This window comes from Dipodomys merriami, unplaced genomic scaffold, assembly GCF_024711535.1.
Source record: "Dipodomys merriami isolate MVZ:Mamm:240054 unplaced genomic scaffold, mDipMer1.0.p SCAF_11, whole genome shotgun sequence".
NCBI lineage: Eukaryota > Metazoa > Chordata > Mammalia > Rodentia > Heteromyidae > Dipodomys > Dipodomys merriami.
Genome location: NW_027202382.1, coordinates 27,953,109 through 28,222,509, shown reverse-complemented (window position 1 = coordinate 28,222,509; position 269,401 = coordinate 27,953,109). Strand labels below are relative to the sequence as shown.

General features: G+C 39.6%; 4 protein-coding genes, 1 long non-coding RNA gene and 2 pseudogenes across 6 annotated transcripts; 1 reads left to right on the top strand and 6 right to left on the bottom strand.

Moving 5' to 3' along the window:
• Window positions 1–33,550: 33,550 nt before the first annotated feature.
• Ugcg (UDP-glucose ceramide glucosyltransferase) lies at window positions 33,551–67,889 on the bottom strand. The gene is made up of 9 exons (XM_070011630.1): window positions 67,476–67,889; window positions 47,463–47,604; window positions 42,683–42,785; window positions 41,391–41,492; window positions 39,582–39,694; window positions 36,907–37,085; window positions 35,866–35,952; window positions 34,834–35,023; window positions 33,551–33,799 (listed from the first exon to the last, which is right to left on the bottom strand). The coding sequence occupies exons 1-9, from the start codon at window positions 67,571–67,573 to the stop codon at window positions 33,629–33,631; spliced, it is 1,185 nt and encodes a 394-aa protein (XP_069867731.1). The 5' UTR covers window positions 67,574–67,889; the 3' UTR covers window positions 33,551–33,628.
• A 53,137-nt stretch (window positions 67,890–121,026) lies between these two features.
• LOC138815551 (eIF5-mimic protein 1 pseudogene) lies at window positions 121,027–123,678 on the bottom strand (annotated as a pseudogene). Its single transcript, XR_011368369.1, has 2 exons — window positions 123,499–123,678; window positions 121,027–121,900 (listed from the first exon to the last, which is right to left on the bottom strand). The product of XR_011368369.1 is annotated as an eIF5-mimic protein 1 pseudogene (transcript).
• A 405-nt stretch (window positions 123,679–124,083) lies between these two features.
• Window positions 124,084–144,716, bottom strand: LOC138816297 (uncharacterized). Its single transcript, XR_011368607.1, has 3 exons — window positions 144,641–144,716; window positions 124,914–124,996; window positions 124,084–124,297 (listed from the first exon to the last, which is right to left on the bottom strand). It is a non-coding gene; the product is annotated as an uncharacterized lncRNA (long non-coding RNA).
• Window positions 144,717–144,925: 209 nt separating this feature from the next.
• Shoc1 (shortage in chiasmata 1) lies at window positions 144,926–222,140 on the top strand. Its single transcript, XM_070011619.1, has 29 exons — window positions 144,926–144,986; window positions 148,514–148,594; window positions 152,025–152,133; window positions 154,413–154,500; window positions 157,102–157,283; window positions 162,625–162,790; window positions 162,991–163,093; window positions 165,638–165,791; window positions 169,497–169,598; window positions 171,377–171,485; window positions 174,610–174,704; window positions 179,245–179,487; window positions 181,332–181,376; window positions 182,952–183,779; window positions 187,892–188,020; window positions 189,396–189,572; window positions 196,565–196,669; window positions 200,345–200,523; window positions 202,426–202,498; window positions 204,041–204,110; window positions 205,552–205,727; window positions 206,461–206,578; window positions 207,174–207,285; window positions 209,049–209,170; window positions 213,854–213,947; window positions 216,740–216,871; window positions 217,438–217,587; window positions 219,046–219,982; window positions 221,916–222,140. The coding sequence occupies exons 2-29, from the start codon at window positions 148,550–148,552 to the stop codon at window positions 222,014–222,016; spliced, it is 4,944 nt and encodes a 1,647-aa protein (XP_069867720.1). The 5' UTR covers window positions 144,926–144,986; window positions 148,514–148,549; the 3' UTR covers window positions 222,017–222,140.
• A 5,798-nt stretch (window positions 222,141–227,938) lies between these two features.
• Window positions 227,939–235,002, bottom strand: Gng10 (G protein subunit gamma 10). The gene is made up of 3 exons (XM_070011604.1): window positions 234,837–235,002; window positions 230,917–231,049; window positions 227,939–228,919 (listed from the first exon to the last, which is right to left on the bottom strand). The coding sequence occupies exons 1-2, from the start codon at window positions 234,915–234,917 to the stop codon at window positions 230,924–230,926; spliced, it is 207 nt and encodes a 68-aa protein (XP_069867705.1). The 5' UTR covers window positions 234,918–235,002; the 3' UTR covers window positions 227,939–228,919; window positions 230,917–230,923.
• A 4,259-nt stretch (window positions 235,003–239,261) lies between these two features.
• On the bottom strand, window positions 239,262–259,068 carry Dnajc25 (DnaJ heat shock protein family (Hsp40) member C25). The gene is made up of 4 exons (XM_070011591.1): window positions 258,671–259,068; window positions 246,489–246,641; window positions 244,114–244,584; window positions 239,262–241,402 (listed from the first exon to the last, which is right to left on the bottom strand). The coding sequence occupies exons 1-4, from the start codon at window positions 258,998–259,000 to the stop codon at window positions 241,280–241,282; spliced, it is 1,077 nt and encodes a 358-aa protein (XP_069867692.1). The 5' UTR covers window positions 259,001–259,068; the 3' UTR covers window positions 239,262–241,279.
• Window positions 259,069–259,166: 98 nt separating this feature from the next.
• On the bottom strand, window positions 259,167–267,094 carry LOC138815546 (HIG1 domain family member 1A, mitochondrial pseudogene; annotated as a pseudogene).
• Between the last annotated feature and the right edge of the window lie 2,307 nt (window positions 267,095–269,401).

The window sequence follows — 269,401 nt, the reverse complement described above, 5'->3', positions numbered from 1 at the left end:
GACTATATCCTGTTTTCCCGTCTGCTACTTGCTTCATTATTTTCTCTTTGGAGGGATGGGACGGGAACAGTTTTCACTGTCCCAATTTGTAGGAACTTTCAGAGCTTCTAGAAGACTCCATGCAAATAGGTCCCCAGGGCCTGCTGGGTATCTTTTCCTCCCTCCCTCCCTCCTTCCCTTCCTTCCTCCCTCCCTTTTCCCCTCCCCCTTCTCCCCTTCCTCCTTCTTTTCCCAAACTAACAATTTAGTTACTTTGGGGAAACATTTCTCTCAGGAAGGAATAAAACCTGCCAAACAAATGTTAACTTTGGTGGGGGTGGGGGTGTGAGAAATGCATCTCTCAGGAAGGAATGCAAAAAAGATAGTGCTTCTATATTTCTAAACGCCATGTTTCTGAGTTGCCTTTACCAAGCCTCATTTTCCCCTTACTCTTCAAGGGAAGTAGATGGATGATCATCTCTGGTATTGGCTTTGAGCTTAAGGTTTTTTAATTCCTGGCAGCCATTCGCCGTGCCTCATTTTCCCTAGTCTACCCTGCCTCAGGCAGACACACAAAGCAATTACAATACAGTTGCTAGGGGCAGGAGGGATGGACTGCTGAGTGGGAAGGAAGGAAACGCCAACCTCTCTTCCCCTTTAAAAATAGGAACCTGAGGTTCAGGAAAAAAAAAAAAAAAAAAAGGCATCCTCATTCCCAGCCTGCAGCTTTCTGCTCTTTTTACTTCCTAATAAAGTACTGGATTTGGGGCCCAGATCTTTAAACCCAAGAGGACTCCAGGTGTGTGACATCAAGGCACAAGGAGTTGTTGGAAAGCTCAGCAGATGGCAGTCTGACAAAGTGCGCAGGGCTGAAACCAAAGTCAAGGGCAGCTTCAGCCCTTCCCACATAGCTGGCTGGGGCCAGCCTGAACTCACTCTTGTGCCAGTGCCCCTGGGAAGTGCTCGTTGCAGGGCCGAAGAGTCCTACAGCTGGCTGGGACCTCCATGAGGTTTTTCTTCTCTTGTGTCCTGTGCCAACTCAACTTTCGTTTGTGAGGCTTAGTCTGCATAGTATTCGGTTTCCTAGCAGGAGCTCAAATTCCACGTGGAGACCAGATGCCCTGATGGCCACGTTATGCAAGGTGATTGTCCATACAGAGCAGACGTACTTCCTTAAGTTCCTGAATCAAATCACTCTCATTTTCTGCTTGTTCTTGCTTTTAAGAATAAATTTCACATATTTCTGAGAAGATTTTAAATCTACACATTTCTACCTCAGTAAATTCTTTCATTTTCTTTCTTCCTTTCTTTCCCTCCCTCCCTCCTTCGTCCCTCCCTCCCTGCCTCCCTGCCCGCTTGCCTGCCTTTCTTCCTTACACTAGCTCAGCTTGCTTGCTAGACTGGCACTCTGCCACTTCAGCCATGACACTGCAGCTTGACTTTTTGCCAGAGATGGTGACACAAATTTCTGTATGGGCTGTCTTTGAACTGTGGTCCTCTAAGTCTTTGCCTCCTCAGTAGCTAGGATCATAGCCCAGCAAATAAGGTGCTTTTTGTTTTTTGTTTTTTTCTGTGAGCCTATGACAGGAACTGTGAACACAAATGAATGATTAGCAGCTTACCTTCCCTGCTCAACTTTGTCTTTAGTGGTCCCATCTTAAACCCCTTCCCACCCTCAAGGAAGTTATTGCTAGAAATTTCCTCATAGCTCACAGATGTAGGGATAGAAAGAGGCTCTGAATAGAAAATGGTGAAGTGTTTTCGTTTCCATATCCAGAAGAGGGACTCACCTGGTAAGATTGGGAAAGAGATCAAAAAGTCCTTTCCTGAGCCAAGCTGAAGTTTCCTAGAATCTTCTGGCCTAGAATAGGCTTTTTTTCTTCCTCATGTGGTGGAGTTCTAGGCGGAAGCTGAAAGCAGGCTGCTTAGAAATCAAGAATAAGTTTTTAACCTTTGAAAGACTTCTGTTTTCCTGTAGTTTCCGGTGATGGGGGGGGGAGGGTTGTGGGGATGGCTTGGTGTGTCTCTTAACTGAGTCGGTCTTACATTTCCAGTGCCACACAAGGCTGGCAAGGAAACAAGATCTTTTGCTTTGCTGGGTTTGAGGGAACATTCAAAGAGATATGGGTCAAAGCACAGCTAGGCTCCAACACATTCTCCCCTTGATTCCACCAGGGAAACATAAAAAGTCTATCTTTAAAAATTGGCATTTCTGCCGGGCGCTGGTGGCTCACGCCTGTAATCCTAGCTACCCAGGAGGCTGAGATCTGAGGATCGCGGTTCAAAGCCAGCCCAGGCAGGAGAGACTGTGAGACTCCTATCTCCAATAAGTCACCAGAAAACTGGAAGTGGCGCTGTAGCTCAAGTGGTAGAGCGCTCGCCTTGAGCTGAAGAGCTGAGGGACAGCGCCCAGGCCCAGAGTTCAAGCTCCACGATCGACCAAAAAAAAAAAAAAAAATGGCATTTCTTTGGGAAACTCTCAAATGCAAACTATACCTGCTAATTAGGATCCCCTAATGGAACAGCTTGGGAATATTGACTCTGTGAATGAACAATTTGTGTGGATGAGTTTTTTGTTCCCAAGAAATCAACCTTTGACCTATCATTTTGGTAAAATAATGTTCTATTAGAGCAATGGTCATTCATGCTGACCACACATGGAAACCATCAGGGAATCCTTGGAAAACACTGGTGTCTGGTCCTACCCTGAGATAATGACTTAATCATTCAGGACTCAGGGCATACGGAGTTGTAAAAATTCTGCATGTGATTTCTTTTTCTTTTTCTGCTTCTTAGAGGGAGCAAAAGGGGGGCACAGAAAGGGAAGGAGAGAGAGGGTGAACAAATGCTCAGTATATACGAAGTGAAAGATGAATTATGCAACTTGTGGGCAGAGACAGGAGGAGGAAATTGGGGGAAAGTGGAGGAAATTGGGGGGACAATGAAGGAAAAGGGTACCATTATCCAAAAGAGAAAGGTACACATTGCCTGAATTGTGAAATGATAAACCCTCTGATAATAACAATAAAATTATATTTAAAAATTCTCTGCAGGGTGCCAGTGGCTCATGCCTGTAATCCTGGCTACTCAGGAGGTTGAGATCTGAGGATCGAGGTTCAAAGCCAGACTGGGCAGGAACATCCATGAGACTCTTATCTCTAATTAACCACCAGAAAACCAGAAGTGGCTCTGTAGCTCAAATGGTTAAGTGTTAGTTGAGCTGAAGAGCTCAAGGACAGTGCCCAGGACCAGAGTTCAAGTCCCACAACTCACACACACACACAAAAATTCCCCATGTGAACCCAATGTGCAGAGTCAAGGGAGGCCAGTCACCTGATTCTCCAAGGCCAGGTGGGTACTCTAAGAGAAGAGAAAAGCCAAAGCAACATATTAGAGACACTGAGTCAAACCAGCTTGCCAGTCATCTGCCGCGAAGGGAGATGGAAAAGTCTGCCAGACCTGCGCACTGCCAGCCACACCCTTGCAGGCCAGCTAGCAAGAATGGACATGCTTTGTTAACTTTGCTCTGGTTGTTCCCACAAACGGCCCCGCCCCCCTCAAAGGGCTATATAATATAGCTGACTTTTTCCTTCTGGGGCCACATGTTTATCATCTATTAATATTTCAACATAAATAATCCTTTCTAAAAACACATCTTACTTTGTTACTCTACCCATGTGTACATTTGTATCACATGATCTTTGTTACAGTAGTGCTCTTCTTTTTCCTCTATTGGAAAGACATGACCCTGCAGTGTCAGAACATGAATACGATTGATACAGGAGATTTCATCAAGTCATTCACTTCTGTGCAGAAGGTGCTCTGCCACTCTTCCCAGAGTAAGGAGGTAGGCATACCGGGCAGGGTGGTCCACTCAGTCTTTATCCCAATCGGAACTGTCCTTTCTCCTTGTCAAGAAGATAGGTTCCCATTGAATCGAACCCAGGGCCTCATGCATGCAAGGCAAGTGCTCTACCACTGAGCCACCTTCCCAGTTCTTTCATTTTTCTTGAAAGCAAAGGTTTCATTTTTCCCATCAAGGCTGGTTGGGAGCAGGGCTGGGAATGGTGTGGTTGACAGAATTGGAGAAAGTTGGAAGCAGTGGAAAGTTCCCATTCAAGAAAAGTCTTACTCTTTAACTCCATGGATAGTATATATGGCTGGCTGGTCATCATACACATAGTAGTTGCAGTCGAGAAGCAAATAATTCCAGGAAATATCAGTACCCAGCAAGATGAGTATTCAATGGTGACTGGTTACAAGATGGAGGCACTTTGGTTTGACAGAAAAGATTGCTTTTTCTCACATCCCCAATAAACCAGGCAATTCCACCTTTCTGGGAATCTCTCAGGCTTGATCTGGGTACTGCCTGTTTGTAGGGGTTTGTTCCCTAGAATGTTATTTTGTAACTACCAATGGTGGAGAAGCGAACTATGGGCAGGAGGCAGTCAACCCCCTGACCTGTGATTAGTAGACGATGCCAGGCATGGAGGACAGAAGGCTCCTCCTCCCCAGTCCCCCCTCTGTGAGCACTGCCAGCATCCTACCATTCACTCAAGGAGGACAGTGCAGAGGAGAGGAAATGGGGGAAAGTGACACCTGCACTTTAATGGAGACAGAGTTCTGAGTCTGGAGCCAACTTGCCAAAGTTTACACCCTGGCTCAGCACTGTGTGGCCTTCAGCACAGTACTGACCATCACCTTTCCTCAGTTTGCCATCTGCAATGTGGGACAGTCATTCTGACTTTGAAGAATGAATTATATAGAGGATTAAAAGAGTGCATCTGTGTGCATGTGTGTGTACTTGTGTGTGTATGTGTGTGTGTGTGTGTGTGTGTGTGACTTAGAAGAATGCCTGGCAGACCATAAACATTTTGTGAGCAGTTATTGTTCTTTCTCTCAAGTCCCAAGACCTATCACTTGAGCCACATCTCGAGTTCCAACCTTTCGCTGGTTAAATGGAAATAAGAATCTCTCAGATTTGCCTTCTCCAAGCTAGGGTTGAATCACAGCCAGCAGATTTCAGCCTCCGAATAGGTAAAATTATAAGCATGAGTCATTGGTGCCCAACCTCACTTTACACATCTTAATCATTTAATCTTTACACAACTCGGAGACAGAATTTTACATTTTACAGGCAAGAAACTTAATGGTATGTTATTTGATCTGCTTTAAAAATGGCCTCTGGAGGAACTAGCAGAGGCTTTGAGGGGGTAGTCCTTTTCTCTGCCCACCAGTTTTGGTGAGATAAATTGAACAATGTGTTTGATTCTTTTACCAAAGATATGAAGGATGCCAGTTCCTTGAAAAGACAATAGATATAGTCACTGACATTTTCAATAACTGCAAGATATCAAATGGGGTCACCTTACTAGCAAGATTTAGTATGAAGTCCCCATTCTTTAGCTGAGGGAAATCACTATTCTCCAAAATTTTTTTCTTTCTTTCTTTCTTTCTTTCTTTCTTTCTTTCTTTCTTTCTTTCTTTCTTTCTTTCTTTCTTTCTTTCTTCCTTCCTTCCTTCCTTTCCTTCCTTCCTTCCTTCCTTTCCTTCCTTCCCTTCCTTCTTTCCTTCTTTCTCTTTCTCTCTTTCTTTCTTTTCTTTCTTTTTCTTTCTCTCTCTCTCTTCCTTCCTTCCTTTCCTTCCTTCCTTCCTTCCTTCCTTCCTTCCTTCTTTCTTCCTTTCTTCCTTCCTTTCTTCCTTCCTTTCTTTCTTTCTTTCTGTCTGGGGGCTTGAACTCAGGGCCTGGGTGCTGTCCCTGAGCTTCTTTAGCTCAAGGCTAGCACTCTACCACTTGAACCACAGCACCACATTTGGCTTTTTCTGAGTAGTTAATTGGAGAGTAGACTCACAGAGTTTCCTGCCTTGGCTGGCTTCAAACTGCAATCCTCAGAGCTCAGCCTTCTGTAGCTAGGATTACAGGTGTGAGCCACCAGAGCCAGCTTCCTTCTCCATATTTTTGTGAATGTCCTTGAAATTTGCTTTCTCATGTTTTCCCCTGCTTTAAGATTTCAGTCAGTTTAGACCATCTATGAACATGTTCTCCTCAGCTGTCCCCACCCTGGCCACCTACACACATGACCTTCCTTTGGGGCTAAGATACTGAAAATCTGAAGAGAAGGAGAAGTTTGTGTCAAACTACCACTAACAACACAACTTTGAATACTAGATACCTTCTTTTTTTTAATTTTATTTTTAATTTAATTTTATTTTTTGTGAACATACTGTACAGAGGGGTTACAATTACATGGGCAGGATAATGCATACATTTCTTATCAAGCATTGCAGCCTCCTCCTTTGTTTACCCTTCACATCCCTTCCCAGCCTCCCCCCCCACCCCCCCACCCATTCCTCCCCCCCCTCCCACACCAACGTTCTAAAGCTCGTTTTCGACATGACAACTTGTACTTCTCATTGTTGCAACAGGTCCACCTGTATCCTTAAACGACTTGTTTTTCCCCATCTCCTCCACAAGTTATACTGACATCAAATATAGTGAAAACAGGGGTTATACTGTGGGAGAGGGACATACAAAGCAACAAAGAAATAATCTTATAAATGCGTTAGAAACAAATGCATGAAAGAAAAAAACCTTAAAATACATATCTTAGGGTTCATTTTCCTAACATCACATTATCTGACCTTTTCCGTTTGACTCATACATATACTGGATATTGCAAATAAGGGAAACCATGGGACCTATGTTTCTTTGGGCCTGGCTTACTTCACTTAATATAATTTTTTCCAAGTTTTTCCATTTCCTAACAAATGGGGCAATGTCATTCTTTCTGATGGAGGCATAGAATTCCATTGTGTATATATACCACATTTTCTTGATCCATTCATCTACTGAGGGGCATCTGGGTTGGTTCCATATCTTAGCTATGGTAAATAATGCTGCAATAAACATAGTTGTGCTGGTAGCTTTAGTGTGGTCTTGTTTGTAAACATTTGGGTAACTAGATACCTTCTTAAAAGTCCTTTCAGTTCCCCATCATTGGTAATTTTATGATCATTTTCTTCTCCTTCTCCCTCTTTTCCAATCTTGGTTCTGCCTCTTCCTCTTATGAGTCTAAAATAATGCTTTTTAGTCTCATTAAATGATTGAACTATTTATCCCACATTTCATGAACTGGCTTTGCAATCTTAAATATCAAAATGAAGTATGAAAATGATTTTTTTTTCAAATCTCACAAAGGTTTGTTGAATCAATGTCCAAAACCCTAAGACAAAGATGTGATAATTTCTGACAAATTAACAAATCAGAATTACTGGTTGAGTTCATTTGGCCTCACTCTTCCATTAGGCAAAAGAGATCCACTGTTCTCTTTTCTTGTTTGAGGAGGATCCATTGTGATTTTATCAAGTCAGAAATAGTGTTAAAACCCTGTTCATGGGGTCTAAGTAGGAGGAGAAGGAAACTGGAGCTTTCTGTATAACATGCAACTTTTGATTTACCAATAGGATAAAACTGACATATATTGTATATGTGTATATGTCTATAAATTATATGATATCATATATGATATATGATAAAATATATAGGATATAATATATAGTAGTGAATACACTACTGTTCTAAGAGAAGGTAAACTCAGAAGTGCTACACCAAAGTTTTAAAAGAAAGTCTAGGGGCTGGGAAGGTGGCTCAATGGTAGAGCACTTGCCTTGCATGCATGAGGCCCTGGGTTCGATACCTCAGCACCACATAAGCAAAAAGAAAAAGCTGGAAGTGGCGCTGTGGCTCAAGTGGTAGAGCGCTAGCCTTGAGCTGAAGAGCTGAGGGAAAGCACCCAGGCCCAGAGTTCAGGCCCCATGACTGGACCCCCCCAAAAAAAGAAAGTCTGAAAATGTTCATGATTACCATTTGATATGTCTGAAAATATTCATGATTACCATTCGATATGTCATAGGAACTTTATGAGTTAACACTATTCAGTAAATTTAAAGTGAAGAAGTTAGGAAATTTGAGTAAATAACACTGGAAAAGTTGATGAGCTAGTTGAAAAAAAAGTTACTTGACACCTATTAGAAGGCTAAGTATAAATACAGATTTATTTAAATCTCTCTCTGTGTTTCTCTCTCTCTCTCTCTCTCTCTCTCTCTCTCTCTCTCTCTCTCTCTCTCTCTCTCTCTCTCTGTCTGTCTGTCTATCTCTCTGTCTCTCTGTCTGTCTCTCTGTCTCTCTCTCTCTCTGGCAGTTTTGGGACTTGAGCCCAGGGCCTTATACAAGTTAAGCAAATGCTCTACTACTTGAGCCATGTCCACAGCGCTATTTATATAATAAGTCTTATAAAAAGTAAGAAAACCTTTTCTGATCATGACATGAAAAACACTAAAAATAGATTTGACTGCCATATCCAATATCAATGGGGCCTTAAGCAGCTGGCAAAGGAAATGGGTGTCGCTTAGAAATGAGAACAATGTCAAAATGAAAGGCATGCGCAGGGCCAGACATGCCCTGACAGCGTAGCATTCCAGAGCAGCAGGGACCAAGTTCACAGACACCAGCTGCTCCGGTCTCCTGTACACACATGCACACCCTGACAGACCCCCAAAAGGCTGAACACAAGCGGAGCATGGCTGTCCATTTCTAACTGCTAGGGGCAGAGCACCAAAGACACAAGGAGAGGAATCTTCCAGGAAAAGCCATTCCCACTACTGAGGGCCAGATAGAAGGCTGGAGAAAACTCTTAGGAAACATCAGAGACTCTGGGTTAGCATACACCTCCCCTTTCACAGAAAAGAGAGAGCATCTGACCTCTGTGGAAAAGGAGATAAAAGATACAGTCATAAATCAACTGCTTGAGACTAAACAAGGAAGCTAGAAGAGCCAAGAGAAGAACGCAGGGATAAAATACTGCTTTAGAATGCATACGTGTAACAAAAAGTAGCAAACGGCAAAATTTATGCCGTAACCGACATATGTGTGATGTGAAGGATAAGCTCAAATAAATCACACGAAGGAAGAGGGAGAGGGAAGCCAATAGAGGAAAGAAGAGAAACCTTGAAGCCTGCCCTCTTGATTGACTCAATGACCCTTTCCAACACCTTCCTCCCTTGCCAGCCTTTACTGGGAGAGGCTGAAAAAGCTAAAGATTTAATGTCTGTGGTGACAATGTATCTAGCTTGAAAACATGTTGAAACTGCTCTGAGAAACTCAAGATGTGTATGAAAATCAAGATACAGTTGTGTAGAGAACAATACTGGGGTGGGTGACAGAGCTAAACTGTGTCTCCATTCATATTTTAGAAGTCCTAATCCCTAATCCCTAATCTTCAAAGGCAGGGCCTTTAAAAAGGCATTAAATAGCTAGTGCTGGTGGCTCATCCCTGTAATCCTAGCTAGTCAGGAGGCTGGAGTCTGAGGTTTATGGTTCAAAGCCAGCTCAGGCAGTAAAGTTCATGAGACTCTTATCTCTAATTAATAAAAAGAGACGTTTACCTCTAATTAATTAACTAGAGACTCTTATCTCTAATTAATCAAAAAAGCTGGAAGTGGAGCTGTAGTGCAAGAGCCAGTCATGGGGGTGGGGGTAGAGACGGGTGGGGGAGGGTCAGGGGAGGGAGAAAGCTAAGGAAAAAACGCCAGGCTCTGTGTTCAAGGCCTAGTCCCGGCACACACACACACACACACACACACACACACACACACACACACACACACACACACACACACACACACACACACACGGAGAGGGGTAATGACGGTTAAGTGAGGTCATTAAGCACGGGCTGTACTCTAGCACTACAGGTATCCTTACAGAAGAACAGACACAGACACAGGCATGAAAGATCATGTGAAGACATAGGAAGATGACAGAGGAAGAAGGCAGGCATCTTACAAGTCAAGGAGGGTCTTCCAGTCTCCAGAACTGGGAGGAAATGTTCTCAATTGTTTAAACCACACAGCCTGGGCTCCCTGTTATGGCGGCCTGAGCAGCATGCGTGCATACTACATGGTTATAGTATGTATGCAATACAATGCAACTGGGAGAAAAATCCACAGACTCTTACAGAAATTTCTTCTGAAGGGAGGGCTCTACAGCAAGAAGACTTTAAAATTTATGTCATACAATTTTATTTGGAAAGAAAAAGCACATTCAACCCAAAGAAATTAATGAAAATAAATGAAAGAGGAAAAACTCAAATGCATCGTAGCTGACTCACCTCTGTGTATGACCCTATTCTTATCTCTGAGGTGTCACTAATGAGACTTACATAAACAGGTCTTTATGGGTTCCACAGTTCACAGTGTCCAGGGGATAACAGGTTCCGTGATGGCTTATTTATATCAGACTCAGTATTCTAGGAAGTGCAGGCAAAAGGCAGTTACCTGGGCGTAGGACCAGTCTGTCCTATCCAACCTCATGGATCCCACTGAACCTGCTTTACTTATCCACATGCTTATTTGTTCTCTGAGAACATTTCCATTTGTGATTCCAGGCTAAAGGGGTAAAATACGCATCCAAATGAAGCTTATGGAAAGGAAGTTCTCCTCCCTCTTCTGTCTTTGTGCTGAGCAAAAGCAGAGTGGCACCTATGACCAGCTCTTTCTTCGTTGCTCTTCTGGTGCTAGAGGTTTGAACTCAGGGCTTTGCACTCCTGCCAAGATTTTTTTTTTCTCTCTAGGCTAGCATTCTATTATTTGAGCCATGCTTCCACTTCAGGTATTTTTGCCAGTTAACTGGAGATGAGTCTCAGATTTGTCTGCACTGGGCTGGCTTTGAACCTGGGTCTTCACCTGTTAGCCTCCTGATTAGCTAGGATTACAGGCATCTGCCATAGGCACCTAATACAACCAGATCTCAAACCCAATATCTACTCTATAGTTGGATCTAGAGGCAAGAATGGGGAACAGAGGAAGTTTATTGTAGGAAAAAAAAAGCTCAACATTTTTTTCTAATGTCTATTGAACAGTAATTGTGTGTGAATCATCATGAAGCACTTTTCACCTAATCAGAATAATAACTCTGAAGGAGAATCTCTGGTAGTCTTCATTCTTATAAATGGGAGTAGCTGAGTCCACAAGAAGCCATACTTCACTGGTAAGTGAAGAAAACTCAATCTAGGCTCTGAAAGGTGCTACCTATGCAAACCTGCTCTCTCCATGCCCTGTAGCCGAGAAAGAAGAGGAAGAGTCAGTTCTCAAATGCTGTAAAGTATGCTGGTATTGGGGCTTGAACTCGGGGTCCTGGATGCTATCCCTTAGCTTTTTCACTCAAGGCTGGTACTCTACCACTTGAGATACACCTTTACTTTTGGCTTTTTGGTGGTTAATTGTAGATAAGAATCTCATGGACTTCTCTACCTGGGCTGACTTTGAACCACAATCCTCTGATCTCAGCCTCTTAGTAGCTAGGATTACAGGCAATAGCTAGGCTTACAGGCATGAGCCACTGGCACCCAGCATTCATCCCTATTAATATAGAAACTTTATTTAAAATTGCTTTTGAGAGAGACAAGAAGTAAAAACACAACCTATAAAATTTGATGAAATAACACTATTATTTTCTTTTTTTAAAAAATTTTTTGTTATTACAAAAAGCGGGACGTAGTGCTATGGTTGAAGTAGTAGAGCACTAGCCTTGAAGCCAGAGAAGCACAGAGACAGCACCCAGGTCTAAAGTTCAAGCCCCAGGACTGGCAAAAAAATGTGGGTATGTGTGTGTGTGTGTGTGTGTGTGTGTGTGTGTGTGTGTGTGTGTGTGTGTGTGTGTGTGTGTGTGTGTGTGTTTGTGTGTGTATGCTTTCACTTTTTCCTTACTAAGCTTTCAAGAATCCCATCTATGCAGTAAAAAAGCCAAACCCAGTTTGTTGACTTTAATCTATCATGGACTTGAACTTTGAGCCTGGGTGCTGTCCCTCAGCTCCAGGAAAGCCCTGTACCACTTGAGCCACAGCATTACTTCTGGTTTTCTGGTGGTTAATTGGAGATAACAGTCTCATGGACTTTCCTGTCTGGGCTGGCTTTGGACTGTGATCTTCAGATCTCAGCCTCCTGAGTAGCTAGGATTACAGGCGTGAGCCACCAATGCCCAGTGGCTTTACAACCTTGAAAGATCTGGCCCCACGTTTAGTCTTATCTGTTTTTATTTCTGAGCTTTTTTATTCTCCTTAGATAAACCAGTCTTATTATAGTTCCCCACTTTGAGATCAGGGTGACTGTCACCACAACAGCCCATATTTACATCTTTAAGTTGTCATACTTTTCAAGATCTAGACTACCAGCTCTTCCACCTTACGACCATTTTCAGGTTGGTAGAGACCTCTTATCCTCTTCTGAGCTCCCAGGACATCTTATCAATTTCCTTCTTCAAATACTTACCACTAGAATACATACCACTAGCTGACTTGTAGCAGACTCATCTAGCAATCTCCCAAGTGGACTCCCAAGTGGCAGCCATGATACATTCTTGTACTGAGAACCCAATAATGAGTGAACAGCAGAAAAGTACTTGAGTTCAGGACATGAGTAACAAACAAAGTGAAGTCACTTTCTGAGACTCTGGGCACGAATCTTAAAAGAGCTCTAAGAGTGAAGAGAACAAAGTCATCAGGGAACCTTTTTCGTGGGTGCATAAATCAATTACCTTAGCCTAGAGACTCTATGGAAAGTATATACATTAAGGGTAAAGAAGAAGAAAGAATCAAGAATAATGAGACAGAAGAAAAGGGCAAGATATGTCAGTACATGGAACTTTGCCCTGGATTATAAGATTAGGGTATATAAGATTAGGGTATGTGGCAAAGTCCTTGCTTTCCTTTGCCTATGGTTTTATGGTAGTGGAGAGAGGTAGTGCTATTGATGGTGGAGGTGTCCAGTTGTTTCTCTGTATGTTTTGTTTTTGTTTTTGTTGTGTGTGTATGTGTGTATGTCAGAGAGAGAGAGAGAGAGAAAGAGAAAGAGAGAGAGAGAGAGAAAATGTATATAGGTACTGGGGCTTGAACTCAGAGCCTTGTGCTCTTACTTAGCTTTTTGCTCAAGGCTGGTTGGTGCTCTATACCATTTAAGCCACACTTCCATATCCAGCTATTTGCTGGTTAGTTGGAAATAGTAGTCTCTTGGATTTGTCTGCCTGGGCTGGCTTCAGACCTTGATCCTCAGATCTCAGCCTCCTGAATAATTTTACAGGTTTGATCCTCTAGCACCCGGTTGTTTCTCAAGTCTTGGGTACAATATATAACATTAGGATAGTTTCCCAGTGTAAAGAACTACAAAGAATAAGAACATAGTGGAAAGTGAGTTATTAGGAAAGCAAAAGTACATCTCAAGGTGTGAAGCAGTTGACTGAGAGCCAGCCACCTAAAGAGGGACATTACACCTCAAAGATGTGAGGTATGTGATTGATAAGGACAAAAACATTTGCCTGGAATCTGTCCAATAGGGTGGGAGTTACTGAATGTCTCCAAAAGGAGAATCTTCCCCAAATGGTTTGACCATGGTACAGATTGTGCCTAGCTATGGGAAAGGCATATGCTTACCCAATAAATCTTTTTTACTTCCCAGTTAATCTTTCATGCCCTTCCATTTCATTCTCTCAATCTTTCCTAATTTAACCCGGATAAGGGAGCTCCTTAAGGGTACAAGGCCATTATCTTCCCACTGATTAATTGTTGATCCCTGTGTGGGCTGTCAGGAGATTTTAGACTTTAGCCTGAGACATTTCCTGCTTGTACATACTTGTTGGCCTATAATAACAATAACCTTTAAGAGATGCAATACTGATCAAAAAGTGAAAGTGAGCTGGGCACCGGTGGCTCATACCTGTAATCTTAGCTACTCAGGAGGCTGAGATTTGAGGATCGCCTGTGCAGGAAAGTCCATGAGACTCTTACCTCAAATTAACCACCAGAAAACTGGAAGTGGTGCTGTGGCTCAAGTGGTAGAAGGCTCGCCTTGAGCTGAAGAGCTGAGGGTCAGCACCCAGGCCCAGAGTTCAAGCCCCACTACTAACAAAAAAGAAAAAAAGGTAAAGGTTAATTTATAAGAAAGGCAAGTGAAAGACACTTTCGTGCCAAAAAACACTACTGGAATCATTTCTTCAGAAGAAAAAGAAAATAAAAAATGCAGTTTTGTTATAGTAAGGGGGAGGTTCCTTTTAAAGAAATAGCATTGGTCTGGAGCTAGAAAACATGGTGGAGTTTAGGATTTGGATGAGGTGGGATTTCTGCTTAATAGCTGGGACAAGGTGGCTTTGGATAGGACAAATAGCTAAGCCTGGAAATTCACCTGGATGTAGCACACCAGCATAGCCGAGACAGATTGGAAAAGGGGAGGGGTGTGTGTGTGTGTGTGTGTGTGAGAGAGAGAGAGAGAGAGAGAGAGAGAGAGAGAGAGAGAGAGAGAGAGAGAGAGAGAGAGAGAGAGAGAGAGAGAGAGAGAGAGAGAGAGAGCTCTAAAATGCAGCTGGCATAACACTAGCTCTAGTTGAGCAATAGCTTCTTCTCTGTATAGGAAATGTTTTTGGGAACCAGAACACTTTCTGCAAAGGTAGAGGTCATCTGGAATTTCAGAAGACTACATTTCAGTGAAAGAAGTTTGTAGCTCTCCATCATCTATCTACTAATGGCTTAGAATAGTACACAATTGTTGACATAATAAGTTTTGGGCTTTTTTCAACCTCTGTAATAGAAGATGGAAAGGGAGGGGGAGGTCTGGAATCCTCGTGTAAGTGTTCTGTAGCTGTTGTAACAAAATTGCCACAAACTATGTGACTCCAAAACACAAATTTGTCTGGACACTAGTGGCTCACGTCTGTAATCCTAGTTACTCAGGAGACTAAGACATGAAGACTGAGGTTCAAAATGAGCCAGAGCAGACAAGTCTGAGAGGATCTTATCTCCAATTAACCACCAAAAAAAAGCTAGAAGTGGAGCTCTGGGTCAAGTGGTAGAGTGCTAGCTTTGAGCAATAAAGCCAAGCATGAGTGCAAGGTCTTAAGTTCAAGCCGCAGTACTGGTAAAGAAGAAACAGGAGGGAGGGGGAAAGGGAACAGGAAAAAAAATGAGGAGAAGGAAGAGGAGGAGGAAGAAGAAGAGGAGAAAGAGAACAGGAGCAAAAAGATGAGAAGGAGGAGGAAGAAAAAAGAGGAAGAGAAGGAGAAGAAGGAGAAGAAGAAATAGGAAAAATGAGCCAGTGTTTTAAAAGAAAAATATTGATCTAAATTATAGGTGATCTGATATTGCTTCTGGAAATAATTTTGTTTTTTGTTTTTTTTTAAAGAATAGAATTTATTGTCCCCTGTGTGCGTCCGTGGAGTGGAAATAATTTTGAATGAAACCCAGTGGTTGTGAGCACCTAAAAGCATCTTATGCAATTACAAAACAACATAAGTTCACAGAAAATAAATCATATCAGACAAATGTTATCGTCTCCTTTGTCTTAGTTTCTCTGTAAAAGGAGTAGGATGCAACAGAACTGTCACACCAGATGGTAAGAACTCCATGGAACTTTGCTAAGGCAGGGGTCATGCATGGGCCATCTGTACATTATAATTGGTGTGCCACAGTGCTGATTATACACGTACATGTCTCCTCAACTCCATATTCAATGACATCACCTTGGTTTATGGAATTCAGCAGGCACTGCAAAGCAAAGCTTTTCCCCAGGGGAAGTTGATGGTTAAATATTTACCTCCACAGCCCTGCATGTATCCAGCATGATGCCAAGACACAGCAGGTGCTCAATAAATGTTTGCTGAAGAAATAATAGCATGAACATGAAGCTAAACAGTCTCCTACAATAAAATTAGGGTCAAAGTAGAGGCTTTGTTTTTGCTGATGATAGTGAAGTAAAAGTTGTTTTTAAAAAGAAATGAAAAGCGAAAACCCAAAAGGAAAAAATATTCCATGTAAAGTTGGAATTTTCTAAGAATGAAATGACAATTTCTATTTTGGACTGATGATTTCTTCCCCCCCCCCCCTCTCCTTTTGTTTTGCATCCTAGGGATTGAACTGAACTTTCTAGGCAGGAGTTCTACCACTTGAGACACATCTCCAGCCCCCTTCTGTGTCAGTTATCATTTTTTATGGAGATTAAGTGATTACATAAACTCTACAAAATTCACAGTGTTGTGGGATAGTGATACTTAGCTGAAGTCACAAACACATTTAAACCTTCTTGAGGTGCATTGCCATTATCATGGTCTATAAAGCTTATGGTCTCACCACGTGCTGGTGGCTCACACCTGTAATCCTAGCTACTCAGAAGGCTGAGAGCTGAGGATCATGGTTCAAAGCCAGCCCAGGCAGGAAAATCTGTGTGACTCTTAACTCCCATAAATCACCAGAAACCCAGAAGTGGTGCTGCGGCTCAAGTGGTAGAGTGCTTGCTTTGAGCTGAAGAGCTCAGGGACAGTGCCCAGGCCCAGAGTTCAAACCCCATGACTTGTCAAAAAAAAGTATGGTCTCTACAGACTTTGACACTTCAGCTTTTTTTTTCCAAATGTGTCAGTTATTTTTGAGGTAGGGTCTCGGGCTTGGACTGTGATCCTCCTATTTGTGCTTCCTGGAGTCATTAGGGAAGACAGGTAGGTACCATTGCACTCAGACATTGGTTGAGATGGAATCTCATGAATTTTTATGCCCAGGCTGGACTCCAACCACAATGCCCTCATCTGCCACTCAAGTAGCTAGCATTAATAGGCTTGAGTATCACACTTGCCTTGCTCCTATGTATTTTGTACAATCTGTACCACCACAAGAGATTGAGTATGATGTGTGATATACAACAAAATCTTCTTCAGGTAAATTCCCTTTCTCTTGAGTGACAAAAAGAATCTAAGAAGCTGAAATTTCTCAGGGGCAAATGTAAAGTCCTGGTCTTAGATTAAGAAAGAACTAAAATAACAAACTGTAAGTGTTGCATGAGGTTGGGGTTGGCAAATACCACTTAGCAGCATGCGGTGTGACAAGTGAATCTCACCTCCTCACCTCACCCAACTGGTCAGAGATGACTGAAGCTTGTGCTTAAGCCCAGGTTCCACACTGAGGAGAATCCAGAGTCAAGTGATGAGTGTCCTGGGGAATGCAGAACTTGTCATGTGAGGCATGACAGCAGGATGAGCATTTTCACTGGTGAAATTTTAAGTGGCTATCCTAAAGACAGGGCCATGGCTGTGCCCGTCTAGGGGGCACCATTGACATTGGAGTCTGTGAAGAGCAACACCCACAGTTGAGCAGGGCATGATCTGCATAACCAAAAGTGTCCTCCTGCAGGAGCAGTCCTCTGAGCGTTAGTGTTATTCCAGCTCAGGTTCCAGAAAGAACCATAACTCCTAAAGCAATTTTCCCCTATCTTTAGATTGATTCCAAGCAGAGGCTGGCTGGTGATAGGTCTTACTGGTAGAACAGGGGATTTTGACTACAGAAAAGCAGGAGGGTTTTATTGGATGACTTAATATACTTCCATCTCTGAGTTTCACTATCCCCAGAAGTGAGAACTGGCACTCACAGAGTTTCTATTTGTGCTGGGCATGGTGTGAGATATTCTATATACCTGCTTTCAGTTAATCTTCCAAACAACCTCTCCAAAGCAAATGCTTCTCTCTTTGATTTACAGATGAAGAAATGGAGACTGAGAGGTTAATTCTTTGTTCATAGCTGTCCAATTATTAAGGAGTTTAAGCCAAGTTTGATTGATTAATGATTGATTGATGATTGATTGATTGATTTAGTGCCACTACCTGTATCACAGGAACCCAAGGCCTCACCTTCTCATTTGGCTTTTTTTTGGGGGGGGGGCTATGGTTGAGACACTTTACCTCTTGAGCCACCTCTCCAGTCCAACTTGCTTGCTGCTTAATTGGAGTTAGCATCATGTTTTCTGCCTGGGCTGACTGATGTTAAGGTCTCAAACTCTTAGGTGGCTGGGATTACAGGAGTGAGTCATCAGCACCTAGTTTAGCCTGAATTTAGACTTGGGAGGATATGACTCCTTGATTCTTCTGGACCACTGGGGATGAGAGAAAAATGGAACCTACATTATCTCAGGACTATTGGTTAACAGTGTGATCAGAGAAAATACTAGTATGACAGTCAGAGACACTTGTGGGAGGAAGCTTGCTAGAAAGAAGGGAGAATTAGGGCTTCAGGTACCATGAATGCAAATTACTGATATGTAACTTGTCATTTGTAACTATGTTATGAAATATAACATAGTTACTAAGTTTCTATGGATATAAGTTACAGTTGCTATTAAACAGGCCAAAAGTGAGCAATCTTATATCAGACCTTGCTAGATAGAGCTAATGATTCAGACTGAAGACCTTCTCCTTTAGCTATACAATGTATACTCTGTAGGACGTTAATCCTACTTTTCTCCTATCCAGTACCCTAAAGAGAATAAAATTGCTCACGGAAACAGTCCCTGACCGAATCCCCCATTTCAAACAGAAGGATATGAGTCAGATGTCTCTTTATCTTGCCTTCTCACCTACTTCATCAACACTCAGGTCTTGCTGATGATTCTCTGGTTCTGAATCGATCCTCAGATTGCTTACGTGGAGCTAATGACAGACCCCAGTCAGTTCCTGGGTGCAACCAAGTAGCTGACATACTAGGAAGTGTGACCTTTGATTCATCCATCCATTATACAATGAATTGGCACCACAGAACTTGGGTGTACACGCTGTGCCACACACACACCCGAGCCACACCTCTCCTGTGCTGGAATGGCTTGTCTGGCTGGATCCTGAAGCATTCAGAGATGCTTCTTGCCTTGGAAGAACCCGTGCCTTCCTTATTACCTACAGTCTGCTATTTCCTACTTGTCAGTAATGTCCTTCTTCTGTGTGAGAATTTGCTTGTGGGATGATGTAGTGTCTTGGGCAATTATTTTGAATTTTTTCTGGAACCACCCTTGTTGACAAAGTGCCCTACTCATACCTGGAATTACAGTCTGCTCATTATCAGAAGGCAAATACCTGTACTCACCTTGAACACAGCTACAATTACAGGCAGGGAGTCACATCTCACTCCCTTTCAGCTTCTCAAAGGCTTGCTTTATTTGGGGCCTAGCTATTTTTCTCCCTGAAGTATCTCCCTGCATCCAGGCACTTTAATCCCCTTATTCTGTTCCATCCTCCACCATTCATGTGAAGTCAGTACATTTGTCAGAAAACTTGGCACTGCAGATGAGAAATGAAGCACAGGAAGGCTTGTTTGACATAAACAGCAGGTTTGTGGTCTTCCTAACCACTGATCACATCCCTCCTTAAGTGAGCTGCTGTAATGTGTAGAAGGCACAATAATAAGAAAGAAACTAAAAGGGCAGTGCATAGTCCATTTTTTTCTACCATGGGATCCTTTAACCTCGGAACTTGATGAAAATGTCAAAATGAAATGTTGACAAGCCCCAATGGAGAAAGAAACCCCAGGGTGATTTCTATGTTCTGGCCATCACGTGCTGTTTTTCTTGGGGTGATGCTGGTTGTGATCAACAGAGGGGTGGGCTACTTCTAATGCCCTATCATCAACAGCCCTTGTCCCAATGTCTGTGTACCCTATGTGGGATGTCTGCCTCGTTCTATATTACCATTACTAAACTGCATCTCTCTTCATACATGGAAAGCGAGGAGTCTGAGTGTCAAGGGAGGCTGGCCCTCTGAATCTCTAACCATTAGGGACTGTATTCCAGGGGCACCCTTGTCTTCTAGTGACTATGTTCATACAGGTTATGGTGACAAGGAGTTTAAAGCTCCTCGGGCCTAGAGGAGTCCTTTCTTGCTTGGGAAGAGAACTAAAGATGACTTCATTTGCACAATAGTTTGGTATTTCAGATGCAACCATATTAAATGCTTCTATGGCCAGAGTAACTTGTGATACTGCTTTTTAATCAGTTCTTGCCCAATGTTTCCTATTACATCACCACAGTCCTCCGGTCCTGTCATTTGTGGGTGACTAGTGTGAGTTCCTCATGTCATGAGGTGTGATCTGTGACAGTCTATTGGAAAATTCTGAGGAAGGTTTGATGGGGTTGATGCCATCTACCTCCTCATCCTCAGTGAGGAGGGAATGTTGGCCATAGCATGAGTCAGCTCCTGTCACAAGGCTGTGGTGAATTCCACAGAACGCTGCTTCCTCCTGAGAGCCATCCTTCATGGGTAATCCCTGAGAAAAAGATTTTAAGCCAAGTTCGTTTTTTTTATTTTTTTTTATTTTTTGTTTTTGGGTCCGGTCATGGGGCCTGAACTCTGGGCCTGGGCACTGTCCCTCAGCTCTTCAGCTCAAGGCTAGTGCTCTACCACTTGAGCCACAGCGCCACTTCCGGCTTTTTTCTTTTTGCGTATGTGGTGCTGAGGAATCGAACCCAGGGCCTCTGGCATGCAAGGCAAGCGCTCTACCACTGAACCACCTTCCCAGCCCTCGTTTTATATTTGAATGCATCTATAGAATAAGCTCCTAGACATGGAAATGGTAGATTGAAAGACCAGGCCATGTATATTTGTAATTTTCATGCAGAGTTCGTGCCAGTTTATATATTCGCCAGCAGTATATGAGGGTGCCTGTTTTCTCATACTTTTTTTTTTTGTCGGTCATGGGGCTTGAACTCTGGGCCTGGGAGCTATCCCTGAGCTCTTCAACTCAAGGCTAGTATTCTACCACTTGAACCACAGCTCCATTTCCAGCTTTTTCTGTTTATGTGGCTCTGAGGAATCGAACCCAGGGCCACATGCATGTGAGGCAAGCACTTTACCACTGAGCCACCTTCCCAGCCCCTTCTCATACCTTTGTAAATAAAATAGGCTATCAACCTTGCCAGATTCATAGGCGCAAAAGCTATGATTTCAAGACACCTTTATGGCTCTTGTCACCCGATCTGGTTCTGCCAGCTGTTCTTCTAGCTATTAGTTTTGCTCCTATATGATTGCCCCATTTATCTAGTGTTCTAGAAAAGATGGCAAAGATTGTTATTGCTAATGATAATTAAGAGGAATAAAGTCTGTTCTCTTTTCACATCAGGATAAATGACATTGTCATACCCGTGGATGGTCCCTGGTCTCAGAGAATGCTGCAGTACAGTGTTGAGAGAGAAGAAAGCCTGTTCGCCATTCCTCAGCTTTCCATGGAGAAGTGGAGTGGGTGTGCTGGGCCCTTCATCCTACACACATCATACCAGAGGCTTCGGTTTGCTTTTATTCCTAGAGAATTAAACATCCAGTTATGACAATAGACAGATCAGCCTCAATAAGGGAAAGTCTAGTTGTTCTTGAGTTGACCCTCGGTCATGAGGTCTGGAACAAACATTCATATGGAAGAAAGACACATGGTCTCACACTGCCATTTATTATTTTGATAGGTTTTTCATGTGTGTGTGTGTGTGTGTGTGTGTGTGTGTGTGTGTGTGTGTGTGTGTGTGTATGTGTGTGTGTGTGTGTGTGTGTGCCAGTCTTGGTCTTAAACTCAAGGCCTGAGTTCTGGTCCTGAACTTTTGATTAAGGCTAGCTCTCTACCACTTAAGCTATAGCTCCATTCCAGCATTCTTGGTGGCAAATTGGAGACTGAACTATGATCCTTAGGTCTCAGCTTCCTGAGTAGCTAGGTTTACCATGAGCAACTAGTGACCGATAGGTTCTTCAACAAAACCTCTCCTATTTTTTTCTGCCAGCAGCTTATTTTTGTCTTGGAATTTAAACACTTAGTCAACCCATTAGACATTCCCCATAGATCTACATTGTACAGTCGTAGGAAATTTGCATAGTAGAATCAGAACTGAAGTCACACCACTTTACAGGCAAAGCCTAAGGGGGATCCGCCTTTTCTTATTGTCTTTTAAGGCCATCTTTATGGGAGCCTACAATCTTTCACATTCTACATCCTGCTGCCAGCACATCATTCAGAGTCATTAACATTAGACCAACTGCTTAGAAGGAACTCCCAGCGAAGAACAGTATGTCAACAAAGAGGAGACAATGTGGCAGAACAGGCGCACAGAGATGGTGCTCCCTGCTCATATAACTTCTGTGCCATTCCAGGAGCTTCTGGTGGGAATGCTGCCAAGTGTGTTTAATTTCATGACATGGTAGACATATAATATCTAGTTCAAATGGACAGTTCATATGGCATGATGAAAGTTTGATCTCCTGTCACTAACAGCAAGCTAAACGGCCTCCCCAGCAGAGAAAAGCTGCTTTTATCAAAGGGTACATGGCTTTTCTCCAAAACCTCAGAGACTTAAGCTGTAATTCTTCTGTTAAGGTTTGCTGTAGCAATTACACCACATCCTGTATCCCGTATCCATACAGAAACCTCTACCACCACCTTATCATCATTGGGTCTGAGTGCCAAGTGATAAGATCAGCAGGGAAATTTTGTCTTGCTTTGGGTCCTACCCAATCCTGGAAGCCCTTGAGGTGACACCCTAAAATGGTAAAAAACAAAAACAAAAAAAAAAACAAAAAAAAAAACACCCTACATACTTAAGTGGAATATGCACTGCCATCCAAATCTGCAAAGTTCTACCACACAACATGCTTCTCTTTTTTAATGGTAGAAGTTACAAGGTACACACACTCCTTCCTTTGGAAAAACATCAAATAGGACTGGGAGGCCAGGATATGGCAGATCTTTTAAATGCCTGGGGTAAGGCTTCACACACATACCTGAAGGAAGAGATGTATGTACTGAAGATGTAGAGAGCTACCACTTCAAAATCTCACAAAGTCCGAGGACTTTCTCCTTCTTAACTAAGTTACTTCCAATTGACCAGCAAAAAGCAAAGAGTGAAGCTGTGGCTCAAGTGGTAGGGTACTAGCATTGAGCATGAAGCCCTGAATTCAAGCCTCAGTACTGGCACAAGAAAAAAAAAGTGGTGTATAAAAAGAATTGCTTCTGCCAGGATCTGGTGGCTCATGTCTGTGATCCTACCTACTTAGCAGGTTGAGATCTGAGGATTGTGGTTCAAAGACAACCAGGAAATTCAATGAGACTCTTATCTCCAATTAACCACAAAAAGTTGGAAGTGGAGCTATGGCTCAAGTGATAGAGCACTAGCCTTCTCAACAAACCTTCTTTTAAGGTTAAATTACAAGACTAGGGGACAATCTAAATCTGTTCCCTTTAAATTAAAGGAGAAGCTAACTGTCTAATCCTTTGAAATTGTAAAACTCTGGGAACTCTTCTGGGAGGAGGAAAGATAGGAAGAAGGAAAGGCCTTTGGCAAAAAAGGAGCCCTGAATAGGTGAGTAGACCTCACTAGATGACAAGACCACAAGTATTCACTCAGGTCAAAAAGTAGAAAAACTACACAGTGCAGCCACCATCTTGAGTCTTTAATTCCCATTTTCTGAATGAGAAGTAGAAAATGGGTCTTTTCTATTTCTCCCTACTTGAGCATGTTATTGTTGGGAAAGACCAAAGGGATGAAAGGGGAAGAAGGGGGACAGAGACCTTGGATCAGATTTTAATCATAGCTGGAGAGGAGCACCAAGTAACCCCTAACAAAGTCAGAGATATAAGGAGCGGAGAAAGTGTGGGGGTGGGGGTCCAGGTCTTAAGTCAAACAAGGAAGTCAAATCAGGCAATTGTAACAAAAGGTTCCACCTGGGGGCACTGCCTATTTTCAGGCAGATAACCTTTGGGTTCCCCTCCCCCCAGAACTGCTCCAAAGCAGGGATTTGAACCCCAAGATATGGACACAAGAAGTTTTTCTCTTTTTCTTTTTTGTCAGTTGTAGGGCTTGAACTCTGGGCGTGGGTACTGTCCCTGAGCTCTTCAGCTCAAGGCTAGCATTCTACTACTTGAGCCACAGCGCCACTTCTGACGTTTTCTGTTCATGTGGTGCTGAGGAATCGAACCCAGGGGCTCTTGCAGCGAGGCAAGTACTCTACCATTGAGCCACCTTCCCAGCCCTGAGTGTTTTGTTTAAGCTTGGGGCTTGAACTCTTGGCCTATGCACTGTTCCTGAGCTTTTTTGCTCAAGGCTAGTGCTCTATCAATTTGAGACACAGCTCCACTTCCAGTTTTCTGGTGGTTAATTGGAGACAAGAGTCTCGCAGACTTTCCTGCCTGGGCTGGCTTTGAACTGTGATCCTCAGATCTCAGCCTCCTGAGTAGCTAGGATTACAGGCATGCACCATGGTACCTCAGGCAGACGAGTGGTTTGGAGTGGAAATTGGGAAGCTGAGGGGAATCCTCTTCCATCCTTTGGTGACACTGTTAAATGGTGCGCTGCCAAGAGGCCTTGCAGCCCCTCCCTCCCAATTCATGCAAAGTGTGAAGCTACTTCCATTTTCCTATTTTCTTCTTTCCCATCCTTACTCCTAGCTTTTGAGATAATTTAAGAGTCTTAGCCAAGCCTATGAATGTATAAATCAAGTATTTTTATTCCAGGTGAGGCCAGCCCGTTTAAATTCATGACTACTACAAGGCTTGTTACTCCCCATTGTTTTCTTTGTCGTTCCTCTATGGCTAAACTTTTTATTTGAAATTATTTTCTTAAGTACTTTCTTAACTAATTTCTTTGGATACATGCATGATGCACTTTCTGCCACAAATACCTTCTTCCACCTCCTTCTTCATGTGGTAACTGTTTACAGATCACAACTCAATCTCATGGTCTAACTCCTTTCTTTGCCAATAACTTGTTCTTTCTGGCTAAATAATAAATTTGACCCCAGAGCTAAGAAATTCCACAGAATACTTCTTTGTGTAAGAGTACCTTTAAAAAAATTAAATGCCCTTGTAACTAGTAAAAACATTTAAATCTAAAGAAGCAAATAATTCTTTTAGCTTTCAGTGTGTGTGTGTGTGTGTGTGTGTGTGTGTGTGTGTGTGTGTGTGTGTGTGCCTGTGTGTGTGTGTGTGCCTGTGTCTGTGTCTGTGTCTGTGTCTCTATGTCCATACTGGGGGGCTTAAACTCAAGGCCATGTGCTCTTGCTTGGCTTTTTCTGCTCAAGGCTGGCACTTTACCATTTGGCCTACTCCTCCACTTCTGACTTTTTTGTTGACTGGAGATGAGAGTCTCCTGAATTTATCTTCTGGGCTGGCTTTGAACTTTACTCCTCAGATCTCAGCCATCTGAGTAGCTATGATTATAGGTATGAGTACCCAGGTTATCTTTAAAAAATTTTTTTTCCTGGAAATCCTATTTTTTAGACTCTGAAGTTCTCCATCTAACTGGCCCTCTATGTCTTGTGTGTGTTTCTTTTAGGATATAGCATGTTTTGTGATTGTTATTGAGATACCACCAATTACTAATTTAGTTCTCAGAAGCACTGATCATTCTATTCAATCTTTATTTCTTCATTAAGTTCTAATTGTAGAAACCATACCTTTCCATTCCATGATGTTTTTTTTTCTTCTGGTATTGGGGATTGAACCTGGGGTTAGGCACTGTACTTCTTAGCTGTATCCCTGGCACCCAAATTTCATGTTTGTGCTCCATATGTATCTCTTTAAAAGTGCTCATTATGTATACTCTCCTCGCCATGTTCACTTTCTGTTTCTCTCATTAATTCCACTTCTTTTAGCCAGATCCTCTGGTCATGCAATTTAGTCTCTTTCCTGAAAATTCCATGCTCCTTTTATTTGTAATCTTTTCTTTCTTTCTTCTTGTTAACTTCTAAAGTCAGCTGTTGGGATCCTTCAAGCCGTGGAGGGCTGATGCCACCAGGATATGGCTCAGCAGTTACTGGAACAGGAATTTTATTATTATTATTTATTTATTTTTGCGGGGTGGTGGTGCTGTATGGTCTCTGTGCTGTAACATGGAAGATTGCTGAACCGTCTTTCCAACAGTAGTAGAACTGATCCATTCCTTCACAACAGCCACAGACACAGCTGGATCCTTATGCCTGGATGGCAAGCAAGGAGTCTTAGCTGTGCTGGGACTCTTCATTGAGTGACCAAGCTGTCCTCCCTCTAAGTCCTGCGACTATCTAGACTTGCATAGTACAGTGACAACATAGGAGTTGGGTTCCCAGAACCCCCTAACTGGGCCAGGACAGCATGGCTAGCTTGACTTAGAGGGACCCAGAAAGGTAGAATGCTTCCTGTTTTCATCTGGCAGTTCCAGTTCCATCTCATTCAACACAGCAATGGTATATTTCCAGGCTAATCCACCAAGAAAGAGCCCAAAACCCACTCTGTGGACAAAATTCAAATTCCCAGCTTCTGAGGGGGAAAAAATGTTAAAGTCTGTATCTTCTTAATGAGTTTCCCTCTGCCTCTACCTTCCAAATCTGGTACCAGCCCTCCTCTTGGTCACTCAACATCTGCTTTTTCATTTGGTGTCATTTGCAGATTTCTGTACTGTGGGAACCTCTGGTGATTACACTTCTGTTGTATCTAGAGATCAACAATGTGTCACCCTTGGGTGTGAGCCTCTGTTCTCCATCCTCCAAACATCACACTTCCCTCTTGCTATGTAGACCAAGTTGGCCTCAAAGTTGGAATCCTCCTGCCTCCGTTTCTCAAGTGCTAGGATGGCAGGTGAGTACCAGCAAGCCCAGCTCCACGATTCTTGACCTGTGTGAAATACATCTTGCTAGTGACTCATGTCTACTGAACTGTTTCTCACAGTGGCTGAAGTGCCTGGATCTGACTCTCAGGAAAGCTCGTAAAGAGGCAGAGTTCTTGGCTCCATCACGTAGGCCTTGGACACTGTTATTGACACATTGAATGATTCATATTCATACACAGTTAAACAACCATCAAAACCACAAAGCCAGGTGGAAAAACCTAGGCCACTTCCATGCTTTGCTGCTCTCTGTGCCCAGAGTTAAAGACCAGGTGGAGATAGTCTTTGAATTATACAGAACCAGTTGCACATGACAAGAATAGCAATGAGAAACTTTCCAGGCAGGTTAAGTCCCTAGAGTGTTGCCTACGTGTCTCAGTCTTGGTGATGTGCGTAGGGCCCACTGGGCATGCATTTGCCAGCAGACACTGTGGGTTGTCCTTGTGAAACTATTCATGGTGTAGTGAGCTCCGACGGCTGTCTGCTTGGCTTTGCAGGTCAATCCATTGGGTCTAACATTCTGGACAATAGTATGCTGGCTACCATAGCACTATTTATAATAGCTTAAATAGATTGCATTAATTTTTCTCCTTGAATCATAGAATATTCGCTTTGCAGCAGCCAGGGTTGAGAATCATTTCCTCTAGAACAGACTGCAACCCTCTCATCAGACTGTGGTACAATGCTCCCCTCACAACCTAGTGTCTGAGACCCCTCTCATTGCAATGCAAAGATTTCACAGGGAATGGGACTCTCCATATGCATTCTTCCCTGTAATCCCCACACCAATCCAAAGTCCGTAACATTATCCAAAGTCCACAGAGGCACAAGAATCTCAGGGCAATGATGGACAGTGAAGCCAAGCCTGGCCATAGGCTGTCCTTTTGGGTATGAGTGATCGACTGTAAGCCTATGAATGCTATGGGTATGTTTATCTTTTTCTTTCATTATTTTTTTTTTCTATAAAGGAATTGGTGTCCTGTCCTAGGCTAGATGTCGGGGATAGGAATTCAAGGAAGTTATTAGGGTTCTCTGCCCTTCACGTCCTGATCTAAGATGAGCACACACCATGAAAGAGGTAATTAAAACAATGAATGTATAAGTGTTAGGGCAGTAAGGTGAGGCTGTGGAAATGCAGACACTGGGTACACTCCTGAGGAAGAGGATCCTCTCCCCCTGCGCCAGGAGGAGCAGACCATCCAGGGTGAGTTCCATGGGCAGAGTGAAGATTGATCAGAGGAACTGGGATCCCAGCTTAAGAACCAACCGGGCCAAGGTTCAGAGCAGGGAGTGTAGATATCAGGAAACTGGAGGAAGTTCACTGTAGGATCAGTTAGCCTAGGAGTCAGGAGAGGGGTGAGGGGAGAGGCTGGAGGAAGCCATGTTTTAACCTACAATGGTCTCGTGGCCAGGAGAAAAGCTTGGGCTTTATCCTGAAGGCAAGATCAGGCACGCTGGTTTTAAGAAAAGTGGCAGTCCAGGTGTGGTGGCTCATACTAGTAATCCCAGTTACTATAGCTGCACAGGTGGGAGGAATGTGGTTTAAAGAATGCCTTCACCATTCACCAGGCTCTGAGCTTAAGAAAGATGTACCGGAGCCTGGTGAATGGAGGGACAGTGCTCAGGCCCAGAGTTCAGGCCCCACAACCAGACCAAAAAAAAAAAAGATGGACCGGGGCTGGGTGGCTTAGTGGTAAGAGTGCTTGCCTTGCATGCACGAGGCCCTGGGTTCGATTCTTCAGCGCCACATAGGCAGAAAAAGCAGGAAGTGGCGCTGTGGCTCAAGTGGTGGAGCACGAGCCTTGAGCTGAAGAGCTGAGGGACAGTTCCCAGGCCCAGAGTTCAGGCTCCACGACCAACAACAAAAAAAAGAAAGTTGTCCCAGTTCCTTAGCTACCAGCAGCCCAGTGTAACCCTGGGTTTGGCAGCCTGTTTCTGAATGTTTTCTTCCATCTCTCTTAAGAATTTGATGATCACATCCACCATCCTCAGTCATCATTTCTATAGAAATAACTCTCAAATCCCCCCATAACCCCTTTTTTTCTTCTTAAACCAAGATTGTGCTGGGTAGCATAGGCTAGACTTGAACTTGTCGGCCTCCTGCATTAGCCTCTCAAGTCCTAGGATTATAGAGGTGTGCCACATGTTTGGCCCTAGTCTCTACTTGTAACACTACTAATTTTCTGGCTCAAAAAAGTTGCACTGGTCTGCTAGACTTCAACATCCTGCTTCTCCCCTTCTCCCCCCACCCCCACTGTCAGTCATGAGGGGAGATGTCAGAAGTCCTTGGGCTAGTGACAGAAACTAGTGGCAAGTGTGTACTGGGAGCTCCGTACAGGCAGCAGGGAGGGTGGTATAGATTCGCAGTCCTGTAGGGAAACAAACGCTATCCCTAAATTGTTTAAATTAGATCATTACAAGTTCATGCTTTTAGAATGGATAGCTTGATGACTTGAAGTCTGAAAGGGTAACCATGAGAAAACTGCCACATAGCTAGATACTCAGACTCAAGTGAGCCAATCTCTTCCAGAAATGGAAAAGGCCCATTGGAAGATTTAGCAATCTTCTCAGGCAGCTTGCTGCTTAAGGATTTACTGAAGACATATATTTCTATTTGCTTTAGAAAATTTAGAGTGACTTAAAAAAAAAAACTCTTGCAGATACCAATTATTTGTAAACAATCAATCAAATGCATACCCTGGTTGCTGTAGGGGTGAAAGCTGGCCATGGAGTAATGCTTTCTTTCCACCCAAAGGGAGCTAATAACTTGAAATGAGCAACAAGGCAAGCACTAGCTCCCAATAAGCTTTAGAAGGAAAGTGAATGACTTTCAGTCTCATGAACATAGTCTATTGGTATGTACTAATCTTCTCTATCATGAATGTATGTAAATCATTTACCTTCAGCTAACTTGATAGTAATTTACATTCTTGTTCTGCAAGTTTGAATCTGGTTTTCTACCAAAAGTGACAGAATGTACATGGTTGTTAAAACCATGGAGTTTTAGTCAAGTGTGGTAGCATACCCTTATAACCCCAGCACTCAGGAGACCAAGGCAGGAGGCTAGGAAGTTCAAAGCCAGCCAAGGTGACCTAGGCAAGACCCTGTCCAACTGAAATCCCTCCAAATAAACACAACTATGCATTTATATTTAAGTAGTGTGATCCAAGGTGGAATCTACCACCTAGGACTTGATATGCTGTCGATAGGCTAGTCCCCACTTGGCTCAAGGCTCTGGCCTTCTAATCCTGTGATCCCAGCTCTCTCGGTGAGCAGTCTTGGCTTCCTCACTCTAAAATAAGGACAAGAAAGGTTGCCTAGCTATCAAATCCTGGGGTTTACTTGTCTGTTGGTGCTTCCTGAAACTTTAGGGTTTGCCGTACACAAGCAGGAGGAATCAGGGTCAGGTGTGCAGTACATTAGGTCTGATATAACTGAGAACCATAGATTGGGTGGCTTACAAACAACAGAAATTTACTTCTGCCTCTTCTGGAGGGTGGGATGTCTAAGAGCAAGATGCTGGCAAGACAAAAATGTCTGTGAAGGGCACACATCGGGGGTCAGTACTGTCCTCTGTACCCTCACATGGCAGAAGGGGTGGGGGACCTCTCTGGCGTCTCTCTTTTTTTTTTGCAGTGGGGAGGGGGGTCAGTTGTGGAACTTGAAATCAGGGACTGGGCACTGTCCCTGAGCTCTTTTTGTTCAAGACTAGTGCTCTACCACTTGGAGCCATAGCTCTACTTCCAGTTTTCTAGTAGTTAATTGGAGGCAAGAGTCTCATGGACTTTCCTGCTTGGGTTGGTTTTAAACAGTGATCCTTAAGATCTCAGCCTCCTGAATAGCTAGGATTACAGGTGTGAGGCACCAGTGCCCCGTTTTGGGGTCTCTATAAGGACTGTCCCCTGAAATACCCTCAGGGTTTGGGGGAAGGACTAGGTTTCAACATGAATTTTGGAGACAACTTTAATTGATAGCATTCTTTCCCCCTTGGGGTCTGGTGTCTAATTAAAAAGTAATTCTCTTTTCATGGGTTGGTAATGAAACAGATTTGGGATGCCTCTAGCTTGGAGCCCTGGATCCATTGCCCACTTCAGTCTTAAGCAACAATTTAATCCCAATCCTTCCTCCAGATTTACCTTTCCTAGCCTTAAGAAAGAAAGGCCTAAAATGCTGAATTCAGACTCTAAGCCCAGCAGAAGAGGGCTAAAGGGATCTTCCTACCAATACAATTAAGGATGATTCTCAGAGTAGAGCCACAGGCAGAGTCCAGGCATTTGTATATAACTGTGTGTTTGTGACAATCCTGGGGCTTGAACTCAGGGCCTGGGCACTGTCCCTGAGCTTTTTGTACTCAAGGCCAGTGCTCTACTATTTAAACCCTATCTTCACTTCTTGAAGGTTAATTGGAGATAAAAGTCTCATAGACTTTCTTGTTTAGGCTGTCTTTGAACCGTGATCCTCAAGATCTCAGCCTAAGTCACTAGGATTATGGGTATGAACCATCGGTGCCCAGTTGGCATTTATATATTTTTTTTAAAACCTCTCCACGGACTATAACTAGCAACCAAAGTAGAAAACCCACTCTTGGTCACAGGACAGACTATCTGTTGTGCCAGTATAAGGACAGATTTCAAAAGGAACACTCAAGAAAGAATCTTTGTCATGATTAATTGTAAAAATACATAACAAAAGGAAAGACAATTAACAACAGAAACACAATTGCTAATGTCTTGATTGTATTCAAATTTTTATTGTTTTCCAACAAAAAAACCTTTAAGACAATAATTTTAAATAAAACACGGTAAGTTCTAGACATTGACTGGGTTTTATAAATTTGGACTCCTACTACAGTTCTGTTGTGCTTTCTTCAATATTTATATTATTTCTTATTATTTTATTTTCACTCCAAACTTGATAAACAAAGTCACTTTCTGTTCACGTGAAGCTTCACTTGAATCAATTCTCCACTATCACAGAAAACACGCACACAGAACAGTCATTATTTATATTTACAGCAACAAGAAGTCTGTCCAGCCATTTTGGTTCTGTTTCTTTGCCCATACTGAGATCAGCAAAAAAGCTAAGAAGCAAGATTTCACTTCAGCAGGGCAAAGGACGGCATCAACCAAACTTCAAGAAATAAACCAACAAATCATAAACATGGTCAGCAAAATGCAACTCAGGTGGGGTTGATGACACAAAAACGAACATGGAGTGGGTCACAACTAGACTGTTGCTCACTGTGCACCTTTCCTCAAGGAAGAATTTTATATCCATTGCACACAAAGAAAGGGAAATACAGCCAAGCCTTTGTTCATGAAGAAAATGCCCTTCAAACAAATTCATCATAAGGCAAAAAAAAAAAAAAAAAAAAAAAAAAAGATGATGAAGCAGTTTGGCCCAGAGAAAAAACTTAAATTAAAAAGGTGTATATATCTAAGCATATACACATTTTCAGATATATTGCAATTTCAACAAAGCACAGTCAGTCATTAGACAGTCAATGAATTGGCTCAGTACAGTGAAAAGTGTTTTCTATACCTATGGAGTTATTGCTGATCTGCTACACATGATGCATTGACATGAGAACTGTAGAAACAAAGGATCTGAGCTGACATATTGCCAGTGTTAGCCCTGCAGTAGGTATTGTAAGGACAATACACCACCTAATCCTGAAGAAAAGGCAAAATGCTACTACCAAAAACAGAAAGAGAGAAAGAGGCTTATGCACTGTCCCTTACATTTTTGCTAGTAAAAAAAAAAAAAAAGCAACAACAACAAAAAACCCCAAAACAAGTCCAGTTCACCACAAGTTAAGCAGAACCTGATGAGCAAGTTTAGCCATACAATGGGGTTGAAGAGTGAAACACAGCATGCATTTACAGTTAGCAATCATCTAGTCTATTTTGTCATACAAACTGGAATACAAAAGTCCAATTTAAATAAGACTAGACTATCATAGTAAAAAAAAAACCAACAACACATACATACATACACACACACACACAGTAGGCTTGTTTGATACTGATTGATTTTTGAGTAAAACTCATTCTGGCTGTTCTTATGAATATTCTACTGCAATTTATTGATGGCTAGAGGATTTACTTTAAAAAGATATTAAATACCTGTATCATGAAATTACATTCTTATTAACAAGACATACAGTGTAAGAAAATAGCTCATGGTTGAAATGTGTCTGAAATGCATTTCTCCTTACAACTATCAAAATATCCACTCATACTAAAACAAAAATCATCCCAATCCCACCCACCCCCCTTTATTCCCACCCCCCCAAAAAAAAGTTAAGGAAAGATGGGTGGGCTGGGCAGGGCACAGGGAAGGAGAGATCTAGCTATACTAATTATAGCACAGTGATTATTAACAATGGTTCAAGACAGAACCAACAAGAGTTGGTCAAAAAGATGCCTTCAATACATGGTTACAATTAAAAAAAGAAAACAAAACCAAACTCAGCCACTTTTGGTTCATCACAGTGAGACCAAAATTGAAAAAAAAAAAAAAAGTCTCACAGATTTATATAAATATTAGACTCCAGCTCTTTCATTATCATTATTTAAAAGTTTTTTTTCCATTTGTTTTTGCAAGGCCTAGCTACCTTATTACGATTTATATTTGCTCTGCAAAAACTACAAGAGGTAGGCATAAAGCATGAAAAAGCTTCTCAGGTAGGACCGCTTGGCCTTCATTCTGAGTCTCCCTAAACCCTGCAAGGTGTTGCCATCTATATTCTGAAAGAGTGAACTCACATATAAGAAACTTTCTCTACTGAAGGATACTGTCATAGTGTTTGTCACAGAGCATTCATATATATATATGTATATATATATATATATATATATATATATATATATATATATATATATATATATATGTTTTAAAAAATAAACATCAAGAACCAAACCTAGGTTCCTAGAACCGCTTCTTTTGATTTTCTACTTCCACAGAACAAAATGTACCATTTGGCCAAGATTACAGATGTGTTTTTTGTTGTTGTTGTTTTTCCTCTCCTTTCTTTTCACAGATGCAAGCGTCATGCAAAATAAATTAAAGAACAGATACGAAAACATACATGGGATAAAACTACTGAAGGTAGATGTTGAAAAGCGTTTATAGAAACATAATTTATAATACTTTTCTTTTTCTCCTCTGTACCGTTGCAGAGCTGCAGCTATACATCGAGGATTTCCTCGGCCGTGCCTCCGCAGCGCAGCCGGTAGCGGCCGGTTCTCCAGCTTATCGTGGGGTCCCACAACGCCGACAAAAAAATATATATCGTCATAGACTCGCGAATGAACCAAGCGACGGCATAATCAAGTTTTGAAAAACACAGCGAGCCACCCTAGTAGTTGAAACAAACACATTTTGTCAGACTAAGACACAGCTTTAAAAAAAAGAGAGAGAGACAATTCTTATCTGAGCACCAGTGGCTTATGCTTGTAATCCTAGCTAGGCAAGAGGCTGAGATCTGAAGATGGCAGTTTAAAGCCAGCCTGTGTAGGAATGTCACACACACACACACACACACACACACACACACACACACACACACACACACACACGGGGGGGGGATTTAATTCTTATTAAGTACAGAAAATTAACTCTGTTTTCTCAGGTAATTCAGCTGCTATGCAATACTGTTTAGGAAAATGTTGATCATTGGTAAAAGTAGCATTTAAGTAACTATTATTGTATTGAATATATTGTGTTGACTGAATCGGTTGCCTAATCATTTGTCTGAAGCCTTGATAAAAAATGGTTGTGTACCAACTGAAGTTGTAAATTAAGTAAAATTGTATTGCACGTTCCACTTGGGAAAGAGATTTTTAAATCTGCAATTAGAGCATGGTAGTACATGCCTATAATCCCAGCTACAGGAAGATTATGAGGTCATAGTCAGTTCAGGCAAAGACCCTATCTCAAAAACAAAAAACCACCATCACTGGGCTGGGAAGGTGGCTCAGTGGTAGAGTGCTTGCCTTGCATGCATGAGGCCCTGGGTTCAATTCCTCAGCACCACATAAGCAGAAAAACCTGGAAGTGGTGCTGTGGCCCACGTGGTAGAACACTAGCCTTGAACTGAAGAGCTGAGGGACAGAGCTCAGACCCAGAGTTCAGGCCCTATGACCGACAAACAAACAAAACAAACAAACAAATGCATCATCACCAACAATAAAGGCTGGGAGCATAGCTCAAGTGGTAGAGTGTTCAGCTAGTGAGCATATGACCCTGAGTTCAGCCCCTCGTACAGTAGAAAACTAAACACCCTAATATTAACCTTCAGTAAGAAACTGAAGAATGGCTCCAACCTTTCTAAATTAGAAGCGTTTTCATTCTACCAAACAACTACCAACCTTTCCATGGCTATCCACATACCTGGACACCCCTGAGTTGAATGTAGTCAAATATAAACCACGCCAGGCAATGACACATGAAAAATACCATAATATCCCATCTGAATACATGGTGGGCTGCCCATCCGATAATTAAACTGGCAACAAAGCATTCAGAAATTGGCTCACAAATGATTGTAGCAGGAAGCATGTTAATTCGCAATTTGGTCCACCTTAAAAAAAAAAAAAGATTTTTTTTTCCCCCAGATTAACAGCCTGGTTACAAGACTAACCAACGATCAATTTCCTAAAAGACTTCTGGTTTATTATTTATTTCTTCATTCTTTGCTCTACAAATCTATTCTCTACTTTTAGTCTATGAAAGGGAAAAGTCTTAAACTCATTGATACATGCTACATGAGTAGATTGTAAAATTCAATAAAGCTGTAAAGCTAAAAATTTAGAAGTCAGCATATGAAAATTCAAGTCTCAATGTGTTTTTTAAAACATTTCAGTGTTCACAACATATATATATATATATAGATAGATAGATAGATCATATATATATTCAATATGTATATTGAAAAAAGGAAATTCTTATCTGAGTGTCAGCGCTTATGCCCATAATCCTAGCTATTCAGGAGGCTAAGATCAGAGGGCTACAGTTCAAAGCCAGCCTGGGTAGGAAAAGTCTTTGAGACTCATCTTCAAGTAACTATCCAAAAGCTGGAAGTGAAGCTGTGGCTGAAGTAGTAGAGCTCCAGTTTTGAGCAAAAAAGCTAAGGGACAGTTCCTAGGCCTTGAGTTCAAGACCCAGTATCAGTACCAAAATTTTTTTTATACATACACACATGAAAGAAAGAGGGCAGGGGCAGGTGGGGGGGACAGAAAGGGAAAGAGATTGAGATTTAATTTACTTGAATACAGAACTGAACTTAAAACTTTATTTTCTGGACCTAAACAAAAAAACCCTGACATTTAGGTGTACTTCAGAACTGTATTAGAACATATAAAAATTACTCTCTCCTCACCACTTTTCTTTTAACATAAATGTGAAAAGGAGACAATTAGTTACCTGATCATCCTGGATTGAAACTGAGAAATTGAGTAGGAACCCGAGTTTTGCATGGCAACTTGAGTGGACATTGCAAACCTCCATCCTCTGCAAAGGAAGGTAATTACAAACTGATCTAATGTCACAAACATATGCAAGCCTCACGGGTATGCGATCCTTAATCACTACAAGTAAGCAACTTCTGAGAGCCAGCTCAAGCCCTGTTCCCAGGATTGAGTAATCATTACATTGGCCTAAGGTGTTCCATCTACAAACTTCAAGGAACATCACAATTTCAGAAACTTAAAAAGTACGATCATTCTGAAAACCCTCATGGAGAGGGTTCTAGATCTAATAGTTTCTTCTCTGAACACTGAAACCAACCTTCTCTCCATGCCCCCTGCAAAAGGAATGTGTGCTTCAACACAAAAATGTAAACAAAAGGTTATTTCACTGAACAAGTCAACCACCATCAATTCCCTTAAGGGAGAACTCTTAAAAATACGTTTGTTGCTTTTGTTTTTGTTAATTGTGCTTTTTTAAAATGATGGTATAAGACAAGTGATCTCTTAAAATCAAACAAATCTTTGTGATGGTAAAATTCTATGTCAACCACAAGACTCATTAAGTGGTTTACTAGCAAAGCACCAGAGAATGTGCCGAGAATTTCAAATTCTGAAATGATACTTAAAAATTGTTCACCTCCTTAGGGCTGATGATGAGTAGCTTTAGTTCTTCAAAAACACACTGAGATTCACATTGATACTAATGAAAATGCATGACCGCAGACACACTTCCTTTCAATCCCTTCAAACCACATTAACTTGAATAGAGGTAAATGGATTTGCTCCACTAGTACATGTCAATTAATATTTAATACAAACTGCTTTGCCAAAATCACTCTGCACCTACTAACAAAAAGTACTATTAAAAAAAAAAGTCCTTGATTGATGTTCTACCACTTGAGTCACGCCTTTAGTCCTAAGACATGGTTTGAATACAATGAACAGACCAATAGCAGTTAGGCACTACAAATATGTGGGCTTAATTTTGTCTTCTTACCTGTCAGCTATTGCTTTAGCCATGAAATAATCTTCAGCAATGTATTGAGCAAAAGCGATAAGTCCTCCTGCTTGATCTAGTACGTCCTTCCTCATTAAGCAGGACATTCCTGTCACACACTTGAAACCAGTGACATTGGCAGAGATGTAGGACCTTGGATGTGAAGTTCCAAAATACACCTGCCCCCAAAACCCCACCAATGTATACTGTTAGGACGTTATGTTAAAAGTATGGTGCTTATAAAGCTTCTTCCTAATAATTCTCTTTAAATATAATTTGAGTAAATATCCTATTGTTTTTATCTAACCTACCCAAATAAAAAGTAGCACACAATTGTGCTTACATATAACAGGCAGTTAGTAATTTATTTGGTTGGCTACACTTGTTATTTACATGCAGGCAGGATATGGTGGCACATGGCTTTAATCCCGGCACTTGGGAGATAGAGGGCAGGAGGATTTGTCAGTTCTAGCTCAAGCTGTCTGGAGCCCTACCTCTCCCCAAAAGGGAGATAAAGACAGAGACTAAAAGAGAAATCGTTACCCCCGCCCCAACCTCTGTACTGAGGATTAAATTTAGGACCTTGCACTTGCTAGGCAGATGCTTTGCTACTTGAGGAGCCTTGTCTCCAGCCCCCTTTTCCATTGGTGATTCTTGAGTTAAGAATCTTGCTTTATGCCCAAGCCAACTTGGACTTTGATCCTCCTCCTTGTACTTCCCCATGCAACTGAAAATGGCAGGCACTTACCACTGCATCCTGCCACTGCTTCCTCCATAACTTGGATAACTGGCATGTGCCACTGCATCCAGCCATCAAAGAGATGGCTTGAGAATTTTTTATGTCTGGTTGGCCTTGAATCATCACAACCTGATCTCCAGTGTACCTCGCCCAGCCATTGGTTGAGATGGATTCTCAAATTTCTTGTGTGGGCTGGCATACATAGGGGCGTGCATGCATCTATGTGGCATGCGCACACTGGTCCTAGGACTCCAATTCAGGACCTGGGAGCTGTCCCCAAGCTTTGTTGCTCAAGGCTAGCACTAGCACTTGAGCAACCACTTTACTTCCAGCTTTTTGTTGAGTAATTGGAGAAAGGAGTATCATGGATTTTCTTGCCCAGGCTGGCTTTAAACCACAATCCTTGGATCTCAGACTCCTGAGTAACTATGATTACAGGCTTGAGACACAGGTGCCTGGCTGCCAACTATATTTTTTTGGTAAGTATAAGAAAAGTACTAGGATCCCAAGTGCCAAAATGTTCAGACAGAAACAAAATCTTAGGCCGTAAAATTATTTCTTCTAGCTAGTAGGGGTATGAATTTATGTACTGCCTTGAGTACTTTTCTAAAATTTATAATTTAGCACAAGTTAACATTTATTTTATAAGGACTGGAGATGTTGCTCTGGAGCAGAACATTTGCTAGCGTATACACAACCCTGAGAGTAATCTCCAGGACCACAAAAACAGACAAAAAATAATCAACCCCCAAACATAAAAGGCTGAAAGGAAAACACAAAATAATCACCTCTGATTATTAACAACATTCCAGTTCATGCCTGTAATCCTAACTACTCAAGAGGCTGAGATCTGAGGATTGTGGTTGAAGCTAGTACAATAACACAGATCTGAGAGACTTATCTAATCAATCACCCGAAAGCAGGAACTGGAGCTGTGGTTCAAGTAGTAGAGTGCCAGCCTTGAGTGAAAAAGCTGAGGGACAGTACCAGGTTCTGAGTTCAAGCTCCAGTACCAGCATATGCACATGCATGCACACACTCTAGACTTAGATGGATTCAGTATAAGGACTTACATGAATAATTATTTACATTGAAGTATTACATGATATATAAAAAGTTTTTTTTAAACAATCAGTTTGAATCTTTATAAAAAAGTTATCCTATTCTTTTTTTTTTTTTTTTTTGGTAACTCATGGGGCTTGAACTCTGGACCTGGGCACTGTTCCTAAGCTCTTCAGCTCAAGGCTAGCGCTCTACCACTTGAGCCACAGTACCACTTCTGGTTTTCTGAGTGGTTTATTGGAGATAAAAGTCTCATGGACTGGGACTGGGAAGGTGGCTCAGTGGTAGAGGGCTTGCCTTGCATGCATGAGGCCCTGGGTTCGATTCCTCAGCACCATATAAGCAGGGAAAAAAAAAAGCTGGAAGTGGCGCTGTGGCTCCAAGTGGTAGAGCGCTAGCCTTGAGCTGAAGAGCTCAGTGACAGTGCCCAGAACCAGAGTTCAGGCCCATGACCAGACAAAAAAAAAAAAAAAAAGTCTCATAGACTTTCCTGCTCGGGCTGGCTTTGAACCACAATCTCAGCCTCCTGAGTAGCCAGGATTACAGGCGTGAGGCGCCTGGCCCAGTTATCATATTCTTTTATGTCAGTACATCTAGAGTGAACTTGTAGAACTGCAGCGTTTAGCCTGTGTCCAGTTGGCAAGAGAACCACAACACATTTCATTGTGTGAAGGTCACCAGGCTGAGCTCCATTCAACAGTGAAGGGAACCCAGGGGCCAAAGGGCTGTCTCAGGAATGAGAACAGCTGCTTCACCCTCTTCAAGATGTCAGGCACAGTAAACGTCGGTAGCCAATCCCAATTTTCAGAATCGTCTAAAGCCTCTAGAGGATGGATCTAGAAATGTGAACATGACGTGCAACCAGCCCGCTCACCTGTTCTAATGTGGCAGCAAAGCCCTGTCTGTCTGCTACATATGGCAGCCCGTGAACCAAGCCTACTTTCTCTGTCATTTGATTGACCATGTCAGTTAGCGTGTCTGGAATTACTGAAATTAAAAACAAAAAGCAAACAAACAACAACAAAAAAACAACCAGGTAGGGGAAAAGAGAGAAAAAGTTATTTTTAGCAAAATGCATGTTAATATAAAAAGTATGAGGTTATTATAAAAATAATTACTAAGGTGTCATAAAAGTAAATTTCAATATGTATATTTCATCAGTTTTTGGAGTAGAATACACCATTTTCAAAGCCTGTGTTGCTCAGCTAGTTTACTCTGCAAAGTTTTGAGCTTAGAATATACCTAAAATGTGCTAGAGGCAGTGTGCACCTTGAAAATGTTACCCTGTGTCAGAGCTCGACTTGGAATCAGAATGATGTGTTGGAGGAAAAGATTCAGAAGCTGAGGTCAAAGGGCATCAGTTCCTATCTCAACTCTTTACTCACAGGAAGCAAGTGCACTTCTCCAGACTTACAGAATTACTAATGGAATGTACCACTCTATTTCACTGAAATTTGTACACTGAAAGACCTGACAAGTATTTGACAGTAACAAGTTAAGATTATTGTTACAATATTTTTACAATAACTAATAATTTTCAAAGCTGCATCTCAAGGTAATGAAAAATTTTAAATCATTGCCTTGTCTTCGAATAGTAAGAATAGGATATTATTTTATTTTATGTGTCTTACTTAATTTCTTATTTCCTTTTATCCTTACTTGGGTGTGTGATCTTCAGATCTCAGCCTCCTGAGCAGGTATGATTACAGGCATGAGCCACTAGTGCCCAGCTTTTTTTTTTTCCCCCTTGCTTTTTTTTTTTTTAATGCCAATTCTAGGGCTTGAACTCAGGGTCTCTTGGCTCCTGCTTAGCTTTTTCACTTAAGGCTGGTGCTCTACCCTTGAGCTACAGCTCCACTTCTAGTTTTTCTTGGTTAATTGGAGATAAGTCAGTTGGAGATAAGAGCCTCTTGTATTTGTCTGTCAGGTTCACAATCCTCAGATCTTAACCTCCTGAGTAACAGATTACAGGCATGAGCCACTGGTGCCCAGAGTATTAGATCTAGGTCAATGTTCTGAATCAGAAGCAATTCCTCTCTACAAAGAATGCCTGCAGACATTTTTGGGTGTTCCAACTGAGATGGAGGTGCTAGTGGGCAAGGATGGTTTAACATAGCCTATGGGGAAGTCATGACAAAAGAAATGCCATCAGGCCCATGCCAACAGTGTTGACGTTGAGAAACTGAAGGTAATTAAAACAATAACAAAGCACTAAATAAGCTAATGTAAGTATAAGTGTTTAAAAATGCAAATTATAATTTCTGAATATAAAAGGCTTCGTGTTAAAATCACCTAAGTAAAAAGACATACATAAATCCTAGTAGAAATATTCCACCCAGGAAATCACGTACTTATTGATCTTGTCCCATTTGAGTAGTCCCTGGTTAGTGTATTAGATTTAAGCAAAAAGGTAGTGTCATACAAATAAGGGGAAAGTTACATGCATGATGGTTTGTAGCCCGGAAAATAGACTAGATTATTTTTCTAATGGTTAAAATTTTCTCTTACAAATGAAATACTTTAATAATAACATAATATTCTAAAAAACAGTAATCTTAGAAAGTAGAGGTGGATATAGTACCATGACTTTACTAGGCAACTAATCAAGACTGGTAAACTTCTGATTTTGGCATTTTATCATGAAATGAACAGTTCTATAAAATAAATAAGAAAAAAACCTCACCTCTTATTCCACTATCACAAATCCATATAAGATCATACTTTGCAACTTCATATCCTGGCATCAAATTATTAATTTTAGGATTAATGCCAACCTTTTTGCCACCTAAAAATATAAAGGCACAACAGGATATGTAATAGTGAAAATACTATTATAAAGATACATGGCAGGAAGGAGTGTAAAGGGTTTCATATTTAATCACTTTAACAGACATTTTCATATCACATCTTTTATATTCTTTTTCATTCATAATAATATATATCTTCTACATTCTTTTTCATTCATAATAATATATCTAGAAAAAAGTTATTCCCCAAAAGAGAATTCTATTTACCTCTGAAAATTCAAGTCTCGTTTTCTAATTCTTTTTTTCTTTTTCTGCCACTCCTGGGGGCTTCCCTTAGTTTTATCATTAAAGGCTAGCACTGTACCACTTGAATCATAGTTCCACATCTGGCTTTTTGCTGGTTAATTAGAGATAAGAGTCACACAGACTTTCCTGCCCATCTGGCTTCAAACTGCAATCTTCAGATTTCAGCTTCCCTGGTAGCTAGGATAACAGGTACAAGGCACTGGTACCCAACTAATTTCCTAATTCTTAAAGTTACCACATTAACAATAAATGTGAATCATTGTTCAATGGCAATTGCACAGCATGATGACTCTAGTTACAGTAAACATATGTTGAATAGCTGAAAATGGTTAAGAGGAAAAAAATTTTTTAACCACAAACACATATACAAACTAATGTATAGGTTAATTAACTTAATTTAGCTATTTATAATGTATATGTTTCAAAATGTTATGCTGCAAGCATAAAGATGTACACATTTTATTTGCCAATTTAAAAAAGTGATCAGGATGAAAATGTATAGAACTCATTTTGAAGCTATGGTAATTAAGACAACATAGAGAAATTAGCCATTAGTGTGGAGTTGAGAATTCTTATCAGGTATATATTTTTAACAAAGGGGCTGGGATGTGGTACTGGGCCTACCTAAAGGCAAATGCATCTCTGCACGCTTTTGAAATAAACCTGTAAACTTCCCCCTAAAATACTTTCTGCAATATAATACAAGTGAAATCTACTGCTTACTTGTAACTACTATAAATAATTCAGAGAATAGGCTACATATTGAAAATATTAAAGAACCAAAAAGAACACTCATATGTCTGATTGTAAAATTTAACTGTTTCACTGGGTGATAGTTTAAAAATGCCCTTATCTACAGTGTAAGTCAGGAAAGATTTCCTGATACTTAAGACTATCAAAGCAGATCTTATTTGTTACTTACCTATAAATAATCTAGCATCAACATTTGGGTATTTTCCAAGCAGCTTCTTACATACATCAATGGCTGGATCATCATGATCTTGTACACAAAGGAGTACTTCATACTAGTCAAAGAAAATATTTTACATTAAGTGCTATTAAAAATATAAGCACTTGGATTTACAGATTGATCGAAAAATTTAAAGAAAACAAGCAACTGTATGAGTACACAAAGTCTGAGTATCTATAATATATCTAACATTCAACACTGAAGGTAACAGGTTGCCTAGATGAAGAGGGACTTTTCCAGGACAGGTGTCTGTTTGCAAGCAGAGGGAACAGGAAAGACAGACCAAATACATCCTATTGCATCAAAATTAGGCCAGAAATAGTTGCAGACATATAAAGTACATACTGTATAAGATATGTAGATTTATATATGTGACAAAGGCATTTAAGCGATAAATAACATCTACTCTAAATGAGCATAATTCAAATACAGAAACCATAAACTCTAATCTAGGGAGAAAGCCTTCTATCAAATCTTGAATAAGACTGCTATTCAATTAGCTAACCAGAATAAATTTCTCTTTTTCTTTTCAAATAGTGAAATGGCTAAAAGGCTGAGAACAAGATAGGTAATAATCAAAAAATTAAACTGAGAACACCCGGCCCCTTGATGACTAAAGAACTTAATACTTGGGGCTGGGAAGGTGGCTCAGTGGTAGAGTGCTTGCCTTGCATGCATGAGGCCCTGAGTTCCATTCCTCAGCACCACATAAGCAAAAAGAAAAAAGCCAAAAGTGGCACTGTGGCTCAAGTGGTAGAGCGCTAGCCTTGAGCTGAAGAGCTGAGGGACAGTACCCAGGCCCAGAGTTCAAGCCCCATGAACACCACCACCACCACCACCACCAACAAAATATATATCCTCATTGATTTAGTCCTGTAGATGCTTTATTAGAGTAAAAAGGCTAAAATAAACTTTTTAAAAAGAATCCTCCCTCCTCCTGCCCCCAGGGGAACTAAGAACTGAAACCAGAGCCATGCACATGATAAACATGCTATCCCTGAGTTACAATCTCAACCCTGAAAAAAGCTTTCTTTTGTGTGTGTGTGTCCATCCTGGGGTGCCATCCCAGAGCTTTTGTGATCAAGGCTAGTACTCTACCAATGTGAGCCACAGTGCCATTTCTGGCTTTTTTTTTGTAGTGAAGACTTAAGAGTCTCACAGACTTTCCTGTCTCAGCTGGCTTTGAACCTCGATCCTCAGATCTCAGCCTCTTAAGTAGCTAGGATTACAGGCTTGAGCCACTGGACTCAGACTTAAAAGTGTTTTATGGTATTAATTATCATAATTGTACATCAAGTAACAATATTCTGAAACATCTTCAGCTATTATTCACAAGTAACTACACATCAGGTTTACAAAAACTTTGTAACAATCTATAAGAGAATATAAATTCTATGAGGGAAGGATCATAGGAGGGGGATAACTCAAGAAAATTCTAAATTCCAAGTTTTGATAGGTAATAATGTATATTCATTATCTATTTGCAAGCACTAGATAGTTTACATAGTTTATTAAATGTATTTGATAAAATCTTAACAATCTTCATCTTATTACAGGTATCAACAACACTTGTGCTCTGTCTTTCAACTCATCCTAGTTTTTATTTATTTTTTTTATTTTCTTCTGCTAGTATGGGGGCTTGAACTCAGGGCCTGGGCACTGTCCCTTAGCTTTTTCTCCCAAGGCTGGAGGTCTGCCACTTGAGCTATAGCTCCTCTTCCTGCCTTTTGTTGGTTAACTGGAGCGCCTCAGACTTTCCTGCCCAGGCTAGCTGTGATCCTCAAATCTCAGCATCCTGAGTAGCTAGGATTCCAGATGTGGGCCATTAGTGTCCAACTGTATTTTTCAGTTCAATTTATTGTTAGAAAATTAGTTGGTTGGAAAAAAATTCCTGGTAGGCATAGCTAAAATGCTCATAGTGAGGAATCTAAAACATGGCTCTAGACTTGAACATTTTAAAGTAACTCTATGTTTGCAAAGATGAAGAAAAAAATCCCAATGACTCTAACCTGTTAGTAACCCTGACAATTAGTTCCAAAAGTCTTAATAATTTATTGAAGTGAAATACTTTCAGAATCTTTTACTAGATCTACCCAAATCTTTCCTATATTTGATACCAAGTGACATTCAACTTCATAAAAAATGACCTGTGTCATTTTCTCACTTAAAAAACATGTGTCAATATAAAGGTAGGCTAATAAGATATACTTATACTGCATAGAAATTAGCATAGAAATAGGCTAGAAATTAACTGTAGGCTACCAGTGGTAAACATTCTTGCTCAGGTCCAAAATTAAATACAACTGGAAAACCTCAACATAAGTTCTATTTTCTTTTTCCCCAAGTGGCTTTGGATGTGACAAATAAAATAACAGAAGAAAAAGTTATCCCCAGAATAAAGGAAGATATGCTTTTTGTTTTGTTTTGCTTTGTTTTTTGGGTCCAGTTGTGGGGCCTGAACTCTGGGCCTGGGCACTGTCCCTCAGCTCTTCAGCTCAAGGCTAGCGCTCTACCACTTGAGCCACAGCGCCACTTCAGGCTTTTTTTTTTTTTCATTTTGCTTATGTGGTGCTGGGGAATCGAACCCAGGGCCTCATGCATGCAAGGCAAGCGCTCTACCACTGAGCCACCTTCTCAGCCCAGATATGCTTTTTTGTAAAGTGATGTTCACACCCAACAAAAAATAAACATAAAGTGCACTGGATGTGAGCTTTTTCTGTGCATACTGTTGGCATTGTTCCATAAACCTCTCATCTTGCTCTTGCCCCCTCCCCTTCCCTTGCCCACCCCCAAATCAAGTAAAATGTGGTAAGGTTAAGATTTTCTCTTAAGCCAGGTACCAATGGCTCACCCTTGTAATCTTAGCTACTGAGGAGGCTGAGATCTGAGGATCCTAGTGCAAAGGCAGGCAGGGCAGATAAATCTGTGAGACTCATTTCCAATTATCCAGCAGAAAGCTGGAACTGGAGAACTGAGAGAGAAAGCCAAGTGAGAGTAAGAGGCCCTGAGTTCAAGTCCTTGTACTGGCACACAAAGAAAACTTCCCCTAGAGTGTAGTACCTGCTAGTTACATAGCTAAGAATATTTTTATAATCTGAAAATATATGCTGTTATTCAATTAATGATGAGTATTGTCACAGCTTTCTCTTCAACTGAAATGCTACAATGACAGTAAAAATGGGGAAAGAACTTGAGATAATCCTGTCATGTAATCTTTACAAAATCTTTATTTAGAACTAATCAATTACAGATTCCTCTCAAATATACATAATTATTGGATATATATGTTCTTGGGGTTATATTTTTACAAAACTCTTTAATTGAAACCTGTAGTAACCTCCTCAACTATTTAAACCTCTTGATTACAGAATCATAAGGGCTGGAGCAGAAAAGTGACTGTTGAAGATGGTTATGAAGCTAAACAATCAAACTGCATTCTACCATAATAAATGCAGATAACTCTAAGCTATGTTCTAAGATTTACTTTCCTCTGCATCTTCCTATATATTATGGGGCTTGAAAAACTTCAATTTTTCTTATGGCAAAGTTTATATTATAATTTTATTTACATGTTCTTTCTTAACTATAAAAGGCCATGTTTACAATTTGAGTGTGAAAAAAATCTGTGCTATTCCATATTCTTATTTTTAATATCTTATTTCAATAAATAATATAAGCCTTGAATTCAAATCTCTAAAATTATAAAATTTAAAGCTGGGTGCTAGTAGCTCATGTTTGGAATCCTAGCTACTCAGGAAACTGAGATCTGAGGATTTGGGTACAAAGCCAAACTGCACAGGAAAGTTTGTGAGACTTATCTCCAACTAACTAGCAAAAGGTGGGAAGTGGATCTGTGACTCAGGTGGTAGAGCACAGCTTTGAGCAGCAGCACCGACATCCTGAGTTCAAGCTCCAGTACCAGCAAGTTTTTCCAAGAAACTAGAGATGAAACACTAAAGGGGAAACTATAAAAAGAATACTTTCATCTCAAGAAAACAGGAAGTTCTCTAGTACAGGAAGGCCACTGAGTTTATAGATGTATATATAGGTCATGAGACAGATAAGTGGTATGAACAATAAAATCATGCATTACAAATCAGAACAGAGAAATTAAGCAAGAGGAAATATCCTGACATTAAATGTAACCTATTGTCCTGGCTCAATACCAGTTTCTCAAGGACATTCCTGTTTCCATCCAGCTGCCTGGCAGTGCATCTCAGACCATTGAGCACTTTCCTCACTGGTGCCTTCCCTGTTCTATTCTTCAGGTATGACTCTCACCGATTTTTTGCGGGGAGGGAGCCAGTCCTGGGGCTTACACGCAGGGCCTGGACACTGTCCCTGAGCTTCTCTGTGCTCAAGGGTAGTGCTCTACCACTTGAGCCACAGGGCCACTTCCAGCCTTTTCTGTGTATGTGGTACTGAAGAATCGGACACAGGGCTTTGTGCATGAGAGGCAAGCAATCTACCACTAAGCCACATTCCTAGCCCACACAGATTTTTTTTTTTTTATATTCATACTTCCAGCACTTGATAGGGTCGGAAAGTTCCAGGAAGGTTACTCAGGGAATCTGACATACAGGTGGTAAGAAAGGCACCCCCCTATATGCAGTTCTAACGACTCAATTAAAGCTTAAATTTTTCTACACCTTCACCTCATAGGGTAGTACATTTTCTCAGAATTTCCAGTGAGGTCATATCCTCTCCCCTCAGGAGTTCACATTGTACTTACTTTGGGGTAATCCAGTTCAAAGAAGGTTTCCAAATTATTGATTAAATTGGGATCTACCCCTTTCAGTGGTTTCAGGAGAGAGACACCCGGGAGCTTGCTATATGGCTGTTTGTCTGTTGCCTTCTTGTTGAGGTGTAATCGCCTGAAAAGCAAATGACACGCAAATCATCTCTAGAGATCCAACATACAGCACATGCCATCTAATAAATCACTAAATGCTAATCTGAAATTTTATCTATCTATCTATCTATCTATCTATCTATCTATCTATCTATCTATCTATCTATCTATCTATCTATCTAGGGTGTAGTAATAGAGCTGTCCCTCAGCATTTTTTCTGCTCCATGCTTTACCACTTGAGCCACAGCTCCACTTCTGGATTGTTGCTGGTTAATTGGAGATTAAAAAAAAAGTCCCATGGGCAGCTTGGGCTGGCTAAAAACCACAGTCTTCAGATCTCAGCCTCCTAAGTAGCTTGGATTACAGGTCTGAGCCATGAGGGCCCAGCTTAATTTGAGGTTTTTAAAAGCTGAAAAAGGAAGGAAAGTAGAACCAAGTCAAGTAAGCTTCTAGTTCAAGGGAAACAGGAACTAAGCAGAATGAATATTCTCATGAAGATGAGAACTTCCATGTAGACTGTTTACTGTTTATTGCTGTGCCCTGTGCTTAGGAAGTATGCTGGCACGGAAGAGGCATTCCAGGGTAGGTATGAAAGCCAATGTTAGTACAAATATTACCATCAATGTGGCCAGAGAACTACATAGATAAATAAAACCCCTAACCAGCCCAGTAAAATACGGAAGGGTAATGAGCCAACTTTTTTGAGAATTTTTTATACTAAGTAGTCCAGATCAATATGCCACCAAAACATGGAAGCAGTAAGATGGAATAAATAAGCCCAGAAGGGCAAAGATAGAAAAAAACCAAGGTTAAACATAAAAGAAAGAATCTCAATGATGTGAAAAATGTGTGTTAGTGACCCTGGAAGATATACCAGCGCTGCCAGTTTGCAGAACAAACTGCTGGTCCACTCCACAGCTGCTCCAGCAGAGACCTTAATGAGGACTGCCCAGCCCATCAGAGAAGATGGAAGGCATCTCAGTTATCATCAGGCTGTCAAAGTGAGAGATGCCATTTGACAGAGAGAAAAAGTTTCTAAAAGAGCTCATAAAAGCCTTCCTTCCTACTTCTCCTAAGTACATTGCAAGAGCATCTTGTAAGTACAACTCCAAGCATCCAATAGTAATTAGATGCTAGAATAATCATGGCTCCATCTGCAAGACTTTCTAAGACACATGTTTCTCCACATTTTAACATCTCCAAAGCCAATTGGCAGCCAACTATGGCAGTCCTGGTTGGTATTGTAAAAACCAACTGAGGAGACCTTCCAGGAGATCCAAAAACACCCACTCAGCACACCTCTGATTCACTATAAATCTCTGCAGAAGTCCTGGCAGGGCATCAGTATCAACCTCTAGAGCAGTCAGCTGCAGGCTCATTCCCAGCAACTGACAGGGATGTGTCACTGCAAACATCTAATGTTTCTGAGCCCACCACATCTCACTGAAGTAAACAGGTTGCCTAAAATTGAAAACAATAACAACAACAAACCCCCAAACCCTTAAATTGATAAAAAAAAAAAGGTGAGCATTAACTTCTGAACCCAGCACCACATGTCAGAAAACAATGGCACATCATCTATGAGTGCCACTTAAAGCGTATGAACTGGTCTACCAGTTGCTACTTACTGGCCGGCAATTAAAAGAAATTGACAGGGGGCTAAGAGTGTGGCTTAGTGGTAAAGTGTTTGCCTAACATGCATGAAGCCCTGGGTTCAATTCCTCAGTACCACATACACAGAAAAAGCCAGAAATGGTGCTGTGGCTCAAGTGGTAGAGTGCTAGCCTTGAGCAAAAGAAGCTCAAGGGCCAGTGACCAGGTCCTAAGTTCAAGCCCCAGGACAGGCACAAAAATAAACAATAAATTAAAAATTAAAAAGAATAAAAGAAATTGACTTTATCTGAACACCCAAGCATATATGACCAGCAACTTACTATATTTTTCCAAATTATCAATCCAGTCCATGGTAGACTAGAAAAGTTAAAGGAATTAATTGTTTCTCTCAGAAAGTCTGAAAAGTTCATCTGTACAGGGCTACACAGAGGCAAAACCAGGATCTAAAACTTAACCACAAAATTGATCACTCTCCTGTTTCAAATAAAATAGCAGACCAGGCCATCTGACTTGCTAAAGGACTCCCACCCCACCCCCCCAAAAAATTGTAACAAACATTTAACTGAACATGGTTGAGATCACGAAAGTATTACGAGGTTCTCATGAAATAAGTTTTTTCCCTGTCACCCAACCTCCCATCTACTCTGTTCCATTCATTATCTCCCCAGCAGTATTAATGTCTTTCTTACCCTTTCAGAGTTTTTAAATGTATACAAATGGAAACATAAATACACACAGAGTAGGTGTGTGTGTGTAAATACACACACACACACACACACAGTTGTCTCCCTTCCTTTAAAATTCAAGTATCCACGGGCTGGGAAGGTGGCTCAGTGGTAGAGCGCTTGCCTTGCATGCATGAGGCCCTGGGTTCGATCCCTCAGCACCACATAAGCAAAAAGAAAAAAAGCCGGAAGTGCAGCTATGGCTCAAGTGGTAGAGTGCTAGCCTTGAGCTGAAGAGCTGAGGGACAGCGCCCAGGCCCAGAGTTCAGGCCCCATGACTGGACCCAAAAAAAAAAAAAATTCAAGTATCCAAAAAGCTTATCTTTAATACATTATTAAGCTCTTAGGGAAAAGGAAAATGTAGAAAGCCTCCAATGTCAGAACTGAGAAACTCCTGCTTGCACCAGGTTTATCTGCTTATCTGGGTGTCCTGGCCACACAGAAAAGCCTGAAGTTAGGATGAGAAGAAATCTGTTGTGAGAGCTTTATATAAAAATAAACTCACAGAAAGTCAGAGCAGAAAGCTCCAACACCCATTAGAGTGTACTTTAACTTACATTCAACCCTAATGGATGTGGAATACAAGAGGGAAAAAAAAAACTCCTGGAAAACACCCTACCATGTGGATTTGTGGCCTAGAAGCTAAAGTACTTGCCCTAAACAAAGCTGAAGAGAAAAAAAGAGAGAGAGAAAAATAGTCAGATATGATAAAATAAACAAAAATAAGTAAACAATGTCTAGAAATGAAAGGTATGCTTGCTGTTATGAGAAACTCAGCACACAGAACTCAGAAGACTGCAGACACACAGTGTGAAAGAGACCTGGAGGCTACATTCGAAGAAACCACCCAGAATGCATGAGAGGAATGAAAGACCAAGACGGAAATCACGAGTTTGAGACCGGAAGAGCAGGATAAGAAAGTCTAATCCTTTTAATTCTTATGTGGTAAGTGCCAAAAAAGTGTTTCAAAACTGTCACATGATGTGTTGATCAATTTAAGTTAAAAGCAGTGGCAGCAGTGAAACACATCAAAACAGTTCTAAACTGCTTTGTAGCTTTTATGTTTTAGTAAAAATTCAGAGTGAATTGTATTCTTCCCTTCTTTCCCTTTTCCTTTAAGATGTTAAACTAAACCTTCTATCCTTTGAAGAGCTTGTCATATCAAGAATGCAGTATTTTATCATACATATTCATATTCTGGCTCAATGAAGTTGGAGAGTCTGGGTTTATGAGAAAAGAGAGTAAGTAGAATATGTGAAACTTCTACTCAGAATCATTATAGGATAGACAGCAATGGGAGAGTCTCATACCTACTTACCCTTTATCTCTACTCAGTCTCTCTTTAGTATATTTTTCCATACCCCAAAGTTTATAATATTCCCCTATTCAGTTTATGATATTCCCCTAAGGTATAAGATCCTGCTTTGCAGATACAGCTTTGCTTTAAATAATGCTAACAGAGCCCCTTTGTACAAATTACCTATACTTTTGTCAAAATGATAAAAGAATGTCCATTAAATCATAATACATACGGACTTTGTACTGTTTACCACCCACATACCACCCAGCATAACTATTTAACATGGACTTACTGAACATACTCTGGGCCCCAATATACATGAAATACGATCCTATGGACTGCAGATAGGATGATAAGGAGACAAATTAGCCACTGACAGCCAACAATGACTTAATGAGGTATAGGGGTGGATTTATGAGGAGTAGGTGGTGATGAATAAGTACTTCCTACAAAACTCATGGATGTTAACACAGTTTTGGGACAAGATTATAGCAACTGCCTGCTACACACAGAAATAATGCCCTTGGCCATGACCAGTGTGTTGTAAAACAATCCACAGTCATATCTTCCAACATGTGACCAACACTCCATTTGATGGAGGTCTCATGTCTCAAAAGGCCTCGTGGTGGGTAGGCAGTGTTAACTTGAGCCTATCTATACACCTACACATTGAACAGGATTTTTTTCCTAGGTAAACACAGTTCTGCCCCAAACCTAGATAGTAAGTGTGGCTTGCTTTCTGCCAGGATCCCAAGTACCCCACTATCTCGGGTCCAGATTTTATATTGGGAATCCAGTTGTACTACTTTATTATTATGTATGTGGCTTGAAGCCTGGACATTTTTGTTGCAAGGGGTACCGTTCATTGATACATAATATACATATTGTAAAGTCACACATAAGTATACAACTTAAACAATTTCCTAAGGTGAAACTCCCCATAATCTATACTCAGATCATGAAAACAAAAGCATTACCAGAACCCCAGAAACTTTTGCCACGTCTCCTTCTGTTTACTGTTCTTTTCAAGGATAGTTACTATTCTGCTGGCTAATACCAAAAGACTAATTATATCAGTTACAATTGTCTTTTTTGGAGGGTGGGGGTGGAGAGTAATTCTAGCATTTGAACATAGAGCATTATACTTGCTTGCTAGACAAACACTCTACCAAGAGAGCTTCCAGTCCTTTTTACACTGGTTATATTTGAGACGGGGTCTCAACCCTATTTTAGCCTCCTCTCACATCTAGGATTCAGCTATAGGCTAAGACGAAGTCTGCAAAATTTTCTACCTGGCTGTCCTTGAACTACAATCCTCCTGTTTTCAGGACTACTGGCTTCAACTTCAAATTTTATGCAGATAAAATCCCATTAGACAAGACCCTATTGTGTTTAGCTTCTTTTGTTTGGCAGTATGACAGTGAGATTTAGTCATGTTACATTTAGTTATAGCTTATTCATTGTTACTATAGTATTCTTTATATTAATATACCGCATTTTTATTTACTGCTAATAGGAAGTTGCTATTTACAGTTGGGGCCATTATTGTGTTATAGTCTTGTTTCTGGTTCTTACACAAGTATTAAAAACTCTAATCTTCTCCCGCTATTCATGACTTAAAACTTTTGGACAAAATGAAGAAACAGACTGGATTTTCTCTCCCACCAGAAACAACAATAAGTCAATAACCCAGACTGGCCTCAAACCCACTACTGTAGCCCAGGCTGACTTGGAACTCACAACCTTCCTCCTACCTTTGCATCCCAAGTGCTAGAACTGCAGGGATGTATCACCAGGCCTGGCTTGCATTTTTCTCAAGTATCTCAAATGATTCTTATGATTCCGGCAGTGAACCACACTTGGAGAAATATTAGAGAAGAGTAGAAATTCTCCTGAGCCCAGCAAAACAGTGATATATGTTCTCAATTTGAAAAACTGTTGAACCAACAGTAAATAAACTGATACAGAGCTTAGGTCAGTTCAGCGTAAAAATGATACGCGTAAAATATCATTAAAATGTAGGATTAAAAAATATAACAAAAGGGGCTGGGAAGTTGGCTCAGTGGTAGAGTGCTTGCCTTGCATGCCTGAGGCCCTGGGTTCGATTCCTCAGCACAATATAAGCAAAAAGAAAAAAGCCGGAAGTGGTGCTGTGGCTCAAATGTTAGAGCGCTAGCCTTGAGCTGAAGAGCTGAGGGACAGCTCCCAGGCCCAGAGTTCAGGCCCCACGACCAGACCCCCCCCCCCAAAAAAATATATATATATAAAACAAAAAATATAGGAACCATCAAGTGCTATTTTCAGGTGGGCAAGAATGAGTAAAACTAATATTACAGTAGAGAAGGAAACTAAGAGTGAGTAGTGATCTAAGAAATAGAAAGACAGCCAGGATGGAAGGAAAGTCACATGAAGATTTATTTGGATGGCTGCTTTCCTTTTCAAAAGAGATCAGGAAAGAGGTCGTGCTTCTTGGCACTGCCAAGAGATCAAGACAAGAACTGAAATGTCCACCAGATGAAGTGTGTATTTTGCGATCTTGGAGCACTTGTGGCAGAAACTGGGTGGTTGATGGAGCATAAGGGTGGACAGATAAAAGCAGGTTTAAAAGTAAATGAATGGGGGAGTTTTGTAAGAATATTTGAGTGTCTGACCTAAGGGGAAAGAGCTAGTCAAAGGGAAAGGAAAACAATTAGTGGCATGACAGGACCCACTGTGCGAGGAGTAAAATGAATTAGCCAAGAATGTGGTCAGAAAGTGGAAATTTAGAACAGGTAATGGATGACAGAGATAAATACAGAAAGCAAGCACTGTCAGGGAACACCGTGGGCCAGGGCTGAGATTGAAGACAATGAATGTACAGCAGCACTAGTTCAAATCACATGTGATGGCCCTGAACAACTTTCAAAGTTGAGAAGCTATAAATTGTTGGATGGATCCAGAACAGAGACTGAGATTAGACAAGGCAAGACCACGCTAGGCCAGAGGTGAAGAGGAAGTATAGGTACTGAGGTTAAGAAAGAGTTAAATGAAGCCCAGACGTGGACTGGTGCTGCAAGACTCAAGGGCAGATAAATAGCCTAGGGCTGTCTTTCTCAATCTAGGCTGTGGAGTTTTTTTAAACTGCAGGGCTAAGACTGATTAAATCAGAACCTCTAGGGAAGACACTCCTGCACATTATCTCCCCTTTTCTATGGCTCCAAGGTGCAAAGGAGCAGAGTCTCAGACCTAGTAAGGCTCAGTTACATTACAGTAAGAACAGAACAGTGTTGGGGGAAGCTTTATAGAGAGGTCAGCAGTTATGGGATGGACTGAACACATGAAGACTGAAAAAAATGGTATGAGTGGTAGGAGAATGGGGAGAAGAGAGTGAGCAGTGGCATTCTCCATCTTCATGCAAAGATTGCCAATTGTCAGAAACTAAAACTCACCGTAGGTGGAGAAATTCCTGTATAGATATCTCATGCATGGGGATTACTTTCCTGGGTAATTTTTCTGGCCACCTCTGGCACTATATATAAAGGTGATTTAAGAACCTTGGCTTGTGACTGGCTGCTGGACGTTTTAAATCCCAGCTTACACAGATATTGTGCCTTAGGGCAGGTTACTTTAAGTTGTTGTTTTTTTCTTGTTGTTGTTTTATGTGATGTATCCTTAGTTTGTATAGCAGTGAGAAACACATGTGATTAAACTACAAAAGAAGCACTTAATGACAGTTATTATCCACAAGCTAAAAATAAAGAAAAAAAGTTCAAGGGCAATCTTCCACCAACTGTAACTTCTTTGAATTGCCACAGTTCTTACAAGAGTTTCAGAGATATCAAAACACGGATGGGCCATACCCCAAAATGGAAGGACTAGAAATTTTGTGTATTTTTTTAAATTCACATAAATTTATATTAGGCATTTATGTTGAATTTTTTAACATAAATCTAAGCTCTTGGCATTAAGAAAGACTAAAAGGGAGAAAGGAAATGATTAAAACTCCAATTCTAGTTAAAACTGTAAGGTCTACCCCAGGCCACGCAGGCCCTGAGCAGACATCTCCCAACCTCTTGGCTAAGTTTCTGCCCACTTTGTGTTACCTAGGTAACTGGGAAGAAGTCACCTCTCCCTCCTGCTAGGTCACATCCTGGGCTGTCCCTGGTCATACTGCCCAACTGACCACAGGAGGGTTCCAGGCCCTGAGGTCACATCCGGATCCAGTGTGGCCACACCTTTCCCTCACTTGGCCATGCCTCTTCCAATCCTTGGCCCAGATAAGTCTTGGGGGGAAGGGGTTGCCCCTTTGGGCCTTGCCCCTTTGGGCCAAGCCTCTCTACCACGCACAGCAGGAGGCAACAGTTTGGCAAATAAACTTCTTTTCTACCTTCTTTTCCTGCCTGAATTCCACATTGATGTTCTCTTCATCACTACCTACCTTACAAAAACAGAGTTAGATCATGTCATAAAATATAATTATGAGTAAGGAATTAATGAGTCAGGTGCCGGTGGCTCATGCCTGTAATCCTAGCTACTCAGGAGGCTTAGATATGAGGATCATGGTTCAAAGCCAGCCTGGGCAGGAAAGTCCATGAGACTCTTATCTCCAATAAACTGCTCAGAAAACCAGATGTGGCACTGTGGCTCAAGTGGTAGAGTACTAGCCTTGAGCTGAAAAGCTCAGGGAACAGCGCCCAGGCCCAGAGTTCAAGCCCCATAACCGACAAAAAAAAAAAAAAAATTATGTCCAATGTTTAGGCCAACATTATGTGTAAAGTTAAAATTATAGCTTGGGCACTGGTGGCTCAAGCATATAATCCTAGCTACTCAGGAGGCAGTTCAAAGCCAGACTGGGCAAGAAAGTCTGTGAGACTCTTATATCCAATAAAATACTCAGAAAAAGCCCAAAGTGGCACTGTAGCTCAAAGCCTTGTGCACAAAGAGGTTTAGGGACAGTGCCTAAGCCTTGAGTTTGAGCTCGGGGACCAGCAAAAAAAAAAAAAAGGCCAAATATTTAGAAAAGTTTTACAAGTGTCCAAAAGTACAAAAGTAGTGTGAGCATGAGTAAATATCATGAATTATTACTAAAAACTAACTGTTACAGTTGTGAAGGTCAGGTATTGTTTTGTTTTTTCTTTTCTTTCAGGCAAATCTCTCCTTAAACTTAGATGGGTTCTCAAATGGAAAGACAGCATTCAACTGGCTTCGTTTACCTCTTTTATCCTCAGAGCATGATTCAAGATGTTGGTTGGGTCACATGCCACAGAACCCCCTTCAGTTTCTGGCAGAGAGAGTGAGCCATCCTACGAGCTGAGCCACAAGGCAGGCGGCTCACTGCTCCTCTGGCAGCAGACACAATATACAGAGTAACTGCTGGCTCCTAGGGAATTCCAAGTCATACCACCTACTAGTGAGGAAGATGCTGCAGATGCCAGAAGGGACTGCAGATTACACTGTTTTACGGACAGTTATATCTCTGTGGTCTCAGGCAGTCTCCAGAGCACAGGCTACCAGCCAGCCTATCCCACCGAGGTGGGGGAGAAAGCCCCTCCTCAACACCTGGAAAACCCTCCCTCACTGGCATCAGGAACAGCAGGAGCGGTAATCAGGGATTTTTAACAATATTCTTAGTTCTCTTGAAATAACAAATGTTACTTCAATGCAAATATCAAAATAAGGTCAATATAATTAGCCATCATTAACAATAAAGTGACATAACTAGCAAAAAAGATGAAGTTGATGGACCATGTCCACTCAATTTTCAGAAATTTGACTTTAGTATATTTTCGAAAATGCAATGGGCCTTCATACATGACTGACTCCAACTTCACCTCTGATGAGTAAAGTGGTCCTGAGCCTACGTGAGGAATGAGGACCGATGGGGGTAAGGAAATGACATCTTCGATAAGCATGTCAGTGTTCTTGAGACATATTTCTAAATTAAAATTTTAACTTGAGAGCAGTCACTCTCCACCCCCACCTCCACAAATCAGGGACACCCTGAAGGCCGGGGAGAGGGTTGTGCTCCTAGCACCTTGCCACAAGTTAGACCTGCCAACAGCCAGAGACACAGATGTGTGGGCACCTTCTACGGTGCTTTCTCAGTGAGACCAGAGATTTATTTAAAGGAATAAATGAATCATGAGCCACAGAGACCTTTGGGGGGTCCTTCCTTTTCCATTGTGGGCTAGAAGGACATCTATTCAGGGAACACTTCAAAGAACTTTAAATGGCAGTTAAGAAGTGAACTTGTCAGTTGCTTTGGCTTGAAGAATTCTAATAGCCTCTAGGAGTGATGGAATGGATGACCTTAGACTAGCTTGACTGTTATTCTAGAATCTCAATCTCTAAAGCCCTTTCTGCCCCTTTCATTACGGTAGCAGACCACCTCAGCCTTTCCATCTGGTCACACAGCACCAACTGTTGATTCCATAGGCAAGTGATTTCTCTTGCTGGAGGGAATATCAGGTAGAAAGAAAACCCCTTGGAGAGAGATGAGGCGTTGGTCAAGGGCAGCAGTGTTTAAGCAGTGTTTGATGCCCCACTTCCCCCACCCTGCCCAGGCAGCTGGCTACAGGCTCTACAAAACCCTTTTCTATATAGCTCCTCAAAAGGGAAGTCTGGTATTTCACTCAAGACTTCCATGGAAGAATATGGCTTCCACAAGGAACAAAGGTCACCTTGCAGTCAGCTCCAGATAGTGCTGTTTTTATAGTTCTGCTGTGTGATTCAGAAGAACCAATTTATCTGACTCCAGGAATTTACCTCCTCTGCTCCACACCACTAAGCTTGTTAATCTTTCACATAAAATTAGGCTGATTGCTATATCAGCAGGCGCCCACTCCACACAGATCATGCCAGCAATTCCCAATGATTCAAGGCCTTAGTGGCCTTATGACTATGCTCTAGAAGCCTGTTTGTTCAGTGTTTATGATCAGAATGTGCACGACTAATGCTATGGCCATAAAGCATTCACTTATCACTTCAAAATGATATTGCCTCAAAATGGCTACATCAGCAGCCCAAAATGTTATCTTCTAGTGATTCCTTATCTTTGCCAACACAAGATTCCCCAGCGAATGAAAAGACCCAATAGTGAGTTAGCTGTGCAGGAAAACATACTATTTCCACCGGACAGTGAGTCATATTACAGATCATAAAGTCATCTCCCACCTTAGAAAATAAAGACATCTTTTAGGAGTTCTCAAACAACAAGACAAAATAGAAACCCAACTCCTTTAACCTAGTGATAATGGAACTAGCTCCAGTACATAGAAAATGAGTAGAATTTGGTATGCTGCTGATAGCAACTAAAAAAGCAAGGTCCTACCAGAAGATAAGGGCTTGCCGGATAGTGCTCAGAACTAGAGCACCGTAGAACACACCATGAACTCCAAATCAACCCTCCACACGAAAATGAATTAAGGGAACTGTCTTATCCTCTCCTACACAATTCCCTAAGGCTACTGTTGAAAAGCTAGCCTTAATGTTTAAATTAACCAGGCTGGGCTGTAGCTCAGTGGCAAAGTACTTGCCTAGCTAGTGTGACATCCTGGGTTTGATCCCCAGTACCAAAAAAGAAAAGACAAAAAAACATTTTTTAGGAAGTGATGCTGTGGCAAGCAGTAGAGCGCTCACCTTGAGCTGAAGATGCAGGGACAGCGCCCAGGCCAGAGTTCAAGCCCCACGACCGACCAAAATCAAAAAATAAAATAAAAATAGTGTGGTATATTTATACAATGGAATTCTATGCCTCCATCAGAAAGAATGACATTGCCACATTTGTTAGGAAATGGAAAGACTTGGGGAAAAATATTATGTGAAGAAAGCCAGGCCCAAAGAAACATAGGTCCCATGATTTCCTTTATTTTGCAATAACTAGTATATATCTAGGACAAGCAGAAAAGGTCAAAAGCTATGTACATATGACCATATAAGATGAGGTTAAGTGAAATCAACCCCAAGATAGGGACACAAGTGGTCTTTTCTTTCTTGCTATTGTTTTTAACGTATTTAAAATGCACTATGTGTTTTTTTTTTTTTTCTCTTGTATGTTCTTCCCCCACAGTATAACCTGTTTTCACTGTATTTGATGTCGGTGCCCTGCATCTTGTATATACGTTTTTCTAACTTGGGGAAGGGAAGGGAAATAACAAAATGCTGAAATAAGAATACAGGTTGACCCATTGTAACAATGAGATGTACAAGATACTATGTTGAACAAGAACTTTACAACTTGGGGAAGGGGGGAGTAGGGGAGGAGGGCAGGGAAGAGATGGTAGGGGAAAAACAAAGGAGGAGGTAACAATGCTCAATAGAAAATGTACTCATTAACTTACTTATGTAACTGTAACCCCTCTGTATAGTATTTTTATAATGAAAAACATTAAAAAAAATTTTAATGAATCCATGTCTGAAATAAAATCCTATGGATGAATGCAGAGGGGAGACTGTTTGGTCTGCCTTTGTGAACCAGCTCAGAACAGGCGTGGGCATTCCAGCCCCCTAAATGACAGATCTAAAGTAAAGGTGATTTCTGGAATGACAGTTGATCATGGTGGGAACCTTTGGAGTGAAAATCCAATTTCAATGAAGACTCTGAAGGTTAAAAAAATATATTGACATAGCCATGTTTTTATCTTAACTTGCAACTTCTTAGAAACAATGAGATAGAGATTCCATTTGGCTTAATTTCATTAAATTTAATTTCATTAAAATCTATGCCTAATTATATATGAAAAGAGCATAATGAAAAGCTGTTTCAAATGGGAGGCAAGAAGGATAAGAAAGTAACAGATGGAGAGAATGTGATCAAAGTCTGTTATATACATGTACAAAAATAAAATCCCTTTGTATGATTAACTTTATTCTAATAAAAGAAAAATCCATGTCTACTAAAAAGCATCCCAAATATTTTGACTATCTACCTCAATCCCCAATTACTGATACAGACTAATTTAACTAATGAGTAAAAATCCAGGATTGCCACTAGAGAAAACTTAGAAGACCATTTATTCAACAAGTAACAACTGAAAGCTGAGTGGACTATAAAGATCTAGTAGTAAAATAAGGCATCTCCTACCCTCAAAAAGTTACAACCCAAATGGGAAGAGAGATAGTCACTGACAATGTAGAAGGGTAAACCCAATGTACTATGGCTATGGAAAGACATAGTAGAGAACAAAGATATAAATTGAATTGAATAACTTTAAGAGGTCATTGAGTAGAAAGGAAATGAAAAATAAAAAAAATAAGGAAATAAAGGAGAGAGAATTCTAAAGAAATTACACTGCGTGTTCAGAGAAACTAGCCATCAATGCCACTGGAGACACAAGCACAGGACACATGTAATCCTATCTACTTAGAGGGGTTAAGATCTGAGAATCATGGCTAGAAGTCAGCCTGGAAAGGAAAGTTCATGAGGCTCTTACCTCCAATTAACTAGCAAAAAAAAGGCCAGAAGAGAGCTGTAGTCCAAATGAAAGAGTACTAGCCTTGAGCACAAAAGCTCAGTGACAGCATGCAGGCACTGAGTTCAAGCCCCAGGATCCACACAAACACACACACACACACACACACACACACACACACACACTTTAAGTAGTGGTACAAAGGAGTTTCAATTCAACATGTACATTTATGAGTGCAATGCATCTTGATCCATGTCACCTCTTCCATTATTCTCCTCATTTCTCCCAATTCTACCCATCCTCTCAAGTTACCACATTTTCTCCTTTCATCTCCCCCTTCCCCCAACCCCCCTCCACCCCCTCCTCTGACAAAACATGTTGCTGCTTCCTGGTATTCAATTTAATAAACTGTACATTCATTGTTCAAAGGAGTTACACAGACAGCAATGGGGAGACGGGGTTAGTTTTGGAACACCTGGTGTAAGATTAATGTTCCTGAAGGATGAAGCTACAGTAAGAAAAAGAAATGAGGCTGTAGGTAGATACCTGGAAACAGAGACAGTTCCCACAGTCTAGCTATGCAGATGTAATGAGAAAAAGAATGAATCCAGAGAACCACTACCAAATATGTTTACAGTATTAAATTTGTTCTTTAAAGCTATCATATTATAATAAAATTCTATGTCTTCCCAGAATCAATTTAAAGGGGCTCAACTGTCTGAGTGCCAGTCCTATAGCAATGATCAAAACGGTTCAACATTTTACCAATTGCAGTCCAAGCGCACTCTTGAGACTAACCCAGAAAAGAAACTTTCAATTTACATTCCATCAACTCTAAGAACACTAATATAGTCCTGAGTACACAGCAACAATCAAACCACCCCTGTAATCCAAATGCTAAAATTTAGATTAAAAACACTAGTTTCTGACACAATGATCTTGATCCAACAATTATGTAAATTCCATTCAAAAGCTATGCAACAAGGACAAGAGGAAGCAGAATTTACTTGAAAAGAAGCGCTGAAGAAAAGCACTTTGCTGTACCAAAGGATATGTGTAGATAGAAGAAGTATTTCTGCATTGTCCTGTCACCTCCAGTCATAGATCATAGAGAAGACAAGACCGAATACCAAACACTAGGATATCAAGGCCAGCGGGGAAAAGTGACACTCAGAGAACAATGCAAGGTGTTATATTCTGATACCCTTATCATCCAACTAGGTGCTCTCTTGGAGCAAAAGGAAAAAAAAACTAGTTTCAGACTTTTGTATGATTTCATCTCAGTCCCCACCAAACCATGACTTATTAGCCTCACAAAAAGTAGCAACAAAGCAAAATCACCAATGAAGACCTCTTAACCAATGCTGCCTATTGATGACTGAATCATCCCTTACTTTTAGGAAATAAAAACTTCAGAATAAGCTCCCTATAAGTATATACTATCTGAAATATGAAATGGCTAAGCTTTTGTTTGATATTAAAATTGAGGTGCAAAGTAGTTGGCAGAAATATCAGTGAGTATAGATGGTTTCTAAATATTGGAAATACTGGATTTCTACTTCACAGGCTATTTCCTTTTCCCACCCTACTCCTGCTTTCAGGAATTGTAAGACATTTATTTGTATGAAACTACAATCATTCCACTGAGCAGGAGTTATTCACCCAATTAACCAATTTCAGCTCTATTTTTTATTTTATTATATTTTATTGATTCCTTCAACAGGGTCTGTCTATGTGACCCATGCCAGTCTGAAAGTTGAAATTTCCTCCTGCCTCAGCTTCCCTAGTGCTAGAATCCTAGCAGGAGTGTCTCATCAGACCTGGCCTGCAATTTTTACTTTAGGGTACTGGCTCAGTGCTTTATAGAACTGTAAGAAGACACAATAAAACATTAAATCTAAATTAAGGAAGGTGTCATTATTTTAAAAAAAATAATCAGTTTTGAAACTGCTTTTTATACTTTTTCTTAAGCAATTACAATCTTCATTTTAACTACTTACAGCTCATAAATTACTTTCTTAATGTAACACTGAAATATAGAGCCATACATAAAAATTTAAAAATAAGCTCTATTTCTACCAGCTGCAAACACAAATTTTCAGAAGGCAAGCATCAAGAATCAATGTCTACTTACTTTATTTATACTTTGCCCTATTTAAAAAAAAAAAAAACAGTGAGGGGCCAGGCACAGTTGGCTCACAGTGTAGTCCTAGGTACTCAGGAAACTAAGATAGAAGGATTGTGGTTCAAATCAATCAAGCAAAAAGTTCACAAGATCGAATCTCAATCAATAAAAAGCTGAGTGTGGTGGCACATGCTATGCTATGGTCCAATCTGGACAGGAGGAAAGACCCTATTTGAGAAACAACTAAAGCAAAGGAGGTTGGAGCATAGATCAGGCAGCAGAATATCTGCCTGGTAAGTGCAAGGCTCTGAGTTCAAATCCTACTACTGCAAAACAAATAAACAAAAAAGGACTGAGGGTACACAGAATATTCAGAAAACATACTCAAAGAGTATTCAGCCCAGTGTTTCAACCAAAATAATGTTTCCACAGTTCTTTAACTTTGCATGTTTAGTGTTGAGATTCAACTACAATCTTGCTAAACACAGTAGGGAAAGAAAGGGCAAAAATACATTCTCTTGTTTGAAAACAACACTTACATCAAATTGGGAATTGTCTTTACTACAATGGGAAAGATAGTAAATGACACATATTACAAAAAAAAAAAAATCCTTGAAAGTGGGACCAGACTAGAAGAAAGGAACTTTCTTTTAAAAGGTAGGATTTAATTTAGACACAAATTAATGCATAGATTATTTGCTTTATACTCATTACCCATTTCAAGAAATGTATTTTCAAGATTTTTTAAACTAGTACTTCACTCTAACCTGTTATAAATGAGCGGTGTTTTGGAGGGAGGGGTGTACACAGGTGCATGCATATTGGTCCTCCGGCTTGAACTCAGGGCCTGGGTGCTATCTCTGAGCTGTTTTGTTCAAGGCTAATGCTTTATAACTTGAGCCACAGCTATACTTCCAGCTTTTGGTGACTGGCCTCAAATAGTGATCCTCAGATCTCAGACTCGTGAGTAGCTAAGATTAAGTCATGAGCCACCTGGATAAAATTGTTGGGGTTTTTTGTTTGGTTTTCACTTAACTTTTCAGAAACACAATACTGTCAGTAAAAGGAAATGTTGAGGGGCACTAAAAAACAAATACAATGTCTCTCTACAGTATCTCAGCTAAGCTGTTTACATGATTCTCAGATCCTTCAACTAGGGTAAAAAAATGTTTGCTGTTTATTCTGAAGCGCGCGCGCGCGCACACACACACACGCGCGCGCGCGCACACACACACACACACAAAATAATTGGATCAAAGTTGAAGAGGGCAAACATGTTCAGATGGTTATTTGAAATATTAACATCAGCAGTGGTAATTTTAAATAAAGGAGATGACATTTGCTATGGTGCATATGTACTGAAGGAGGGCAAACAGCATAGTGCCAGGTACAAGGAAGTCAGGTTTTCTCCAGTTGGAGCTATAAACTTACATTTCAACCCCAAAAATGTTACTTAGCATTATAATACAAAAATTTAAAGTTAAAAAGTCAAAATAGAGTCAAAGAGAGGTTTGCCCTACTAATTAATAAGACTTCATTCATTAGCTAGGCGCTGGTGGCTCATTTGCCTATAATCCTAGCTTCTCAGGAGGCTGAGATCTGAGGATTGTGGTTCAAAGCCAGCCCAGGCAGCAAAATCCATGAGACTCTTATCACCAATACCAGAAAACTGGAAGTGGTGCTGCAGCTCAAGTGGTAGAACACTAGCCTTAAGCTGAAGAGCTCAGGGACAGCGCCCAGGCCCAGAGTTCAAGCCCCACGATCAACAAAAAACAAATAAAAACCTTCATTAATTAAAACTAGAATTAAGGCTGGGGCATGGCCAAGTGTTAAAGTGCCCATCCCACAAAGGTAGGTAAGGCCCTTACTTCAAACCCTGGTTGGGGTAAGGGTAGGACCCCCTCCAAACCCAAACAAACAAATCTGGTACACAAATTAATAGATCTCTGAAGCAGCACTGAAAGCCTTGAAGCACACTGAAGTACAAAGAAGAATTTAGCCTGTGATAAAAGACAGCATTTTCAAAACAGCAGGATAATCAAATGGTCATTTGACAAATGACTTGGGGACAAGTGGCTAAATATTTAAACAAAACTAAAATTAGAGCAAAGGACTGGGAGAATTAAGAGCAACTTGTAAAAAAAAATAGGAAAAGGATGAAAATTCACAATACTAAAAGGAAATAGTAACTGGGAATGAGAAAAGATAAAAATTATTACATCAAAGTCAGAAAACATACAAGGGGAAAAAAGGACTTGTCTATCTAAAACACACATACACCTTTTCTCAATGTTAAATATGTGTGGAGTTGAAAGATAGAAACAGATAACAGAGGAATTAGCTTCATATTAAAAGATGAACTTGGCAGCAGACTGCAGCACAAGAGTATGAGTTTGTAACTTACAAATGAATGTAGCTAACACACAAGTATATGAAAAAGAGTTTAATGGAACTACTAATTAAATGGATGAAAGTTAAAAACAAAGACTGTGAAAAGCCTAATAAGGACATTGGGTTTGTCAAACAATATTACCTACCAGGACTAGGAACAGATACATTTGTATAAGGCAATATTATTGTAACCATATTTAAAACAGCACCACTTCAGGATAATTCTTCTCTCAGAAAAGTAAGGCAATATATACATAGGAATTCATCACAGGGGCTGACAATACAGCTGGGTGATAAAGTGCTTGCCTAGCATGTAGGAGGGTTAGATCCACAGCACCAAAAATACATACATACACACATACACACATACATACATACATACATACATACATACATACATACATACATACATACATACATACGTAATAAGAGCTGTTTGATAAACTGGAAACAACCTAAATGTTCATCAATAGCAACAAATAATTATTAGCTCATAAATTAAAACCCCATGCACCTGCTTAAAATGATGGTGTTCATGCCTTTACTGTCATGAAAAACAATAGTCATGACATTTTATAGCCTCATGTGAGCAATAGCCTTGGCTTTTTTTTATTCTTCATTCTTATATCTAGCACCTAGAACAATCCCTTGAACAAAACTGCTTCTCAGTAACAATTTACCAAATAGATGAATTTGCACAGGTTACAGAACAATGATCACAATATGGTTCCCCCCCCAAATAATATAATTGAAAGGATAGTCACAAAGGGGTCATAAAATAATGTTTTGGTGTATGTGCTATATTTTTCATTTTTCTCTGTACTACTGTCTACATTTCTTTTATGGGGAGCCTTTTTTTTCTTTTTGTGCCAGTCCTGGGGCTTGAACTCAGGACCTGGGGTCTGTCTATCCCTGAGCTTTTTGGTAGTTAATTGGAGATAAGAGTCTCACAGACTTTCCTGCATTGGCTGGCTTTGAACCATGATTCTCCTGAGTAGTCAGGACTACAGGTGTGAGCTGAGCCACTGGCACCCAGCAAAGCTTTTTAATTTTTTTCTCTAAAGAACGCATATACGTAAAATGCACTTCAGAATGTGACCACTGACCACAACTCAGAAACTCCAAATTCTCCAATAAACACTAGCACAATGGCCCCATTTTCTTTCACTTTCAAAGAAATATTAGTGTATCGTTGTACCTTGTGCAAGTAGCATCTTTCTCTGGTATCAAGACGTTCCCCATTATATTGAAAAAAGGTAATTTTTCCCCAAAAGAAAAGCACACTTTTTGTATTAAAAAGTGGGATTGGTGTTGGGGAAATCCCAGCATGTCTTGAAGCCCTTCCCTCTCCTTCTGTACGCCTCATTCTAGTGCTAATATTAGTCCATTATTTGCGTGTGGGGAAGTCCCCTCTGCTTTTGCAGGTCAAAAAGCCCTGTAAACTCATACTGTAAGTCTCTACATAATGCTTTCATTTATACAGGCAGGCTTCATTTTAAAGATATTGCATTGAAGTATCAAAACTAGCCCCACGTCACACCTCATCCTTTCACCCTGCTCTCATTTATTTACAGGCTTTATCTGGAATGTTCATCTTCTAGAATGGAAGCTCTGTGAGGTCCTGCTCCTCCCGAGTCTCAAGCCCAAGCACAGTGAACTGGACAGTAGGCCTCAAATTGTGACATGATGAGAAGACATGGAAGGCAGGAGAAGGCTGCCAATCTCAACAAGGCAATGAATGAAGAAAATAAAACAACCATCCCGAAATGCCCCCACGAACGTTTTCCAAAGCCCTAATGCCAGCTCGGGGGTTGGGTGGACATTTTTCAAAAGGGACAGGTGCTTCACACCTAGCCAAGCACATAGAGCGCCTGTCCAGAAAGAAGAAAATCCACAGGGAGGTCGCCAGGTCGCTGGAGTGGAAACGATCATCACCTTGTCACTTGTAACAGAATGTGGCCTATGGGGCGAGGGACGCAGGGAGAGATAGAGAGAGAGGAGAGAGAGAAAACACCATACATCTTGGCTCAGATGGGGGGGAAAAATCACACGATTCCCTACCAACACAATCAAACCAAGCAAGCACCCTTCCGCCTGACACGTAGGATCGGTCGTTCCCGGCGCTTCCAGCCACCAGCGAACCCCTAGCCCCCTCTTCCTTCACTGCCCCAGCGCTCGTCCATCCCAGGACCCTCTGGCCCCACAGGTTCAAGGGAAACCGTCTGAGAATCTGCTTTCTCCACCCCCACCCGAGCCCAGTCCCCTCCAAAGCGCAAATGTCTCCCAGCCTCGCCTCTCCCCGAGGCTCCGACCCTCGCCACCAGCTTCCCCCGGACGCCCCTCACTCACGTGTAGATGATGGCCATGAAATGCATCAGCCACAACACCAAGAAGAGGATGAACCCGAACACGGCCATTCCCTCCAGGGCCAGGTCCAGCAGCGCCATCCCCCGGCCCGCCGGCCCGGCCCGGCCCGCTCCGGCCGCCGCCGCGGACAGCGATCGCACCGGAGGAGGGCAGGGTGGGCGCCCGGTGCGGGGGCGCGGGAAGCGAGAGGAAGGTGGGGGAGAGGAAGGGACCGAGGGGGGTGGGGACGGAAGGGGCGGGCAGGGCCTGCGCGCCCCCGCCGGCGCGTCCCCGCCGGCGCGCGGCCCACGGCGCGCTCGCGGCTGCGGAGTCTGCGGTGGCCGCTGTCCCGCGCCCCGGCTCGCGTCTTCAGACCTCGGCGGAGCCACCGGCCCGACCTTGCGCTCTACCCCACCCCCGGCCCTGCCTCTCCGTCACCCGGCTTCGGGCGGTGCAACCACACCGCAGCGCCCCGCCGCCACGGCTCCGCGCTCTAATCGAAACCGGCGGCTAATGCCGGGACTCTTAGGCGCTGCCTGCCCGGTCCCCGCCCTCTCCCCGCCCTGTCCCCGCCTTGTCCCCGCCCTCCGGCCCCGCGGCGACCACTCTCTTCCAAGGAGGCGGAGCTGCCGCTGCTCCCCGCCTGCCCGCGCGCGCGCGCGGCTTCGCCGGCGAGAGCGCGTCCCTGGGCGGCTGCGGCTGAAGCCGAGCCCCGCTGGCCTCCAGCGCCTCTCACCCGCGGCCTCCCACCTCGCCGCCCAGGCGCCGGGGACCCGCAAGCCTTGCAGCCAGGCCTGGACTCCCGGCTTGTCCTGCTCGGAGTCTGCACTTCGTCTGTCTGGCTCTGTTCTGGGGCTCCCCACAGAAAGACCCAAGCGGCTCTGCCTTCCAACGAGGTGGCTGCAGCCTCCCTGCCAGGGCATAGCTCCGAGCACCTAGGCCTTCCTCAGGGCCACGTTCTCGGGCACCAGGGTCCCCATCGCTTCCCCCAACACGCGCGCGCACCCCCCCCACGCACACCACACACGCACGCGCACGCACCCTGCCTGCGCAGGGCTGCGAAAGCTTGGTCTCTAGCTATCTTAAAGACATTGTCCAAAGAGAAAAAAAAAATACCTTTTCCCTGACTTATGTAACTGTAACCCCTAATTTTTTTTTTTAAAGACAGTAGATTATAAAAGAAAGTCCCAAACTGCTGAAATGTCTTGCGATTGCGCTGTGCACTTTGGATTAGCCTTACGTGGCTAAGGAAGCGCTGGAGAGATGCAGCTCCTTAAGCATGTGTTATTGGTGTTCATAGATCATTCGTATGTTTTACGATCCCATGCTGAAATAACAAATTTTGGATGTATAAGGTCAAATTCAGTTAGATTTTGTTTTTGTTTTTGTCGGTTGTGGGCCAGGGTGCTGTCCCTGAACTAGTGGAAGGCTAGCGCTCTTCCACTTTGAGCCATAGTCCCAATTCTGGTTTTCTGGTGGTTGATTGAAGATTAGAGCCTTACTGACTTTCCTGCCTGGGCTGGCTTTGAACAGGGATCCTGAGATCTCAGCCTCTTGAGTAGCTAGGATTATGGTGCATGAGCCACCTGCCCACCTCCCCTCCTCACCCCACTCCCATTCACCTTTTCTAAAAAAAAAAAAAAAAAAAAAAAAAAAACTGTTAAAAGCCGGGCACCGGTGGATCATGCCTGTAATCCTAGCTACTCAGGAGGCTGAGATCTGAGCATCTCTGTTCAAAGCCAGCCTGGGCAGAAAAGTCCAATTAACCACCAGAAAACTGGAACTGGCGCTGTGGTTCAGGTGGTAGAGCGCTTGCCTAGAGCTAAGGGACAGCGCCCAGGCTCAGAGATCAAGTCCCACCACACACACACACACACACACACACACACACACACGTGTCACTCGCTACTAGAGAATTTTAATCACAAATGATAATACTTACACTAAGTTACTTTGAGGACTGAGGGCTGGGTGCCTGTGTCCACCTCTCCAACCCAGCCTCTATGAGGCAGGAGGGTGATTTGTATGTAAGCACAGCAGTGCAGCCTGGGTAACATTGAAACTCTGTATCAGAAAGAAAAGCACGAAGGGGAGCTAAAAGTAATTTAGTATTTATCCAAATTTTAAAATAGGGCAGGGAGATGCTGGTGGTAAACGTTTCTGTTTGTTTCTTTAGCCTGGATGAGTTTATTCTGTTGTTCAATTGTTTTATGTTTAAACAGCGCTTATTATTTCAAGTGACTTCCTTTTAAATAATCTATGACCTCCCTAGAGAGATTTCAGAATTGAATTGCTTTGAAAAGAAATTGTTTATTTTATTATTGCTATTTATTGTAGTTGATAGAGATAGAGCTACCCAGAAGTAGGATTTAAATGATAAGCTACCAGCTGGAAAACAGTTTTACGTCTGAACTGAGAATCAGCCTAGATTTGAGATGTCCTTTGTTCTAGTCATGTGGCACTATTTGGAAAGACTGGCAATCAAAAATTAAATTCCCATTGGGGAACTACAGGGTGATAAAGTTAAAGTTACAGCAAGACAGAAACTCCCCCCCCTCCCCCCCTCAACTGGAGGCCAGGGTGCTGTCCCTTAGCTTATTTTGCTCAAGGTTAGCACTCTATCACTTTAGCTACAGCTCCACTTCCAGTTCTTTTTGGTGGTTAATTAGAAATATGTTCCTGCCTGGGCTGTCTTGGAACTACAAAACTCATATCTCAGCCTTCTGAGTAGCTTGGATTACAGGTGTGAATGAACCCATGTCTGGCATGAAATAGAATCTTACCATGGAAATATCATCACAGATTTTAAAGTCAAAGCATATTTTTTAAACACTTTTGAAATTCATTGCTTCTCAGTTAATGGTAACTTACAAACAATTGGTTGATTTTGTTCTTACTGAACATCTTAGGTATGTACAAAAACACACTGTGTCTTGTAACTAATACCTTTTAGATATGATGAGTAGCATTCATTGCTTTGAAGTATTGTATCATATTCTGCATTTTAAAAGACAAACCTTAACTAATATACCTCCTCCTTTATCTTCCAAGATAACGTGACAGAGTATACTAGGGTTAGAAGTATTGTCCTATAAGTAAGTAGGTGTTTAGCACATGCAGGGGTGTGAGTTTAATCTCAAGCATCAAAACAAAGCAATTATGCATCAGGGACCTAATCATACTAGAAGGCCTATAACAACGCCTCTCCTCTATTGATAGAGTCAAATGATTTCAGTGTTGGGTATATTTTCTGTCAGTTTTATGCATTATTTCATATAATTTTAAAAAATAACAGTTAAGGCAAGGGTATTATGATACATACCTATTATCCCAGCACTGAAGAGGTAGGGGCAGGAAGACTGAGAGTTGGAGACCAGCCTGAATTACATATTGAAAGCCTCGCTCAAAAAAACCAAAACAAATACAAGGTGTCAAACCAATCTAAAACAAAACCAATAACAAAATTTAAATCACAACTCCATTGTCTATGGTTAATATATTGTTATTATATTATTAGTAGTAGTGCTGGTCCTGGGACTTGAACACAGAGTTTGGGTGCCGTGCCTGAGCTTCTTTTGTTCCTAGTGTGGAGCTCTTCCACTTGAGCTACAACTCCACTTCTGGCTTTTTTTTTTTTTGGTAGTTTAGTCTTCTGCCAAGATTGCCTTCAAATCATGATCCTCTGATCATGATCCTCCTTAGAAGCTAGGATTACAGATGTGAGCCACTGGTGTCTGTCTTAATGTGTTTTATTTATTTATTTATTTATTTATTTTGTTGGTCATGGGGTCTGCACTATGGGCCTGGGCGCTGTCCCTCAGCTCTTCAGCTCAAAGCTAGCTCTCTACCACTTCAGCCACAGTGCCACTTCCAGCTTTTTTCTGCTTCTGTGGTGCTGAGGAATGGATCCCAGAGCCTCATGCATGCAAGGCAACCATTCTACCACTGGGCCACCTTCCCAGCCCTTAATGTGTTTTTTTTTTTTTTTTTAAGATAAGCATATCATAAATTTTTCAGCCCAATGAAAACTTTTTAACAATAAGGTTAAAAAAATAGGTCACATTGGGGCTGGGAAGGTGGCTCAGTGGTAGAGTGCTTGCCTTGCAATGCATGAGGCCCTGGGTTCAATTCCTCAGCACCACATAAGCAAAAAAAAAAAAAAAAAAAAAAAAAAAGGTCACTGAGGGAGGGTTGATGGAGAATGATAAAAGGGATGATTGTATTCAAGACACATTGTATTCAGAAAATGCTTTGTTGAGTGGCAATTCCTTTGTTCAACTACTTAAAGATAGTTTTTTAAAATGGCCTCCTAAGATTCAGAAACAAAGTTACAATCAGTTGACTGGAAATTTGTGATGCTAATGCTGAGAGGAGTCATGATTCCAGGTCTTTAGTCTTTTCTAAGTACATTTTGAATCAGTTAAAAACAAAATCTATGTTTTTGCTCAGGGGGTTAACTTGACAGTGGACTTTTGTTAAAACTTTCAGATCCTAAGACTCCACAAAGTGAAGTCTTCTCCTGAAACAAAGATTCCAAGAAAATTGTCAGCTAGGGGCCTCATCCTGTTGACAAACAGCTGTGTGGAGTATTTACATATGTGGGTGTGGTCTGGAGTTCACTGGAGTTCACCTATCAGCCACCAAGCTCTTACCCATACCCCTGAGATCTGCTTTAGCATGTACTCATTCTTCTTGCAAATTCTTATGTTTGGTTTTATTTAATCCATTTTGCTAGATTGAGGCACAAAGGTTCATTCTTTTTTTTTTTTTTTTTTTTTTTTTTTGTCGGTTGTGGGCTTGAACTCTGGGCCTGGGCGCTGTCCCTCAGCTCTTCAGCTCAAGGCGAGCGCTCTACCACTTGAGCTACAGCGCCACTTCCGGTTTTCTGGTGGTTTATTGGAGATAGGAGTCTCACGGTCTCTCCTGTCCGGGCTGGCTTTGAACCGCGATCCTCAGATCTCAGCCTCCTGAGTAGCTAGGATTACAGGCATGAGCCACCAGCGCCCGGCACAAAGGTTCATTCTTAAGGGAAGTTAAGCTTAAAGGATCTTTAAATATACCCCATGCCTATTTTACTTTTAAACGATTTGAACATTTAAAATTTTTTTATAGTTATGCTGTCATTCAGTTTATTCAAGTTCATAACATTTAAAATGACCTTAAGCTGTGTGTGTGAGTGTGTGTGTGTGTGTGTGTGTGTGTGTGTGTGTGTGTGTGTGTGTGTGTAAGCAAACTTGGTAAATTTATTAGAGAGCGAGAGAGAGCATGCACGTTATATAAATTTTGTGCCAGGCAGTATTTTAAACTATTTTATAGCATTTACTTAGCATATAATTGGGAGGCAAAAAGATTAAGTTAACTACCTACTGATACACCTGATAAGTGAGATGGAGTTTGGACTCAAGTCTGTCAGACTGCAAAGCCAATTTTTTCCCCAGTCTGTTGTGGGGCTTGAACTCAGGGCCTGGGCACTGTCCCTGAGTCTCTTTGTACTCAAGATTAGCTCTCTATCATTTGAGCCACACTGCCACTTCCATTTTTTTCTGAGTAGTTTATCAGAGAGAAAGAGTCTCGTGGACTTTTTTTGCCCATGTTGGCTTCAAACCACGATCCTCAGATTTCAGCCTCCTGAGTAGCTAGTATTATAGGTATGAGCCAACAGTTCCCAGCAAGCCAATCAGTATTGACTTAATATAGAGTAGATGTTCAATCTCTAAAGTTGTGTTTGCACTGTATATCCCTGTCTAGTATTATCTAGTTTGGTACAGAATTTAAAAATATTATATGTTTTCCTGTTAAGATGCACAAGCAATTGAAACATCTTCAATAAAGAGGAATTTCATGAAGTATGATATTTCAAAATAATTCATTTAAGAGGGTAAAAAGGTAGCAAGCAGGAAATTTTTAAAGTGGTCTTTTTTGTAAGTGCTTTCTTCTTACAAAATAATTTAAGAAAATGATGATAAAATCAGTTTCTGATTATACTCTTTCAAAGAATTACCAACAACATGATTAAAATGTGAATTTGACTTTTGCTAAAGAACAAAGTTGTTGGGATGAATCAGATGTCCTGAGTTTCAGATCTCTATAGAATATTTTTTGTCTTAAGAATGCTTTGTGTTAGGATACCATGCCAACTTCTGGTTAGTACAGACACCTTGGGAGTCATGGCTAGACTCTGAGAGCCCAGTTTTACATTTATTTGCTATTTGAACTAAACAAATCATGTGATTTCTCTTGTCCTATGTTTCCTATGAAACAGGTCGTTGTGGAGTTAGCGATGTGGCTCAGTGGTAGAACACATACTTAGCAAGCAGAAGGCCCTGAGTTCAAATCCTAGTGCTGCATGAAAGAAAGAAAGAAAGAGAGAGAGAGAGAGAGAGAGAGAGAGAGAGAGAGAAAGAAAGATAGAATATAAATGAAAAGCAAGGCAATTGAACTAAACAAGTAGACATGCATATAAAATAATATATACCATAAACTTTCATTCTTTTCCACAAAATTCTTATGATAATAAAAATAATAAATACTATTATTATTTTGTTGATTGTGAGGTTTGTCTCTGGGCTTTTTTTTTTTTTTTTTTTTTTTGCTAGGCTAGTGCTCTTCCACTTTGAGCCGCAGCTCTACTTCTGGTTTTCTGGTGGTCAATTGGAGAAAAGAATCTCACAGACTTTCCTGCCCTGATTGGCTTCAAACCTCCATCCTCAGATCTTAGCCTCCTGCGTAACTAGGACTACAGGCATAAGCCACCAGCGTCTGGCCATATTATAATTTTTTAATAGAGAAGATTGATACAATCAACATCATTTCATCTAGATCAGTAGCTTTTTTGGCCAATTCTTCCTTTCCTTTTTCTACCTGTTGATATAAAATTGCTATAGCTGGGTATGATAACTCAGGCCTATCATCCTTGCTACTTGGGAGATGGAGATCAGAAGGACTGTACTTTGAGGCCAGTCTTGGAAAAAATGAGGCTGATACCTCATATTAAGCTATAAAGTGGATACAGTAGCATACACCTATCAATTCAGCTACAGAATAAACAGGAGTAATATGATACTAACCAGCCCAGAAAAAAAAAACACACATAAAACCCTATCTCCCAAATAGCTGAAGCACAAAGGCCAGGTGTGTAGTTTAAGAAGTACTTTCCTAGCAAGCACAAGGCCCTAACTTCACATCTCTATCCTCAAAAAAGAAAGAAAAATACATGCATATATAAGTAGGTGACAGTGTATGAAACAGGAGAAACAATTACACAAACAATAAGGAACAAATATATTTTTATTCCATGGGGAAAATAAATGTCAAGCCTTGACATACAATAGTGTATGCAAGCAAATTATCAGATTAGAAAGACACGTATGTAGCTTCCTGAAGTATCAAAAGCAGTATTATGAAATAGGGTTACAATTGGCTTTAATAAAATATTACCTTAGAAAACATAATGAAATATGTCAGGGTGATATAAAGCAAAGGTTTCAGAGTCAAGTTTGCATGAATATATATATATATATATATATATATATATATGTATATATATTTATCTATATCTATCAGAATTAGAATTTTTGTTCTTTTTTTGTCCATTGTGGGGTTTGAACTCTGGGCCTGGGCACTGTCCCTGAGCTCTTCATCTCAAGGCTAGTACTCTACCACTTGAGCCACAGCACCACTTCCGGTTTCCTGGTGGTTAATTGGAGTTAAGAGTCTCTTGGACTTTCCTTCCTGGGCTGACTTTGAACTGTGATCCTCAGATCTCAGCCTTTTGAGTAGCTAGGATTACAGGCAGGAGCGAGGGTGAAAGTTACATCATTTGCATGAATGTATATCAGATGAACCATAAGTTTGCAAAGAATAGAGCTCTTCCTCCATCTAGTGATTTTCTCCAAGATGTTGACTCATTACATTCAGTTGTTCACCTTAGCTCTTTTGACTTAATCTGGGCTTGAGAAACATGGTTAAAAACCATTTGCCATACAGTGGGAAAATGAGCCAAAGTATTTGAACATACTATTAAGATGATGAGGAAAAGAAATTGATAGTTTTCCTATTCATTTACAGAGTTGCTTTTTCTCCTTCCCTCAACAACTATTAAGTATGTCATATTCTAGGGACACAGAGTTCTCATGCTTTGGATACAAAGTGTAAAAATTACAAAATGGGTACTTCAGTAAATCAAGGCACACTTCTAGGGCCTCACAAGAAGGACACTTAACCATTTTGACCTCCACACATTGGGTACAGCCCAGGGAGGAACTTAAGACTCAAAGAACATTTTCCAAGTGCTGTGGAATACAGAGCAATTTGTAATTTATATTTATGGACAAAGATGGAAAGAAGACAAATGTGATTTTACTAGCAGAAGACAGGGCAGCATTCCCAGTGAGGAGCAAAAACTGGAGTAGAAGTGGATCGGTGAGGAAAATGGCATCCCAAGGGAACACATCCACTGTTTTAGAGGATGATGATTGTCCTTACAAAGATTTCTCAGTGATTCAAAACATCTTCCCAAAGCATCTGATAGTTTCCTTACAAGTTTCTGGGATTTTACTCAGGGCCTGAGCACTGTCCCAGAGCTTATTCAATCAAAGCTGGACCCACAGCTCCACTTCTGGCTTTTTGGTGGTTCATTGGAGATAAGAATCTTCCAGACTTTTCCTGACTGGACTGGCTTTGAACCCTAATACTCAGATCTCACCCCCTTGAATGCATAAGAGTACAGGTGTGAGCCACCAGGGATTAGTGAATGATAGTTACCTTGATTTTGGGAACTAGACTCACACAAAGACTAACCCTTCTGAATTTCAGTGTAACTAATTAGACTTGCAATCTCAAAATCATTATTGTTAGGTTTTTAAAAAGAGGTAGCCTAGTAAGAACAGCACCAGCAGGCACGTGGTATTCAGGTAAGGGGTAGGTAGGTTTATTCAGTAGACCTGCTGGGACCAGGCAAGGTTGGCACTCCACGTGGCTGGGAAAGGCCTAGGAAAGAGAGAGAGCTGGGAAAGAGAGAGGAAAGAGAGAGAAAAGAGCTAGAAAAGAGCAGAGAGCAGAGAGAGCTAGAAAAGAGCAGCGAGAGAGTGTCTGGGCCTGCGCTAGGCCTTATGTAGGGTATGGGCGGAGAAAGGTGTGGCCACATCAAATTCAGATGTGACCTCAGCGGATGCAGATGTGACCTCTTCCAGGTGTCCCAGTTGCCTAGGTAACGCAGGTACTGGGTGGAGACTTTGCTGCGAGGAGGGTGGAGTCTGCTAGCCATCCTGGAGCGGACCTTACAATTATATTATAGAAGAGAGTCCTTAAAATATTACATTGCAGTTTTATATATAATTTTATTTGCATACTATACATTTTATAATCATGTTATATTTATTTATATAGTGTATTACATGCTCTTTTAAATAAATAAATATATATATATATAAAACATAGAGACAAACACGGAGACAGAAAGAGAGAGAGAGAGGTTTCAACATTCTGAAACTACGTTGATATTACTTTCCTAAGAATTTTTTCCTATGAAATTTCATCAAGTCCATGTAGAACCAGACTTGTTTCTCAGACTCAATCCAGCATTCTTCTTACAACTTTTTAACTTATCAATTATTCTTATCAACTTATCAACTGATCTCTATCCTCCTCCTCCTCCTCCCCCTCCTCCTCCTCCTCCTTCTCCTTCTTTTTCTTCTTCTTCTTGGCTATCTTGGGGCTTAAACACAGGGCTTGGATGGATGCTGTCCCTGAGCCTCGTGTTCAAGGCTAGTGATCTATCTCCTGGGCCACAGTGCCACTTCTGGCTTTTTCTAAGTAGTTTACTGGAATCCACCTCCAAAGAAAGATGAGTTGCTGTTCTGTAGCTTATATCTGAAGAACACTCTCTATATTTTTTTCCATCATGTCACTGTGAGGTTATTCAGTCAGAAAGTCATCTGGAAAGCTCTCTTGTCAATCCTGTTCTTCCTGTCATTTCAGACACACATACATACTCCGTCAGCCATTCAACATCTGCTAATGAAGGTTGCAAATTATTTACTACAGTGTTTTACATGAAGTTGACTCTGACACCCACATACACAGACATAAACATACCCCCACAAAGACACATGCACACGAGTGCGCGCGCGCGCACACACACACACACACACACACACACACACACACACCTGCTTTCATTCTACATTGCTCTCCTTAAATATTTCCAAAACACTTGTCATACCAAGAATTAGTCACATGGAGAGTATCGGTGAATTGCTGCAAGACATTGAATCAGTCTTTCAAGTTCATGGCTCAGTTGAAGCTGGATAGACTGGGAGAAATGAGGTACAGTCAGCTAACAGCAAATGCAGGAGATACTCCTTCATGTTCTTCCCGTAAGATAAAAGGAACAAAAGTCATTTTGGGGGGAAATGAAGCAGGAGAACTCAAGGAAACTGAGGCCTGGTGAAGGCAACTCAGGAATATGGTATTTAGAAACTTAGAAATGCTTCAAAGAGTGACAACTGAATGCATTCTTGGGGTGCATTTCTCACCCAAGGATTCACAACTGCCTGACAGGATGCCCCAAAAGGCAGATAGCAGGGCTGTCTCTTTGTTTCAAGGATAAGGATCTGTTTTATAGCAGGATGCATTCTTACCTGGAAACTCAGAGAATAATACCAGGTATAGTTAAAGCAAAGATAAAGCACCTAGTTTTGCATAATTTAAAGCCAGACCCCCTGCCTTTACCCTATAAATAGCCAACAGCCCAAGGAGCTGTATGTGTGTCTGGGTATCTCCTTGTATGTGTAGCTGTCTCTGTGTGTCTGTGTGTGTGTCTGTGTCCCTACAAGAGCACCCACATTCTGCTAGATTGTGCCCCTGCCCTGCTGTTTGTCTGCTTTTTGTCTGTCTGCTTGCCTACTTGTTTACTTACTCAACAAAGCTCTGCCAAGTTTTCTTACCATTGTGACTTGTCCAGAAATTCTCATTCTGCTAACCACGTCAAGGACCCTCAGTGAAGAGTTCCTGTATTTAAAGGGAAGGTTCACTAAACCTCACCTCTGTCCGGTGACACAACCATTGTCTTAAAGGTTTTAAAAAGCCCTGGAATGAAACTCTCGTGACACACATTTCCATTTTACAATTAAAGACCCTGTCATCCTATTTTTCTTGTGTCTATTATTAATTAGATAATATACTTCTGGCTGGTTAACCTGCAGACCTCCTAGGAAAACCAGTCATGCATTTCCATAGCACATTAGGTGAAGACTTGGGCACCATAGCATCTTTAAAAAATGTCTTAGGATGAAGTACAGATACTCAGATTCTCTACCAGCTACAATACTTTCTTAGTAAATGTCTTTCAAGCATGTTCACCCAACAGACTCTCCTATATTCTCTTATAATTAACTTAATATCCCCATTCTTCGGGTGCTTTGCTAATTGTATATCAGATTTCTTCCCTGGGAAGTTACTATTTTGGGTGTTGAGTACTTCTTCCTTGGTTTAGGACAAACATTTTAGCCATGCCATAAAGGGGTTACTATTTAAGTTTCTCAACATATTCCAAGAAACATAAATACTTCTGGGGCTGGGAAGGTGGCTCAGTGGTAGAGTGCTTGCCTTGCATGTATGAGGCCCTGGGTTCGATTCCTCAGCACCACATAAGCAGAAAAAAAAAGCTGGAAGTGGCACTGTGGCTCAAGTGGTAGAGTGCTAGCCTTGAGCTGAAGAGCTGAGGGACAGCGCCCAGGCTCAGAGTTCAGGCCCCACGACTGGACCCACCCCCCAAAAAACAAACAAACAAAAAAAACCAAACATAAATACTAATGTTCTTTTTAGGAAATTCTCTGTAGGTGATATCTACTGCTTCATTTCATCATGCCTCAAATATCAGTTTGGTTGTTCAGTTCAGTCTGTTACGAGTTCAATGATTTATTTTTGTCCACAATGAACATCACCAGATGTCTTTATTCTGTGTATTTGCTGATACTGACATCAATATTAATTAGTGTCATTGATTAGAACTCTCTATACCCAGTCAATCCAATCTGAATTTATATGGCCATAGAGCAACCCCAACATAGGCTTCAGAAACAGTTTACTTCCTGCCATTTCTCCTAAAAGTCAAATTTGAATACTAATTCAGACCAAAAGAAAAAAAAATGATTGCATGTTTTCTTGTATATGTGGATACTAGATTTAGCTTATAAACATAAATATATTGGGTGATATGCAGGGGCATACAAATGTACGAACTGAAATTTGGTAGATTCGAGAGACAATTCCAATAGTTTAATTCCTTAGACAGCCCAAATCAAATTTGGGTAAAACATCAGGAAGCAAGTACCCTAAAGGGGTCAAGGTTGAAGTAAGGAGGCTGAGTCTAAGTAATTTCTGACAGCACCCCTGGTGCCTCTTGCTGGGGGAAGGGAATTCTTCACCCAGTGCTGAAAAGCCTAGGGGTGAGAGAGCCCCTTCACTAAATACAGATACCTAGCTCAAGGTGAGCTAAGAGGAATGCAGCTTCAGAGAAATGCAGGTGCCATACATAGCCTTAGGAAAGCTTTGTATATTGAGAATGCTCTAATTCTGCTTTGATTAACTTTCTAAATGGCTGAATCACCAGCTTCTGAGTAGCCTCGAAGCATACCCTATATGGAAGGCTAAGGCCTATCTTCCCTAGATGGAAAAGTTCTTCTGGTACCTGAGTAATCCCATTGAAGGTCTAGTCAGTCTTCATAGTGGGGGGAAGGTGGTGCCCCCACGCTGCTCAGGTGATAGATGTGCCCGGATCCCTGGAGACAGGGGCAGGCACTTGGCTGTTAGGTTACTGAACCTGTCAGTCCTGTGCTTGGGACTGGGAGCATTCAGAGACCCTGCCCCCTGGTCTGATCATATTAGGCCTAGACAGCATAGGTACCTTGACGCTGTGCCTCTTGTCTTCATGTCCTGTCTCCTGGCTGTTCACTAGTCACTGTGGTACCCCTTTTCAGCTCTCCATTGGAGCTGAATTGGTTTGTTGGTGTTGTTTTTGTTCTTTCTTTCCCTTCTGACCTGTTTCCTAACAGTATTAAGTGTATTTGTGGGCTGCAGGCCTTTGTAACCCTGCAGACTGCCAGTGCTCTAATAAAGACCCCAAGATTCCACCTCAAAATGTGGCTTCACTGAATTCTCACCTTACAACAAAGGGGAGGGGGATTGATGAATGAAGAGGAGAACTGGGAAAATGTAGTCAAGAATTCATTTTACATCCTGAAAAATTAAGAGTTATGGAAGATGGGTAGGAAAGGGAAGGGTGAAAAGGTGGATGTTAGTATTATACTCACTTTTGGTCCTCAGCTCCACCCAGACCTGAGCTCCTCCCAGCCCTGGAGTTCCTGCCATACAGTCGGTCCCTCTCTTTCTCCGTCCAGACCCACCTGAGCACCCACCTACCTCACTTCCTGTCCCTGCTACCTGGGTGGGGACAGATGCCATGTGCTCCCTCTCCCTGGAAAATATGGCTCCTCTAATAAACCTTATAATAATCTTTGTCCTGTGCCTGCCTGCCTCCACGTGGTCCCCTGGCATGGATCTGACCGATCCTTTCAGTAGAATGGGATGATATTGATCAAGACGCATTGTTCAATGGTAATTCTTTTGTCCAATTACTTAAAGATGCTAACAAAAGCCCAAACCAAAACAAGGCACTGCATAGAAAAGAAAAGATGAAAAATTCAAAATAATGAAAAGTGAAAAACAAGCACAGTTTGGTGGTTGAGGAAAAGGAGAAATTGAATAGATTAGGAATAAACATGAGCACCATCAGTACAAATTATAATCTTTTACAAGACTATGATTGAATTGTTTGGAGGAGACATTTCCAGAGACAGCACATGATCAGAAAGAACAAGAGTAGAAAGCAAGAGAGAATGAACCAACACTGTAACCATTTTTAATACTTAGGGAAAGTCAAAAATTAAAATCAAAGAGATATCTGTAATGAAGAAAAGATAGAATGAATACTGAAGTTTTGATGTAAATTTGTCATTTCTGCAATTTCCTACCCAGTTTTATTTTGGTGTTTACTCATCTTTTTCTCCAGAAAGAGAATTTATCAACTTTATTCATCTTTTCTACAAAATATATATTTTAAAATAAAAAAATTACACCTTTTTTCCCCAGAAGTTCATAGTCAGCTGTGGAAGATAGACACAAAAGCATAGCAGTGTAATTCAGCAAGGGTTGGCAGAGAGGTATGACAAGAATTGTTTGGCGGTTGGAAAGATTGCTTTTATTTCAAGTGTTCTAGAAAGACTTTGGAGGAAGCCATCCGGGTCCTGGAGATAGACAGATTGCCAGGCAAAGAGGAAAGGGAGATGGCTCCTGTGGTTGTATTTTGCATCTAAGTAATTCAAACAATTGAGGAATCTGAGGGAGCTTGCTGGGAGCCAGCCAGAAAATAGCTTGAATAAACACAATTTAAGAAACAATTGACCTTGTTTAATAAGTTAATTCATAGGTAGTTCAAAGTTCAGTTGCAGGCCATATGACTGTGTACCTGATTTACCTAAACTGGGACACTTCTGACAAAGAAAGAAGACTCTATTAGAAAACAGACTGACTAAACTGCTGTAAACTGACTGTTCCAGGCAAATTAGGCCCATCTTGTTCCTTTTCTATATATTGCCTTCTTCTTTCCTTCCTCCCTCCCTTCTTTCCTTCCTCTCTCCCTCCCTCCCTTCCTTCCTTCATTTCTTCCTTCCTTCCTTTCTTCTTTCCTTCCTTCTTTCCTTCCCTTTTTTCTTCCTTCCTCCTTTCCTTCCCTCCTCCTTTCTTTTTCTCTCTGTCTCTGTCCTCTCTCTTTATCTTTGTTTTTCTTTGTGTCTGTCTCGGTCTCTCTTTGTCTCAGTCTCTGCCCCTCTCTGTCTTTGTCTGTCTGTCTGTCTGTCTGTCTGTCTGTTTCTCAGTTTCTCTGTCTTTCTCTCTCCACTTTTTATGTCCAGTACTGGAGCTTGATCTCAGAGCCTCATGCTTTTAACTTTTCCATTCATGGCTGTCACTCTACCATCTGAACCACACTTCTACTTCCATCTTTATGTTGGTTAACTGAAATTAAGAGCCTCTCAGATTTATCTGCCCAGGTTGGCTTTGAACCTTGATTCTTCTATCTCAGCTCCTGACTAGCTAGGATTACAGGTTGGGTAACTGGTACCTGGCATTAGTTTTCTTCTAAAGTTGGCCTGTTTAGATTGTAAGAAGGCTGCCAACATGTACTTTACAGCAAGAGAGAATGTGTTAGTCATTTACAACTCCCTCACAGAAACTTTTCAGTTTTCTTTTCCCCTAATATTATTTGCTAATTGTCTTAGGCAACGACAAGGAAGACAAGAATGGCCAAATGAAGATCTGTTGAAGCTGGTAGTATGGATAATCCCACCCAAAATGATGGCATAGAATTTATGAATGGAGAATTAGCTTTAGATAGAGAACCACAAACACAATAGTGGTTTTCCAAGACAATTGAAAATATCTAGGAAACTTTGGGGGGGAAGGAGAAGGATTGGGATTGGGGGGGAGGGGGGAGGCTGGGAAGGGATGTGAAGGGTAAACAAAGGAGGAGACTGCAATGCTTGGTAAGAAATGTACGCATTATACTGCCCACGTAATTGTAACTCCTCTGTACAGTATGTTCACAAATAAAATAAAATTAAATTAAAAAAAAAAGAAAATATCTAGGAAACCTTACATACAAAAGATTGCATATAACATCATTCAGTTTTTGTGACTTTTTCTTTTATTTTTGAAATAACAGCTTTATTGAGATATAGTAACATATGATTATCTATCTATCTATCTACCTATCTATCTATCTATCTATCTATCTATCTATCTATCTATCTATCTATCTATCTATCTATCTACCTACCTACCTACCTACCTATCTATTGGGTGAAGATACAGGAGCTTGAACTCAGTGCCTGAGAACTGTTCCTTAGCTTAAGGCTGGCACTTTACCACTTGAGCCATATCTCTTTTCCTGGGTTTTGGTAGTTGTTGGACATAAGAGTCTCATGGATTTGTCCTGCTCAAGCTGGTTTGAAATTGTGACCTTCATATCTCAGCCTTCTGAGTAACTAGGATTATAGGTGTGAGCCACCTGCACACTGACTTTGAAATTCATCCTTTTAAAGCACACACTCCCATGATTTTAAGTATATTCCCAGAATTGCATAACATCACTACCTAACTCCAGAATATTTGTATCACTGCAAAAAGAAATCCCCACATCCCAAAGTAGTCATTTCCTTCTTCCACCCAGCCTCTGGCAACTACTAATTTAATTCCTCTCTATGTAGGCTTGCCCATCTTACTTCCTAAATTATATAATGTACAGCCTTAAAAAACTATTGTTTTATTTATTTATTTTTGTTTATGTGGTATGGAGGAATCAAACCCCAGGCCTCAGAGTGTTAGGCAATCACTCTACCCATTAAGGCACATTCCCAGGTTTTTATGACTACCTTCTTTCATAGCATAATTTTATCCATGCTGTACCATTTTGAGTACTTCATTCCTTTTTGTAAGTCAAATAATATTCTATTGCATGGACACAACACATTTTTGTTTATCCCTTCAGTTAGCTGAGTTGAATTTGGGTTGGTTCCATTTTTTAGCCATTATGAACAATATCCTTATGAACATTCATGTATACTTTTGTTGTAAAGACATATGTTTTTATTTCTCTTAGGTATATACCTTGGAATGCTGGGTTGTGTGGTAACTTTATAACATTTTGAGGAACTACTTCAATGGCTGTATCATTTTACAATCTCACCAGCAATATAGGTGAGTTCTTATTTCTTTACATCCTCACTAGTTTGTTACAGCCACTCTAGTAAATGTGAAATTCTATTTCTTTTATGGTGTTGATTTTCCATTTCCTTAGCTGCTAAAGGTATTGAGCATATTTAATGGCTAAAATACTCATTAAAACTCCTTATTGAAAGGTGGTCACCAGAGGCTCCTAGCTACTCGGGAGGCTGAGATCTAAGCAGCTTAGTTTCAAGCCAGCCCAGCAGGAAAGTCCATGAGACTCTTATCTCAATAAATTACTAAGAAAAAGCCAGAAGTGGTGCTGTGGCTCAAGTGATATAGCACTAGCCTTGAGTAAAAGAAGCTCAGGGACAGTGTCCAGGCCCTGAGTTCAAACCCCATAACCAGCACACACACAAAAATTCCTTATTGATTTCTGTTTCTTTCTTTTTTATTATTGAACTGTAAGAGTTCTTTACATATTCTAGCTACAAGTCTATAATCAAATATATGACTTGAGGTACTATTCCACATCTGTGGACTGTCTTTCCCTCTTTGATGGTATTATTGGAAGCACAAAGCTTTGACAGATTTTTTTTCCTCCAGTTTTATTCTATTTTATTTTCTCTTTGTCACTCTTGCTTTCAGTGAAAGACATTACTGCCTAATTCTAGGTCACAAGGTTTACAGCTATTTTCTTCTTCTGTTATATTTTTAGCTCCTGTGTTTAAGTTTTTGAGCCAATTTCAGTTCATATTTATATAATTGTAAGATGGGATCTAACTTCATTCTTTTGCATGTAGATATCAAATTGTTCCTAGCAGTTACTGAAGGAACTGTTTTTGTTTTTTGATAAATGGTCTTGGCATCTGTCAAAAACCAATTAAGGCTGGGTGCTGGTGGCTCACGCCTGCAATCATAGCTACGCAGGAGGCTGAGATCTGAGGATCATGGGTCAAAGCCAGCCCAGGCAGGAAAGTCCATGAGACTCTTATCTCCAATAAACCACTCAGAAAACCAGTAGTAGTGCTGTGGCTCAAATGGTAGAGCTCTCGCCTTGAGCTGAAGGTCTGAGGGACAGTGCCAGGCCCAGAGTACAAGCCCCATGACCGACTTTAAAAATTAAGTGTGGATACACAGATTAATTTGGTACTTTCAATCCTGTTCCATTTATTTTTATATCTTTATTACAGTAACACATAATCTTGCTTATTGTCAATTTGCAGTATGTATGAAATTGAAAAGTGGGTCATGAGTTTTACGGCAAGCTAGTCAATTTCTACAAAAAAAAGACAACTAAATTTTTTGTGGAAGGTGCACTGGGTCAATAGGTCATTTTAAATAGTTTTACATCAGAACAATATTAATTTTTCTAACTCATGAACATGTTATTCCTTTCCATGAACTTTGATCTTCTTTAATTCCATTCAGCAATACTTCCCTTTTTTTGGTGTAGAAACTTGAGCTTCTTTTCTTAAATTTATCCCAAAATACTTTGTTCTGCTTATAATAATTCTATTAGAAATGGAATTGTGTTCTTAATTTTACCTATGGATTATTTCTAGTGTATCAAAATACAACTGAATTCTTTATGTTGCTTTTGCATCCTGTGACTTTGCTGAGCTTTCTTATTAATTTTAATGGCTTTTTGGGTGGAGTTATGAAGTTTTTTTGTTTTTGTTTTAGCATGGTAGGTTATATCATCCTCAAAGATAAACAGTTTCACTTCTATCTTTGCAATCTGGTTGCCTTTCATTTCTTTTCTTTACCTACTTGCCCAATTAGAACCTCCACCATAGTATACACAGAAGGGGTGAAAATAGACATTGCGTTGTTCTTGTATGCAGGAGGAAGCTTTAATTAGGATATTATTATCCTACTAACTATAAATTTATTGTAGATGTCCCTTATCAGCTTAAGGATGTTTTCTTATATTTCCAGCTTCTTAATTTTTTTTTTATCATACAAGGGGGTTGAATTTTGTCATATGTTTTCCTTTGAGATGATCATGTGATTTCTGTTTTATACTCTACTAACACCACACATTATATTGATTTTCACATGGTAAACCATTCTTACAATAAATCCCACTTGGTAGATCACATTGTAGATTTTTTTTTCAGTACATAGGAACTCAACCTAGGTACATACTAGGTAAGGACTCTACCACTTGAGCCTCATTAACTTTGTCCAGACCAGCTTCAAACTCATAATTTTCTTGAACCCATTTCCCAGGATGCTGGGATTACAGGTGTATATCTCTGAAACTAGTCCTATATAACTCTTTTTACCTGTTGCTAGATTTAGTTGGCAGCATTTGTTGTTGTTGAAGTAAAACATTCCTATGTAGACCAAGCTGAACTTCAGCTCAGTATCTCCTGCTGCAGCCTCTTGAGGATTTATGATTCCAGATGCATATCACCAAAACAGAAAGTTCACTGGAATTCTGTTGAAGATTTTATTGCCAATATTCTGTAGTTTTATTGTATTCCATTTGTGGGGGAGTAGTATCAGGTTAATGCTGACCTCATAAAAATAGTTGAGACATGTTCCCTCCTTTTCTGATTTTTGGAATTTTTCAAGAATTCATGTTCCTTTTTAAAATAATGTAGACTTTACTAATGATGTCATCTGGGCCCAACTTTTGGTTTAATTATTTTTCTTAAGGAGTATTTCAATGTTTTAGGTCTATTCAGATATTCCACTTTATCTTAAAATAGTTTTAAAAGTTTGTGTCTTCATAGGAATTTGTTCATCTCTTATAGGTTATCAAATTTGTTGACAAATAATTATAATGGTTTTTTGTTTGTGTGTGCGCTGGTACTGCAGCTTAAAACCAGAACTCAAATGTTGTCCTATCGCAATTTTGCTCAAGGCTTGACACTCTACCATTCCAGCCACACCTCCACTTACAGCTTTTTGGTGGTTAATTGGACATAAGAATCTCACAGGCTTTCCTACCAAGGTTGGACTGGAACCTCCTCTTGAGCAGCTAGGACTGCTGGAGTGAGCCACCAGTGCCCAGAATGTAATAGTTTTTCTTTCCATAATTTTGGTAGTAATGTTCCTTACGATTAATTTTAGTGATTTCAGACTCCTCTCTTTTCTTTCTTGCTAGTCTAATTTAAATATTTTTCAATTTTATTGGTCTTTTTAAAGGACCAACTTTTGACTCTTTTGCTTTTTGCATTGTTTTTCTATTCTCTCGTGTATTTCCACATTATTATTATTAATTATACTTAAACTCAGGGCCTCGAGCTCTTGTTCCACTTACATGCTCACAGCTAGAACTCCTACCACTGTGGCTATGTTCTCAACCTGTTTTATGCTAGTTGTTTTGGAGAGGGAATCTAACAGATTTTTCTGCTTAGACTGGCTTTGGACCATGATCCTGTAGATTTCAATTTCCTGAGTAGCTCTGACTACAGTGTGAGCCACTAGTGGCCAGCTGTTTCCATCTCAGTTTTCATTATTTTCTTATTTATGCTTACATAGAGTTTAGCTTGCTGTTTTTTTTTAATTTTTATTTATTTTTATTGTGAAAATACTGTACAGAGGGGTTACAATTAGATGGGTAAGATAATGAGTACATTTCTTATCAAGCATTGTAGCCTCCTCCTTTGTTTCCCCTTCCCATCCCTTCCCAGCCCCCCCCCCAACCCAATCCTCCCTCCCCCCACCAAAGTTGTAAACTTCGTTTTCAACATGACAACTTGTACTTCTCATTGTTGCAACGGGTCCACCTGTATCCCTATTTAAATGATTTGTTTTTCCCCTTCCCCTCCACAAATTATACCAACATCAAATACAGTGAAAGCAAGGGTTATACTGTTGTGGAGGGACATACAAAACAACAAAGAAATAATCTTATAAACGCATTAGAAACAAATGCATGAAAGAAAAACATTTGAATACATATCTTAGGGTTCATTTTCCTAACATCACCTTATCTGACCTTTTCTGCTTGACTCATACATATACTAGATATTGCAAATAAGGGAAACCATGGAACCTATGTTTCTTTGGGCGTGGCTTACTTCACTTAATATAATTTTTTCCAAGTCTTTCCAATTCCTAACAAACGGGGCAATGTCATTCTTTCTGATGGAGGCACAGAATTCCATTGTGTATATATACCACATTTTTAGCTTTGCTGTTTTGATCCCACTTTTAAAAGATATACATTTAAGTTAATAATTTGAAGATTACAGGCTAAAACAATGCAAAGAGAAATGTATAGTCATAAATACATTTTTTTCTTAAGCTTCAAAAATTTAAAGTACTAAGCCAAGTGCCAGTAGCTCACATCTATAACCTGGCTGCTCAGGAGGTTGAGATCTGAGGATCACAGTTCATAGCCCTGGACAGGAAAGTCCATGACATCCTTATCTTCAATTAACCACCAAAAAGCCAGAAGTAGAGCTATGGTTCAAGTGATGAGCACAAAAGCTCAGGGACAATTCCCAGACCCCAAGTTCAAGGCTCAAGACTGGCACAAAAAGAAGAAAAGAAAAAGTAAATGAGCTTTTACATAATTCTCCCCAGGGTTAAAAATGATGACAATAATTTCCTATTTGTTCAAAACCACCATGCTAATGGCAGAGGAATACAATTTTTAGATAACTGAGGATGCTACTCCTTTAGCACATTACATTAACTATTTTCATCAAATCTAATATGTATGCAAGCATTAGGCCTAATTAATAATTTTGTTGAGCAATTTTCTATTTAGTTTGCTTATATGTAGAATTATGATCTGTAGGGAGGCAATTTCATTTCCCATAGCCACATGGGAAGCCCCATTGTAACCATCATTAATCCTAGTATTCAGTCACCAGTAAGTTACTAATCTCGGTGAGGTGGATCTAACAGTTTAAAGGGAACTATATGACCCACCATTTGATGAACAATGCAATAGGGGAAAGATTACAAATCATCCACCAAGTTATCAGCTAGAGGGTTTGAATACTCAGATGGTAGCTAAGCTAAAGTAGTGACACATAGAAAAGAGTTAACTAATTTACTCTTGGTCAAACAGATAAGAAAGAAATCTAAATGTGGTGTTTTTGAAATCTAGAAAGTGAGAACAACAGGGTCCTATTTCAATGATTTCACTGCTCTACCATTGAGAGAGATTTGGAATTTCACTTTGGCTCCTCAATCCTTATTCTCAGACCTGTGAATCAGCTAGGAATCTTGGCAAAATGCAGATAGCAATTTAGCGAATCTGGGGTGGAGCCTGAGAGTCTACATTTGTACTAGGCAATCAAGCGATTCCCAGAGTAAGCCATGCAAACATGTAAGGAAGAAAAGTTCTAGGCAGTAAGAAATACAGGTTTCAAAGCATGACTCTGAAAGTCATAGTAATGATTATGGATTTTACTTTAAGATAGGAAACTCCTGGAACATCGTGTGCACAGGATGGCAACAGTTTGACTTAAATAAGGGAAGTCAGACTATATTGTATTGTATGGAGAAATACTATATGGAAGTGTCCATAAAGACAAGAGCAGTGGATGATGATCCAGTTGAGTGACTACTAAAGTAATCTTGGAAAAAGATGATAGTGGATCATATTAGAGTGATAATGGCAGAGATGGAGAAAGTAAGCAGTTAGATTGGATGTATTTCAAGATGATCCCAACAGGATGAATAGGATGTAGAATACAGAACACAAAGAACAGGCATGGTTAACTCCAAAATTGGAGCCTGAGCAAATGGTCCAAGTTTCTGGGATGGAGAAGATACAGAGAAGAAATGAAGAGGTCTTGTTTAGATGTACTATAAATGATATTCTTCTGTTTTTCCTTAGGTCCAAGACCAGGACTTGAACTTGGTATCTGCCACTTTCTCTCATTGGCTAGTACTTTACCCACTGAGCCATGCCTCCATCCTCACAAATAATATTCTTATTAGACATCTATAATAGATTATAGACAATATAGATTTTTACTGCTTTGCTCTCTAAGAAGTGGCATTTAATGCCCTATTCTTGAATCTAGGCTAGTTTAGAGAGTTATTTAATTCATAGTGGTACAAGTGACATTTGGGGACACCAAGACTTGAGAAGTCTTTGTTTTTACCTAGGCCTATTAGGTTCTTTGAGCCATTATGTAGGAAATATTACCACTCTAAGACTACTAGGCTAGGAGCTCCAGTTGTGCAATCAGTTAGCATGTGGAACTTATAAGACTACCAAGCTAGAGAGGCTACAGTAAGAATTTTGGTCCGTGACCCCAAATAAGCTTGTCTTTCCAGCTACCACGGCCAGTTCTTGATATTTGAGGCTGCTGTTTTATTAGAGTCTCTACATCTGGCTTTCTGCCAGCTGAGTGCCAGTGAGTAACTTATGTCAACATCAAATTAATCCCCTAAAAATAGTGAGATATAATAAAACAATTTTATATCACTATTTAAACAAACCAATTTGTTACATGGCAGTAGATAACTGGGTTAAAATTCAGGTGCTAGAAAATATTGATCAAAGAATCATTTGCAAGTCAGTAGACTTTAAACACATGAATAAAATTACCCAGATGTCCAATCTCTAGATGTCTAATCTAGAGATTCCTATGGACTCCCTCACAAAAGAAACTGTTTGGGTGTAAAATGTAAAATATAAAGATTAAGGAGTGAATCAATTATATTGAAATAACAGACTACTGAGTACACATGTCCATGTGTATGTATATGAACATACATCACACCTCTAGTCTTGAATACTCTTGATCTCTTTTTTCATCCATACAAACATGCACATATCCAAAATCAGAACACTTCCATCCAACAAAGTAAAGACTATTATTTGGTGGTATCAACATGTTAGTTTTTTTAAGTCATAAAAATAATTCCCACTCATCTGGTTGAACCACTACTAAATATCCCCATGCTGCTGATCACGTGTATTGGTATATAACATATGAACACCGTTATATATTACAGACTGTGATAGACAATTTGCTCCAGGAAAGTTAGAATGAACGTGTGACTTTAAATGAGCATCATTATTCCACAATACTGTGAATTTCCGGAAATTAAGTAATCACTTAATCACAATCAAAAAAAAAAAAAAAAGAACCTTGGGGAAGGGAGGGAGGGAGGGGATGGTAGGGAGAAAACAATGGAGGGGGTAACAATGTTCAAGAGGAAGTGTACTCATTACCCCACTCATGTAACTGTAACCCTCTGTATAGAATCTTTACAATAAAAAAATTAAAAAAAATAATATACTTTAATGTATTTCCACAATTTAATTTTAACTTAAAGCCTTTTCCTTGAGTTTGAATTTATTGATTAGTTTCATGTTTCCTTCTTGTACAAACCAGACATAGAACATATTTCTGTACTGTGTTTAAACTAAGGGTTTAATTTTTAATACATTATTTATGATTTTCTAAACAGAATGGAAACTTTGAAGCAACCTATGTAAATGCTTTTTTGACTTTGCAGGTTTTTCCTAGTTATTACTGGTTTATCCACTGGCTAATTTCCAAAGCATTTTTGTATAAATACCGGCTTCTATTACACTCATTTTTAACCAGTTTACATATCAATTAATTGAATCACTCAAATAAAATAATAACCATGACTGGAATAAGTAGACTCAGAATAAATACAACTGACTTTTGGTAAGCATGAAACTCATCTGGTAGCAGCAGCCATGTGAGGTTGGAAGTATTCATTGTGTTTTCTGGGGAAAGTGAAGAGCGTTAGTTAATCTTATGAGTCAGCTAAGTGGAGGTTTGGTTGGGGAAACATCTATTTTGAGTGCAGGTATGTTTGTGTGTGTATGTGTTTGTATATGCAGAGAAACTTTCTGGTTGGATATTCAGGAAGTTGCTAAGTATGCTTACTTCTGAGGAGGCTGACTTGGAGGGGTCATTATTTATCATTGTGTACTCTCCTACTGTTCAGCATTTTTCCAGATGCATATTTTTTTCACTAAAGGTAGTTTTAAAAATGATCTGTATTTATACCATTACAGTGTGTTATTTTTGTTTGTTAGGTATTTTTCTGTATCTTCTTTTGTAAGATATACTGAATAACTTCTTTCCTTCTCCATGCACTGAGACTGGTGCAAGGAAGAACATAAGATACAGTCTAATTATGATGGATTCAATCACATTCTTTCCCGGGATCTTTATATCTTTATTTACAATCAAAATGTCGTTCTGGAGAACAAGCTATGTTAGGATGTAGAAATTCCTATAATAATAACATACACACAAAAAAGCCATCTAATCTATAAAAACTCTTGTTTTCTTGAGTCTCTAAGCCTAGTGAGCAATGATTATGGTTTGGCTATAAAATAACTATGAAGGCTCATATGTTGAAAGCTCAGCCCTAGTCCAATGTGCAGAGGTGAAACTTTTGAGAAGTGATTAGATCAGAAGGACTCTGACCTAATCAATGGCTTAATCATTGATGGGTCCATAATTTAATGGACTATTGGGAAGTGGTGGAACTGTAGTGCGTGTGGCTTAAATGGAGGAAGTAGGTTGCAGGGGGAGGGGAGGTACCTTCGAAGAGCATATTAGCCCCTGGTCTCCTCCGTCCTTGTCTCTCTGCTTCTTGGCTGTTAGGGGGAAAGCAGCTCTGCTCCCTCACACCTTGTCCACCATGATATTTCTGCCTTGCTTCAGGCCCACAGTAACAGAGACAACCTTGGGAACCATGAGTCAAAAGAAATCTTTCTACCTTTAAATTGTTCTCTTCAAATATTTTATCATGTTGAAAAACTAACACAGCAACCAAGTAAACTAGGCTCCCAAAAGAGCAACAAGCTACTCCAAAGATGTAGTGTGAGAGACACATACTTTCTGCAGATCACAGGAGAAAGAGGTTACTGTAGTTTAAAAAAAAAAAGTAGGAAGATTGACTAAAATGTTAACTATTCTTAAAGGTCAAGTGTAATCTAATGTTTCATTTTGGAATGGCTATAAACTATGAATATGGGGGACTTTATACTTGCTAGGAAATTCCATTTCATGACCTCCTTTGCCATACTCAAAACAAATATGAAGGACATAGTATGATACTTAGGCAAGCCTTTTGAAGTGGTCCAGGCATGAAGAAGCTGATCAGATGCCATTTGGGAACAGGCACAAAACCCTTCCCAATTCCCCAGATGTTTTTCTCAAAAAGAGAGGGGCAGTAAATCTTTCTTTGGCAAAAGAATAATGGTATGTTTTCATGGGGTAAAATATGATGCTCTGCTATATATTCATTTTGTAAAGTGGTTGTGTCAACATGCACATTGCTTCACATACTTTTTTTGGTAGTAAAACCTTTTTTCTTTTGTCATTTGTGGGGCTTGAACTCAGGGCCTAGGTGCTGTCCCTGAGCTCTTTGGCTCAAGGCTAGCCCTCTACCACTTGGAACCATAGCTCCACTTCTGTTATTTTTTTGTTGTTGTTTTTATTTTTGTTTTTTTCAGTCGTGGGGCTTGAACTCTGGGCTTGAGCACTGTCCCTCAACTCTTCAGCTCAAGGCGAGTGCTCTACCGCTTGAGCCACAGTACCACTCCCAGTTTTCTAGTGGTTTATTGGAAATAAGAGTCTCATGGACTTTCCTGCCCAGGCTGACTTTGAACCATGATCCTCAGATCTCAGCCTTCTGACTAGGATTACAGGCATGAGCCACCAGCGCCCAGCTGACTTCTGGGTTTTGCGTAGTTAATTGGAGCTAAGAGTCTCACAGGGACTTTTCTGCCTGGAGTGGCTTCAAACTGCAATCCTCAGATCTCAGCCTCTTGAGTAGTTGCGATTACAGATGTAAGCCACCAGCACCTGGCCTTAACAAAAACATTTTGAAAAATGCAATAATCACAGTTACATCCTGTGCCATAGGCCGCTAAAGATTCTCTCTGCCTGTCTGAAATGCTGTACCCTTTGATCAATCTATTGCCCAAAAATAAAGCACTCAATCTCTGAGACCATTGAATGGATTCTTCTCTAATTATAATTTCCATTTGGTTCTTTTTATATACTTTAATAAAATATCTAGTAAAATTTACCATCTATAAGCTGGGTGCTGGTGGCTCACGCCTGTAATCCTAGCTACTCAGGAGGCTGAGATCTGAGAATCATGGTTCAAAGCCAGCCTGGGCAGGAAAGTCTGTGAGAGACTTATCTCCAATTAACCACCAGAAAATCAGAAGTGGTGCTATGGCTTAAAGTGGCAGAGTTCTAGCCTTGAGTGAAAGAGCTCAGAGATGGTGCTCAGGCCTAGAGTACATATCACCCAATTAAAAAAAATAGTTTTGTTGTTAAAGGTCATAGAGGTCATAATCAATGTAGAGTAAGATAATGATGACTATCATTTTGAAGATTAAAAGGTGTTTGTGACTTAAAAAAAATATTACACTATGGATACTACTTGAGTCTCTGGGAAGTTTTCACCACCTACTGGTGGTAGGGTCAGAGGAGACTTCTGACAAGGTTTTGGAGATTGAGACCCTAAAAAAAAAAACAAAAGAAGCCAAAAGTCCAATATGGGACTCAAGGTACACTTGAGGCTGAGTATGTAGTTCAGTGGTAGAATACTTGAAAATCCTGAGTGGGATAAAACAGACAATCTGATCAATCTCGGATAGGGGGATAAAGACTCAGTTCTCTCATCCTCAGATTAGGTAGTTGTGAGGGTTGACCCAGTTTCAAATGGAGAAAAAAATAACAACTAAGACCTTCTCAAGACTATAAGATTAACTCCTATTTATTCCACTTCCTGTTCTTCCCCTTCACACATATAATACCCAAGAGGTTCCTGCAGAACCAGACTCAGCCTGTATCGCAAATGAGACATTGTAGAGTCACTGAAGGGTTTCAAGTATGGGGGCGATGAGAACAGTTTTCAATATTAGATCATAGGCTGTTGTGTGAAGAGCATCCTCCATTGGCTACATTGGAAGCCACTCACTACATGGGTGACTACTGAATTACACAGACAAGAGATAATAATGCCCTGAATTTGGAGATGTGAGCAATGGAGATGGCAATAAGCTGACTAATTCTGTAACACTTAGGAGGTTCACTCACAATAACTACTGGATTACATGTGGGAGTAACAGAGTGAGAAGAGCCAGATGGTATCCAGGCTTCTGGATTGGGCAAATAATAATGCTGTCATGGGCTCTAATCCAAGTCACAACTCTCAGAAGCTACTTGTTTCTTCCTACTTTGAAAAGGGCATTGGAGCCAAATAATTTCCTAAATCCTGTATGTTATAACTTTCTCCTACTCACAACTAACAGGCTGTATAGCCAACCTCAGCCCAAATCATCAATTGTCTCCACACCACCACTAGGAACACTGGGAGAGTGAGCTCAACCATCGAAGTCTCTAAAACATACAGCCAGGGGCTGGGAAGGTGGCTCAGTGGTAAAGCGCTTGCCTTGCATGCATGAGGCCCGGGGTTTGATTCCTCAGCACCACATAAGAAAATAAAAAGCCAGAAGTGGCGCTGTGGCTCAAGTGGTAAGAGCGCTAGCCTTGAGCTGAAGAACTGAGGGACAGCGTCCAGGCCCAGAGTTCAGGTCCACAACCAGACCTCCCCCCCCAAAAAAAATAAATAAATAAAACATACAGCCAGCTTTCGGCTAGTAGCTCACACCTGTAATCCTAGCTATTCAGGGGGCTGAGCTCTGAGGATCATGGTTCAAAGCCAGCCCAGGCAGGAAAGTCTGCAAGACTCTTATCTCCAAGAAATTACTCAGAAAAAGCTGGAAGTGGCACTTCGGCTCAAGTGGTAGAGTGCCAGCCTTCAGCAAAAGACACTCAGGGACAGAGCCCAGGCCCAAAGTTCAAGCCCTAGGACTGGCAAAAACAACCAAACAAACAAAATAACCCCACCATACAGCCAATTATTTATGCCCAGAAAAGAAATCAAATGAAACCTATGAGAGCAAGGAAGGAGAAGAGGATATTGTAGGGGTTAAACATTCAATTTGGAGCTGGTAGGTCTTTATTCAAATCTTCCACCAATTATATTAATTTAGCCACGTTCTTAAATTCTTGATGCCTCTTTCCTTTATTTGCAAAATATAGGTAAGGATGGAAGCTGTCTCAAAGGATTGTTACAAACCTTAAATTAACCCAAGTAAAATTCTTAAAACTATGGTTAGCATATAGTGATCACTTATAAAACACATTATAAGTTAGTTATTTATAATGTCAATGATCCACATTGTTAATTATTAGTCATTGTTGACATTACAAATTAATAACATAAATTTTATTCTACTAGAGTGTAAGCAACATGATGATGGGAATTTGTTCTCTTTTTTCCTGATTTAGAAAAAGTACCTAACAAAAAATATCATAAATATTTGTCGGATGAAGTACTTGAGAAGAGAGTACTAGTTGTCTACCTTAACACAGACTCTTCTTCTCTATAGTAACAGAATCTGAGTTTTTATCTGGGTATCCTACTACTTGGCATTGTCTTCCAGCTTCCCTTTTAGTTAGTTTTGGTCACTGCAATGTAAACACAAATGTTTCTGGAACTTTCATCAAAGGCCACTGCAAAGAAAACAATCTTACCTAAAAGTACTCTTTGTTGCTCTTATGTCTTTTTCTCTTCCTCTTACCCTGTAACTAGAGCAAGATGCTACACACTACAGCTGCCAGTTTGAACTACAAGGCAGTCCGAGGACAAAAGTCTGGGTACTGGCTGGGAATGTGGCTTGGTGGTAGAGTGCTTGCCTAGCATGCATGAAGCCCTGAGTTCGATTCTTCAGTACCACATAAACAGACAAAGCTGGAAATGGCACTGTGGCTCAAGTGGTAGAGCGCTACCCTTGAGCACAGAGAGACTCAGGGACAGAGCCCAGGTCCTGAGTTAAAGCCACAGGACCAGCCGCCCCCCTCCCCCCACCCCCCCCCCCCCCGCCAAAAAAAATGTGGGTACTGAGGTATGAATTTAGAGTCACTTGTGGTCTTATGTTGCTAGAGAGCCATTAAGAGAACACAGGCACGCTTGTTTCCAGACTTTTACATGATAGAGCAGTACATTTCTGTATTTTGAGTCATTGTTGTCCTAAGAGTTTTGGTTAAATGATGTTTAACTCATCCTGATATGTTTCAAACTGATTTGAAAGTATAACAATATGGATAACAATTCAAGGTCTCAATTTTATAAAAATAATCTTTGGTAGCCTTTTAGTAAGAGAAATATGGGAGATCAAAGATGGAATCACAATTAAGAGTTTACTCTGATTAGATCACATGTTTGCAGAAAAATGACAACTTGACACAAGTGGAAAGGAAAAACTGTTAAACAGGACTTTGAAAATAAGTTCATGAAAAACACAATTTTATTTGGAGAAGTTGTCTGAGTATGTTAGCTTATTCTTCAGGACTGATTATTTAATGTGCTCAGAGGCCATGATAGCTGTCTATAATGAGAGCAAGGACAAATTCAAATAAAATTAATAACTAACAGCTTGACACTTCTCACCTATGTGGATTTATTAAACATTACATCTGGAAAGATGGGTATTTTTTAAGACATTTGGCAAATTAAGAAATCTGGGCTATAAATGTTGAATTGACTCCCTTAGCCATAATCTACTAGTGAAGACAAGATTTGAACTTCTGGCTGTTTGGCTCTGGAGCCTTCCTTTTTCCCCTCCTACCACACAACCATGTAAATGCATTGTCAAAGGCCCAAGCTAAAGATGGTCAATGCATTTATTTTCTTTGACATCAGCTACCCATACTCTTTAATGACCTGTCATTTAGGATTGTTTTAAATCCATTTTTCTCCACAGGTCTTGTCCTATTCACAAAGTGACAGCAACTCCTTAATTCTTCCCTCAACCACTCTAACTGGCTAGAGCCTGTTCTTCCAGTGCCAAAGTAATACAGATGACTCAAATTAAGATTATAAACATCTCATCAAACCAGCTAGAGAGAGTGATGGTAGCCTTTCTTGGTCACACCCAGTTTTCCGTGTTCCCAGAGTTCTTCTCAGTTACTAAATGTGAATTCAAACCTGCTCCAGCTCCTATAATCCCTATTTCAGTTCATGTCATCATCACCCATCCTATGGTCTTAACCAGAACCTTCTGAATCACTCTTTACACTTCCTTCCCCCTCATTCACCTCACAGAGGAGGTACCCTCTTTCCTGACCTTTGCTGGTAAAATTCTTCCCATTTCAGACCACCATCATCTTTTACTGAGACAACTGCTTCTCTCTCTCTCCCTCTCTTTCTCTGTCTCTCTATCTCTGTCTGTCTCTCTCTCTTCCAGGTTTTTGGTGGTTAATTGGAGATTGAGAGTCTCTTGGATTTATCTGCCCCAGCTGGCTTTGATCTCAGACTCCTGAGTAGCTAGGATTACAGGTGTGAGCTGCCTGGCTCCCACCCCTACCCCCTTAAACTAATCTTAACCTGGATCTCAGATTCAACCTCCTGGGTCCTTGAGAGCTGGGTAAAACTGACTCCATGACCAATGAGAATCCCAAGCCCTTTATAACATTTCTATACAGGCCAGGGGTGGGGAGTGGGGGGGAGTTACAGATCAGAGATTCTTCTGTATTCAGGGCTTTTGCTTCCTCTGTCCCACATTCCATTCTGAGCAGGTTAATTTATATATGCAAATCAGTCTCCCTCACACAGACTTTATGTAAAAGTAGGTATTTACAAGCCAGAGATTAGATCACATTGATCATATTAAACATTTAAAACCAATGGCTGCTGGCATAATAGTAGAGAAGGGGTTCTGCAACTGCCCAGACATCCACTCTAAGGGGCCCCTGTTGCCTTATATGGTGTAGCTGCCCCAGAGGAGTGCCATCCCAAGGTAGAGGGGTTTGGAGGCTGATTATTAATGCCTTTACTAAAAGGGCCTAGCATTGCCTAGGAAGGGAGCATGCCAAGCTGTGGAGAGGGGAAGGCGTATACTAAGCTATGGGAAGGGAGATCATTTTGCTAACCAAAAGTCTCGTAGACATTTCTGCCCAGGCTGGCTTCAAACTTTATTTTCGTATTTCATCCTCTTAAGGAGCTAGGATTGCAGGTATGAGCCACTGGTACCTGGTCTGAGTTCAGCTTTTGTGCTCAAGGCTAGGGCTCTATCACTTGAGTCATAGCTCCATTTCAGGCTACTTGCTGGTTAATTGGAAATAAGAGTGAACTGTACTTCCCTGTCTAGCTTCTAATTGTGATCCTCAAATCTCAGCCTTCCGACTATCTAAGATAACAGGCATGATCCCACCTGCACCTAGCTTAGCAAACTTTTTTCTTTGACTAACGTTGTAAGGTTGGCCCCTAAAGCCTGGCCACCAGATAATAGATCCACTCTTGGGTGTCTTCCTAGTATTTACTCTCCCTACATTTCCTCCCACAGGAATTTAGGTGCCATTTGTTAACTTCAAATTTTCTCCACTTCACTACAAATCTTTGCATGGGAAAAGGTGTCTGAGACAAGCAGGTGACCTTGTTCTCCTCATCCAGCTCAGTTTCCGTCCTCTCTCTCATCCTCCATTGTGAGCTGTGGAGAAGAGAAAGGAAAGAGAAGACCAGGACTCAAAGAGAACATTAAGAGAGGCATTCAAGGGCATGTTGGGGCTTATGACTAACAGAAGAAAAGTGAAATACTGAAAGGAGACAGAACATAAAAGAATACTGCTCCCTTCCTTCTCTCTTTCACTTATTTATTTATTTTATTAATTTTTTTTTGTCGGTTGTGGGGGCTGAACTCTGGTCCTAGGCACTGTCCTTCAGCTCGTCAGCTCAAGGCTGACTTGAGCCACAGCACCACTTCTGGCTTTTTCTGTTTATGTGGTGCTGAGGATTCGAACCCAGGGTCTAATGCATGGGAGGCAAGCACTCTACCACTGAGCCACCTTCCCAGCTCTCTTTCACACCTTTTTCAAGAAGTTTTTGTGGTCTTGAAAGTATTTGGTGTCTTTGAGTTTGGAATGATCTGATCCTTAATTCAATAAAATTTTGATACTTTATTCATCATGCTCTGTTTATTTTTAATTCACCACACATTTTGCAAACAGCAGGTTTATTGGAATAATTTGCATACCATAAACCTCATCCTCTGAAAGCCCTCAATTCAGTGTTTTCTGTTTCATTCATAGAGTTGTGAAACTGTTGCCACTAATTTTAGAACAAGTTCATCCTCCAAAGCAACAGGATTATAGGTGTGAGCCTGAATTGTTATGTTAAATACTTTCTTAAATTCCAAGTCTAAGGGAAGCATCTCACTCATATGATACTAGTGGGTGCTGCTGGGCTTCTCTTAGAAGGTAAAAGTTGGAGTGATTTTTGCCTCCAGTGACTCTGTCGAACTAATAGTACTTTGCATAGCAGGGCAAGGTAAAAATGTCAGTTGGAGAAATAGAACTCATATTCACTTACTGTCTTCTCTGGGTTATGTATTTAATATATATATATATGTACCATTTAATTTATGTGTGTATGTATGTATATGTGTACTTTAATTTGGGGATGCCTGTCCAGGGGCTTGAATTCAGGGCTTGGACACTGTCCCTAAGCTTTTGTGCTCAAGGCTAGCTCTCTGCTACTTGAGCCACAGTTCCACTTTTGGTGATTAATTGAAACTGAGTCTAATGGGACTATCCTTCCTGGGCTGACTTCAAACTGTGCTCTTTGGATCTCAGCCTCCTAAGCAAGTAGTATTATAAGCATGAGCCACCCATGCCCAGCTGTATATATGTACTTAAAAAACAATTTGGTGGTGGTACTAGAGCTTTTTTGTTTTCAGGTACACATAGCTTTTCACTTGCTAGGCAGGTTCTCTACAGCTAAGCCCTTTAGCTGGATCATTTAGGTTTTATAAGTTTATACTGTAGTCAGTACTGCACTGCATTAAAGATGCAGAAGCTGAGACACAGAGTTTGCCTAGGACCAAACAGCAGGAAATGGAACCCAGATTTAACAAAAGATCCTTCCTCATATCCTGGTATTAAGTTGGGGCCTTGCAAACTTTTTGCCTGGACTGACCTCTAAGAGTAATCCTCCAGATCTTGGTCTTATAAGCAGTTAGCGTTACAAGAGGGAGTTATTATGTTCAACCCCATTGTTTTATTTTTTGAGCAGCAAGAAGAATGACCTTGGGATCAAAGAAAGGAGGAAGGAAATGGCGGATAAATATAAAAGGCTTAGAAAATTATTATGTCTAAGTTCTTTAACTAGATCTGAGACCAAAGTAAAAAATGAAGGCATATTGGAGAGACAAAATGGATGGCAGAAAGCCTATTTCCTATTTTTATATCTCTTTGTAGGCATTTGGCATTATAATCTGGGAAGACCAGAGTCTCTTCCTAAGATACACATCGATGCCCTAAAATATCTTTTGTACCATCTAATATTTTTATCCTTTATGGATGCATATTTCAAAGTACTTTGCAGAGGTTATGATTATTTATCTTTCTGGTTTTATTGGAATTCAGTAATATATTTCTGATTTCTCCCATATCCCACATTATGTAATAATAGACTACATTGTCTTTGTCTAATTAACCCACAGAAAATGTTTACTTAATTCAGGTGTTCTATTCAAGGTAAGATAAGCAAAGCAGGCAAAAAATAAAACAAACACAATAATGTACCAAAAAGCTATTGTCTGATGTTGTTCTTTTACCTTGAACAGGTTTACCTTCTCTGTGTCTTAGCTCTTTTTTTCTGAGATAAGATATATTACTTCCCTATTGGAGCAGTATCCAAGGGATTTAAGGAAAATGATTCAAAACTCCTTTGTACCTGAGCCACCTTTCCATCCCAAGTCCAAATCAAAGCCTTGGATTCCAATGTAGTTAATTAACTATCCCTTCCCTCTTGATTCTGAATGAGAGCCACAAGTAAGAACACCTCTGAAGATTTCCCAGATCTATAAGTCTAAGGGTTTACATATCTCCTGAGCAAAGGTGGATGAGACACTGATAATACACGTAAACAGCAAGGCTTGTGTATCACATGGATCACACAGAGGGATATTGGGGTGCTGGCACAAAGCCCTTCAATGGGAAACATTGTGGGGAGGAGAGGGGAAACGTACTCTCTATCCTTGAACTCTTGGAGAGCATAGAGAAGGTCATGCTCAGGGAATAATTGAGGAAGAAGTACTACATTGTAGTCTCACTGTTCACTTGTCCTTGATAAATGACTAATCCATACAGAGGGGACTAAAGTCCTCTGTTATTATAATCAATGATGAATACACCTTCCTGGTCCACTGATAATGGAAACAGGATAGGCAGGTCCCACACAACTACTGCACCAAGGTGTCTTGGCTTTCCTTTCTGTAAGGTCTCCTTGTTACCACAGGGCCCACACCACACACACATTTACCAGACAAACAACCCTTGTCATACACATGTGTGCCTAAGTCTACCGTCCTCTGAGACAATGGGACCCCATCTGCCTCATGTATATAAAGTCTGTCCTAACATGCTGGCACACTAGTGTGCATGATTACACTCTCTCTCTCTCTCTCTCTCTCTCTCTCTCTCTCTCTCTCTCTCTCATATACACATCTTGTCCAATATAACCTATTCAAACACAAATGACTTCAATAAACCATATCCTGTCTACAGACACAACTGTCTCAGAGCTCCTGTCTTTGCCTCCCTCCCTCCCTGAGACAGTGTTCACTTCTATACACATCCATACACATCTGCATCCAATTCCTAGTTCCCTAAATACTGTCACATTCCTTTACACATTTTGTCCCCATTCCTTTATCTATACCTCACCTTTAATTAATACCAACAGTTTCACACACACACACACACACACACACACACACACACACACACACACACACACACACACACATTTAATTCATTCATATGGGCATTTCTTTTCTATAGTACGTAGAGTGCTACGCTCACCACCATCATAAAAACTCTGATTAGCCAAGCGTCAGGGCTCACACTTAAAATCCAAGCTATTCAGGATGCTGAGATATGAGCATTGTGGTTCAAAGTCAGCCTGGGCAGGAAAGTCCATGAGACTCTTATCTCCAATAAACCACCAGAAAATTGGAAGTGGCACTGTGGCTCAAGTGGTAGTGCACTAGCCTTGAGCTGAAGAGCTGAGGGACAGCGCCCAAGCCCAGAGTTCAAGCCCCACAACTGACCACAAACAAACAACTCTGATCACATAAACATATATATATATATATATATATATATATATACATATATATATGTATATGCTTTGCACCATCCTACTACCTATATCACATATTTGGTTTCTACCAGCCATTTTTTTATTCACACACACACACACACACACACACACACACACACACACACACACACACACACACACACACACACAAAGCCACTCTTCTGCCTTTACAGCTAATATACAACACATTGACAGGAGAAATTTTCTCTCCTAGGCCCTTGGTCATGATGCCTCTCACCTCTATCCCCCTCTATCTCTATTTCTGCTTTTCCACACTGTATGCCCTGACCGAATATGCCCAATAACTCCAGTCCAGCCACACGCATTGCCCTTTCCCTCATATACAACAATATAAAAGGGATGGTGGCATGGGAGGAATGACTACACTTGTAATTTTTTATTTCACGTTGAAGGACTTGCTTTGGGTTTCTACCCCTAACTGTATTTTTAGGTAACATTTACAACACTTCCCTTGTAGTCAGTTACTATACATTTTAAATTGCTACAGCACTTTTTTTTTTTTTTTTAAGGCCAGGTAAAGCTTAGCCACATGCAAACAGAGAAACATGCTAATCGATAAACTGAAAATTTCGGAGATTTTTTTTAAAACTTTATTAATCAGAACCATTTAGTTGGGGCCTTTGGACTCTTTAAGGGCTACAGCAAGCAGCTGGCACGTCATTTGTATCTGCCTATACCCACTACATGTGCTAGGTCTTAAAAGAGCAGAATTTAGTAACATACGCATTTTTTTTAAGCCGCTTGAATCTTAGGTTCTGAAGTAGTTTAATAATTCTCACTGCTCTTAGTCTAGGAATTTAGTCCATGTTGGCAGCTTCTTACCACCTGGAAATTCAAACTCCTGACCAATTCCAGGAAGGGAAGCCATTAACCTTTCAACACCCCCTTTACTTCTCATGCTGGGTGTTAAAGCCAAAATGTTCATGTTAAATGACCTTAATCCTTTCCTCTGGAATAAAATCTAACTCTGTTCCATCTGCTCCCAACAAACAGCCTGCAGGGAATTTATTCTTTAATTAATTCATTCAATCATTGATCAATACTTATTCAGCTCTACTGGGGGCCACGCACTAGAGTGGATCTACTGATAAACAAACCAGACAGGCTGCTGCAAAATCTCCTAACCATCATTTACGCTTATGTGACTTTCCTGTACTTGGAAGGAGAGTTATGACAGAGAACTTGGGCAACTGGGAAGAGCTAGTCATGTGAACTGGGGAAGGTACACGATTGTTCAATAAGCTCAGGATCTGCTAGTCACTTCTGCTCTCTTGTCATGGGAACGACAGTGGAGGAAGGGACTGCAGGAACACAGGATCTGATACCGGATGAGGTCAAGAGACATTTTGGTTTCAGGCAGCAATGGGTGCTAGAGGTTGACTAGTAGGCATCTTTTGAGTCCCTGCAATGCTAGATTTCTGAGATAACATACAGAGCATTCAATTATGTTTGATTTTCAGGTAGATAAATGATTTTATATTTGAAATGTTGCTTTCACTGTATTTGATGTTGGTATAATTTGTGGAGGGGAAGGGGAAAAACAAATCGTTTAAATAGGGATACAGGTGGACCCATTGCAACAATGAGATGTACACGTCATTATGTCAAAAATGAACTTTACAACTTTGGTGGGAGGATGGGAAGGGATGGGAAGGGGAAACAAAGGAGGAGGCTACAATGCTTGATAAGAAATGTACTCATTATCTTGCTCATGTAATTGCAACACCTCTGTACAGTATTTTCACAATAAAATATATATATATATTTGAAATGCATGCTAAAATGTATCTATAGTTTATCTAAAATTCATATTTGTCCTTTGTATTAATTAACAAGGTCATATGACACCTGTAACAGGAAAGGAAACTAGAGTTCTTTAATCTGTGTGAAAGGCCTTTTCAATTGTTTAGGAAGCAGATATAAAATAAATGTCATCCCACTGAAGAAGTCAGACCTCCTGTGATCTCCAGCGGATAGAATGAATTTGAAGGCACAGGTCAGACAGGAAACTGGTTACAGGTAAAGAAGACAGAGCCAGTGATTAGGGCTCATTCCTGGCAAAGATCCTATGTACTATATATCCTACAGTTATGTTCAACTCCATCTCAGATCATCTGCACATCTTAATTTACCACTTTGGACAGGAGGTAGAAAGGAGCCAGAAGTTATGGACACCTTTTTACAGTTTTAGATAGGCTTTTTTTCATATTGGGATTAATTGGTAATCATAAGTTTTATTATTTATTGTTGTTAACTATCACTGTAACCAACAACATTGTTTGGAACGTCATTTTTGTAGTACAACTCCTTTTGGAAAACTCAAACACCCAGAATGGTGTTGAAAGGGACTAAGTACAAAATGAAAATGCCAGCTTTATTGTTCAAAAGTCATTAAGAATTTCAAGAAGGTTCAAAAGATCTATGCCACACTACAATAGCATGCTTAACAATGCATTGTAAGCTGGGCGCCGGTGGCTCATGCCTGTAAATCCTAGCTACTAAGGAAGCTGAGATCTGAGGATCTCAGTTCAAAGCCAGCCCAGGCAGGAAAGTCTGTGAAACTCTATCTCCAATAAACCACCAGAAAACCGGAAGTAACACCATAGCTCAAATGGTAGAGCACTAGCCTTGAGCTGAAGAGTTGAGGGACAGCATCCAGGCCCAGAGTTCAAGCCCTATGACTGATAAAAACAAAAAACAAAAACACAAAAACAATGCATTGTATACTTACAAATGGCTAGGAGAGATTTTAACATTAACAAAATGAGTGTGCTAGTTTTCTTGATCTAGCCATTATATAATGTTCCCATATATGAAACTACTCTATATTATACCATAAGTACATACAACTTTTGTTTGTCAAAAGAAAACAAAAAATTAAAGAAAGACTTTGAAGGAGACATTAAACTGACCCTGCAGTCTTTTTAAATAGAAGATCCTGTATGAAGCTGATCTTGTCTGTGAAGCTGATCTTGTCCAAACCTTAATCAATGGAGAAAGATGTCTGTATACTTAAGAGATAGAGATGGTGATAGGGAAAATGACTTCTTCCTGAATTCACAAGCGTAGAAGGAAAACAATAGGACAAAGATGTGGTTGTGGGGTTATGATTGCTACATTCTTATTTATTCTTGGGCTCAAACCAACCTTGGAATAGGGGAAACACCAGCAGGTCTCCTTCTACTTATTTCTTTCTTTGCATGTGAAATAATTATAGACCTTCTTATCAGTTGGATATCTCTCAATGACCTTCTCTCTCCTCTATTCCAACCATTCAGCCCTACCATAGAAAGTCACATTTCTGACATGATACATGAATACACAGTAGATATAACAATTCCTTCGAGGCTGGGAAGGTGGCTCAGTGGTAGAGTGCTTGCCTTGCATGCATGAGGCCCTGGGTTCGATTCCTCAGCACCACATAAGCAAAAAGAAAAAAGCTGGAAGTGGCGCTGTGGCTCAAGTGGTAGAGCGCTAGTCTTGAGGTGAAGAGCTGAGGGACAGCGCCCAGGCCCAGAGTTCAGGCCCCACGACTGGACCCCCCCCCCAAAAAAACAACCAATTCCTTCTTTTGATCTTGATTCTATTTTTAGTTCACAGTCTAGTAATTTGTTATCCTTTTTTTAAATCCTTGTTATCCTTTGTGCTCTGTGCTAAAGCTAATATTCCAGTAAAACCTATCAACACAGTCCATAAGACTTGAGTTTCTCAGATTCTCTTTAAACTTGTGACACACTAGTGTGTACATAGGTCTGAATTAAATTTTATTTTATTGGTTTCACAGCAGCAGCAGCAGCATTCCATTCAATTGTAATCATTTTAAAGTCCTGTCATCTTAACTATTCTTGCTGACTTTGAGTCACTTGTAGATTTAGTAATTCTACCATGTATGTCCTCATACATATCCCTGTTAAAAATGCTGAACAGGGCAGGGCCAATAACAGACTGGATCATCCATAAGAGATTTGTGCTGCAGTGACACAGAGACAATAAATACCATCTTTCCAGGTGTGGTTCTAGCAACCATAGGAATATTTCAGAAGCCAGAAAAAGAAGTTAAGGCATTCACTGTGAAAGGAATAGTCCAGAGAATTTATTTGGAATTGTTTTAGGAAACCCAAGTATTACCAGCAGAAAAAAAAAGAAATTCCCAAGGAGATATTAGTAAGCATAAAACATAAATTAAGTAGATAAAAAGAAGGACAGAAGGAAAAGAAAAGAAAAAAAGAGATGAGCAAAGAGGAAGACCAAAAAGGAAGGATCAATAGAGCTATCAATGAAATATAGTAAAAAAGCCTTGTGAACTTGTATTAAAATATATCACTTTTCCATCCCTGAATACAAAATAAGCTTAACAGCTTGACCTTCTTATAGCTCCACTGGTTGGATTTTTGGATCACATCATATAAAAATTAGGATTCCCCAAGCGGATGTGGAACTCTTTGTGGTTTGGAGGCTACTTGGCACAATTGGTCATGCTCCTATCTTATGAAAGCTGGACACAATTCTGACTTGAATGATGCATTGACAAGGAAAATCAGCTGAGAGTACTTGAGAAATTTTCCTCCTGACCATTGCTACTCATCATCACTGCCCCAGCAAATAGCAAAAGTAACTACTAAAAGAAAGTCGAATGGATGAAAATTTTCTTTGTGTTGTCTTTCCTTAAATTTAGCATTAGTGTGCTTCAATGAAATGAGAATCATATTTTATTCTTAGCTTGGAAAAGATTGTACTAAAAAGTGCATTCAAAATTGGGTAATTTCATTTTCCTGAGATCTTATCATCAGAATGAGTATCCAGAACTCTGCTGTATCTACTTTCACACAATATCATCCAGCCATGTTACTCATCTACGCATTAGTTGCTTATATATAAGGTTGTTTATGATGTCTCTTTTACTTGGAAGCCCATTCCTCTTGTCCACTTGGCTATCTCTACCAAGCTTTTAAAAAATGATCTCAAGCATCATCTCCATAGAAATACTTTCCCATCATCCAGCTGAACTAAGGAACCTACAAATCCTACCTGGGTTCCTTGATGCAGATATATTTCTCATTCCTATACTTGACAGAGTTAAAGGTAGAATTGATTCTTGTTCATCACTCTGTCCTTGTATTTCACACTGTTTGTGGCATACTGCGGCACTCAATAAAAAGGTGTGTGTAAAAAGGAGGCAAAGGAAAAGAGAGAGGAGGAAATTAGAAAGAGAAAGCAATAAGAATAGATTATAAAATAGTCTTGTAATTCTAGTCTATCTTTTCACTTATAGGTTTTCATCCATCTAACCTCTGTGTGACCTATGATTCAAAAAAAAAAAAAGAAACTGATATATCTTAACAGAAATTCACTTCAGATATTCAAGTTCAACTGAGGTTCATCCTGTTCATTCAAGGAAATCTTCACGTTTCTGTGAGTATTCAAGTATACTGTACGATAATATTTATAACCAAAGTGTGCTGGAAAGAATGTTGACTTCGTAGTTCAAAGCAATATAAAATAATTTTTAAATAGATAATGAGATTGACAAACCCATCATCCATCAGCGTTATAAATTTTACTTTCTCAGAAGGAATCTGGAATATGATAAACCTCCCTGTCATTTCAACCAAAGTCAAAGGCAATAGATCCAGGGAGTAACCAGCCTCCACCTCCCCCTACTGTAAGTATAGCAAATACTTTGTGAGGAGGTCATCTCAAGGGAAGAGGTTAAAGCATCTATAGAAGAAGAGTACTAAATCATTTGCTAACTAGAGTTTGGGAAAACCTTTCATTAAAATATATCAATATCTATCTATCTATCTATCTATCTATCTATCTATCTATCTATCTATCTATCTATCTATCTATCTATCTATTTATCTATAACTGTACTTGTCCCTAAGTGGTTCCTCAATGGTGCAAAATATAGTCATTTCTAAGAAAGATCCCCAAGTGACATGGTCGGTGCTTTCTTCTCAATTTTTAAGACTAGAGAACTATTTTCTAGATTATACTACCAGACCTTGAGAAGAGATTCAATTATAACAGTATTGTCTTTCAACATTACACAAATCTCTAAATGAATGGATATGCTAAAGACTCTGTTGAAAAGCGTAAGGAAAAGAAACACCAAGTATACTTCCATCCTAGATTATGCTTAGTTACAAACCTTAGATGTCGCAGAGTAAGAAATCTGGCCCTCTGAAGGAAGTTGGATGTTTTAGGACTGATCTTGCCCCTTTGTAGCTTTGAACTTCCTATTTGCCTGTTTCACTTTTGCACTGGCATAGCCCAACAAACATTTATTTACCTTGTTTTCATGCTACAAAACCAAGTCTTCATTCTTAGGAAAATGTAGTCAGAGCTAGCTTCTGTGTACTATCTTCACAAAGTAAGCAATACAAAAAGTATAGTTTTTTAAAGCCCATCTCCAAACAAGCACAAACTCACTACATTGAAAAAGAAAGGAACAACAGGTAATTTGAGATTTTGACAGAAGAAAGTACTTTATACATCCAAAGAAAATAAAAAAGACTGCAACAGTTTTTAGTGAAAGGGATGAAATAAATACAATTTGTGTATTTCTTCTAGAGGTGGAATTCTTTGCAGTAATTTATATAAGATCCAAGATTTGTCTATGAATAGGGATGAGTACAATTACACAGAGGTTGAGAAGATCAAGGAGTTGCTGGGCAAGATCATTTACCTGGCCATTGTGATTGCTCATGGTGGTTGTAAGACTAGAAGTGAGTGAGGGACTAGGAGGGAAGTGTGGGGGAAGAACCAGTGAGTGGATTATCAGAGTCAAGGAGGGGAACTATGGCATAACTTCATAGCTGGAAATTTTGTGTGTGTGTCTGTGCCAATACTGGGGCTTGAACTGCTGGGTCCTGTCCCTGACCTTTTATTGCTCAAGGCTAGTGCTGAGCCACAGCTCCACTTCTGGCTTTTTCTGAGTAGTTTATTGGAGATGAGAGACTCACGGACTTTACTGGGTGGGCTGGCTTTGGACCACTATCCTCAGATCCCAGCCTTCTGAGTAGCCAGATATTACAGGAGTAAGTCACTAGCATCTGACATGACCTGAAATTTGACAGCAGAAAACAGTTTTACTAGAGAATGTAGATATAAGAAGGATGCTTACTTTACTTGTGGGCCAATGGTCAATAGAATAAAGACAAAAAGAACAGGGAAAGTGGTGTCCCAGGATGGGAACTGAGTCAGTTATGTCAGGAAGAAGACATCCTAGTTATCTTGACGTGGGTGGTTCAGAATTGAGCAAGAAGGGAAACTAGGAAGATAACCATATAGGTAGTAGAATATGTGGATCACTTCTCTCAGGGGAACTTTGTCCAACACATCCAGTCTTTAATGATCCTTCATTCTGTATACTTATGCAAGTGCAGAAACTCAAGGGCACCTTTTATTATTCAGATTGCCTGAGTCATTGTAGGGTGCTGTCTTCTGGTATCCACCTAGACTCTGACAAGGTTACACAACTCCCTGCTTCATTCAGACCTTGTAGAACCCCAGCTAGTCCAGCAAGTTGGAAAGGATCAGGAGTGGGCAGTCAGGGCATGCTCTGATCGCTACGAAGCCTCAGTAACCCTAACTCATCCTGATTCTTGCTTTTCTTCTCTTTTCCTTTTTTTATCCCCTTTTGTGCATGGCAGAGTAACCCAAAAGTCAGAGAAATATTTATCAACAGGTTCTCTGCTGTTCTCCCTGAGGACTTGGGTCTTTACCATCAAAATCAAATGTACTCAGGACTCACTGATGACATCTTGGCCTTACAAAAGGCATATGCATAGTCTTTTTCCTCTTCTGTTCCTCAGTGCAGTTATTTCAAAATTTTCCCTATTCCTTTTGTGTCTCACCTTCCCTCTTCTTATAATATGGCTTCATTTAATAATTTGCAGAGAAAAAATTTAAAGCATTATAGAGTAACTACCCTAGGTCTCAGTCCTTCATTTCACAAAATTATCTTTAAAAATCGGTTAGCATATATTAGTTGTACAAAGGGGTTTTACACATGTAACATTGTGACACGACATGTGACATTCCCACACATGTAAATACTGCATCCTGATGCACCTCCTTCTATCACTCTCTTCCATCCTCCTCCCCTGCTTAAAATAATGTCAACAAGTTTCCTTGTTCTATTTCCATATATGCAAATAAGCTCTTCTGACCATATTCATCTCCATTCACCTCCTGCTGTTGCCCACTTTATCATCTGGTTTTGTTTTCCTATCATGTGATTGTTTTTGTTTTTTTAATTGTGAAAATACCATACAGAGGGGTTACAATTACATGGGCAAGGTAATGAATACATTTCTTTCCTTCTTTTTTTTTTCTTTTTGCTGCTTGTGGGGCCTGAACTCTGGGCCTGGGCGCTGTCCCTCAGATCTTCAGCTCAAGGCTAGTGCCCTACTGCTTGAGCCACAGCACCACTTCCGGGTTTTTCTGCTTATGTGGTGCTGAGGAATCGAACCCAGGGCCTCATGCATGCAAGGCAAGCACTCTACCACTGAGCCACCTTCCCAGCCTCAATGAGTACATTTCTTATCAAGCATTGTTGCCTCCTTCTTTGTTTTCCCTTCCCATTCCTTCCCATCTCCCACCCCCACACACACACCCCACACCACTCCCACCTCCTCGGCCAAAGTTGTAAAGTTCATTTTTCGACATAATGACTTGTGCATCTCATTGTTGCAATGGGTCCACCTGTACCCCTATTTAAAGGATTTGTTTTTTTCCCCTTCCCCTCCACAAATTATACCAACATCAAATACAATGAAAGCAGGGGTTATGCCGTGGGGGAGAATGCAATTGTTTTTTTAGGGTATATTAATTTCACCAAAGTGTTTCATTATACAGTGACCCTGATATGTTCAAATCTTTCCTCTTTCCTCGTCTAAAAAATGAAGCCAAGTCAGTTGTACTCTGACTTTTGTGCCCAGGATTTATATGCAAGGTCAGGGCCAGATCAGCTATTTTGCTTTTTGCCTCCCAGAAATCTGTCTCAGTCAGATGCCCCAAGTCTTAGTAGATTTAATTGGTCACTGATACATGTACATGTCATGTTCACAGAAGCAGACTGAGGTTATGGCCATAGACTAGCGGTGTAGGGAATGGGTGGGGTCCTGGTCACCAAGCTAACGGAACAAAAAGGTGGTTGAAGATTAGGAATTCATATCCTTTCTGATCTTACTTTGCTCAGGTATACCATCTGGCAGGAAAAGAGGCCTGGACTTTCTTATATAATCAGGTAGAAGATTAATAGACAAAGTGCTTCCCTTCACATTGAATAGCCCTACCTTCCATCTGCTATCTGCTATCAAGTTGCAATGGAAACTAAGTTTTCTAGGATCAGGAAGTAGCTAAATCATATCTCGGAAAAGGGTTGCTCAAGTTCTAGATTCTCATTCTTCTCCACCTACCGTATTTTGCACTGTAATCAACTGGACCACTCTGTTTTGTTCTAGAATATCTCCACTTATTTTGCAAAGAAGAGATCATTGTTATGATTCTTAGTAATAGATATTTATGAGAACTTACCATATATTAGTCATTTTCTATGATGTACTGGTTCATTTATTTTAGGGGGCTGAGGAATCAAGCCGAGGGCCTCGCACATGTTGGGTAAGCTCTCTACCATGGAGCCCTTCCTCAGCTCCTCAGTTATTAATCTTCACAAATTTGTAAAGATTAAACATGAAGATTAAAAAGTTGAGGATATTTTCAAATGTGGAAATGGAGAAGACACAACTAGTTTACAGACTGTCCCAAAGCTAGTACGAGCCCATCTGAATGCGGAGGCATTGTTGTTAATCATTTTATTACCTTTCTTGTTTGACATAGGGGCAGGTTGTTGCAGATTATACATTTCATTAAAAGAGAACTCTTGGAGATTTGGGGGAGACAATCAACATGTCAGAGAGCACCAAAATGGAGGAAGACTTCTCAATATCATTTGAGTGGATCTATAAGATTGCTAATGTCTTCTATGAACACACATTGTAGCATTATCATGTCCAGTGTAATAAGTGGCGGGGGGCAGGGGCATCACCACTTTAGAGAGAGAGAAAAAAATTGGTCATTCTAGTGAGACATTTCTTTTTTTTTTTCTAATGAGACATTTCTTCAGATGAAATTCATGATAGAAAAACATCAGGGATGAGAATTTTCAAGCCACAGACAACGAAGTGCATACTTGTTTCATGCTGGAGCTTGCATCATTAGCTTGTCCATCCACTTGAGGGTGTAAAATCATAAAAGCTTTTAGTGTCATGTGTGTATATCAACTGGCACACTAGGAACAAGGGAGTGGAGAGGAGAGAAAGGGAAATTAACACAATTGTCCAGGTCTTACACACCATGTTTTTATATGGAATTTCACTTAATCCTCACAGCAATTCTATGACTCCAGCATTATCCTCTCTACTTTGTAGATGAGGAAACTGAGAATCAGTCACATAGCTAATAAGGGGTGGAACCAAGACTTCAAAACTCCGAGTTTCAATTGCTTAGTTCATAGGACCATATATAATGAAGTGTATCAACATGAACTCCAAAATATGGAAACAAGAGGTTCTTATTATATCCTGTATATAGCTTTTTTTTCTTTTTGGTTTCCTTTAGTTTTTGGTACCTTGTGTCTTGTATATAAGATTAATTGATATGTGGAAGGGAAAGGGAATCACAGAAACAGCAGGACAAAGGATGAACTAAAGCAACATTGATACTCACTTGACACTAGGTAGATAGGAACTTTATAATTGAGGGGAGAGGGGAATATGGAGGGGTAAATGGAAGAAAATGAGGGATGGAGTGACAATGATTAAAAACAAACGTACTCATTACCTTACTTATGTAACTGTAACCCTCCCCCCCCCATTCATCACCTTTTCAATATAAATTTTTAGAAACTCCCAGTTTTTCTTGTTGTTCTTGTTGTTGTTGTTTTACTGTAGCATCCTTCATACTTATGGACAGGTGGGAGGACTGGCAACTTCCACAGGGTTTAATAAACAAAAGAAGAAACTATAGGTTAAGTAAGTTTGGTATGCCAGGGCCAAATTATATGCTTGGTACCCTAACATGAACTAAATAGGGAGAAGCTCTTTGCCCTGGTGGCTCAGCTAAGATTTCTTCCGACCATATAGCAACCTAGATGTAGGCTGCAAAGGGCTGTTGCTTATTGTTAAACTTGTTTTATACTTCCAACTTCTGGAAGCCAATTGGGTATAATCATGACCAAACACAAAGATTCAATCTTCTTATTGTACAGATCAAGAGAATAAAGTCCAGAGACACAAAGATTTATTAAAAAGCAGGCATAGAGTTAAGACCAAAACCACAATTGGGTATAATCATGACCTAGCAGAAGGTTCTAATCTTCTTATTGTACAGATCAGGAATATAAAACCCAGAGGGACATAAAGGTTTATTAAAGAGCAGCAGAGAGTAAAGACCAAAACTACAACTAGAACTTGAATTGATGTCTTTTTCCAGGAAGGTTATATATATATATATACATACATACTCTCTCTTTCTCTCTCTCTATATATTTTTATTGAAATACTGTACAGAGGGGTTACAGTTACATGAGTAAGGTAATGAGTACATTTTTTATCTAGCTTTGTTGCCTCCTCTTTTGTTTTTCCCCTACCATCCCTTCCTTCCCTACTTCCCCAACTACCACCCATACCCACCCCCACCCCCACCCCCCTACCCCCTGTTGAAATTGTATGTTTTCAGCATAGTGCCAGGAAGGTTTTTCAGGGGACAACAATGTCTTAGGAAGCCAGAATTTAACGTGTCATTTCCTTAAACTTTTTTTTTTTTTTTGCCAGTACTGAGGCTTGAACTCTGGGCTTGCTGTCCCTGAGCTTCTTTTGCTCAAAGCTAGCACTCTACCACTTGAGCCACAGTGCCACTTCTGGCTTTTTCTGTGATTAACTGGAGCTAAGGGTCTCATGAACTTTCCTGCTTCAGGTAGCTTTGAACCTTGATCATCAGGTCTTAGCCTCCTGTGTAGCTGGGATTACAGTCATGAGTCACTGATGCCCAGCTCATTAAATTCTTAATGTTTAAGTCTAGTTGTATTTTTCTGAGGATTCAGTAAAAACTTTGCTTAGGAAAATATCAGTGAGGATCAAGAACATATTTAGGAGTTATATTTACTTGGGAGATAAGACCAATGTGAGGAGCAACTGGGAAGAAAACAGAAGACACCATTATGAAGTTCATCTCCCTTGGTAGAAATGTTTCAGGGTCTTCAAGTGTATATCCAGAAAAGTGCTAGCACTGTCTGTTTCAAAGAAGGGGATCCCTCACAAATGGTGATGTCCACTTTCTACTTGGCTCTGTGAAGCCTGCGTTTCTCAGCAGTGTGTTCCCACTGCAGATGGTAAATTCTCACCACAGTATCACTCTCAGAGAATAAAGACTTCATTCCTGGAATATGCAGTACTTTTGTGGGCACAGGAAAATGGTGCCTGTCTTTTGGTCCCCTAGCCTCATGGCTCAGTGAGCAGAATGAGTGCTAAATTTCTGCCCTGTCTTAACTCTTTTCACAGTCCAACTTACACAACTGTACCAGTGGCCCTTACTAGCCCTCCTTCAGAGATCTCAGATGAAGAAGGGGAACATTTCTAACAGCCATACTTAGGATTACTCATAGAAACCTATCAGCCAAGTCAGATGTGGGAGAGGAAGTTACTCTAGCAGATACAAAGCTGATGTGAATTGCTCATTTTGATTTGCATTTGTCCTATTTGTTTCTATGGTAGAGTGTGATAAAATTTCACCCCAACTCCTGATGTTGGTGTCTTTCATACTTTCCTAAATTTGAAGATGGCATAGGATGCTTAATACCTTTTGGTTGCAGTAGTTTGGTACACATAGATGAAAGCATCTCTGGTGAGTGCAAAGAAAGGAATAAGGGAAGGAGAGAGGGAGGAGCAGGGATGGAGAATCCTCTATGATAAAGGTCATGTCTATGTGATGATATATGAAATTCCACAATCGGTCTTGGGTCAGGTTACATTCAGACACTGTGAATAAATAATTAGGCTAAATGCTACTTTTACTCAGCAATGATTTCCACATCTCTCCCCTACAATCTCCAACTGCAGGTCTGCAATTGCCAGACAATACTTCTGTGAATGTTTAGCATCTGAAAGATAAGAACACATCCCGTAATCACATGCTTGGTGCACCTGGTGTTCTCTTGACTAGTGAGCATTTATAGCGCTCTGAAATGTAGATTCTCCCCAAATATACAGGTCACTATTTATTTATGTATGTATGTATGTATTTATTTTTGTGCCAGTCCTGGGGCTTGAACTCAGGAACTGGGCCTTAAGCTTTTACGTTCCAGGCTTCTGCTCTACCACTAGAGCCACAGCTTCACCTCCAGAATTTGGGTCGTTAATTAGATAAGATTCTCTTGGACATGCCTTCTTGGGCTGGCTTCGGACTGTGATCCTTAGATCTCGGTCTCCTGAGAAACCAAGATTCAGGTGTGAGCCACCTGCGCCCAGTTCACAGGTCATTCTTATCTGTAACACCCACTACTAAGTGGAAAGAATGCCTAGAGTCAAAGCTATTAAAACTAATGATAAGATACCTGGAAAACTAGCCTTCAGCCAGTGGGAAGAAGAATAGCATTGAGCCTGCAGGAAAGGTTGACAACAGCATTGCTGACATGCCGTTCAGCACTTGTGTTCATGTTTGGAAATGACCATTCCAGACAAAAAGCTGTATTTAAAATTTTATTTCTAATGCATTAACTCATGGAAATATTAACTCCACATTTTATCCTCATTTCTTTCTTCACTAGGCTATTCAAAGCTTGGGATGTATATTATTATCACCATCTATATCTATCCACACACATAAATATATATGTATGTGTATATATATATATGCATATATACATATATATTTATTTTCCTTAGGCCTCCTGATTTATCAGTTTTAGGCATTATTAACTCCCATTTATATTAATTCTTGTGCCGTTAGTTCCCCCCTCTACCATCTGTCTTCACATTTTCATTTTTGCTTTCTCAAGCCGTTAACATGTGCATTCTGCCTGCAACTACATTGATATTTCTTTGTTTTTTCCTGAGATGATACTAAAAGTCACAGGCCAATGCAAGAATCAGTATGATCCTGTAAATATTGTCTAATGCTGGGTCAGATAGTATGTTAGGATTACATTTTCTTTTCCAGAATTCCTAGGAAATATAACAAATGATTACTAGTTCATAAAAGAAATTGTTGCTAATCTCATGGTCAAATGGCATCTGTATTTCTTGTAGTATCTTCAATTAAAATTATGTCATAGTTCATTCATTACTTTTGCTACCCCAGTTTTAAAGGGCCTAGTGTTTGCATGGCCTATTTCTATCCATTCATTTGTAGTAGTTTTGTTTCAGATGTCTCTTCCAGACATATAAAGGTCCATTTTTAAAATTCCATAAACTTGATCATTTTTATCTTCATTCAGATGAGTTCTATTCATTTGTTTTGTGATTGACATATTTTAACTTAATTCTAGCATCTTCATTTGCATTTTTTTATTGTTTTTTTTCTATTTGATACCTGATAAAATTCCTGATACTTGCTTTATTGCCCTCAATTAATTATATAATTACTATTAATATTTCTAGTCATAATTTTTATTTATATAATGAATTACATATTTTTCTTCTAAAGTTCTATATTAATTCAGTGTTTCTATTATACTTCTAGCCCAAATACAGATTTTGGGATGCTTTAGTTATGTATTGAAGACCAGCCCATCTTTTTTTTTTTAATTGTAAAGATACTGTACAGAGGGTTACAGTTACATGAGTGAGGTAATGAGTACACTTCCTCTTGAACATTGTTACCCCCTCCATTGTTTTCCCCCTACCATCCCTTCCCTCCCTACCTTCCCCGAGGTTTTTTTTTTTTTTGATTGTGATTAAGTGATTACATAATTTCTGGAATTTCACAGTATTGTGGAATAATGATGTTCATTTAAAGTCACAAGTTCATTCTAACTTTCCTGGAGCAAATTGTCTATCACAGTCTATAACATATAACGGTGTTCACATGTTATACACCATACATGTGATCAGCAGCATGGGGATATTTAGTAGTGGTTCAACCAGATGAGTGGGAGTTCTTTGTTTCTTAAGTCCTGTTGGTTTTGTCGTATCACCTAACATTTTGGATTTAACATCCACTTATCAGGGAGACCATGTACCGTTTGTCTCTTCGCTCTTGGCTTACCTCGCTCAACATGATTCCTTCTAGCTCCATCCATTTCCCTGCAAATGCCATTATTTTGTCATTTCTAATGGCTGCATAATACTCCATTGTGTATAGATACAATTTTTGGAACCATTCATCTGTGGTGGGGCATCTGGGTTGTTTCCATATCCTAGCTATTGTGAACAGTGCTGCAATAAACATGGAGGTGCACGTGTCCTTGTATATTGGTTCCTGTTGTTCAGGGTAGATGCCTAGAAGTGGTATGACTGGGTCATAAGGGAGGTCAATCTTTAGCTTTCTAAGGACCCTCCAGACTGCTTTCCAAAGTGGTTGTATAAGTGTACATTCCCACCAGCAGTGTAATAGAGTTCCTCTTTCTCCACATCCCCTCCAGCATTTGTCGTTGGCTGATTTGTGGATGTGGGACATTCTGACTGGGGTAAGGTGATATCTCAGGGTTGTCTTTATTTGCATTCCCTTCATCACCAGGGATGATGAACATTTCCTCATGTGTTTCTTTGCCATTTTTTTTTCTTCATTTGAGACGTCCCTCTTTAGTTCCCTTGCCCATTTAGTAATTGGTTTGTTAGGTTTGGGAGGGATTAGTTTCTTGAGTTCCCTGTATATACTGGATGTTAACCCATTGTCTGATATATTGCTGGTAAATATTTTTTCCCAATTAGTTGGTTGTCTTTCTAGCTTGGTTGCGATAGATTTAGCTGTGCAGAAGCTTTGTATTTTAAGGTAGTCCCATTTGTCGAGTCTCCAACTTGTTGTGACCCTGAGACTCTGTTCAGGAAGTTCCTTCCTGTGCCTATTAGTTCAAGTGTTTCTCCTACTCTGTCCTGCAGTAGTTTCAGAGATTCAGGTTTAATGTTAAGGTCTTTAAACTATTTTGAGTTGATGTTGGTGCATGGTGATAGGCAGGGGTCCACTTTTAGTTTTCTGCATGTGGCTGCCCAGTTTTCCCAGCACCAGCGGTTGAAGAGGCTGTGTTTCTTCCATTGTATGTCTTTGGCTCCTTTGTCGAATATCAGCTGGCTGTAGGCCTGTGGATTTATTTCTGGATCTTCTATTCTGTTCCATTGGTCTTCGGGTCTGTTTTTGTGCCAGTACCATGCTGTCTTTGTTGAGTTTCTTTTTTTTTTTTTTTGTCGGCCGTGGGGCTTGAACTCTGGGCCTGGGCGCTGTCCCTCAGCTCTTCAGCTCAAAGCGAGCGCTCCACCACTTGAGCTACAGCGCCACTTATGCTGTCTTTGTTATTATAGCTCTGTAGTAGAGTTTGAAGTTCGGCATGGATAGCCCTCCCATATTGTCTTTATCCCCTAGAATTGTTTTGGCTATTCTAGGTCTTTTGTTGTTCCATATGAATTTTTGGACTGTTTTCTGTATTTCAGTGATGTACATCATTGGGATTTTAATAGGAATTGCATTGAATTTGTATATTAGTTTTGGAAGTATTACCATCTTTACTATATTAAGTCGGCCTATCCAAGAGCATGGGAGGTCTTTCCATTTCCTAGTGTCTTCTGCAATTTCTTTCTTCAACTTTTTATAGTTTTCATTAAATAGTTCTTTTACATCTTTGGTTAGGTTAATTCCTAAATATTTTATTTTTTGGGAGGTTATGTGAATGGGGTTGCTCCCTTTATTTCCCTCTCTTCTTGTACATTGTCAGTGTACAGGAAGGCCACTGATTTTTGTGGGTTTATTTTGTATCCTGCTATTCTGCCGAAGTGATTTATGATTTCTAAGAGTTTGGGGATGGAGTTTTTGGGATCGTGAAGGTATAGTATCATGTCGTCTGCAAAAAGGGATAGTTTAACTTCTTTCCCTATGCGGATCCCTTTAATGTCTTTTTCTTGCCTTATTGCCCTGGCTAAGGGTTCCAGGACTATATTGAAGAGGAGTGGAGACAGTGGGCATCCTTGCCTTGTTCCTGATTTTAGGAGAATTGGTTGTAGCTTTTCCCCATTAAGTATAATATTGGCTATTGGTCTGTCATAAATGGCTTTTATTGTTTTTAGAAATGTTCCTTCTATTCCTATTTTCTCCAGAGCTTTTAGCATGAATGAATGTTGAATTTTATCAAAGGCCTTTTCTGCATCTGTGGCAATAATCATGTGATTCTTGACCTTCAGCCCATCTTTTAATTGTTTAGAACTATAATTTGAACTCAGAATTTGTCTTTTATGCTACAGGGAACAGTTAAACTTGTTTTTTTTCAGATTTTTAAAAAGCCATTTATTTTAAAAAACTGAGTTTGTCAAATCACACACACGAGCAGATTCACAGCTATCAAAGTGGCCCTGGAATAGACACCAGCGGGGCATCCACCACACAGTACCTGAAAAATACCGCTAAAAAAAGGAGTCTGCTGAATATTCAATTTCAGATTCCAACTGGACTCCCAGTTGAATGGCTTTAAGTTAGCATATAGTGAGAGGTAGAGTCCCAAGTGTATTAGCTGATACCTCAGGGCTCCATTTAAAAACAAAAAATGAAAACCATTTCCTCTCCACACAGGGAGGCCTATCCTATTGTGTTTTTCCTTTGTGAAAACAGAAGCCAAGTTTTTCTTCCCAATGGTTCAGCATTCCCAATCAAAAAGTGTGGTGTGGTAACATAAGCATTGTGCTTGTTGAACTGGTTAATTTTCCTCACCTTCTGATTCTGATTATTCTTCTGCGTTTTGTAACCACTCAACAAATTTGTTCATCTGGTCGAGAAAAACACTCTTGTCCTTGGCAACATGTGCTTCTTTATACCACTTCAGAATTGCTTCTTCACTCAGAACATCAGCTTTATAAAAGAGAACCACGATCTTCTGAAAGGCTTTCATGAAGTGGATGTTGTCATAACAGTATTCTTGAACCTTCTGGAGGAGGATCAGCTCTGACTGGCCTTGGGAGCTGAACACAGCCAGCAAGGGAGTGTATTGCTTCAGATGCTTAAGGGCTTGCTCTGCAACAAGTTCTTCCTTCTTGTTCCATTCGACAGCTTTCATAATACAGGTCCACAGGAGGCCAATCACTGCTGTTTCCGGGAGATCATTCCCACCTCCTTTATTGGGCATTCCTGAGACAGTCACTCCTGGAGTTCCTTCTGCAGTTCCTTCCTGGTGCCCAGGGACTGCTGAACTTCTAGAAAATCTGACAGTTCCTTCAGCCTGCATCAGTGAAGTACTTAGCAAAATGATCCACACTCTGTAGGAACAGTTAAACTTAAATGTATGTATTTCATTTCTAAAATACATATATTTACTTTTAAATGCTATAACAATAGTCCATTGTGTGTGTGTGTGTGTGTGTGTGTGTGTGTGTGTGTGTGTGTGTGTGTGTGTGTATACTGGGGCTTGTACTTGGGGCCTCATGCTCTTACTTAGCATTTTCACTCAGTGCTGACACTGATACTGCTTGAGCCACACCTCTGTAAGGTCCACTCCTGGATGGCTAGCAGACTCTACCCTCCTGGCAGCAAAGTCTCCACCCAGTACCTGAGTTACCTAGGCAACTGGACACCTGGAAGAGGTCACATCTGCATCCCCTGAAGTCACATCTGAATTTGATGTGGCCACACCTTTCTCCGTCCATACCCTACATAAGGCCTAGTCCAGGCCCAGATGCTCTCTCTACTCTTTGCTAGCTCTTTCCTTCTCTTCTCTTTCCCAGCTCCCTTCTCTTTTCTAGCTCTCTCTGCTCTTTTCTAGCTCTTTCACAGCTCTTTCCTTCTCTTCTCTTTCCCTCTCTTCTCTTTCCCAGCTCTCTTCTCTTTCCTAGCTCACTCTTTCCCAGCTCTCTCTCTTTCCCAGGCCTTTCCCCACCCTGGGTTTGATTCCTCAGCAGCACATAAGCAAAAAGAAAAAAGCCAGAAGTTGTGCTGTGGCTCAAGTGGTATAGCGCTAGCCTTGAGCTGAAGAGCTGAGGGACAGCGCCCAGGCCCAGAGTTCAGGCCCCATGACTGGACCCAAAAAAACAAACAAACAAACCCAGGGCCTCATGCATGCAAGACAAGTGCTCTACCACTGAGCCACCTTCCCAGCCCTTTTCACTGTTTTTTTTTTTCTCCCCACCCCTCACTGTTTTTTTATAGCCATATCTTGTCACTCTTTTTTTTTCTGGATAAAATACAGTTCAATGAAATTCTATGGCTAATAAATAAGCCTGTTTTGTATGTCTGAAAGCATCTCTTTTCCCATATTAATGAATCATAGTCTGGGTAAGAAATTTTACGCAGGTGTTATTTCTTAACCTTCAGTAATGTTTTCTTATTCCAACCATCTGCTGCTAATCTGTCATTACTGTCTAGATAATCAGCTGTTAATCTGTCATTACTCTCTAATCACCGTTTGCCTCTGGGAAATTTTACAATACTCCCTTTATCCTTAAATGTTCTACAGTTTAATGATGGTAAAGCTCCATATCTACATTTCTCCTGCTTGACACTAAAAAATGTGTAAATACCTAGTGAAAGTCAGGGCTTTCTTTTGCTCACTGTTAAGTACCTAGTGTTTGGTGCAGAACAGGCACGTGAAGAACATTTCTTAAATAAATCAGTCTTTTTTCAGGCTTTAGAGATGAATCTTCCCAAGTGCTAGAACTACATGATATAGCATGTGCTACATCACCTGACTCTGAGCATAGCTTTAACATACATTTCTCTTACAGCTCAATAATGCTGGACATATTTTGTTATGCCTATTTACCATCCATATCTCTTCTTTGGTGAACTATCTGTTCCAATCTATTGACTATTCTTTAAATGAATTATTGTTTACTATTGAATGTAGAGAGTTCCTATATACCCTTGGTACAAGATACTTCTTCCCACAATGTGACTTTTCATCTTCATAAAAATTCTTTAGACCAAACCCTTCTATTTTTGACATTTGTTCTTTGACAGATGAGCATGTGGAGTCACCTTTCTCCTTCCAATCACACATCTTACAGAATATTCCATACTGGCAAGTGGAGAGTGTCCTCATTATTACAGATAAAATCATATTTACTTAACCAGTTCTCTGTCAGGAGACCTGACTACCCTTCTCCTACCATGGACTCAATATGTCTGTGGAGGAAACTCAACAATGGTAGATTCTCAACTCTAGTCAATGTTCAACCAATACCTTCCCATACAATGTCTGAGATAACTCTTACCAACATGGGGTATTATTTTTGTTTTAACAAATCCTAGCCAGTTTTTTAAAAATTTTATTTATTTTTTATTGTGAAAATGCTGTACAAAGGGGTTACAATTACATGGGCCAGATAATGAGTACATTTCTTATCAAGCATTGTAGCCTCCTCCTTTGTTTCCCCTTCCCCTTCCTTCCCATCCTCCCCCCCCCCAACCAGTTTTGAGGAACAAATAATCATGGTTTTTGTTTTCACTTTCTTGGAAAGTAGTCTATCTTTGATTCCTGAAATGGATCAATTTCTGTCTCATGTATTGGTTATGTCCATTTTCTGGAGCCCATGTCATGAAGGCCAGGCCTGTGGGACTTCCTCTTGAACAGAGGGCTCCTTTTGAACAAGGACGCAACCATCAATGGGGTAGAGACCTGGATTCACACTTTTCTTCTGGAAAAACTGCTTATCTCATGGCTATAGGCAAGTCAGAGAAAGAAAACAGTATACTAGCTATTAAACAATAATTCTCCATCTTCTCTTCCTGTGGCCTTTGGTTACTACTCTCTCATTTCTGTGTGAATTTGGCTGTTCTAAATATTTCCCATGAAAGGAGCCATACAGCACCCATCTTTTTTTCACATAGATCATTTCATTTACTACAATGTTTTATAGGTCCATCTGTGCTATTGTAAGAATTCCATTGTTTTATGGGTAGGTAATATTCCATTGTATGGATGTGCCACTTTTTGTTTATCCATTCATCCATTGATGGAAATTTATGTTGTTTCCATCTTTTAATTATTGTGAATAATGCTGCCATGCCATGATCAGGGGAGTACAAATGCACACTTACTCTCAATTCTTTCCAATATAGGGAAGGAAAGGGGGTGATCCTCTTTCTGCCTCTTATAAAGGCTCATCTTTATACAAAAACATAAGTTTAAAAATTCATTTGCTCATAGTTTGGCACAGCATGAGTCTTCAGGCTGAAAACTCAAAAGACTCAGGGAGCCATGAATTTTTAACACACACACACACACACATACACACACACTCACACAATTGAATTAGAAAACCCAGCCAGACCTACCTGTCCAGCTTTTTCTTAGCTCTGCAGCACTCCTGCCTTGTAGGTATGGGGCAGGGCCCTTTCTGAAATTGGGGTTTTATGCCCTAGTATCAGAAAAGTAGGTAAGAGAACTTCTTTATTGTCAGCTCCAAAACAGAAAAGTGGTTAAGATTAACATATCACTTTTAGACTTAATGGCTTATTTTGGGAAAAGTAATTCTAGTTGCTATGTCCTGTCTTGTAGAAGAGAAAGTCTAGCCTCTGTGGTTTGTCTTGGAGAGGGAAAGAGAGGAGTAGGAAACACAGGAATGTCAGAAAGGAATGTTATTTCTGAGAGCTCCAATTTGGAACATTATTTTCTCAGCCTCAAAAGTAATACCTAGAAGTGAAATTGATGAATCATATGATAATTGTATTTCCTTTTTTTTTTTTTTTTTGTTGGTCATGGGGCTTGAACTCTGGGCCTGGGCGCTGTCCCTCAGCTCTTCAGCTCAAGGCAAGCGCTCTACCACTTGAGCTACAGCGCCACTTCCGGTTTTCTAGTGGTTTATTGGAGATAGGAGTCTCACGGTCTTTCCTGCCCGGGCTGGCTTTGAACCGCGATCCTCAGATCTCAGCCTCCTGAGTAGCTAGGATTACAGGCGTGAGCCACCGGTGCCCGGCTGTATTTCCATTTTTAAAAAAAGAAATTACCATTTCTTGGCATGGGAACTTTCAAAGTTTCTCCACAACATGCACGGGTGTACTAAAGAAACCTCCACATTAGAATCTGCCATTTCAGAGATGAACGCTTCACTAGAAACTGTGCCATCCCACCAGAGATATTCTGGGGAGTGTGATGATGGACCTTCTGCTCTGATATACCACCTAATCCTCAGCGAAACAGATGACATATTTCTTTCATATCCTTCTTGGAATTTAAGTTGAAGGGTATAAAGGCTAGAAACTGACCTGAGTAACCAAGTTCTTTCATGTTCATTCTAATTCTCTTGTCAATTCTCCTGTCTTAGTGCTAGATATTTTACTTCTCTTGGCAAAGAAAATTGCTCTTGCATCATTCCATATTCTTCAGGAATGTGATAGTTACGACCTACATTGTCTGTTTGGAGTTTGATTCTTGATTTTTCAAGACCAAGCTTCTGGACTTAAAAATATATTCTTTCAAATAGCCAAATTATTGCCATTCTGCTTTTAAATACAATGTCTCTACTATAAATTTCAAGAAGCTACTTTAGCATCTGACTTTTCTTTTCTTTTTTTTTTTTTTTTTTTTTTTGTCGGTCGTGGGGCTTGAACTCTGGGCCTGGGCGCTGTCCCTCAGCTCTTCAGCTCAAGGCGAGCGCTCTACCACTTGAGCTACAGCGCCACTTCCGGTTTTCTGGTGGTTTATTGGAGATAGGAGTCTCACGGTCTCTTCTGCCCGGGCTGGCTTTGAACTGTGATCCTCAGATCTCAGCCTCCTGAGTCGCTAGGATTACAGGCGTGAGCCACCAGCACCCGGCTTAACTTTTCTTCTTCCTGTTTGTAGAGACAGTATTCTTAGAAGCTAATGATATCATTCTACTGATCTACAAAAAGTAGTCCATTCTAGAACAGTTTCAAGGAAAGCAGCCTTCAGTATCTCAATATATTAGATAGCTGTTACCAGATCATGGGTGCAAAGTCTGTTGACTTATATTAATAATATCTTAAGATTAGTCTTAGATTAGAGGTAACACTGAGATAGTTTCTCAAAACCACAAGATAACTGAGGGCTTCAGAAAACTGAGAACTCAGAATAACTATGTCCTTATGGAGATTAAAAACAAAGGGGGAATCATAAAAAAAATGCCAAGAATCAGAGGCAAATACCAGGACTAAGAACTGGCACTAGTGGTTAGCTTTGATGTGGTCTCTGTGTGCTGGCTAAATTGAAAGGACCAGGAATATGGTTAACACACACAGTATGGATGTGTATTGCCTTCTATCTTAATTAAGTCTTCCTAACATCCTTGTATACAGCATCTTCGTTAGTTTCTCTAGAGGGATTGAGAAGGTCTGTATACTGCAACATATTTATCCTTTGATTAACTAAAAGCACTTATTAGTAATGTCAGTCAATCCAAACTCAGAAACTGGAAATGCAAAAGAAAAACTTCTATTGAATATCTTAGGATTTACCTTTTAGGTTCAGTTAGCTCTGAAAGAGTGACCTAAAGCAGGAAAACCAAGACCTTGCCTGTGTTATTGAATATTAAGAAGAAACAGGTGATCTGTAACTGATAGAGGATGGATAAAATAATGCCTAAAGAGAAAAGAAATGTTCAAAACACAGGACCTGGATGACCTCCTGATGTGCATCTTGAACCTCTGGGCACAGTGAAATGGTTGTATCTGAGGTTAAAGGGCAGAGGTGATCAAAATTCTCCATAGTCTCATTTCTAGGCAGCAACTAGAATAATGCATCAATCCTAATTCCATAAATGTCTCATGACTCGATTTGCTTTCATCATAGCTTTCCAGCTACTTATTTATTTTTGTGTCATTACTGGGGCTTGAACTCAGGGCCTGATGCACCTCACTTGGCTTTTTCACTCAAGGATGGCACTCTACCATTTGTGCTATACCTCTAGGTCTGGCTTTTTTTCTGGTGAATTGGCAATGAGAGTTTCACAGATTTGTCCCAAGTCTTCAAATCTTGATCCTTAGATCTCAGCCTTTTAAGTAGCTAGGATTATAGCCATGAGCCACCAGTATCTGACTTCCTTTTATTTTTGAAACCAGAGTTTTAGACCCACACACCCAAACTCCAGGAGTTCACATGTCAGGACTAGCTCCTTGCCCCAACCCGTCAAATAGACATGGTGAAGGCAGACAAAGGTTTGTTCGGTGGCAGCCATGGGGAAAATAGCATTTCAGTACATCTACAGCTGTCTTCAGAGTACAGACTTACCTCCAGTTAAAAATGGAGAATTGGGGCTGGAGTGAGAAATATGCATAAGGATTTACAAGTGTGACCTGTTGACCTTATCAGCTTTTGTTTCTGGAAATTGCTATCACTTCACCACTAGAGGGAGGAGGAACAAGTTAGTCACTGATGCTCCTTGGCTGTAATCTCCTTGGGGAAGTCTCATCCTTTGCCTCATATGACTATCCATGGTAAATCTTGTACTTCCTGGAGGTAAATGCAGAAAGTGATGTAGAAGAAAAGGGCTCAGATCAAAGTGTACAGATGCCATGGGAAGAGTCTGGGATGCTTAGCCTTCTCGCTTTTAGTTAAAGTTAATTCATGTGTCAGCTTTTAGGTAGCCTCTTACATTTTCAGAGCAAGTTGCTAGTAGAGAAGGAAATTTTTTTCCATATTATAGGTGCATATGTGTGTGAACACACAAGTGTAATTTAAAACTTGCTTTTGTTAATTACATAAAGGAAGCACAATAACAAAGTTCACCTCTGAAAAGTATCACCACAGAAAAGAACCCTAACATGACTGAATGTTGGCAAACATGTATTGAATAATGGTGGTTTGAGACTCAAGGCTCACTGATTAGTCATTACCCTGGCCTTTGACTAGCTGTGATTGGGCCAGGACATACAGTCCCCTTCTGTTCTCATATCCTTTCCTTCACTTGCAAAAGCAGGTTCATTGCAAGGGCCCAGCTCACTCTTAAAGCAGTTCCTTGGGTTTGAACGTTTTAGTACTAAGACTTATCAACATAAACCACTTTTATTTCTTACTAGTGATAGATGAAGGTATAAATATTGTAGATCTGAAATTTCTGAGCAAACTATGTAAGAAGCATCCTATTTTAATGAATCCCACTTCACAAGGAATCAACTTTTTTTAATGCCATATGAGCAATTAGGTACTTTTCCATGAAAATAAACTTCTCTCTGGGAAAATAAAATCTTAAATCTTGGGACCCTGAAACAAAAGGCAAATTAATTCCTGGTGGCTACTTCATAATACTTAGTCTTGTCCTTCTTATTAAGTCTTCTTTGACTTTGATGAATTCTATCAGGATTCTTGCTCCCAAACTGTCCAATGTTTATAGAAAAGAAATCACAGAAATGAGAACTATTATCCTGCAGGCAAAAAGAGGTTCCCCATGAGCATTCACAGGTCCATCTTGGCCCATATCATGTACTGTCAAAATAACAATGATCACCACACACCAATAACCTGAGTTTAGTGTCCAGCACAAGAGGGAAAGGACAATTAGGTATCAGAACCCAACTGGAACTTGTATATACTTGATCTAGTCTGTTTCCATAACAATAATGGTATTTCATAGATTAATTAATTTACTATTAGAGAAGTTTAAGAACCTTCTTTTTAATGACCACATAGCTATAAGGTGACAGAATCAGAACATAGACTCAGGACTGTGTGACTCTTCATCCAGATAATACGTGAAAGTGATCAGAACAGTCAGTCTCTGATTCGTAGTAAGGTCCACATAAGTGTTGCTCACTTAAAAATCAAACAGTGTTCCTTCCTCCTTCTGAGTCTAAGCCCCAGGACTGACACAGCTGATGGGATTGCCTCTGGGGGTCCCAGTCAAGGAGGATGGGAGCAGGGCTTATTGCTGCTGCTGAGTTCACAATCTATATAGAGCAGGACTAAGACTAGAGGTTCAAGTAAGTGTAGCCCATGTCTGGTCCCTCAAGAATTTTGCAGCAGGCCTCTCATTGGGATAAAGGTCAGCTTTAGAAAACACAAGTAGAATTGCAGAAGGTGGGTCTATTGTCAGATGCTTAATGGATATGGCTCATGATGAGTCTCTAGCAAGCTCTCTGCCTGATCACTGGACAGAATTGGACTCAGACTATGGCTAAGTAGAACTGGAACCAAATCAGAGGGTATCTCTCAGGGTCCACAGCTGAGATGCTGGGACTCTGTAAGCTTGCAACCAACAGCATAGATGGATGTGTCTCTCCAGATCCCCGGTAGACAAGACAACTTCCAACACAGCTATGGTGGGCTGAAGCCAGGTCCTGGGTTACTACATGTTCTACTGCCTGGACAAATGGGACCAGAGATATACCATAGTTGTCAACAAGCCTACTATTCCAGGTATGGACCTACCTTCTGAAAATAGTCTACTAAGTAGGCTCCTATCCAAAGCACCTACAGAAACATTTTCATTTTGTTTTGGCTTTGGTTTGGTGCCAATCCTGGGGCTTGAACTTAAGGCATGAGCACTTGTCTCATGGCTAGCATTCTACCACTTGAGCCACAGCTCCATTTCCTTTTTTTTTTAGAGATAAGAGTGTCATAGACTTTCCTGCCTGGGTTGGCTTCAAACCTTGATCCTAAGATCTCAGCCTCCTGAATAGGTAAGATCACAGATATGATCTACTGGCAGCCAGCCAGAAGCACTTTTGTGTAAGGATGATTGCCAAAGCATTGCCGGTGATAGAGATGTACAATCTAGAAACCTATTTCACCATTTTGTTGATGTCATTCTCCACTAAACAATCAGCTTTGGATTCTATTGCTTTTCTCCATTGTTTTCCTTTTCTTTTTTTCATCTATTTCATTCTTATTTCTTCTGCTACTTGTTTCAGAGTCAATTGTCCTTCTTTCGTTGTTATTGAAGTTATTGATTTCAGATGTTTACATATATTGTCATTTCCTGTTAAGCACTGATTTAGCCATATCTCACAAATTCTTATGTTTTTGTATGACCCTCCACAGGTACTTTCTGTTGCCTGCTTTTGCTCTCTAGATGAGCCTCATTTCTTTACATATCTCATAATTTTATTTTTGAAAACTCAACATTTCTGGTAATACTCTACAGCAACTCTGAATATTGATGACTCTATGTTCCCCAGGCTTTCTTTATATTATTGTGTGCTGCTTACTAGTCTAATAACTTGGCTGGATCATATTAGTGAAGTCCATTTTCCTCAGTGTAAAGTCTGATGTTCCTCAGAACACTTCTCATGAGAGAAGTGTCCTTGTCAGCCCTTGCTGACAATAAACTCCTTTTACTCTATGTGACTAAGTCCATGTGGTCTTCTGGGATAGGTACTTTCAGCTACCAGTCTCATCTTAATTGCTTACTATAAGAACATGTGGGAAGAAATTTAGTTTTGAACTTGCCACATTGTTTATTAGCCCTTTCTTTCTCTTTCCTTTCTTCCTCCCTTCCCTCTTTCCTTCTATCCTCCCTCCCTCCTTTCCTGCCTTGGAATTTGAACTTCCTTCCTTCTGTCCTTCCTTGGAGTTTGAACTTGAGGTCTCACCTTTGCTAGTCAAATACTCTTAATTAGCTCTATAGGGGCTGGGAAGGTGGCTCAGTGGTAGAGCGCATGCCTTGCATGCCAGAGGCCCTGGGTTCGATTCCTCAGCACCACATAAGCAAAAAGAAAAAGCCGGAAGTGGTGCTGTGGCTCAAGTGGTAGAGTGCTAGCCTTGAGCTGAAGAGCTGAGGGACAGCGCCCAGGCCCAGAGTTCAGGCCCCATGACCGGACCCCCCAAAAAAAATTAGCTCTATATTCTTTGTTTGCCTGATCTAAATATCTGAACCCCCGAATTATATAATTGAGATGGCCTGGAGTGACACCTTGCTTGACAGATCAGACTACTGGGAAAGGTGGCAGTCTGGTCTTCTCTGCTTGCATTTTCCCAAGTGGAACTTCAACTCTGTGAGCAAAGTGGGCCAAAAATAATCAGAGCCTTGATATTCTTGATGTCTCTGCACTATGAATGGGAGCTGGGTGGAGGAAAGAATCTCTCAATATCTTGACCATATTTTTCATGGTTTTAGCCTCAGCAATTCAGATCTGGGGATGGTTAAGACATTTTGTCTGCTCCTTGGAACATACTGCATCCTGTGATTAGGAGCTCCAAGGAGAGGCAGTCCTATTTTCCTGGTTACACTCACCTAGAGTAGCAGTTTTATGATTCTTTGCTAGAGCTAGTAGGCAGACAGCAAGTCAGACACTCCATTCAAGCATGTCAGACTCTTGCTCTTTTGCCAATATTTAGTCAATTTTCCTGAATGCATGGCTTCTTTACTTATTATAGTTGTTAGCACAATTTATAGAGACTTTAAAATGATGATTGTTTTAAAAAGAATATTCACACTGCCAGTCTGGAAATGAGACCATATTTTTTTTTAATACATTGGATATGGAATTAGCAAACTTCCTGTTAAGAGTCAGATATTAAACATTTTTAACTTTGTGAGACATATGGTCTCTTGCAGCTATTCACATCTACCATGTAGCCCCAAAGTAGCTATAGACAATGCATAAATAAATTCCATATGCATAAAATAAATTCCAGGAAAGCAGGAAATGGGAACAAAGGAACAAAAAAGACAAAAGAAATAGAAAATATATACTTTGACGGGGGGGGGGGGAGGAGAGCTGGGAGGGCAGGGATGGTAGGGGAAACTAAGGAGGAGGCAACAATGCTTGATAAGAAATGTACTCATTACCTTACTCATGTAATTGTAACCCCTCTGTACGGTATTTTCACAATAAAAAACTTATTAATAAAAATATATAATAAAATAATAGAAATAAATTTAACCATATCAATAATTATACTAAACATTAATGTCATGATCATGTATCATATTAGGCAAAGATTGATAATGAAAAACAAAAACAAAAAAGCAAAGCTAGATGCAAAGGACTCATGCTTATAATCTTAGATACTCAGGAGGCTGAGATCTGAAAGCCCAAGGCAGACAAATCCACAAGATTCTTATCTCTAAATATCAACAAAAAGCTAGAATTTGAGGTATAGCTCAAATTGTAGAATACCAGCTGGGAGCAAAAAAGCCAATCAAGAATGCATGAAACCCTGAGTTCAAGCCCCAGTACTGGAAAATCAAGCCAACAACAATGAAAATAAACCCAAGCCTTTACTATATACTACATGTAAGAGATGCACTTTTAGTGTAGTAAACCAGACAGGCTGAAAGTAAATAGATATTGCTGAGCACCAGTGGCTCATGCCTGTAATCCTAGCTACTCAGGAAGCCACGATTTGAGTTTCTCAGTTTGAAGCCACCCTGGCCAGAAAAGTCCCTGTGAGATTCTTATCTCCAATTAACTACTCAAAACCCAGAAATGGAGCTGTGGCTCCCAGTGGTAGGTAGAGTGCTAGCCTTGAGCAAAAAAGCTCAGGGACAGCACCCAAACCCTGAGTTCAAGCCCCATGACCAACAAAAGAAAAAAAAATGTAAGAAAAGAAAAAAAAATGTAAGAAAAGATATACAAACAGGAAGTATCAGAAAACTGGAATGACAATTTTAATATTAGAATCAATTTAAAGTTAAAAGATATTATCAGAGTACTCATAGATTAGAAGCCTCAAAATTCTGAAAATGAAATTTTTTCCCAGTTGATCTATAGATTCAACACAATCACAATTAAAATTTCACTGGTCTTTTAAAAAATGACATATGGTAACTATATACACGAAGTGTATACTGGGTTATTCCAGTACATGTATGCAATGTGTAATGATTACTTCAGGACAATTAGCACATCCATCATCTCAACCATTGATCATTGTGATGACAATATTGAAAATCTTTGCCTATCGCTATTTTGAGATCTATAATGAGATTTACAATGAATTATTGTTAACTATAGTTAACTCTGATATGTTAATAGAAATTTGGAAGTTATTCTTCCTATTCTTCCTATCTAACTGTATTTTGGTATCCAGTAATCAACTTCTCTTTCCCTCAGTCCCCTCCCAAGCCTCTAGTAACCACTATTCTAACCTCTACTTGTGCAAATCAATTTGTTTTTAGCTTCCACATTTGAGTGAGAACATATTGTATTTGCCTTTTGTACATGGCTTATTTCATTACTATAACGGCCTCTAGCTCCATCCATATGGCTTTTTGTGGTATAATTAGACATGCTGATTTTAATATTTACATGGATGCAAACAGCTTAATCAACTTTAAAAAACAAGAACAGTGTTAGAATAATTTATCTGGTTTGAATACTTGCTATAGAGAGTTTTTTTTTTGCTTGGTTTTGAATCAGGGTCTTGTTAGATAGCCCAGGCTGGCCTCAAACTTACTAGTGGCCCAGACTAGTCTGGAACTTATGATTCCTTGAGTCTCTCTATAGTGCTGAGATTACAGGCATTTGCTTCCTTGACTAATGACAAAACTTCTTACATTTACTTTTTAAGACTAAATCTTAGCATACATATACATATACATATCTAAAAAAGAATAGTAATGAATTATATCATTAAACCAAAAAATGTTAGCTCAAGATTAAAAACATTGAGAGATAATGATTGAAAAATCTAATAATATACATGAATGTGTATATGTTATGAATTTAGCATATGGGAGTATGATAAAGGCATTATCTAAAATCAGAAAGAAAAATCACTAAATTAACCTAAGAAAAAACATTAAATTATAACTTATTTTGTGCCTTATAAATACATACTTAAGCAGATGAACAGTGTGATACACACTTTTGCATGTGCACATGCACACACACATACACACACACACATACACATAATCCCAGAGGTTCTAAGTATAGATAATGATATAATAAAACCAGAAGAAAATGTTTAAATATTTATACAGTCTTTAGGATAGTGGTGGCTTTTCTAAACATGACATTAAAAGTGGAAACAACAAGGAAAATAAAATGTCATTACATAAAACCAAAAAAATAGATAATGATTTTCCTAATTAACTACCTGTTTTAAAATCATATAAAAATTGCTAAAGGTATGTTCTGCAATGGATAATGTGGGATCTTAACATAATATTGCCTATATTTTAGCAGAATGGGAGTGTTTGTTTTCTGCCTAAATGAACAAGAAATACTATGTGTGAATATGAGTCATATCTTAGAATATTCTTTTTTTTTGTTCTTTTCTTTTTGTCAGTCATGAGGCTTGAACTCTGGGCCTGGGTACTGTCCCTAAGCTCTTCAGTTCAAGACCAATGCTCTACCACTTGAGCCACAGGGACACTCTCGATTTTCTGATGTTTAATTGGAGATAAGAATCTCACAGACTTTGCTACCCTGGCTGACTTTGAACTATGATCCTCAGATCTCAGCATCCTGAGTAGCTAGGAATACAGGCGTGAGCCACCAGCACCTGGCTTGAGTACTCTTAATGATCAATAAATCCTCATGATTTTTGGCATAAAATAGTATGTTCTTAACATATCTTTACTCATTTCTTTAACACTTACTCAACTTAAAGTGAAAGATGGGACATATGGGAAAGGAAACAAAACTCTAAAACCATAGACAGTATAGTAGTAAAAAAATCTCAAATGGAGATAGAATTTTCAGATTGGATCTTAAATCATTCTGAATATCATTCAGTTTCCTTATCTGTTAGTATAGTATAATAATATTTTGGAGTGTTGTCATATATATTATAACCAAATAGGAAGCATATAGGCAAGCTTATACTCTTTGCTAGCCAGATTCGTAGCATGTAAGAAAGAATACCTGTAAAGAACTATACAAAAATGCTAATGCTCACACTAACAAATTTGCTGCTGTACAAGAGGAAAGTGTGGAGGAAGGAAAAAATGCATAAATTTTAAAGTGAGGAAAGGTCTGTTGGAAAGAATAAAAAGAGACAGCAGGGAATTTAGCTGGGAAACCTGAAATGGAGATTGGAAGAGGTAGATCATGAACCTATGGACATGTGTTACAAGGATCATAGAAAGAGGACCTATGGCCAGGCATTGGTACCGCATGCCTGTAATCCTAGCTACTCAGAAGGCTGAGATCTGAGGATCGTGGTTCAGAACCATCCAGGGCAGGAAACTCTGTGAGACACTTATATCCAATAAACCACTCAGAAAACCAGAAGTGGCACTGTGGCTCAAGTGGTAGAGCGCTTGCTGAGCTGAAGAACTGAGGGATAGTGCCCAGGCCCAGAGTTCAAGCTCCATGACCGACAAGAAAGAGAGAGAAAAAGAAAGGAAGAAAAGAAAGAAAGAAAGAAAGAAAGAAAGAAAGAAAGAAAGAAAGAAAGAAAGAAAGAAAGAAAGAAAGAAAGAAAGAGGAAGGAAGGAAGAGGAAGGAAGGAAGGAAGGAAGGAAGGAAGGAAGGAAGGAAGGAAGGAAGGAAGGAAGGAAGAAAAGATGAGCTATATGAGGGGGAGCAAATAGAAAAGAAGAAAGTCAGGAGTATATAGAGAAAAATAGTAATTTTTTAAGACTGCTAGTTGGATATATCAGTAGTACCTAGTAAAAGAATGGCGCAACACTCACAAAGGGTTCTGAAGGGAAAGTTGAGGGCTTTGATTTGACTCCTTGGGAATGAAGAATTGTGTGAAGTATATCAACTGGCATAAGACTGACTTCAGCTAGAATTCTGGCTCTTTACTTCCTAGATAAATAGTTTTGAATAAACCTCTTAACCCCTCAAAAACACAATGAAAAGGCAATAATGTATATGGGAGAGAATGAAGATGCACATGAGAAGAAAACTTATGAACTAAATTCTGGTGGATTTTTTTTTTGGGGGGGAGAGAGAGAGAGAGAGAGAGAGAGAGAGAGAGAGAGAGAGAGAGAGAGAGAGAGAGAGAGAGAGAGAGAGAGAGAGAGAGAGAGAAAGAGAGAGAGAGAGAGAGAGAGATAATGATTCCCAGGGGAATGTACTCTGCCTTATTCATCTGTTTTTTAATCCTGGGATATAGAATGCATTTGTATCGATAGTATAAACAACTGAAGGAATAAGGTAGAATGTAAGTATTAATGTAGTTAATGAAAAGGAAAAGAAATAGTTATCCACAAAGAAGAAAGTATGAAAAATGCCAAAGAAGACAACACAGATTTTTTTTTGAGAAAAGAAAAGTGAACAAAGACAGTTTCTTGTTCAAGGGAGATACGGCCTCACCTGCAGGAAATTATGGGGCTTTCATATATATAGCTACAAGAGTATGGGAAGTTTGGATCAGACCAAGTTCTCTGAACCTTGGCACTATTGACGTTTTGAGACAGATAACTCTTTTGGAGAGGGGCAGTAGGGGTAGGAATTTAGCAGAATTCTTGTAGAATGTTTAGCTGAGTTTCTATCATCTCCCAGCTCTCAAGAGGCTGCAGGTGGATCACAAACTTCACACTAGCTTGGGATGCACAGGGAATTCCAGATCAGCCTGGGCTACATTGTGATACCCCATGTAAACACTTCCTTCCCCCACCAAAAAAACACTTGAGTACTAGCTCTACTTATGTAATTTGGGCCAAATCACTTAACTTCTCTGGACTATACAATATGGTAACTTCTAGAGAAACGTTAAAATGGAGAGCTAGCCTTTTGTCTGAAGGAAATACTGACCCAATTTTCACTATTCTAGCCATTAGGCTCTTCTGGTTTGCACAGTCAAGTCAAAGCCTGAGTAGAGTTTTTATCCTGGCCAGAGTCTTAGCTTATGTAATGTTTGAAACTGTGTGTAGAAGATCCACTATCATGTAACAACTTAGCATGTGAACAACTTATAATAAATATATATGTACAAGTATATATAGAAAGGCCAAACATATGAGATAAAGTGGAAGTTTTACCTAAACAAATACTATAAAAAGCTATAATAGCATTGAACTTCTGTACTTGAAAAAAAAAAGGTAAACTACATTAATATAATGCCCTGGATGGAAGCCAAGGTCCTGAGCATGCTAGGTAAGTGCTCTTACTACTTCTACTTCAGTCATACCCGCAGCTATCCCTCCCCCTTTTTGTTGAGATAGAATCTCACTAACTTTGCTCAGGTTGGCCTCAAATTCGCTATCCTCCTGTCTCTGCCTCACAAAGAGCTGGAAAAAAAAGTATTTACCACTATGCCATCTTGAAATGTTAGGTTTCCCTTCTATTCTTGCAAATGTTTCTTTCCATGCTGAGAGAAACACAGCTCTCTTCCCATAGCATTACCTCATTTAATTAGACTGAGTATGTTCTGCTCCATGTTTCTTCTCAATTTGTTGATGCAAAATAACTTGGTAAGAATGAATGCTAAAAAGATAGTATTGCAACCACACCTATAAATTAGTAACCACACTTATGCAACACTTTTTTACGTAATACTGTTTTCATTCCATACATCCAGATTTTCTGCATGATCTGGTTTTAGATCATCTCCCATTCTATCTCAAGCTCATTATCTGCCATATTCAAGTCATGGTCACTTTAATACCAATATGTGCATATGTGTAGCCTTCATACTCATCAGTGTCCCTGTAAAAGACATTGAACAACTACATTCAAAATAAACTTTAAAGGACGGAATGTAGCTTAGTGGTAGAGTGCTTGCCTAGCATGCATGAAGTCCTGGGTTCAATTCTTCAGTTCCACACAAACAGAAAAAGCTGGAAATGGTGGTGTGGCTCAACTGGTATAGTGCTACCTTGAACAAAAGAAGCTCAGGGACAGTGCCAAGGCCCTGAGTTCACGCCCCAGGACTGGCAAAATAAATAAATAAAGTATAAAAAGTAATGTTTGTTATTTCAAACTGAGTACAGGAATTTATTTTGTTGTTGTGGGGCCTGAACTCTGGGTCTGGGCACTGTCCCTCAGCTCCTCAGCTCAAGGCAAGCACTCTACCACTTGAGCCACAGTGCCACTTCTGGCTTTTTCTGCTTATGTGGTGCTGAGGAATCGAACCCAGGGCCTCATGCATGCAAGGCAAGCACTCTAACACTGAGCCACCTTCCCAGCCCCAGGAATTTTTTTTTATGTGTGTGTGTGGGTGCCAGTCCTGGGGCTTGAACCCAGGGCCTAGACACTCTCCTTTAGATTTTTTCCTCAAGGTTAGTACTCATCACTTGAGCCACAGGTCTACTCCTCGTTTTTTGGTGGTTAATTGGAGATAGGAGTCTCCCATACTTTCCTGCCTGAGCTGGCTTTGAATGAACTATTATCTTCTATCTCAGCCTCTTGAGTAGCTTTGATTCATAGATGTGAACCCCTGATGGCTGCCTGGGTAGATTTTTTTTTTTTTTTTTTTTTGCTGGTCCTGAGGCTTGAACTCAGGGCTTGGGCACTGTCTCTTAGCTTTTTTGCTGGAGGTTAGCACTCTATCACTTTAGCAAAAAATCCACTTCTGGCTTTTTTGTGGCTAATTGGAATTGAGTCTCACTGACTTTCCCTGCCTGGGCTGGCTTCAGACTTCAATCCTCAGATCTCAGCTTCCTGAGTAGCTAGGATTACAGGTGTCCAGCTCAAGTGACAGAATTTAAGAAGTGAATGAAATACTCATTTGAATGCTTGTTCTGGATAAGGCATAAAGATAATTAAGACATGTTTCATGGTCCACAATCTCAAGAAGATTACAGTCTAGTGAATGAGGCAGACACAAGGAAAACAATTATTATGCAAAGCAAGAAAGCTGCACACAGTGGAATATTGACAAAAACTATAGAAATAACGAACAGTAACAACCATTCTCACAATAATATCAGTGGGAAGAGAAAGCACTTGCACTGAATTTAATAGAATAAATAAAGTCTCAACATATGATTAGAACACAAAGATAAAATGGCAGGTGCAAAGACTTGAGAGTAGGAGACTGAGAAATGTTCAGAGAAAGGCTAACAATCAGGGTTCCACAGTGAATAGTTGTTCTATGCTAAATATTTCTGATTTTAGGATGAAGGTGAAAGACTTAAAAAAAGAATCATGATCTCGAATACATATGTATACATACATAGGGGTGTGTATACATACATATATATAATACATATGGTGGCTCATGCCTATAATCCTAGTTACTTGGGAGGTTTTGATTGGGAGGAATGCAGTTCAACACTTTCTTTTCAACCAATAAAAACCTAGGCATGCTGGGAGCTGGTCCCATAATCCTAGACAGGAGGCTGAGATCTGAGGACTATGGTTTGCAGCCAGCCTGGCCAGGAAAGGCCATGAGACTCTTATCTCCAATTACCTGCCCCCAAACCAGATGTGGAGTTGTGGCTCATGTAGCAGAGTGCTACCCTTAAACACAAACACTCAGAGATAGCACCCAGGTTCTGAATTCAAGCCCCAGGCCCCATATAAAAAAACAAAATAAAACAAAAAAAAAGACCTAGGCATGATGGTACATGCTGTCATCTCAGCTACAATGGAAAATGGTTCAGGTGCATATTCACTAATCTAGAAATTTTTCCTGAACTCATATCCTAGAGCTATGTATTTCTGTACACGGATGTTGATAGCAGTATTTCCTGTAATCACCAATAATTATAACAATCCAAAAGTCAACTGGATTAGTCAGTTTTCCATTACTGTAACAAATATCTGAAATAATCAACTTAAAAGAGAATAGTTAGCTGTGTATGGTGGTGGCTTATTCCTGTAACCCTAGCTATTTGGAAGGCTGAAATCAGGAGGATCTTGGTTTGAGTCCAGCCTAGGTAAAACATCCCTGAGACCTCAACTCAACAAATAGAATGTTGGACACAGTGGTGTGTGACTATCCTCCCAGCTATTTGGGAGGCATAAGAGGAGAATTGTCTAGACAAGCCCAGGGGGGAAAATGTGACCCTATTAAAAAATAAAGACAGCAAAAAGGTCTGAGAGTTTAGCTCAAGTAGTAGCAACTCTATAAGGTTCAGAGTACAAAGCCCAGTAGCACTAAAGAGTTTTTTTTTTTAAAGGAGCTTTGTACTCATTACCTTACTCATATAACTGTAACCCCTCTGTACAATATCTTTACAATAAAAAATATATTTTTTTAAAAAGGTGATCTAGCTTTTTTTTGTCTTGTAGGTTTTTTGTCTTGGAGGTTTGTCTTGTAAGGTGGCACAGTTGCTTTTAGGCCTGTGGTAAGGCAGCATATCATAGTAGGGAGGAGCTAGTGGGACAAAGCTCTTCATCTCAAGTTTTGGAAGCAAGAGAGAGAGGAAAGAGCTGGAAATCTATTGTCCCTGAAGAACATACTCCCACTGACCTAATTTTCTCTTATTTAGACGCCACCTTTTAAAGGTTCTCTTACCTCTGAATAGTGCCAAGAGCTGGAACCAGGTCTTTAATGCAAAGACCTTTGGGGAACATTTAACACCAAAATTATAACAGTCAGCAACAGTAGAAGGTACAAATAAATCGAGATATTTATATAAACAGAATATTATTCAGCAATGAAACTGATTATATATGCATACACATACTCACATTCACATACACATTATCCACTGAATAAAAGAAGCAAGAACCAAAATACCATATAACGCAAAGATTCAAAAGTAGGCAAACTATGTCATTTAGAAGGGTATACTTGGGTGGAACTCTTTCAAGAAAGGCAGAGTAATGATTACTATAAAATCAAGATTATAGTCATCTCTAGGTCTCAAGAGAGACTTACTTCCTTTAGGGAGACTTGTGATTAGAAAAGGAAATGCAGGGCTTCTGGATTTCTTGCAATATTCCAGTTCTGCACTAGAGTATAAGTTCTATATATCTATTTAAAATCTACAGTGTCTTACTCACTTTTAATTGGCATATATTAATTGTACAAAGGGGTTATTTCCATACATACCTGTTATGTACTTTGATTACATTCACCCCATCTATTACTCTTTATCTTCTTTAACCTCTCCTTTTACAAAAGTTTCATTCTGGCATACACATATAATGTACTTTGATCATACTCACTCTATCTTCCTCTTGATAGTTGTTTATCCTCAAATAGTGCCCCCCCTTTATGTTCATGTCCTTTTTTTAGGCACAGAACCCAAAAATGAGGGAAAATATGTGACATTTGACTGAGTTTGTCTTATTTTACTTAATTTGATGGTCTTCAGTTCCATTCATTTTCCTGAAAATAAGTTTTATTTATAACTGAATTATACTCTGTTGTGGCTGGGAAGGTGGCTTAGTGGCAGAGCGCTTGCCTTGCATGCCTGAGGCCCTGGGTTTGATTCCTCAGCAGCACATAAGCAAAAAAAGAAAAAAGCCCGAAGTGGCGCTGTGGCTCATGTGGCTAGCTTTGAGCTGAAGAGCTGAGGGACAGCACCCAGGCCCAGAGTTCAGGCCCCACGACTGGACCCCCCCCCCAAAAAATAATACTCTGTTGTATGTATATAGCTTAGCTATTATTAACAGTGAAGAATCTCACAAACTTTCCTATATGAACATTATATTTCATTCTTTAAATTACATAAAAATCATAGCATAAATTATATAAAAAACATAAAAAAGACATAGGTCCTTTAACCTCTCTTTCATTCTTTCCTCCCTCTTGCTAAATACAAATACTGCCACTTTAGACCACCACAGAAATATTGGGGCAATGGGCTACATGGAAGGTAAGCCCCCTAAGATTTCATTAGGCAGAGCTGTTACTTATCTCTGGACTTTACATGACAAAGAAATTTCATATTATTTTTCATATTATTTATACAATCAAGTTTAATTTTTGTTTGTACTGAGGTTTGAACTCATGGCCCTATGCTTGCTAGGCAGGTGCTGTACCACTTTAACTATATGCCCCTCCCCACCAGCTCACCAAATCTTACTTTAATATACTCATAGACAAGATTTCCAGAAAAATAATCTACCCAATAGAAAAAGTGCTCCCTCCCTTCTCTTTTCTCCTTCCTTCTCCTCCCCTCTCCTGTCCTCTCCTCTTTCCTTCTTTCTCTCCATCTCTTCTCACACATGTACAAATAAGCCATACACACACATATGCTTACATTTCTATGCATATATGATTAGGCAATTCACAGAAAATCATCCAAAGGACTTAAACATCTCAGTGGTAAGATTTAATCTCAGTGTTTCATTTTAGCAATAATCAGATTAATTAAGGTTAAAATGAGATAGTGTATTTCATGCATCTGATTGGTAAAATTTTCTGAAGCGTGATATATTCAGTACTGTGTGCAATCAGGTCACACAGTTTCTATTAAAAAAAAAAGAGAAGTGAGATTAAGTAATCCATGCCACTTGGTACAACTAAGTTTAAATAGTTAAATATAATGTTCATATAGAAAAGTACATTCACAACAGCCAAGCTACATAGATATAATAGAGTATTATTCCATCATATGAAATGAAATTGTGTTATTTTCAAAAACATGGATGGAACTGGTGATCATCATAGTAAGTGAAATAAGCCAGACTTGGTCAAATGTCACAGGTTCCCCTCATATGTGGAATCTAGAATGTTATTAATACTGCTATATATTTGGAATGTAAACTGGTAGTATCTATTATACTGAAAATGCTTTTACAACTTCGGCCAAGTAAAAACAAATATCTATGCTATAAAATTATTAAAGATATATATCAGAGACTATTATTGTGACATCTATCACGGAAAGAAGTTGGCAACAACCAATTAGTCCACTGGCCGTGTAATATTTGGATAAATTAGGACATACACTTACCATGAAACAATACTGTATTAGCGAGCTGTTTAATAAAATAAAATCAGCCAGGCAACAGTGTCTCATACCTGTAATCCTAGCCACTCAGGAGGCTGAGATCTGAGGATCAATGTTCAAAGCCAGCCCAGTCAGGGAAGTCCATAAGAGTCTTATCTCCAGTAAACCACAAAAAAAAACAAAAGTGGCACGGTGGCTCAAGTGGTAGAGCACTCCCCTTGAGCTGAAGAATACAGGGACAGCGCCCAAGCCCAGAGTTCAAGCCCTACAATCAATCAATCAATCAATCAATCAATCAATAAAATCACTGACATCAGTAACTTTGTATGTGCCTATCTGCATAGACTTATATGAATATGCAAGGTATGAAAAGATACAGCCCAATTTATTATTGCCTGGAAATCAGGATGGAAGTGGAGATTACTTTTTCTGAATATACCTTTGGTCCATTTTACTAATTACACTGAGTGTAAGCATAATTAAAACATAATAATTAAAATTATTAAAAATAATAAAAAATTTAACATTGGTTGTAATAAAACATATAAGAACACAAAATAATTTACCTCAATGCCAGGTGAGTGTGTGTGTGTGTGATGGTTGTCAAATGTTAATTCTCATTACTGAAGTGAATTGCTCAAATGTGTACAAAACAGAATGAACTAGGTGACTGAAAGTACTATGACTTATCCCGTGTTTCACAATTGACATTTCAGTAATGAACTAGAAAGTGGATCGTGAGTTAGTAAAATAAACAGATGCACGCTACTTCCTGCAGACTTCTGGGAAGGAATTCAAAACCAGGCTGCAGCATAGAAAAGAAGAGAGAGTAGCTACGATTACAGGCATTCGGTTCAAAGCCAGCCTGGGCAGGAAAGTCCGTGAGGCTCTTATCTCCAATTAACCACCAGAAAACCGGAAGTGGTGCTGTGGCTCAAGTGGTAGAGCGCTTGCCTTGAGCTGAAGAGCTGAGGGACAGCTCCCAGGCCCAGAGTTTAAGTATCACGACTGACAAAAGAGACAGAGAGAGAGAGAAAAACAGAAAGAGAGAGAGAGGTTGACGCAGAGATAAGTAAGGGCAGTTCTTCCTCGCCAACTAAGTCTAGTGACTCTTAAATGAGACTGTCTGAGGGGGTGGCTGTCTAAGTATAAAACCCGAGTGTCTCAACTCAAATTCGTGATCTGTCCTTCCTTCCTCGAACATGCTTTCCTGCCCGGCCAGGCACCTGCGCATTCGCCTCCTCCATTTTACTCTCCTCTTTCCTTGAATCCATACGGCGGCTAAATCCTCTCCATGTTACCTCTGCCCTAAGCCTCCCACGATGTCCCGTGACATTTGGCAAGGACTAGCTAATAATATGGCGGCGGCTGCTACAAAGAAGCCCAGACGCGCCCAATCTTTTCAATACTGACCACTTGGGTCTTCTGGCCTAACCGCCATCTTCTCTATCAGCAGCACATTTCACGTGAGCTTTCACGTCCCAGGAGGAGCGGCCGAGGGAGCTGCAAGATGAGTAGGCGCTAACTGACGTACCAGCAATCCAATGGGTGAGCCGGGACTAGCCAAGGGGCTCACCCAGTGCCGCATCCAAGGTCACGTGTAAAGAGGACCGGGCCTGGGCTAGCCAATGGGAGTGCTCTGCATCTGCAGTCACGTGTCCAGTGGGCGTGAACTTCCGTCCTAACCAAGCTCCGCCCCACCATGGTCAGCATGTGCCGCCCAAGGCTGCAGTGCCGGTAGGGAGATTTTTTACCTCAGGTAAAAATCCCCGAGAACTTGGTGAGAGAAGGTGTTTTCCAACTGAGAGTAAGAAAAGTAGGGTAAGGGCAAAAGAAAGGCCGCTTGGAAATCTCGGGAGCCTTTTCTTGTGAGGCCTGGCCTGCAAGCCGGGAGGGGCGAGACACGGGAACTAGAGGCCGCCCAACCGTAGGCTAGGACGGTGGCACGAAGGTCACAGGAAGGCCCGTGGGATGGCAAGCCCTACCCCCAGCCAGAAGGTGTATGGTTCAACAACATGAGTACACTTCAATGCCTCTGCGATTTTACATTACTGTTTCTTAGGTGGATAGGGAAGAAGAAAGGAGAAAAACTTCTAGATGCCCTAGGATGTGAGAAGATGGCATTAAATGACCTGATTATTGCTATAAATTTCCAGTAGGAGATCATAGGACTTGGCCAAGAGGTAGCCCAAGAGAAACTCTTTAGAAATAAGTTATTAGTTTTATCCTCAGAAGGGAATGGGAGGAGAATAAGAAGGCATAATTAAAGGGGTAAATAAAGTTGGCAAACAGGTAAAGAAAAAATTAGGAAATTACTGTGACTAACTCAGAAGTTCATTACTGCCCGCAAGCTGTGGTTCAAGCCTATTATCCTAGCCACTCAGGAGCTGAGATCTGAGGCTCACAGTATGCAGTTAGCCCAAGCAGAAAAGACCCTGAAACTTTTTTTTTTTTTTTTTTGGCCAGTCACAGGGCTTGAACTCAGGGCCTGGGCATTGTCGCTGAGCTTTTGTGTTCAAGAATAGCGCCATGCACTTTGAGCCACAGCTCCACTTCCGGTTTTGTAGTGGTTAATTGGAGAGAAGAGTCTCACAGATTTTTCTGTCTGGGGCTTGTTTTGAACCATGATCCTTAGTTTTCAGCCCTTTGAGTAGTTAGTATTACAGGTGTGAGCCACCTATTCTCCAGTTAACCAGCAAAAAAAAAAAAACAGTGGAAGTAGATGTGGTTCAGGTGGTAGAGTTTCAGCCTTGCGAAAAGCTTAGGCCCAGAGTTCAAGCCCCAGTACTGGCATCAAAAAAAGTTGATTATTTAAGAGTACCTTTTTTCTTTTTCTTTTTCTTTTTTTTTGGCTGTGGGGTCTGAACTCTGGGCCTAGGCGCTGTCCCTCAGCTCTTCAGCTCAAGGTGAGCGCTCTACCACTTGAGCCACAGTGCCACTTCCAGCTTTTTCTGCTTATGTGGTGCTGAGGAATTGAACCCAGGGCCTCATGCATGCAAGACAAGCACTCTACCACTGAGCCACCTTCCCAGCCCAAGAGTACCTTTTTTCTAACCATGATTTTGCTTATCTTCTCCATGTCTTTGATTCTAGAAATAAGGCCTATTTGTCTTTCTTCCCAGCAGCCTACTAGTATAAGATGAGTTTAGACCTGTGTATTCAATGAAATTAACGGATGAAATTCTAATAATGTATGTAATTATGCAAATAATAAGTATTTGGAATGAATTTCAGTGATTGACCTTAAGATACAGGTAACTTTATTTGTGGGGGGAAAGGCACTGTCCCTGAATTTTTTTTTTCCAGTCCAGTCGTGGGGCCTGAACTCTGGGCCTGGGCACTGTCCCTCATCTCTTCAGCTCAAGGCTAGTGCTCTACCACTTGAGCCACAGCACCACTTCTGGCTTTTTTTTTTTTTTGCTTATGTGGTGCTAGGAATCGAACCCAGGGCCTCATACATGCAAGGCAAGTGCTCTACCACGGGGTCACCTTCCCAGCCCCTGTCCCTGAGATTTTTAAAAGCACAAGGCTAGTGCTACATTTGAGCCACAGATCCACTTCCCACTGTTTTGTGGTTAATTGGAAATAAGAGTTTCATGGATTTTCCTGCCCAGGCTAGCTTTAAACCATGACCCTCAGATCTTAGCCTCCTGAGTAGCTAGGATTAAAGACATGAGCCACCAGTGCCCAAATCACAAGTAACTATTGTAAAGGTAATTTCTATCTCAAGCTGATTGGAATATAAGAAAGGGAACTGTAATATAAGAAAGGAAAATTGAAACAAAACACTGGTTGGATAAACTGAGAGTTGTGACTGTATTTAGCTTTTTTTTAAAAGAACAGATTACAAATTCTGGAGAAAGTATAATGTCAAAGTGGAAATTCTGGAATATTTGCTTCAAAGATTGCTGTGCAGTATGTAGAAAAACACACTAGTTGGAAAAATTCTCAGTCATGAAGAAAATTCCATATTGTGAAGTAGTAAAAAAAAATATTGGCATCATACTTGCCAGTACCACAGAATCTGACAACATTAAAACTAATCTATATAACGTATTGAGTTCAGCTTAATTGAAAGGCTCCTAATTCTAAAAAAACTTCAATAATGTCCTAGATTATTTTAGAAACTTGCTATTAGATTTTTAAAACAAAATACAGCAATTGCTTACTTTAAAATGTTTACTTCTAATCCTAGCTACTTGGTTAGGCATTAGTTACTGGTGCCCAGCATATTTTAGTCCCTTCCCCTCCCCTCTGCTCCTCTCCTTCCCTCCTTCTTTCTTTTCTTTCTTTTTGAGACAGGGTCTTTCTATGTAGCTAAGGCTAGCCTGAAACTCAATAAGTATTAGTTCAAGTCAGTCTCAGTCCTGTGCTTGTGTTGCAGACTTATGCCACTTTGCCCAACAAGACATTTTAAATGATCAAAATACTAAGAATTGTTTAAAAAATTGTCTACTATCCTAGAGTAATTTCTAAGCCATCATTCTTGGATTTCTCACATGAATGGGAACCATCCTGGTTTACCTCCGCATTCTCAAATTAAGGCTTCATTAGGTAGATTGGTTGATATTCTATTGCTTCATTGCCTTATCATACTACAGTTGATTTATTACAAATAATTTAGCTATTAGTGAATTCTGACTTCTGTATTTTTACTTTCTAAGTAAGAGAAGGCAATTAATTTCCCAAATCTTATTTCTTTAGCACAGTATTCTGTCCTTGGTTATTTGATTACATGACCACTTGAGAAATAGTATCACAGGAAAACCTCTGAGATTCAGCCTTTTTTGCAACAAAATAATCATATTAGCCAACAGTTGTAGGGATTAAACAATGTAAGAAAACGTATAATTTTATAGGTATCTACATTATTTACATATTAGATTTAAAATTGTAATAATCATCGTTCCTGTATGATTCTTTTAGAATCTTTTAAAATGGTTTAAAGCTGGGCGCCGGTGGCTCACGCCTGTAATCCTAGCTACTCCTAGCTACTCCGGAGGCTTAAATCTGAGGATTGAAGTTCAGAGCCAGCCCGGGCAGGAAATTCCATGAGACTCTTATCTCCAGTAAACCACTAGAAAAAGGGAAGTGACTGTGGCTCAAGCCGATGAGCTGAAGAGCACAGGGACAGCACCCAAGCTCAGAGTTCAAGCCCTATGACTGACAAAAAAAAACCAAAAAAAACAAAAAAATGGTTTAAAATTTTTATGGGTGAAGATTTTCTGTTGTGCTCTTGGCAGAAAATCATGGTATTTTAATAACACTTAATATTTATTTTTTCAGATGTTGACATTTGTACAGCTTTGAAAGAAAGAAGCTATGTTTTCAGCATTCAGATATTATGCGATGGACTATTTACGTGAGGTAGAGTGTTACTGGCTTACTATCTGTTTACTAAGAGTTCTAAAATGTTTTGATCTGCATTCAGTTCATGATCATTTGCAGCATTCTCTAGGTTAATCTTGGCTTTCAGTTCATTTCAAATGACTTACCATTGTACCTTGAAAGTTCATTCTTGAAAGGAATTTTTTTTTTTTTTTGGTCAGTTGTGGGGCTTGAACTCTAAGCTTGGCCGCTGTCCCTCAACTCTTCAACTCAAGGCAAGTGCTCTACTGCTTGAGCCACAGCACCACTTCTGGTTTTCTAGTGGTTTGTTGGAGATAAGAGTCTCATGGAATTTCCTGCCTGGGGTTGGCTTTGAACCACAATCCTTAGATCTTAGCCTCCTGAGTAGCTAGGATTACAAATGTGAGCCACCAGTGCCCAGTTTGGAAGGAAATTTTAAAGTGAACATTATTAGAAAATTAAACATGAATCTGAAACTATTAGAAGAAGAAAATGAAACTCTTAGCAAGTTGAGGTATCTAGATTAACACCCTAAAGTCACCATCCTTGAAAGGGTTTGGGGAGCCAAGCTTGATGGTGCGTGCCTACAAACCCAGCACTTGAGAGGTTAAGACAGGAAAATTGCAAATTTGAGGCCTGGATTACATATAACAAGACCCTGTTCTAAAAAAATAAAACCAAAACCAAAGAGTAATCCTAGCTATATTTGGGGGAAGAGGGTGGGTGCACTGAAGATTACAAGGCCTTCCGCTTGCCAGGCAGTTGTGGCATGATCACCCTGCTAGCTCCTCTCACCACTTGTATTGGTTATTTTAATGAGGTGTGGTCTTGCTTTATGCCTGGACCAGTCTAGACTGCAGTCCTCCTACTTGTACTTCCTTGTGTTGCTGGGGATGACAGGCACACACCAAAGTGTTGTTTGATTGTTCATTTTTAGCCATACTTGCATTAGAATTCAGGACTTCATGCTTGCTAGTGTTCTGTTGATAAGACATACCTCCAGCCATTTTTGCACTGGTTATTTTTTATGAAAGGATGTTGCTTTCTCCCCAGGTGCATACCTGGACCATGATTCTCGTAGTTCTTACTTCCTGCCATAGGTAGGATGACAAGCATGTGCAACTATATCCAATTTCTTTCATTCAGATGGAGTCTTACAGACTTTTTTTTTTTTTTTTTTTTGTAGTCTTGGGACTTGAACTCTGGGCCTGGGCAGTGTTCCTCAGCTCTTCAGCTTAGGGCTAGCACTCTACCACTTGAGCCACATAACCACTTCTGGTTTTGAGTGGTTTATTGGAGATAAGAGTCTCATGGACTTTCCTGCTCCGGCTGGCTTTGAACCATGATCCTCAGATCTTAGCTTCCTGAGTAGTTAGGATTATAGGCATGAGCCACCTCACCTGGCATCTTACAGACTTTTTTATTTCCCTAGCCAGCCTGGAACCATGATCCTCCCAATGCCAGCCTCCCTTGCATTATTCACTTTCCATTGGAATTACAAGCAGGCATCACAGCACACAGATATTGGTTGAGAAGGGGGTCTCATATACATATACCTGGACTTACCTCCAAATATGATCCTCCCAATCTCAGCATCCTAAGTAGTATAACAGTAGTGTTATAACGTATTGACTTCCTTTGATGGATCTGGTCCTTTGCTTTTCCAATGGATTACATCATTTGGTCATTGTAACTAGTCCAATATTATTCTACATTTTTTAAAAATTTGCAGATTAGGAAATTAATATCCAGACAAGTTAAATAGTTAGTATAAATGCTGGAAATAATATTCAAGTCCAGGTAGATTGTTAAGAAATGTATGGTAATAGTTGTCATATTAGCTTATTGTTCTTATGCTCTTAATTGAGAGTTTAAATTTTCATTTTTATTATATCATCTACCAGGATAAAAAAAAGTTACTCGAGTGAACTAGAACTCTGTTTCATTTACAGAAAATAAAAAGACATACAGATATATTTAGGTTTTATTATTCCTTCATAACTGATGGAAGCAAATATAAAGTTATAAAAATGGGTATCAGAGCAGGTCATTGGCAGCTCACATTTGTAATCTTAGCTATTCAGGAGGCTGAGATCTGAGGTTTATAATTCAAAACCAACCCAGGCAGGAAAGTCTGTGAGACATTGATCTCCAATTAATCACCAGAAAAGCTGGAAGTAGAGCTGTGGATCAAGCAATACAATACTAGCCTTGAGCAAAAAAACACAGGGACAGAGCCCAGGCCCTGAGTTCAGGCCCTAGGACCAGCATGCGCACGCGCACACACACACACACAAATACAATGCTTATAGGGAATCAGAAGTCATCTTAACATTACTTACTACTTGCAAAAGTAGTAATAGATGCTCCAATAATCATAGCTACTCAGGAGGCTGAGATCTGAAGATCTCAGTCCATAGCCAGTCCTAACATACAAATCCATGAGACTCATCTCCAATTAACCAGTAAAAAGCTGGTACTAGAATCAGTGACCTTGAATGAAAAAAACCAAGCAAATTCAAGGCTGAGTTCAAGTCCTAGTACAGACATCAGAAGAAAAAAAAAAGATGTTCAAAATGTCCTCAAAGTTGTGTCCTTGTTTTTGGTATCTTAGTTTCTTGTTAATTTACTACACCTCATGTTGTAATACAAATTTTATACTAAGCAGTGGTAAATCTTGCAAAATATGCAGGACCATGTATAATTTATGAAGATAGTATTAGGAACCACTTATATAAGTAAGGCTATTATTAAATGAAGATCCTACAAGATTAGATCAGTTAAAGAAGAGAAAGAAAATGATTTGAATATCAAGAGGCAGTGATCCTTGCCTCCTTGAATATTTTCTCAAAATATCTTCTTTATGGTCAGAGGTGAAATAATGACTAACATCATGCATATGTCAATACTCTATGTGAAAAAATTATTACCATTTATTCTCAGATAATAACCTCTATGTTTCTTTTTGTTTGTTTTTGTTTTTGAGACAAGATCTTTATCACCCAGGCTGTCCTGTTACTTATAATGTATAGCTTCAACTTCTTAATAGTCTTGCCTCAGCCTCCCAGTGCTGGGATTATAGGTATTTGCCACCATGATATGTTATAACCTTTAACAAACTTAAACCTCTTGGGAAATAATGCATTGTCTGAATATGTAGAATAATGAATTCTATGGGAAGTTAAGAGTCATAAGTGAAGGCTTTATAAGGAGATATTGTTTAAGATATTGGAAGATGAGTCGGCTTTAGTTAGCTGGAAAATAGCAGAGCTGTTTCAGAGGATTACTGTGTGGACTGTAGTGTTGATAAGGGAGTCACAGCTGACTGCTAAAGTTGAGGAGCAGAGGAGGGACAATCTATTTAGAGAGAACAATGGAAGTTATTGGAAAGTCAAGACAGAGCTAAATGAGAATATATGTTAAAAGATTTTCTAATTTTCATATATAGGATTTAGTTAGAAAGAAGTTCTGCAGAGGTTTATTTCTTCAAAATCCTTCATGTTTATGTCAAGATGGAAACAATATTGATGACGAATATAGGAGACCATGGACAAAAGGTATGCTTTGCTTTTATATTTCTCAAAAATATAAAGAACTATTTCAGCGTTTAGCACAGAATTGAGAAAATGCAATACTTTATTCATTGAAAGCTCATTACATTTATTCATGTCAGAACATCAAGAAGTTTTCAAGTTGACATTCTTTCTCTTTTTTATTAGTATATGGTAATTATACAAAGGGGTTTCATTATAATATTGCCATAATGCACATAATGTAATCTGGCCAAATTCACACCTCTTTTACTGTTTTTTATTTCTGTTTTCCTCCCTTTTAAATAAGTTTTAATTGTTCTATTTTCATACATGTGTTTAAATACCTGTCATAATTACCCTCAGCCCACTTTATCCTCTCCTGTCATTCACTTCCTGCTGGTTCCTACCCCTAAATAGTATCCTCCCCCATTTTTATATATTAGGTCTAATGATTCTGCATGTGAGATACAACATGCAACATTTCTCTTTCTCCATCTGAGTTGTGATTTCCAATTATTCTCATAAAATAATTTATGGATGAATAACACTCTAGTGTGTATATACACTACATTTTTATCCATGCATGTTGATAGACACCTAAGCTGACATATTACAAGTTGATGTTTGTTATTAAAGAATTTATATGGAATTGGGAAACATACTAGATATGAAAACATACTAGATATGAAGTAACATAATGGCTGAAGAAGTCTTTAAAATGCTAGCATAATAAACACTTGTTTTATCATAAGATTTTTTAATCTCAGGATTACTTAGAATACTAAGTATCAAATTACTTTTAAATATATTTCTATAACATCTTTTATTCTATCAAGTCATAGACAAGGAAAGAGGTAGCCTCCTTGGAGGAGTCAAGTCAATTAATAATACTTATTTGGCATATATTACGTACAAAACATGTTATAGGGACCAAGAACACAGGCACAAACAGGATGTAGATATAGTCCTTGTCTTTGATGGGTTTTCAGACTGGTAAGGAGAACATAGCATTAAAACCATTTAATAGACATGGTAACTCATGCCATTGTCCTAGTTACTTGGGACTCAGATTAGGAGGATTATGGTCTAAGGTTAGCCTGAGCAAAAAGTTCATGAGGAAAAGTTGAGGTATGGTGTGTATACCTGTTAGCCCAGCCACAGTGGGAAGCATAAGTTGAAAGGTTGTGGTCCAGGCCAGCCCACAGAAAAAGTCAGTCCCTCTTCAAAAAGGGCTGTGGACATGTGGCTCAAGTGGTAAAGTCCCTGTTTAGGAACCATAAGACTCTGAGTCAGATTCTAATACCCACTGACAGAGCCTGTTTCTCTTTCCCTACTCCATCTCCTATTGATAAGCAGCTTCTGTTGAAGTTCTTCACGGTATATTCACAAATACTTGCTATGTGTTTCAAAACTATTCACCTTTTTTTCTTTTTTCCCTCCTATAGAACCTTTCTTCTTCTTCTTTTTTTTTTGTCAGTCATGGGACTTGAACTCAGGTACTAGGTGTTGTTCCTAAGCTCTTTTGCTCAAGACTAGTGCTCTACCACTTTGAGCCACAGCTCCACTTCCAGTTTTTAGGTAGTTAATTGGAGATAAGAGTCTCATGGACTTTCCTTCCTGAGGCTGGCCATGATCCTCAGATCTCAGTCTCCTGAGTAGCTAGGATTACAGGCATGAGCCACCAGTGTCTGGCTAGTCCCTGTACTCCTAACTACTAAACTCTCATATTTTTTCAATGAAGCACAGACTTAGATGTTAAATGATTCATTTAAAGTAACCAAATTAGTAAGAAGTAAAAATGATAGTATAATACTCTGACTCTAGCTAGTGGTTGTGGAATACTAGGCTGGGTATTTTGAAACTAGTACACCATATGATACCTGGAAAACATGTTATAGACACATAAAATTTTATATATAAAACTATATATTAAGTTCTATAATGCTATTACCAATAGTATGTACATTCAGATAAAGTTAGCTGGAATGGATAATGAAGGCTTTATGAAGAATAGCATGAACTCTTGAACCAGGACTATCTGGGATGATAGTACTGGCTCAGAAAAAAAAAAAAAAAAGAACTTGGATTTATAAGGAGAGTAAGTCCAGGTGACATTGTTCTGACTGTAGTTTAGTTTTGATAAAGGTAGGTTATAATTATGAAAATGATTATTTAAATATTTAAAATTGAGAATCATGTTAGGTAATATTGCATTCCATACTGTAAAAGGTGAATATTTAGTTTCTGGTATTAAGTATAAAAGGAAGTTTTAAAAGTTAATGTTTACTATGCTCTTTTTTTAGTCACTGAAGTTTCAGTTCAGGGAATGACAGATGACTCACTATTGGATGAATGGAAAGCAGATTTCTTTGTAGAAGATTTCCTTGAGCAGTATGTGTTTTTAACCTCAATTTCCCTTTATACTTAGAAGATGAACAGTAAGTTCTTCAGATGCCTGAAAAGGGAATGTTTCTATCCTTTATCTTATCACAAGTTTTGTTTTATGTGGGGAAAAAAAGACCTGATTGAATCAGAGGAGAGGATAATTACAAGAAATTTAAATCATTTCCTTTTTTAAAATTAACTTTATTTTATTATCTTTAAAATAGTAGTACAAAGCGTTTTTTTATCTTTCCCTTATCTATCATATTCTAATTAGTCTCTGTGATGCAAAAGACATTGAGATGAGACATATAAATTATGCTTTTAATTAATAAATAAACCTTCTGTGGAAAGTCTCTGTAGAAAGTCTTTTATATTAAGTATAACACCAAAATCCAAAATGCTAACCAAGGCTTACAATGTCCAGAATGATTTGATTTTTGCCTACCTGTCTGACTTTACTCTGTTGCAGTCACTATGACTCTTCAGTTTTGCTTGGAATATGCCAACATTATTTGCCTCTTTATACCTTTGTATGGCTCATTCCCTACCATTATTCAGAGAATTGCAGAAGTATTAGCCCTTCATTGGCCCTTTCCTAACTATAGTCTCTAAAATATATTCTCTTATCAACACTCTGGATGTTATTTGGGCCTGGGTGCTGTCCCTCAGCCACAGCGCCACTTCCAGCTTTGTCTGCTTATGTGGTGCTGAGGAATCAAACCTAGGGCCTCATGCATGCAAGGCAAGCACTCTACCACTGAGCCATCTTCCTAGCCCTACATAGCATTCATTCAGAGCAGTTCTTTTTTTTTTTTTTTAACCACTTGGCATTGTTATTTACTTATTTTACTTCATTTCTAGTGTAAGATCTCTTATGCCAATATCCTAATGGTGTAGACAATGTCAAATATACCTCTATCAATTAGAAAACAGGTATGGGCAAAGTTAAAAGAGCAAAAAACAATCAGACAAAATAATTCCCAGGATTGGGAACTACAGGAAGTTGCTACCCAGCTAAGCTTGAAGAAGGAAGAGGCCTGAGCAGTTATCAATCTTGTAAGAACCAAAGCTACAGGGTAAGAGCTGTCTGATAGAGATGTAACCTATAGTAGAAGAGTGCAGTTACTCACAAACTGTGGCCCAACAGGGAAGGAGTTGAAAGGAATAATATTCCAACCGGTCTCATCTTTGATTGCTTGCCAGAGTATCCTGATGGCTGAATCGAACTAGAAGCCATTGGGCACAAAAGCTTGATTGGTTTGCAGAGATCAGCTTCTCAGATTTGAGAACAGAATAGGCAAAATTGGGTGTTTTGAGGAACATATATTGAATATATAGGGCAAGGGCAGTGTATCAATGAGTGGCAAAACTTTAAAAACTATGTCTTTAGCTTCATCATTTTTTATTTTTTAGGAAGTGTATTTTGAGGAAATGATTTGATAAGTTTACCAAGGTGTCTCTTGTGTTATTGCTCATAATAGCAAACAGTAACTACAAACCTTAATTTCCCATAATAAGGAACTAAATACATGATGATTTGTTGATTATGTCAATCAACTTTCACTTAAACAAAATGCTTGAGAAAGAGCTATTCAGAAAAAGGAAAAGCTTTAACTGAAGATGTGGCTCAAGTGGTAAAGTACCTGCCCTCAATTCAGATTATATCACCATTCCTCAAAACAAGAAATAAATAAGCCAGGTGCCGGTGGTTCACACCTGTAATCCTAGCTACTCCTAGCTGAGATCTGAGGATCATGGTTCAAAGCCAGCCCGGGCAGGAAACTCCATGAAACTCTTATCTCCAATAAACCATCAGAAAAAAAACGGGAAGTGGCGCTGTAGCTCAAGTGGTAGAGAGCTGGCCTTGAGCTGAAGGGCTGAGGGACAGCACTCAGGCCCAGAGTTCAAGCCCCACGACTAACTAACTAAATAAATAAATAAATAGAAAAGGTTTATTTTGGCTCATAGTTTTGAAGGTTCAGCAGCCCATGATCAATTGGCCCTACTGCTTTTAAGTTTATAGTGAGGTAGCATGTCATGGGAGATGCATGTTATGGGAAAGCAAAATTGCTTACCTCATGGGCTAGAAGTTTAAGAAAGTTGTAAAGTTCATTTTCGACATAACGACTTGTACATCTCATTGTTGCAATGGGTCCACCTGTATCTCTATTTAAACGATTTGTGAAACCTCATCTCATAAAGGCTGTAATGCCTCCCAATAGTACCATTCTGAGGATCAAACTTTTAACACATGGCCTTTGGAGGACATGTAAGATCCAAATACATGACTGCCACATGGGATCCTTCACTCAAAAATGCAGTCAGTGTACATTGACATGGCAATGTGCGCATGCTTATTTACCAGAAATGAACAGATTATAAGCCTCTATGTACATGAATACTATTTACTTCCATTTAAAATATTAAAAAATTGAGAAATCTATATGATATTAGTATATATCTAGAGTGTTGTTGCCTAGGTGACTTTTCTTTCTGTTTATTGAAATTTGGTAATTTTCCCATCATGAAAATGTACAATTTATTAATAAAATGTTTTAAAATTGGATACATCAGTAATTTTTATACAATAATTTTATAATGTCATAGACAAACAATTACAGGAATAGTGAATCCAATTAATGGTGTATTTGAAGAGATTGTTCCAAGTTCAAACCCAGACTCTCCAACAAACATAGAAGACATCTTAATTACCCTCAAGGATGACAGTGCAACCTTTACATCTATTGAAAGTTTAGAAAATTATCCAGCACTGCAAGCACAGAACCGAGGTATGGCATTTGTTAGTGCAGGTATAAAATCTCTTCCTAATATATATTTTATCATTTCAGTGAGATTTTTGTTTAATTCGATTTTTGTTTTTGTCTTATCAGTGATAACTATCTGTATAATTATGAGTAAGCTTTGCCAAGTAAAATTTTCTTCTTTCATTTTTAAAATACTTTTTGTAAATTGGATACTGTTTGATGTTTGTTTGCTGAGCTTCAAAATAACCTACTAAGATTTGTTCATAATGTGCCCATAACATATTGCTATATGATGCTGGTACTGTAGATACAGAGCTCATGATATAGGAATCTATATCATGAAATCTATATCATGAACTAGATTATGAAATTGGGGGGGTAGATACTATTTTTCAAAACATGCTAAAGATTTTTTATTTTATCTAATTTATGAAAAAATCAAAGTGCAGAGTGGAGAGAATAGTTGCATGTAGGTCAAGAGATGCACCTAATTTTTGAAAACTTACTGTTAATAGCAACTTAAATGACATTTTATCCAAGCTATTCCGAATCTCCTCAGTAGAGAGTGCAGCATTATTCAGATTATGTAAAACTTGCTGAGAGTTGACTTCCTTTTATGTATTTCCTTTCTTGATTACTCAAATTTAAGTGTCTCATATAGTTAACTCCTACCACTTAAGAAACGTTAAAGTGGGGCTGGGAAGGTGGCTCAGTGTTAAGAGTGCTTGCCTTGCAAGCATGAGGACCTGGGTTCAATTCCTCAGCACTCCCTAAGCAGAAAAAGCCAGAAGTGGTGCTGTGGCTCAAGAGGTAGAGCACTAGCCTTGAACTGAAGAGCCGAGGGACAGTGCCCAGGCCCAAAGTTCAGGCCCCATGACCGACAAAAAAAAAAAAAAAAAGAAATGTTAAAGCTTGAGTGTAAAAAATATTTTGATTAATTTCTCATCATTTTTCATCTGTGTATAAATTAACATTGAAGCCAGGTGCTGGTGCCTCACACCTGTAATCCTAGCTACTCAGGAGGCTGAGATCTGAGGATCACGGTTCAAAGCCAGCCCAGGCAGGAATGTCTGTGAGACTCTTTTCTCCAATAAACCACTCAGAAAACTGGAAGTGGCTCTGTGGCTCAAGTGGTAGAGCACTAGCCTTGAGCTGAAGAGCCAAGGGACAGTGCCCAAGCCCAGAGTTCAAGCCCCATGACCGACCTAAAAAAAAAAATTAGCATTGACAAATAAACATATAGAGATTAGTCCTTCTTGTAGTTTGAAGAAATTAAAGTCTAAACTGGAGAAGATCATATAGCAGAAAGGAGAGGCTGAAATTGAAATCAGATTTTTAATTTTCACTCCAAATTTACTCTTACAAAGTGACACAATTTAGGGAAAGTTGTCATCAGATTTTTTGAGAAGGGAAGAAATTTATGGTTTAAAATTTTATTTTTCTTAACTTATTATTCTACCTTCTTACCAAATGAGGGGTATAAAATAACATAGGAATATTAAATTATGTATATATGCATAAAGGAATATTTTTAAAAATAAGAGACTATACATAACTATTATTATTAATGTGGCAAACTAGAAGACACCATTAGCTGAAATCAAGTATACACTGAAAGAAAATATGCTTGAATTTCTCAAGTATATATGAATTGTTCATGTCCTGTATTTCTTTTTTTTTGGGGGGGGGGTCCAGTCGTGGGGCCTGAACTCTGGGCCTGGGTGCTGTCCCTCAGCTCTTCAGCTCAAGGCTAGCACTCTACCACTTGAGCCATAGCACCACTTCCGGCTTTTTTCTTTTTGCTTATGTGGTGCTGAGGAATTCAACCCAGGGCCTCACGCATGTAAGGCAAGCGCTCTACCACTGAGCCACCTTCCCAGCCCCATCATGTCCTGTATTTCTAAAGTAGTTTTCTATCATTAGATATCACTTCATAAACTTAGCAATCTTGGCTATATTGATTGCTGCCATATTCATAGAAATGTTGGTCTTATTAATTTTTTTTCGGTCCTGGGGCTTGAACTCAAGGCATTGAACTCTTGCTTGGCTTTTATATTCAAGGCTGGTGCTTTACCACTTAAGCCATACCTTTTAGCCCAATAAGAGTTTTATTTTTGTTTTTTAATATTTTTATTGTAAAAATACTGTATAGAGGGATTACAGTTACATGAGCAAGGTAATGAGTACATTTCCTATGAAGCATTGTTGCCTCTCCTTGGTTTTTCCCCTACCATCCCTTCCCTCCCACCTCTACAACTACACTCCCTCCCTCCCCCCCACCTAAATTGTAAAGTTCATTTTTCAGCATAGTGTCTTGTACATCTCATTGTTGCAATGGTTCAACCTTCCTCTCCCCAAATTAGACCGACATCAAATACAGTGAAAACGGGTTATACCATGGGGAAGAAACATAAAAAACAACAAAAAAACCCGCATTATAGATACGTTAGAAACAATAGCAAGAAAGAAAAACCACTTGTGTCCCTATGTTGGGGTTCATTTTCCTTAACATCATCTTATCTGGTCATATGTACATAGCTTTTGACCTTTTCTGCTTGTCCCAGACATACACTAGTTATTGCAAATAAGGGAAACCATGGGGCCTATGTTTCTTTGGGCCTGGCTTACTTCACTTAATATAATTTTTTCCAAGTCTTTCTATTTCCTAACAAATGGGGCAATGCCATTCTTTCTGATGGAGGCATAGAATTCCATTTTGTGTGTGTGTGTGTGTGTGTGTGTGTGTGTGTGTGTGTGTGTGTGTGTGTGTGTGTGTGTGTGTGTGTGTGTGTGTATATGTATATGTATGTGTGTGTATGTGTGTGTGTGTGTGTGTGTGTGTGTGTGTATCACATTTTCTTTATCCATTCATCCACCGAGGGGCATCTGGGTTGGTTCCATATCTTAGCTATGGTAAATAATGCTGCGATAAACATAATTATGCTGATAGCTTTGATATGGTCTTGTTTGTGATCATTTGGGTAAATGCCCAAAAGTGGGATTGCTGGGTCATAGGGGAGCTCTATGTGTGGCCTTTTGAGGAACCTCCATACTGCTTTCCAACGTGGTTGAACAAGTTTACACTCCCATCAACAATGCAGTGTGGTTCCCTTCTGACCACATCCCCTCCAGCATCTGTTGTTATTAGAGTTCTTGATTATAGCCATTCTAACTGGGGTGAGGTTGAATCTCAATGTTGTTTTGATTTGCATTTCTTTTATGGCAATAAGTGTTTTTTTAATGTTGGAAAATTATTAATATTAAATTATGTCACATAGCTTAAAACACTTGTTTATATTTAGGTAATTTGAGGCTTTGGCAAGGAAGACAAAAATATCTTTCCTATTAGTGGGCCTCCTTTTTTGCTTCTTTTTATAGTTAACTAGCCTAAATTTTATTCCTTGTGACAAATTAACACTCTTCTATATCTGTGGGACACACATATAGTGGTAATAATTCCAAGGAATGCTGTATAACCAACCATGAGAGTATAAGGAAGCAGTACTTTGGACATGTGGCTGTGGTGAGATGCTGCCCTCAAGTGGCTCCATGAAAAAAGGGTAGTTGAGTCCCCAGCATAGGGGGAAAAAGAGCAGTTGGAAAACAAGACCTCATGACTGACAGGAGATGTCCCCATGTATTCCTAGTAACTGCAGAATGTGAAGCTAAGTTGGAAAGAAGGCTGTAGGGCCCATGTTTGGAAGAGGAAAGTAAAAATGAAAATATAAACTGCTACTGATTTTACTGTTCATGCGACTTAATTAATGTTTGCAGAATGGATAGTGTAATAGGGACCAAATTATGTTCAACTTCCTCAGATAAACCCAACTTAGATATGGAATTGATTGGCCAGCTTTCTTTAGTGTGTCATAGGAAACTGTAGTTCATGAGATTGTTAAGAAATGAACACAGGCTGGGAAGGTGGCTCAGTGGTAGACTGCTTGCCTTGCATGCCATGAGACCCTGGGTTCGATTCCTCAGCACTACATAAGTACAAAAAGCCACAAGTGGTGCTGTGGCTAAAGTAGTAGAGCACTAGCCTTGAGCTCTTCAGCTCCCCACAACCAATAAAAAAAAGGAAGAAAGGAAGGAAGAAAGAAAGAAAGAAGAAAAGGAGGAAAGAAAGAAAAGAAATGAATGGGTTCCCACAAGCAATCTCTTAGGAAACTCTTTTATAAGACAGTCTCTTTTGACATGCCCCTTTAGGCATATTTATTAGCAACTTGTATGCCATTCATTTAGTTAGCAATGAGAGATATCACTACCTGAATACTCTATATTCTTCTTCTCAGGTGACATTTTACCATTATTTAACTGACAGGCTATAGCCCAAAATAAGAAGCTATTGGCTTCCAGATTACAGTGGCTTTCACACTGAGAGTTTGGCTTTCTGGGTAATTCCTTCTTTGATTTAATATTTCCCTTTCTGTCTCTCTACTCATGATTTCATTGAAGACCTGAGGAATGTCTTATGTTCCAACTTGTGGCTCAAAAACTGTTTAAGCTCTCATATAGCCAAGATTCTAAAATAACCCAAACACAACAGGGGGGGCACAAAAAGGAAAAATTTAGTCCAACAATAAACTATTACTGGTAGTGGCTCTTTATCTGTGTGAGAAACCATACTTCTCAAGTAAAAGTTATATAGATATGTAGATATACTTTGCTATGTTATTTTGATTATAATCAGCTTGTTTGTATAGATAACTTTGTAATAAATGAAGGAATCAGAGGAGTTGGCTTTGTTTGGAACCTTTCTACATCATTTTCATTCCTTGCAAGTCAAGAGTCTTTTGTAGATGAATTGGAGACCTTACAAGTTAAGATGATTCAGAGAACAAGAGATCAGAGTCAGCCAAAGTCCAATGCTTTTATTTTTTTGTTTTTGATCCTGTTTTTGAAGCACAAAACATTTTCCTCTATTGACTAAGCTAGTCTTAGTTGATAAACCATAAACCATTATGGTGCAACTCTTGCACTATACTTGGCTGTTCCTTAGGGTCCTAAATGACATTAAATTTTATCGAGTTTTTCTTTATGTTCTTGGGTTTATTTTTTATTGTTGTGGGGCTGTCCCTGAGCTCTTTTTGCTATAGCTCCACTTCCAATTTTCTGGTGGTTTATTAGAGATAAGAGTCTCATGACTTTCCTGCCTGGGCTGGCTTTGAACCACCAACTTCATGACTCAGCATCCTGAGTAACGAGGATTACAGCCATGAGCCACCGGAACCCCGCTTGTTCCATGTTTTATATGCATGATATAATGAAGAACTATAGGTTAAAAATCCAAGAACTGATTAAAGTAACTAGATCCTTTTGAATAACTTTTAGATTTTATTTCTTTATATTTCTTATTTCTTTTCAGATTTAAATATTGAAGATGATAAAATAAATTTTGTAAATGATTTGATGACTGATAAAAGTAAACTACCAGCTTTGAATACTGTTTCAAGTAGATCAGAACTACTTATGGTAAAAGGCCTTCTTTTAGATTTCAAAGAACAGAGCGCTGAAGAAGCTGATTTGTTTAGGTATGTAATTTCCTAATGCTGTTATTGCTTTTTATAAGAGAAGGTATTCTTTGTATGATCACAAGTTTAGATGTTATCAATATTTTACCATTGCTTTATCTCAATTTACTTCTTTATCATTATTTGTTTTATTGGCTATATTTGTTATATAATTTGCTCTTTGTAGGCAGTAATGAGTGTTGTTTCTTTTTTGTTTCAAGGGAATATTTTTCTTTTCAAGAAGATTTGGAAGGTTTTTTAAAAGAAAGATTTTATGTGGATAAAGAAAACTTTTGTCAGAAGAAATTAGTAGGTTTACATGAGGTAATAATATTTTCTTTCAGTATTTTTATAGAAGTAAAGAAGCATGCTTTTTAAAATAAATTTTAATCATCTACATTGACTGTTTAAAATGATCAAATACCTGATAATGCATTGGATGTACATCAATTAAGAGGTCAAATGTACTCGGAAGAAGTTCTCAGCCTTAGCTCTATATTGCAATTACTTGAGGAGTTCAGAAAAGGTTGAAGTCTGGTTCCTACCCAAATACATTATGTTATAATTGCTCTGATGTGCAGCTCAAGTATAGAGAATTTCAAAACCTCTGTCAGTAATTCTAATCAAGATATCTAGGAAATTAAGTAGTTATGTCTAATTTAAAAATTGGAAGCTAAAGCTAGAAATGTTGATTTGTGAGTTATATTTAAAGCAGATAATAGATGAGTTATATGAGAAGTGATCTCATTGAGAGAGTAAATTGTACATGACTGCATTTTAGATACTGCCAATGTCTAATAAGGGTGATAGCATCTTTGTGTATTAAAGGTCAACTTCTCAAAATAGCCCTTCTCACAAATTTATTATTACGGTATTAATATATAAAAAATTCTAGCAGTTGGAACTATAAGTCACAGCTAAACAAACTTGAAATTTCAGGCCATAATACATTAGATACATTTACTAAATTACTTAGAATTTTATGACAAATGAAAATGTTTATATTTACAGCTTTTCTTAATATATTCAAAAGACATACATATAATCTCTTAAGACATTTAAGGTGTTTCCTTGCTTAGTGCCTTCCTTTCAGGCTTACACCCCAAATCCTACCTATTCGGGAGTCTGAAATCTGTGAATGGAAGTTCAAAGCTAGCCTAGCAAGGCAGAAAAATCAGATTCTTACTTCCTTTTTTTTTTTTTTTTTTTTGGTCATTCGTGGGGCTTGAACTCTGGGCTTGGCACTGCCCTTGTGCTCTTCAGCTCAAGGCAAGTGCTCTACCACTTGAGCCACAGTGCCACTTCCGGTTTTCTAGTGGTTTATTGGAGATAAGAGTCTCACGAACTTTCCTGCGCGGGCTGGTTTTGAACCATGATCCTTAGATCTCAGCCTCCTGAGTAGCTAGGATTACAGGTATGAGCCACCAGCGCCCAGCTCAGACTCTTATTTCCAATGAACTAGCCCAAGAGCCAAGCTAGAAATGCCGCTCAAGAGGCTGAGCACTAGTCATGAATGAGCAAAAGCACAAGGCCCTGAGTGCAGATCGCAGAACCAGCAAATTAATTAATTAATTAAAATAGAATGAAGGGTTTTCTTACAGTTAAAATTTTAACATGATAGTCAAAATAATAATTCATCTATTGTCTTTTTCTTCCAGTTGTCCTTCTCCTCTCCAGTTAATTCTTAGAGTAGTGCATTTAGTTAGTGTCACTTGTTCCTTACTTGTATTCCAGTTCTGCCAAATGAAAGGAAAGTGTATTCCATAGGGGTGGAGCAGAAATTAATTCCATTACATTATGTCTTTTCATTTCTCCTCATTTATCCTCTCTCATTTTATAAAAAAAATTTTGTCATTGTGGGCCTTGAACTTGGCCTACGAACTGTCTCTGAGCTCTTTTTGCTCAAGGCTTGTGCTCTACCACTTTGAGCCACAGTGTCACTTCTATTTTACTTGGTGATTAATTGGAGATGGACTTTCCTGTCTGGGCTAGATTTGAACTGCAATCTCAGATCTCAGCCTTCTGAGTAACTTGGATTACACTTGTAAGCCACCTTGCCCAGTGGAGATTGTTGTGGGTTTTTTTATTTATTTATTTATTTATTTTTGGGTCCAGTCGTGGGGCCTGAACTCTGGGTATGGGCACGGTCCCTCAGCTCTTCAGCTCAAGGCTAGCGCTCTCCCACTTGAGCCACAGCGCCACTTCCAGCTTTTTCCTTTTTGCTTATGTGGTGCTAAGGAATCGAACCCAGGGCCTCAGACATGCAAGGCAAGTGCTCTACCACTGAGCCACCTTCCCAGCCCCATGTTGTGGGGTTTTTGTTTGTTTGTTTTTGCCGGTTTTGGGGACTGAACTCTGGGCCTGGGTGCTGTCCCTCAGCTCTTCAGTTCAAGGAGAGTGCTCTACCACTTAAGCCACTGTGCCACTTCCAGTTTTCTGGTGGCTTATTGGAGATAAGAGTCTCGTGGACTTTCCTGCAGGGCTGGCTTTGAACTGCAATCCTCAGATCTCAGCCTTCTGAGTAGCTAGGATTACAGGCGTGAACCACCAGCACCCAGCCAGGGATTGTTTTTAATTTACAATTATAAACTTTTGTTGTTAGCCAAAAAGAAAATTCTACAACTAGAGATATTCTACATAGGTAATGAGTGACTATAGAAGATGTTACTCCGAACGTTGTTTATTATAAGAATCTATTTTTAATTGTTATACTTGTAGTTTTTAAAAGTATCTATAACATTTAAAAAATATCTATAACATTTAAAAAATTGAGTATGGCTTTATTTTCAAATTCAGTGTTTTTTTAATTCAAAAATACTTACTTGGAAAACCATCCTTAAAACTTCTTTTGATTTTATGTTATTTCAGCTATCAACTTTTCCTTCTCAGTGTGAATCCTTAATATCTACAAATATCAGACAAAAAATTGATACTCCATCATCCTCAGAACCAAAGGAGTCATTAAATTTCATGCCAGAAGTAATAAATAATATAGATGACAGTGAAAAACTTTTGCAAGGAGGTGAGAATTAACTTTAAAATGTATTTCTTATTTTTAAAAAAAATCTGTTATCCTAGTTCTTACTAAAATTTTTGTAAAATATTTTATAAAAGGGTTCTATAGAAATGGTGCTGTGGCTCAAAGTGGTAGAGTGCTAGCCTTGAGCAGAAGAGTTCAGTGACAGTACCCCAGCCCTGAGTTCAAACCCCTTGACCTACCAAAAAAAAAGTGTTCTACAGGCTGCATGTTGCAATCTCAGAGTTATTATTAATATGACTTTGCATTGCCATTCTTTTTTTTTTCCAGTGTTGGAAATTGAAACCAGGATTTCAAACAAGTTAGGTGCACACTTAGAAATCGCTATCAAAGCACTATCCCAACTTGTCATTGTCTTTATATTACTTTTAGGCTTAAAACTCTGAAATTGATCTGAATTTTTCAAAATAATTGTATTAAAAAACCCTAGAACACCTATGACTACACTGATTTTGTGTAAAGTTTTCTTAAGTACAATAGAAGCACTATCAATTTCTTTACTGGTGTTTAACTCTGGAGCAATTCACAAGTAAGGCACTCAGAGTAAGGATTCATAGAATCAAATGCCTATGAGTCATAACCGATAATTTCATTCCAGTTAGTCTTAATAAATATTGAGTTATTTTTATTAGCTCATATTAGTTATATGGGGGCATTTTATTGCTACATCTTCACATGTTTACACTGTATCTGATTAATCTTACCCATATATCACACTTCCTGTCCCCTAATGAGTTTTTTTTGTTTTTTTTTTTTTGTTTTTTTGGGGGGGTCTGGTCATGGGGCCTGAACTCTGGGCCTGGGCGCTGTCCCTCAGCTCTTCAGCTCAAGGCTAGCGCTCTACCACTTGAGTCACAGCTCCACTTCTGGCTTTTTACTTATGTGGTGCTGAGGAATCGAACCCAGGGCCTCGAGCATGCAAGGCAAGTGCTCTACCACTGAGCCACCTTCCCAGCCCCTAATGAGTTATTTTTAATGACATTTTGAGCCCAAATGTTGTGTGGTACTGGGGCTTGAACTCAAGACCTCTTACACTTACTTGGTTTGTTGTTTGAGGTTTGTTGTTCCCTCCCACTTGAGCCATACCTTCATCAGAAATGTCCTGTACCTCAATAATCTTGAATGGAATTTATAAGAGTTGTTGAGCTCAAGGAACTGGAGGTTCGTGGTAGGGAGTCTGTGATACCCACTGAGAACCTGATTAGTTGCCACCAACAGGCTACCGACTTTACCAATAATTTTACTGTCTCATTTCCATCCCTAACTTGTCACATGTTATATTAAAGAGAACACAGTAGGTACCATAGAGAATGTCTAACAAGGAAAATTATGCAAACTATTGAAAGACTGGAGAATGGGGAGTGTTTGAGGTATCTTTGGGCTGTGACAACAGCAATTTTAAAAAAAACCTATCTGCTTTGTACACCATTGACATTATTTATTACAAGGAGATCTCAACTAATAGCTCCTTTCTTATTTCCCATAATCATGGTAAATAAAATTACTTATAGATTAGCCAATTCTGAGAATTTAATAAAATGGAATATGGGGCTGGGAAGGTGGCTCAGTGGTAGAGTGCATGCCTTGCATGCATGAGGCCCTGGGTCCGATTCCCCAGCACCACATAAGCAAAAAGAAAAAAGCCAGGAGTGGCGCTGTGGCTCAAGTGGTAGAGCGCTAGCCTTCAGCTGAAGAGCTGAGGGACAGTGCCCAGGCCCAGAGTTCAGCTCCCATGACCGGACCCAAATAAAATAAAATAAAATAAAATGGAATATATGGTCTTTAGATGATTGACTTCCTTCACTTTGAATTATTAATTTTTTTTTGGTTGGTTGTAGGTCTTGAATGGGCCTGGGTCCTGTCAGCTCAAGGCCAGTGCTCTATCACTTGAGCCACAGTGCCACTTCCAGTTTTCTGGTGGTTAATTGGAGATAAGAGTCTCTCGGGAGGCTGGGAAGGTGGCTCAGTGGTAGAGTGCTTGCCTTGCATGCATGAGGCCCTGGGTTCGATTCCTTAGCACCACATAAGCAAAAAGAAAAAAGCCGGAAGTAGCACTGTGGCTCAAGTGGTAGAGCGCTAGCCTTGAGCTGAAGAGCTGAGGGACAGCGCCCAGGCCCAGAGTTCAGGCCCCATGACCAGATCCACCCCCCCCAAAAAAAGAGTCTCCTGGATATACCTACCTGTTTGGCTTAGAATTGTAATCCTTACATCTCAGCCTCCTGAGTAGCTAGGATTACAGGTGTGAGCCACTAGCACCTGACTAAAATTATTTTTAAGTAGTTATATAAAGAAGTTTCAGGCCGGGTGCCAGTGGACCCATGCCTGTAAGCCTAGCTACTCAGGAGGCTGAGATCTGAGGATCGCAGTTTAAAGCCAGCCCAGGCAGGAAAGTCCATGAAACTCTTATCTCCAATAAACCACAAGAAAACTGGAAGTGGCGCTGTAGCTCAAGTAGTAGAGCGCTAGCCTTGAGCTGAAGAGCTGAGGGACAGTGCTCAGGCCCAGAGTTCAAGGCCCACGACCAACAAAAAAAAAAGAGGTTTCAGTTCTACAAGTCAGGTTACAAATACAGTACATCTTGATCAATGTTACCCCTTCCATCATTCTCTCTCGTTTTTTTCTTCCCATCTCTAAACTTAGCATAATATTTTTTATTTGTATTATAGGTTATATCAGTACTTCATTTTTACAACCAAACTATATTACATTAGAGATCTCTATCATATTTGTTTATTCATACATCTGTTGATGGAGTTTTGGCTTGTTTCTGCCTTTTAGATATTATAAATAATCCTATATGGACATTTATGTGAAGGCTTTGATCACATATTTATTTTCATTTTTCTTAGGTATTTGCCTAGGAGTGGAATTGCTGGGTTATATAGTAACTTTATGTTTAATGTTTAGAGAAATTGCTAGAATGCTTTCCTGTGGTTGCATAATCTTTCATTCCCAGCAACAATATATGAGAGTTCTAATTATGTACTTTTTCACCCAACTTATTATTCTCTGACTTTTTGATAGCCATCTTAGTGGGTATGAAGTGGTCTCTCATTGTGGTTTTGATTTGCATTTCCTATTGGTCAGTGATGTTGAGAATCTTTTCATATTCTTATTGGCCATTTGTATCTCTTCTCTGAAGAAATGTCTGCTAAGATCCTTTGCCATTTTTATTGGGCTTTTTTCCCTCGTTATTTAATTATAAGCTTGTCCTATTTGTTTTCATTTCTCAATTTCTCCTTTTCTGTCTTGTTTTGGACTTTTTAAGGAAGAAATTTTAGACAAATTTTCCACATTTAGTAGAGAACATGGTATTTTGATCTTTGTACATAGTGAAATGGTTACTATAAGAAGGCTAATTAATGTATCTATCACTTCACAAAGTAACTTTTTTGTGTATAATGAGAGTACTCACAATCTACTATCTTAGTGACTTTCTGCTTCCTTTTATACTTTTGTTGACTGTTGGAGAGGGAGAAAGGAAGTGTGCATGGGTCAGGAGATGGGTGAAACAGTTATTAGCCGATTAAGTTAGTATTTCCTCAGAAGTCTAAATCTCTATTTCATTCTAAAAGGAACATGAAAACAGCAAGGATACTTTAAAAAGGAAAAAACCATTCAACAATGTTACTAAAAATTAATTTAATGGTGCTTTTGTTGATGGTCAGTTTTTTCCTTTTTTTCTTTCAGATCTCACTGCTACACATGGAGTTGATACTGGAAATATAAAAAGCAGTTCCACAGAAATAGTGACTATTCAAAGTCAGAGTGAACCAGAGTGCAGTGAACCAGGTAACAATTGTCAATAAATTATTTTGCTTATCAGGGTAACATATATGATGCAGAAGTACAATATGTTCATATTTATGGTCTACTGTGAGTCAATTTTCCTGTTTCAAGTTTGATCATTATAATCCTAGTTATTTTTTTATCTGTTCCTTGTATTTTCCCTATCAGAGTCCTATCAGCATCAAAAATGAATATATAGCTGAGTGCTGGGGGCTCACATCTGTAATCCTAGCAATTTAAGAGGCTGAGGTCTGAGGGTCCCCATTCAAAGCCAGCGAGGGCAGGAAAGTCTATGGGAATCTTTTTTTTTTTTTTGTCATAGGGCTTGAACTCAGGGCATAGATGCTGTCCCTGGGCTGTTTCGCTCAAGGCTAGTGATCTACCACTTTGAGCCACAGCACCACTTTTCGTTTTTCTGATACTTAATTGAAAATAATAGTCTCAGGGACTTTCCTACATGGGGTGGCTTTGAACCACAATCCTCTGATCTCAGCCTCCTGACTATCTAGGATTATAAGCATGAGCCACCAGAGGTTAGGGGTAAGATTCTTATCTCCGGTTAACCACCAGAAAACTGGAAGTGGAACTATGGCTAAAACTGGTGGAGTGCTAGCCTTGAGCACAAAAGCTCAGGGACTGTGCCCAGGCCCTGAGTTCAAGCCACATGATGAATATTTTTTAAAAAGGTGAATAATAATATATAGAAGAGAGTTACAACGACTGGAGAAATGGAGTAAATAACATTAATATTTAAAATAGAAATCCTAAAATATAGCTTAGTAAATAAAATTTTGTATTTTATCTTAGCATTAATAATCATGCTGATCTTTATTGCCCTTCTGTAAAGTTTAATTTTTTAATCTCTCAGAACAATCCTATCATTGTCTGCTATATCACTGTTTTATTAGCTTATCTTGAAACCTTAGAGTCAGCTTTCATTCCAGTATAATGCTAAATTGTTTTTGCTTAGCTATATTGTTGATGATATTGTTTAATTACATTTTTAGTAGATCACATTAATCAACTATTTAGATGCTTACTGCCTTATTTATCAAAGTGATAAAAAACCACCCTTCCTACTTAATAAATGATGATCCATTTTTCAAGTTCATTCTATAAATTTGTATTTCTATACTGTCATCTAGAGTCTAGACTCATTAATGTGAAGAATAATACTATTAAGTTAACATTACTAATATTTAGCATAAAAACAGTACTATCTCTTACATATTAACAACATAAGCTATCAGTATTAAAACCAGTATTCATTTAAAGCTCTTAGCCTTAGCCTTTACCTGACATAAGAAATGCAGTAAATTTAGCTGTCATTGTAATTTTTTAAATCATCACTGTTGTAGTCAAGATACAATGTGATAATATATAATTCCTTAAAAGATGGAAATGTAAGACTTATCTCAAATAACTCAAATTTCAGTTGGCGGAACTAGATTTTTTAATTCAAGGCCTTTTACTTGTGAGGCAAGTACATTACCACCTGATCTATGCCTCCAGCCCTGCTTTTTTTATGCTGGTTATTTTGGTAATTGAGTCTAGTGGACCTTTCTGCTTAGACTACATTCCACTTTAGCTATCTGGATGTCATCCTCTTGAGGACCTAGCATTTCAAGCAAAAGTCATTGGTGCCCAGCTCTGTATATTTCTTTTCATTAAATTTTTTTGTTTTGATAAAAGGATCACATATAAATTTCTTATGAAATATTCTTAATTTTATTTTTATTTTATATAATGCTATATAACTTTTAAATTTTCATATATTCCAGGAAAATTGGAAATACCACTATCTAGCCTCAACACAATAAGCCAACAGTTTTCAGTGAATTTGTTACATACAGAACTTCAAACATTTTCATTTTCTCCTATTTGTAAAATGTAAGTAAAGATTATGTCTAAATATTTGTAGTTGTGACTCAAATGTTAGAGTGCCTACCTAGCAAGTACATGACCCTTAAAAACGTTCATCATCTTGACGTAAAGTCACTTCATTCTTATACTTCTTCTAGGAGCATAACCAATACAGTTCCCTCTCCCCCATTATAAACCTGGAATATTTTGTGTTCTAAGTAATATACCTTCAGTATAGTTATAGGGAAGTCTTCAAGTCCCTAATGAGTTTCTCTATACCTGGAAGAATTATGTCCTAGCTTTGAGTTCTTAGTTATGATGTATGAATCTTCTAGAGAAGAATGCAGTTGGATGACTAGGGACAGCTGCATAGGCATCCATAATGATCTCTATGTGGTAAACTATAGAATGGGGGAAGCCAGTATCAAAGATCCCAAGCATACCTACATTTTCTGTTTAAGAATTATTTGCATTTGGGGTATATTATGCTACCATGAACTAGGATAGTAGTCTAGGAGCCCTAAAAATAACACAGGATAGGAATGGAAACTATATATAATTTGTTTAAATTCTTTTAGTCTCTTAGCTAATGTGAAAGACATTTTTTTACAGGGCAAATACTGTCTTTATTGGCTTATTTTACATTCTTATTACCCTAATACACCTGATAAGGCAGATTAGCAATTACAAACAGTAGCAGAAATTAGTATAATCTTGAATTTCAATTTAATATTAGAAGTGTTTATGTAACTACAATAAACTATTCAATCTCACAAGTTACATATCTGTTGTTTTTACTCCAATATCTATTGTTATAACTCATATGGAACAAGTCTTATCAAATGCACTATGATTTGGCAATCAGAACAAAAATCACTTTTTAATTAGTTAAGGTTCCAGAGCCATTTGAAATAACTGAACACTGTCTCAATTACTGCTTCATTTTCCAGCAAGAGAGAAACCACTTGCATTTGGCTTGTGACTATAAAAACTTAAAAATCCCCATTTAGAAAAACCGTTTAAATAGGGATACAGCTGGACCTATTGCAATATTGAGATGTACAAGTCGTTATGTTGAAAAATGAACTTTACAACTTTGGCCGGAGGGTGGGGGGAGATAGGAAGGGATGGGAAGAGGAAACAAAGGAGGAGGCAACAATGCTTGATAAGAAATGTACTCATTATATTGCCCATGTAATTGTAACCCCTCTGTATGGTATTTTCACAATAAAAAAAAAATCTCCATTTAGGGCTGGGAAGGTGGCTCAGTGGTAGAGTGCTTGCCTTGCATGGGTTCGATTCCTCAGCACCAAATAAGCAGACAAAGCTGGAAGTGGCGCTGTGGTTCCAGTGGTAGAGCACTAGTCTTGAGCTGAAGAGCTGAGGGACAGTGCCCAGGCCCAGAGTTCAGGCCCCACAACCGACAAAAAAAAAAAAAATCCCCATTTAAAAAATTTATCTAAGACTGGGACATGATTCAGTTTGTAGAGTGCCAAGCCCAAGGTCCTGAATTCAAACCCCAGCACTGCCAAAAAAATTGATTATTCCTCAATTATAAAACTAAAAGAAACTGCTAAAAAACACTTTAAAGTGAAGATAGTAAACAAGGTACCTTTAACTTTTTATATTCAATTACTTTTATTTCAAAATACAACATTTTGGATGTAAGTATAATACTCGGTTAATGAATATTTTTAGTGTTTATACATGTAAGAAACTATGCTAAATTTCAGGGGCTGAAAAGTCTGCATGATATTTTATCTCCATAGTAAGTAGCTACTTGAGAGCATATTTTTTTATGACCAAAGAATGAATCAATTTCAGGTATGTCTTCAGAAAGCTTTACTTTCTCAAAAGCAAAAATATCCATGGCATACATGGAAACAAAATATTTCCTCTTTTTTCTTAAAAATACTTGCTTATTATAACAAGGTATCTATCAAAGAAACCCTGATAAGATTCAGATTTTTCTATCACATGACCATGTTTTTGTATTACATGAGTAAAACTGGACAGTTTAGATATAAAACCTAGCTTATTCCTACTGTACATTGTCAGTTTAACTAGCAGTATTCATAATTAGCATCTGCATATATATAACTTATGAACAGAGAAACAACATGATCAGTTCTCCATCAGTGTAAATGAGAGGTTGGAGACATAAAGGACTTGTCCATTATGTCTCTGCTCTACCAAGAATGGTAGTATTTGTTACTGATGAGCTGTGGTTTACACTGTCACGAATATTTCCTCCCTTCCCCCTTAAGGGCCCCAAAACATACACAAACACACATTACATAGTCATACATGTATCAATATTGAAGAATCTAAACTAACATTAAGACTTGAAAAGTCTTAGGGAAGGTAGAACCAATAGGACTTTCTCATGGTTCTGATTCTTAGCCAATAGAAGGTCCACAGTTTCTCCATAAATAGATTCAAGGATAGCAATTTCATAAACAAAACAAACAAAAACAACAAGCAATGGAAATATCTACATAAATGATAACCATAGTAGTTTTACTTATCTTGCATTTTTTGTTTTTGATGGCTTATAGGCTTGGTATTATCTAGTTTATGAAGGAAAGTGCTAAAAGAATCCCAAGTCAGTGCCCTCTGGCTCCACATTTCATTGAAGGAGACAGAGGCAGGAGTAATTTTATAAGGCAAACAGCAGTTACCTAATTAAATAATAAAGGAATGTATCAATGACCACCACTTCTGCCGTTTTTTTTCTGCTTATGTGGTGCTGAGGAATCGAACCCAGGGCCTCATGCATGCAAGGCAAGCGCTCTACCACTGAGCCACCTTCCCATCTCCCAAAATATTTTTCTTAAAACAGAATGTTTGCCAGGTGTCAGTGGCTCATGCTTGTAATCCTAGCTACTCAGGAGGCTGAGATCTGAGGATCGTGGTTCAGTGACAGCTCGGGCACAAAAGTCCGTGAGACCTTCATCTCCAGCAAACCACCAGAAAACCAGAAGTGGAGCTGTGGCTCAAGTGGTAGAATGCTAGCCTTGACCTGAAGAGATGAGGGACAGCACCCAGGCCCAGAGTTCAAGCCCCATGACCGACAAAAAAAAAAAAAAAGTTCTTGCATAAAAGACTATGGTTAGTCAATGAATTAACTTTATTTTTTTTCTTTTTTCAGTAGTTCACATATTGTTGAAGAAACAATGAGCAAATATTCTATGCCGTGGCAATTACAAATCTGCAGAAGCTCTCTCATCTCATTTTTGCTTACAGGTACAGTGATTGCTTTTGAATGGTAAATAGAAAGCATAGTTGAAGGCCGGGCACCAGTGACTCATGCCCGTAATCTTAGCTACTCAGGTGGCTGAGATCTGAGGATCACGATTCAAAGCCAGCACAGTCAGGAAAAAGAAATACAAGCAGTACATTAAACATTCCCATCTGAATAGTTTCTATTTCTAAGTCTGAAATTATAGGAAAAAAAAAACTAAACTAAATAAAACAGTATTTTAAATTTAAGCTGGAGGCCTGGCTCCACCAATGAGTTGCATTTGGAGACCAAAATCAAAGTGAAAACAGGAACCCAAGAGAGCACCCAAATTATCTTTCACTTCAAGATTTATGCTAAACCTTTGAGCTTTTGTTTTGATGTCTTCATGGAGCATACAGTCAAGAAATATATGAGGTGTCTGTTAGGAGATCCCTGGATAAAACTGGGAGACCAAAAAATTGTACTATTGAAACAAGGGCAGAAGAGACATTGGTTAAGAGAGGAAGTCAGTTTTGTTTGTTTGTTTGTTTGTTTGTTTTTTGTTGGTCATGGGGCTTGAACTCTGGGCTTGGGTGCTGTCCCTCAGTTCTTCAGCTCAAGGAAAGCACTCCACCACTTGAGCTATAGCTCCTCTTCTGGTTTTTCGGTGGTTTATTGGAAATAGGAGTCACACGGTATTTCCTACCCGGGCTGGCTTTGAACTGCGATCCTCAGATCTCAGCCTCCTGAATAGCTAGGATTACAGGCGTGAGCCACCAGCGCCCGGCTTTTTCTTTTATGCATTCAAAATTTGGCTTCTGATATAACATATGTAACATGTATTCTAGGAAAGAAATAAGCATAACAGAAAAAACAAGAGCAGACAAAAATAAGCTACCATATAGGAGACCCTAAATAAATACCTAGTGCTGAAGGAGAAGAAAAGAAAAACATGTCCTCTTATGTATTATTACTCAGAAGCCAAGCATCATGCTAAATTGCCATCTGAATTAAAAAACAGGTGGTGATTTAAAGTATCTCAAGTTGACAGTGCCCCTCCCCCAAATAAGCAGGTCACGTCTACAGGAAAATACATTCTTTCTGGATGAATATAGTGTAATCTCTGCAGTAAAGAACTTCCCCAAAGTACAAAAGAGCTAACAGAAGAAAGTCACCAAATAGGTTTCACCAGGGAGATCATGCAGAAACAACATATCTTGTATGGAGATTATGTACTGAAATCATCAGATGGATAGTCAAGTATGTGTTTAAATCAAAAACATGGGAAGTGGATGGAACAGAAAAAAGAAATATGAACAAGGAACAGAAAAAATGATCAAGGAAAATTGCAAAAGAACTAGGTAAATCTCCAAAATAGAAATCTAAAATAAGCAAATCAAAAGCTTCTCAACAGATTTAGTAGTACATTAGGCACAGGTGAAAGATTTATCAACAAAAAGTTTCAAAGAAATTATTCAGAATCTAGTACAGAGGAACAGAGATGAAAGAAATGAGATGTTGAAGGATGGGAAGGCTGAGTGAGATGGAGGCAGAGTTAACAGGGAATAAGAAAGAGACCACATTTGTAAAGAAGTGATGATTGAAGATTTTTCCAGAATTGGTGATTAACATCAGTTTTTTAATTTCCATGTAGAATGGAAAAAAAAAGATCTCCTAAACATGTTTGTTATGGTTTGACTTGAAACACTGAAATGTTCTCCCCAGGCTCTTATGTTGATAGCTTGGTCACCAGCTAGTGGCATTATTTGGGGAGATGGTAAAAGCTTTAGGAGGTGAGAGCTGGTTGGGAGCAAGTGCTTTTTGTCTCTCTGCTTCCTGGCCACCATGATGTGAACAGCCTCTGACACACATGTCTGCTGTCATGATGATATTCTGCCTTGTCTCTGTCATGGTATTCTGCCTTGTCTCTGTCATGATATTCTGCCTTGTCTTGTTCCTAGAAATGAGTCAATACAACCTTGGCCTCAAACTATGATCCAAACTAAGTTTTCTCTTCATTAAACTGTTTTTTATCAGGGAGTTGTCATAGCAATATTAAAAAATCCTAATACTATGTCATAGTGATGGTACATTATTAAAGTGATCTGAAGAGTAAAAAAAGGAAAATGAAAAAGTAACTTCTCAATGACAGCAACGAAAACTCTTCAGCATACTGAGAATAAATCTTATATCCAGAAAATCTAAAATTCAAAACAAGGATAAATTAAAGATATTTGCAGAAAACAAAACATACTTGTAATCCTAGTACTTGAGAGGCAGAAGTAGGAGGATCAAGAGTTTGAGCATAAGAAGTGGCGCTGTAGCTCAAGTGGTAGAGCGCTCGCCTTGAGCTGAAGAGCTGAGGGACAGCGCCCAGGCCCAGAGTTCAAGCCCCACGACCGACAAAAAAAAAAAAAAAAAAAGAGTTTGAGCATATTGCTGGGTATTGGTAGCTTATATCTATAATCCTAACTACTCAGTAGGCCGAAACCTGGAAGATAACAATTTGAGGGCAGCACATGCAGAAAAGTCTGCAAAAGTCCATCTCCACAATTAACTAGCAAAAAGGCAGACTTAGACATAGCTCAAGTAGTAGAGTAACAGCTCTGAGCAAGAAAGCCTAGTTACACCATGAGGCCCTGTACTGGCATGAGTGGTGGGGGTACTAAATAGCGAAATTGTTTTACACATAGAAACAAACAACTGGAGAGACCTATAGAATGCCTTCAGGCAGACGGAAAGGCCTGAAATTGGAGGAAGAATGATGATGGGAAATGTTTGTGTATGTGCACAAAAATGTGTTGATACTTTATCAGTAACAAGAACACCTGCTTAGATTTTTTTGGGGGGGTGGGGTCTGGTCGTGGGGCCTGAACTCTGGGCCTGGGCGCTGTCCTCAGCTCTTCAGCTCAAGGCTAGCACTCTACCCCTTGAGCCACAGTGCCACTTCCGGCTTTTTTCTTTTTGCTTATGTGGTGCTGAGGAATTGAACCCAGGGCCTCATGCATGCAAGGCAAGCACTCTACCACTGAGCCACCTTCCCAGCCCACCTGCTTAGATTTTTCAGGACAAAACAGTGCTGAGTTAGAAAGGGAAAATGAAAGTCTTATAAGACAAAGCCTCATAAATTTCCCAGTGTTTAGAGAAAGATGTTTACTTAGTGGTAAGTATATAGTTGTCATTTTAATCTTACTTTCACATATGCATGCACACATATATACATATATATGTACATATTGAGTTGGTTGAAAGAAGACAAAAAAATTCAGACAGTATTACTTGATTAACACAAAACTGGAAAATTTTAATCTACAGTAGTAGGACATCTACAGTTTAATCTACAGTTGTAGGACATGAAACAGTAGAAAGGAGTGGGGAATGGGGAACATTAGAAAGGTAGTATAGTAGAGTAACAAGGAAACTGGAATGTTATGTATGTGTTCATTTTCTTGACTGTGGAAATGAATTCACAAAGCCTAAATTTTTACTGTAAATGGTTTCCACTTGAAAAATTTAAAAAAGATATGTTTGTATGTTTGTTGTATATCAATTATACTTCATCAAAGCTAGCAAAATAATAGCTGTCTCATGATTATTTGAGGGATTGCTTAATAGTGTTTATAAAGCACTTAACATAGTATCAATTTTTTTTGGTAACTTGTAATTACTATTATTAATACTAGTACCAGTATTTTTATTACTATCAAAAAAAAACCCTAAAATTACGATTTCATCAGGCAATGGTGTTTCATGCCAGTAATCCTAGCTACTCAGGAGGCTGAGATCTGAGGATCATGGTTCGAAGCTACCCCAAACAGGAAAGTCCATGAGACTTAACTCCAGTTAACCACAAGAAAACCGGAAGTGGTACTGTGGCTCAAAGTGGTAGAATTGCTAGCCCTGAGTACAAAAGCTCAGGGACAGTTCCCAGGCCCTGAGTTCAAGCTCCATAATCTACCAAAAAAATAAATAAAAGAAAACTAGGTTTTCAAAATTCATGATCCTGATTTTGAAGAGATTCCTGCAATACAAATAGTAATAATAAGTGCTGTGTTATTTCATTTCTTTCATGTGTTAACATTTTCCTATTTAGATTTTAAAAAAATGAAGCAGTGAGCTCTGTGGCACAATATCTAAGATACTAGTCAACATAAAATCTGAATAAAATAATGTCTTGTTGAGGTTTATTATAATGAATTAGAGTTTCTGAATAAACAACTTTTATATTCAAAATATTATGAAATATATCAATTTAGTGATTAAATAAATCATGGTCTAACAAAATATGGTTCCTTCCCCTATTTAATAAATACTAATTTCAGCTTTTTAATGTTTCCAAAGATTTAGATAAATAGTTTATGTGACTTCTATTGTTACAATAACTTAGACTTTTACAAATGCTAGCAACTTAACAAAATACAAGATATAATAACTTCAAGTTTCATTATTTGTCTAATGTATGAAAATGCATTTCATTGGTAAAGACCAGTGTAATTCTGTTAATTGTGTTTTCATTCTGTCTGTGCTATACATTGTTTTGTTTGTTGGTTGTTTATTTTTAAGGGCCAACCATTGAAGAGCCCAACAGACAACATTCAGTTACAGAGTTGAGAAAAATCTTTTCTATTGAAGAAGAAGGGCTTGTGATTAGTCCCATAAAGGCAGCATGGTGGAAACAAGTAGGACTAAATCCAGTAATGACAGAAACTTTGGAACATCTGAATCCATATTTGCACCTTGACAATCTATCTTCTAGTGATACTAAAATGGAAATACACTTGCCTAAAAAAGGACTTCCATTAGAATGTAAGTACATAATACTAAGTATAACTTGTGTGAATATTTTAATGAGAAAATGTTAGGTACTGGATTTCTTCTCTGATTCAAAAAATAAGTTCTAGCATTCAGTCTACCTTTGACAATGCCAGAAATTAGGAATTTTGTCTTCTCTGGGCCCTATTTCTAGAAAAATAAGGAAGTTTGACTAGCTAATTCTAAAATTCTAGGCTGTACTAGAATTTTAGTCTCAGTTCATAAATGTCTAGTGATGTTCAGTTACAGTGATTTTTATGTAGATACTTAAATGCTAGTACTGATTCTCTTTATAGCAGCACAATGTTTTGTGTTACCTAGTAGCTAAACTTTGGCATTCAATAATATCAAGTAATTAACTCTCAAAACTTTCTTTGTTGCTGGTGCCAGTGGCTCATGTCTGTAATTATCACAATTCAGGAAGCTGAGTTAAGAGGATTATATGGAAGCCAGTCTGGGCAGAAAAATCCATGAGACTCTTATCTCCAATAAAACTACCAAAAAAAAAAGCTAGAAGTAGAGTTGTGGCTCAAGTGGTAGAGCCCTAGACTGGAGCACAAAACAAAGCTTAGGGATAGTACAAAATTATTCCCTTTTGCCCCTTCCTCTCTACCACCCTCTTTTGAGATTCTTGCTAACCACTCGGAAATGTTAGTTTCACTTGCTGTAGAATTTAATTTATAGAATCATAGTATGAGCTCATTGTTTCTGGATTCTCTACTCACAATTTCAAATTTATCTATGGTATTGATATCATCACTAGTTTATTCCTTTTAGTTATTGAAATTTTTTTTTTTTGGTCGTGGGACTTGAACTCTGGGCCTGGGTGCTGGCTCTCAGCTCTTCAGCTCAAGGCTGGTGCTCTACCACTTGAGCCACAGCGCCACTTCCGAGTTTCTGGTAGTTCATTGGAGATAAGAGTCTCATGGACTTTCCTGCCCAGGCTGGCTTTGAACAGTGATCCTCAGATCTCAGCCCATTGAGTAGCTAGGGTTACAGGCATGAGCCATCAGCACCCAGCTGAAAATTTTTTTATCACAGGAATATTACCTGAGTTTATCACCGCTCCAAGATTTATTCCCCAGTTTTTAATTATTGTGAATAAAATACATGAGTGTTCTCATACAAGTCTTGTGGACATGTTATCATATCTCTAAAGTAAAAATCTAGAAATAAAATAGTTAATTCTTAGGTGTATGTTTCATTTTTTAAAGAATCTATTAACTATGTTATGTGGATTAGTGGTAGAGTGCTTGCCTCACATGCATGAAGCCCTGGGTTCTATTCCTCAGTACCACATACACAGAAAAAGCCTGAAGTGATGTGGTGGTTTCAAGTGGTATAGTGTTAGCCTTGAGCAAAAGAAGCTCAGAGACAGTGTGTAGGCCCAGAGTTCAGGCCCCAGGACTGGCAAAAAAAAAGGGGGGGGGGGCTGGGAAGGTGGCTCAGTGGTAGAATGCTTGCCTTGCATGCATGAGGCCCTGGGTTCAATTCCTCAGTACCACATAAACAGAAAAAGCCAAAGTGGCTCTGTGGCTCAAGTGGTAGAGCACTAGCCTTAAGCTGAAGAGCTGAGAGACAGCACCCAGGCCCAGAGTTTGGGCCCCATCACCTACAAAAACAACAAAAAAGTTTTACTGGATATAATTCATATATCTTCTAGTTTACTATTTTAACTTTAAACCATTTAATGTGTTTTAGTATAATCACAGACTTGTACAATCATCACTAAAACACTAAGAACACTTATCACTCCCAAAAGAAACTGCATGTCTATTAGAAGTTATTACCCATTTTGCTAAGTGGTGGAACTAACAAACCATTCTCTATCTCTATAGATTTGTCTCATCTGAGCATATGCTATAAATGGGAATCATGTACAGGTAACCTGTTTACTTTTGTGACTGCTTCTTTCAGTTAGCAAGTTTCAAGATATGTCTGTGTTGTAGAATAGATATATCTCATATGAAACGTTGTTTAAATCTTTTGCCAAATTGCAGTTTGGTTGATGCTTAAATATTCTGGCCCAATAGTTCTTTAAATATTTTGGATACAGTCTTTTGTCAGAGATATATATTGTGTACAAGCTGGGCATTGGTGGCTCACGCCTGTGATCCTAGCTATTCAGAAGGCTGAGATTTGAGGATCACATTAGAAGCCTGCCTTGGCAGAAAAGTACCTGTGAGACTTTTATCTCCAATTAACCACTCAAAAACCAGAAATGGTGCTGTGGTTCAAAGTGGTAGAATGCTAGCCTTGAGCAAAAGAGTTCAGAGACAGCACCCAGGCTTTGAGTTCAAGCTCCATGACCAACAAAAGTAAAAAAACAAAAACAAAAAAACACCTAAAAACTTGTACAGATATTTTCTACCAATTGTTGGCTTGGCTGGTACCTGACTGCTACCATGGTATGACTCATTATAAGCCTGTTCACAGCACAACTTTTCTGTAATTACTTCTTTGCCTAATAATTAAACCCCTCTAATAAGAAAAAGAAATGCTAAATATTTGTCATTGAAAAATTAATTTTGGCCATGCTCTAGTAGCTTACACCTATAATCGCAGCTACTCAGGAAGCTGAGACCTGGAGATCATGGTTCAAAGCCAGCTTGGGCAGGAAAGTCCATCAAACTCTTATCTCCAATAAACTACCTAAACAGCTGGAAGAGGAGCTCAAGTGGTAGAGTACTGGTCTTCAGCAGAAAAGCCCAGAACAGTGTCCATAGCCTATTATTTCCCACTTATTTCCATACAAGGAAGTAAGGATCCTGGGTCTAAGTAATGTTATCTTGGCATCTTAATAAAAGTTAATAGAAGATGGGGACTTTCTGAGAACTCTAAAGATGATAGAGGACATTCTTCGGATTGCAGATGTATCATGAGTTGTTAAGCTAGCTCCAGGAAAGTCTTGCTTCCTTTAGATAATTGGGTCCTGATTGCCCCTGGTTATTCCCCTGAATAATTTGCTCTGCCTATGTATAACACTTTTATTAGGTTTACTCTCTCACCCTGGTTATGTGGTTTTTGCCTTTAAAAGCTGTATGTAAGTGACATTGCAGGTCTTTGCAGGTCTTTAAAACAGGAATCCACCTTCAGTTGCTGGCTTTCTAATAAAGATTCCCAATTCAGCCTTTCAAAATATGGATTCTTGGGGCTGGGAAGGTGGCTCAGTGGTAGAGCGCTTGCCTTGCATGCCTGAGGCCCTGGGTTCAATTCCTCAGCACCACATAAGCAAAAAGAAAAGAGCCAGAAGTGGTGCTGTGGCTTAACTGGTAGAATAAAGAAAATGCTTAAAAAATTTTTTTTAAAAAATGTGGATTCTCTGTATCTCACCAATTGAATTCCCATATAACACTAGTATGTATCCAATTGTTAATTAGAAATTACTAAATGTCATTCTAATGTCCTGATAGAATGCTCATGGTAAGCATTTGAGTATTTTTTTGTTTTGTTTTCAGCATGGCTAGAACATAAAAGTCATTCCTTACCTATCATACATATTAATAATAAGAAATCTAAAAATGATCACACAGCATTTCCACAAAAGGGTCTATCTTCACCAAATGAAATACCAGATCTGCATGTGTCTGAAGAATGTGTCTCTGCTAAAAGACAAAAAAGAGAAGAAAACCTAAAGAATAATCAAGAACTAACCGGTAGAATAATCCAAAAGAAAGAAAAGGAAGATAACATTGAACTTGACTGTTCAGTACCATCTATTGAATCATCTTCATCTTCAAAAATTAAGAAAACATCTGTTGAACATGATCAAAAAGAGGAGAATGATTTGGACCTTTTAAGCAACGTTGTTGTACCACCTACTGAATCTTCTTCCACTTCAAAAATTAAGAAAACATCTTTTGAGCATGATAAAACACAAGAGGATGATTTGGACCTTTTAAGCAACGTTGTTGTACCACCTACTGAATCATCTTCCTCTTCAAAAATTAAGAAAACATCTTTTGAGCATGATAAAACACAAGAGGATGATTTGGACCTTTTAAGCAACGTTGTTGTACCACCTACTGAATCTTCTTCCACTTCAAAAAGTAAGAAAACATCTTTTGAACACAATAAAAAACAGGAGAATGATTTGGACCTTTTGAGCAACTTTATTGTACCACCTACTGAATCATCTTCCTCTTCAAAAATTAAGAAAACATCTTTTGAACATGATAAAAAACAGGAGAATGATTTGGACCTTTTGAGCAACTTTATTATGCTGCGAAATAAATATAATACTTGTACCTCAAAGACTGAAGACACAGTCCATGACAAAAAAGATGGTAGGTAACTTAGTAATATTTTGACATATGTATACTAGATTAAAAAATGTATGAATAAATTATAAAAGGCAAAGAACAAAAGCTCTTTAAAATAAAAATAGTCAAAATGCCAGTGATTCATAATACTCAAAATTGATATGAATATGTAAATGCAGAAATATATTTTTTTCAAAAAATTTAAAACTACGTTTTCACTTGTAACTAAAGTCACGTTTATACAACACTTTTTATAACTTCATCATATGAATTTCATGAATTAATAGTCTGTGTGTGTGTGGGTATACACATGTGCTCTCATGTGTGGGCACATACATGCACTACCTGAGTTTTGAACTCAAAGACGCTCTACACTGGTGTTCTACCACTTGAGCCATGCCTTGGTCACTGCTTTTTTCTGTTTATTTTGGAGATGGACTCCCACAATCTTCTGACTAGTCTAGTTTCAAACTGCAGTCCTCAGTTTTTCAGCCTCTTGAGTAGCTAGGATTACAAGTATAAGCCACTAGTGTCCAGCTGAATTCATAGTTATTTCTAACTGTTGTTGCTCATTCTGCCAGTCTTTTTTTCTCTAGTAGATAAAAAATAAATCCTTAGTATTTTAAATTATATTTTAATGTGTATTTAAGGACTTTCTTTGCCCATTTAATTGCTTACTGCTCATTCTAGTATTCTCAAAAAATTTTCAGTTTGAGTTGTAAATATCTTAAATTTGTAGCTTCTAACCATATCAAGTAGTGTAGTAGCTAGGCATTGGTGGCTCACATCTATAATCTTAGCTACTGAAGATGCTAAGATTTAGAGGATCATGGCTGAAAGTCAGATCTGGCACAAAAGAAAAGTCTATGAGACCCCTATCTCCAAAATAACCACCAAAAAGCCAGGGCTCAAATATACAGCGTCAGCTAACAAGCAAGATGAGCAGGCAAGTCGCTGAATTCAAATCTCAGTGTAGAAAAAATGGTGTATTAAGTCATGCTAATTCTGGTTTGAAAAAGTCATTTTAGGATAATCTTTATATACATTTCTCTGATCAAATTAACTAAAAAATATTTATGTGACTTAGAACACAGGTCTTACTTTTCTAAGTACTATTTATAGATACATCAAGTCATAAAAGTTTCATATAAGGCTGGGAAGGTGGCTCAGTGGTAGAGCGCTTGCCTTGCATGCATGAGGCCCTGGGTTTGATTCCTCAGCACCACATAAGCAAAAAGAAAAAAAGCTGGAAGTAGCTCTGTGGCTCAAGTGGTATAGAGCTCTAGCCTTGAGCTGAAAAGCTGAGGGACAGCGCCCAGGCTCAGAGTTCAGGCCCCACGACCAGACCTCCCCCCCCCCCAAAAAAAAAGTTTCATATATTTTACAAAAAGATGTGACAAAGTTTTATAGTTCTACAATGAAAAATGTGGTGAAAGTGTAAAATAGCATTTAAAGATTTCAGAATTGTGTGATCCTTTGTATATATGTGTGAATACATGTATATTTATATATATATATATATGTACACACACACATATATGCATATATATATATATATATATACATAAAGTTTCTTAAAACCCTACAACTTGGTGACAGTTTTCTATGTAGTAAGATCATTCTGACCAATATTTGCCCCAGATATCAAGTATAATTTCTGCATAGAAGAATGTCAAACTAAGAAGAATTATCTTAGAAATAGGATTTTCAGGGCTGGGAATGTGGGTTAGTGGTAGAGTACCTACCTACCATGCATGAAGCCCTGAGTTCAATTCCTCAGTACCACATACATAGAAAAAACCAGAAGTGGAGTTGTGGTTCAAGTGGTAGAGTGTTAGCCTTGAGGAAAAGAAGCTCAGGGACAGTGCCCAGGCCCTGAGTTCAAGCCCCAGGACTGGCAAAAAAAAAAAAAAAGAGAGACGATTTTGAGATATACTAAAGTTTACAGATTTTTATCACATTTTGGTTAAAAAATAATCCACTCCAAAATTAACACTGCCCTCCCTTTTTGGTTGCCATAGTTGTGATACAACTATGATATAGCATGTATCGCCAGTTATATGAGCAACATTAAATGAGGAAAAACATCAAGAAAGGGCAAAAAGATTAAAAGTATTTTTGTTTAAAAAAAGAAAAAAGGAAGAAAGAAGGAAAGAAGGAAGGATTAATTTACTGACTGGAGGAATGTTAGTAGAAATGCTTCTATATTCCTTACATTTCCTTAATTAGTATTATGTTCAGGACCTCTTTGCTCCTTCATATAGTTTCCCCAGAGGAGAAGAAATAATTATCTAAATTGTGAGTATGATTAAAAAGTAGCTCAGGCATGATGGATTATGCCTGTAATGAGGCAATGACCAGGAGGATCATGGATTAAACCCAGCCTGAATGAAAATTTAGTGAAAGTCTCATTTCAACCAATAAGCCCAGGTATGCTGGTGTGAGCCTGACATTCAAGCTACACAGGATATATAAATAGGAGGATCACAGTCCAAGCTAATCTGAGGGAAAATGTGAAACTGTCCGAAAAATAACTAAAGCAAAAAGGGCTGAGGATGTGATTCCAATAGTCAAGTGATACAGGCCTGCCTAGCAAGCATGAAGCATGAGGGTCCTGTGTTTTGAGAAAGAGGGGGGAGGGGAGGAAAGGAAAAGAGAGGAAAAAGAGAAAAGGAAGAAGAGGAAGAAGAGGACAAGAAACAAGAGGAGAAAGGGAGGAGAGATTGAGTATAAACTTGTAGGACTGAACTTTCCTGAAGGAAAGAGTATTCTTTTCCCAACAGGGAACACTCTCCAGACCATTATACCCAAGGATTAAAGAAATAACTGCTTAATTCTGGTCTTAGTTAGCAAGCCTGTTTGACTGTCTCCTCCAATTTAGCACTTACTAATAATAAAAGTCACATTTTATTTCTTGTCTTATTGGAAAGTTGATTCAGGGGCAAAAAAAAAATGCTATAATTTACTAAGCTCCTTACAAATCTCAGTAAAGAATTATCACTTGACTATATGTAAATTATTTATAATTAGTTGACAATATTTCTTGAAAATAATAACATAATTAATCTAGTTTAAAATAGACTATAGTTGCACTTTTAAGGGCAGTTTATTCTGTGTAGCCCTGCCTGCCTTGAACTCTTGATCTTTCTGACTCAATTTTCTGAGTGCAAGGCTTACAAGCATACACCACCATGCCTGGCTCCATTATGATACTTCCATTATGTATTTAAATCTTATGTGTTAAAATATCTTAAGATGGCCAGGTACATCTGAAATGATCTTGTCATTGTACTGTTGATGGAAGGCATTACAGTTTATTCAGTATACATTCATTTATATCTATCTCTCTCTCTCTCTCTCTCTCTCTCTCTCTCTCTCTCTCTCTCTCTCTCTATCTATCTATCTATCTATCTATCTATCTATCTATCTATCTATCTATCTATCTGAATCCTCTGTAATGCCTACAAAAGAAGAAAGAAAACTAACACTTATTGATTACTCTGTCCCAGGCTCTAAAAAGGTATAATAGAGATAATATGATGCTGTTGCTTGACCTTATAATAGTATAATATGACAGTATAATAGAGTAGGGCAGAGAAACAGTGATAACTTCAGTACTTTGCACACAGGACTGAGGAAGTAAATGGGAGGGCACTGCCAGGCCTAGCAGGTAGGCAGTTACATAGACTTCAGATAGAAGCTGCCTGACCTAAACTGTGAGTAGTAAAATTTGGCCTAACTGAGAAAAGATGGAGACAGACAGGGAAGGCTTGGAACAGAAGAGAGGGCTGGGACAAAAGGAAAGGTATGGGGAAAGCCACAGAGACAAGAAGTAGATTGGTATGTGCTTTAAGGTGTCACGAACTGGACCTGGTGTCTTATCCTTGTAACAATAGTTAAAGTAGACAGTTATCCATATTTTACAGATTAGGAAAACGAAGCTAAATTGAAATCCTGATGTGATGCCAGTCTTTCCATTTTTATCATTTACTTTCCTACTCAGTAGTGTTAGGTACATTAATCTGGATTATTTGTTCAATTTAATACCGGTGTATTCCCCTGAAGATATCCAACAACTTAAATTGTATTTTAGAAGAAATCATTATAGTAACATTGCATATTAATGTTTTTGTCAGAATTTCAACATAAAGAAGAATGTTCTTTGATGCTTCAAAAACAAAGTCCCATTGTTTCTACTAACAAAACTCTCAAGAACATAAATGAAGAAACAGTAGCAGATAATGTCATTGAAATTCAAGCCTCAGGTATGCAGCATGCTTTTAAAATGCATTTACATTTACTTAATTCAAAAGTTCTATCTTGCATATCCTATTTTCTGTGTAATTTTCTTTCTTTCTTTCTTTTTTTTTTTTGTCGGTCATGGGCTTGAAGTCTGGGCTTGGGCACTGTCCCTGAGCTCTTCAGCTCAAGGCGAGTGCTCTACCGCTTGAGCCACAGCGCCACTTCTGGTTTTCGAGTGGTTTATTGGAGATAAGAGTCTCACAGACTTTCCTGCCCGGGCTGGTTTTGAACTGTGATCCTCAGATCTCAGCCTCCTGAGTAGCTAGGATTACAGGGGTGAGCCACCGGCACCCAGCTCTGTGTAATTTTCTGAACTTCATTCCACTTCTAATTTCAAATTATTTCCAGACCTGGAATGCCCTATACACTCTCTTAGACATTTCTTATTGCTGTCTTCTAATACGCTGATTGTTATTTTTTTTTTCATTAGAATTACTTTTAAGGACCTACATTCATCAGAAAAACTACAACTCTTCAGACTCTTCTTTCTTGTGTAGAAAATGAACTACTCTTCCCCTTAATCAGGGTGACCTAAATAAGTTACTACTGATTCTTTTTTTCTTTTTTCTTTTTTTCTTTTCTTTCTTTTTTTTTTTTTGTCTGTCGTGGGACCTAAATTCTAGGCCTGGGTGATGTCCCTCAACTCTTCAGCTCCAGGCTAGCACTCTACTAATTGAGCCACAGCGCCACTTCAGAATTTTTCTGCTTATGTGGTGCTGAGGAATGGAGCCCAGGGCCTCCTGCATGCAAGGCAAGCTTTACCACTGAGCCACTTTCCGAAGCAGCCTTTACTACTCATTCTTACATTAAATTTTTGTTGTACTGTAACAAAGAATCCTTTTTTGACTCCTAAATCAGAGCATATCATGCTCTGATTTATAAAGTCAGCAAAGAAATGTCATTAGTTCTCAAATATCTTTTCATGCTTTTATTTATGGTCTCTACAGGACTATGGAAATCTTTAATATCATTAGTTGAAAACTAGAAGCAATTTCTCATCATTAGAAGTTGAGCTTTAAGTTTCTAAACTAATGGAAGAGGGGAAAGAAACTACTGTGTAATTATCTTCATAAGGCCCTTTGTATTTACCATATTAAATTAGTTACTGAGCAAAACTTTTTGAATAAATAAAATAACCAAATTCTCAATGAGAATTTTTGTTTGTTTTTACTAGTCCTACAGTAAGTATCCTGAAATAAGTCTTTTCTTCTATTTTAATTCATAAAATAGTTGGAATAAAAGTCTAGATTTTCACAAAATCGCATGTTTAATTGATTTATCAAAAGACCATGCCATCCTTATTTATAAAATATATTGATTTGACTCATATTTTTACAGATACTCAGTGCCAAGCCTTCTATCTCTTAGAATCAGCAGCTGCCCCCATCTTAAAAAAACTTGTGTCCCTTTGTCCTTTTCCTGCTGCTAATTGGAAATTTGCCACTGTTCTTTTTGACCAAACAAGGTTCTTCTTAAAAGAACAAGAAAAAGTGATAAGTGATAACATCCCTCAAGGTGAGTACAAATCAAATTTGGAGTTCTTAAAAAAATATAAGTGTATGGATTATTGTATCAAATATAAAAATTTAAAATAGACTATGCATAAATGACATGTGGAGGAACACTTAGCTGTAATTTAGCTTATAATACCCATTCCCAGAGACTGGAAGACCAATTAAGTAAGGAGAAAAGATGGCCATCTGGCATTGCTTCTCAGTAAAGATTCTAATTGGCATATATTAATTGATAAAGAGAAACTATTATTGTTAACATCTGAGCCAGTTGGTCTCCTTTGAATTCAAACCTGGTACTGGAAAAAAAATAATAAACTGGGTTTAGTCATTTGCCTAACCATCATTAATTATTATTGTCATTGCTGACCTTAACATTCTGAACTGGAATAGGAGAGATTGAAAAAAGATACTAAAACAAAGCAAACAAGGACATTTTCCTACCCTCTCTTTTACATAGGAGACCCCTTTCCCTCTTCTCTGACCATGGATTAATACTTCTCTTAGAATTCTATCTGTTTCCACAGTAGTATACACATTTCAGGGGTTTGGATTACCTATAGTCCAGGTCAAGAAATGCTAAGAGGGAGAAAAGTAGGAAACTCAGGAGTTATTTGATGGCACTCTAAAATCTTATCTCATTCCCAAGCCAATCTACTATTATTTTTGAGTCATCAGATGCTGTCCCATGTATTCTATCTTGTGTTTATAATTGTATTCAGTGGAAGAAATAAGGTATAGTGTGTCTCGACTACTTATTACCTTAAACTTACTTGATTTCTTTTAAAAGTCAGTTTTCTAAATTCATTAAACTTTGGTCAGACATAGTGGTTCTGAACCATTACTCTGAAGGCATGGTTCAGGAGGATCATGACCTGAGCCAGACCCAGGATAAGAAAGCAAGAGTCTTTCTGGAAAAATAAGTAAAGCAGAAAAGGAATGGGAGTATGTATCAAGTAGTAAAGGCAAGCTTAGCAAGCATGAAGCTCTAAGTACTACCAAAAATTAAATTAATACATTAAATTTAGATGTGTTACACATTTATTTTTGTCAGTCATGAGTCTTAAACTCTGGGTCTGAGTGCTGTCTCTCAGCGCTTCACCTCAAGGCTAGCGCTCTACTACTTGAGCTACAACACCATTTTCTGGCCGTTTATTGGAGATAAGAGTTTCACGGACTTTCCTGCATGGGCTGGCTTTGAACTTCGATCCTCAGATCTCAGCCTCCTGAGTAGCTAGGATTACAGCGTGAGCCACCAGTGCCCAGCTTAGATGTGTTACATATTTTTAAAAGAGAGTCCAGGGATACCGAGGCAGCTTAAAAAAAAAAAGAATTAAACACAACATAAAAGGCTGTAAGCAAATCAGGTAAGATAAATAGATAAATAGGTAGATTTTCAAATAGAGTACCCAATAGTTTTTTGGGGGTAGGAAACATGTTAGATCCAAATCCTTTAGGTCATACTGATATTACTGAGGTAAATTCATTATATGATAAGAGAGTTTTAACTCATGGTTTACCTCTTAAAATATCAGCAATCCATAGGAAGAGTATAGCAGCACAAACACTAATTAAAGAATCAAGATCTACACTTTGGAGAGCTGGCATTGTGATAATGATTATGCTAGATAGAAAGGAATACAGTAATTGTCCACACAGCAATGTTTATGAAAGATGACAAGATTTCCACAGAAAAATATTTGCTTTGCTTTTTTATTATTAATTTATTGTTATTATAGAGGTTATGTACAGAGAGATTAAAATTAACTGAGTCATGTAATGAGTACATTTTCTTTTCTACATTGTCTTCTGTTCCCTCATTTTCTCCCAGTCCCTCCCTTCCATCCCCACCCATGTATTGTACAGTTCACTTTCATCAGTGTCCAGTGAGTGGCACTTTTTCCTCTAGTTCTATACCCTCCTCCCAATTCTCCTGAAGATATTCACTTGAATGTACCATACATAAGGAAGAACACACATAAAGAAGACAGAATCATCAAAAAATTAAAAATTAGGGCTGGGAAGGTGGCTCAGTGGTAGAGTGCATGCCTTGCATGCCTGAGACCCTGAGTTCGATTCCTTAGCACCACATAAGCAAAAAGAAAAAAGAAAAAAAAGCCGGAAGTGGCGCTACGGCTCAAGTGGTAGAGCACTAGCCTTGAGCTGAAGAGCTGAGGGACAGCGCCCAGGCCCAGAGTTCAGGCCCCATGACCGGACCCAAAAAAAAAAAATTAAAAACAGGTCTCGTTTCCATATCTTGGGAGTTCATTTTGATATGCATATTATTTTATGTAAATAGGAAGAGGCACTTGGGCATTGTGCCATTGTGTTTCTGTCCTAAGAGTATTCTCTTTTGGTCTCATTGTGTGTGAATATCTAGAATCCTGCATAATTTATCATAGCCCAGTGTATTTTAGATCTAATTTCTGCATATCAGCGAGAATATGTGCTGTTTGCCTCTCTGAGCTTAGTTAACATGATTTGTTCTAGTTCTGTCAATTTCTCTGCAAATGACAGTACTTTATTCTTTGTAATTGCTATATATAGGCACCATATTTTTTTGACCTACTCATCTATTGTGGGGCATCTGGGCTGTTTCCATATCTTGGCTATTGTGAATAATGTGGCAGTGAACATGGATGTGCAGGTGTCTTTATCATATGATAGCTTATGATGTTCAGGGTAAATGTCCAGGAGTGGTATGGCTGGGCCATAGGGAAAGTCTATGTTTAGTTTTTTGAGGAACTTCCAGATTGCTATCTAAAATAGTTGTACTAGTTTATATTCCCACCAAGTGTGCAGTAGGGTTCCTTTATCCCTACGTTCCCCCTCCCCCAACATTTGTTGTTTGAATTCAGAATGTTGGCCAATCTAACTGGGGATAGATGGAATCTCAAGAGTTGTTTTAATTTGCATTTCCTTTTTAGCCAGAGATGATAAGCATTTCTTCATGCAATTCTTATTTCTTCGGAGGAGGCTCTTCTTAGCTCCCTTACCCTTTTAGTGATTGGTTTATTAGGTTTGGGAGGAGTTAGTTTCTTGAGCTCCTTATATATATTGGATATTAGGCCTCTGTCTGATAGATTGCTTATAAAGATCTTCTCCCAGTCTGTTTGTAGTTGTTCTAGTTTAGTAACTTTGTCCTTAGCTGTGCAGAAGATTTTTATTTTTTTTGTAGTCCCATTTGTCAAGTCTCTTTTGTTTGTCATGCAAGTTTTTTGTTTCACCATAAATTGTGAATGACAGCTTGACTGGATATATCAGTTTAGGTTGGCAGTTGTTGATTTTCAGTACTTGAATTATACCATTCCAGGCTCTCCTTGCATTGAGCGTTTGTGTGGAGAGATCTGCAGTGAGTCTGATCTTTCCACTTTAATATAGCTCCTTGTTTGATTTTGATGCATTTAAAATTAATTCCTTGTTTCTTAAGTCCAGAGTTTTCACTATGATGTGACTAGAAGTATTTCTTCTTGGATCTGGCCTACTAGATGTCCTGTATGCTTCTGTGAGGTAGATGAGATTTTCTTTTAAGATTGTTTTTATTTTGTTGAATAAGTTTTCAATGCCTTTAGTTTTAAATTCTTCCTCCTCATCTATCCCAACTACACATAAATTTGATCTCTTGGTTGAATCTGCCAATTCTTGGATTTCCTTTTGGTATGTTCTGAGTGTTTTTTTCAATGCCTTTGATTTTTTTATTCTAATTCTTCTATTTCATCTTCAATTCCTGATACCCTATTTTCTATTTCATTTATTCCATTAGTTATGCTTTCAACTGTTTTGCAATAGGGAAATTGAACCTTTTATGCTTCCAAGTTCTTTGTTGAAGTCAGTTCTCAAGGTATTAATTTTGTCTTTTGATGAGAAGTATAGAGTTTCTGTTTTTCTCTCCATATCTTTTTGAGTGACCTGTATATTCTTTGTCATTTCCTCCTTGCATTCTTCTATTTGTTTTTGGATATCCTCTTTTATTTATTTGGCCAATTCTCTCATCATTACCTTAATAGTTCTTTTGACCTTCATCTCTTCATCACTATCACTAGGGTCCTTACCTGGATTGTCATTGGGTTTTGGATTTGATTTGTTGTCTTGATTGTTCATGAATTTTGTAATCTTCCTTTGTGATTTACACATTGAGGTTCAGAGATCATCAGGGGTTCATGTCAGGGTGAAGTGTGGTGGTGAAGTATGAGTCACTGGATGGATCTCTGCCAGACTGTGTTTGGCAACCTTCAGCTCTAGGTGGTGCATACTGTAATGTATCTAGTCTGTTGTTAGGGTTCTGTGGTATGCAGGGTTGTCTGGTATTCTTGCCTAGGTTTAGGCCCAGTGTCAGGTTCCTGTTATGTGGTGCTCAGCAGTCTATTGTCCTGGCCTGGTTCTGCGTCTGGGGTAGGCCGATTCATGCTAGTCATAGTGGGGAGGTCATCTGGCCAGAGTTCTGGACTAGCATCTAATTCCAGAGGGGCCAGGAGCAGTGGTCTAACACCTGGACCTTTTTTGAACCTGGGAGGGTAGGGGGAAGGTGGGTTCCCACTATGCTTTAACAAGGGTAAATGTCCCCACCTAAGTCCTAAATTGGGCTAGGTGTGGTACTTGGAAGGGCCGGCTCTCACAGAGCAGTGCTGGAGATTGATCCTCCCTCAGATCTCAGACTGGCACCCTCTCCAGTCCAGGACTGATGTCTACTTCCCACTGGTGAGGGGCTGCATCCAGGTCTCTGGGCCAAGCAAAAGTCTTGGTGGAGGCAGGACAGGAAAATTGTCCCTACTATATAGTCCCAGACTGGCCCAGACTGGTGGTGGTTTGATTTTTTTTTTTTTTTTGCCAGTTCTGAGGCTTGAACTCAGTGCCTAGGCATTGTCCCTGAGCTTCTTTCTGCTCAAGGCTAGCACTCTACACTTGAGCCACAGCTCCACTTCCGGCTTTTTCTGTGTATATGGTACTGAGGCATTGAACCCAGGGCTTCATGCATGCTGGTCAAGCACTCTACCACTAAGCCACATTCCCAGCCTTGTTTTGCATTTGGAGACAAGGTCTCTTTATGTAGCATAGGCTGACCTTGAATTCAAGATCTTTCTACCTCCATCACCCAAGTGCTGGGATTACAGTGTGACAACTATGCCTTGTTTACTTCCACAAAAAACTTTAAAGAAAACAAATGTAAATTCAGAGTATAGTTTTTGTATGTCTGGTACTAGAGATTGAACTCTGAGCCTCATGATTACTTGACAAGTACTCTGCTACTTGAGCTATACCCTAGAACTCTGAATACAGCTTTGAGTCCTATAATTCTCGTTTTAAATTAGATTAGCATGAATTGTTTCAAACACCTTTAAGCATCATTGAGCAGAGTGATAATTGTAATAAAATATGTGAGCATAAGTATTTATGAAGTACAATGGAGGAAAAGATAGGAACATGGATTTGGTTGTGCAGATGGAGTGCTTATTGCCTTAATCTTGAGCAAGTGATATAGTTGCTTCCATTGGTTCCCAAGTTGAGCTAAAGTTAAATCTCTTATAACAAACTTAGAAGAAGCCAGACACCATTTCCCACTAGTTATCTAATTTGTACTCCGTTTTCCAGGCAATTTTTATACTTCCAGCTCACCAAATAAAGGTTTTTTACCTATGTCCACCCCTTCCAGGCTATGATTGACTTGTACTTCTTTTTTTTTTGCTAGTCGTGGGGGCCTGAACTCTGGGTCTGGGTGCTGTCCCTCAGCTCTTCAGCTCAAGGCTAGCGCTCTACCACTTCAGCCACAGTGCCACTTCTGGCTTTTTCTGCTTATGTGGTGCTGAGGAATCGAACCCAGGGCCTCATGCATGCAAGGCAAGCACTCTACCACTGAGCCACCTTCCCAGCCCCTTGACTTGTACTTCTAAGGGCTGATATACTACCTATTATTGCCATTCCCTTTCCTTCTCAATTCCCAGTCACTACTACATATTTCCCTTTGATCTTAATTGATTAGAAGAACAATTTGGAAAATGTTTTAGCAGAATGGTTTGCAAGCAAGTATTTAATGAGATCCCAATGTATTAAACAGAAAGTAGAGCTGCTCTGGTTCATTGGGGCAAATATAATTCTGTCTTTTGGTTGTACTTTTATATGCAGAAGAGACCAGTCATCTTCAAAAAGCTATAGTGATCTGGATACTGGGGGCTCATGCCTGTAATCTTAGCTACTAAGGAGGCTAAGATCTGAGAATTGCAGTTTGAAACCAGCATGGGCAGGAAAGTCTATGAGACTTTCATCTCTAATTAATCATCAAAAAGCCAGAAGTGGAGCTGTGACCCAAGTAGTAGAGTACCAGACTTGAGAAGAAAAGGATAAGGGACAGTGCCCAGGCCCTGAGTTCAAGCCCCAGGACTGGCACAAAAATTATATATGTATATATGTACCTGTACGTATATGTAGATATGTGTATACATATAGAGTATATTTACATGTATGTATATATACATATACATATGGAACTATATGAACACATTAGTTAGGCATAATTGGCTTGTTTATATAAATATTTCTTTTGTTCATATCTGTGAACAAATTATTCCTAATGTCCTCCATGTTAGGATCCTCCACTGTTGTCTGACCCAATTGGCGTTATGAATTTAATTTTCTTCTTGTTTTATAGCTAGGAAATCATTTATCTATTTTTGCAACAATAATAGAAATAATTCAACATTCCTTGAAGCAACAAGAGGATGAATTGAAAGGCTAGCTGACTTGGTTCAAGTACCAGACCCACCATTTATTTCCTAACTGACCAAGGATAGTTACTTAACCTAAGACAATTTCCTTATCCATAAAATAAGGACAGTAAACCTCCCTAATAGGATGGTTGCTATGTATTCAACAAGATAACCAGCTTCTATATATTCTGGCATATAATAAGCCCCCAGAAATAAATGCTAGATATTATAAGGCAGATTCTTATAGGTACTTTAAAGTTCTGATATGTTTTACAATATGTTTTTGTTTCTATAGGTACAAATTGCGAAAGAGAAATTATATACAAGCATGCTGCTGTCCTACACCTTCTGGTGACAATTAGAGATGTCCTTTTAACATGCAACTTGGACACAGCATTGGGTAGGTACAGGAAATTTTATTTCTATATTTCATCTGAAATAACTTCTGAAAAAGACACACCTATTAAGAAATGATATAGACTTCTTTTACTTCTACCTACTGAACATATGCACATTTTGACATAATTATTAGTGGAATTCATTTGTTTCAATGCTGGAGATTGAACCTAGGGCTTCTTGCATGCTATACAAATATTCTACCACTGAGCCATTCCTCCAGCATAAACTCTGTGTGTGTGTACATATTTGATTGTGATCATTAAAAGAAATTGTCCTTAACTAGTTTAGGATTCTCTAATATGGTTCTGAATTATAGATTCTTAACAGCCTTACACAGATTTGCTTGTATGGTCATTATCATGCTGTATGTAAGATTTGCTTTAATGATGTTAAGTGAAATGAACCCCAAGATATGGACACAAGAGGTCTCTCTTTGTTGTTATTGTTTTAAATGTATTATGTGATTTTTTTGTTTCCTTTGTATATTCTTTCCCCTATGGCATATTCCTCTGTATCATTGTACTTGAATTTGGTACCCTGCATCTTGTATATACATTTGTCTATTCTGGAGAGGGGAAGGGAAATAACAAAACGCTGAAGCAAAGACTGGATTACCCATTGCAACAATGATTACCCACAGGATAGTATATTGAAAATGAACTTTACAACTTGGGGCAGGGAGTGAGTGTAGGGAGGAGTGTGGGAGGCGGGGGGGGGGGCGGGGGAGGGAAGGGATAGTGGGACAACAACAAGAGAAGGGGTAACATTCATGAACAAGTAATGTACTCATTGCCTTATGTAACTGTAACCCCTATGTACAGCATCTTTACAATAAAATAAAATGTTAAAAAAAAGATTGGCTTTAATATAAGATTTGCCATCTTGCCATGTACATTTTAGGTCTTCATTGGATGTTTATAGCTTTAAGCATTTTCTAGATAAAATATAACTAAAGTATAGATGTGGTGCTGTACACCATAATCCCAGATAATCAGGAGGCAGAGATCAAGTCAATTGTAGTTCAATGCTAGCTATTTCAACTGGTAGCTGCACATGGGACCCAAATATCATCCCAGCTATGCAGGAAGCATAAATAGAAGCAATCCAAGTCAGCTTCAGGATTTTCTTTGAAGATCCTATCACAAAAATAACTAAAACAAAAAATGTTTGGAGGAATGGCTTATGTGGTAAAGTGCCTGCCTTACCAGGGCACAGGACTGAGCTCAACTCCCAGAACTACCTAGGGGCGAAAAATAGCTGAGTCCAGTGGCTCACTGTAATCCTAGCTACTCAGAAGACCTCTGAGGATTGTGGTTCAAAACCAGCCCAGGTAGGAAAGTCTATGAAACTTTCATATTCAATTAACTACCAAGAAACCAGAAGTGGAGTTCTAGCTCAAGTAGTAGAGCATTAGTCTCAGGCAAAAAAGCTCAGGGACAGAATTTCAGCCCTAGTACTAGCACAAAAATAAAACAAAACAAAAACTATCAGGAGTATATTGGAAATGTTCATTCCAAAATCATTAAAGTATTTCAGCTTTAGCTTCCTTACTGCTGGATTTCTTAGGTTTGTTTAGTAATGACATACCTATGTGATCATGTTTTATAACTTAAAAGTTTCTAGAACCTTCTTCCAGTATAATTATTAATTTTTATGAGGGGGTCTGGTCGTGGGGCCTGAACTCTGGGCCTGGGCGCTGTCCTCAGCTCTTCAGCTCAAGGCTAGCACTCTACCACTTGAGCTACAGCACCACTTCCGGCTTTTTTCTTTTTGCTTATGTGGTGCTGAGGAATCGAACCCAGGGCCTCATACATGCAAGGCAAGTGCTCTACCACTGAGCCACCTTCCCAGCCCAATTATTAATTTTTTTACATGGATTTAGTCATGTTCTCTTATCTATGACCTATATGTAAATATTATTGCCCTATTGTAAGGTTTTGATAAGCACTGAGCTGAAATAAGTCACAATTATACTCCCTCTATAGCACTGGAAACTAAGTCTAGATTTATATATTCTGCTTTAAAATTATGCATTAATAAACTAGCTGTTTGTAGAATCTATACTTTTAGAGAAGCTGAGAATTATAATGAAGACATCATACATTTTACTTATTCTAGGTATATTAACTAGGGCTATAGCTTCCATCCTTTGTGTGGGGATACAGACTATTCTAGTCTCAACACTCTTCTGGTTTAATCAAAGAAGAAAGAAAAACACCCTGTTGGGTTCTCTAAGGGTTGTTTTAATCTAGTTTTAATACCTGATCAGATATATAATCTGGCTAAATATAGTATGTTTAGTACTTGACAGAGAAATAATATTTATGGAATATTGTTTAAAACTTTCATTTAAATATTTTACAGTTTGTCCTAGGATTGAATAACACTGAAAGATACATACTTGGACCAAATTATTTTTGTTCCTCAAAGAAATGTATTTACCAAATCACACTTCGACATTTCTGTTTGGCTACCTTGATAGGTAGCATAAAAACAGCTGGGCACCAGTGGCTCATGCCTGTAATCCTAGCCACTCAGGAGGCTGAGATCAGAGGATCGTGGTTCAAAGCCAGCCCAGGCAGGAAAGTCTGTGAGACTCTTATCTCCAGTTAACCACCAGAAAGCGGGAAGTGGCACTGTAGCTCAAGTGGTAGAATGCTAGCCTTGAGGTGAAGAGCTGAGGGACAGCGCCCATGCCCAGAGTTCAAGCCCTACAACTAACATCCCCCCCTCCAAAAAAAACAGTAGGCTTTTTAGAAAACTAATTTCTTAAGCTATAGACACAAAACCATAATAGATCCTCTAGTTTCCTAAAACATTTCCTGTACCATGATTCTACTGTTTTATATTTCTCACTGTAACTGAGATTACAGTCATGGTCCACCATGACCAGCTTCTTCCATTGAGATGAAATCTTTTTTTTTTTTTTCCTTGTCCATCATAGAGCTTGAACTTGGTGCCTGGGCACTTTCCCTGAGCTTTTTCACTCAAGGCTAGAGCTCTACCACTCTGAGTCATAGTACCACTTCTGGTTTTCTGGTGGTTAGACAAGAGTGCATGGACTTTACTGCCTGGGCTGGCTATGAACCGTGATCCTCAGATCTCTGCCTCCTGAGTAGCTAGGATTACAGGCATGAGCCACCAGCAACTGGCTGAGATGAACTCTTAACAAACTTTTATGCCTGGCTGGTCTAGAACCAGTCCTCCAGCTCTTAACCAGGAGGTTAAGATAGGACCAACTTAATAAATTTCTCAGTTTAGTTACTATAGTTCTTTCTTTTTCTCTTTCTTTCTTTCTTTCTTTCTCTCTCTCTCTCTCTCTTTCTCTCTTTTTCTCTCTTTCTTTCTTTCTTTCTTTCTTTCTTTCTTTCTTTCTTTCTTTCTTTCTTTCTTTCTTTCTTTCTTCCTTTCTTCCTTTCTTCTTTCTTTTGCCAGTCCTGGGGTGAAATCAGGGCCTGGACACTGTCCCTGAGCTTCTTTTGTTCAAGGCTAGTGCTCTACCACTTGAGCCACAGTTCTACTTCCAGCCTTTTCTGTTTATGTGGTACTGAGGAATCAAACCCAGGGCTTCATTCATGCTAGGCAAGCACTCTACCACTAAGCCATATTTCCCAGCCCACTATACAGTTTCTTAAAGAACAGAAAGACAGAATTTTTTGTCATTTTTCTTTAACAGGATATTTGACAAATGCAAAAGATGTCTACAAAAACATTTTAGGCTCCTACTTGGATGATATTTGGAGACAGATGAAGATTGTACAGTTTATCAAAGATAAAAAGCCTGAAGCAAACCATAAGTTACAAGAATTGCAAAATCAAATCCTAATGTGGATGAAAAGTGAACAACAAATTACTGTTAAGTATTAAAACCAAGTAGATAAAAGTAATGAGTTTAATATGACTTGGATGTAACATGAATTTTTTTCCATTTAACTTTGAAACTGTGAAATAGTCTATATTGTTTGGCCACTTGACAGTTTCTTCCAAAGTAAAGTAACATAACACTGAGAAGTTTTTGTGGATTAACTTCCTTTTTTTTTTTTCAAAAGTTTTGTCTGAATCTGAACATGAGCACATATATACATGTATATGTGTGTTACATATATGTGTGTAAAATATGCTATATATGACTATGTATAATAATAGAACTATAGTAATTTTATTTTTATATATCAAACAAGAATCTCATCTGACATGTTTAGGTTTTGGTTTAATTGGAAATTATTTACTCACCCTATATGAAGTTTATGAAAGTATCAATGAAGATTTAAAAATCTTTAAAAACTTATCAAGCAGAAAAACATTTCATTTAGTTTCACTAAATCTAGTAAATTTTATGTGGACTTTTTCTTTTGTTGTCCCAGTTCTACCTTTATCTTTATCTTCAACTTCATATTTCTTGAATGACTTTCTTAAGTCACTAAAATAAATTAGTGAGAAATTTTCAATTGAAACTGATTTTCTGTGCCTGCTCCAGAGAAAGAAACTGTACTGGTAAATAACAAAATAGAGCAGCATATCATTGCTTTTTCTACAACAAATTCATACTTTTCTGGGTTTAAATTTAACAAGAGCAAAATAGGCATCAGGACAAATTATGTATTGGTAGCCATATATGTGGGAATACTTGAGAAATGTTAATACCCTATCCCAAAAATACTTTTTTATTGACGTTTAATATTGCCAGGGCTTACTCTTCTGTGTTTTTTTTTTTTTTTTGTCAGTCGTGGGGCTTGAACTCTGGGCCTGGGCGCTGTCCCTCAGCTCTTCAGCTCAAGGCAAGCGCTCTACCACCTGAGCTACAGCGCCACTTCCGGTTTTCTGGTGGTTTATTGGAGATAGGAGTCTCACGGTCTCTCCTGCCCGGGCTGGCTTTGAACCGCGATCCTCAGATCTCAGCCTCCTGAGTAGCTAGGATTACAGGCGTGAGCCACCAGCGCCCGGCTCTTCTGTGTATTTTGAACTCAGGCCTGGTGCTGTTCCAAAGTCTTTTGCTTAAAGCTACTGCTCTGCCACTTTGAGCCAGAGGTCATCACCAGAGCTCTGGTAGTCAAATGGAGATAAGAGTCTTGTGGACTTTCCTGCCCAAGCTGGCTTGGAACCAGCATCCTCAGATCTCAGCCTCCTGAGTAGTTGGATTATAGGCGTGAGCTACTAGTGCTTAAAGCACTGCTATTTTTTACAACACAAATATTTACTTAGTAATTTGTTATTTGTTTTTTGGTTCTTTTTTGTCCCTTCCTTCCTTCCTTCCTTCCTTCCTTCCTTCCTTCCTTCCTTCCTTCCTTCCTTCCTTCCTTCCTTCCTTCCTTCCTTCCTTTCTTTCTTTCTTTCTTTCTTTCTTTCTTTCTTGTCGGTCATGGGGCCTGAACTCTGGTCCTGGGTGCTGTCCCTCAGCTCTTCAGCTCAAGGCTAGAGCTCTACCACTTGAGCCACAGAGCCACTTTCTGGCTTTTTCTGCTTATATGGTGCTGAGGAATCAAACCCAGGGCTCCATGCATGCAAGGCAAGCACTCTACCACTGAGCCACCTTCCCAGCCCTGTTATTCTTTTTCTTTAAGACAATAAGGCTTTGCTATTATCCTCAGCTAGTTTCAAGCTCAAGGTCTTCCTCCCTCAGCCTCCTGAGTGTTCGAGGTTACAGGCTGCCACCCTCATTCATTCCATGTGGCTAGTGCAATTTGTTATTTTGTCAGGTAATGAAACTGTGAAAAAGAATAATCACTCAGATACATATGAAATTGTTATTTTTATTAGGTGCTGATTATAATAAGAATGAACTCAGACAATGAAAAACATTTGCTCACTAAAATCCTTAACAAAATAGAAGGTAAAGACTTTTCAGTTATTCTTCATTGAACTTTTAAAAATGTATTGAACGAAAAAATGTTTGACCTAACCAACTTTTGAAATTAACATGCTATAGAATTCATCCTTTTTTTAAAATTTTTTTTATTGTAAAGATACTATACAGAGGGTTACAGTTACATGAGTGAGGTAATGAGTACACTTCCTCTTGAACATTGTTACCCCCTCCATTGTTTTCCCCCTACCATCCCCTCCCTCCCTCCCTTCCCCAAGATTCTTTTTTTTTTTTTTTATTGTGATTAAGTGATTACTTAATTTCCGGAAATTCACAGTATTGTGGAATAATGATGCTCATTTAAAGTCACAAGTTCATTCTAACTTTCCTGGAGCAAATTGTCTATCACAGTCTGTAATATATAACGGTGCTCACATGTTATATACCATATATGTGATCAGCAGCATGGGGATATTTGGTAGTGGTTCAACCAGATGAGTGGGAGTTCTTTGTTTCTTAAGTCCTGTTAGTTTTGTCGTATCACCTAACATTTTGGATTTAGCATCCACTTAAGAATTCATCCTTTTTAAGAATAAACAGCTGGGTGGGTGGGAGAGTGTGGGGTGTCTAAGAAGTTGTCAAATCTGTCTAGACTATAAGACTACAATATACATATACTGTAATGTACTTACACGTACCACTTGAGCCACAACTCTACTTCTGGCTTTTTGGTGGTTAATTGAAGGTGAGAGTCACAGACTTCCCTGGTCAGGATAGTTTGGAATATAGATCCTCAGATCTTAGCCTCCTGAGTAGATAGGATTACAGGGGTGAGCCGCCAGCACCCAGCTGAGTTCTCTATTCTTAAATCAGTATGTGTACTAAACGAATAGCCAGAAAGTAAGGGTAAAGAATTTTTTGAAATTTATTATATTTTGATTAAGTAGTAAAATAGAAATTGAATGATAATTAGGAAGCAGGAAGGAATCTAAGAAACAGATGGTGCCCAACAAATCTTTCACTTCTTATATAATGAAAAAGAAAAAAGCACTGTGTCACATTGAAATGTGTTCCCTTGCACTTTTAATTATGTACTTAAATTTTGTCTAGAAAAAAAGATAAAAATTTCCTGTGAGTAGAGAAGTAAGATTAACTGTACAGTTCATGAGTTTAAAATGTCTACTTCAGGAACTTGGCAACTCCAGTGCCAGTTGTGAGCAAAAAAGCTGAGTAAGAGCTTGAGGCCCTGAGTTCAAGCCCTGTACCAACCCAAAAGGAAAAAAAAAAGGACAAAAGATGTTTACTTTAAAATTATGTTTGAGACCAATTTATTTTACATAAGAAATTTAGATTTTTTTTCTTTTTATGTATACAAACAACACTAGAAATATTGCTTATAGCACAAACTTTCTGATATACTGGACTTACAAAAATAATCCAGCAAATTGTATTTTAAGCAATTTCTTTGTTCACAGATCTTTAATTCATTTATATGGGCATGAAATATATGATACACTAAAAATAAGACTCTGAAAAAAGATCTTGTAAAAATTCTTTTTATCCCAACAGGCTTAACATTGACTGCTTTCCATTCAAATGGAGAAAAAGACTTTCTGGAATCTACAGCAGTTTTGAATGGGTAAAAATGTATTTCCTTGCTATAGAGAGGAAATGTACCTTTTCCACAGGAGGAAAAATTTTTTTTATCCTAGTGTTTGGAATGGAGTTATTAGTTAGTGGTAGAGTGCTTGCCTAGTATGTGTGAGTCTTTGGATTTGATGCCTGAAATCTGAGAGGGGGATTGCTCCTAGAATTTAATGTAAGAAATTTAATAAAAGCTGAAAATAATTGGATGCTGGTGACTTACACCTCTAATCCTAGCTATGCAAGAGTTTGCCATCTAGATGATTATATTTCAAAGCCTCTGAGGCAGAAAGTCTTTGAGTCTCAGTCTTCAAAACAAAGAAACAAACAAATTAATCAATGTCTTTCTTCCTTCTTCCCGAAAAATACCTTACATAGAACACTTTAACCACTACTTTGTGCATTACATAAATTGTACAGAAATTCAGTTTACTATCACTTAATATCTTCAAATTATCATCATAATTTTAGTTAGAACAGAAGTATTTGTTTAAACTTTAACCTTCTAGCCAGGTGCTAGTGGCTCATGCCTATAATCCTAGCTACTCAGGAGGCTGAGATCTGAGGATCAAGGTTCAGTGCCAGCCTGAGCAGGAAAGTTGGTGAGATTCTTATTGCCAAGTAAGCATCAGAGAAGCTGATGTAGAGCTGTGGCACAAGTGGTAGAGCACTAGCCTTGAGCAAAATAGCTCAGGAACAGTGCCTAGGCCCTGAGTTCAAGTACACACACACACACACACACACACACACCGACACCTACAGTGCCTAGGCCCTGAGTTCAAGTACACACACACACACGCACACACACACACACACACACACACACACACACACACACACACACACACACACACACACACACACACACACACACACACACACACACACACACACACACACACACACACACACACACACACACACACACACACACACACACACACACACACCCCTTTAACCTTCTTTCAACCAGTCTTTTATTTTTCTGTTGTTCAGGTTTTTGTTGTTTTGCGGGGATGCGGGGTTTGGTTTTTTTGCCTTGTTTTGTTTGGCTGGTACTGAGACTTGAACTCAGAGCCTTGCACTCCTGCTCAGCTTGCTTGCTTATGGCTGGCACTCTCATTTGCCCACCCCTCCAGACTGACGTTTTGTTGGTTAATGGGAGATGGAGTTGGGGACTGTGCTGTGCTGGCTGGCTTGTAATTGCAGTCCTCCAGGTTTCAGCTTTCTGAGCAGCTAGGTGTTAGCTTCTTTCTCCTGGCTCTCAGCATTGTTTTTCACTTCTTGCTTTTTTGGGGAAATTATTTGATAACATACTAATAATAAATCTAATGTTTAAAGTGTCTTTCTTTTGTCTTGTTTCATTTAGAAGTTATTCATTTCTAATAATGGGTTCAAATAAAATTTCATTTCTTGGCTTTCTTTGTTTCATATAGGAATTCCTGTGTAATTGTAAATAATCAAAATATTGGAGCAGATTTTCCCTGGAGGAGTTTCTCATTTGTTGTGGAATACAATCATGCAGGACATTCGTGTTGGAAGATGCATTGTGAAAAGTTGAACATTCCCTTTGTGGCCTTTAAAGTGATTCTTCCAGACACAGTCTTAGCCAGTAAGGAGACAATTCAAAATCCTGTTTTGTTCCACTAGAATAAAATTTTTCTACTTTGCATTTATCACCTATAAAAAGAAAATCCTTCCTTTATTCAGAGTACTTTTTATTATATTTTTATGCAATTGCTCGAACATGTACATATTACTATTACTATGTTTAGTAATATTTATTTATTTATTTTTGGTCTGGTCGTGGGGCCTGAACTCTGGGCCTGGGCACTGTCCCTCAGCTCTTCAGCTCAAGGCTAGCGCTCTACCACTTGAGCCACAGCGCCACTTCCGGCCTTTTTCTTTCTGCTTATGTGGTGCTGAGGAATCGAACCCAGGGCCTCATGCATGCAAGGCAAGCGCTCTACCACTGAGCCACCTTCCCAGCCCTAGTAATATTTTTTTAAAAGAGAAAGGCCAGATGGTGGTCCAGAGAGCAAAGGGAGGAGAGGGAGGAGGGGAAACTGGAGTATTAAAAAATTTACAAAATAAAAAAAGATGCTGGGCACTGGGGCTCACGCCTGCAATAGTAGCTACTCAGAAGACAGAGAATGGCCATTTGGAGCCAGCCCAGGCAGGAAAATCCATGAGGCACTTATCTCAGAAGTGGTGCTGTGGCTCAAAAAGTGGTAGAGCTCTAGACTTGAGCAAAAGAAATTCAGGGCTAGCACTCAGGCCCTGAGTTAAGCCCCACAACCAACGACAACAACAAAAGGAAATACTATAAATTTTCTCTTATCTAGGAACAACCGTGCTGGATAGATTTGGTGGTTTTATTTTGGGAATTCAGATTCCATATGTATTTTTTGCAACTGAAGGACTTCTTAATACTCCAGAAATACTTCAACTGCTGGAATCTAAGTAAGTTATTTATTTTATAACTTTAGTAAATGTGTATATATATTTATGTTGGCAGGGTATATTATCCTGTGTATGTAGCATTATATCTCTCTGCTTTCTATCTGGAATTATATCATGTGAAAATAGTTTTCCAGAGAATTTGTATTAATTTATACTTCTATGAGCTTATAAGAAGTAGTTAAAACATAGGCAAGAGCGTATAGATTTGGGTTATAGAAGTGAGCTTAGTATGTGTCAGGCCATAGGTTCAATCCTCAGTATCCTCCCCTCAGACCAGTTTAAGGAAAAAAATAAAACTAAGATAAATGGGAAATGTTTTAGTCTTACAATGTTTTGATTTCATAAGTTATTTCTTAAGAGATAAAATAAATACCATGTTAATGATAGAGTACTAGCCTTGACACGAAGGCCACATGCATCTAAACTTTTATACAGAGTACTCATAGTTTCTTTATTAAATTTTATGAGTAAATTAATATATTAAGAAAATACAGCAATTCAAATAATTTAATAAGCAGGAGAGTAAAACAGACCTTGAAGAATTTGTTTTAGCCGTTTTATTTTTTTTTTCACCCAAGAATCCTGTATTTTACAGCTATAGTATCACACTAGTGGAGAGATGCTGCAGTGAGTCACTGAAACTCTTTGGAAGTACAGAGTATTATGTGGTGGTAACAATTGATGAACACACTGCTATAATTTTACAGGTAAATTTAGTTTTAAAAAAGTACAACTTTATATACAACTATATAATTTATTAAGTAATTTATTCATTAAGTACTTTGTTAAAATTAATTGTGAAAAATGACTATTGCCAAACTTCTTTGATATCTTATAATTTTTAAGATTTTTTTTTTTGGTCAGTTATGTGGTTTGAACTCAGGGCCTGGGTGCTGACCCTGAGCCTCTTTGTGCTCAAGGCTAGTGCTCTACCACTGGAGCCACAGTGCTATTTCCCATTTTATGAGTGGTTAATTAGAGATAAGAGTCTCATGGGGACTTTTCTTCTAGGGGCTGGCTTCAAACCACAATCCTCAGATCTCAGCCTCCTAAGTAGCTAGGATTATAGGCATGAGCCACCAGTGCCCAGCAATATTGACCTATTTTTAAACACATTTGTAGAATAATTACATTTTAAGAAGCTTTAAAAAATAAAGCTTAATGGTAGAGCATTTGCCTAGCCAGTGCTAGGCAGTGATCCCCAGCACAACAACAACAACAAAAAGCCACTGTCTTTCTTACAACAGGGTACTCTATTAATTAATGATTAGTAATCCATAAACTCTTCTGGGATTGGTTTTTAAAGAGAGATTCTCATTAAAAAGCACATATTATTTGGAAATTAAGATATATAAATTCTTGGTCGAATTTCTCATTTGATTGCCTGACTGGAGTAGCAATTGCAAATAATTTAATGTTGTTAATTAAAAGTGGGGGGTAGGAACTAGGTTTTATGGTATGGTAAGATTTGATGAGCAAAATTAACAATATGTGAATTATGATAAAGAGTTAGAGGTATGGCTAAAGTGCTAGACTATATACCTAGCAGTCACAAAGCCCTGAATTTGAATCCCAGTACTGCCAAAAAAAAAAAAAAAAGTTGTCCTAAACCACTAGATAGAGTTTTGTTTTATTTTGCAAGTCCTGGGGCTTGGACTCAGGGCCTAGGCAATGTCCCTGAGCTTCTTTCGCTCAAGGCTAGCACTTTTACCACTTGAGCCACAGCACCACTTCTGTTTTTTTTTCTGTTTATGTGATACTGAGGAATTGAACCCAGGGCTTCATGCATGCTAGGCAAGCACTCTACCACTAAACCACATGCCCAGACCTCTAAATAGGTATTCTTGGGAAGTCCATTAATCACTGCTTTCTCATGTCCCTTGCATAAACATATAGTACTAGTTATTCCATGGGTTTGTGTGTGCTGGTCCTGGGGCTCAAACTTAGGGCCTGGGTGCTATCCCTGAGCTTCTTTTGCTCAAGGTTAGCATTCTACCACTTGAGTTGCAGCTACACTTCTGGTCTTTTATGATTACTTAGAGATAAAGAGTCTCTAAGACTTTTTTGTCTGGGCTGGCTTCCAACCATGATCCTCAGATCTCAGCCTCCTGCGTAGCTATTACAGGTGTGAGCTGCTGGTTCATGGAATAGTTTTTAAACATTTTTATGGAGTAGTCAGACCCTAGTCCATAAAGAACATTGCCAAAATCGGGGCACTCTGTAGATAATACCTTCATCTCTGAAATCTTCGGAGACCCATGACTCTTTTCTTGTTGAAGTTGTCATCATATGTTTTATGTAGCTTTCCCCCTACTACTTTCAGTGTGATTTTAACTTTTCCATGAAATGTGAGTCCATAGCTACACTCTTCCTTGAGTCATTTTTAACATATCATTTTGAAAATGAAACATAGTAATAGTTTTATAACAATACTTAACAATTTTTTTTCATTTTCTGTATTTTATGATAGGACCTAGAAGAACTGAATTATGAGAGAGCATCAGACAACATCATTATGAGGTTGATGGCATTATCATTCCAGTATAGTGATTGTTGGATCATAATATATATCAAGAGAACCTTAAATTCAGGGTAGGTTAGATTTTTTAATCCAAGTCTTATTCATATTTCTTGTTATCAATTCACTTTTTGGGGGGAGAGGATATTCTTTTTTTAATTTTATTAATTGTACAAAGGAGATTCATTGTGATTTTTACATGCATCCATGAATGTATTTGGCCAAATTAATCTCTACTATGTTGCTTTGTCTTAACTCTTCCCCTCATTTAAAGTTTGTTTTCTTAATGTATTTTATTGTATTATTTTCATACTACCCTTTGTGGTGATTTTTGTCTCCAGCACTGTGGCTAGATGGCCCAAGATATCCTGAGCTGCTGTTAATCCTTGTTTTAATGACCTGTAGTAGCTCAGTCTCAAAACAAGGCCCTCTCTCAAGATGGCACTTCATCACAGTTTTTTTAGATATGAGGAATGAAAGACTGTTTGTCTGATGCTTGCCTGTCATGTTTGGGGAGTTACTGTCCTAAATCCTGTACTGGATTTAATGCACTGGGAGGTACAGGCTTGTCCCACAGGTAAAGTCTGCTAGGCTGTTGCAAAGGCTGCCTAGTTGCCTTGCAGAGGCTTTGATTCCCTTCCCATTAATCTCCTCTGTCAGTGTTCTGTTTTACCCTGCTTTTCAGCTGTCCTTTCCCCCTTGAGTCTTGGTTGTTCTCTTCCAATCTTCCCAACACAATGTCCCCTTTTTCCCCCAGACTCTTCTTTCAGGATAGCTCAGTTGTCTGCTTTGACATAGTTATGTGAATACTTTGCCTGTTCATCTAGTTTATTTTAAATAGGGATTCTCAAGATGGTGACACAATCATAGGAGATGACACAGGCTACTGTGCACATAATGTGCATATTGTCCCCTTCTCTTGTCTTCAATGCTTTTAAGAATTACTGCCTTATTCATTTTATTTTAAATCATGACTCTAGCTCAATTTATCATTATGTTTCTACTTTCCCTTACTATTAAACATGACGTATGATTTCTTCCTCCTTCTCTCTTATTCCCTGCCAGTTGGCTTTTCTCCCTAATTCTGTACTGATCTTTATCTTTCAAAGGTCATTTGTAATTTTCTCATGATCTTCTCCAACACCACTTTTATCTTTCACTACTTTCAAGTATTTAACTCAATGGTCAGTGCTTTCTTTTTTGAAACTGTTCAGTTCCATGATTCTTTAGTGTTTTTGACTTTCTACATTCCTAACTACTTCTCTCTGCTTTTATTTCTTCTTTTTTCTAATTTCTAAATAATTTTGTTTTCTTCCTTCTTATTCTACTCATTGTACATCTAATCTACTCTTATAGCTTTAGTCATTATCTGTGTATATAATTATTACATTTAATTCTGCAGCTACAATGTCTCTTTGAGATTTCCAACATGCATCTCTAATTTTTTTTTGGAGGAGGGGTGGGTCGTGAGGCTTGAGCTCTGGGCCTGGGCACTCTCCCATAGCTCTTCAGCTCAAGGCAAGTGCTCTATCACTTGAGCCACAGTGCCAGTTTACTGGTGGCTAATTGGAGATAAGTCTCACAGACTTTCCTGCTGAGCTGGCTTTGAACCACGATCCTCAGATCTCAGCCTCCTGAGTAGCTAGGATTACAGGCATGAGCCACCAGAGCTCATGTTATTAAACATTTTCACCTTGATATTCCAGAGTCTCAAACTTTACATAATCAAATATGAAGTCGCTCTAATTATATCTCCACTTACTTGTCCCTTAGCTATTTTTGGCATTGCCTTTCTTTTCTAGAAAATAATTTATCTTTTGGATTCAACCACTGCACTTTCTCTTCCATCTGTTTCCTCTCCCTATGTATATCAGCGATGTCTTGATTCTCCATTTATAAGGACTTTTGTAGCAGACTAACACTGTCTTCTCACCTTTCACTTTCCTCTACATGATGTTTTTGTACACTTACGTGATATCCCTAAAAGCAAGCTCTGGTTATTTTGTTGTTATAACAAAAAACTTTTACAAGCCTGGAGCTGGTGGCTCATACCTGTAATGCTAGCTACTTAGGAGATTTGAGGATCAAGGTTTGACGCCAACCTGGGCAGGAATGTCTGTGAGACTCTTATCTCCAATTAATCACCCAAAAACCAGAAGTGGAGCTGTGGCTCAAGTGGTAGAGTGCTAGACTTGAGCAAAAGAGCTCAGGAACAGTGCCCAGACCCTGAGTTCAGGCTCTACAATGGACAAAAAAAAAAAGTTTTTACAGAGTTAGTTATTATGTACTTAATACATACGAGTGACTCAATCTAACATTCAGACATCAGAATATAATCCTAACCTGTATTTTCAGGTGTATTTTTCACTGCTTTCCATATCAACCAAAAGGTCCGATCAGTCATTGGCCAACATTCTCCTTCTTTCCCATTTCTAGTTTTGTTCCTAATTTCTTTCTTCCTACATATTTTCTATTTCTAAATTGTCTAGTGAAATTGTGCTTATTTTCAGCATCTATTCCCAAATACTTCTTCCATTCAACTTTTCCACAACACCTACTGATACACAGATTCAGATACAATCTCTATCTTTTGAAATGCTTAGCTCTCTACTTTTTTTTCCTCATCTTTGCTATTATTTATATTATCTTTTTGTAATATGTTTACATCATAGAGCACACCGCTTTTATATGATAGATGCTTGATAAATATCCATTGGCTGAATGAATGGATCTTTTTGCCAAGCCGCAAGCTTAGCTTATTCTTTTTTTATTCCTTTTGTACTATAAATGTATACCATATAATTCATAATAGAAGATTTTGTATATTTTTAAATTTCGTTATTAGAGAAGATATCAATATCGTAGGCATTACCTGTGTGCTTTGGTTTCTTTACCTTCTTTCTCAACTCCATTTTGATTACTGCTGTGTCATACTCTATACATAATCATTACCATATAGGGGTAAGTGTACATTGCAGTCTTTTAGTAGTAAATATTTTGGTTCTTCCTCTTTTTCTGTTAACAGTAACCTCTGGCAAATTATTTAGTATAGTTTTCCTTTCTATTAGAAGTAAAAAGTAAAAATAATTTAAGTCTAAAAATTTCACTTTGAAGATGAATAAGGGTTGTAAGAGGACTGGCACTTGCTTGTGGAGCATTTTAAAGCATTATCTAGAACTTGGAAGTATTTTAAGTATAACTGATTTGGAAATTTTCTAATATCATTTTTAGCTTACTATCTACCTATAATTCTGGTGGAATAATTAAAGTATAGGGGAGAATAAAAGGAGATTTAAACTTAGTTTTACCCAAGATTTTTTATGAAAAAAGAATGTTGGGGATGTAAAGGGTCACTCGTGGTAGTGCAGTGCTCTAAAATACAAGTATTTTCAGACTTTGAGTATCTCAGTTCTATGTTATTGTCACATTTATGAAGTGTTTTAATGAACTGACTAGATGGGTAAATTTAAAATACAGAAGAAACTGAATTATCTCAGTAGTTTAGACCATTAGTTATTGAAGAAGGATGTCAGTAGTCCATGAGAACACCCCTTGGTTCAATGGTCTGCTAGGAAGATTCATCACATATATGTGTGGATATGATTTATTGCAGTATAAAGTTCCAATTCAGAATTCACAAGAGAATCTTATGAGGCAAACTCCAGAAGAAAGAGGAAGCTTCTTTCCTAATTCACACAAAATAGTACTTAATTTCCTCAGCAGCAAACTAATAACACTTACAAACTTCTGTCCAGCATGTAAAGTTATTAGAAACAAAGGACCCAAGGTTTATATTGAAGAATGTTATGTAGGTACCATGTGTTTAGCACTGGTCAAAGTTTCAAACTCTAAGAAGGAAAACAAGTATTTAACAAGATCTATATTGTTTGTTCAAGCACAGTGAGCCACTCTCACCAACTATTACTCTTATGGGAAACTTTCCTGACAAAGAAGCCAACTCAAAGGAAAAAGGAGCCAAAAAAAATGAAGGGAGCCATTATCCTGATGTTTTTGTGTTCCTAGATCGAAGAACGTTTCCCCTTGAACTTCTCGATAACAAAAGCCAGTAATGCATAGGGTGCAGGCAAACACTCATGTCTGACCTGTTTAGTAGCCATAGAAAGAGAAAAAGAGTATTTTATTTTGTCGGTCTTGGGGCTTGAACTCTGGGCCTGGGCACTGTCCCTCAGCTCTACACCTCAAGGCGAGCGCTGTACCACTTGAGCTACAGTGCCATTTCTGGTTTCCTGGTGGTTTATTGGAGATAAGATTCTCACTGACTTCCTGCCTGGGCTAGCTCTGAACCAGGATCCTCAGATCTCAGCCTCCAGAGTAGCTAGGATTATAGGAGTAAGCCACCTGCACCCGGCTTCATAATGGTTTTTAAGGGAAAAGATCCAGGAAATATTTTGGGTATTCTGGCTGTAGTCATATGGTTATATCTGGACTTTCTACTGCAACTGGGAAGATAGAATATTCTAGTTGGCTAGGCTTTGGTCATAGTCATCTCTAGGGCTAATAAAATGATGGGCTAAATTTCTCCCCTTACCTGTCATCCTCTATACATCAACATCCTGTAGTTAACAGCACTATTAAAATATGGAAGTGAATCATATTTTTTCTGAACAGTGCAATGTGGACAAAAAGCATGACTTTGTCCACATTTTTATTATCTTAGCTATTATGAAATGTGGAAAACAAAGTAAATACAACCAGGTTGCAAATGAGTAAAAGCATAGTAATAAAATTCTTCTTAGGTATCATCTTACAGAAAAGACACTTCATCACCTCGCATTGATTTATGCAGCTTTGGTTTCTTCTGGCCTTAAATCTGAAGAACTGGATGTAAAGGTATTATTTTCCTAGATGTTTGTTCATAAACCAGAATTAGCCAGGTGCTGATAGCTCATGCCTGTAATCCTAGCTACTCAGGAGACTGAGTTTGGAGGCTCATGTTTTATTGCCAATCTGGGCAGGAAGCCTGTGAGACTCTTATCTCCAATTAAGCACCAAAAAAAGCTGGAAGTGAGCCAGGCGCTGGTTGCTCACATGTAGCTATTCAGGCGGCTGAGATCTGAGGATCATGACTCGACTGGAAGCTAGCCTGGGCAGAACGAGATTCTTATCTCCAATAAACTACTCAGAAAAAGTCAGAAGTCATGCTGTGGTTCAAGTGGTAGAGTACTAGCCTTGAGCAAGAAAGCTCAGGGAGGGGAGAGGCTGGGAAGGGATGTGAAGGGTAAACCAAAGGAGGAGGGTGCAATGCTTGGTAAGAAATGTACGCATTATCCTGCCCATGTAACCCCTCTGTACAGTATGTTCACAAATAAAATTAAATTAAATTTAAAAAAAAAGAAAGCTCAGGGACAGTGTACAGGCCCTGAGTTCAAGCTTCAGTACTTGTACCAAAAGAAAAAAAAATATATATATATATATATGAACTCATGTGCCGAGTGAAAAAAGGCACTAAATGGACAAAGTAAAAACTGCTTGAAACTGGAAAATTGAGAGGAATGTTGGGTTGGGAGGGATGAGGGAGAATGATGAAAGGGGTGATATCAATCAAGATGCAATCTGGTTATAAACTGATCAGTTGAATGTTAACACAAAGGTGTTAACACCTTATGGTAACTACCAAAAGATAATAAAAATAAAACTTTAAAAGTAAAACATTAAATGCTTTTAAAAAGAGGAAAAAACTGCTTGAAAGCCAAATAAAGAACAGCTTCTAATAAATAAAGAACTTAAACTTCACATAGCACAAGCTGTAGAGCACCTGCCTAGCATTCTTGAAACCCCATGAGTTCAAAAAAGCATGAGTTCAAACCCCAGTACAGAAAAAAGAAAAAAGAAAAGAGAGAAGGTGGCTCAGTGGTAGAGCGCTTGCCTTGCCTGCATGAGGCCCTGGGTTCCATTCCTCAGCACCAGGCCCAGAGTTCCGGCCCCAGGACCCAAAGAAAAAAAGAAAAAAGAAAAAAGAAAAGAAAGAAAACTCAGCCATTCCCAGCCTGTATATTACCAATACTTCTGAAGATCTGTACTGATATTCTAGCACTCAAGTAGAAATGTCCACAATGAAGAGCCTACAAGTACCTCAAACTCTTCATGTCTAGAGTACAACTTATCATCCTACTCAAGCTTATTTTATAGCATCACTGTTTTAGTATAATCAATAGTGAATAGTGAAGTCCTTTTTACTAAAAACAAAAACAAAAAAACACCTTTTCATTGTTATAAAAGTGATTTAGAGAGGGGTTGCAGTTAGTGAAATCCCCTTTTTTAACTCTGCCATGTCTCTAACATATGCCTCTCCTATGCTCCACTACCATTTCTCTCAATTAGGCCTCTCTTGCCTCTGATTGAGTTTTAAAGCACCTTCCTAACTAATCACCCTTTTTGTACTCTTTCCCCACTGTATCACATTGGTATAGACACCAGTTACACTTCTGAAATAGAGCTGTGAAATTTTCACTACTTACACTATAAACTTATGGAGGCAAGAGAACATGTCTATTCATTTTTGTGTTCCTGACACTTGCACAAATCCAAGCAGATGGTAGGCTCTTGCAAGTATTCACCTGTACATTGACATTTCTTGCTTAAAGATCTTCTATTTCAAAAGAGAATTCAAATTTTTCCACAATTTAACCCCAAGTAATCCTTCCTTTAACTTCATAGTTGAGAACTATTAGGTTTAATCTAAGAAAGGCAAAATAGGAAATACTACTAGTGATTTTCAATTACCATTCTGCCTAACAATACTAAAATGTATTTGCAAAAACTTTATGAGTAAATGCAGAATGGAAGTGAAGAAAAACAATTTAGTTCCAAAGCCAGAACATGTTAGTATATACATTTAAAGAAGGAAAGAAAATTGGTTGTTGCCACAAAAAAATCCTGGTTTTCACACAGATGCATTAATATATTTAAAATAGCCTTAAAGAATCCACTGTTGATAGGTACTAATGCATAGCTTGTAATCCTAGCTACTTAGGAGGTTGTGACCTGAGGTCATGGTTCAGAGCCAGCCTAGGTAGGAAAGATTGTGAGACTCCAATTGCTCACCAAAAAGCTGGAAGTGGAGCTGTGGCTCAAGTGGTAGAGTGTTAGCCTTGAGCAAAAAAGCTCAGGGACAGCATCCAGGTCTTGCTTTCAAGGCCTAGGACAGGAACAACAACAGGCCAACTTCACTAATTTTCTGACATACTGTAATCTTGCTGACTTTGTTTGTTGTGTTAGTTACTAAGAGCTACTCACTAAAATGTAACAGTATTTTTTAAAGAATCCAGTATTAAATTTTTCTTTCTTTCTTTTTTTTTTTTTTGGTCAGTTGTGGGGCTTGAACTATGGGCTTAGGCACTGTCCCTGTACTCTTCAGCTCAAGGCGGGTGTTCTACCACGTGAGCCACAGTGCCACTTCTGGTTTTCTAGTGGTTTATTGGAGATAAGAGTCTTACGGCCTTTCCTGCCTGGGCTGGCTTTGAACCCTGATCCTCAGATCTCAGCCTCCTGAGTAGCTAGGATTACAGGCGTGAGCCATCGGCGCCCGGTTAAAAATTTTCTCTTAATTTCAAAGTTTTTGAGTGCTAATTTTGCTTTTTGATATTTCCTATAATGTAACATATAATATATATATATTTTAGCTTGTAATTACTCCAGGAGGAGAAAAGACTGCATCAATAATTCGTCAAATTGCTGATCACAGTTTAATGAGCTCGAAAAGAGATCCTCATGAATGGCTGGATAAATCATGGCTTGAAGTTTTACCATCCAAGGTTTATTTTTTAATGTATAAATTAGATTATCTACCAAGCAAATAAGAATACATATAATTTCTCCTCCTTCTTTCCATTCCTCTCACTCTTCCTTCTTTCTTTCCTTCCTACCTACCTTCCTTCCTTTTCTTCCTTCCTTCCCTCTGGTAGTACTAGAGTACAAACTCAAGTCTTCTAGGCAGATAGATACTCTACAACTTGAACAATACTCCAACCTTCTTTTTTTTAAATTATTTTTCAGGTAGGATATCACATTTTTGCCTGGGGCTGGCCTTGGACCTTGCTCCTTCTACTTATGCCTCTCATGTAGCTGAGATTACACCACCATGCCCAGCTTCTTAAGTGTCTGGGTGACTTTTTGCCAGAGTAGCCTTGAACCTAATCCTCCTGATCTCTGCCTCTTGCATGGCTAGATTGTGAGACATTGGGTCTGGCTAATTTCCTTTTTGGTAGTGTATTTTTCCAGATGCCCCAAATTAAGTGGTAGGTTCAGTGACAAAAATTTTAGCATAAATAGGTCACTTTTGAAAGACTGCTGGCTGATTATTCCTTAAACTGTTTTCTAGGAAGAAATGTACTTACTTGATTTTCCATGCATTAACCCATTGGTGGCTCAGCTGATGTTAAATCAAGTGCCTTCGCTGCATTGGCTATTATCAGCAACCCCATGTCAACTTCAGGAAATTCTACCCAGCATTCCAGAAAAAGTGTTAAAGGTTAGTTAAGATCTATATTCTTGTATTTCTCTCCCATTTCCATTTAAGTATCTATTTTTTATAGGAGTTTCAAAATTAAGGTAAACAACTTTATTTTGAACTTCACACAAGCAAAGAAACTACTTGAATTAAATTTCATATCTAATTCCCATTGGTTGCTAGTCAAAGTTATATTTAAAACTTATTTTATATAGAAGGGGAAACAAAGGAGGAGCCAACAATGCTTGATAAGAAATGTACTCATTATCTTGCTCATGTAATTGTAACTCCTCTGTATGGTATTTTCACAATAAAAAAAAAAGAAAAAACCCTATTTTATATGGACTAGTCAGTGAAATTTATCAAGCTCTGAATCATTTTGAAACAATATTGTGTCCATAAATAGTTGTGTGCCCTGTTCACATGTTCACACTGTATTACCTCTTCCAAAGCCCTTAAGTTCTTTTTAGCAATAAAAAGAACATTAGCCTTACTGGTAATTTTTTTAAAAAATTTTTTAGTGTAGGGCTGGGAAGGTAGCTCAGTGGTAGAGCGTTTGCCTTGCATGCATGAGGCCCTGGGTTTGCTTCCTCAGCACCACATAAGCAAAAAGAAAAAAGCCGGAAGTGGTGCTGTGGCTCAAGTGGTAGAGTGCTAGCCTTGAGCTGAAGAGTTGAGGGTCAGCGCCCAGGCCCAGAGTTCAGGCCTCACAACCGGACCCAAAAATTTTTTTTAAAAATGTTATTGTAAAGATACTGTATAGACAGGTTACAGTTACATCAGTAAGTTAATGAGTACATTTCCTATCAAGCATTGTTACCCCCTCCTTTGTTTTTCCCCTACTAACCCTTCCCTCTCCACCTTCCCCATTGCCCCCCTCCCAAGTTGTCAAGTTCATTTCCAAGATAGTATCTTGTATGTCTCATTGTTAAAGTTGGTCAGACTGTATCCTTGTTTCAGCATGTTGTTATTTCCCTTACCTTCCCCAAATTAGAAAAATGTATATAAAACTCTTACCAAGAAAATAGTACTTGTATATAACTTGCATCACTAAAATTTTTGTCATATTTGCTGTAAATCTAAAACTACTCAAAAAATAAATTTGCCAAAGATTGTGTCATAGCTAGGGATAGGGCTCACGTGGTGGCAGCATGCCTACCCAGCAAGCAGGACGCCTGCCTTCAAACAAACAAAAAATCAAAATATATTAATGTAACAATACAGAAACAAAAAAAGAAAAACAACTTCTATTATAAATGTGTAGGAAATAAATGCAAACAATAGTGTTTTTCTTTTAATTATGGTCTTAATATACAGATCAATATAATATCTGCGGATAGACTATTTACAGACTTTGCTTTCTTTCTGTATAGATAAGCATCATTATTTGAGTGACATGCTTTCTGTATAATAAACATTATTACCTATGAGGCTAATGTTTGTATTGTATGACATTAATTAGCTTCTTTTTATCTTTAGCATTTTTGTAGCATCACTTCCTTATTCAAGATTAATTCTTCCTCCATAACAAAATCACCTCCAAGTTTATCACCTCTGGAAGACAGGAATGAGATTAGTAACTTTATTTCTCAGAATTCAGCTTCGGACCTTTCAGACTCTGCCATTCAAGAGCATAATAATGCCTATTGCTCATACTCAGAATCAGAGGAGACAGTGAAGGAAGACACAAACATCCCTACAAATTACAACTCTTCTTTCATGGAACTAAGAAAAACCCCATGTATTTTACCTCCTGTGACTTCTTACACTCTAACCAGCAATTTGAAAAGCTTTAATTGTAGCCCCAATGTTGAACAAAGCAGTCCTTTTCTGATTAATACAGCAACCAAGAAATCAGTTTGTAACTCCTTTCCAAATCAGAATGATCCTGGGTCAGATATCTTTTCTTTGGGTCTAACACAGATAAATCGTGAAACTCAGAGGGGAACAACCCCTAATTTCATAAATTATCAGAAAAAAGGACCACCAGGAACAAAAGAAGTATCTGCCCCTATGTTTTCAGTAGAGGACTCTCTCTCGTCATGGGACTTTCGTCATGGGAACTTTAGGAAAAATGCATGTAAGAAACAAAATCACTCATTCAACTTGAAATATGGAGTAGAGTCTACCTATGACAAATGGTACTCTCAAAAAGATAATTTACTTACTAATCAGCAAGAGTCTCTATCAGATAAATTGGAAAGTTTTACATGTGAAAGTTCAAATATTGGGACTACGACTTTGTGGAGACAATTACCATCTGTTCCCAGTTTGAATGTATTCAGTGTTTCTGACTCTAATGCAAATCAAAAAGAAATCAGCAGCCTTAATATGTACCCAAGACCTGGAAAAAGTTCAGGACAGAAAAGATATCTTGAATCATCATCTAATTCAGGAGACAAGGAACCATTAGCAGGTAACAATAATCATTTATATAACTATTTCAATTTTAACTTTAAAAACATAGAACCAAAGTCAGGTACTGGTGGCTCATGACTGTAATCCTCGTTATTCAGGAAACTGAGATCTGAGAATCATAGTTTGAAGCCAGCCTGCTCAGAAAAGTCCATGAGACTCTCCAATTAACCACCAGAAAACCAGAAGTGGCACTGAGCTCAAAGTGGTAGAGCTCTAGTCTGAGCAAAAAAGTCTCAAGAGACAGCACCCAAGCCAAATTCAAGCTCCATGACTAACAGGAGGGGGGGGAAAAAAAACCCACACACACCCCCAAAAAACTCCCACAAAAGACAGAACCATTTCCAAATTTTAACAAAATTTTAATGTTAACACTTAAAATGCTCCAGAAACTTTTAGGTCAAAGAGAAAATCAGAACTTTTGGACCTAAAAAAATAAAAAATACAAAGAAAATATGTCAAACTGCTTCAGCTTTAAATGAACTAAGCATTCAATTTGAAAAGTTAAAAATAAAATTATCTGGATCACTTCTCAGTCTTGTGGCTAAGATCAAACATAACAATACATGGATAACAATATATGGATATCCATATATAAATAATATGTACATTAGCATACATGATTAACAAATGGGAATTACTAAATAGGTACAACCATGGGAAAGCTGTCAGATATAGAAAAAACCTTATATTCTTAGAAACTTTATACTTGGCTTTGTGGGCTGATATGCAGAAAAGAACTGAATTCTATCATGCTGATAGCTTGAAATCAGCTAGAGAAACTGGCAGTCATTACAAATCAGGTTTTTCCCTATTTCTGGTAATCCCACTTTGTAAAATGCTTGTTAAATATTTACCAGCAAACTCCAGGTACCTAACCCAGCTCTCTCATAGCTTCACAGAGAAGGAAGAGAATCCTGTTATCATTAACAGCCCCAGACTTGGGGCTGGGGCTTCCTCAAGTGGTAGAGTACCTGCACAACAAGTGTGAGACACTAAGTTTAAATCTCATTACTGCCAAAAATATAAATGAAAAAATTCCCCATGATTACTCATGTGTAAACATGTTTTTTAGTTTGATGTAAAAATCTGTTTGCCTCACACAGATTGATTTCTAAACACACAACTCCCCAGGAAATTATATCCCTAATGAATATGATCTTTCTCACTCTAGAGGCTATATGTTTATGAGAAGACAGTCATAGTGAAATAGGAATAGAAAGGGGAAAATAAGAAGAAAAGGAAAACAAAACAGACTAATAGAATTGCATACATTCTCATGACATTGTTTTAAAAAAGTACAGATAGAATAAGTATTTGCGTGAGGTTCACAGTCAGGGTAAGCTTCTGACATATTTAGTTTAGGATGAGATAGAAACCTTCAAGAACTAGGAAACCCTGACTTGCTTCCGAAGCCAGTGGCTCGTGTCTATAATCCTAGCTACTCAGGAGTCTAAGATCTGAGGATCATGGTTTGAAGCCAGCCAGGCAGGAAAGTCCATAAGACTCTTCTCCAATTAATCACCAGAAAACCAGAAGTGGTACTGTGGCTCAAAGTGGTAGAGTACTAGCCTTAAGCAAAAAACCTCAGGATAGTGCCCAGGACCTGAGTTCAAGCCTCCTGACTGACAAAAAAAAAAAAAAAAGAATCAGGAAACACTTTAGAGATGATTGTAGTATAATTTCACAGAAGAAATTAAAGTCCAGGGAGATTTCACTATTTATACACAGTATGTGCATAGTAATTTTTAGTACTCTACCTGTGGCTAGACATGCACTTATGTTTAAAATATTATTTTAATATTTTTATCCTAGTTTGGAAATTTTAACAGTATAAATTGATAAGATAGGATCCACTCATATTTTAGAAAAAAAATAACTACACTTTACTATTATATGTAATAAAATAGTTTTCCTTTTTCTCCTTTGAACAGGTTCAATGTACTCAAAATTACCACCACAGAAAAAAAGACGCCTAATGTATGAAAAAGTTCCAGGAAGAAGTGATGGACAGACTCGGCTGAGGTTTTTTTGAGAGAGGGAATGAACAGTGTTAAATGCCAGATTCTCCTTGCTTTTCATAATCTAATAGCAAAATTATTTAGATTTGCATATATATTTTAAAATGCCATTGTTTTCATGTTCTTAGTGTTTCTATATTAAAATTTTGTACTATATATTGTCTAATGGCTTGCATTTTGTAAGTAAAATTTTCTAATTACCAATTTACATAATAATTATATCCAAAATATATTCCAGAACTGCTTAAACATCACAAGCTTTCTAGTGAATCCCTATCACATAATAATTTACATAATAATATATATCCAAAATATATTCCAGAACTGCTTAAACATCACAAGCTTTCTAGTGAATCCCTATCACAGACTACCTCTCTCCCACAACTATACTTCTGTAGTTAACTAGGGCAAAATGAGGCTTGGGAAACTTCCCTTTTAAGTGTTGTCTTCCCTAGATGAAATTTAGAAACAAATAACTAAGAGGAAATGTTTGCAAACCAAATTATAAGAAAAGATTTTACATTGTCAATATACAAATAATTCCTACAAACTAATAGGAAAGACAACCTAAAGAAAAAATAGCTAATAAATATTTGGAGCAACATGCAATTTCATCATTTGTTAGGCCAACCCAATGCAAGTTAAAACAGTAGGTTACTGTTTTTTCACCTATCATATTGGCAAAAATTTTGAAAATTAAAAAATATCCAGTGGCAGCATATTGGAGAAAATAAGTTTCTTAATTTGTCTGCACAACTTTTTAGAATTTGGTTTGTCTGACATCTATTAAGATGGAAGATGCCGGGGCTGGGAAGGTGGCCCAGTGGTAGAGTGCTTGCCTTGCATGCATGAGGCCCTGGGTTCGATTCCTCAGCACCACATAAGCAAAAAGCCGGAAGTGGCACTGTGGCTCAAGTGGTAGAGCGCTAGCCTTGAGCTGAAGAGCTGAGAGACAGCGCCCAGGCCCAGAGTTCAGGCCCTACAACCGGACCCAAAAAAAAAAAAAAAAAGATGGAAGATGCCTGTGTTTTGACCCAGCTATTATAGTTCTAGTAATCTGTCTGGAAGAAATACTCAATTGCAAAATAAGATCTAGTTAAAATAGAATTTGTAATAGGTAAACAGTAGACAAGAAGATACATCAATAGGAATCAGTGAACCATTAGACCGTGGACTATCATGAAACCATTTTGAAGAAAATAAATCTCCATGCTCCGAAAAGGAATGATGTTCATAAAACAGTGAAAAAACATATAAAATATCATAACTCATATTTTATTATTTTTTTAAAAGACCTTTGGAATTCAAATCTCTTCCAAAATGGTAAATATATTATTGAAACAATTTGAAATATGTGAATTTCATATTTTCTTTCTTTTTTGTCGGTCATGGAGCTTGACTTCAGGGCTTGGACATACTGTCTCTGAGCTTTTGTGCTCAAGACTAGCACTCTACCAGTTTGAGCCACAGGCCCATTTCCAGTTTGGGGGTGTTAACTGGAGATGAGTCTCAAATTTTTCTGCCTGGGCTAGCTTTGAACTATGATCCTCGGATCTCAGCTTCCTGAGTAGCGAGGGTTACAGGCATGAGCCACCAGCACCCTGCAAACTTCACATGTTCTGATGTTTGAATTTGTTCACAGTACACATTAAAACCCAAAAATTGTACCCAGTAAAATGAGCCAGGTAAAAAAACACAACACATGCACAAGGTACACCTCATGAGGTGAGTCACAATGGCTCAATTCATGTATGGTGCTTCCACTTTCTTACTAGCTAACCCTTTACCCACTACCTCACAACTCACAAGTTCCAACGTGGTCCTGTGCCCTCCTTTCTCTAACCTCTTCTGCTCCGAGTTCTCTACGGATTTCCCTCTGTTCTCTCACTGCTCTCACTAGTTCTTTTCATCAAGCAGAAAGGATTGTAGTATGACTGCCAGCTAGGTAGGCTGATGATTGGTGGGTGAGGCCTATAGGACCATAAGCAAATTCCAGCTCTATTTGTTACACTTATTTGTTTTCCTTGACCATTTTAACATATATATACACACATATATATATACACATACACATATACATATATACTCTGTGTGTGTGTGTGTGTGTGTGTGTGCGCGTGCACGCGCGCTACCACTTTGATTAGCTTCCTAGCCTTTTGTGGTTGTTTTTTTTTAATTGTGAAAATACTGTACAGAGGGGTTACAATTACATGGGCAAGACAGTAAGTACACTGCTTATCAAGCATTGTAGCCTCCTCCTTGTTTCTCCTTTCCATCCCTTCCCATCCTCCCTCTGCCCTCCTGTGAGGGTATTTTTGTACTGGATTTCAACTCAGGGCCTGGACACTGTCCCTGAGCTTTTTTGCTCAAGAATAGTACTCTACCATTTGAGCCATAAACTTATTTCTGGTTTTTTGTTTAATTTTAATTGGAGATAAAAGTTTTACAGACTCCTGCCTGGGCTGGCTTTGAACCTTAATCCTCAGCTCTTAGCTTACTGAGTAGCTAGGATTTTAGGCATGAGGCACTGGCACCTGGCTCAGTTCCTAGCTTTTTTACTTTGTTGAGTGTCAAATCTCTAACTCTGTTTTTCATATATCTCATTGTTTCTGTTATTTTGATGAGTTTTAGGAACGCATATGTCATGTTATAGTACTCTGACTATACATATGCATATCCTTCTTGGAAACTACTTAATGTATCATGCCTTGATATGTATTTTTAAATGTTTTTTATTGCGAAAATACTGTACAAAGGAGTTACAGTTACATGAGCAAGGTAATGAGTACATTTCTTATCAAGCATTGTTGCCTCCTCCTTGATGATATATTTAATCATTCTCTCACTAATGGCTTTTCAGACTGACTTCAGTTTGGGCATGAAAAATATATGGACAGATAAATCCTAAACTCTTAACAATGAGTTATTCTCTCTACATATGTATTTATTTTGAAGGGACAGCTGATTGGTTAGAGAACTCAAGGATAATGTTTTTTGGCTTGAGACATTGGAAGAATGATACAGCCATGTACAAACATGGGAGAGACTATGAGAGGAACATGAGAAAAGATGAGGAGCTGGTTTAGGGAAACTTCTGGAACACCTACTAGGCACAGTGGAGACAATGAGTATAGGTATTTGGATTACATGAGCCTCAAGGTCAATGGGATGAATGAAAAGGAAGTATACATTTACAGGACAATAAGCATAAGTATGTATGTATTGGATAACATGACCAAGGCAGTAAACATAAGACAAAAAAAAGGGCTGGGAAGATGGCTAAGTGGTAGAGCGTTTGCCTTGCCTGCATGAGGCCCTGGGTTCGATTCCTCAGCACCACATAAGCGAAAAGAAAAAAGCCGGAAGTGGAGCTGTGGCTCAAGTGGTAGAGCGCTAGCCTTGAGCTGAAGAACTGCGGGACAGCGCCCAGGCCCAGAGTTCAGGCCCCATGACTGGACCCAAAAAAAACAAAAAACAAAAAGACAAAAAAAAAAATAGAAGCTCAAGGAGTAAACTCTAGGACATTAGAAAGAAACAGAGTACAGTAGGAGAAAACCCAGGAGAAACCAAGTGGAGATATCTCTAACGAGAGAGTAATCAACAGTATGGATGCTACTGACAGATAAGCAGTGGGTTTACCCATGGGCCAATAACTGATGATCTTGGTAAGAGCAGGGTTTGGAGAGAAAGTGGGAAAAGCCTGGTCAGAATAGACTCTAGAGAAAGGAGGCAAGGAGTTTGGACAATTTTTTTCTGGCACTTTTGCAAGACAGAAACAGAAAAAGAGACAGAGCAATACATATTTCACACGTGGTGAGAGATATGGTCTCCTTTTACTGCTGCAGGTTTATCTTGACTTTTTCTATGTCAGGGTTTGATCAAGAAAGCAGAAGCAAGAGGTGAGGTTGATAGGGATACATTGTTTACATGTGTGGATTTGGTGGAATGAAAGCCCACCTTGTACAACTAATGTAAGCTAATTTTTTTTTTTAAAAAAGCAGAAACACTGAGTTATATAAAGGAAGCTTTATAAGGATTAGACCTCACTCAATTGGGAGAAATGGTTTAAGTCTATGCAAAACGACTGCTTATCTTGTTTTGTACCTGAAATCACTTTAGGTCAGCAGAGCTTAATGTCAGAAAGGCAAGAGGAAGAAAAATGGAAAGCAAGAACAAACTTTCTGGTATGAACTAGACCCCATAAGGAAAAATAAATTTTTGGAAAAAATTATATTAAGTTAAGTAAGCCAGGCCCAAAGAAACATAGGTCCCATGGTTTCCCTTATTTGCAATAACTAGTATATGTCTGAGTCAAGCAGAAAAGGTCAGATAAGTTGATGTTAGGGAAATGAAACCTAAGACATGTATTCAAATGTTTTTTTCTTTCATGGGATTGTTTCTAACATATTTATAATATTATTTCTTTGTTGCTTTGTATGTCCCTCCCCCATGGTATAACCCCTGATTTCACTGTATTTGAGGTTGGTATAATTTGTGGAGGGGAAGGGATAAAACAAGTCGTTCAAATAGTGATACAGGTTTATCCATTGCAACAATGAGATTTGCAAATCGTTATGTGTAAAAACGAACTTTACAACTTTGGTATTGGGGGGAGGAGGATTGGGTGGGGAGGCGGGAGAAGAGGATGGGAAGGGATGGGAAGGGGAAACAAAGGAGGAGGCTACAATGCTTGATAAGAAATGTACTCATGATCTTGCCCATGTAATTGTAACCCCTCTGTACAGTATTTTCACAATAAAAAAAAGAAAAAGAAATTTTCTTATATAACTAATCTGATCAGGTGCTGTTTTGTTTTGGTACAGGACTCCACACATTTACATTTATATTCATGAGTGAGATGAGTCTGGGATCCCTGAACTATCTTATCCAGTTTTTGTTAAAGGAAAAGGTAGAATTAAGAGAATTCTTCCTTCCGTACTGGGGTTTGAACTTAGAGCCTCATTCTTACTAGATAAGGTCTCTTACCACTCTTCTGCTTTTTCAAATAGGGTCTCACTTTTTCAAGATAGCCTGAATTTCAATCTATTTATATTTCCTTGTAGCTGGGATGACAAGCTCAGGCCTCAGCATCCAGATTTTATTGACTGAAATGGGGTCCTGTGAACTTTTTCCCAGGAAAACCATGACCCTCCAATTGCAGTAGCAAGGAGGCAAGAGCTAGGATTATAAGTACGTATACATATACAAGATGGGGCAATTTCTTTTTTTTTTTTTTTTGTCGGTCATGGGGTCTGATCTCTGGGCCTGGGTGCTGTTCCTCAGCTTTTTAGCTCTACCACTTGAGCCACACACCACTTCTAGCTTTTTCTGCTTATATGGTGCTGAGGAATCGAACCTAGGGCCTCCTGCCTGCAAGGCAAGCGCTCTACCACTGAGCCACCTTCCCAGCCCCAGCAATTCCATTTTTAATGTAAATATTAAAGTGGGCTTATAGTAAAGATGAAGAATGAAGTATATTTATTTAATTAATTAGGCAATTGAAAAGCAGAGATTAAATAGGCAATTGAAAAGCAGAGAAAAGGATACCTGATAGTGTGACATTTCAAAGATGACAAAACAGACCTAGAGGACAAATAGAGGGGCTAGAAGAAAGGATATTTGAATTACAATCAAATGCTAAGTATGCAGATCACTTAGACTTAGAAGATTAGAGGCTTAGAAGTAAAGGAGATCACATCTTGGCTCCTGTTTTCTTTACTGTAATAGTATCTATGCTCAAAAGATATTTCCACTTATTTATTTCAAAGAGCCAAGAGTTGCCAGCAACTGAAACCATATATCTACATTTCAGGACATTTATAAAATTCTACAATACCAAAACATCACCATGTTCAGCACTCAAACTCACAAGCAAATGGAAATCCATGTAACCTTAAAATGCAAATTAGATCACAAAATATTACTGTCATAGAAAATGATGAATTAAGCAGAAATTTTATTTCCAAGCTTGTCAAAGATTATTACAAACAGTCTTCTTCTAAAAGTATCCCAAAACTAGATTATTACAAACAGTCTTCTTCTAAAAGTATCCCAAAACTAACTGAGAGGCACATCATCCGTGTGACATGAAGAATTCTTTTAGGTTATAATATTTTCACATTACTTTGTTTTTAACCATTTGCAATGTTATGTTTGTAGGTCACAATTTAAACATTTTTTTTTTAACAAAGTAGTTTTTGGGTTTTTTTTTAAGGTACCACAACTATAAAAGAACTTAAGAAGAAAAAGATCAAATCTTCATGTACAAGATGGGGAAACTAATACATATCATTAACAATAATCTTTTCAAGTTTACTAAGATACAACTCCCAAGTTTAATGTTTAAAACAAATTACATTCTCATTAAAAATGAAAGTCTTCTCATGTAAAAAGAAAAAAAAAGACATCTTTTGATTAGTAAAGCCTATTTATCCTCCTGAATTTTATACTTTACCTTCATTTAGTAACTGTAAATTCATGAGAAAAGAACAAATTTTATTGTAGTATAAAAATCTTAAGAACACGTTACAAATACTCAGTTTTAATAAACAAAAATGTTTTCCTTCCTAAATGTAAACATCCAGTAAATAAAACATACATAAAATTCCGGATATAGCAAAACCAGAACTTCACTTATGAAAGGTGTATTTTGGAATATTTGGTGGTAAAGGTGGTTGTTTGTCTTAATACAAAAGTACTTCAGCAATAGAACTAGGTCATTATTATTTAGTACTGTACTTCTTCACTCAGTTACCTTATCTGAGTAGAAAATCATTAATTTCTGTATAACTCTAGCTATATGACCAGGCCACAGAAAAGATCTGAAATATCTAATAAGTCATTTGGCTACAAAAAAGTGTTTTCTTGAGACTTGGAGGCATTCATCACTTTGTACTTGAAGGCATTCCTCAATGAAACTGGAAAGAGAGTTTAATAAGATTTATTTATAAGAGTAACTGTATAAAAGTAATAGGTTAATACAATAAAATATCTGAAACTCACCAGTGGATAAACAATGGAAGTGCTGTGTTAAAAATGTTATAAGTAGCCATGTGCTGGTGGCTCACGCCTATAACCTAGCTACTCAAGAGGCTGAGATCTGAGGATCATAGTTCAAAGCCAGCCCAGGCAGGAAAGTCCCTTTGAGACCCTTATATTCAATTAATCACTCAGGAGACTGAGATGTAAGTATGGAGGTCCAAAGCCAGGCCAGACAGGAAAGTCTGTGAGATTTTTTTTTTTTTTTTTTGTAGGTCGTGGGGCCTGAACTCGGGGCCTGGGCGCTGTCCCTCAGCTCTCCAGCTCAAGGCTGGTGCTCTACCACTTGGGCAAGAGCCACCTTCCTAGCCCCATCTTACAGAAAACTGTGGCACAGGGGCTCTAAGTGGTAGAGCACTAGCCTTGAGCAAATGAGCTCAAGGACAGGGCTCAGGCCCCAAGTTTAAGCCCCACAATGGACCAAAAAAAAAAAATGCCATGACGACATAAGACTATTTTATCTATAGTTTTGGTGCTGGTACTAAGGCTTAAACATAGGTCTTTATACTTGTACTCAGCTATAGCTGGTGCTTTACCACTTGAACCACACCTCTAATTCTGGCTTTTTGCTGGTTAACTGAAAATAAGAATCTTGCAGGTTTATCTACCATGGCTGGCTCTGAATCATGATCCTCAGATTGCAGTAGCAAGTATTATAGACATGAGCCACCAGTGCCTGGCTAGACTATTTTAATACCTTAAGTATTTTCCAGTAATAGGCACAATTGTTCCTGATAGTAGAATTACATCCTTCTTCTAAATGTAAACAATTTCCTTTTCTGTATGTGGAAAAAGGACCTAAAATGACCTACTGCATAAACATTACTTAAGACCAATCATCTAGGCTGGGAAGGTAGCTCAGTGGTAGAGTGCTTATCTTGCATGCATGAGGCCCTGGGTTCGATTCCTCAGCACCATATAAGCAGAAAAAAAGCTGGAAGTGGTGTTGTGGCTCAAGTAGTAGAGTGCTAGCCTTGAGCTGAAGAGCTGAGGGACAGTGCCCAGGCCCAGAGTTCAGGCCCCACGACCAACAACAACAACAACAAAAAAGTGAATAAGACCTCAGTACAATATTCAAACTCATAACACTTCTAGTAGACCATCAGAAAGTTATTTCATCTCATTTATCAATTGTTACTTTTCTCCAATAGTTAACAGTTTTTTCTTCCATTAAAACACAGAAATATATTCTGAGAGCCTTTGAGGAAGGTTATGGTATAATATATAAGTGTGTGCCCTCTGGAGAATCCAAGACCCAAGTCAAGTGGTAACACAAAATAGCCAGTCACAACACTGGGATGGTGTAAGGATAGAATGGGGAATCAAGGTCAAGAAGTTACTAGCATTCAACTCAATTTAAGAGTTCAAGTATGGCCAGGCATGGTGGCTCATGCCTGTAATCCTAGCTACTGAGGAGGCTGAGATCTGAGGATCATGGTTCAAAGCCAGCTCCAGCAGGAAAGGCTGTGAGACTCTTACCTCCAATAAACCACTCAGAAAGCTGGAAGTGGCGCTGTGACTCAAGTGGTAGAGTGCTGGCCTTGAGCTGAAGAGCTGAGGGACAGTGCCCAGGCCCAGAGTTCAAGCCCCATGATCACCCCCCCCCCCCCGCCACCCTCCCAAAAAGAGTTCAAGTATGGAAGGATCTTGTCATCTCATGATTTAGAATCAAAGGTAATTAGCTTCCCTAATGAGGCAGTCTACAGGCAGGGTACCTACAGACTCGAGTCACCCTTTAGGGAAAGTTGTGCATTTTGCTGGTCTTTTAATTCTCCCTAGAATAGTAACTAAGGAAAAATCCTCAGTTGCCCAAATCCTTTGAGAAGCCCTGTGATACTACGCTGGTCCCAAGATGCTATGATGTGGCATCACTCACCAGTCTTTTAAAACAAAGCACAGGACCTGGGTTCCCGGAAGGGATTGCTTCCTGCTGGAACACCCACCAGCAGGGCATCCTTGCAGGCATTCTGAATGCAGTACTGTTGAAGATCTGCAGCTGCCTGGGAGACCTGAAACAAAGGCACAACATGACTTGCCACTTACAGCCAGATCCAGCCGGGAGTCAGCTGACACCCTGAAAGTGATCGTACAACCTGATAAACGTCACACATCCAAGGTTCTTTTTGGCCGATTCTAATCAATGGATTCCAAAGAAGAATGGTTATAACTTCTGTGATTTAAGTCAGAATAATCATGCTTTAATTTTATTTAACAAAGGTAAGAAAATGCTGTATCTTTGATCCATTCAGAACCCTAGTTTTGCTGAAGGTATGGCTCAGTGGTAGAGTATCTGTTTAGCAAGTATGAGGACTTGAGTTTGGTGGTACCTCAGTACTGCCACAAATAACCCTAGTTTTGAGACTAAAATGGGAAAAAAAAAAGCACAGTCCTTAGTTCCCTATATGAATATATATTTAGCAGTCAACTATATGAACTATATGTCCAAGTTACCATAAGAACAAACTGCTTATGCCAGGCGCTGGTGGCTCACGCCTGTAATCCTAGCTACTCAGGAGGCTGAGATCTGAGGATCACAGTTCAAAGCCAGCCCGGGCAGGAGAGACCCTGAGACTCCTATCTCCAATAAACCACCAGAAAACCGGAAGTGGCGCTGTAGCTCAAGTGGTAGAGTGCTAGCCTTGAGCTGAAGAGCTGAGGGACAGCGCCCAGGCCCAGAGTTCAAGCCCCACGGCTGACAAAAAAAAAAAAAAAGAACAAACTGCTTAATGTTTTGAAAACTAGAATCTTAAGCCTGCTCCCAAGGGATAAAGTTCATCCACTATGTTTTTTATTTAGTGTAACATACTGGTTAAGAATGCAGTCTGGATGGGTACCAGTGGCTCACTCTTGGAATCCTAGCTACTCAAGAGGATAAGATCTGAGGATTGTGGTTCCAAGCCAGCTTGGGCAGGGAAGTCTATTCAACTCTTATTTCCAATAAAAACTACTCAGAAAAAGCTGGAAGTGGCGTTGTAGCTCAAGTGGTGGAGCACTGGCCTTGAGCACAAAGAGGCTCAGGGACAGTGCCCAGGCCCTGAGTTCAAATCCCAGGACCAGCAAAAAATAAAAAATAAAATAAAAAAGAATGCTCAGCCAGGCGCTGGTGGCTCATGCCTGTAATCCTAGCTACTCAGGAGGCTGAGATCTGAGGATCATGGTTCAAAGCCAGTCAGGGCAGAAAAGTCCAGGAGACTCTTATCTAAAATAAACCACTAGAAAAACCGGAAGTGGCGCTGTGGCTCAAGTGGTAGAGCACTTGCCTTGAGCTGTAGAGCCCAGGCCCAGAGTTCAAGCCCCAGGACCACCACCACCAACAAAAAAAAAAAAACAATGCTTAGTAATTAAGCGCTCACCTAGTGTGTGTTAGGCCCTGAATCTCATCCCCAGCACTGAAAAAAAGAAAGGAAAAAAGATGCAGTGTCAACAACTGGATTGCCTAGACTCAAATTCAGCCCTGTCACTACCCATCTGACCTTGAGCAAGTTATTTATCTTCCCTGTACCTGTTTTCTCATCTGTGCAACGTATTTAGTAACACCATTTCCTTGGGTTGATGTACCAAATAACGGGAGTTAATTAACCCGGGTTAAGCTCTAAGCTAACACATAATTTGCTGTATATTGGTAGGAAATAGCAAAAACATGGTCACAAGATCTTCTAGTTCTTCCCACCAAGATGCCTTGTTTCAAACAGTAACATGTAGCTACCCACCATGTGGCACTAGCACCTTGAATGAGCCCAATCTAGCCTACCAGAGGTAGGAACATGAAAGAGAACCAGCCAGTCCCATCCACCAACTTCAGAGCAGTGAATGAGAAGACACCAACCAAACCCACATCTGATTGCAGATGCATGAGAAATCCATATGCTTATTTTGGAGACAGAGCCTCTTGGACTTTTCTGCTTAGGCTGACTTCAAACTGCAATCCTCATATCTTAGCCGCCTGAGGAGCCAGCAGTACCTGCTGCTGCGCTTGCAGATGGCTACTTGGAGGCTTCTTTCTTGAAACTGCATTTTTCTCAAAATGCAAAGGTGTTTTGTATAAAAACGCACACTAGAAAAAATGGTTCAACTGCTCTTCAAATATTACTATTAGCTTGTGTTTTCCAAGCCTCCAAATAAATGAAGTACATAGTAACTGCTGCTATGGGGTAGATGTGGTTTGAATATGCCCCCACAGGTCTGAGTGTTGAAATTTAATTCCCATTGTGTGGTATTAAGAGGATGGAAACTTAATCTGACTGTGGTGCTACTCCCTGATCTCAACTGCTCCAACCCATCAATCCATGTACTTCCTTTATTCTCTTGTTCTTTGATCTCCCCTCGTTTGGTCTTCCAATCATCTTCACTGGACAGCCCAGGTTCAGCCTCCTGACCAGAAGCATTCTGACCTCTAGCCCCACTGCACCTTTCTGGCATCTCTCCCTTGCTCATTCACCTCTTGGATCAACCACCATCCCCCTCAGAATCCTAGGTGCATAAATGCTGCTGAAGAAAAAAAAAAATCACCAGCAGCCAAAGGGTCTCCAATCTCACAGCTTCTGGGTCCTCAGAGTCACAGGATGTCTACAGATGTGCCTGCTTGGCGCTACTCTTCACAAACACTGCTGCACCCTTCCACACATACACGTCTCCTCCTTCCTACAAGATACCTTGGCCTGTATTTTCGCAAATAAAAGTCATACACGTCTGTCAGCCCAAATCCTGAAACATCTGTCTTTCCACCATAGCCTTTCTTCCCTTCTTCCTGACTCAAAAGGTTCCTGTTCAATCCCAGCTTAGGCCCCACAGATGCCATCTCCTCGACCTCTCCATTCCTTTCTTCCTTTTTGCTCTAAAAATGCTCCTTCCTCTCTACTACAAAATATTTTTCTTTCTAAGTTAAAAGTTCTTTAAGAACTAGATTTTAACAAAATCTTCCTACCCTCTTAGAATCCACATACTATGGTGACACAGCACCGAAAATGTTTAAATTCCCAACTGTCCCTTTACCTTCACTTGCTAACATTTCACTGGCTGGTTACTTTATGATCTCCTAGAGGAGCACCAGGTATGCTGAGCAGGTACAGGACAGACAGACTGGGGGCGTGCTACACACACACACACACACACACACACACACACACACACACACACACACACACACACAGGTTGCCAAACCCTCTTGCACAACAGACTCCCTTAGCCAACCATCTAACCATCGATTACTAAAGTCACGACTTAAAAACCCATCCTTCCTTTTCTCCTGCTTCCTCTTCTCCGCCATCTACCTTCCCTGGACTCCGGCCCCCAGGTACCGCGCTTTTGACACCCGCACGTTTCGGTAACGTGTTCCAGCCTCGTGAACACACACGTCCCGAGATGGATCTCAAGGCCCACCCAGCCAAAGGAGCCCGCTTCCCGCAAACTCGCTCTGCCGCCACCCGCCCCGGCGCCAGAGCCCTGGGCGCCCTTCCTCTTCCCCCGGCCCCCGGCCTTCGCCACCCCCGGCGCGGCGTGCGCTCCAGCCCGCATCCTCCCCATCTCCGGACCCAGCCGAGTCCCGGCCTCCCCCGCGAGTCGCCTGCACCCCGGGGCCCCGTCGGAGCCTCTGCCCACGCCGTAACCAGCAGGGCGAGACCTCGGCGCCAGGGCCGGGCCTCCCCGGAGCCCCAGGTCCGGCTCGCGCTCGGGCCCGGGTCAGTAGCCATTTCCGCCGGCCCAGCCTCCGGCCTCCTCCCCGCCCCGCGCCGAGCCCAGGGACGCGAGCGCCGGCCTCCGCCGTGCTGCGAGGCGCGCGCCGCCGGGCGGGCTCACTTTGATCCGCTCCACGCCGGCCTCCAGCTTCAGTTGCTCCACCAGGCGCTGCAGGGCGCTCACGCTGGCCCCGGAGGACATGGCGGCGGCCGTGGGGGATCGGAGGGCGGCGGGGGGATATCGCAGGGCGGTGGAACCGGACTGTGCGAGCCAGCCGCCGGGCACCGCCCCGGGGCGGGGAAGCCGGGCGCCTGCCGGCAGGCCCCGCCCTGCGCCCCGCCCCGCGGCCGCCCCGCGCCCCGCCCCGCACCCCGCGCCGCACCCCGCGCCCCGCCCCGCGCCGCACCCCGCGCCCCGCCCCGCGGCCGCCGGCTCCCGAGCTCTCAGGGGTCCTGCGCGCCCGCGCTGCGCCCAGCGATTTGTGCCATCTAAAGCTAGCGACATCGCCCTCTGTGCCTGAGACCGAGACGGGGACCCATGGCAAGACGGGCAAAGTGGCCCCTGTTTGCACCGCGAAGCTGGGGCGCCAAGGGCCAGCCAGAAGTGGGTGCGCGGCGTGAGCCTGGAGCTAACGCTGAGACTGACTCCGAGTCTGTGGCCTCGGACTGGAGCCCGTCCTGAGCGAGGGCAGGATCGCTGGCAGGCCTCCACGAGAGTTACAAGCCAGCTTACCAACCGGTTTCCCGGGCGTGGTCAGATGGAGAGAGCCAGGGAGGGTAAAAAGCCCAGCTCCTCGCCCCATCTCACGGCCCTACTCTCCCGTGCTTGCTTGGGTGTTGTTTTTGTGTGGTGGAGCGGTGGTGCTACCTAACCAGCCTCCCTTCCATCTTGCTACTTACTCACTTTACAAAACTGCTATCACGAGGAGAGAATGGTAGCTCATCCCTGGAAGTCTAGCACTTGGGAGACTTGGCGGGAGACTAGGTCCAGGCTAGCCAGAAGCAACATAGCCAGAGACACACACACACACAGCCACACACACACACACACACACACACACACACACACACACAAATTGGGCCCATTATTACATGTAAAATTTGAGAGATTTTTCACTAAACCATGACACTCATTTTTGTAAATTATCTTGTCAGAACCCACTTGAGTAGTGCAAAAGGTAATTTATTGGCCTGTGTAGCTTAAAAGGGCAAGGGTCCTTAACCTAGTGGCTCAAACTACCCAAACAAGAGCTTCAGACTTAAACTACATCTCCTTGTTCTTCAGTGGTAGCTGGAATCTCAGGAAGGAAAGTCCTGTGCTTTCACTGTTCCAGCCTGACCAACACACTAGGCAAGAGAACCTCCCTTCCTAACTGTTCAGCAAAATTCCCCAAAATGGATCTCACTGGCTAAGGGATACAGCCCAAACCAATCACTACTCAAAAGGAAGGATGTATTGCAGTGCTCAGATTAGCTGCTCTGGTCAAGATGAGCTCTTCAGTCAGCCTCACTCCTAGTAGATGCTAAGGGACACCCCCAAATTCTATCTCAGAACTGCTGGGAGTGATGCCAGCTGATGATTCTAAATAAATGTCTCATCTGTTAAATGTGTGTGTGTGTGTACACATGCATGCACGCACACACACAATGTTTCAGGAGCTCCAGATGCGATCATCTTGAAGTTTCTGTTTAGTTTGGGGTTTTGTTGTTTGCCTCTGCACATAGTGGGCAAGTACACTCCCACACAGCTACATCCTCAGCCCCCCACCCCCACCCCGAGATCTTTATGGCAACTCTATCACAGGTCAGCTCTTCCCTCTCCTGATAACCACTACAAGTGCAGATTTTAAGCACATGCACTAGAAAACTTTTAGTATGAGAAAAACCTCCATTTTAAAGACTATTTCTGAGAAACCCAAACTAAGACACTCAAAAATCATGACTGGGGCAAGAGCATATATGGAGGGAGTTCCCAAAGGAAGATCAGGATGCTGCTACCAAAACGGGGAAAGTGGTAGTTTTTAAGGAGGTAATATTTAAAACTACCCTTAGCTATCTGTCCCCAAAAAATCACCCAAATAAGATTAGGGCTAAAAAAAGGGGGAATCACAATAAATACATGTGAAATCCAGAACTTATGAGAACTTATGAAAACCTTTACTCAAACTGGAAAACCTAGTAGAAATGGGTGCATTCCTAGATAATCTCAACCTATCAAAATTGAGCCAAGAGCATGTAAGCTATTTATACTGATCTACAAAAAGTGCTGAGATTGCAATTAGAGAAATCTCTCAACAAAGAAAATCCCAAGACCCAATGGATTCATAGCTGAATTCTACAAGATCTTTAAAAGAACACCGGTACTCCTCAAACTTTTCTACAAAATAAAAAGGGAAGCCATCACTACTAAACTCATTCTATGAAGCCAAGTCCCAAACCGGAGACAGACAGACACACAGACACAAAGGGAATTATAGGCAAATCTCTTTGATGAACATAAATGAAAAAGTCTTGAATAAAATACTTGGTAACCAAATTGAACAACTAATTTAAAAAAAAGCTATACTGGTTTCATCCCAGGCATGCAAGATTATCTATAAATCAATACTAATATAGTATATAAACAGAATCAAGGACAGAAATCACATGATTATCTAGATGCAGAAAAAGCCTTTGATAAAATCCAACATCTTTTTTATGATAAAGCATCTGTAAAAGCCAGGAATAGGATTGTTTTCAACAGGTACTTTTTCCTGTTAACTCTCCAAGTTGATTACAAGTGGAGTTTTATTTAAAATAAATAAATAACATTTCTGGCCTGCAGGCAATTACCCACCTAAAACCTGTGTAACTTAGGTTCAGATTATAGTTCTGATTATCTAAAAAGATCCCATCATCTTACAGAGATGAAAGCCGGAAAAGTAATTAGGTTAATAGGTTATTATACTTGGCCTTATCCCATATTTAAATATGGACTATCACATTTTGCTAATAAGATTAACTATACTTCATACACACAGGTGTTTATAACATTTGTCTGCCTCAATGCACAATTATAACTAGACAGTGACTGTTTTACTTCATATCACACAATAGCTACTGCTATTCATACCAATGTCTTATAAAGTCAATTCTTCCTAATTTCTATAGAGCTTTTACCCAGTAATTTCTATAGAACTTTTAGTGAGTGGCCAAGAGTCTGGTCTTATACTAGTTGTGTGTTATGTGAGCACAACTGGCTTCTACTTAAACAAAAAAATTTAATGTCTCCTTAGTCTCTCTCTCACACATATGAATCTCAAAGGGAACAAGTGATTTTTCTAGACAAATTCAATAGCACTAAAATAGTTAAACATCTAATTGTAACTATTTTTTAATGTTAACATTAAAAAAACCTTTTGTACTAATTTTACTGCTTAAGATTCCAGGCAGGGCAGGGCACTGGTGGATGGGCTGAGACCTAGGGTATCTGCGTTTAAAGTCAACCAGGGCAAGAAAGTCTGAGAAATGGCTAATTTTGAGGTATGGGTCAAGTGGTAAGAGTTCCAACCATATGCATAAAAGCCGAACAAACATGCAAGGCCAATAGTTCAAGTCCTAATACTTGCTTGCACCAAAAAAAAAAAAAAAAAAAAAAATTCCAGGCAGGATATCTAATAGGCTTATGAAACTGCAACTCATAATCTATAGAACTAGAATTCATTAGGAAGTAAGACCACTGCAGAACGTTAGTTGTATGATATCTTGTAACACAGGATAAGGATATAACCCTAAGAGTAACTTTGGGACCTCAGTTACAGAACAGGTGGTGAGTAGAGGTAACACTATCCACCCATGAGTACCGATCTTTCCAAACTGATGTGATGACAGCTCTACAAGGCAGCACAAGAAACATTTCCTAGAGGTACCCCAGCACGTGGTAGAGTCCCGGGGTTCTCTACCCAGGATTCTTCTCCAGATGTTTCTAAAATTGGAGGCTTGGGTTTTTGTTTGGGGGACTGTATAGTGCCAATAAAAATACTAAATACTTGACAGTCAACACTTGTGACAAGTTAGTCCAAAAATAAGTGTTTTTTTTAATTGGGCATTTGTTAGAAATAGAAATTTTAGCCTAAAAAAACCATTCTAAAAAAAGTAATGGATGCAACTGGATGCAGCCTGTAAGCCTAGCTACTCGGGAGGCTGAGATCTGAAGATCATGGTTCAAATCCAGCAGGAAAGTCCATGAGACTCCTATCTCCAATTGACCACAAGAAAGCCAGAAGTGGCACTGTGGCTCAGTGGTAAAGCACTAGCCTTCAACAAAAAAGCTCAGGGACAGCACCCAGGCCCCGAGTTCAAGCCCCACAACCAACAACAACAAAGAATGGATGCATAATACATTTCACTTAAGTATACAAAAATGAAAATAGGGCTGGGAAGGTGGCTCAGTGGTAGAGCGCTTGCCTTGCATGCTCGCGGCCCTGGGTTCAATTCCTCAGCACCACATAAGCAAAAAGAAAAAAGCCAGAAGTGGCGCTGTGGCTCAAGTGGTAGAGCGCTAGCCTTGAGCTGAAGAGCTGAGGGACAGCACCCAGGCCCAGAGTTCAGGCCCCACGACCGGACCAAAAAAACAAACAAACAAACAAACAAAAATGAAAATAATTATACTTCTTCAGGATTTTAGAACTGTAAAAAAAAGAACTCTAACAATAATTCAGTGAGATCATATCACTATTTTACAACTGAGGCAATGGAAACTGTCATTCACAGGTTAAATAACGGGTATCAGGTCTGGTTAAATTAGAAAGGATTAAACTCTGCAGAGATCACATACTTGAGCTGAGCCTTTTAATTTTTATTCTTTGACAGTTACTGGGGTTTGAACTCAGGGCCTCATACTTGCTAGGCAAGTGCTCTACTGCTGAGCCATGCCTCTAGCCTTACTTGCTCTAATTTGTTTCACATTGGGTTTAGCTCTTTTTGCCCAAGGCCAGTCTTGGATCTTAGTAGCTGAGACCATGCCTATTTATGGTCCATGCACCTCCATACCTACTTGGTTTTCTGGGATAAGGTCTTGCTGACTTTTTGCCTAGGCTGGTCTCAAACCACAATCCTCTTCTACTAAATAACTAGGATTACATTACAGGTTTGCAACATCATGTCTAGCCTAGGACTCAGTTTTTTGTTTGTGTGTGTGTGTGTTGGTCATGGGGCTTGATCTCTGGGCTTGAGCACTGTCCCTGAGCTCTTCAGCTCAAGGCTAGCACTCTACCACTTGAGCTACAGCACCACTTCCTGTTTTCTAGTGGTTAATTGTAGATAAGAGTCTCACAGACGTTCCTGCCCAGGATGGCTTTGAACCACGATCTTCAGATCTCAGCCTTCTGAGTAACTAGGATTAAAGGCATTAGACACCACTGCCCAGCTAGGACTCAGCATTTTAAAGAAATTGTTTACTCTAGAAACAGCCTACATATCTGCTGTGCTTCACAAATCTTTTAAAATTATGTAATATAAAAGTAGTATTTTAATATCTCAAATGCCATACCAACCAACATGACATATTACAACCATTTTATTAACATGAAACAGTAGGAATACTGATTCACTACCACGAAGGATTATTAATATTCGGGTGCCATACCATGTTTGATTCAGTCAAAATGTTTCATTTGCTTTTCCACAGTATAAAAAACATTTATATATTTCAGTGGGTGAGAGAACAGCACACAGACATGCATATTTTCTTCCTAGTTTCAATGCATGTAAATGCTCTCATGTACAATGGAATTTTCACCACTTAAGAACTTTGTAGAACAACTTCCCAGTATCCTTTTTCTCTTCTTGTGAGAGGATTAAAAAAAAGACCAATCCTATGGTATGAATGTTTTTTTTTATAAGTTTCCCTTCTGTAGAAATTTTGCACATAGTTTTAGTCCTATAAATGAGACTGTAATGAGATCATCCTACAAGGACATAGGGTAGACACTCTCGTGGAGAGCCTCAGATCTTAGCACACATACTGAGATGATGGGGCAGTAAGAGAGCACAGTCCTAGCAGAAGACTCTCCTAGAGAGGTTGTTTTGAACATATTCAATCCTACAGTGACTTATTATGAAGACAACATGATTGTTGAAAACTTCTGCTAAAGAAATGTGTCCAGAAAGACACAATAATATAATTAAATGCTGTTATGTGAAAAGAGGCCATTAAAGCAGAAAAATGTATAACAAATAAGGGAACACTCATATTAAAGAATAAACACAATACACAAAATACTTAAATGGTATCTAATAAATTTTCATGTCAAAAATTTTAACTAAACATATAAAAAATTTTAATGGCAACTAATAAATTCTCATGTCAAATCTTTTAACAAATTCACAAAGATTATAAAAATTGAACCATCATAAATGTCTTAGGTATAAAGTTTGAAGGGAAGGTTGAAACTTCTACATTATTCTGTTTAATCAAATATTTGGCAGATTTCAGTTACTACTGAGGAGCAGGTGATACATTTGTTATGGAAAGCACATCACAATGAAGGTGGGCAGGTGCTGGCTGTCGGCTTCCGGTCGTCTTCAGTCATCCACAAATGTGAGCCTCCCAGGACCCTCATTCTTCATCCATCTCCTGTATCTCTTCCATCGAGGGTCATTTGCCAATTTTTTCTTTAATTCTTCCTCTTGTTCTTGTTTGTACACCTGTAAGTTTAAGTAACAGTAAATGGCTTTACAAGGCAAAGAGAGACACCTGCCATTAGTTTTATGGCATTTTTATATTTTTCAAATACAACATTAGGAAAAGTTTCCAACAACTGTACTGACTTGTGTACAGAAGATATTCATTGAAAAATAATAACCATTGCAACATTCAGTGTCTTGAATAAAAAAAGAACAACTTGTCCAAGAATACTTTTTTTTTCTTTGAGATAGTCTCTCTGGGTAGCCCTAAGCTTCCAAATCCTAATCCTTCTGCCTCGGTCTCCTGAGTGCTACTGATGTGTGCCACTGTGCCTGGCTTGAAATAGCACTTTTTTTGTTACCCATTTCTGTTAACTAAGGAATACATTCTTTACCTCATTGAAATCATGCATAAGCTCAGTTTAAATAGCCTAACAATGCCTCTTTACACCTCTACAATTAATGTCCAAAATTAAAGAATCAACACTTTAATTCTTATAAAACAGTACACTATAAATTTAACTCACTCTCAAATTTGTGGGACGTTAATCTAGAAACAAACTGATTTTAAATATATACATTTGCCTCCAAAGTGAATCAGTATCTATTTTTTAAAAAAGCAAAAACAAAAAAACACAAAAAACAGTAACTGGGTTTGAACTCAAGAGCCTCATACTTGCTCAGATAAGTTGCTTCTAACTGATGCTCTATCACTTGAGTTATGCCTCTATCCAGTTATTTTGGAGATGCTATTTCTCAATGGTATTTCTGTCCAGGCTAGTTTCAAACTACAATGTTCCAGGCCTCAAACTCTTGAATGGCTAGGATTACAGGCCTAAGCCACCCATGCCTGGCTCTGTATCTGCTTTTATCTTCAAATATAATTGTTTGAAGCGAAAGAAGGGGTGACATTGCCTAAAAAGAAATGTACTCATTACTTGACTTATGAAATGGTAATCCTTCTGTATATCGTATTTATAATAACAATAAAAATATACATAATTGTTGGTTTTTTCTTTTTTTTTTTTTTTCAATACTGGGGAATGAACCCAGAGCCTCCAATATGTGAGGCAAAACTCTACCATTTGGGTCAAACTACCAGTTCTTCAGAGTTTTCAAACCTTGCCTGGGTTGGTCTCAAACCCTCAATGCTCCTTTCTTCACCTACTGAGTGGCTGGGATTACAAGTGTGGCACCACCAGGACCAGCTCAAAAAAAGTTTATTAATCCAAGTTTCCAAAGAATGTTATATAAATTACACAAGTTAAAAACAAAGAACATCAGTATTTCTATAATTTTTAGTGGTTATCAACTGAAGCTAAATGGTCAAGCTTTCAAAGCCAATCTCATAGCAACATCATCTGTTATAAAGATATATTACTTGTACATATTAGGAATTAATGGCCCATACAGAATATGGTAATTCATATAACTGATAATCTCATATATGATAATTTAGCCCCACACAGCAATCTATAATGTAGTTTTTTGGGTTTTTTGGTTGGTCGTGGGGCTTGAGCGCTGGGCCTGGACGCTGTCCCTGAGCTCTTCAGCTGAAGGCTAACACTCTACCACTTGAGCCACAGCACCACTTCCAGTTTTCTGGTGGTTAATTGTAGATAAGTGTCTCACGGACTTTGCTGCCAGGCTGGCTTCAAACTGTGATCCTCAGATCTCAGCCTCCTGAGTAGCTAGGATTACAGGCATGAGCCACCAGCGCCCAGCTATAATGTAGTTTTAAAGGAGAAAACTTTTCAAATAGTTTACTACCCATATTTACATTATTTATAAACAGGCTGAATATATTTATTTGCCAAAAATCAGTCCATTTATGTTAATTTATTTAAATATACCTTGGACCAAAAGACCACTTTCAACTAAATCTATTTAGGACATTATATATAAAAAAGTAACTATGAATTTTTTTTAAAGCCATATACCAGTGGCTCATGGCTATAATCCTAGCTACTCAGGAGACTGAGAACTTGCTTCGGTAGAAAAGCAGTGAAACTCTATCTCTAATTAACTAGCAAAATGCCAGACTAGAACCTTGGCTCAAATGACAGAGCACCAGCCACAAGAGAACGAGCTGTGAAAGTGAAAGTGTAATGCCCCAAATTCAAGCCCCTATACCAGCACCAAAAAGAAAAAATAAAAAAGAGAAAAAACATCATCTTTCAAATTTTTCAAGCTTTTAGTATGTTCTATTCTTGTATCTAATATGATAATTCCTCGTATTTGATATGTTTCAGAACCTGGAACAGCATTATCATGATGAGACTGCAAGTCACTCTAATGCCGTGGGTAGGTAATTTAATCCCTTCAAAATAGTTTCTACAGTTGACAGTTATAAAATGAAGCATTTAATAAAATGCTCCAAGTTTAAAGGCATTGCAGAATGTCAATTAAATTTAAAAGTAAAGTAAAACTTTCTAGGTGTAGAATATTTTATAGAAAATTCTGTGCTCCATTATTTTGAAACAGTTATTTCAAAGTACCCTATCTCTTATTCTCTTCCTTCCTCCTTTTCAATTAATCAATCTCTGTGGCTAGGTTTTCATCACTGGAAGCAAACCTGGGACAGACATTTAGCACAATGTAAAGTTGTTTGAGCACCCTTGCAAACACATTGTTCCAGTTTCCATTGTTCCATGCAACAAATGAGACTAAGAATTAATTGAATCAGAGAATTTTAAAGACAAATAATAACATCCAGCAGAATCGAAACTCACCTCATAATTCTCCTTTATCCAGAGCTCCCGTTTAAGAAAAGTTTCTTTCTGATGATCTTCTAGGCTATCAAACTGGGATTGTGACATCTTCATAGACTTACGAATGATGTATAGTCTCTCTTCCTCCCCATATTCTTTGCCTTTGATGTTAAAATTATAGATCCACCGGCAATACCAAGCCATGTATGAGCACAGGTGAAAGGGAGCCAAGAGGATTTGAAACAGCAGCAGATCTCGTATTTGAGGTTTCTGGTAGCCTCCTTTTATATCTATTTTACTTTTTATAATGTTCTTTATGATGTTCTCCTCCTCATCACGAACTTCCTCTTTGGACTTCTTGTTTCTGCCTTTTTCTTTGGCTTTTTTGAGCAGTCCCTGCTGCTTGGCGATCTCTGTTGCCTGGATTCGGTATTTGGGCACTGTGGCTAAGTAGCTGATTGCTTTATTGTAGCTATTCCACCAGCTGAAGTACTAGAATATTAAACAAAGAAAAATGGACCTTAGTACCAAAATTCACCTAAGCTGAAAGAATAATAGAGACTCTATAAATACAAGCACCCAGGAAACCCACACTGATTGTTGAAAAAGGAACCCAGCCAGGCCTGGTAGGGCACACCTGTGGTCTAAGCCCTCAGGAATCAGACACAAGAGGATGGAGAACTGAAGGTCAGCCCCGGCTAAACTGCAAGATCAAATCTCAAAATAACAACAAAAAAGAAATAGCAATAATAGTAACAAATCTCAAAGATTTTACTTTAGTAGTAAAAGATCTGTCTCCATTCTCCCTTGAACTACAACCTACTTATAAGAGGAAGAATTCAATAGCAAAAACTATTTGGTGAGAAATTATTGTAAAAATTCACAGGATATAAACTTGGGCAACTTTATTACTTTTTTTTCTTACTGTGCCAATCCTGGGGCTTGAACTCAGGGCCTGAGCACTGTCCTTAAACTTTTTTATGCTCAAGACTACCAACCTATCACTTGAGTCACAGCTCTACTTTTGGCTTTTCTGGTGGTTAACTGGAGGTAAGAGTCTTACAGACTTTCCAGCCCTGGCTGGCTTTGAGCTGAGCCACCAGCACCTGGCAATGACTCATTTTTATTCTTTACCTAGCCATATACTACAATAATCTACTATTTGGGACTTGAAGTATGTTTATTTAAACAAGAAAGCATTAACTTTATATTCAACCACGTAAAGGGTTTTTATTGTCAGAAAATGCCTAGCTCCTCACACTTTACCTCATACATTTCAGTTCCTATTTCACTGGATGACACCAGCAGTTATACTATCGGTACACTGAAAATTATAGCAAATGTATTCGAAAGAGAGAAACAGAAGATACTAGGATATTTCACTGTCTAAAACAACAATGTCTAACTATCCCTGCTCTCCCCTTCAAAGGACAATATTTCCACAAAGCTGATCCATTTAAAATACACCACCCTACTCTCCAAGGGGAATTCTCTTGCTACAGAAGTTAAGCATCAATTCTGGGAATTAATCTTAAGTAATTGTTGCAAACAGCTTGTTCTAGTCACTTGTTCTTTCCCTCTAAAGGAGCAACATGCGAGGTGCAGTTAGTTTAAGCACATAACTCAAGGGAAAACTCATGCAGGCTGAAGTTTCTGTGCTACTTAAAAACCATATAAGCCGGGCGCCAGTGGCTCACACCTATAATCCTAGCTACTCAGGAGGCTGAGATCTGAGGATCACAGTTCAAAACCAGCCTGGGCAGGAAAGTCCGTGAGACTCTCATCTCCAATAAACCACTAGAAAACCGGAAGTGGTGCTGTGGCTCAAGTGGTAGAGTGCTCGCCTTGAGCTGGAGAGCACAGGGACAGCGCCCAAGCCCAGAGTTCAAGCCCCACGACCAACCAAAAAATAAATAAATAAACACATAAAAATTCCTGTACATTTTCTAATCTATCTCAGTGGTTTTCACCCTAAGCAGCATCTCTCAAGGCTTGCAGTAATCATTACAAGGGTGGTAATTACCACTTGCATTAGTGGATAGGAGCCAGGAATTGTTAGGCCATATTAAGGAGTTCCTCCTTTTCTCAAGTTTGTAAGACATCAACTGAAAAATTTTTTTAAAGTAAATGATGTCACCTGACTGTCACAAGACAAGACAGACACCATAGAAGGATCCTGAGAAAGGACAGAAATAGCTATGTAATAATGGTCATCAGTTTTTCTCACCAACAAGGATTCCAAGACTGCCAGCCAGTTGCTAGGATAAGTGGATATTTTTCTACTACCAAAAAAAAAATTAATCTCAAATGAAAGTAGAATGTTACAAAAACATACTTGTGTAGCTTTAATGTGTAACATAGGCAACGTGTACATGTTTATACATGGAAATACACACCTGAAACATTGAAACAGCACACACACTGACCAAAATCACTACTCTAACATCCACTTTAGGGGCTAAGCGCCTGCTATAGTAGTGGTAGTAATGGCTGTAGTATTCTTCTGGATGATCCAGCATGTAGTCGTAATCTTTTCGAGTTTCTTCATCCTGAAAAAAAGTCACAGCATATCATTAAATGGTCTCAGTATATAGTTTGTCGTCAAATCTAAAATCTTCTAATTATAAAAATTTTTCTGACTAAAGTAATTATAATTGTCACAATCAAAGTTCCCAATACTCTTCTTCAAAGGCAGATATAAGCTGTTTCTAGAACTTTAATTCTTGAGTAGTAGACTTCCTAGAAATACTTTAAACATTAGTCACGCATTATTTTTGCTAGTACTCCACTTCTAGAATAGTGCCATGTTCCTTCTGTTTAAGAGCATGTTGATAGCCTTCCTGACAACTGTTTATTTCATGTATGTATGTATGTATGTGTGTGTGTGTGTGTATATATATATATATATATATATATATATAATATGTATATATCCCCCAAATCAGGTTCCAGCCTTGTGCAGAAAGCTTTGTTGAAAGCAATGATTAGACAGCAAAAAGTAGCTAAATCAGTCTCATCTTAAAAGAAACTCTGAGATATTAGTATAGTATAATAATCAAAGTCTAGCTTGGTGATCTTGTGCAAAACAGTAAGCATCTCTAAGCTTCATTCTTCCTTTGCAAAAACAGGTAGAACTAGCAGGGTGCCAGTGGCTCATGCCTGCAATACTAGCTCCTAGCAGGGGAGGGGGGGAGAGATGGGCGGGAGGGAAGATGGGCTAAGACCTGATGAATCACAGTTCAAAGACAGGCAGGCCAGAAGTCTTCAAGACTCCAATTATCCAACAAAAGTGCCAGACTGGAGGTGTGGCTCAAGCAGTAGAGTGCCAACTGTAAGCCAAACAAGTATGAAGCCCTGAGTTCAAGTCCCTGTACAAGTACAATAAAGTGGTAATTACTACCTGCCCTAATATGTTTACATGGTTGTTTTGCATACTGAATGGCATACATTGTACAAAAACATGTCACAAATATATACACTTAACCATTATAATACAGTGCCATAACCCAGTTCATAAATAAGATAACTCTTCTTACTCATATCAACTTTGTAGAAAGAATTACAGCATTCTGAAATGCTGCTTGGAATGTTCACAAATAAAATAGTTCTTAAGATTTTCCTACTTCTAATCAATTTCTAACAGGAATAAATGAAAATGTTTCACTGAGCGACCTAAATTGAGAATCTACTATAATATGTTATGAACCTTTTTTTTAACTTGCTTAATTTCACAAAATTGTTAAAAGACAAGACCAAAACAAGTTCTTCCCCTCTATATACAAGTGCAACAGAAACCATTACAGAAACAACATCTTCTTTAACTTAGAGCATTTCTTTCTAGGTCCAACTATTTAGTCTTCATAAAGTTGAGCTAAAGACACTTCAAACTCTAACCTAGTAGCTTGCTAGACTAGACAGATGCTCTAGGGTGTGAGGGCCTCCTATGTACCCCATCATGAGTAAGTTCAAAATAAGAAATTTACCAATGATAGAATCTTCCCTGTCTTAATTAAAACCACCATGTATATTCTAGTAAGAATTCTGAACTTGAGGTGTCAGTACAGTTATCCTAGACTCACTAGATTGAGACATTTTTACCTCTCATAGCATATGAAATTAGGTAAACTGGTTATTTACATATAAATGCATATACATATATATATGGATTATTTTACAGAGGACCAGTGTAAGGACTGCCTGTTAAACAAGGAGGAAGCAGCCCAGGCCGATTATTGTCAAATCCACTCCTTGTAGGTTCTCTTTTTTCAGAAACTGTGGCTGTTGCCATGTACTCCAACCATCAACCTACTGTTCTTCCTGAAGCTGTCCTCACATTTCAGCTAAAAGGGGAAGTCTACTGAGGTCTCACAGGGTCCTGAGGAATAAAGCCCACCTCTTTAAGTGTCTCATTTTTAGTATTTAGACATTCTTTCCAATTTTTTCCATTCCCCACACTCTTTTTCCTTTTGGGGGCTTAATTTTATAGAAATGTCCTGCTTTTAAATCTTTGATCCTTTCATTCTTAGCATATGCCTTTGAAATATATTTCTTCAAACATGATTCTTCTTGTTCCAACAAGATTATATGTAATTTTTTTGCCCTTGTGCTGAGATATGAACTCATGGCCTTACACTTCAGCTTGCTTCCTTGGTTGGCACTCTACTACTTGAGCCACGCTTCTAGCCTTGCTTTTTGCTGATTATCTTTTAGAAATAGGACTGGCTATGAACCAATATCCTCTGGATTTCAACCCGAGAAGATGGGGTTGCAGGAGAACTACATATAATTCTGAAAGCAAACGCCACACCGAAACCAGATAACTACAATTACCCAACATCTCTTCTTTCAGAGGCCTATATCTAGCATGGTTGACTGTGCTCCTCTGAGTAAAGTATACATCAAGACCTTTAGGTGTCATGGAAACCTGTAAGTTGGAGGCCACATGTTCCATGGCTAGCCATAGAATGTACATGTCACTATCCCTAAGTATTTCACCCAGATCTTCCTCCAGGGTCACCATCTTCTCACTGTTGCCAGATTTGTGACTTCGCCAAGCATGAAGTCCTCTAAGTGGGTAGTCAGCTCATGCTCTTAACAGCAGCAACTGGCTGTCTTCTCCACTGTTAGCAGAGCCTGAGGCTTCTACCAGAGCCCCTTAGAAAGTCCTCAAGCTCACCTTAACACTGAAGGACACAAGACGTCTAACTTCTCCCAGGATGTTTCGTTTCCAGGGATCACCATAAACTTGTGATCCTGATTTGTTCATTAGAGACTAGAAAGTTGGTTACCTCCTTGTTATTATAGCATATATTCAATTTACTGAATTTTCACTGTTTTCTCTCCAAAATGAAGAAACTGATCTTAGGCTAAAGCAATCATGCAATTCAATATGTATTCAACATTGGCATAATGTAGTAAAAGGAGTGTTCAACAGCTTTAGGTTAAAATCCTATTTTTAATATCCTATAAGGTTTAGAACACAAGAATATTAGGCCTCTTTCCCGCCCCCCCCCCAAAAAAAAGAGATTAAGAAGGACCATCTTTCATTTTAGACACAACCAGAGAGCTTAAGTTACATTTTTATTTATAACACCATGTATTTTTTTTCCTCTTACTCAGAATTAAGGTAGCCCAAGAAGTGTGTGTGTGTGTGTGTGTGTGTGTGTGTGTGTGTGTGTGTGTGTGTGTGTGTGTGTGTGTGTGTGTGTGTGTGTGTGTGTGTGTGTGTGTGTGTGTGTGTGTGTGTGTGTGTGTGTGTGTGTGTGTGTGTGTGTGTGTGTGTGTGTGTGTGTGTGTGTGTGTGTGTGTGTGTTTTAATCTCCAAGGCATCTTTCTAGGTCTACACTTATCACTCACCCCATTTTTACTGCACTAAACATCCAAAGACCGTTTCTGTCATTTGGTGTGTTTTTTCTTTCTTTTTTTTTTTTTTTTTGTTGGTCATGGGGCTTGAACTCTGGGCCTGGGCACTGTCCCTCAGCTCTTCAGCTCAAGACGAGCACTGCACCGCTTGAGCCACAGCGCCACTTCCGGTTTTCTAGTGGTTTATTGGAGATAAGAGTCTCACAGACTTTCCTGGCTGGGCTGGCTTTGAACTGTGATCCTCAGATCTCAGCCTCCTGAGTAGGTAGGATTACAGGCGTGTGCCACTGGTGCCCGGCTTGTGATTCTTTCTAACTTAAAGCCAACCTTTCTTCTAACTTCAAGAGCTCCTAAAGAATATAAATGTTTCTGCCTCAGACAGACTTTTGTGGCCCTAGGGATAGAACCCTTAGCCTTCTACAAGCTAGGCAAGTGCTTTACCACTTAACCCTACCCCCTGCTTTTGGAACACTTTTATTACACTTAGTAGCTATTTACTATAGCACTTATCACATTGTAACCATAGAATTTTTTTTATTTTCTTTTTGTTTTTACTTTAGTATAAATTTCTAGAAAGTAGATAAGGTGATTCATTAATCTCTGTACATCCAGGGCCTGAACACAGTGCTTGGCATCAAGTAAATGTCATTTCAAAAATGAGTAGAATTTGTAAAGATTTTACCTAACTATCTCTCCAGTCATACTGGTGTCCAGCTCACTGACAAGGCTGGACGGAGTTGTGATTATGTCACAAAAACTTCAGCTTCGCAAAAATGACTGCTTGAATTCATAGCTTATAAAAATACACTAATGTGGCTAAAATATCTTAAACCTTAAAACAGCTTAATATCTTACCTTTCAATAAGGTAGTACTTTCTCTTTCAGCAATAGTGTGGATCTTAAGGTCCCAGGGTGAGGAGTTCCAACTTCTTGCCAAAATCAAAACCTTTATACTTGTTTCTTCCTCCTCTCTGTCCTGAGCCTTGACAAGCAGGGCAATTAATTCCTTGACTCTAATCTCTACAGGAATAAATGGTGCTTCTGCTGGTGTCCATCCACTCCCAATCCTCTTGGGCATATGCAGGAGGACTGGAACAAACCACCAAAATCTAGATCAAAAGTGAACAAGAGGAAACCCACAAGCAAAGACAGCACTGAACCCTTCCTTCTCTTTGGAAAATGACCCCTCCCCAGAGGAAGGAGCACTACATTCTTGCCCATGAAGGAGCAGTGCATTGTCTCAGCTCAAAAGTATAAGTGGCAATAGTATGATTTTACAGCAAGTTTTACATAAAATGTTTCTATTACACAGAATGCAGAAACCATTTTTGGATAGTTAAGGCCAGGAATCAAATAATAAATGAAAATTTAATCATATTTTAAGCACGTACACACACACACACACACAAAATGCTTTTCTTACTTTTTCTAGGCCATTACATCTACCAGAGAGGAAGAAAATGAACTGCTAACTGTTCTACTTCCTTTCTTATTCTCTGCCCACCAGTCACTAGTGCAACTACTTTTTCCTTCTACAAAGTCTCAACAACTTTCATGGTCTGGATTATAACCTATATACTAGTGGCACAGCTATTCTTCCTGCCTCCTCCTCCTTTCAACTACATCCTGAACAGTTTCTAAATGTAACATAAACATCTCCAGTTTGACATGCTCAAAAACTAAGTTGGTTCCTCAGTGTTTCTGTTAATTGCATCACTATCTACTTGATCACCTAATTTTTCAAAAACAATTAGCATTTTCTAATCAGCAAATAATGACACAGAAAAAAAACAAACGGAAAGCAAAGGAAAGGAAGAAGAGAAGAAAAAAAGGAGGGAAACAAAGCAAAAAAAGAAAGGGGAAAGGGAAGGGACAGGGAAAAGGAAAAGGAAGAAAAAAGAATGGGAAAGGGGAAGGGAAAGGGAAAGGGAAAGCAAAAGGGGGGAGGGAGAAAAGAGAGAAAGGAGAAAGGAGGAAAAGGAGAAAGGGAAAAGGAAAAGAAAAGGGAAAAGAAATGGCTACAAGGATAGAAAAATAGAAAAATACATTAAGGAAATTAAAGCAGAAGGCCTTGAAGACCTTACCAAATGTTCCAGGAGGAGGAAGAAATAAGAAGCAATTGACAAATCCTGAGACTAGAGTGCTACTGTTCATCTTTTCGTAAGAACTGTTTCAGTACCTAGGCTAGTACACATATTAATCTTATGATAGTGGAATGAAATGGAGATGGGGAAATTATATAGTGAACAGTGAAGAAGAAATCCTAAGTATGGCTTTTAAAGAAGCAAAATGAAGTGAGAAGATTAGAAAATGAAACTAAGAGCTACTGAAGTTACAAAAGAGTCAAGACCATACCAGAGAATATACAATTTTTGCCCTCCCTAACTAACTTTATATTGCTCTGAGATTCTGGAACAAGCCAGATTACCATTTTTCTACTTTAAAACCAGTCTTTACTATTCAAAACATAAAGTCTGAATTCCAAAACAGAGCTAAGTAAGTAACTGATCATCTAATCTAAAACTATGTTCCAGTCTGCTGAAATAGTCTCCCTCTCATGAATCCCACAGACTTCCAACCTAAAAGTGGCAGATCAGGGAAAACATGGCAAGTAAAGGTCTTTGCAGCCAGGCACCAGTGGCACATGCTTTAGTCCAACCTACTTAGGAGTCTGGGATCTGAGGATCAAGGATCAAATCTGGCCTGGATAGAAAAGTCCAATTAACTACCAAGAAGATGGAAAAGAGCTGAGGCTCAAGTGTTAGACCTCCAGCCTTGAGTGAAAAAGCACAGGGATAACACCCAGGCCCTAAGTTCAAGCCCCAGTATTAGCATTTCACAAATAAAAAGGTCTTTGAACTCTTGTTATGCCTCAGGATGCTCCATTTACCCATGACAAATCTGCATGAGCTGAATTAAAATATTAGCTGCTGGAGATGTAGTTGAGTGAAAGAGCACTTGCCTAGTATGTGTGAGGCCTTGGTTTAATCCCCAGTATGGAGTGGAGGAGGGTGAGGTGGTGGTATCTGTCAACTGTTCAAGTCATTGGTTGCTGGTGACATTATATGTCACCACAATTAAACATAGTAGAGAATAATGGCTGAAATTAAGGTTTCACAACAGAAAAATCCAAGTGCTACCACACCTTCTGGACCCTTGGGGAAAAAAATCATTATCAAACATGCCATTCCTTCCTACTAAACCCAGGAAAGACTCTAACCCCTTCTTTACAAGCGTTCCAGGCAGTCATATACAAAGTAGGCGTTTGAAATGAAGACTTTATTTGTAGATTATAATCTATCAGTTTACTTAATTTGCCCATTTATCAGCATCAGCATCGTAAGTGTAATAGAAATTTACATAATATATTTCCATGAATGCAATTGTCCAGTATTCATGGGGATTAGTTCCAGGACAATGCTGATACCAAAATCCTAAAATGCATAAGCTCCTTACATAAAAGCTGTATTTCAGGCAGGGCACTAGTTCCTTGTGCCCATAATCCTAGCTACTCAAGGAAGCTGAGATCTGAGGATCATGGTTTGAAGCCAGCCTGATCAGATAAATCTGGGACTCTTATCTCCAATTAACCACCAAAAAGCTGGAAGTGAAGTAGTGGGTCAAGTGGTAGAGTGCTAGCCTTGGGTGAAAAAGCTAAGGGACAGCACCTAGGCCCTGAGTTCAAGCTCTAGTACCAGCATACACACAAAAACAGTATTTCAATATAAGCTGGCAGATTACTTAATAATGAGAAAATGTAAATAGTTGATATATTAAGTTGTCTAGAGAATAAAGACAAGGAAAAAAGTACATGTTCAGTACAGACACAGTATTTTTTTCAAGTATTTTCCATTTGTAGTCGTTACACCTATGGATGGAGGACCTATGAGAAGAGAGAGCCAACTCTGCCCAATTATTATGAAAGCCTGATTAAAATTTGGATGAATAAAGAACAGAAACACTAATAAGTGTAGTTATTTTTTTTTCTAAAATAAAAAATCCTTGAAAGAAATATAAAAGAGGGCTGGGAAGGTAGCTCAGTGGTAGAGCGCTTACCTTGCATGCATGAGGCCCTGGGTTCGATTCCTCAGTATCACATAAGCAGAAAAAAAAAAGCCGGAAGTGGCGCTGTGGCTCAAGTGGTAAAGTGCTAGCCTTGAGCTGAAGAGCTGAGGGACAGCACCCAGGCCCAGAGTTCAGGCCCCACTACCGGACCCCCCCCCAAAAAAAATATATATATATATATATAAAAGAATCTTTAGTAGAGAAGGTGAACAAAATACTCATTCATCACCATGCTTTATATCTCTTTTCTGAAACAAACTTAAACACTCTTGTTTCTGTTGACCAGGTTTTCCTTCCCTCAGAAATGTCCCTTTCCTGTAGGAGTTGTGGCTCAAGTGATAAAGCACCTGCCTAGCAAGCCCAAGGCCCTAAATTCAAACCCCAGTATCACTGCCTCTCCCTTCCAAAAACTCTCAACAGAAATGGCCTTTCATTGTGAAATTTTCCAGACCCAGCTCAAATTTTCTCTAATCCCCCAAGGAGAAATAATTGCTTCCTCTCTGTGTTGCAGTATAATCCACACATATTGTTATAATCTAAGTAAATAACAACCAAACAATAAGTATTTGTCTCCCTTGTTATATTAAAAGCTCAGTCAGGAATTGAGCCTTTTCCATTGCCATGGTTTGCTCTGCAGCACCTATGTCAGGGCCAGTTAGGGGAACTCACAATAACAGCAACAAGGCAAGGAGTTCAGTATCCCCTTTATTTAGTTAAGTCCTACCACCTCAGACTGTTTTTGTGATGCTTCCCTTAAAAGCAAGGCTGGAATAGGTTCTCCTTCTGCATCTCTTCATCGTATTTGCTAACTCTCATATCATCAACATTCCTCTGATGCTCATCTTGTGATCTTACAAAATGCTGTCACTACTACTTTCCTATTTTCTACAAGTCAGTTTTCCAAAGTACATCTGTTCTATTTCTATATTTGTTTGTTTCCCTGACATTTATTTTATTATCTACACTTAAAAAAATGGCAACTGTTCTCACCTAAAAACACAAAACTCCCAAGAATATTAAAAGCCGAAGTGTAATTTTCCCTTCTATAGGAATTTTTTATTCATAACTATGCAATTATATATCTATGCCACTCTTTAAAAATACAAGCTGCACATGTCAAAATCCCAGATACTTACTGATAGAAATTCCATTCTACCTGAGTCTGTTTTCAGATGTGTTTAATTAAATGATATTTACTATGTAATGTGCCAGACACTGTGTTAGGCGCTATGGATATTCACCTCAAAACGAGAAACATGGCTTACTGGGGAGGGGCTTCTCAACATTTACAGTGCAGTGATAAGTGCTATAGCCACATTAAGAGTGGGACTAGAGTGTTCCACCTCAGGAAATGCAATATTGACATAATAAGAGTCTATTTACCACCAAAGTCCATGATTTCCCTCGGTTTCCAGTAGTCAAATAAGTGAAATGCTATGCATGGTCTTAACTTACACAGCAGTGTAAATCATAATGAACTTTAAGTATTGCTGAGAGCTAGAACTGCAAACTACTTGCGACTGTGAACTAGGTATGACTTGTTGAGAGCACCTGACTTCCATCGTTACTCATCCTACTTTTCCGGCTTTTCCCCACTCTCCCAGACACAGGCCAAATCTTTTGCAGCTAAAACAGTGATGACCAAGTGTGTCTTTTTGTCTTGCCAACTACACTTAATTTTTGTTAGTGTACTCATTTTAACAATATCTATCAAACAACCCCCAAATCCTCTCTCAAAGGAATCTTTATTTGACCAAATCAATCTCAGTATGTTTTGTCTCACACATGATCCCCATTTTGGTTGTGATTTATCAATATCCAGAGCTAGGCTTCTGCCTGCCAATTTTATTGTGGAGCCACTGGAACGCATTTTCGCTATTTTACCTAGCTGGCTCTTAGCAAAGTCCACCTGGATTTATTACCCCTCATAGCCTTTTTCCAGCCCAAGGGTACAATACAAGCAAAGCAGTGCTGACATCTCCTTTGCCCCAGTGGGATACTTTGCAAGACAGAAGGGCCACCAAATGGGATGGCTCCATTCATTCAGTCTTTCACAGATGTGACATTCTCCCTTATGACAAAATTTAAATCAGGCTGCTTGTTGTCTTCAGTAACTTTTTTTTATCCCCCACACAGTAAGGTCCATGTCTTTATTCTAGGTAAAGGCAAGTGTAATGAGGAAAACAGATCTTGGAGGTGCTCCATTTGAAAGCTGAAGCTATGTTCATCTCTGTAAATTCTTAATAGAAGAGTTTTTAGAGTTCTGTTGGTTCTGATTCTCAAAGGACTAGACTATCTCCAGACACCCTTTCTCTCACAGAAAACTTCTATCCTCTTTTGTAGTGCATTGCTATAGAATATTCCATCAGTATGACTCTGTTTCTAGTTCCCAGTTTAGAGGTAGGTATCTGTAGCCACCACAAACGTCCTGTTAAAGTCAAGTAAAAGTATTACTTTTACTGGACATACTAGTTTTTAGCTGGCTAAATTTAAGTTCCTTGCTTTTAGCTGGATGCTGATGGCTCATGCCCATGATCTGAGCTAGAGGAGGCTGAGATCATTCAGAATCAGCCTGGGCAAAGTCCACAAGGCTCTATCTCCAATTAACTAGCAATAAATAAATATTAACAATTAAAAAGCTGGACCGGAGGCATGGCTTAATGGTGAGGCACCAGCTCTGAGAGCACAAGGCTCTCAATTCCAACCCCAGTACCAGCATCTGCTCCCCATCCTGCCCTCCCCACAAATCCTTGTTCTTGAGTGGAAAGATTACTTTTAGCTACTTCTAAATTGTTCAGGGTTAAAACCTTTAGAGGGAGCCAATACAGAACCATCAGCTTAGTCCTCCAAAATCATCTCTTCAAGAAAATGGCAAAAATATTTAGAGTTCTAGGGACTCTCTCAGTTTGAAAGAGCTTACCAATATGCTTCCCATTCACCAAAAACTATCCACCTCCAGCCCCACCAAACCCAGCAGAAGGCAATTCTACTGGTCTCTCTTCTGGAAGTTCTCCATCTAGGCAAAGCCTCGCTAGTTCCCTTATATACCAGCAGGACTTTGGCACAGTAACAGGTGGGCTGTGTGCACCACAAGCTCTTCGGCCAAAGAAGGAAGGAAGGAAGGAAGGAAGGAAGGAAGGAAGGAAGGGAGGGAGGGAGGGAGGGAGGAAGGAAGGAAGGAAGGAAGGAAGGAAGGAAGGAAGGAAGGAAGGAAGGAAGGGAAGGAGGGAGGGAGGGAGGGAAAGGAGAGGGAGGGAAAGGAGAGGGAGGGAAAGGAGAGGGAGGGAAAGGAGAGGGAGGGAAAGGGAAAGAGGAAGGGAAGGGACAAGAAGGAGAAAGGGAAAGGAAGGAGAAAGAGAAGGGAAGGAGAGTGAAGGGGAAGGGAAGGAGAGGGAAAGGGAGGGGAGGGGAAGGGAAAGAAAGGCAGACCCACTGGTTGGGGTTTCCTGTGTTGGGCTGCCCAGGATAGTGAGCTGCTTCTCCTTTTTTCTTAGTCTGTTCTCACACTCTATCTTAAATAGTGGGCAGCTAAGCTCCAGCTTCAACGCTTTCCCAGCTTCCTACCTATAGCACAGTGAACTGCCAATAAAAATTGAATCTCACTAACAAAATTGAGAATTTAAGCACATCCATTTTATGACTGAATTACCAGAACTGCTCTGGACAGCATGGAGGGATCTCTAATTCTGTGAACAGTATTTCCAGTTCTGTAATACTAATCTGAATAAACAATTGGGAGTTATAGTGTTTGCGGTCAAATATAACATATAATGCATATATTATATTCACTCAAAGTAGTTACTGAAAGCAGACTATACAACAACATGGAAAACCTTGCCTAGGAGGTGGAGGAGACTAAAACAAACTACAACTATAATAGTTGTTGTAATAGCGTGATAGGGTTTTTAAAGCAATAATCAACGAACTCACTTGGTGAGTTCTTATGTGGTTTTAGTGTACTAGAAGCAAGCTAAATTTCCCTGTCCCCATTCTTTGTCAAATAACTAAACAAATATCTGACATAGAATACGTCCTTCTTGAAATTCTCAGTGTTTTACTGGTGTGTAGGTCCTATATAGGGGGTTTCTCACACTTACCATCAATGCCCCATAATAACCCTGTGAGATTACCACTGTGCCTGTGAAGAAACTGCTACCCAAGGTCACTCAGGGGTGTCAGAGCCAAGAGTCAAACATCCTGCCATCTGACTGGTTTGTTCACTGCTCTTCCCGGGTGTTTTTCTAGTTGTTTAAACCCAATGAAAATGTCACCATTTGTACCATCCTTCGAAGTCACATGTCTGCTAAATCAAATTGACGCAACCACCGTGGCGCTCGGGTTTTGAAGGCCTATCCCGGCTTTCTCCAAGAGCCTGTGGGCACGAACCCAGACGAGGCTCAAACTACAGGCGTGAACCGTGACGGTCAAAAAGGAGGAAGGCAGGGCCGGGGCCCCGAGGCCTAAGGCGAAGGCGGTTCCACTTCCCAGCCCGGCTAGTCCTGGGGCCGACGTGGCGCTTTCAGAAGCCGGCCACGTGGGGATAAAACCCGAGCTTCCAAAAGGTCGAGGTGACAGCTGCACCCGGGGTGCAGAGGTCGCCGGGGACCGGAAGCGCCTCGACCCCGCTCGCCCCGCGGCCGGCAGGCCTCACCTTGAGCGTCTCGTAGGCGGTCGCCACCAGCAGGAAAGCCTCGGCGCTGGGCGGCGCCCGCCCGGGGCCCTCGTCGCCGGGCTCGGGCCGGTAGCGGTCGGGGTGGTAGCGCCGGGCCAGCTGGCGGTAGGCCCGCGCGATCTCGGCCTTGCTGGCCGAGCGGCTCACGCCCAGCACCTCGTAGCAGTCCCGCGCGCCGCAGTACAGCCCCTCCACCAGGGCCGCCGCGGGCCGCGCCAGCAGCGGCACCAGCACCAGCATCCAAAGCAGCACCAGCCGGGGCCGCCCCGCAGCGCCGGCTCCCCGGTGCCGAGCGAGCGGCGCTGCCATCCCCGCCTGGCAGGCTCGCGGCCCCGCCACCCCAGCGGCTCCAGCACTCCACACGGCGCACCGGCTTCGGCCACCCGGGCCGCTCTCCACGTCAGCAGGAGGCGCCGCCTCCGCGCAGGCGCACTGGCGGCGCCGCGGCCGCAGCCACTTCCTCCGCGACGCGTTGCTAGGGGAAAAGGACGCCGTGGCCGCAGGGGCACTTCCGGTCGGGGTGTGGAAGGCTGTGGAAGGCGGTGTCAGGCTTTTCTTCTTGAAGTTGCTTGGCCTCCTTGTCGTCCACAATGCACAGCCAGGTCACACGCAGCCTATTTGTTCTGCATCATGACCACCGCTGCAGAAGGTACTCCGGGGTCTTACACCTTGCATCCCCTTAGCGTCATGAAGATAAGTGCATAGGGGTGTGTGTGTGTGTGTGTGTGTGTGTGTGTGTGTGTGTGTGTGTGTGTGTGTGTGTGTGTATACCAGTCCTGGGACTTGACCTCAAGGCCAGGACTTGACCTCAAGTGTGTGTGTGTGTGTGTGTGTGTGTGTGTGTGTGTGTGTGTGTGTGTGTGTACCAGTCCTGGGACTTGACCTCAAGGCCAGGACTTGACCTCAAGGCCAGGGCGCTGTCCCTTGTGCTTTTGCGCTCAAGACTAGCTTTCTACTGTTGGAGTCACAGCTCCACTTTCGACTTTTTGGAAGTTCTTCAGAGGTAAGAGTTTCATGGACTTTCCTGCCTCGGCTGGCTGGCTTGGAATCACGGTCCTTAGATCTCAGCCTCCTGAATAGCTAGTAGATGCGGAGTTTAAAGCCAAGTCTCCAGTCCTGCATACCTTCTTTATTAACCCCGAACACTATGAACTTACGAAATTTTATACAATTTTTACCACAAACCTTGAAGAGCTCTACTTTTTCACCTTAAGGATTTTTCAGCCGTCCCACAAATTAAATAAATAAATAAATAAATACAATTTTTGAAGCAAATAACTCTTTATTCAAGGAACTTCCCTGTTCCTTGCAAGATGTTTAGCAGCTTTCCTGCCCTCATCATATTAGATTATCAGCCTCACCATCTCAATCATGACAAAAATTACTCTAGATCTGGCCAGTGTCTCCTGGGAGAAGACACTAGAAAAACAGAACACAGAATGCTCCATTAGATTTGAATTTTAGATAAACAATAAATAATTTTTCAGGGCATGTATACCATAGGTATTGCATGTGACTAATGGAAATAATGTGTGATTCGCAATTTAATCACAATTGTATTTAGCATTCTAATAAATGGGTTGGTCTGAACAGCATTTCTAAGTTTTGTTAAACTGTGTTGGAAGCTCATATGGAACACAGTTAACATTGTAGAGAGCTGCGAGAGGCCGCACCTGGAAGATGGTGCCAGCTTCCGCCCTCCACCTTCCCGATGGCGAGTGCTCTCTGTGGTAAACAACTCCTGATATGGCTAAGGCAAAGAATCTGGCTTGCTTCTGCGCACCTGAACCTATTGGTGGTTCCCACGTGGCGTATCAGGGTTGGCTACCCAGCGGGTACTTAAGGCTGTGGGGAATTCTCCCCGGGGTTGGGGTCAGAAGATTACTAAAAGGTCCTGAATAAATGGCAGAGAGAAGAGTCCGGTGTCGCGTCTCCTTGCTGGTCGAGGCGGTAGCGACACGTGGTGGCCCGTACGGGGACTCAGCCACAACCCCAACGAGGACTCAGAACTCTCTGTGGTCAGGGTGGTGCACCGGTAAGTTCCCAGGTAAAAGGGGAATCCGCCACAAGAGCGGGGATAAGTCCCCAGGCAAAAGGGGAATCCGCCACAAGAGCGGGGATAAGTCCCCAGGTAAAAGGGGAATCCGCCACAAGAGCGGGGAGTAAGTTCCCAAGTAAAAGGGGAATCCGCCACAAGAGCAGGGGGATTTTTGCTCTTCTCGGTAGATAAAGAGAGAGTGAGAACCCGGGGCTAGTCAGTAGAGTAGCCAAACGTGAAAGTAAAAGCTTGTTTACCAGCTTTAAATGTTTGAAACATGGGCGCTTCTTTTTCGCACCCAATTTTTTTGGCTCTCAATGAGCTACTGCACTCAAAAAAGTTAAAAATAAAAAAGAGTACTTTAGAGAGATTTTTGAATGAATGTGACACCGTTGCCCCATGGTTCGCTGTCTCCGGTAGCCTCACGGTGGCCTCTTGGGAGAAACTAGGGAGGGACCTAGATTTTGCCTCTGAACAAGGAACGCTTAAGAGCGGAGTGAGACCAATATGGAAACTGATAAGAGGCTGTCTCGAGGACCAGCGTTGCAGTGAGGCGGTAGAGAATGGTCAGGCCGCCTTAGAAATGCTGCAGGAAGAAAGATCAGAAAGGGCAGACAGCGAAAAGGAGGAGAGCAGGGGGGGGGGTCATGCCCTGATTTTGCCGAACTAGAGACCTCTGAGTCTACAGACTCAGAGGAATTACAATCAATCATAGAACAAATAGAAAAAACAAAGATAAGAAAGAGGAGGAAATGGAAGGAGAGAGAGGACCCAGATAAAGACGAATGCACGCCCTCCGTGCACCGCCCCACACCTTCGGCCCCTCCGCTCTATGCGGAGGACCCTGGAAGTGGCAGCCCCGGCTGTTCTTTCAGCCCAGGAGTGTGGAAAGCGGTCAGAACCGAGTTACATCTAGCCTGTCCAATATTTCAGGATCCACAGGGACAGCGGTATCATGAACCCTTAGATTTTAAGGTGATAAAATCTTTAGCTGAGTCTGTGCGGACATACGGAATTACGGCCTCCTTTACTGTAGCCCAGGTGGAGGCCCTAAACAGACACTGCATGACACCCGGTGATTGGAGTGGGCTCGCACGAGCTTGTTTGAGCCCAGGTCAGTATTTAGATTGGAAGGCCTTTTTGATTGAATTTGCTAGTGAAGAGGCTGCGGCCAATCAGGCTGGGGGAAACCCAGCTTGGGATAGAGATATGCTGCTTGGACAGGGGAGATTCACCAATCAGCAGATAGGCTACCCGGTCCAAGTTTATGAACAAATCAATAAAATTGGCATAAAGGCATGGAAGGCCTTACCAAATAAAGGCGAGGTGAGTGGCAATCTCACCAAAATCCTGCAGGGCTCTATGGAGCCGTTTTTGGACTTTGTTGCCTGTATGGTCGAGGACGCTGGCAGAATTTTTGGTGACCCAGACGCAGCCATGCCATTAATTAAACAGCTTGTTTACGAGCAGTGCACTAAGGAATGCAGAGCCGCCATAACCCCATATAAGAATAGGGGACTAGAAGCATGGATGAAAGTTTGCAGAGAGCTGGGCGGACCACTAACTAATGCTGGATTAGCTGCTGCTGTGGTGCAATTAACCCAGAAGAATGAGGGCTGGGAAGTTGGCTCAGTGGTAGAGCGCTTGCCTTGCATGCTCAAGGCCCTGGGTTCGATTCCTCAGCACCACATAAGAAATGAAAAAGCCGGAAGTGACGCTGTGACTCAAGTGGTAGAGCGCTGGCCTTGAGCTGAAGAGCTGAGGGACAGCGCCCAGGCCCAGAGTTCAGGCCCAGGAAAAAACCTATTCAAAAAACACTGCAAATTTGTCTAAACAGTTGTCTAGTTATCTTTTAGGTAATTGAACTGGGGAGTTCGACAGCCTGATGGAACAGCTCAGGATTGCCATCGTCGTGGTGAACTCGACCCGAGTGGATGCCGGATTGGCGGAGGGGTTATCTTCATGGATCTCCGCTGCTATGAATCATCTCAAGGAGGGGGCGGGCTTGGGAGCCCTGACAGGCCTCCTGGTGTTAGCCTCCTTGGTATGTCTGTGGTGCATTTGCCAAATTAGAGGTTCTCAGCGTCGCAGTGCAGCCATGGTTATCCAAGCCTTTACAGTCATTGGAGCAGGTCAGTCCCCCTAAGCGTGGCTTGCCACCCTAAAACAATGAGCACAGATTGCAAAGCCAAAGTACTGCAGTCGAGAGGCATGAGTTTTGCCCTCGAGGAGAGCATGTTTGATTGCACACGGGTTCGATTCGCCTTTTCCCGTCCTTGTGAAAAACGAATCAATGGACAGGCTGAGTCATCCCTAGAGAAGGTACCCTCTGGGAGAAGGCTTGTATGCAGTCCTTGCAATTGCACAACAGGAATCAGACCTCTGTTCTCATCTGTGTTCTTTAAACAAAAAAGGGGGAACTGTAGAGAGCTGCGAGAGGCCGCACCTGGAAGATGGTGCCAGCTTCCGCCCTCCGCCTTCCCGATGGCGAGTGCTCTCTGTGGTAAACAACTCCTGATATGGCTAAGGCAAAGAATCTGGCTTGCTTCTGCGCACCTGAACCTATTGGTGGTTCCCACGTGGTGTATCAGGGTTGGCTACCCAGCGGGTACTTAAGGCTGTGGGGAATTCTCCCCGGGGTTGGGGTCAGAAGATTACTAAAAGGTCCTGAATAAATGGCAGAGAGAAGAGTCCGGTGTCGCGTCTCCTTGCTGGTCGAGGCGGGTAGCGACAAACATCTTCTAGTATCAACATTAACTTGAGATTTCTATAAACTTGATTTCATTGGATGCTAATTCAAAATAGGCCAAACATAAATAGTTATTCCAAAATGGAACTATCTACTTGCTGTCACATTTGCAGATTTGCAATAACATGTGTACTGCAGTTAGTCATAGAAATAAAACCCTTCCTTTCTAAGTAGAGAAAGAAATGTTTCAATACACATGTATTTTTAAAGTAACAGTACCTGTACTGTTTTGTGTTTTGTGTTTGTTTTGTGCCAATAGAGGGTCTTGAACTTGGTCTGGGTGCTTGGATGGTGCTCTACCACTTGAGCCTTAGCTCCACTTCTGTTTCTTGGCTGGTTAATTGAAGCTAAGAGTCTCAAGGACTTTCCTGCTGTTACTAGCTTTGAACCTTGATCCTCATGTAGCTAATATTACAGGCATGAACCACCATGTCTAACTCATTACAAAAAAAAGAAAGAGCTAAGTCAAAAGTCATATTGCCCTTGAACTTCTTTTTGATATACAAATCTGCCTATCTTGCTGCAAGTAGATTCCTGCTCTAGTAGTCTAGTGTAAAGAAGGTTTATGATTTATGGTGTTGGAATACTACCAATTTCATGATTAACCTCATTACAATAATTTAGCTAGACTCACATGGATATGTCTCTTTCTTCTTTTTTGGAGGTGTGGGGGGTCCAGTCGTGGGGCCTGAACTCTTGACCTGGGTGCTGTCCCTCAGCTCTTCAGCTCAAGGCTAGCACTCTACCACTTGAGCCACAGCGCCACTCCCGGCTTTTTTTCTTTTTGCTTATGTGGGGCTGAGGAATCGAACCCAGGGCCTCATGCATGCAAGGCAAGTGCTCTACCACTGAGCCACCTTTCCAGCCTGTCTCTTTCTTCTTAATATTGGCCTACTTTTTTTAAGGGTTAATATCTTCAGCCAGGTATAGTGTTAAATACCTATAATTCCACGACTTGTAAAACCATGGTAAGAGGATAGTGAGATTGAGACCAGCCTGGACTATGGGATGAGAGCCTGTTTCAAAACAAAAACAAAAGAATGAATATGTACTGCTTGGGATGGGCCTTGTATATTGAGGCAAAAGCTCTACCATGAGCTATGTTCCCAGCTCAAGTAGTTAGTATCTTAAGTACTAGGTATTGTGGGTCTTTCCTGCAATCTCAACACAGAGAAAGCTAAAAGCAAGATGACTGCACATTCAAGACCAGACTGACCTAGAAAAAAAATTAATAGTCAGGTGCTCATGGCTCACGCCTGTAATCCTAGCTACTTAGGAGACTGAAATCTAAGGATCTCAGTTGGAAGCCAGCCTGGACAGGAAAGTCTGTGAGACTCTTATCTCCAGTTAACCACCAGAAAACCAGAAATGGTGCTGTGGCTCAAAGTGGTAGAGCACCAGCCTTGAGCACAAAATCTCAGAGACAGCACCCAGGCCCTGAGTTCAAGCCCCATAGGTGGCCAAAAAAAAAAACCACCCCAAAACATTAACATTACACTCTCTCTCTTTTACCTCTCCTAAACTCTGTCCTCCTTAAAGAATGGGGGAAGTTCTTCTTGCATCAGCTCCAGTTTTTCTCACATCCACTGCCTTTTCCTTCTTAGCCCAATTAGTCACTTCTGTGAAGAAACCCATCTTTTTTTTTCTTTAGCATTCACTCACTTTAATAACAATACTTTTCCCCCCATTTTTTTATTGTGAAAATACCGTACAGAGGGGTTACAATTACATGAACAAGGTAATGAGTACATTTCTTAATCAAGCATTGTTGCCTTCTCCTTTGTTAATAACAATACTTATACCATGTTATTACCATGGAATGTAAGTTCAGGTTAGATGAGAGAACTTTACAAGTGTTCTAGAACATTCTGTACCACATCAAACTTTGTGTGTCATGTCTCAGAAAACTTTTGTTTCCACTTCCAGTAACCTATTTAACATCGAAAAACTGTACAATTATCTTTGTATTTGCTCTTAAAGTACCTGTTTCTCAGCTGGGATGTAGCTCAGTGGCAGATTGCTTGCCTAATATGTTTGAAGCTTTAGACTGATTCCTAGCAACACACACACACACACACACACACACACACACACACACACACACACACACACACACACACACACACACACAGAAAGAAAAGAAAAAGTGAAAAAGCAAGCAAACAAAATTATTCTATATCAAAATGGCATTGAAGCCAGATACTGGTGGCTCACACCTGTAATCCTAGCTATTCAAGAGCCTGAGAGGTGAGGATCATGGTTCAAAGCTAGCCCAGGCAGCCAATCTGTAAGACTCTTATTTCCAATTAACCAGCAAAAAGCCAGAAGTAGAGCTGTGGTTCAAGTGGTAGAGCACCAGCCTTGAGTGAAAAAGCTAAGGGACTGTGCCCTGGCCCTGAGTTCAAACCCCAATATTGGTACACACAAAGACCTTTAAAAATGATTCTCGTACAATATCAACGAAATATACAATTCTGCAATTCAAAAACAGTAAATCTGCGATCTATAATTAAAGTTCTTCTCACATTTACAAGTGTGAGCCTAAAATACTGCTCCTCTAATCAGCTCATGAAAGCTTTTCAGGTTTGGTTTAAATATACAAAACGCATATATATACACACAATAGAAAACTTTCACTTGTGAAGATCTGTAAGTTTATGTTTCATGCACTTAGCTGAAAAAGAGTTTTTCAGAAGCCAGTGAACCTACAAACTGGACTTCTCAAGTAAAATGACTTGGGCTAACTGGGATTAATACATAACACGTGGGCACACGGCATATTCTGCAGCATGATGAAGCACTTCCAGACCAGAAGCTGTCATTTTAAAACCAATTTTTGTCATAAGGGCTTAAAGAGGAAGATGTAGTGGCTCCCGCCTGTAATCCCAGCTACTCAGAAGGCTGAGATCTGAGGGCTGCTGTTCAAAGCCAGCCCAGAGTAGACAAATCCAAGTGACTTAATCTCCCAATTAATTAGCAAAAAAAAAGCTGGAAATGGAAGTGTGGCTCAAGAGTGCCAACCTTGAACAAACAATAAAAAAGTTAATGGATATAAAGAGGTTCTGAGTTCAAGTCCCAGTACCTCCACAAAAAAAAGGGACATGTGAACACAACCAACCAAGTACATTTAGGTGACACTAAGGACTCCCCTGGGTAACCTAATAAAAAAATAAAGCCTGAAAAAAAATTAAAAGCCCATTATTGAAAATACCATGCTATCTCTGGAACACACTCAAATCATTTATTTCTACCATCAACAGGAAACCTCAATATGAGATGCCTAATTAAAGCAAGCTCTTTCACAACAGGACACATACAGCATCTCTTCTTCAAAGGTTTAGGTTTCTCCCAGAATTCCTGGTACATGGAATAGCCCGTACCGGGGGTTAAAGCCTTGGGCTGCTACTTGCATGTGGATTAGGTGAACAGATATTTTATTATTTCCTCTACTTTTCAGCTTGTATAAGCTATAGGCCACAATGGCTGCAAAGCCTGCCATTCCAGTAGGGACAAAGGGTGCTTCTTTAGCTTTCCGCACAAGCTTAGAGCCCTGGCTTTCCTCGTATGAAGAGAGAGATACCTCTGTGTCGGTTGACATTGTGATTGCTTGAAGAATCTTCTCACGCACCTGCACCAGAGACGAGGAGCAGCTCCCTCGGCCCAGTCGTGGGGGGCGGGGAATCCCGAAACCCATCTTCTAATTCTCCTACTCTTCTGTTATTTCCATTTGGGACAGCAGAAATACTACACAGTTCACATAAGCTACTTCTAATGGATTGATCCTAGGTCCTAGATCCCTTGCTTACTTGGATCTAAACCCAGAGAGCCAACTGGTTTCAATGGGGCTGTCAGAGACCATGCTAGTTCCAGAGGTGTCCGCCAGAGGGCGCAACCCACCTTTGCATAATGTGTGACAGATGTCTTCTGGCCAGTCTACAATTTATAATGGTCATAGTTTTCCTATGGTGAAATAATCCATACGATTAGTTGCAGCAATAAAAAGGAAAGGAAAACAAAAAGCTCCAGTGCCTGTTTTCTGTGAGGGTAAGGGTGGAGATGGATTTCTGGCAGAATGTACTATTAAAACTTGGTACTTGGGGAAGTGGCGCTGTGGTTCAAGTGGTAGAGTGGTAGCTTTGAGCTGAAGAGCTGAAGCACAGTGCCCAGGCCCAGAGTTCAAGCCCTATAACCCACAAAACAAAAACAAAAAACTTGGTACTTGAACATAATATTTCAACTTACCTGGTTTTAAAAGATGAAGAACTGTTTGCAGACAAACATCACCTAAGTTTAACTGAACCAGGAGTGGTAATCACACAAGTCTGTCTTTGCCCTTGCTCTGTATCCCACCAAAACAAAATTAAACCTAAACCTTGAAAAGATGTGACTCCTTAATGAAAGTTTTAATACCAGGAAAGCTTTTTAAGTTGAAAAATGTCAGAATCTTTTTGAAACTAATTACATGAAATTTAAGAGTATATTAAAAGAGTATATTAAAAGCCTCACTAATTGAATAAAAATGTTGGCTATAGGAAAATGTATCAAATATTAGTATTTTAATATAAAGAATTATATAAATTGCTGGGCTCTGGTGGCTCATGCCTATAATCTTAGTTACTCTGGAAGCTGAGATCTGAAGATCTTGGTTTGTTTGAACCAGCCTGAGCAGAAAAGTTTGTAAAACTCTTACCTCCAACTAGCAAAATGTCAGCAGTGGACATGTAGCTCAAGTGGTAGAGCACCAGTTTTGACTGAAAGAGCCAAATGAACATTAGATTTTGAGTTCAAATCCCAGTACTACTCTCAAAAAATGTATATATATATATATATATATAAACTATTTTAAAATTTAAAAGATATTATATTTAAATCACTTAAAATACCAATTACCTCAATAGTCATACTCAGAAAAGGGTCTCAAACCCATAAACAGAAATACGAAGAATTAATTTGGCTAGTAATGGCAGGAATGCAAATATTAACTACAAATTATCATTCACCTGGAAAGATAAGTAAAGACTATAAAGGTAGCAACAGCCAGTTTTAACAAGGCCAGTGAAAGAAGGGGACAACTCACAATTTTCTCTATCAAAACTCACAGTAATTAAAGAAAATAACAATTGGGAAACTTTTTACAAAGTTCCTTGGTGATTGCAATGCCTGTAATAGATGACTCTGAGCACTGTTTAAAGGAAATCTTCACTCCCTTTCATTCAATTCTCTTCTAATTTAATGGAAATGATTCAAAAGAAGACTGAAAACAGAGGTTCCACTAAGCTACAACAATCTAGAGCTCTGAATTAGGGTTTTAGATTGTGGCTTACAGTAGCTTTTCTGCCCTTCAAAGAGCTGATTAAAACTTGTACAACGCGGGGCTGGGAAGGTGGCTCAGTGGTAGAGCGCTTGCCTTGCATGCCTGAGGCCCTGGGTTTGATTCCTCAGCACCACATAAGCAAAAAGAAAGAAGCTGGAAGTGGTGCTGTGGCTCAAGTGGTAGAGTGCTAGCCTTGAGCTGAAGAGCTGAGGGACAGTGCCCAGACCCAGAGTTCAGGCCCACAACCAGACACCCCCCCCCCAAAAAAAAAAAAAAAACTTGTACAACGCCTACTTCCAGGTTCCATTCTTTATCTTTCGTTTTGGTTTTTTTGTCATACCAAATTATACATCCACCACTGGTCTCAAGCCTCTTTCATTTTAGAAAGAAAAAGGAAGAATAGAGAATACAATGAAGCCTCTTCCACAATCTCTTACTTACTAGAAAATTATTTTATGAAGATTTCTAAATGTTGAATGAATCATTGCTTTTGGAAACTGGGGAGTATATTTGGAGAATCTTTGGGGCTGCTGAGCAGTGTTGACTTGTTACCCATATGTCCTTTGGGGTTAGAGTCTCGTTATATGAGTTTCTCCAAAAATATTCTGC

What these genes read in the sequence shown, in the direction of transcription:
- Gng10 (XM_070011604.1), bottom strand. Translation starts at nt 234,917, where the DNA reads ATGTCCTCCGGGGCCAGCGTGAGCGCCCTGCAGCGCCTGGTGGAGCAA. An exon ending in CCGGCGTGGAGCGGATCAAA is followed by an intron (nt 231,050 to 234,836) that starts GTGAGCCCGCCC and finishes CCTTTGTTTCAG; the next exon opens with GTCTCCCAGGCAGCTGCAGA.
- Dnajc25 (XM_070011591.1), bottom strand. Translation starts at nt 259,000, where the DNA reads ATGGCAGCGCCGCTCGCTCGGCACCGGGGAGCCGGCGCTGCGGGGCGG. An exon ending in CCGCCTACGAGACGCTCAAG is followed by an intron (nt 246,642 to 258,670) that starts GTGAGGCCTGCC and finishes ACTTTTTTTCAG; the next exon opens with GATGAAGAAACTCGAAAAGA. An exon ending in GTGCTGTTTCAATGTTTCAG is followed by an intron (nt 244,585 to 246,488) that starts GTGTGTATTTCC and finishes TTAATATTCTAG; the next exon opens with TACTTCAGCTGGTGGAATAG.
- Shoc1 (XM_070011619.1), top strand. Translation starts at nt 148,550, where the DNA reads ATGTTTTCAGCATTCAGATATTATGCGATGGACTATTTACGTGAG. An exon ending in AATTAGTAGGTTTACATGAG is followed by an intron (nt 163,094 to 165,637) that starts GTAATAATATTT and finishes ATGTTATTTCAG; the next exon opens with CTATCAACTTTTCCTTCTCA. An exon ending in AAGAGAACCTTAAATTCAGG is followed by an intron (nt 209,171 to 213,853) that starts GTAGGTTAGATT and finishes AATTCTTCTTAG; the next exon opens with GTATCATCTTACAGAAAAGA.
- Ugcg (XM_070011630.1), bottom strand. Translation starts at nt 67,573, where the DNA reads ATGGCGCTGCTGGACCTGGCCCTGGAGGGAATGGCCGTGTTCGGGTTC. An exon ending in TTTCAATCCAGGATGATCAG is followed by an intron (nt 35,024 to 35,865) that starts GTAACTAATTGT and finishes TTTTTTTTTAAG; the next exon opens with GTGGACCAAATTGCGAATTA. An exon ending in TTCAACTCAGGGGTGTCCAG is followed by an intron (nt 33,800 to 34,833) that starts GTATGTGGATAG and finishes TTCAACTACTAG; the next exon opens with GGTGGCTCGCTGTGTTTTTC.